Source organism: Netta rufina (genome assembly GCF_964035555.1).
Source record: "Netta rufina genome assembly, chromosome: 15".
In the NCBI taxonomy this organism is placed as follows: domain Eukaryota; kingdom Metazoa; phylum Chordata; class Aves; order Anseriformes; family Anatidae; genus Netta; species Netta rufina.
Window position 1 is genome coordinate 16,287,980 of NC_140138.1, and position 243,000 is coordinate 16,530,979.

Consider the following 243,000-nt stretch of genomic DNA (forward strand, 5'->3'; position numbering starts at 1 on the left):
ACTTTACTTTACTTTACTTTATTTTATTTTATTTTATTTTATTTTATTTTATTTTATTTTATTTTATTTTATTTTATTTTATTTTATTTTATTTTATTTTATTTTATTTTATTTTTATTTTACTCTGTTTTATTGTGCCTCCAGACGTCAGGCAATGCATAGTCAGAGCTGCCAGCATCCAACCTTGCCAATAGGACGAACACAGCAGAGGGAGGAGGCAGCTGCAACTCTTCTCATCTCTGCGAGGTTGGGGAAGCAACATGAGGCCGACCAGATCCACGCACTCAGGCCATGATAGCCACAGCCAGGCTGGGCACACCTTCACCATGCCCGACAGGAGCAACCTGTCTGTGCCCCCTCCCCAAAACCTCCAGGGGAAGAGGATGGGACCTGCCAGGGATCCCATGGGTTGCGATACTGCATGGGAAGGGATGCGTGTGCCAACAAATACACAGGTGCTCACAATGGTGTGGACACAACCACATTTATTAGCAATTTCCTCATCAGAAAAAGGCAGGGATTCTCTACCCGTCTGGTGTCTTGGGGCAGCCAGAGAGGGAAGAAGCAGAGAGCAGTAAAATGCAGCTGGTTAAAAACCAACACCCGTTGCCCACACAGAGGAGAGGCTGCAGACACACACCCAGCGCAGTAAATTAGAAAAGGGCAAAAGAAAGGTCTGGGAGCCACCCTCCCTGGGTGTCCTCCTGCAGGGCAGTGCAGGGGCTCCTGTGGGCTGGGGGCACGAGGGACCCACGCAGAGGGCTGGTAGAACCCAGCACTGCCACAGAAATGCCTTTGGAGATTTTTTTTTTGCCATAAAGTGAATATCCAACTGTAAAAAAACGTGTAACAAAAGTTGATATCACTCCAGGAAAAATTATAACAAGGAGGATGGGAAGGGACTTTTTCTTCTTTCCACCATGTAGAAGGAATGTGGATATGGGCTATAAAATTAATTTCCTCTTTCTTACTAAACAGTGCCTTCTGAGAAGTTCAGATAAATAGCAACATTCATTCTTCTCTGCACCAAAATAAAAAAGAGGAACTTTTATCGCTTGTGTATTCCTGTAATTATCTTGAGAAGCCTTTTTTGTTGACAGCCAGAGGTCAAAAGCCGGTCTTGCTTTCACCTGATCTCATAGACCTCTGCAGAGACATTCCAGATTCACGCCAACACAAGAGCCATCGGAGCCGGGCTGGGGACACACAATGCTGCCATTCACGTCGGGAAGACGCCCGGCTCATGGAAAATCACTTCTCGTTCTGCAGGCTGTATCCACACGCAAAATGGAAGAAAGGAACAATGCACGAAAATGCATTTGGACAAACAGCACTAATTTCGACTCAAAATGCTCTTCTCTGCATATAAACTGTGCCACAGATCGGAGTTTAGGAAAACGAAATGGGAGACTCATACTTTGAGTGTAAATCGAGGCGTGGGGAACGAACTTCTGGTGCCCTTCGAAATTTCCAGCACACTCTGAAGCCCGAGCGACTGGCTTAACTCAAAGCAATGAGTTTTCTCTGCCTACCACCTCCTTGGACATCCATTCGGTCGCTGAATTTTACTCGACGAATTTGCAGTGGGTATCACCCACTCCGCGGGCCGACAGAACAAAGCTGAATGCCACTATTCAGCCCCGGCTGTCCGGGGGGAGCAGCTCGTGGGGGCTCCCGAGGGCTCGCCAAGGCTCACGTTACTGCCCTTACCTGCTGAGCGCTGCGGATCCACAACGTTTTATTTCCGCAGGCGTTACTAGAAGCTAGCTTGACTTTCCAAAGCTCGGAGAGAGTGAGTGAGAACAAAAGGCCAGTAAGCATGGATAAAAGCAACTGGATTTAAAATCTGCATATTTTTGACACGCGTTTCCTCGGCGCTGTCACCAGGCTCAGCTGGGGACCCTGCGGCCACCCAGGGCTCACACAGCACCCGCGCCCAGCAGGAGGGGAGTGCGTCCCGCAGCGCTCGGCCCTGCCAAGGATGTGCTCTCGCTGCTGGGCAGAGCTGTCCCCAGGCGTCCCCCGCTGCGAGGACACCACAGCTGGCACGATGCAATACTGCAGCAAGAGAGGGGACAGCTCGGAAAGGCTTGTGGCTATGTGCAAGTCTGCCTGCAGAGCCCAGCGCTTTGCGGTACCCTCTGGAAGCTGGTCAGGAGGAGCTGATCGTGTCCCCACGATTAATTCCTTCTGCACAGTGAGAGAACGTACCTGCAGGGACAGAGCAGGCTCCCAGGTCACGGACTCAAGCCACAGAAATCCCCCTGCCATGAGCCAGATCCTCAGCTGGAGATGCTTTTGGTGCGACTTTTAATTTCATTAATTTGAGTGTTTTGCAACACCACCCCACACAGATACTTGACTCTGTTTTAAATACTAATCCAGGCATCAGTGAAGTCATTGAAAGCTTTGGCATTAAACATCAAGAAGAAAGTAAAGATAAACACTTATATTCCATCTCACTTTTTTTTTTTCCCCTAAGCATGTCACTTTGGAGAGGAAGTCCTACATCTACATGCACAACAGGCAAAGCCAAAACGCATCAATTTTTCTAGCATGAGCTAGAATAAGTCTTGAAACTTGCATTGTAACTGGAGGGAGGGGAAAGAAGAAAAGAGTCTCCTCTGCAAGTTACTCTGCAGCTTTGGCTTGTAGTGTAATAAAGTCATTTTGCCAGAAGTTTTGTAAATGAGCACAGAGAAAATGGTGTCCAGTTACAGACACTCTGGCAAGATAGGTCTTGGCAGAGGCTGCAAACAGCAGATTTGCTTTGGGACTCTGTTGTTCAGACTTTGTTAATGTTCTTGAGCTTCATTAATTGTCATCACATTTATTTTCTCTGTGTTAAAACATTTTCCACAGGGCTGCACTGCAACCAAGCCCTGAGTGCATTTCTCAGGCAGGGGCGGCTGGATTTCCCTAATCCCAGCCCTTTCCTCCCAATTAGGGCCCAGCCTGAAAAATCTCACACGGGTTTGTCTCAACTGGTGAAACCAAACTGCAGCTTAGTTTATATAACCAAGAAAAAAAAAGTCACGAATGTAACTATTTTAATGACTGTATTTAAAAAAACCACTACATGCAACATATAATTTTGTTGCTATCATAATTAAGAGGTATTTACACGGGCTCACCAACCAGAAAACAGAATCTGTTACTGTAAAATTCCTACGTGCTGTACAGAACAAAATGAACTCAGCTAAAACCATGCAGTCTGACCTTGCAAAGCCTTACTCATGTGAGCAGTCTCACTGAAATCCTATGAAATCCTTGGGATTACTTGCATAGAAATATACTCCTTGAGGAAGTAAAAAAAAATAAATTAAAGTCTCCTAGCAAGGCACCATTTAAATACAAGGAAAGGGAGCAAAGGGAGCAAGAATAAAAAAAATAAGAGAACAGAAATCCTTGGTCAACATATTTTATTCTGAGTAGCCTGTCTCTTTCAAAAGCATTCTCCAAGTCACTTTTCGGCACAGAAATAGGCTGAAGTAGAAAGAAAACGTAACACAGACTTGATAAAAAGCAATTTTTAATTTTATCAAATTGATCTGTACAAAAGTTAGCATTGCTTAGTCAGAAGCTAGTGAAGAGAACAGATAAGTAACAGCCAAAGTCTTTCAAACTTTATACAGAAAAATAGATTGCATAAAAATGAATTTTCTGTATTTTCCCCCGCCCCCACGACCCCAAAAGGAAATATGCAAAAAATATTTTTAGAAAAAGAGTAGGAAATGTAGAAAAGGTAAAAAGATGATAACCTCTGAAATGTGTTTTTAGATTTACAAAGTTTTTAAAGGCACAAGTTACCATAAAATAGATGGTTATTATATGCTCAGCATACAATGGAAGAAGTAGAAATATATCAATGAAATATTAGTCTAAAACTAAGTACCTAAATTTTTTTTTTTAGTGGAGAAGATTTTAGTTTCACAGCTTGATGGATGATATCTGGTCCCTAGAAGCCAAAAATCAAAGCAGAAGTTGATAATTCCTCATTAAATTACATCTTCCTATAAAGTAGTCCTGGTTCTGAAAGTGTACGAAGATCCTGCAATGCCTTAAATCCAATTTGAACGCCTGAAAGCAGGTAGCCAGAAAAATATCTTGCTGTCTGCTCCTTTTGCAATTGTTTTAGCCTCCGAATTTAATTAGTAACTTTTGCAGCAAGCCCTTAGCGTTGCACTTCCCTCCCTCCTTATTTTACATTCCCATTTGAGTTTCCTGTTCATGACCAGGTCTGCGTGAGGCAGATTTGTTCAGTCCCTCTCTCAAGCACGACTGCTGCAGCGGTTCAAAACAAAAAAACCCAAAAACCAAAGAAAATCTAGACTCATAACACCATTTTATTGTATCATCTCCACTATTTTTATGCTCCCTCCCCACCCCATCTTTAAAATCTTTTAAAATTCTACTTTTTGCACAAAATTACTTCATTAATTAAAAAGACAAAATAATACAGAACATAAATACATATTTAACAGATTTAAAAAAAAACACTTTAAGCTTCCAAAAACAAAACAAAATGTTAATTACAGCCAAACCTTGCTTAGAAGAACTCTTGACTAAAAAACAAATACTTCAGACATTTAATTGGTTGGTCCCACCAGACTCGTTTGTTCCCACAAGATTGTTACACGGAATCGCCGGGTTTTCGGTTTTCATATGCGTTGGTCCGAGTGAGTTCTTGCCCTCAAGGTTGGTCCGTTTCTCACATTGCAATAGACCCTTAAAGTCTTGAACGTCTTTCCTTTCCCCCCCGCCCCCCGCTCCATTTTTGCACTTGTCAGCTTCCACGACGAGAAAGTTCAGTTCAGTCCTCACAGAGGAGTCAAATGGTTCTGTCCTTCATTTATTCAAAAGGAATCACCGGTCCTTTACTTTTAATTTTTTTTTCCTTATTTATTTATTTAAAGAAAAATAGAGCTCTGTCCTTTCGGAGAGTTTTGAAGCAAGGGGACATCCAGTCGCAACGAGCAGAGTTCCCAGTGGCTCAGGAGGCACTTCGGAAACTTATCGCGGCACTCCACGTTCTTCGTCTTCATTCCTTCATTAGTGCATACGTTGGGGAAGCCCTCGGGGGCTCCACGCATCCTTTAAGGCCTCGTCAGGGTTGTATAGACCGGCTGGTCCCAGTTAGCAGTGGGGCTGTGGGCCGGCGGGATGGACAAGCCGTTGAGGATGGGCGTCGCGTAGGGGCGCCGCGAGGAGTGGAAATAGGGATACTGGTAGATGCTGGAGGGGTAACCAGGGTAGGGGTTGTAGTAGTTGGAGCTCTGGAGGTCCGTGTAGTCACACTGGGAGCTGGAGAAGGAGGCGGCGGCCGTGGCGGTGGAGGCGGTGGTGGCACAAGCCTGGGCGCTGTAGGAGCCGTAGTCGGAGTGCGCAGGGGAGCCGTGGGACTGGTCGCTGTAGTGGCTGGGGCTCAGCTGCTCCGTTTTGATGTGCGGCCTTTGCTGGCCCGAGTCAGCAGACGACGGCGACGCCGAGGCCGGGCTTTTGTGAGTCCACACCTGGTTGGCCCCGCCGGTGCCCGTGGCCGAGTGGGAGTAGGACGCGCCGTAGGAGCCGGCAGCAGCGTTGGGGCCGTGGTCGGCCGGCATGGCAGCGTGGCCATTGAGCGGCAGGTACTGGTCAAACTCGTGCACGTCGAAGGTCTCCATGTTGTTGATGACCTCGCTGCTCAGCTCCGAGATGTCCACGTTGCTGAAGTCAATGTTCTGGCGGCCGCTCTCCACGAGGCGGCGGCCCTCGTGCTTCAGCTCCTGCTTGCTGCCGTGGTGGAGGTCAGTTTTGGGGGTGGTGGGTGGGGTGGGTGGCCCGTGGGTCTGGCCTGAGGACAAAGGGACAGCAAGGCTTTAAGGAGAGCAGCCACAAAATACCCAGTGCCTCCATAAGGCCAAAAAACACTCATTCTTTCCCCCTCCCAATAGGGAGAGGAAGAAATTTAAATGTATAGCCCCATGTTAGAAGTGGCTGACATCCCCCTGCGACCATACCCTCAGGTGGGATAAACTGCCTGCAAAGCTTGCAGCAGGGAGATTTTGGGGAGCAGCACCCCACGGAGGTCTTGCCCTGAGGCACAACGGGACAGCCCCACTGCACAAACCACCCCTCGCCTGGGAGAGGAACCCTGGGGGACTCAGAGGGACCCCTCGAAGTGGGCAGCCTGAAGGCAGCCCTGCTTTCCTGGAGCAGAGCAGCTGTCCCTGCAGTGCAGGAAGGGGCCAGATCCCCAGCCAGGCTGGGCGAGAGCGCAGACGCGTCTGAAGCTGCAGGACGTTCGCAATCCTCCTGGAATCTGTCAACACGCACCCAGTGCCAATTCACAGTGCTGCTGAGAAGCGGGGAGATTTGGGGGGACGCTGCACCTATGGGGCCCACTCCCCAAGCACCCTTCACATGCTAAATGCGTTATTAACCCTATCACCCTGCAATTGATTTCTGCCCTCCTGGTCCTGCTGCAAAACTGGGGTCCTTTAGCACTTTGGGGTTTTCCTATTGCACAGTGGACTACATGAGCACTTAGTAACTAAAACTGTGGCCACGTTCACAACCTGGTGTAAAACCACAGCTCCCAGGGCTTCAGATGCACCCAGTCCCACCAATATTCCCACATGAGCTTGGGGGCAGATGAGGCTGTGCCTGCTGGCAGGTTCGGGTCTCAAACCAACGTGCCCAGGACCTACAGGATTTTTGCCCACAGCGCCCTTTACCTGCATGATCGCCGTGGTGGTGGGAGTCAGCCATGCCCCCCAGCCCGCTGTCCGCTTTGTAGATCTGTGTGCCCGCGTGGTGGCTGAGCTCAGCTCCGGAGTCGGAGTCGCTCTGCCCAGCTTTTACACTTTTCCTCCTCCGTGGCTGGTATTTATAATCCGGGTGATCCTTTTTGTGCTGGACCCTGAGCCGCTCAGCTTCTTCCACGAACGGACGTTTCTCATTTTCACTTAACAAACTGGTTGGGGGTTGATTTTTTTTTTTTTAAGGTAAGGAAGAGAAAAAAAAAGTCAAAATTAATGTCATCCTTAGAAGTTTTTAAACTATTTTCATACTCATATCCCTGCTTCCCATGCACTGACCAAAAAGTTCATTACAAACCAAATTTGCAGTAGCAAGAAAAAAATCATACTGCAAATGGGTATTAAATTATCAATTATAGAAGTATGAAAAAAGCATCCATTACAGATAGATACTGTTAACCAGGCAAAGCAAAACCCCCCTGCCCATCTTAAATGCTACTTTTTACCCTTAGCCAAATATTATTCCCATGTTTGTCCTACAAATGCTACCCCCTCACCACAACCAGCAGCGCTGCCCATTTCCAGCTTTGTTCAGTCCTTACAAAGAAACCACGAAGGCAACAGCAACAGGATTATTTCTTTTTAAACTCTCCCCCACCCCGATCTCTCTTTGCAAACTCCCGGGGAAGGCTCAGCCCGCAGTGGGAGCATCGCTGGCCCAAGCGGGTGGGAGAGATGCGGGTTTGGTGCAGTCAGAGCCGCTGTAACACGCGGTAAAGCGCAGCTCATCGCGAGCCCTGGAAAGCTGAGCGCCCAGCAAAAAGTTTGCATCAGTGGGTAGCGCTACAGATAACAAGGGAAATGAGAGAGCAGATTAAAATTACCGCTAAAGACGGGCTTGCTTAGTTTTACAGCTTGTTAAGCTGCAAGCAAGTAAAACCAGACAAAAAAAAAATAGGAAAAAACATCGTAAGAGATGCAATAAGAAAAAAATCGGAGTTTCTCAAGGAAAGGGATGCTGGAAGCAAGGGCAGGAGGGGGCCGGGGCTGCACATCCCGGCTGGGGCAGGGGAAGTCCGAGGGTGCCGCAGCAGGGGCAGGACCCGCAGCGGGCTCGGCGCAGCGCCCGGCCCCGCAGCGGGGTTTTTCGGCGGCCGGCAGGCTGCGGGGGGATTCCTGCGCTGCGCTCCGGAACGGCTCGAGAATCCCCCGCGGGCAGGCAGGCAGACAGACGCGAAGGAAAGGAAAAAAAAAATAGAAAAAAAAAAGGAAGAAGGAAAAAAAAATAAAAAAAAAGGAAGAAAAACAAGCAAAAGCGAGGGGAGGTCGGCGGCCGCGCACCCCGCGACGAAGCCCCTGCGGGACCCGCTGAGCGCTGCGGGGCGGCTCGGGACTCACCGCCAGAGCTTGCCCAGGGTCTTGCTGAGCTCGGCGTTGTGCAGATGCGGGTACTGGTCGGCCAGCTTCCTGCGGGCGGCCTGCGCCCACACCATGAAGGCGTTCATGGGCCGCTTGACGTGCGGCTTGGCTTTGAGCGATCCGTTGCCCCGCACGGGCATGGGCACCAGGCTCCAGTCGTAGCCCTTCAGCACCTGCGAGACGGCGTCGCGGATGCAGGCGGGGAAGCGCTCGTCCACCTCGGCCGCGTCCACCTTGGCTCCCAGCGGGGCGGCGCCGGGGGGGCGCTGGGTTGGCTGGGGGGCGCAGCCCAAACCCTCGGAGCCGGCGGGGGACAGCGGCGAGTCCGAGTCCGAGTCCACGTGGGACATGGAGCTGGTGGTGCCCGCGGGGCTGCACGGAGCCTCCAGCGCTTTGTCGTGCTCCTCGGTCATGTTGAGCATTGGTGGCCGCGGGAGGGGCGGGCGGGCCGGCCGGGGATGGGGGGCGAGCAACAGGGTGGGAAAGGGGAGGGGGGCGCGGGGCTGAGCCGCCCCGAGGGCGACCGAGTGCCCGGGCGGAGCGGAGCGGCCGCGCACCCCACCGCGGACTGCCGAAAGTTTTAAAAAAACAATAATAATAAAATGGAAAAAAAAAAAATCGAGAAGTGGAAAAACGCAGGAATAAACGCTGAAAGTCTGGGATTTCGGCAGGAAAAAAAATAAGAATATTGGGAAAAAAAAATAATAAAGGAAATTGGAAGTCTCGCTGCAGTCCCGGCGCCCCGCTCCGCGCCCCGCGCCCGCCGCCGCGCTCCACGTCCAGTGCGAAGCGGGGCCCCTGGCAACAAGTGACTTTAAGGCGAGGGCGAGCGGCTCCTCCCCCGGCGCCGCTTCCCATTGGTGGAGCGGGCGGAGCTCATTTCCATAAGGGGCGGGGCCTTGCAGCCTGCCCGCCCTCCCGCTGCCCGGGCCCGGTGCCGCTGCTGCCCCGGGGCGCTGCGGGGGCTCCGCGCTGCTGGGGGAAGGGGACGGGGACGGGTTGCGAGCCCCCAGAGCCCCCCGACGGTCCCTGGTCGGCCCTGCTGCACCCCCTCCCGAAGCCAGCCCGGCTTTTGCAGGGTTTTTTGGGAGCGTTTGGTTCTCGTTACCCGCCGATCCTGCCTCTGCTCGGAGAGAAGCGGCTCCCAAACCCCGGGTTTAGCTGCTGCTTCCCCGGGAAAAGCAAGATTTCAGCGTGAAGGGCAAGATTTACAGGAAAAAAAAGTGGATTTCGGGCAAATGCTTCGAGCGTTTCAGCGTTTAAAAGTAATGGGAGTGGGGGGAGCATGTTGTTTAATTGCTGGAGTGTATAATCAACATAAAACATGTAAACTTGAAATAAAGTGTGTGCTTTGAGTTTAAATGTAACGCCGGCTGTGTCTGTGTGTGCCAGGACGTGCGTGTCGCTCCTAGGGGAAAATGCGTGTGCTCCGATAAAGCGCAAAGCAGGATTTTGTATTTTTTTTAAATTTCCCATTTCCTTATTAGTAGAATCTTTAAAGATTTCAGCTTTCGGTTTCCATAGCCACAAAGCGAATTACCTTTGGGCAAAGATTTTTTAAAAAAATATAATTTTATAAAGTGTCACTGAAAAACAAAAAGCCTTTAAGCCCCAAGCCGTGCTACATCTGTTGGCCTCGCGAGCGAGGAATAACCGAAGGTCTCTTCCAGGGCCCAGGCCAAAGCTTAATGAGGTTGTGGAAGGGTTTCTGTGTCCCGGGGCTTCAGACCGGCGGTTCAGCAGAGCTGCTGGACGCTTGGCAGAGCTTTTCTCAGTTGACAAATAAATAGCGTGCATTTCTGTAATGCCTGTCACTGCGGGATCTCGTAGCTCATAGCGCTAAGATTACCCCACTGCATTTCTATGAGTCAGGTAAATTGTATTTCATTCATTTCAGGGGTGGCTGAGTCAAAGCAATGATCGCTGCTCTCAGTGCCTCTTCCAAAGGCAGCCTCTCCTCTGAGTGCCTTCCTTGGGAGATTTGAGTCTTGCTGCATGGCTGGGGCTGTGGGACAAGCTGGTGGAGGTGGGGATGAGAAATGGGGCTCAGATCCTCTCCTCCCTGCCTTCAGTGATATGACACGTTCCTGTAGCAGAAGCCCCCAAGGACAGCCGGGACTGGCGATGTTGGTTTTTCCCCCCTTGCGTGCTGCTGCCTTGCACAGCTCCCCGGCTCTGCCCCAGGCAGGGAAGTGCATTTCCCAGCCCACACGCTTGAATTCCACTTTGTCAAAAGCAGGGAGGAGGAAGAGGAGGAGGAGAACTCTCAGGAGCTGCTTCCTCTTACTCTGGAGGTGGGCAGGGGGAAGAGGTAGTGCCTGGAAAACGGGCAGGGCACGTCCCCTGCCTCACGTCTGCTTTGGGGGTCTTGCAGAAACCATCTCATGTCCCAGCAGGAGGAGGGAGCTGCATTGCCCTGCCTCAGGCCCCCCTCCGAGCCACAACGAGTGGGTTCAAGTGGCATCATTTGTCTCACAGGGGCTCAGGCTGAAATTTTGGGCGACAACGGGCCCGTGGAGTTTGCACAGGGATGGGCAAATGATGGAGCTGTGGGACAGGTCCTGTGGTGACACCCGTGATCCAGAGCTGGCCTAATGCTTCTCTGTCTTGCCCCAAAAAGCGGTGGTAGGGCAAAGATGCAGCAGAGCTACCGAATGAAGCAAGGAAACTATCTGCTGGCTGGGGAGGGCACAGACATCAGAAGAGAAAGAAGGGCACAGCAGGGACAGAAGTGACAGGTACAGCCAGGCTGCTGCTTCAGTTCCACAGAAAGTGTGAGCGTATTTTTATCTTAGTGATTTTGTTTGCCGGGCTCCTGCTCTGTCCTGGTTCACGCCCTTTGGTCTTAACCAGAAGGGGTTATTTCCTCACCATCCCATTATACCATGCCTCAGCGGCCAAAGAAGAAACAGACCGCACAGCCTGCTCTGGGGAGCTCGTGCTCCCTGCTCGGGGGAAGTGATAGGATGAGCGGCTTCTCAAATTTCCATATATCTTGTCACTGGCGGTCATGATTTACATCTCGATGCTCTCTGGACAGAGAGTAATGTAAGTGATTCTTCCAACCAGCAGCTTATCAGTCTCGCAGCAGCTGGGAGTGACAGCATTTGGTGCTGGTGTCTCCTGCCCTGTTTTTAAGGTGATTTGGGTTATTTTCTGACTCCCGGCTCAGCTCCAGCACAGCCAGCAGCAGCTCTCGCAGGAGCGATCTCCACAGCTCTGCGGGGATGGCTGTGCTGCAAATCCCACTGTGATTTTCTCTGACGTGCCAGGGAAAAGTTCCCAGCCCCAGAAATGAGAGTTTGGAGACAGAGGGAGCGGTCCCCAGCCCGCTGCAGGGCAGTCCCGACCTCGGGACCTCCAGGACAAGGGTGCAGGTCAGGGAGGGAAGCACCGACATCCACACTGCCCAATGGAGGCTTAAACAGAGCACCTGAACGGGGTAAGCTTAAGGATTTGGGGTGGAACAGGGAGATAAAGAAGCTGCCTGTTCTTGGCAGAGCAGGCACATCAGGCACCTATACATGTAGGCAATGTTGCTTCATTTTTTCTGAAGTCTGACACTGTCTCCAATAAAATTCCTGGCCAGCTTGCACCAGCATTGCTTGGGATCAGGCATTAAATACCACGTCTGTGTGCTTGGCTCCATCACTTTGTCACTTGTCTCCTGGTATCCCTCAGAATCACCATGGGCCAGGAGCACCCTGACCTCCCACCCCGGTTCCTCTCCTCTATACCTACTCTTTCTGCAGGAGCACTCATGTGCCTTGGCTTCAGACAGTCAGTGCCACACTAAAACAAGGGAGAGGACATTTTGTCATCTGTGTAAAGCAAGGAAATTGTTTTCAGAGCGTGTGGGAACTGTTGCACTCGTTGGGAAATGTTCTGCAATGTGCACTCCCTCCCTGGCCAGGGAGGCCCAGCCAAAAGGTGGGCTCTATCGCTCCATCTGACCAAGTGGCAAAGTTATCATTTTTCAAAAATTGGCTACCTTTGAACTGCGAGCAGGTTATACATGGGAATTTCAAAGAGCAAATAGAAAGGGCTTTACAGGGAGAAGAAAAAACAATCCCTAATCAGATAAGAGTAACCTATGCATCGTGTTAAAATAAGACTCTGACATCTGCAGGATTAATGCTCTGCCCAGAGGACACAGCAGTTCCGTGGCAGTTCAGAGATTTCTGTGAAACGAGGTTCAGTCCTTCTCAGGAAAGCTACTGATTTCTAACAGGGAAAAAAAAAAAAAAAAAAAAAAAAAAAGGAAAAAAGAAAAGAAAAAAAAAAAAAGACCTGCACTCTTTTAACTTGAAATTTTAACTTTCAGTTAATTTTAATTAAAATAGCATCTGAAGAGCAGAAAAGCTTTGCTCTGAAGAAGAGCCGTAGCACTGTGTCCAATCTTACACTGTGTGCTTGTGAAGGCTCCAGCACACAACCGGTGCCTGCTTGTACAACTCTAAGCCTGGATTTATACTGCTCAGCTGCTTGCAGATCAGTTTTGTTCCAAAATTTGTCATCCATTCGCATGAGATGAGCCTTGTTGCTCTGGATAATTTGGGAATCTAAGGAGTCAGATCCATTTGGAGGGGTAGAAGGGACAGAACCTTTCTGTAAATTTTAATGAGCGCTGTGGGTATTTGCTCCTCAGCATTTCCATAGCTCCCACCACTGTGCTTAGCTGTGCTCACAAAATTCTTGGTGTCACCTGCACAGCAGGAGTGAAAAATGACCGTGTGCTCCCATCTGAGTTACCGCGTTCCAGTCACTGTGTGCTCCCACCACTGCAAGAACAAGTTTTTATTGTGCAGCCTCATCCAGAGCCCATTATTAGAGACATTTCTGTGGATTGCGAGGAGCTGGGACTCGAGGCTCGCATCCCAGTGACTGGAAGCAAGCTTGCACCCCTTGCACAGCTGCTGCAGTCTGCTGAGAATAGGGTGAAAAGAGAGAGGCTTAAATATTAGTTTAATATTAGTTTTTACTGCGTTAATGGGGTGCTGAGCTCATGTGTCCCTCCTTTTTCTGGACAGGAAAGGTTTGGCAGCTGCAGGACAAAGTTAATGTAGGAACATGTCCCCCAGCAGCTCTTTCCCAACCCGCGAGCGTTTACCTGGCGCTGATACAAGAACCTCTGCACACCTGCACTGGGCAGGACTCCACTGACCTCTCTCCTGCTTAAAAGGCAAGTGGAGAGGAGTGCACGGGATTCCTACGTCCTGTCCTAGGTTTCAGCATGGCAGAGACATTAGTGAAAAAGGAACTTATTGTTAGAAAGCTTTAATTTCAAAGGCAACGAGTGCTTCACGAAAATCTTTACATGTTACGTTTGGCATAGAGGGGAATTTCTGCTAAAATAAAATAGCTCGTACTAACAAATGCTTTTATGATTATTAATTTTTAATATCCCAGGGGGAAACGTTAACGAGTGGCTTGTTCTGAGTTTTCGTCGTGCAGCTCTTGTAGCCTGCTGTTGCACACTGGTGCTGGCAGCCACGGACTCGGCGGTGAACGCAATCACAAACCCGAAAGGGACAGCCGTCTCTTTCGGTCTCCAAAAACTTGTATGTGTAAAGACCAAAACCAGCAGAAAGGAAAAGATATGTCAAGGTGTAATTCCTGTTCAAACATTCTAAGACACCAGTAACATGGCAAAATTTGTTTCTGAGTGATCACCGACACTTTATAATAACAATTACAGTTTAAAAGCCAGGTGATGCACTAGCAAGAGATCTGTTCCTTCTTCTTGCAGACTAGATGTCATTTTTTTTTTCAAAATAATGGAGAACCGCAGTTTTATCAGTTAGGATTACTGTGATTATTAATTGTTTGTCCTAGAGAACCGCTTAGGAATCCCACTTCTGAATCAACACCCCCTTGTTACAGACGCTGTACAAATACAGTAGGAAAAAAGTAATTCTTCCTCCAAAAATTCTTTTCAGTCCTAATCCTGCTAACCCTGGAGTTAAAGATCGGATTTCCACAGGGAAGGATCAGAGATTTTAATGGAAAAAATATTACCGCTGGAAAAATCTTGACTAGTGGAAGGAAGCTCCCAAATTCTTTGTGAGATCCCCATCTCCCATTTAGCAGACACAGCTGAATGCTCAGTGGGATTGTGTGTAAGAGTATTATATGTAAGTGAATGTATGTTTTCTTTAGAGGAGTCCCCAAATGTTAATGCTGCTTTACAAAATAGTTATTTCTGCACACATTCGCTTTCTCTGTTTTATTTAAACCCAATTCCTGGCAGCCAGAGGGGGGAAAGACTAGACCTGAATGAACACAGAGTAATTTAGGGTGCCAGGGACAGCAGGGTTGAGGTGCTGGTGGGGACAGCTGCTGGGTGCTGTGACAGTAAATGCTTGTTTCTCTGTCACTTTTGCAGCTGTTTGGAACACAGCAAAATAGGGTCGGGCGGGGGGACGTGGCGGCTCGCATTTTGTTGAATGAAGATCAGCATCAATGATGCCTCTGCGCCTGCCTGCGGGCCTGACATTTATGAATCGCTTTCCCTTTGAGACGAAGGCTCAGAGCCTCGCTCTTAAATATCTCGTTTGTGTTACTTGCTTGGTTTTTACGTTGTTTTCTTTTATGATACCTTTGTTTGGAAAGAGGGAATGCAAGCAAAAATCACATCGTGAAAATAAAAGCTAGTAAAAAAAGTGAGCAGAAAACCAAACACAGATGACAATCCACACAAAGCTGCGTACCAGCCCGAAGTGCAGAACGGAGAGGAGGTAATTTAATGTTGTAATCCACCATTTTATTGCGCACTTTCCTTTATAGCTTGATCCATCTTCCAGTAGAGCTAAAGGGAAGGCTTCTATTGCCTTTTATGAGAGTTGGATCAGCCCGTTAGAGTAACAACATTTTTATGCAATTTAATATACTTAAACTTTGCAGCTCGTATCGATGCAAGGCGCCGTTGACACACGACGTCCCCCGAGTGCGGGTCGGTTTCGTTTGCTGCTCCTTGCCGCTACTGTCCCAACCTGCGCATCTGGCAGACCTCAGGGCGATCTTTTGCAATGGAAACCAACCGCGTTCAGCATCCCCTTCCCAGCTCCAATTATTCCCTTTTTCCTAAATCTTTAGTCTAAGCCCTCCACTTTTCCTCAGTAATTTCCTCAATTATCCAGTTTGTTTTACAGACATTGCCATTTAATGTGGAATTTGCTGTAAAAGTTTCATAAAGACCTCACAAAGGAAACCATTAGCTTACATCTATTTAAATTTATCTAGCCAAACCTTGTGGCTAATCCAAAGGGAGAGCGAAACTGCAGTGTACCCGCGGCCTTTAACAAATAGCTTATTTTTCTTTGCCTATACAATGCACTATTATGTCGTGTGTGTGGTGTGTGTGTGTGTTTTTTTTTTTTTTGTAATGAGAACAATGCAAGCAGCAGTGATGGGAAACTGGAAAAACAAAAGAGGCATTTATAAGGGACTGGTTTACAGTCTGAAAAGCATTGAATAATGTTACACCTGATAACAGATACTTTCTCAGAGACCATCGCGCAGTTTAGCAGTGCGGTATTTACTCAGGCGGGATGCACCTCTAAAAGCATTGATCACGACTGCCGAGGCCACTTTATTAAAATGTTTTTGGTTAAAGAAAAACACGCATAGCTCAGCACAGAGCCAAGTGCTTGGCGGCTGTAAACTATACAAAGTAGAAATCACGGCAGCATCCGAAACAGCCGAAGCGGCAAAGCGGGAGGGATTTTTGGTGAAATTGTGCACGGGGCCGGGTGCTGGGCACTGTGGGGACAGTGGGTGAGCTGCAAATTGGGGCTGGGGACCCGGGCTGGTGTGTGGCCCCGGTGTGTGACACTGAGCCGGGTGTCACCGGCATGCCTGGCACCGGCCGCTGCCATCCCTACAGATGACAATGGAGAAAGGGGTTTTAGAACCACAGACTCATTAAGGTTGGAAGTGACCCCCAGGATCATCTGCCCCAACCATCACCCTACCACCACCGCCACCCACTAAACCATGCCCCTAAGCACCATGTCCGAGCGAGCCCCTTCCCCTTTGCTCCTTTTCTGAAAAAAACGTGGCCACTTTTACTCCTTTTTCGAGACTTCCTTCCTCATTCCACACGATCAGAACACAAAACCCCATTTTTATCCCCATTTCCTTCTCCTACCACCCCCCACCCCCCCACACCCACCACCCCCGGCGGGGCTGCGGGGCCGTGTGCGCGGGGGCACCTCCACCCCCGAGGACCTCCGGGGGACCCCCGGGGACCCCCGAAGACCCCCGAGGGGACCCCCTTAGGACCCTTTAGTGCCCCCCCGGACCCCTTCATGCCCCCGGGGGCGGGCCGGCCGCACGCATGCTCTCTGCAGGCCGCGACATGGCGGCGCCCAGCGCGGCGCTGAGGCAGCGGCGGGCGGCACCGGGTGGCGGCGGCCCCGAGGCCCCGGGGAGGGGGGCAGCGGCAGCAGCGGGGGCAGCGGGGGCAGCGGGCGGCGGGGCCGTGCCGCCGGTATCGCCGGGCACCTTCTGGCTCACCCGCATCGTGCTGCTGCGTGCCGTCGCCCTGCTGTACCGTGAGTGTCCCGGGGCAGTGCTGCTTTCCGTGGCTCCTTCTCTCCCGGGAGAGAGGAAAAAAAAAAAAAAAGAGGGAGCTGGATCCGAAATGGGGGCTGCTCGCTCGCCGGGGGTGGCACACGGAGCCCTCGGTCCCCGGGGTGTGTGGCTGCAGGTCGCCGTGGTGCAGGGGTCGTCGCCCCGGCTCAGCCTAAAGATGCCTATATTTTGGGGTGGTGGGGTTTGGGGTGCCTGGGGGGGCAGAAAGGGGGTGTGGGGAGAGCCCCCTGCTCTAAAAAGCAGGGACAGAGCTAGGGGGGTGCAAGGAGAGAGCCTGCACCCAGCTTTGGGTCTGAATGTCCTTTATCAAGAGGTGTCGTGAGCTGATGCTGTGAGAGAAACTCATTTTGAGGGATGCTGGAGAGCTAAAGCGAAGGAGCTGCACGCAGGACCAGAGGATGACAGCGTCCTTTGGTGCCATCGCTACCCCGTTTAAGGTGGTGAAGCTGCTTTTCCTCCTCAGCCCTGCGCGTTTGGCTCTCCTTTTGGCAAGCAAGGCGCAGAGCCGTGCTCCGAGCCCGCCGCTGAAAAAATATTCGCAGCGAAACCCAAACTGACATGTAACACGCTACATTACAAATTTTAAACTTGCCCCAGATTTGTCCACAAAATCGTTAGGATTTGTAGGCTGCCAGCCTGCTTGGATTATTTTGCATCAAAACCATGCAGAAGTTGTAGTTTTGTATGGTTTTGACACGTGCTCTGTTTCTAGTTTGGTTTTAGCTCTCGGTGAAATGCGGGGTTACGACTCTTTCAGTCAAAATGAAAGCGATTCTGATATTCCCCCGTGTGTAAATCCAGACTGCTGAGTTTCCCAGAGCTCAGTTTGCAGTTTCCTTATGAACAACTGATCAGCGTCCTCCACTGCGTGTTCTGTGGAGGCTGCTGCTTTCCGATGGTGGATTTGGGGTGTAAATGTATCGTGTCCTGGAACAGATACTGCCCCGTAGGCCGGCGGTGTGTTAGATGGGAAGAGGCAGGAAGGAGGGAGCAGGCTGTGGCTGCAGGGGTGGAAAGTCATTGAGGCAGAGGATGGGAAAGAGCAAGGCTGATGAATGGGACCTTCTGGCGAGTGGGAGACCTCATGTGGGACAACTAGAGTGTTGAGAGGTGAGGAGAAAGCATCACGTTCAGGGTGAGTTATAGCGTGGAGATTTAAAAAAAGGGCACATGAAAGCAAGAGGAGGAAGCTGAGGTGGAAGGCTGCTGACTGAATGCATGGTGACAGCAAACAGAGGGAGAAGAGGTGGATTTGCTCAGAGAGGAGATGAGTGGAAATGCCTGGAAGTGGCAGGAGGGAACCCCAAAATGCTTTTGCAGTCCAGAGTGTGAGAACCCTTTTGAGAGCTGTCCTTGGAGGAAGGATTGCAGGTGCCAGAAGCAGAGGCTGGAAGGAATAGGGTAGGAGGCTGGCTCCATCCTTTATGATGGAAGAGGTATGAGAGGAGAAAAGTTTACCTGCTCGTTACGCAACTTGTGTGTGATTGCAGTCAGGTAACAGCGATTTCTTGTCTTGGCTGAGTAACAGCCAAGTGACCCAAGGCCAGAAACGTGGGCTGGGTTTGAGACAGGTCAGATTGCAGCTCTGGCTGTCACCTCAGTGTTATAGGGACACCAGCGCTGATCTTGAGGTGGGGGAGATGCTGCACAGCCGGGACCTCGGTGGGGTAGAAACTGATGGATGAGTCTGAGGTGGGGAGACCACGATCCGGCAGATTCCTCTGTCAGAGGCTGCAAAACCATGACATGGCTGTCGGGGTGGGATGCTCTCCAGGGAAGGTGCGTTGCCTTTTGATCTCTTCCGTGAGCCTGGGTTTGGAAACAGCAGAAAACAATTTTAAGCCTCTGTGCCAAGCACCTCTTCCACTCTCTTTTCTGAAGATGGAACCATTTACTCTTGACAGATTATTTTTTTTTTTTTCCCAGACGTGGCGATCCTGCACACACCGAGTCTCAGACTTGCTGAGGAAACGGTTGATGGCGTTGTGACAGTTTGACATTCCTCGGCTGTGGGATGTTTTTCCCCTTCTTTCATTTCGCCCTTCTTGGTGTAACCCTTTCATTCCCACCGTGTTAGGAAACAAAACCTCTGGGGGGGCGACCTTGTCAGGGAGAACAGCCTCCCCGATGGCTGCAGCTCCTGCTTACTGTGGAGCTTACTACTGAGTGTAAAAGGTGGGATGGGAGAGCGAAGGACCCCGTGGATTAGTAGAGAGAAACGCCATTTGGGGTGACAGTGACGTGGAGATGACAGGCCTCCAAATCATGCTTGGCAGTTCTGTCCCTCACCTCCTTTCCTGGTGCACAAATCTGCTCCTGAGGTGCTGCTTTGTTGCCTGCTGCAAGCCCAGGAGATGCTTTCCCTTCGGATCCTTCCCTCTGGTAGGAGGACAGGCAGGTGTGAAGTGTCCGTTGTGCCCTCCCTCCTCCCCTGCCCCCTTTGGTTTTTAACAGCTCTCCACCTTTTATTTTTTTTCTTTGAAGGGGGTTTCCAGAAGCATCCAGGGCCTGGGAAGTCCCTGGCAGAGCGGCTGTTGTCTGAGAGGCAGGTTGGAGATGGGAAGGTGGAAGAGGATCTGGTGATTCGCGGAGGCCAGCGACCAAGCCCGCTGCTGCTTGCAGGAAGGGGAAGGAAGGGGAGAACGGGTGTGAGCTGGAGGTGCTCAGCGAGGTTTGCTGCATGAGAGGAGGCCAGGGGGGTTCTCCAAGCTGAGGGCTAACACACATAAAGTGCCTCTGTAAGTCCTGTGCCCAGCTGCCCAGACACCTTTCTGATCTGTGGAGGCATCTTTGTAGGGTGCCGCGTGCCAGTTATGACCTGGCAGACTTCCACAGCTAAGACCCGTCTTCACGGGCTAATTGCAATCTCTAATTCATGGGACAGGGAGCCCTGGAGAAAGGCGGTTTTGACATTTGAAGTCTTCCCATCGTGGTCCTGTGCTGCGTGTTCTTTATGGCAGGGGTTGACATTTTGTACGTACAGAAAGTCTTTGGGGTCTTGGTGGAGGCGCTGTTACAGGTAAATAGCTGGTCCCAAAGCTCTTGACAACAAATGTGTGTTATTTGCTCCCTTCAGCCTCCTTCTAAATCATTTTAAGTGCCCTTTTTTGGATGATTACTATCATCAGATTCCAGATGTAGAAGTTGAAGTAATTAGATACCACCCTTACCAATTTCAGCCATGCTTTGTAGAATGCTTTGAAATAAAAGCTATTATGTAAATACAGTTTATCTTCCTTCTCCTCATGTATTGTTTAATAGTAGTATTTTCTTTCCCCAGAGCTAGGACTACAGGAGGTTCATGCTACTTCTTCCTCGCTCTGAAATCTAAAGCCTCCTCGGGGGAGTTCGACTTCCTGCAGGTTCCTGGCTCTCTCCTGGTGTCCTTCCTCCCCTCTCTGCTGTCTGCCCTGCTTTCCCTTGCTCTTCCCTCAGTTATTTGAAGAGGTTCCCAGTCGCTTTCAGATTGCCTAGCCAGGATGCTGGTATAGCTTCTGACACTTTCTCTGCCCTGGAAGGTTTTATTTCAGCGCAGGGCTTGTAAGCAAGTCCGCACAAAGGCAGGATGTTAGCGCTGATGGCTAGCGAGCTCCCTGCTCCCCTTTTAACTGCACGAGAGGGCCCAGTAAGCGTGGCAGAAGCAGGTTTGGTTCTGATCTAAGCACTTGCACCGTAGGAAGATGAATTAATAGCAAGCAGGGATAGTTCAAGGGAAGCGATAACAAGAACTGAGGAGCGATCCTGTCTCCCAGCGTGCTGCTTGCCTGGAGCTGCTTGGGGGAGAGGAATCCCACAGCATCCTTTGGTTGCAGGCTGGACGGCTGCTGGTGTGCTTCTGAACAGCCTGGGTGCTGTGGGGGAACTTGTGAGCAGCATCAGAGCCCAGCCTGGTGTGTTTGCTTCCTGCTATTTCAAGCAAAGAGACAATGGGGAGGTGTGCTCTTAAAAAGCCCCCAGATACAACCACCCCGGAGTCTTTTGCACCGCTGCTAATGGCAATAAAAGAAGTAAGAACGGACTTTGTGTGCTTACTGGTGGCTGTAGGATTGCAGGATGAAAAAGGGTTGCTTGATTTCATTATTCCTCTTTGCTTAGTACTGCACGTCCTTGCTTTTGCGTCGCAGAACTTTGCTGGGGAATTTATCCATTGAAAACCCTCATAGCAGCTAGGAGACCATGAATATTCTCCCCGTTTTTCTTGTCGGTAGTACAACCAGCATCCAGCATAGGGCTTTTTTTTAAATTTTTTTTGAATGCCTCGCTGGGTCAAAGTTGCACTTGATATATGGCTCCAGGCAGACATTTTTTTGTGTGTAAAACGTAGTTTGGTTTTCATGCAAAGCTCTGTGCTTTTGCTTCATTTCTTCTTGTGGTTTGGGTTTTAAGCAAAAGTTGAGACTTCTTTTAATGGTGGGGAGAGAAAGCCATATGACCGGAAAGTCTTGGATTTCACATCTTTAAATCTTTACAGAGCATGAAGAATGGGATTCTCTCATTCTCCTACCATGACAGCCTGAGCCTGGACCTGGGGAAAGGAACTGAGGTGACAGGGCAATGTGGATAGACCAAATCATTTCAGATGGGTGACTCCTGTGCTGCATGCTCCAGTTGTGTTTATTGGTAGCATGTGGCTTTGAACAAGGAACGCCTTCAGCTGGGGGAGAGAGGAGCCTGGGAGGGGAGAGAGAAGGTGGAGGGGGGGGGGGGAATTAATGGAAAAATACAGTAAAGCACCTTCCGAGGTGAGGATAAGTAGCGAAGGTCTATTAGCAGTTGGTGACAATTTACATGTATTACTTATGTAAAGATCAGCTCGCAGCAGGTAGAGGAGCGTGCTCCCATGTGAGCTGTCAAAGGCTCCGTCTGCCTCCTGAGTGGGAGGGAGCATGGGAGTCGCTGAAGCCGAGTGGTTTTTTTTTTTTCCCCATCTGCAGAGGAGTGAATAGTCTGAAGAAAAGCAAAGTGCTCTGGGGAGAAAGGAGAGATTGGCATGGGTGAAGGCACCCAAATCTGGGCAGCACTGGTAAAAAAGGCCAGGTGGCAAGCAGCCACTGGGTGGTGGGGAAGGTGACAGGGCTTTGTATTGGGTCTGGAGAATGTGAGATGTGCCCAGTTGTGCTGGGGGCCTGCAGGGGACACCCCTGGATTGGGAACACATCCATAGCCTCACATCCTTCCCATCAGTGATACAGGAAGGGATAGCTATGGGAAAACATCAGCTGCTGCATCCTGGCTGGGAAAGTGTTTCCTGAACTCAGGAAAAGCTCCCTACTCAGTTAAACTCCTTCTGTGAGGTAGTACCCAAAGGTGAGAGCCAGTTGGAGGGGCTGGAGGGCTCCGGTGACCGGCCCAGACCCTGTGCCAGCTCACTCCGTGCCATAGTGCTGATGGGGAGCCCACTACAGGCTCCCCAGTGCCGAGCTGGGGTGGTGCTGGTGCTGCCAGCGAGCGAGGGCTGGGGCTGGTGAATGCATTGCCCAAGGGCTGCAGGTGCAGGGATTCAGCTCACTGGGGAGGCAGAAGGTGTCTGAGCAGGGTGCACAGGGCTGCAGCTGTGGTGCTGAGGTGCTGCCGCTTGCCTGGCCACCAGCAGTGCCTGGAGGATGCCGGCTGTGGGTCCAGGCTCCTCTTTTCCTTCCAGCATCCCTTTGGGTAAGACCAGACTTGTTTGGAGAGGCTGCGGGGAAGCAGGGCAGTGCTGGAGTCCCTACAACAGCCCCTGGGGAGAAGCAGGGGGAAATCAGAAGCGGGTAACCTTGCCCCCATGCCCTGGAGGCAGCACAGCAAGCCTGCCAGGCAGTGCCCCAGGTGGAAGCACGCTCGCTGACCATGTTTTATTTACCTGCAGGGAGTGGGAAGATGGGGAGTGGAAAATCCCCAAATAAAAGGCCAAAGGTGAGAGCCTTCAGAGTAGGGGTTAAGGAAGAGGAACAAAAGCACAAGCTTTGGGGGCAAAAGGGACTTTTTCTTCTGACTAAACCAAGATCAAAGTGAAGATCCCTGGAGGGATCCTTCCCTGGAGGAAGCAGTGTCTGTTATAGTCGATTTAAGGGTTCAGCTTCTGGAGAGGTATTCAGGGAGAAGAAGCACTGACAAGCTGATAGAGAACTTTTTTTTTTTCACCCCTGCTGGGTCTGTGCATCTCCTGCATTGCTGAAATCCTTTGCAAAATCCATCTTCCCCTCTTGCATGTTTCTGGACGGGTGACATGGGAACTGCTGCCTACAGGGTGAAACCTCTTTCAGGCTTAGCTGGTGCCATGGCAGGGTGGGTCTGGATGACCTGCTGGTGGGATTTGGGAAGCAAACGGGATGTGTCCTCCAGAGGTGCTCCCGAAGATGCTAGAGGTGAGCAGGAGCATGGCATGAGGCAGCAGCTTGGTCTGGGAAGGTCCAGGAGAAGGAGCTGGGTCAGGGACAGACCCCAAAAACCGTGCGAGCCATGAATGGCGCTCACCATCCTTATACCCCAGTGGTTCGGGGTGATGGATCCAAGTGTAGGTGGGTCTTGGTGAGATCTGTTGCCGATGGGGTTTAGCCCTGAAATCCTTGCATGCAAAATACCAGCACTGCAGCATCTTGAAAGCAATCGGTGTTCAGAGGGAAACCGCTCCGGAGCCCAGGCTGTGCAGCCCCTGGATGTGCAGCTCATGCCAGCCTATAATGCACTCGTTGTTGCTTTCAGACTCAAAAAAGCCGTGCAGTCTTTTGTACATACAATTTCTTCAATTGCTATAGTTTGCTTTTCCTAATTTGCCCTTTCCTTGTTTATCTTGCGTACTGTACAGGGGTCTAATTTAGATTTTTTTTAAGGAAAAAAAATTGCGTAGCAGTTACGGGTTGGGGCAGCAATTTCTGTACCGTTTCGAGGTGAATTTGATTAGCACTTTTGGAAAACTGGGCAGCAGACTGCAGTGCTAATCAGGGGAAGTCAAGCTGTGGAGTTTTAAGGTATAGTTGGTCTTTTTTTTTTAACCCAGAACTGAAGATATTGTCTGAGGCTCAGGAGCATTGTTTCTACTGGTTTTGTGTGTTAGGCTTTCTGATTACTCAGCTGTGCTGATCAAAGTATTGGTAGAAAAATACAAAATACAGAACATTTAAAATACAGAACATTAAAATCTAAGATACAGAACGTTCAATTTGCTGTACAAACCCGATTCCTTAGTGCTGCAGACAGTTTGTTCCTGTCCATAACTGAGTAAAATATTCTGTGAGTCTTTAGCAGTGTGTGAAGTCCTTCGTGGTGTATAAAAGATGGGTAGAAAGAGATGCAAACGCTGAAAGCCTCAACTTTGTGTTGATGCTGGGACTCAGGACCTGCTGACATTGGTGGGAACCCTCGCAGTGACCTCGGGTCTGTGGGATTGTGACTTTGTGGTGACTTCACAGTGAGACTGGAATAAATGCTGTGTGCAGGGAGGTGCAGCAGGTGTTATGGGGATTAGCTGTAGTCCGTGGGAGACTTTCCTGTGTGTCTGGGGGGAAACGGGACATTTGTTTTCATTCCCTGGGGCTGCAGATTGCTGGCCTGACTTGAAGGAAATGTGGGTCCAGGCCTGAACTTGGGGTGCTATTTCACACGGGCTTTCTACCGGGGTTCCCAGTGAGAGACAGCGACCAGCCGAGCACCAGCATGTTTTGATTGCAGAATGACAGCGTTCAGATAAGGAAGAAAACAGAATTGATCATTAACGAAGGAGAGCTGGGGGGAGATAAATTAGCATTTTGTAAGACCTCTGCTACTGCTGCGTGTGACGTGGCTGGTGTTTGGATAATGCCTGCAACGTGGGTAAGTTAGCTGCTGGGAGCAAAACGTGTGGAGCCTAATCAGGAAATGTCGGCCTTCATTTTTTTTCCTGAGAAATGGAGATTACTGCAGTTGCAAACTGCAAATTGGTAACTAGAGGAGATGCCTAAAATATGAGATAATCCCTAGAAGCTGACCAACTTGCTCTGTAGAACATCAAATTCTAGGTCTATAATCTGTAATTAAATTGCTTATGTGCTGTTAAAAAAAGCATCTGGCTCTTCTAAGATTGTCCAGTGCAAGATAGATCCTATACAAGACAGCCATAGCGACATGTAAAAAGTAGCAATTTAGAGAATGGGAAAATATTAAATCTTTGTATTGCCAACCTACCAATATGTGAGAGGATCCAGAAGGTCAACCCGTACCATAAGTACTGGCCTTTGCTATTGCAGTGTTTAACCATTACACTGCCAGGCAAACAAAGGTGTGTTTTGGGCACTGCTGGGATGCTGTGCATGAGCTTAAGCTGTCTCATTAACCACCTCGTGAAATGTTAAGTGTATTTAAAATGAGGACAAATTCCAATTCTTGATAAAGGCACAGGTAATGCTTCCTAAAGATGGAAATAGGCTGTCCCCTGAAGTGAAAGCATAACATTGCGGATAAAATCTATCTGCCATGGGCTGTACGTGTTGGGAACAGTGGATATTATGTCACCACCACCACCGTTTGTGATGGAGGTGTGACACTGCAAAGCATTTGGTGAAACTGAAATACCAGGGGTCAGAAAGTACGGCTGTGGGCACCCTTCTGGCTGCTTAAATTGTGCTCCCCAGTATCTGCGTGTGTGGGTTTCTTGGTGTATCCTCTACAAATACGTTTTATCGGAAGCAAATTCCAGCTGAACGTCTTGGAATTAATGCATTGCTTTCACTCTGCATCTGCAATGCAATTAAGCTGTTTTCCTCATCCGCATTAGGAGATTAACAGCATATGTGAGTAACGCGGGGTCATGCGGAGTCTGACGGAGCAGGGCTGAGCCTCCTGCTTGTGTGCGGGGTCAGGTCGCGTGCTCGCGGGGAGATTTTCCCAGAAGCGTGGTGTTGAGCTTGCCTGAAGCAAGAGGCACGTCCCTTACAGCAGCTGAGGAGAAATTTTATCTCAAAACAGATGCTGTGCCATTTCCTGGTGTGAAGGCAGAGACAGAATTCCTCTGCCTTCAGCGTCGTGGTTAATAGGAGTGACTGTGTTGTAGTGTAGTGGAGATGAGGACATGAACAAATTCCTTCACAACACCCAAATATTCTTCTGTAACTTCAGACTCAAAAGGTACATTTCTGGGTAATTCCTAATACAATTTTTTTCTCTCTGTTCTCCTAGTTGTGGCCTTCCTGGTGGCATACCATCAAAACAAGCAGCTGATAGGAGAAAAGGGGCTGCTCCCATGTAAACTCTACCTGCAGAGCGTCAAAAGGTATTTCAAAGGGAAGATAAACCTGGATGCTCTGAGCTATGCCCCAACAATCATCTGGTTTCTGGACTGGTCAGACATGGACAGCATCTTGGACAACATCTCTCTGGTTGGCCTTGCAACTTCAGTCTTTGTACTGGTGACTGGGTGTGCGAACATGGTCCTCATGGCTGTCCTGTGGGCTCTCTACCTCTCCTTGGTCAACGTTGGACAGATCTGGTAGGTTAACAGTCTCTCTGCCTTGTTTTTAATCTGTAATTTCTCATTGTTCATTGTACACGTTAATTTTCTATTATGCTTTGAGGATGGTAATCTGGCAAGGAGTGATGTGGGCATGTGAGAGAAGGGCAGCATTTGGCAGAAATGACTTGCAGGTGTGCTGCTGCTGTTTTGCCCAGTAAAACAGTCCTGATTTTCATCATCCTCTGTGAGAGGAACAGCAGCTGCATAACACGCCATGCTACACATTGCCCCTTCTGTGCAGCGCCTTCCTTTATGGCCATTGCAAGGGAGTTCCTTTGAGATGGTTTATCAGTTTTCAGTTCTATCCAGAGGAGAGCTGGAGCCCTCCAGATAAATGTACAAAACCTGTGGGAGGGGAAAAGGAAAGGAGAAAAAGTGAGTGTCTGCACATTGCCTTGCTGCAGGGAAGGGCTGTGGTGTAGACTTTGGTTTTAAACAATAATAAAATTTGTCAGTGCCCCAACTGGATGATAGGCTTCAGCTGGTCCTCGTGCTAAGGCCCCAAAGACACACCCTAAAGGAATGGGCCCTTGGGAAACCCAGCTTTGTTAGCTCACCTCATCAGGTACCTGCACCTCTGCCTGCGTGGAGCTGGTGCAGTAAATGGGGAGCTGAAAGGCCACACCATGAAGAGGTGCCCAAGGTGAGGATGTGATACATGTCACCAGCGTGGTCTGGCTTCACAGCATGTGGCAGGGCACCCTCATTATAGATGGGATCAGTGAATTTAATTTTAAGGATTTGCATGTGGTGGAGCAGCCCTGCATCTAGTCCTGTCCCATTCATTCCTCTCCTACTCCAGATGGTATGTAAGTGGGTGAAGGATAACAGCTTGGGTTTTCTGAAAAGCTCTGTTCTCTGAGCTCTTAGCTCAGTATGAACTTAAGACCGTGAAAAGAAGCCACAATTTGAAAAAAAAGTTGCTTTCTGCTGCCCGTTTCCAAGTTACTCCCAAATTGCTTGTCTCTTTTTCTAGATACGTTACTACAGGGCAAGAATTCAAGCATCATCCTGCTCCCCAGCGATACAGGGGTCTCTGCCCTTGTAGCAGCAAAATCTGGAAGTGTTGCTTGACTTCTGTTTAGGGGTGCGATGGGGTAGGAATAATGCTCCCCCCCCTGCTGTCAAAGCACAGCGTGATTCTAGCTGGAGGGTGGGCCTCTGGTGGTGGGAGGCTGAAGGCTTGACCTGGCCCTTCAGGAGCAGGATAGCTAAGAAATTAGCATAACGAGCTTTGTTAACGCTCCTAAGGCAATCCGGAGTGCTTGGCGTACTGGTGTGGCATTAGCAGAGTTGTTAAGATTTCAATTTTAAAAAACAACCAAACAGAAAAACAGACTGGAGTGTGTTCTGTTCCCTGCTGGGCAGGCACGTCCTGCACTGCTCCTCTGCTCCCAGTCGCCTGTCCTGGTAAAGGTGGGCTCAAGGTGGGGGTGTGGACCCTCTGCAGCTGCTGGGGGGTCCTGAGGTTTTCCCGAAAGGGATCTGCTCGTGCCCACGTAGCTCTGAGTGGCTGTTCTGTCTCTCAAGTCTTTGAGGGAGAAGCGAAAGGACAAGGGGATAGAGGGGAGTCCCCTGGTGTGCTGAACCACCACCAATGTCCAGCAGACCGCATCCAAACACCTCCTCCCGAGGGGGTTTTGAAGCTCAGGACCAGGCGCTGGGGCTCTTTGCAGCTCCGCAGGCAATGAGCTGGCCAGCAGGAATGCAAGCAGAGCCCAGAGCTTGCATTCTGTGGATGCTGTGGTTGAAAGGAATTGCCTCTTGATTTTTAAGATAAGGCTTTTTTTTTTTTTTTTTTTTTCTTTTTTTTTTTCCTCCTTTGCTACTTCAGATTCAGAGTTTGAAAGTTCCACTGCCCCAAGCGGGTAGCTCTGGGTATGCAGCAACAACACCGAGGGAACGGGGAAGGGGTGAGAGAAAAGGTGGGTGGGGAGGAAAGGTGGTGCTGCCTCAGCTTCTTCTCAGTTGTGGCATCAAATGCTTTAAACAGGAAATTAGGTTCCTTCTCCTAGGGGTAGGAGAAAGGAATCAAAGCAACCCAGCAGTACAATTCAGTCATCTGTGGTTACGTTTTTCATTAGATCCTCTGAAATGGGTCACTGGGTGGTCAAAAACATATTATTATTGTGCATATACTGTGACATTCAATTCCCTGGAGAAGGGGATGCTGGGTGCAGTGCAAGGAAATGTGGGGAGAGAGAAGGGGGGGGTTGTAAATAATTTCTCATCATCCTTCAGAGATTTGTGGTGGCTTTTGGTACAGGCTGAAAGTACCTGAGATCTGGAGAACTGCTGATCGCAGGTGGCAGCGCTGGCCTTGGAACTGAGGTGGCTTTGAAACTTTCTGCACTGATTTTCAGATGGTGTTAGGTGGTCTCTTAATGTTGGCTCCCAAGTGTGGACAGTTGGAGAGGCTTTGATGGGCTCTGACTCTTCTCCAAAGCATCTGTTGAAGACCTTGGTGACTTCTCATAGGGCAAAAGATAACATCATTAGGCTTTCCTGTTTAGGGTTACAGGATGACTCGATGAAGGTGTCCGAGATAAGAAATTCCCCCTGCGGCCCCGTTATTTGTGGTTGCTGAGCACCTAAAGGTGCTCTGCAGGCGCTGAGTCCTGTGGACCAGCACTGCTGGGCACGGACCCCTGGGCTGATCCAGCAAACGCTCCTCAGCTGCTGAGGGGGAAACCAGTTCAAGGAAGATACGGGAGGATAAGGAAGAACAGAGTTCTCTTTAAGCCCGTGAGGAACAATTTATTCTTTTTATTGCCTTTTTTTTTTTTTTTTTTTTCCCGTTTTAATTTTAAACACTTCTATTTGTTTTGGGCTGGAGTCTCCAGACCCCGAGTGCTGCTGAAGGAGCAAGTCTTTCAACTGCTGTCCAGCTGGCTTGGGCTCAGAGTCAGGGAAGCTTTGGAAGGGCAGACCGTCCCCTGGGAGAGGCAGGACACGTCCCCTGCCCCCCTGCTTCTGCCGGCCACCTCCTCTGAGCCACGGCAGCTGGGGAATGTGCTGCGTGCCCGGGGAGCTGAGCCCACCGTGACAGCACCGCAAGGGAAGAGATGAAGGTCCCTGAGCATCTGGTAACACCTTCGCTTGGTTCTTAGAAGTGCACTCACATAAAAAAAAGTAGGATTTAAAATCTGGAAGGTGCCTGACTGGATGGTGAAGGCAGGTAGCTAATGACTGTGGGAAATGAGGTTGGGGGGCTATGAGGCCGCTTGGGTCACATCCTCGGAGGAATTACAGAATTACAGAATCAGCAGAGAACAGCAGGGCCACGTACTAGAGGATGGAGCTGCCCTTCTGGATGGTCCCTGGTACTCTGAGCACACAGTGGATTGTAAAAACTACTGTGTGTGCAGGGAAGAAAGCTGTGCCTGCAGCGGTTGGTGTGAGGTCTGTGATGGACTTCCCAGGATAAGGATGCTTTGGGAACCTCAGTAGCTGAGAAGTGGGGCCAGGATGCTGTCCTGGCCCTAAACCCTTGACTTTGCTTGTTTGCTGTGTGAATTGTATGAAATAAGGTGTGCTTCGGTTGTGCTCAAAACTAGCCTAGCTTTTAGAGATTAACTTTGGTACCTCTAAAATGTAGGGCCAAGCCCACCTTTGCCAAATTTTAAGCGGGCAGCTTCTGTAATTCTGGGCGTTTTGTTCCCCAAAAAGCTGTGATATTCAGGGTCTGCTCAGGCCAAACGTGGACTTACTGTGTGGGTCACAGGGCATGCACATAACGGTGCTGCTGGTATCATGAACTCAGCAGGTCTGTCTTAAGATGCTGGAGTTTTCTTCCCTCTGCAATTCTGAACTTTTCCTTTTGAAGTAGGAGGAGGCTGTCAGGCATCCAGAGGCACTGCAAGAGCACAAAAGAATACTTAATGTCTGACCCATGGGCTGGGTGAAGTGCTTAATTGCTGTGCTGGTTTTCTTGCCGTTGTTGTAGACTGTTCTTCATTTCAGTAAAGTAACAAGAGTAAAAAGTGGCCCCAGTTTAACTGAAGCTTTTTAATGAAACTAGAGATGCCTAAAAAAAAACGTAATGGGAACCTCATACTTTAGTGTCCATGTTTTTTAGACTGCAAGTCCTGCTTGTCTGGGTCCAGTCACTAGAGGAATGCCCTGTAGGTCCAGGACGAGTGGCTTTGCCTATCTCCCTGCTCTTTCCCTTCTGAGTATTAACGTGAAAGATTGTAATAGATTTGAACAAGAATGGGAAAAGCTGCCCCTTTGTTTAAAAGGAAAAATACTTGTTGCGGGTGACCTCACGAAGCCTCCAGTTGTGGTTTTATTCCCCGTGGGTTGTGCCGGGGCACATGTCTGCAGGGATGGGCCATCAGCAGAACAGGTCCTTTGTCAGGCCGGGCTCTCTGGGAGAGGTGTTCTAGCAGAAGTTAAATCATTTTTTGTACCAGAATAGCTAATGCACTTCCAAAGTGAATTCGTAATTCTGGAATAAAATCACTTTTATCCCACAGTAAGGTGTCTCCAGAGAGCTATTACATTTTCTTATATAAACAAACTCTTAAACTACTCTGCCACTGATCTCCTGTTTCTTCTTCTGTTGTTTCCTCAGAGAACCACCCCCCTGCCACCCAACATTCAAATGTCATCTGAAAACCCTTTCCTTTCCCATGGTTATTGCATTTTTCATTTTACGAAACATCGTCCACTGCTAGAGAAGCATTCAGTGGTACGGTTTGTAAGACACTTGATACAAAAGCTAGAATTGTGGTTTTTAAATCCTATTGCCTTTTTCCCTTTCATGACTAAGATTCTGGTAGAGTTACAAGAGCTCAAGGGAATATGTTAAACAAGCCAATAAATAAAACGTTATAGCATGAGGTGGCTGCAGCGTTCTGTTCACTGTGTTCTTCCCTTGTGGAAAATGTTGGTGGAGCTACTGCTAACAGATATTTAGGATAAAATAAGACTATGCAGGCATGCTTTTCTGCAGGGAAAATGGATCTGAGCAATGCTTCAGCACTGTGCAACCCCAGAGGGTGCTGGCAAGTCCTGTTGGAGCTGTGCTCAGGTGCCCTTTGAAGGCTGCGTGCCAAGGTGGCTTCCAAGAAGTTGCAGATGCTTCAGCACTTTGCTAGAGAGGACATGCGTCTGTCTTTCTGCCCCCAAATGCCTGCTTTTTTATGTTTAGCTGATTGAACATAATATTAATAGCTTTTAACTTCTAATATTAAGAGCTTAATAGAGGGGCAGGTATACTGCAGGTCATGAAAGCATGTCTCTGAGGTGTGTAATTTAATTGCCATTAAATTACCATCCTCAGAAGTTCATTTACAATAGAGAATGAAGAAAGCCTTGTATGTCATGGAGGTTTTGTGTTTTATAGGTCTCATTAAAAACCACTTGACCTATGCAGGACTTTAATCACAGTGTTCTGTCTGCTAGCAGATGAACTAGTGAATGGTTCGTGTTGAACTCCATTAAATGCTAGGGGGCTGATGAGATGCTTCAGGCTGTATTTTTCCCTCTCCAGGAGGGCTTTAGTAGCCATCAGATGTATCTCTTCCCAATTTTCTTTCCTCTTTTATATTTATAGCTTTGGTGTTTTTTATTTTTATGATTTTTTATTTTATTTAAAGCACTTGGGTTTTTGTCTAGTGTCTTCCCATTCAGTAAAAGCTGGGAACAGAGATTTTCTGAGCTTGTAAATCAAGCAACGTGTGAACTGTGGGCTGGATTTGGCAGCTTCATTCCCAAATTTGCTGGTGTGTGACCCTCTTATGATGAGGGCATAGCGCTTACAGGGATGGCCATTTTAAGACGAGAAGAGACCCAGCCTGACGTTCAAAATTCAGATGGAAGAATCACCCGCTGAGCCTCCAGCAAACCAGAGCCACCTCAAGTGTGAACGATGATATCTACACAGGCTTGGTGCATTTGAGCTAATGCACACTTTATTCAGCAGCGTGGGTAGTTTGCTGAGGCTTTCGTGACTGCCCCTGGGCAAGCAAACACTGAAAGATCGCGAGCTGTGCAAGTAGGGAGCAGGAACGTGGATGTACTGGGTTTCACTGGTGTGCTTGGTTCGCTTGGAAAGTTTGCTGAGACTTCTGTATAGGCAGGAGTGGCTGTGCTGAGCTGTGCACAACTGTATTTAACGATGTGATCTTGGCAGGGTCTTTATATTATTTATATTAGTCCATGTCTGGAAGGAATACAAGGGTTGCACTAGAGGACTAGGGTTTAATTAGTGTTAGCTTTTCCGATTTTAAGCTTTGAAACGCAAGCAAAACTTAATATCATGCCTGAATCCAGTGTACAATTTTGAGTATTGTAAAAACTGTCTAGGTTTTTAGGTAAATCACGTTCACGATTACCACCTTGGTGAGTATGCTAAGCTGGAGTCATTTGAACTTTGCAAATAACCCTTGCTGCAACCTGGCTTTATTTTTCTAGCTCTCTCAAGTATCCCAAGGACAACAACAACAAGCAAACTCAGACTATCTCATTCCTTTATCTGGTCTTTGCCTTGGCCATAAACCTCAGGAATGTCTTTGTTACTGTGTGGATCACAGCCTCGCATCCCTTTATTCCAAGCTTCCCTCCCTCCTTCCCCAGAAAGAAAAGATTATCTCTGGAAACGTAAACCAAGAGTTGCAGGATCTCGGGGGGTCATCCTTCCTGTCGAGGAAGCTGCTTTTTGGCACTTCCTCCTCCTGCAGAAGAGAGGCAGCGGATCAGTTTCAAAGAGCGCTGTGAGCAGACGCGAGGGGTTGATATGACACATTAATGAACACGGAGATTAATGCCATGTGACACCGCTGCCTGCACTACAACTGGGAACTAATGAGGCTAACGAGAACCATATTTTTGTTCGAGAGATTAAAATTTAATCACGGCTGATGTCAGAAATGAATCATATCACGTTCTCCCCCCCTGCCCCCAGCGTGTTTAAGGCTTCCCCTCCCGGCCTCGGGCTGGCTTTTTGGCTCGGCAGGCCCTGAGAGGGGCCTGCCCCTCGCTGCCCCCTTGGCATGGAGGCCGGGCCGTGTCTCTGCTCTTCTTCCTCAGTCCCTCAGAGCTGTGAGCACGGGTTTGGAGCATCAGGCTGCTGATTGCTGGCATTTGAAGGCCTCTTAATGGGGAAGCGCAGGGCTGGGTCAGAGCAAGGAGCGCGGTCCGGTGTCCTGGGAGGCCTGAGCACATCCCTGCTGTGCCTTCTCCAGAAACCATGCATTAATCGGAGTGTGGGCTGAGATGACAGGCACAGATCCACCTGGTGAAGCAGCCAGGTCTGGTGGAGATAGGAATTGAAGCTCTGCACAAGCTGCTGGTGGGAGCAGCACTGCCAAATGCCTTGCGGGCTGGCATGGGACTCGTTGGTGACATCTCAGGCCACATCGGTCTGGTTGTTGCCTGCTTCCACAGGCATATTTCTGGAGAAGAACTGACCCATGGCGAGTCCAGCTTGCCATTGAAATGCTCTGAAAAGTGAGAGAAGTGGTTTTGATCCGGTGGTGTGCCAGGGTGTCTTGAGCAACTGCGGCATGGGAGATTGCAGCATCTGCCGGGGATGTTAATTTCTGTAGCAGGTAGCGCCTCTGTGATAGGTTTTATCTAAATAATAGGGATGCCTGTAGGAATTTAAGTATCTCTGAAAAGAGGGAAGTTGAAGAGGAATTAATCTCTTAAATTGGTTGTATCTAGTGTTTTCACTTTCTGTAGTTACTGGCTTTGCTTTGCTCAAAAATAACACCTTTGGAGGATTTTTTTTTTTTTAATTTCTATCTTCTGTAAGATAATCAAAGGCTTATTAAAATCACTAATTGACTATGAGAGAAGGAGCTGGTCTCTGTCCACACCAAAGCATCACACCGAGGGTCCCCTGGGATGTGCACAGGGTGCTGACCAGTGCTGCTGTGCGTGTCCCTTGCATCCCATTGCTCTCTGTGCCCCTCGTGCCACTGCGTGTGCTCTGCGTTCATGGCCTCTGAGGCCGGCTGGTGGCTTTGTAATCTTGTTAGTTAATCCCAGTAATCGCTTCTGTCTAAGCGTCAGGGCTGCTACCTGCGCGCGGTACGAGGATAACACAGAAAAGCAGTGGTGTGTGTCTGCTGCTCCACTTCGTAGGAAGCCTGACAAAATGATTTAACCTCGTAGGGCGCAGTGCTTTGATAGCAGAGCAAATGTTAGCACAAGGCAAGGAAGGATTTTCTTTCTCCTCCTTTCTGCTTCTCTGGCTCTGAACTTGATTTCATGAGAAGAAATGTTAAAACATCAGAAGCAATTAGGACGGGATATGGGGTAAAGCATCTGCACGGGGAGCTGTGTATACTGTACGGACAGCTAATAGCATCCCACTGGTTCCTTTGCATAAACTGTCTCTAGCTTCCAATCACTTCTGCAAATCACAGCCGATGAGAAAATGAGAGCACAGAAATTATCAGAAGATTATGTGGTTAGTGGCATGGCTGCGCGGTGTCTGATGTACCACGGGGCTTTGCCAGAGACTGAGACAAATATTTTTTTAATTGCTTATTATCTGGCACATCCAATTGCCAGCTGTATGCAGTATGGAGACTTGGGTATTGATTCCACAGCTGAAAGATTTAGGAAAAGAATGAATAATGTTTTTTCATGATCTCTTTTAACTGTAACTTGCCAAATAGCTTCATGCACCCAGTCTGGTCCAGCACACGTTCATGTTGCTTAACTCATCTAACTTCTCAAACAGCTGTGGTTGGAAAGAATGTTAATGCAGCCATTGGTGCAGCCGAAAAGCAATCAAGGCTTAGGGAAGGGTCCAAGCCCTGGTGGGATCTCTGTTTACTAACTTCCCTAAGGGTCTTAATCCAGAATGTTATTCCTGAGAGCAGTGCTCGCAACCAGTGGGGCTGGCTCTTTTCTGGGTTGGGGTTATCCCATCACGGCAGTGATCTGGGGGCTGAGCCCTTACTGGAGACGTGTCCCAGATCTGCCTGGGCAAACTGCGGTGCTGTGCTGGGGAACAGGAGGACAGCGGCTGCAGGAACAGAGCTCTCTCCTGGGGGAAGGGTCTGTGGCGGAAAGTAGGTGGAAATTTGCATTAGGATAGCTCGTGTCTTCGTGAACTTAGCGTAGAAGAAGCTGCCGTGCTGTCACCAAATCCTGTAGCCATGCTGCAGACTGCATTTAACAGGGAATTGCGTTCGGTTTCTGAATGGTCGTCAGTGCAGGGCCAACCTTTGGAGAGAAATTAATGCAATTAAATGATTTTTTCTTCAAGAAATGGAATTACTGAAATGCAGTTTTCCTTGGATTTTACCTGTCAGCATGCAGGCAGCTGGCACACAAAACCTTTCTGCTGCAGTGTCTGACCAAGCCGGGCTGCAGCCCTCCTGTGCCTCGTGTTCCAGGGCACGGACATATTCCAGCTGATGTTGAGCTCTTCATCTTCCACCAGGGCCTCTTGTGCTGGCTCTGCACATGCTTTTGTTCACAAAAAGTGGCTGTGCAGGGGAGCACAGGGATTTTAGCAGGTCTGCAGGCAAAGCAGGACTAGGAGGCTGTGGGATGCTTTGCTGTCCCCATGCTGCTTCCCTCTCCCTTTCGCACGTTTCCTGCCTTAAATTCGCAGCCTGCTTTAAGGAGCAGCTCCGAGCGGGCTTCTCGAGGCTGCCATTTCAGCGTCTGGTTTTGGCACTGGAAGGATTTAACCAAAGCAGACTTCACTTGAATTTGGCAAATTCTGCCGTCGTGTATGCCAGGGCTCATAATAACTGCAGCGTCGGAAATGAGCACAGACAGAAAACTTGGCGGGTGCCGGCCCTTAGTTGGGTAGCTCACATTTGGTCTTTAACTAAGCCTCGCTCTGTGCCTTGCAAGGGGAAAATAAAAGGGTGGATGGCCACTTGGAGGGCTCGCCATGGGATGTGTGGGATGGGGAGCGGTTGCGCGAGCACCCGGCGTTGCTGCAGGACGGCCGTGCCCTCCCTCGTCCTCTGCTCAAGCACCTTTCCCAGCACCACGTGCAAACTGAGGCACAAAGCTCCTCTTCCAGCCATTTTTTTAAACGTTATCCCTGTTCCTTCCATTTAAATGTGGATGTTGTAATTACAGAGCGCAGAATCCCAGTTTTTAGAGATCTGCGACCACAATAAAGCGAATCCAGAAACCAGCCGAGTGGTTTCATTTACTACCATTCTAGCTTATTTCCTCCCCCCGCAACCACTGTGCAATGCTAAAGGCTTGGCAGCAACTGAAACCAGCTGTCAGAAATGTTTCTTACCCCCGCACTTTTAAGTTAATGATGTTCTGAAATTAATGGTGCACTAGACTAATTCTGTCATCTCGTTTTGATGGGCTCGCAGCCTCTTGGTCTCTTGCGAGTGGTATTTGCCAACTGGCTCCTTTGTTTGGAGGCAGTGCGCTTAGGAAGTGGATTCCCAAGTGCAAGGTACTGCGTGTGTGTATATAAAGATGCATGTATGTGTATAAAAATAGAGATATTAAAAAGATGGTTTTAGCCCTGAAGTGTTTACGGCTTTAATTTGGTTAGTGTGCTGTGGTTCACCAAACGAGATTTCAGGCACGTAGGCTGGTAGTTTTTAGGGGTGTCACGCACACGACAGCAGCGGGTGAGGGTTCCTCGCCGTGCCTTTGGGAGGTGTCAGCCAGCAGCGTGTCTGCCCGTGGTGCTGTGCAGGAAGAGGCACAGCCCTGGAAGCAGCACAGAAAGCGGGCTGGAGGAGCTGGGCTGGCGAGGGAAGGGAGAGCTGGGAGTGGAGACAAGTCTTTGAGTGCCTGGAAGTAGCAGACAAGATGGAAATCAGGTCAGTTTTCTGTGCTTTTGTAGTTTCGCCCTTTTTTCTCTCCTAATGTGCTGCCTGGATTGACGGCAGGCAGCTCCTCCAGCTTTCCCTCTCACTAAAGCCTCAGAAAGAAGCTTCGAGCTCAGTCCATTGTGTGTGCATTTGGTTTCCAGCTGTGGTCTGAGGTTGCTGGTACCTCCTAGAGAGCAGCCCACTGCCTTCAATCCTCGCTGGGCACGCAGGGGGAGTTGTAACATCTCCATCCCTCCCCAGCAATGAGTACCCCCATCCGTAATTTCTCCTTGGTTTGTAGAAACTCTGCAGAGGTGCTGCTGTGGAAACATCTCTCCAGCAGACACCGGAGCCTGGTGGAGAATGGAAATCACATCTGTACTGCCCAAATCCTTTCCCCCATCCCGAGCTAAGCAGCCCAGAGGATGAGAGGTTCGTAATGGAGATGAAAGTTGACATCTGGGTTCACTTTCCGTAGAGGATGTTCTCCACGGAGAACAGTGAGAAGCTGTTAACACCCGCTGCAGATTGGGGATGCGGCGGTGAGTTATCCTGCCTGGGGAAATCGCTGCAGTTGGAAGAGTCTTGTGGGGTCGGGCACTGCCAGGCTGAGAGGCAGGGAGGACGGGTTTTTCATTGTTAGAAATACAGACACATTTTCCTAGAAAGCACTGGTACGTGCAAAACGAAAAGTTCCTGTCTTTTAATACCATTCATTAGTAGGCTCCATGCAGAATGTTGTCACTATTTACAGTTCCCGTTCCAAGCAACTCTTACATTAACCAATTTGTGCAGCTGTGGGGTAGGTAAGGGGAGAAAGAATGTGAAGTTATCAGGTAAATGTGGCCAGCCTGCTTTTCCTCTGTGAGCAAACAGAAGCAATCATCCTGCGTGCTTTGCATGCTGAGCAAAGGGTGTAGTTACACAGAAAAAGGAGGGACTCCTTCCCCGGCAGGAGCTGTTACGCCCCAAGGAGCAGGGTGATGGCTTTGTTGCACGGCTCAGGTGGTTTTGGTTGAGTTGGGGCTCATACAGAATGGAGCCGTGCCCTCAAGCCAACGGGGTTGGTGCTGGAGGATGCACTGATTGGGACCGAAGTATCTTACTGCAGTCTGGACCGTGCAGTGCTACGAGTTTTTGCTTTCCAGGAATATATTGGACCTGTACTGGTGTTAATCGGCATGAGAATGGGATGGAAAAAACTTAATCCCAATATTTGATGGTGTTTATGATTGCCAGCTGATGCTTGCAGTCTCTCTGAGTGTGACATGAGATTTGCCTCTAATGACAAGTCATTGCTAATTACGATGTTTCTCCAACCGGAGAACAGAAATGACATCACACTTGTATTTGATTTAGAAAATATGAATGGAATGTGCTTTGAATTTGCAAGATTTCTGGGTTTTGACAATATGCAGATCAAAAGTCGCTCTATTGAAGTTTTCCGAGCCTCTCAAAATGAAATCCATGTTCTTTTGTCATCGTCTGTCAGTAATGTTTCAAACTCCAGGCAGGCAGGGAGTGACGAGATAAATATATATTTAATAAACACTTCTGTTTACACTGTATAAGCAAGGAAGAGGACTTAGGAAATGGAAAAACAGCAATTAGGTTCCAAACTACAGTCTGAAGTCCAGGGGAATTAGGTACCTGCCTGCTTGTACCTATAAAAAATATCCCTGCGAGAAGCCCTGCTGCTTTTATGTATTTGGAGTTGGCCATTTTCTTTGGTTTCCTTGGCATTTGTATTGCAAGCTTCTTCAGAGAAATAAATTCACAAGTGTTTGCCTGTCATCACATGACAAGTTATGGAGCCTAGATTGATGTAATCAGCAACAGACACACGTCAGAAAACTATGTGGTTCAGAAGAATACAATATTTTATTAATTCCTCATTTTGTGCGTGTCTCTGTGTGTGTGTTTTAAATGAGCCTCAGGGGGTTCTTTACTTCTGCCAAGAAATAAGAATAATTCGTACAAGTTTGTGTTGAGCTGCGCCACAACTGTGGTGGAGAACAGCGAAGTCAGGTTGCCCTTAATGACAGATATCTTCATGAAGAGCCCCTTTTATTAACAACCTTAGAACTTATTGTGCATCTTGAAGTTATTGCTCTCTACACATCGGTAGCCCTGTTTGAAATGGTTAAATATCAAGTAGAATATTTAAATCGATAGTTTGTGTTGTGTTGTTGGTTTGTTTTTTTTTTTAATAACTATTTGAGGTACCTGTGTATGGTGTAAGATTTGTGAATAGGATACTTTTGGTAAGAGAAAATTTTCTGAAAATAGAAAATATTTAGGGGACTTTTTTTGGTTTGGGTGGATGTTGTTTTTCCTTTTTTTTTTTTTAAATTTATTTTTTTTTTGGGGTGTAGGTCAGATAAAAATTATAAAACCCTGGACTGAAGCCCTAATGGGAAGGAGGAAACCTACTAGGGAACCTGCCCCAGCTTCAGCTAACGGCCCTGCGAGCACAAATCCTGTCCAGCTCCCGGTGCTGCGGGGCTGGCAGCAACATCCACAGCCCCAACATCTCTGCCTGGTGCTCACAGATGGGTGCTGCTGGAGCTGTGGCTTTGCGAGCAAAAGAAAGCAGCGAAATAGGCTTCAGGAGACATCCCGTTTATCAGGATGCTAAGCAGCTAAGGCTGAAGGAAATCTCAATGAGAAAATTAATTTGAATAAAAAAGAATTACATGATGCACCGGGGTGTGTTGATGTGAAGGTGGTGCAGCAGGCACGTGCCGCTTTGAAGCACGGGGGATTGCTAAGCAGAAGTGCACAGCACTCAACTGGCACATGACACGGTGCTAGACTTCTCTGTGCTTTAGAAAAAGGGGAAAAAAAAATTATCAGCAGGAGGCAACTTCTTGCTTTTTTGGGCGAGGAGCTGCTCCTTGTGAAGCCAGCTCAGCCCAGGTATTACCAGCTGGGATTTGGGACCGCGCTGTCTCTTTTGGGAATGCTGCTTGAGCATCTTTACAAAAAGATAGGTGACTGGTTGCTTGGAGTGCTGAATAACAGCTTAATTCTTCCCCAAAAGGGTTTAATTGGCTCTTGCCTTTCCAGTCAGCAGGGCAGTTCGAGAAGCAATTTGCCATTTAGTGCCTCTGGGTTGCACGTTGCGTGGCTCAGACATGTTTTCATACTCCCTGACAGATGTTTTGAAATTCAAAACCTGTGTGAAGTTTGAAATAAAAGTAATAATGAGGCATAAGTCCCCATGTTTGAACAACTGAGTTTAATTTTTTTTTTTGCTTTTTCTCCATTTTGTTTTGCAGGTATTCCTTTGGTAAGTGAATAAAAATGAGAAAAATTCTGCAGTAATAATTTATTGGTGCATTTGTGGGTATGTAGTTTTTACATTACTCTAGCTTTCTTTCTCCCTCTGTCAAATGTTTAAGTTACAATTGTCTTTATTCTCTGCTTTTCATTGTTTTTCTCTGCCTAAATGTCAGAAATGGAAGGAAAGGAAAACTGGAAGTAATTCTGTAAATTGAGACCGAGGGAGGCTTGGTGGAAGGGTTGTGTAGCCACCAGCAGCATCATTCAGAGGGTGATTAAAGATGAATGGTTAAATAAGCCCAAGGCTACCAAACGAAATGAGATCTGAAGGACATCTGCTGGGAGGGAATCTGCATCTCTGCAATTCTAATTCCCTTTCTGCTAATGATTCGTATGAACATCAAGAACCTCATGCTCATTTTATCCTTTTTCCTGCTTGTGCAAGATGTAGCTATTGCTTCCTTGGAGTTCTGGGAGATTGACTTGTGCTTTGCACAGGTTTGATTTTGTTTCAGCATTAAATATTCCAACCTACAGTCAGAGTCTAAATGGTCATTTAGAAATCGAAGTAGAAAAATTGTTCCTCTCTGTGGAAATATTAAGAAAACAGCTAGAGTACTTCCGACTTTATGGGGGAAGGAACAATGCTATGGCATAATGTCCCAAAACAGCATCTTTTGCTATGCCTGCTCATGCTTTCCGCTTGGTGTTCGGTCCCTCAGATAGGTGAGGTGGAAAGGAAACCAATCACAAATAAAAATTTTGGTCTATTATAAGGCACCAGAGTAAAGTCCGTTTGCGTTGCGTGTATTACTGAGGCTTGCAAATCTGATAAGCAGGTATGCCTCCCCTGCAGGGATTTGTATCCATCTCCCTGTGTAGGTTGGTCATTTTAATAAGTGGACTTAACATTTGGGTGTATGTGAGATCAGAAAGATGATGCTTTACCAAGTGGAGAAGCAGAGGAGTACAGAGAATTGTTCTCACTCCCGTGTATTTTAGCTAATCGTGCCAAGCAGAACGAGGAGATTTTAACCAGCTGGATTTCACAATATGAATGTTCACTGTAGTGGAGTTAGTGAGGACACCCATCACAGTTTTAACCCAAATTATTTGTCTTCTGTGTGTTTTCCACTTTCGCCGATAGCTGTAGAAAAACTGCCTTTCCTAAGTGCTATTTTACATTTCTGTCCCTTTGTGTGCCGACTGGAGAGCCACCCTGTGAGGGCTGCTGAAGTCCTTTGTACGCAGTAGGGACTCTCCCTTTTTTTTTGGCTTAAGGACTTTTTCTGAATAAGATGAATGAGATGTAAATCTTGAGCTACTTTTGTTAGAGTACAGGAAAACCACAATATTTTTGTTATAATATAGCTGAAACAACAACACTCGTCCATTGCTGTAGAAGTACATTAAATATTGCTGAGCTCTGGAAGCCTTATTCTTTGGTAGCATCTACTTCAAAGCGGGATTTTTTTTTTAATAATAAAAAAAAAATAATTCCTGGAGAGGTCTTTGTAAATGCTGACTGTTTCCTATTCCCCTCCAGGAAGTGTGCTTTTTTGATACATCTTAGGATGGATTTTGGTAGCCTCTATTAAAACTGCAGGCTGTCCCTATGAATTTTAAAGAACTCCAGAGCCTGGAAATAACAACAAGCTGTTAGGCCAAATGGGATCAACTGGTATTGCCATAGGTTTTGCTCTTTGCTCTCACTGCTGTCAGGTAACAGTTATTAAAAACACTCCTCACTTAGGGAACGAGCTGTGAAACAGCCCTGCTGCGGTGTTCACGGCGTGCAGCACCGGCCGTGTCGGACCACTCGCATTCGACAGGCGAAGAGGTGCCCTGCAATGCTGATCCTGCACAGGCATCAGCTGGGGAGCTGGAGCTGTTCTGAAGTTAGCTGGGCTGTAATAAATTCTTGGCTTTATTTATTGTTGTTCTAAATGTGGCTTTAGATGTAGCACGGCGTGTTTCGGTGAGCACGTGGCGGTTTTGCATCAGGTCCCTCCCCGCGGACAGGCACTGCTCAGGTGGGCCAGGTCCCTGCTGTGCGTGTCCTGATGGCTCCTTCTTGTCCCTATTTTCTGCAACTCAGTGCTCTGGAGGTCGAGCATGGACTGTGCTCCAGTGGGACTGCTTGCTGGCCAGAGCACCCTGAACTGCTTCAGTCCTGCCAAGATGAGCTGAAGCTGACGGGAGTCTCGGGAGGCTGGAGGTGCTGCCTGCCCTCTGCAGAGCACGCCTCGGGGCCATGCTGCTCCTGGGGAGCTGAGCTGGTATGGCAGAGCCATCCTCAGCCTGAATCTCCTCCCTGGGCTCCTCTGTCCCGAGGGCTTTCCTTCCTGGCCCTTTTTGTTTGAGCGCCTTGGCTCATTTTGGCACCTTGAGGCTGGTTCAGCTCCAGAAACAGCAAGTCTCGCTCTGTCTGAAGGTTGCAGCTGTGATGCTGGGGCTAGAAAGAACCAGCAAGGTCAAGTTGTTATCTTTCTTAAAATTAAGGACATCTTTTCTGCTGGCGTAGAATAAGACTAAAGCTACTTCAGCAGATCCGTGGTGTTGACAGCTTTGCTGTTTCTGACCCCCTCTGAGCCAGGGTGTGCTCCTCTAGCACAGTAGTTCCCGATGATGCTTCTGTCTGAGATGCCCCCAGGGACGTTGTTTTTCAGTGTGCGGGACTGGTTTCATGTGGTGATTTATTATCTCTGCTTGAACAGAGGCTTTGAAAAAGATGATGCTCTCTTACAGGCTTTCTTGCCCTCTTCCTTTTGTTCTGCCTTCCTATTGCGTTAAGTAACCCCAGATATTCAGAAGACAGCTTGACAGCACGATGTATGGCCTGAGATGCTACAGCAGTGCTGCTGGACGTGTGAGAGGCAGTGGAGGGCTAAGCAGAGCTGCAGAAAGGCTGCAAAGGTTGTGCAGTTTGTAACGGAGAGCCGAGTCTCTCCGTGGAGCAGAAATCCAGGTGTGCTGTGGGAAAATGATGCAACCGTTCGGGGAGATTCTGACTCTACACTGCTGTCTCCGTGGTCATCGGATACCTCTCAACAGCAATGTGAATTCCTAGCAAAGGAATGTGCAGGAAAGACAGAAATGTGCCTGTTTACCTTCTGGCTATCAATGGGATCGTTAAACAGAAAGGATTGAGAAACAGCTGATCTTATTTGACTCTTGATGCACAAAAGTGTCCTGTTGGGAGCCAAAGCAAATGTTTCCTTGGGGATGGTTCCAGAGAGCCTTGCTTCTACGATCCTTGCAGGCCAACTGTATGGCTAGAATTGGAAGCATATTTTACAAATAAGAGTGTTTTTTTGTCCTCTGACAGTAAAATGTTGGTACTTTTGGTGTGGAGAGAAGGCAATCAGAGGTTCGCTGAACTTCGAATTAAACTCCCAGTTTTACCATCATCTGCAAACAAGGAATAAGCAAATAATTTAGTTCGTACCTCTGCCAGCCCCCCGGTTTTGTTGCATCTGTTATCTCAGAATTTAAGATGAAATGTGTTTTGATTAGGAGTGGAATAAAAAGTTGAGAGCAGAGCGTATGTAATTCTCCATTACTTGCTAAATCCTCACTCTTTACTTCAATGCAAATTGTTCCGAGGAGGATTCTTTTTTAAAAGGTCTTCAGGGATCTTGAATTTTAGATGTGCATTGACATGAAATGAAATGTTAGAGTGCACAGCTGGGGTTCTGGCTTTTGCAGTACAAGATGGAGATGTTTCTCCTTTGTGGGAACGTGTTCCCAAGGAAGGGGTGAAGTTTTCCTGTTAGTTGCACTATGTTAGCGAGCAGCGCAGGGGGTGCAGGATAAAATGAGAGCGAGTTGGAAAGACCAAGGCCAAACTTCAGGTCTGCAGCATGGTTTAAAGGCTTGCTGGGATGGGGACGGGTCTGGGCTGTACTGAGCCTGCAAACAAGCCATTCATTCCTGCAGACCCATCTGCGGTGTCTGTTGGTGGGTTTGAGATCTCAGAGGTGTTGGAGTGAGGGAATTCACCAGGAGAGGCTTTGTTCGCGTGCACTAGCACATGGCAGCACTCCTTGTGGTCAGCACATAGGAGAGGCATGGGCAGGAGGACGTGGAGGGCGCCTTGGTCCCTGTTACTCCTGGAGAACTTTGTTCTCCTCGCAGCACGAGGCTGGTGAGCCCCTGGGGATCTCTGCGGGGCTGGGCACCCACATGGCCCTCGGTGCTATTTATTCGTCCTGCCCCCCGGCTGCGATGGGAGGGACGGGGCTGGCTTAGCGACTGTTCCTGTTCCTGGCTATTATCGTGATCTGCTGTTCCTATTTCTCGTGTAAGAGTGGGAAACTTTTCTCTCTGTCTTATTAAATCTATTTTTCAAGCTGTCACTTAACCAGGTCTAGTGACAGAGTCGGATGTTTATGTGGCCCTGGACACTTGAACTCTGGTGTTTTCAATCACAACAGCACCTTTTGCCAGCCGTTGTGAATTAAATACTCCTCGTGACCTTTTACCCTCGCCGCTCTTAAATTCATGCTTTAAAAACAGCTTAATGAGGGGTTTACTGGCCCAATTGGAAGTTTTTATTAAAACCTATTAGTGTGCTAGAGTAGCCTGCCTGAAGGAAACGATTAGCCCAAAGCAACTAAACTTGGAGCTGGCCCCTAGCCACACCAGGTTTTCACTAAACTGTTTCCAGACCCACGTTAACCCTAACACTGCAGCCTGCATGGTATTCATATCCTCTGCTTTAATTTATAGCTTGTCTGATTCTCTCCCCAGCCTTTCTCCATGTTCGCGAAAGCATTTTGGTTTAATGTAATTAGAGCTGCATTAAAGGGCAGCGTGCCTTCATCCAGGCCCCTCTCGTTTGCGAACCCTAATTAAGCAGAAGTGCCCCCCGCAGCCCTCCGCTGGCCGGGTGAGGTGTGTGCCCCTGCTTGGACGTCGATGTGGTGTTCCTGGGACTCTGGCCCTTGGTCCCTTCGCACGAGGAGCATCTCAGCACCAAGCTGGAGGTGTTGGTGGAGCCCTGGGGTTAAAGCAGAGCTGGGTAAGGGGAGGACACGGCCTCGGGACAGCACTCGGAGCAGGAGGGTGGGAATCCCGGCTGGTTTCTGCCTCCAGCCACCCCTCGGATCACAGCATGTTTGCTCCAAGTCTGCATTCTGTTTTTAAGCCTGTGCCTGTGGTTCCTGCCAAGTTTAAATATACATTTTGCAATGCTGCTGAAGCCCTGTAGCCCTTATCTTAGTGTTCCTGTGCTAATGTGCCCGTGCAGCTGAGAGAAGCAGGTCAGAGCTCCAGCTTCAGCTGAAACAACTCCTTCAGAAGCTGCTCTGGAAGTCCCACGGCCCAAAGTGCTGAGCAGCTGTCACCTTTTTGCTGCTCCTCCAGCATCCCTGCCCCTGCCCTGCTCATCCAGGCTAAAGGCAACATCTCCCTCGAAAGCCACAAGATCTTTGGAGATGGGGCTTCCAGTTCTTTTTTAGACATTTTTCATACCGTATCTTGCCTGTTTGTGGATGTCAGCAGCTACTGAGCTGACAGCATGAAACTCTGCACGATTTGTGATCTGTATTTAAGGTTTTGCTGCTGTGTCTGCTGCACTGGCTGTCCTTGTGTTCCTGGTACAGCCCCAGTGCCCAGGGAGTCACTGCTGTATATACTGAACGAAGCTTGACAAGCTTCCTATTTTTCCATCAGTTATTATTAAGCACAAAACAAAAAGCACGGTCCCTCTCCACACCATGCGCTTCCTGAGTGTCACCTCCTGTCTTTATTTTTACTGGCATATGGATGCACCAACCTTGGGAGGCACCTTTTAAAAAGAATGTTTAAGGAAAAATCTGCCATTAAAGTTATTACAGTAAAGTACTGCCTTTGATTGCGGCAATTATGCAAATGATTTTAAGGGATAAAATACTTCTTAACAAGGACTGATGTAAATGGTGGTGCTGGAACGAGTGCATAACTTCTTCAAACACAATCTTTCTGTGCAAGTAATTTTCTCTCAGCGGTTTGCCATGTTGCCTGGATGTCGACCTGTGTAACCAATGACTGGCCTGCGGATGTGATTTTATTTTCTCTTGATACAGGAATGTAAGTGGGTGGAATGGGAACGCTGGTCTTGCAGAAACTGGGAAGCCCTTTCCCTAAGCAAATTGTTTCTCCACAGCTCTTGTGGCTGACTTTTGTCCTAGCTTTAATAAAAAGGAAACAAACAGAAATGCTTTTTGCAGGCACAGATATTCCTCTGAAAAAATGAGGTTGGATTGGGTGACTAGCAAGAGTGGGGCTCTTGTTGATTAAGGATTCTGCACTAATGCATTGCTGAGGTTAAGTTAAATGAAGCTTTCTCCAGTATTACTTTTAAAGCAGAGAAGTTGGATCCTGGTCTCCATGGTTTGGAAAAACATTGTCCATACTTTAAGATAGTAATCTGCTGCTGGTGTGGCTGAGACTTGCCTCCTACTTCAGTCTGATTGCAAAAAATGTGGATGGGCAGTCCGTGCCTTGGCTTTGGACTGGGCTGGGGATGTGCTCACCATATAATGGATTTGTTGCTGTTAGCCCTCCTGCAGCTGGCATATAACAACATAACCCCCTGAAACCTTTATAAATTCATTGGTGAGCAGCAGTGAACGTGCCAGCAGTGTGGCAGCGTGCCCATGTAGGATGTGGTGGCATCGCTTTGTAAGGTAGCTGAGCTGCCTCATCCCCTTGAAACCCCAGTATTAAAGGTGTGGTGGAAATGCAAAGTGTGTGTGTGTGTGTGTGTGTGTATCTTTGTTAGGGATCTGTTTGGTCTGCTTGAAAATCTGTTGTGGGGTGACAGCTGCAGGAATTAAAGATGTGGCAGCAAAAAGAGGCCTTGGAGGTCCAGTGACACAGATGTCAGGTATGGCTCTTGAGCTGCGGAAAACTGCGGGGCATTTTGTTCAGTCTGGGCTGCAGGAATAGACGCAGTCTGCATGGAGATGCAGCAAGCCTCTGTCCCTGCCAGCAGCAGCGACAGGGACCCCCCTGTTCGGGCAGTGCTGGGCTCACACGTAGCGCTTGGATGCTCTCACGCGGATCCAACACCAGTGCCCAGCTTGGCTGGAGCAGGTGTAGTAATTTGCAATTATAATCCTGGCTTCTGCTTTTGCAAATCTGTGTGCAAATAGCAAGGGTATTGTATGCAAAGCTTTATAACCCCTGCGTTTTCTTCTAAAACACATTCTCCCTTTCAGGGGTGTTGAGGTGGTTCTCCCTTACTACGGGATTTAGTGTACTTACTGCAGTGGTATCAGTGTCTGCTTAGATTTTTGTCCTTCTAACAAGATTGACCAAAGGAAAGGTATAGGAGTGTCTTTATTTTAGATCTGGGCATCAGCAGAAGACAGGTGATGCAGTTTGACTGATTTTAATTGCCATAGGTACAAAAGAATGACTCTCTTCACAGATAGACCTGAACAGCTCAGTACTGGCACTGAGTTCACTTGTGTGTGTTTTAAAGCCAGTAGTAGTTCTCCTTATCTCATAGTAGCATCTCTGTTATCTGTTATCATGAGCTTACGGTGGATTTGTGTTAAGCCTCCCCATTAACCTGTGACTTTGTGCAATGCTCCCAGTTGCTGCTTCCAATGCAAAAACAAGAACGAGACTTGGATTAGTAAGTGTCAGGTCAGCTCCTAAAAAATATAGATGAAAAACATCCTAAAAGTACCGATACACATAGCGAGGTACATCTGAACAAAAGCTAGCTCTGATCATGCTGAAATTTTTGAGGAGGATTTGACTTGCATCCAAACATTCCAGCATGGACTGATTGCTACTTGTTTGTGTAACAAGAAGGCATTTCCTTTGCTAAAGGATCCCGAGCTTGTTCCAAGCTCACTGTAGGCAAGGAAAACGCTGCCCAACACCAAAAGGCTCCCACCACTTGGGGCGAGGTTTCATATGGTCCAAGCATGGGCAGTGCTCAGTGTGACACGGGGTAACCTGAACACAGTGCCACTTGTCTGGGGGCGTTTGGGGAGGTCAAATGTAATTACTCAGTTGGAGTGTGGCCGGGAGAGTATGATTAATTCCCTCGCTCCCTCAGAAAAGCCTGTGGGAACTTCAGTGACCTCAGCGATAAGATCCTCGTCGTTCAGCATCCGTTGGCATGGTTGAGCAGAGCAGACCTCCACCTGCTCAGCCCCGCTGCAGCGAGGGATCTACTCGGATCCGGGACCGACTGAGCAGTGAGGAGGGATGGGGATGTGTGGGGTGGGCACGAGTGCCATCTGCAGAGCTGCCACCCGTGTCCTCTGGCACAGACAGGTTTTTGGAAGGTAACCAGGCAGGTGGGGCTGCTCTGACCTTGCTCAGGCTGTGGGCTAGCGAGAGGTTGCAGCAGTTGTAGGGACTGCCAGGAGCTGCTGCTTCTCCCCCTTTCGGTTGCTCCAATTCAATCGCACAAAATCATGAATTCTCCCTCTGCAAAAGTGGAGCAAAGTATTCTGGCAAGGCTAACCTCGTACAATAGCCACAAAAATTGTTCTTGTAAATACTTCACTATAAGATTATTTTTCCTTTTGCTCTGCTTTTAAGAAACAGAACCGACAACTTTTTGAAATAGGACTTGTTTTCTAAGAGCTTTTGTGATTGCACAGGATGTCGGCTTTATTTTGTCCTTGCCTTACTATGAGTTACCAATGCTTTTTTCTGCTTCTGAGCAGTACCTTCTTGTCTGTAGTGCTTGCCTATGTGTTACTGTGTTTGAAGGATCTTGAGGGTGCTGCTGCAAGCTGATCTGTTCCCTGCTGCCAAGCTGGGATAATGGCAGTCCTGTTTGCCCTGCAATATTTGCCGATTGTCACAAATGTCCATGTCGAGCATTCCCTCTGCTTGGTTTTACCTGTTAGAAAGTAGTCAGGTCTGCTGTGAAGGTGCCACAAGCCAAAAGGGCACCGTGCAGTGTTACACACCTGAAACGTGGGAGGGAGGGAGGTGGTGGTAAAGTTTCCCTGGTTTGTAGTGAGGACACATTGGGGAGAATCCAGCAAAAACAATGGTTTAGCTCAGTGACCCTGTTGGCTTCAGCAGGCTGACGCTTCTCAGCAAGGGGCTATTTAAATTTGTTGCAATATCGCCAGGCTTTTGATGGAAAGAGGACGAGAGATGGGCAGAGTTGTCTTCAAGATCAAAAGTTCAATATTGGCAGGGCAGAACAAGTTTTATTTTTATTTTTCTCCCTTTTTCTGAAGTTAAATAAACCTTGATGTGCAGAATAACCCCTGAATAATAATAATAATAAACTGAAGGACATCCAAGGAACTGCTGGCGTTTTTATTTTTTCATTAATCGCACTGTCATTTCTAACGTGCACCTGATTTATGTGTGTCTGGTTAACCATTCAAATGCCCTTTCTCTGACCTGATATACACCACATGAAAGTTTTATGGCAGTAATTTATAGAGGATGATTACAGCTCTGAATGTAAAGGTTTGGAATAACGTTCTTCTTGGGGCTGGCGGGGCTTGGTCCTGGCTGGGTGTTCCCCAGGTATACGGCAGAATTGCAAATTAAAAGGTTGAGGTTTGGGGACTTTGGGTATCTCAGAGCAGCAGAAGAAAGCTGTGTGTGGACCTGTGAGGAGGGTCAACAAGAGGTGGGCCCTAAACCTCTCCAAGGCAGCCAACTCTGTTGGGTTATTCTTGATCCTTTATTCTGGATTTGATCTGGAGTTTGGAAGCTTGAGTGGAATGCCGTAGATTTTTGGATGTTTTCCATTAGGAATGTTCGAGCAAAAATGCACTGTACTTGGGGTCAGATTAAGTGGCGTAGGTCTTTTGTCTTTTTCAATCGCCTGTAGGCTCTAAAAGGCTCTGTCTGGAGATTCATCAGCAAAGCTGCAACATCCCCTGAATGTCCCTGTGCAAAAGCCCAACTGCACAAACACAGATGTGGAGGGACCATCGTTAACAGCATTGAAATGGAAATGGCATTTCAGAAGGAGGAAGAACGCTTTAATATTCCTGCCCGCTTGTATCTGGTAATAACTTTTTTTTTTTTTTTTTTTTTGGCCAAGCATTAAAACACAGCACTAATCCAGCGACTTGACCAATAAAACAAAGGGCTGGTTTCAGGACACACATCCTAGTGTGCTCTGATCTGCTCCTTTTGTCTCCTTTTTCTTGCTGGGAGGAGGAGTGTGGGTTTTTTCTTTTAAGTCATCTTAAGGGTATTTGTTTGACTGCTCAATGGTACCGAGGGCTAGAGGCTATGCTATGTATTTATGCTGGCAGCGTCCCTTGTCGAAACCTGTGTGTTTCTTCACAAGTCTGTTTTGAAGTTTATTGCATTTTCTGTGTTCCCTCTACTCATAAAGACTGGTGGAAGTACTGGCGTTGGTTAATGGAATGGGAGACAGAGGTCAAGTTTGATCTTCCTCTTAAGTGCTGGACTCCTTCATCTCCCCGTGGCAGGGAACAAACTGTCACTCCTCACTGTCTTTGCAGAAATTGATGCAAAAGTAAGTGACCACATGAAAGGAGCTGTCGAAGGATTTCTTGTTAAAGTTCCTTTGTCCAAGAATGTTGTCTCCTTGAAATGGAAATGATTCACGGGAATGTGCTGGTTCGAACAGATTCCTGGATCAGAAAAATGGAATCAATATTTTTGAAACTGTTGAAACTCTGTGTCTTGTCCTTAAATTAAAAAAAAAAAAAAAAAGAAAAAAAAAAAAAAAAGAAAAATGAGTGACTTAGCATGCTGAATTGTGTTGGGTGGTATCCTAAAGCTACTGCAGCGGGGGCTTGGGCTTCAGAGGTGCAGTTTTTTTACTATCGCCAAAGCATTGTGTTAGACACACTGTCATAAAAATCTGTCATAAAATCACTGCAGCAACTGGTAGTTGAAATATCTTGTGCATTTTCCTCTTATTTGTGGCATCTTTGCACAGAAGGAGAAGCTGAGGCATCTGCTTCCTGCTGATCTGAGCGCATTTCAGCAGCGGGCTGAGAGGGGTGTCCTTGTTTTCTTAAATAGCATCCCAGCACTCAAGTATTCTGCGTTATTAATCGTTCTTTAAGGAGCATGCCACCTAGCCAGATACTTCTGACCACCTCCTCGTTGCATCCGCCATGTTCTCTCAAACTTCTTTTTTTAATTTGATTTATTTATTTTTAGTCTGGTGAAATAATTTTCTCATGGGCTTCTCTTCCGTTTCTAAACTGGGTGAAACCGCAGTGTGAAGCCATCCTCTTCCCAGTCGCATATAGGAAGTGAGCGTGAGCCAAGGTACATATTTTATGTTAGTCGAAAGAGATAAGTGTCAGGATTTCAAAGTTAATTCCACCCGGCAACTTCCAGCGCTGAAATGTCTGCTGTGCCTTGGCTCTTGTGCCTCGCTTCAGAACAGTCGGAGCTGCTATTGCACCTCTTGTATTTTCGTATTCTTTTGTGGATGGGGTGCCTGCGTGCGTGCCGAAACGGGCTGGCAGTGGGGTTGCATTGCCACCCGCTCGGCTGGCTCTACTAACCCCATCTTCCACCTCCTGGTTCCCGTTACATAAAATGGGGATAAGGATTTCCCCAAGGTGCTTCCAGGTCTTTATGTAAAGCTGCTACTGAAGAGCGAGTGATTGCTATTTGGTTAAGGCACGGTGCCTAAAATAACATTTTAGCAGTGGGATTTGGACTTCTATCCTGTGCTTTCAGGCTATTAGGTGATTAAACCACCATTAAAACCGGACTAAACAGCTCCGGGTTTTAGTGGAGCAGGTAGCTGAGGTGTGGAGGTTTGAGGTTACGTCTTGATTTACTATTTATTATGGACGTTTATCAGGGAGGAGATAGGGGGCAATTTTCTGCGCTTGCATGCAGCAGGGACCGGCTCGGGAGTGGGGTGATGGGTGGTGGAAAAGGGGTCCTGCAGTTCCCCAGAAATGTGGTAGGACGGGTGAAAGGAGACAGCAAAAGTATTCCCACAAAAGGGGCGAGAGGGTGAAAAATAAGCAAGCTGTGCAATAAAACAGCAACGAGCCGTCCGGGTGCAGGGTGGGGATGAGATGTCAGGCTGGCTCCTTCGGGAGGGGAAAAAGGAGCAAGGAGAAAGGTGAAGGATGAAGGCTGGAGACCGATGGGGAAACAGTTCCTGTCCTTGTTCCTGCTGGCTGAGGTAATCCTGTTATTTTCGAGCAGCAAGCTGGGGCGCGTGGCCGAGATCAGCTCCCCCGAGCGCTGCCTGTGCTCGGCCTCGCAGCTGCAGGAGGAGCGCGGGCAGCGGCTGGCGGCTGGGGCTCGGCGTTGTCACCGGGGCCAGCACTGCCGGGGCTTTTTGTGAGCTTCGGTAAACACCAGGGCCAAGCTCTGGGTGTAAATCTGGAATGGTTTCAGCGCAGTTGGATCTGCCCAGCTGTGCTGGATGCTGGGGTCACGGGGCTGCAGGAGGGGGCCGCGGGGAGGTGCCCCAGGGGACAGCGCGGAGCTTTCCGTTTTGCTGAGCTTTACATCGCCACTTCTCGTCCTCACTGTTTGACCAGCGAATACATTACATTCTCATTTGTATGGCTCACCTCTTAATATGATTTCTTGTGGCTCGTGCAGCTTATTCATCCCCTAAAGCAGATATGGCTGGTGGCGTGGGGAGGAGGTTTGGAAGTGCCCGGGCACGGAGCAGCTGCGGGGCCCAGGGGAGGCCCTCGCACGGCGCAGCGTTGCTCCACGTTGATTTCCACACTCGTGCATATCTGTGGGCACGTCGCAGAGCTCTTTGTCCTAAAAGGCTCTGGGATGTGCAGCTGTGTCGGTTGTTGGGCCCTCGGGGAGGCAGTTGGAGGGCTGTCAGTGTGAAGCGCTGCCTTGCCTGCATCCTTACTGCGGAGCGGGTGAGGTTCAATCTGGAGTGTCATTTGGGCTCTAAAACGCTCCCCCTGATACGGGAGCGAAGCAAACCTCAGAGCAGAGATAAATCCACGTTCCTGGGAGTTTCTCATAGGCTGCTGGGCTTGTGATCTGTCCTGCAGCTGCCTGTGTGCTGCGGTGTGGCACGGCTCGTATAAATCCTTGCTCACATTTTGCAGTGCTGTCAGCCCTTCAGTGTGGCTCAGAAAGTGATTTTTTTTTATTTTTTTTTTTTTAAGAAAGTAGCTTGATGTGTATATTTCAGTCTACGGGAATATGGAGTCCTCTGAGATCTGTGCAGTGAAAATGGTATATAGATAGTTAAGCAGGGGAATTTGGCCAAGACTTTCTGGCACACAGCTTGGACAGTTATAGTAATTTATTATAATATTTTCCCATCTGTTTGTTATTATTAAATATGAAGTACTGATGTTGCACAATCTTACCTTTTGGATTTATGTCCAGAAGAAATCAGTGTACATTTTTATTGAATACCTTTTAACTTTAACTTATGGCTACGAGCAGCGTTTTGAACTTCTCCTTTGTGAGTTGAAAGTAAAATGAAATTAAAAAACTCCTGACACATGCCACTCTTTAAGGGTCAGCACTTTCTGGTTTGAAAATTAGCCCATACACGGATATCTTTCTTGAGTGTTTTATTTCCCTTCTAAATCCTGGGTTGCCAGCAGCTTCTTTTCCTGTTTGAGCTGTACATGAAAGCGTGGGTTCTGCGCTCTTGTCTTTGGCTGACACACAGACAACCGAAATAGTCGGTGTGCTTCTGGGGCCCCGGGGCAGCACTGGGTATAAAACTGCTGGGAACTTCAAGGCTCGGGTGATGGCTGCATTGGGTGTGCTGCTGGGGGCGTTGGGCATCAGCACGGTTTTGTCATACCCTCCTTTGAGGGCAGCCCCCTGTAGTGGGCAACCCCCTGCACCTCCAGAAACCCCAGATAACAGTGAAAAATTCTCTGTGTCCTGCCAAGTCCATCCTGCAAGGCAGGGAGAAGCAGGGAAGAGGTGGCAGGAGGTGAGATCGCACAGGTTGCTTGTGGTGGGCTGGGTTGTGAAAGTAATTGGGCTGTGTTTCCCCTGACCTGTGCTCTTCTGGTGGATGCGGCTCTGTTGCAGCCCATCTAGCAGACCACGCGCATTTCCAGTAATAACTTGTTACAGGCTGCACCTCTACCCCAAGTGGTTCTTCCTAGCTTATTGAATCGCCTACAGCTGCAACTCGCTCAAGGTCTTTTCAGTGCTCAAGTGCAACAGAAGTAACTTTCAGGGAAAGCCTTAATTTCCTGGGGCGATGGGCTGATATTTTCTTCTCTCAGGGCTGAAACCCTGGTCCCTGCACATGTTTGGGGAGCAAGGCTCACCCTTGGGGAGCCGTCCCCTCTGCTCCTGGCCCCACTCCCCAGGATCACTTGTGCTGGGAAACGCGCGCGAGCCCTCCTGCTTTCAGAAACCTGTGAATTAAAACCCCATCATCTCACAAGCAATATTATTTTTTTTCCACTTTAGAAATAACTCCCTTTATTGTGCTGAATGCAAAATGTTTCACGTTCCATAGGTGTAAATGCATATAAAAGAGCTGCCGTGCTCTTTATTTCCACATTCCTAGATGTTTTTTAAAAAGTTTTATCTTTAATATCTGCACTTATCCTCTCGTATCGTTATTTGGAGCAATGCATTGTGTCACGCTAAAAAGCTATTGATCTCTTTTAAATGGCTTTCTAGACCACTGCGCAATACTGCACTTATTAAAGGAGTAATTTTTTGTATAAAAGTTTTTTGTGTTTTTGTTTAAATGTTACCACATGCAGCACTGGCTATTTCATAGAGTAATTATTTTGACAAATAATACAGATGCTTTAGAACTGATTTTGGTTACCTTACTGTGTTTCAAATGATTTTTAAATAAAACTTTTTTTCCTCCCTTACATCCAGGGACTTTATTGGCATGAGCATACCAAAGCCTCAGGTGTATGATAAATCACCAGAGTAAGCTTTGCTTGTGTTCAGGCTACCTTCACAGATGTTTCCACTTAGCAAGTTTCAGCCCTCAGCTTTACTGACAAGTTTCCCATTAATTATTGGAAGTTCACATCAAAGAGCGGATAATTACTGCTATTAATAAATGGAATGCATTCTCTGAGCATCTATTTCAGGTGTTTGCTCGAAATTTCAGCATTAAAGCGGTTGCAGGATATTTTTCCCTGTTTTGCTGGAGCACTGGAAAGCATCCGACTGGTTGGTCCCCAAGCAATACCTGCTACTTGACGTTTCCAGGTCGGCCTTGCATTACTGAATGCTTACGAAGTACACGATCCCTTGCTGGATAACCCTTAGTTCTGGAGCACACGTATTTTCAGCCTGAATTAATAACGTTGTGGATTGAGGACAGAAAAGGCAGTGATTAATTCATATGTTTCATTTTAGGCACTGAAGTCATTTGGATTTCTTACAGCAGGGAGAGCTGAGCGGGTGTATGAGTCTTGTGGTATTGGGACATATGTGAATAGCTGTTTAATATCAGTTGTCACTATCTTGTGTGATTTTTTTTTAATGTGGTTGATTTCAGTGGTTTATATAAAAATATGAAAAGCTTTTGCTTCAAATTAGAAGCAAAAATTCTAATTATATGCTACAGAATATCCTCACGAGTGAATCTGATGTCACACTCATGGGAAATTCACCACCCAGGCTGCAGACAGCGCAATCACCGCTCATCGCTTCGCCGCGCCCGGGGGTGGCAAGGGGCAAAAGGAAAATCTTGCTGCACGCCGTGTTACGTTATCATTAAACCTCGGACCCCTTCCAACTGGCAGCTTCTCAGCAGAACTTGATGGATGGTAATATTTGTGGGAAAACACGTTTTTCTCCCCTCCTTTCCTTTACCAGGAAGGCTTCATGATGTGTGCAGCTGAGCCAGAGAAGGGCCAGCTCGGTCTCCAGTTGGCTGTGGGTAGATGCTTGCGGGAATGCCCACCACATCTTTCATCAGAAAGCCATGATGCATGATCCACTGCAGGAGCAAGAGTGTTATTTAGCCCGGGTTCCCTGAACCAGGGCTGTGATCAGAAGTTGCATGAGCATCAGGACATCCTTGTCCAAAAACTGGCTGTGCAACCCCTTTGCTGAGCACTGCCGGGTCTTCACGCTGAACGAACGTGTTGGCTAAGCCACAGCTGGCAGTATGGGTGAGCTGCCTTCATGCTGCTACATCTTCAGTCTGTGGTCACAAAGGGAGCAAAATTCCTAGTCTAAACACCTCCAAAAACTTAATTTGCAATAGATTGATTTTGTAGCAGAAGAGATGAGTAGTAAATGATTGTTGAGGGAAGTAGAGAAAGGGCTCCTGATGTGAAAAATGCATTCCTAGGGGAAAAAGCCTTGCCAGCTGAACTGTTGGAAAATTTAAAATGAAAGATTGCATCCTGTGAGCATGGTGGTGGTTGGTTTTGGTTTGGTTTTGTTGTGTTTTTCTACGATCTTCTGGCTAGAGGAGAAGACAGACGGGGTTGGATTTAGGGTTGTCTTTTTGTTGATGGTTTTCATTGCTGACAATGGGATGTTGACGTGAATAAAAATAGAACTGTGAGGCTTAAATTATTAGATATTGCTTCATAACATTATTGTGTCTGGAGTTTCAGGAATCTTCTCTAGCACTCCTGCCCTGCAGATGTAGTGGCAACAGTTGTCCAGACACTGCAGCTGGAGGGGGTGGAATACCCTGGGACAGAAATAATTAGTGTACTTAATTCCCTGCCAAGGGAAATTGGTTTGATGGATGGGACAGAAAACAAGGCATGAAGAGCCCTGCAGTTCTAATCCTGCTGGTGCTGCCACCAGCATTGCTGCTGCCAGTGCCTTGTGAGCAGGTCTGTGTGGCTTTGCTGCTGGTCCCAACCTTGCTTGCACATCCAAATGCTGCAGTAATCCAAACAGCTCACCTGCATGTCTGCAGGTTATTTCACCTCTTGTGTCATGTGGGAAATCAAGGGCAAGGAATGGCAGTTGCTGTGCTCCTGGAAAATAGTTAAGAGTTAGCAGATGATTGCTTTTTTTCCTTTTGAACTCGGATGTGTAGGGTTTCCAGGTGCTCCCCTCTGCCCCTTGGTCATCTGCGTAAGGCTACAGCAGCTTTGTGGGACGATTGCAACCAGCTCCATCTGCAGGGAGACTGTGCCAAGGAGACCTGGGAATCACTGGTGTTAATGGAAACCTGGAAGGGGCAAGGTGAGTGGTATCTGAGGCTAATTTCCTTCTCCAGTCGAGAGAATTATAGTGCAAAGCCACCCGCTGGGGTGATGGGAGAGGTGGTAAACTGGGGCAGTGGCATGGCCCGAAGCTGGTAGCGGAAGACCAGAGGCTTCCTGCAGAGCGTGTGGCACGTGTTTAGTCTTGCACAGTCATTTCTGAAGAGTGCAATTATGTAGTTACTTTGCCTTGGGTAAATATAGATTTCAGCTAGCACGAGTTTGAAGTGGATGTTGTAATTCTGGGAACATATATCTGTTTTAATTTCCTTTCTAAGATTTTCTTGATCGCTCCCTTGATACCTCTCCCATCAAATTATTCTCCTGACAGTTGAGCGTGACAGCTCAGGTCTCAAGTATATTTGCTCCTGTCCCAGATGAATTTGGGCTTGCAAGCTGTTTGGAGGGGACGTGTAAGGGAAGGTTGGCAGAGCGGCCACTGCTCTGTAAGCAAAAGGGCAAAACTGCGTTTGCCCAGGAATGCCTTTAGGCACAGAACCTCTGCCACCCACCCCTTGTAGGTGCTGAGGTGTGTTTGCTGCTGTGAAACTGAGCTGCAGAGCCAAACACGAGTGCTCCTGAGCAGAGGTGTGCGTGTGTGGCATGGGCAGTCCTGTGCTTCGGGAAGCAACTAATGAAGAGCAGTTCTTACACTGCAGACACTGGATTGTGTCTTCAAGCCCTTTGGTTTGGCATTGCTGAGTGTAAAGAAACACTCCTAGCTAGACAGGCAGTTATTATTTTTTAATCTTTGTACTCTGTTCTTCTGTCACTACTTGCAATTTCTTCCTCACCTGAATAATTCCGGTTAGCTGGATTTAACAAAATAGCGTACAAAAAGGGAAACACGAGGGATATGGTGCTGTGTGCAAAGATTCAGGAAGGGTTTAGAAGTAACACTGAATTACGATTTCACCTGCTGTGGTCATACAAATCCATGCGCTGCACATGAGCAAGCAGTCTGTGTTCATGGCCCCACCTGTGCAGAAGCTGTAAATGATTATTTTTTTTAATAGTATAAAAAGAACTGTCCCATCTTCGGGCACTGCTTGAGGGTGAATGTCCACAAGAAAATGATAGAGGAGAAGGTGCCCCCCCTGCTCGCTGGTTTTAGATCACCCAGTGATTCTGTGCAAGCTGCATCCCTCCCATGACTTCCAAAACTGGTCTGCATCAGTGTCACAGCAGCTCATCTTCCTGACAGTGGCAGCTGGAGAAAGTCTTTCTGTTTGTCCAGGCAGAGAAATACTTTTGAGAGCTTCCTTTTGGGAAAATGTCCTTGGAGAAATATTTTTGTGTTTTTAGCATGTAATGAGATTGACTGTTCAGTAGCAGACAATAGCTCAGAAAATAAAGAAGGATATGTATTATTTTTCAAGTGTTAGGAAAATTAGGGAAAGAATTCTGAGCTGGCATTATCAAATGTAAAACTAATGAGTAATATTTTCCAAAAAAATGGGGTGGCTCACGACTTCCAAGGACCTTACTTCTTCATTAGGCAGTATTAACAGGAGTCATTCTCATAGAAGATATGCAGTTACTGTCAGCTAACCTTGGCTGTGAACTTTATCTGTAGTGCTTTATTTAATGAAGTCCTATGGTATCTGCAGAGCTGTCTGCTGATGGAGGTCAGAGCAAAGATGCAGGTCCTCCAAACGACGCAATGTACGTGACAACACATGCAGTGCTCCGTTTTCCTCCAGGTTTGATGTCTTCAGAGTAAAGCGACTGTAAATTTACAAGCTGCCTACATTTTGTCATAAACCCAGCCGCTGTGTAGGTGTGAGCTGCCAGAGGGTACTGGGCTGGTGGCTCCAGTTGTGGTGGGATGGAGGGGCCTTGGCTGGCCAGTGTCGCCTGCAGCTGGTTGTACCCTTTGGAAGCATTTTGCCTCTCCTGTCCTCACGGGGCTGCTCTGTGGTGCTGTGTCCAGCCCTGTCCCTTCTGTAGAGGTGGCTGATGCTGGGCCCCCACAGCCCCCGTCACCCTCCTGGGCCCTCTGCAAGTCCTTCCCACAGCACAACCCGTTTTCAGGCACAGGAAATAAAGGGCCTACAAATGCCGGTTTATCGTGCCCTTTGGGCGAAAGCGAGTTAAATATTTGGAATATATTAATGCTAAATAGCCTGTGTTGCTAGGTCTAATTTCCGCTGAAGGGAAGCACGTTCCTATTTACTTAAAACCGATGAAGCCATCGCCGTGGCTGGGCCTGTGGCACCTGTGTGGCTGTCAGCAGGAGCCCGTTGCCACAGTTACCCAGTGGGACCCCCACCGTGATCAGGACAGGGTTGGGGGCTTGCTGTCACCCTGCCACCCACCCTGGGGGTCACGACATCCCCCCACTCTGTGCCCGGCCCCAGAGCCCCCATTTTGGGGTGTTTGTTGCTGCCTCGCGGCCCGGCCGCGTTTAGCGAGGCTTCGTTATTTTTGCAGAGCAGATTTCGGTGTTTCCTTTAGAACCATCATAAACTGTTAAAACAGCGAAACCGCAGCTGTCAAAATAAATAACTGCGCTTTGTGTTGCTTTATCTTTTTGTTTTCTTACGGCGCTGAAAGTTGCTTATTCCTAAAAATGGAATCCACAGCGATTCTAGCAGCTGCTAGCTCAGATTAATGAGGGTGCCTGTCTCCGGCGCTCTTGCCAGCATCTGAGATTTTCGAGTTTAACAATATCTCCCCGTGTTGCAAGGAAACACAGTGAATGGCATCTTAATAAGAGCAAGCCTTGATGAATGCCACATCTGGCTGTTAATCAACATAAACCTAGACTTAGCTGATAAAAATGGTAAATATAATGTCTAAAACTGTGTTTTAAGTGCATGTTATAATTGGGTATTTACTCCTGTTATTTTGTAGGTAGCGAGCCGAGCTTCTTCATGCTGGTGTTTGACACCCGTGGAAGCGTCTCTGGGTGACTGCTGTTCATCCACACTTCGTAGCAGCAGTAAACTATTAAGGCAGGCTGAGGAAAGAGCTCAGAGAAATGACCTGAGATCTTAAGGCTCCTGCAATTATTTCTTTCCTCGCAGCGTATCCTGGTGAAGACTGATAGGCAATTTGATTGAGGCAGAGAGTTCCTGTGAAAGGCAACATTAGGGCAATGTTTAGGCTGACTTAAGGAGGGAAAAAAAAAAAAAGAAAGATAAAATTGTATGTTTTCTATATGTTACCTAATGATTTTAGCTGTTTCTGGGAGATAGGGTGGAGAGGTCATCATTTGAAATCTTGGCTTCAGGCTTGTAGCATTTTAATTTGCTTTTCTCTGAAGCTGGAAATGGCAGCTTTTGGGTACAGGCTGCTGCGGGTGGTTCTGCAGCCTGCGCCTGCCTTCCCTCGCTCTGAAATCCATTAGCTGAGTGGCTTGAGAGGTGTCCTGAGGACACTTCTGGCTTTTTTCAAAGCAGGAAATGATGAGAAGAACACCAGCGTCTACAGTGGGTGGGTTTTGTTTCTGTGGTGAGCTGTCTTCATATGTGGCAACAGGTTTGCCAGGTCAGTTGTGTTGGAGGTTTCACGTTCCTGCAGACAGACTGATCATCTGAACGGTCCCTTGCGGATCTGGAGTGAAAAATGTTGCTGTTGCTGGAAAGACTTGTTGAAGTATTTCTGATTTCTTCTGTTGTTTGTAATTTTAATGTCCTGTGTGTTAGCTTTGTTGTTCCAGCACTGAATTCATTGATTGCTAATCTAGTTCACCTCTTTCTTTGTATCAACAGTGCTCGAAGACTTGGCGAGTAGTTCAGGTCTCTGAACATCAGCATTTCTGCTTGTTTGTGTATTTGCTCATCTCTTTGTACTGTACAGGGAGAGAACAACTTCCTAATGCAGTTGACTTTTTGGCATTTGTCCTGTAATTGCCAAAAAAACTGCTGCTTCCTCCTACGTATCCATCAGATCTCTTTAAAGTCAGATGGGTTTTGAAAGCAGCTTTTTGATTTCCTGAGGTCCGCGTTTGGTCTTCCTTCCTCCTGCTCCCCCTTTCTTCCTTTGTTCTTCGAGGTTAAAGCTGTGGGTGTTGAGGTCCCGTTAGTCATTTTGGCCACTTCTGAGATCTTCATGTTGAAAAATGCCTGGATTAAACCATTCCTGAATTGCAGCAGGTTTACGTCACTGAGGCTACACTGGTTGAGTTACTTCAGGGTGATGTAGCTGAATGGAGAGCCCTGTTTACTTCTGCTGGGACTGAGGGGATGTCCTAAAGGACACAGCAATATCAGTTTTCTTATCTAATCCTAATCCCCCAATATAGCCTTCACTATGGACAGAGCAAATCCCCTTTTAGAATCAGAAAACTGATCAAAAAAATTAGAGGTACTGTAGTGATTATTGTTGTGCTGTCTTGTATTAGTAGTATCCTCTGTCTTTTTTTATTATTTTTTTTTTTTGCCTCAAGCACAGAAGATGCTGAAGGAATGTAACAAAGCCCCACATGTGGATTAAAGTAGTTTCTGGAATTAATCGCTGCCAGAGGAAATGGACCCTGCTCTCATCCCCTTCCCTGTGGCTGCTGGCTCGAGCACCGCTGCTGTTGCGTTAGATGAGTGTGGTCGGCGGGATCAGGGCCGTGCGAACACCGAGTTTGTCCCGGCTTCAGCCCCATGCCTTCAATCAGGGCTGGAGCTACCTCGGGCACTCGCTGCCCAAAGCATTTGGAGCACGAGCTCTGCAGGTGGTGGGTTTTGTGCAGCTGTGTGGGGATGAGTGGTGGTCGTGCCAAGCGGTGGGACCCTGACCCTGGCCGGCATCCCTAGCCTGTGCACTGGTGAAACCAAGGGGCAGTGCCCACTAACGAGTGTGCAGTGTTCTCCTTGCCTCTGAGTCTCCTTACTACCTGGACCTGGCTTTTCTTTCTTGCACCAGGGTTGCCTTTCATGTTCAGACTAAAAGCTGGCCATTACCTGCCCATGGTCTTCTTCGCTCCTGTGATTCCTCGGCTGGTTGGGGCATTGGATGGGTTACGGTTAGTGGGTTGGGCAGTTTTTTATTTTCCCTACTTGGTATTTTCAAGGGAATATGTTTGAGAGAAATTTAGGGAGGCAGAGAAAACTTTAATCGGGAGGTTTAATTCAAGCTGGCAGGGAAAGCTGCACAAGGGAGTTGCTCCTTGGTGAGTATTTCTCATCTCCTGCAAATGTTGGTGTCAAAGCACGTGCTCGCATGAGGTTAAAATGTGAGCTTTTAAGGGCAATGGGAATCTCACATGATACTGCAGGAAAAGTTTGTCTAATACGCTCTTTATTTCATGACTTGCTTTATAAGTCTGCTAGCAAAAGAGGTTGCCAGGTGCCTTCATGGTATTGGTTTTAATTTGCTCTCGCTTGAAGTGTACAAGTGGGGGAACGATAGGTTTGAAATGGTGAGGAAAGCAGGCTGGTTGAGCTGTTAGGCTCCCATGTTGCCATGCTAACCATGTTAACAGCTGCTAATGGTTTCTTAAGCTGCCAAAGCAGCCTGAAGATAGATTTAACACCCAACAGACACCTGTTTTTAGCAATTTAGCTCCACAGGCACATGGCACAGTACTGCAGGGGTCCTGTCCATAAAGAACAGATAAAATGTGTTCAACAGGTTGCTTGTAAAGGTGGAAATTGCTGGCTTTCTACTTCGTATTACGACTTTCTTGTTGGAGAGTAAGGAGGAAAAGCACGGCAAGAAGGCACGGTCTGGAAGAGATGAGCACTAGAGGGATTTCTTGGTGCTTCATACTCACTTCTGTCTTCCGGAGGCCTTTCTTAGCATCTTTCCATCTGTCTGAGGACCCTCATTTCCCATTCCACCTCAGAGCCCACCTGGAGCCAGGCCAAGCTGCACAATGACCTTCCCAGCAGTGTCAGCCCCCAGGCAGTGTCTGAGCTCCCGCCTGCTGATCCCAGCACTGCCTCAAGCGCCCTGAAGGAAGGTTTGTGCTGGTTGCTGCCGTTCCTGCCTCCTGCACTGCCACCAGACTGCGACTGTCACCACAGGACAGGGGGGCATCCACGTCCTGTGGGGCTGCAGGAGGCAGGCCCAGCTCTGCACAAACCCACTCCAAGCTCAGCAAACAGGAGGCTTTTGAGACACAGATTTTGGGCTTTTCCAGTCACACAGCAGGAATGTGTGTAGTAACTACTGATTCCTGAACAACCCCTGACTGTTCTGGTTTGGTAGGTGAGGGTTCAGCCTTTGCCTTTCTCGTCCTTTGGGTATGTTCTACTTTTGCTTATTTTCTTTCAGGCCCAAACCTCCTGACTCTGTGCACTTGGCTGTGCCATCATGTATTCTTTTCATGTGATCAGCGTGGGTTTACAGAAAAAAAAACACCAGAGAATGGTAACTGGCCTTTAGTTATATCACGGACTTCAAAGCGATCAGCACAGAAAGGATAATTGGAAAGAAAGTCCCTTTCAGGTTATAATTATTTGTCCCAGGAACCAGAGTTCCTTAGCGGTGATGCATATTTTCCCTTTTGTTTTCCCAGTGCCATGGGAACCTGGCAGTAGAAGGTCTCTGCTGGTATGCGCAGCGTATACCTGAACCTCCGCACGGGGAAGTGTAGGAATCACGGTGCTGGATCCCAACCAGTGATCCATCGAGACTTGTTTCCAGCAGCACCAGAGCCAGCTGCTTCAAAGGAAAACAGAGCACTCTGCAGTAGGCAGGTTATCGTTTTCACAGGGAAAGCTTCCCTTGCAAGACTCCTGTCAGCCAGGGATTGTTCTTTGCCTTCGGGCTTTTTTGTTTCAAGCCTTTAAAGCTGCTCGCTTTTCTTCCACTGGAAATCGGTTGAACAAGAACCCTTGCAGAGCACTTTGCTGTGCCCTAGTGCAACAGGTAGCACCACGTTAACTGGCTCGTATCATCTGGTCGTGGTCGTGTCGCTTTGCTCATGGCCTTTCTTTACGTTCTGCTTCTGTTCTTTGGCTCCTTGTTTCACAGTCAGTCCCTTCTGTCACTTCCCATCTCACTTACGAAATTCTCCCATGGTTTGTGGACCATTGCAGGATGCCCAGCTTTTGTTCTCCTTCCATCTTTGTGGTCTGCCCAAATCACACTGATCTTTGTCTAAGTTTACTGATGGCCATCATGGAGCCTGCTTGTAGTAACCCATCGGGGGAAATGGGGTGAGTCCTGCCTGCAGGAGCTGGGTCCAGTGGAGCTGTCAAAGCTGCTGGTGGCGTGTTTTGGGGCCCAGCACCGAGCTCAGCTGTGCCTGCAGGAGCCTGCTGGGGAACCCTGGAAAGCCACTGCCATCTCTTGGCTGTTCACCCGATGCTCCTTCTCAGTTCACCAAGATTTATGGCCCTGGTCTTGCAGCAGTTGGTCGTGTGAAGGTTTTGAGGGGTGTCTTGATGCTGAGAAGTCAAAGAGTAGGCGGCAGCCACTGTGGTTACACCTCTGTGGAGATGAAGAGCATCTCCACTGGCAAGCAGCAACACTTGGATGTTCTCCTCACCTTGGTGGCCATGCCTGAGGGATGCTGGTGCCCGTGGGTTCAGATGAACACAGAGGAAATTATTTTTGTTACTTTAAGATGGAGTAATTAAATACAGTATATATGGATCCCTCAAAAATGACAGCCGCCCACAGAGCTAAAAACAGGAAATCCATTAACTTCATTATTTAAAAAATAAAATAAAAATCTTCCCAACTGATTCCTCTGTCACTTAAAGTTCTGCATGGAAGGAGGGCTAATTTAACGCTGCATTAACTCACTGTTATCACCCTCCTGTTACCTAAGTAGTTTCTAATGACTACCCTGGAGAGCACTTGGAAGCTTTTAAAAGTTTTTATGCTAAATTTTTTTTTTCTATGTGGTTTATACTTTAAGAACAAAAGTTATTGATAACATTTTTCCAAATCTTCCAACAACATGAAAAACTACTCTGTTGCCTGCAGAAACGCGAAGCATCTCTAGTCTATAATCTCTGGCAAACAAGGAATTTGAAATGTTAAGTGGTGAGATGTGCAAAAATGGATGGGGCAGAGTTTGTGGGACGCTGGAGCAGATTTGGGCTTGTGGGTGTTTGCAGTAGCAGCGTGTCCCGGGGGCGGGAGCGGGGCCATGCACCCTTGCCCAGGATGAGATGCCAAAGGGGGCTCTGTCCTTAAGCCCTCTGAGCTTTGGCTTTCAGAGCTCTGAAAGGAGACCCCGTGGGGCAGGCAGCTTAGGAGACCTGCCTCTTTGTTCGGAGGCCTTTAAGTGAAAGGCACCGCCGGATTGAGAAGCAATAAATCATTTTCTTCCCTCATTGTCTTTTCTTCAGAACTGTAGCGGGCTGATCTCTTCCTTTTTTAATCATTTCTCCTCCTTTCTCGGCCCAGGTTAAGATGTGCTTCTGAGGTCAACATCTTTTGCACTTGGGATTGTGTTGGGGAAGGGGAGGAGGGTGACTTCAGAATGAAGCATACTCGTTGCTGCGCGGTATTTTCAAGTCTTAAAGTTATGACTTTCTGCTTAATATCACTTGAAAGGAGATCTTTGCTTTATGTCTCAGGTGTTTGGTCGCTGACAAGTCAGAGGAACCCACTCCGGGCTCTCTCCCACCGTAGCAGAGGAGATGCAGAGCGCAGAAGCTGTGCGGAGCTGGACTTTCACCATTTGGGACACATCCATGGCTCCAGCTGCATGTGGCCGTTCACACAGCCTGTACAAGGGATTTCGGAAAATTTTAAAGAAAAACACAGTGCTTTAGGTTAGCAAAGAGTTGGTCTTTCAGAGCTCTGAGCTGCAAGCTGTGATTTTGGAAAATGCTTGTGAATAAATGTGTACGCAGTGCTGCTGCCCTGGGCTTAGCTTTTGGTGGTTGATCGGAAGACCTAAATTATTTCCAAGTTAAGCCTTGCGTGTCTGCTCTCACCAATAGAAGGTATCCAGAACTGCCCTGTGACATTATTAGTGGGTTTTTCATGTTTATAGAATGACTTTGCAACTGCGGGGAGATCTGGTGTATCTATTAGGAACTGCCAGGAATCTTGTCCATAGGGAGCCCTGGGAAACCTTTTAAACTTGACACAAACTTGAACATTTCTTGCATGTTGCTTTATTGCAACTCAATTTTTCAGTGATATCTGGAAAGCTAGAGAGCGAAGGGGCTGAGTCTCTGCCGCCTGGATAGTTTTGTAGTCCTTCTGGAAAAGGAGAAATGACCGCAGAGAAAGGAAAAAAATAAATAAAAAGGGAAGGACAGCTGCTGGCGCTGCCTCGCAGAGCACACGGTGCTTCTGGGCTGCACAACACGACTGATGGCAATGTGAACTGCTGCACAGCAAAGCGATTTGCCCAATATCGCTGCGTTTCAAGGCTTCCCTTCTGTAGTCTAAGCTGTGTGCATTGAGCTGCTGTGTGCTCTGCCTGACACGGCACCACAGCGAGCAGATCCTGCTCCTGGGGGTTCTTCCCCATCCTTCCCAGTCCCGTGTTGGTCCCGGGGGCTGGCTGGTGAGCCTGCTCTGCTCCTCTTCTCATCGCATTGCAGCAGGTGGTAGCTAAGACATGTGGATCTCTTGCGTGAAAGCCAAACCCAGTTGATACTGGTGATAATTTTGCCATGGATTTTAGTCTGGACATTATTTCATGCTGGAGGTAAAAATGGTGCTTGTAGTTAGCTGACAAGCAGGGCATTTTAACTTAGCAGAGGACATACTGGGAAGGCACTTCAAAACGATGCAGCTCTGTAAAGTTAGGACCTTTGCTTTCCTTAGAGGAAGTTCTTGCTATGAGTGATGAAAGTTGTAATGATTTACAGTTCCTTTTCTTTTCTTTCTTTTTTCCTTACTTAAAAAAAAAAAAAAAAAAAAAAAGGAGAAATGCGTATCTTCCCTGGGTGTGTGGTTTTTTCATTTGTTCGTTTGATTTCTCTTTCACAATTGGAAGAGGGCTGGGTCTGACCTAGCTCCTTTAGGGCACTCATGCTTATTAAAGTATTTGTCAGCCCGGTTCAGTGCATTTCCCAACCTGGGCTGTATTTCTGCCAGCGGGAGATCAGTAGCAGGAGGCAGGAGAAGCTCGGGGAGGAGCAGCCGGGTGCCCAGGGAACGTGCTGGAGCTCAGCATCAGGGTGCTCAGCACCGTGCTCGTGCCTGGCCGTGAGTCTGGCTCCATCAGTGGGACTGCCCGTGCTGGTTGCGACGAGTGCTTGCAGGCTGAAGCCCTTAACCAGAATATCCTAAAGCCATCAACGTATCCGATGCTATTTTCAACAGGTGTTTTAACGCTACAGCTTAAATTCTATCATACCGAATTTCAGGGAGGTAGGGAGGAGAGGCTCAGGAGCGGTTAATCTGATTCCAGTGCGAGTCGGTCCGTATTGGGTATCTTCCCTGTGCTGGCTGCCAGCGAGTGTGACACCCAATATTCATAGGGGGACAGCTGCGCTGTCCGCGCTGCGGCCCCTCTGTGTGCTGGCTGCAAGCTATAAAATGTGTGTACATCGCAGGAGCATTTGTCTGCGCCGTGCAGACGTGCCCTCTATAAATTTTGTGTGTTGATGTGTACAAGGAGAAGCAGTTTGCTGTTATTCTTTGACCCATATTATAGAAAGAAAAAAATAAAATAAATTCTGAGCTATGGATACTACAGCTAGGTATTGTTCTTTGGTTTTGATCAACTGCTTTTTTTTTTTCTTTTTTTTCTCAGAAGAATAGATGAATTGAAAATAAGAACCTTTATTATCTTTGGGCCTTTCGTCTGGCCAGCTCTCTGTCCTCTGGCTCGTGGCTTTCTCCCCTGCTGGACGTGCAAACAGAAACCTGGCCGGGGGCGCGGGAAGCCGAAGGTGCAGCCCTGGGCTGGGTGGGGAGGGCTTCTCGTGGCTTTCCTCGGGAGCCGCGGGCAAGCTGCGATCCCTTGGATGTTTTTTTCATCACGTACTTGACGGTAAATAATAAAGATGAAAATTGGAAACTTAATGATATAATGCTACATAATCTATATTCCGTTAGAAATAATACCCTCTATAGGGAGCCATAATGGTGCTGCTTTGGACTTTTCTGGAGACTGTTCATACCAAATTGACTTTTTTTCTACATGTTAAGTACCAGTAATGTTTTCCACAGCACATCAGATGTTTCTGCCAAGGAGTATGCTCCCTGCTGAAGAACTTGGTGAGGCAGCACGGTGGAGGCTCTCACAGTTCTTCACAGTTCTTCCTTCAAATGGTTTTTGACTCCAGAGATCACTTGATGTTGAGCTAAATTTCCTTGCTGAGAATTTGGATGAATGGTTTTATTTAATTTTGAAGAAAAACATTTGAAAACCCTAAAAAGAAAAACGGGAAAGCTTTTTTTATTATTTTTTATTATTGCTTCCCTATCTTCCCTTCTTGCCTCCTGTTGTGCCCCCCCAGCACCTCTCCACTTCTCCCCGCGCTCCCTCCCCAGTGGAGACCTCAGAAAATGCCAAACTCTGGATTTTGCTGCATCAAGTTAGGAGCATGGAACAAACATTCGCAACGCGTGTGAGGCAAGTGCAGCCACCATTGGCAGTTTATTTTATTTCTTTTTTTTTTTTTTTTTTTTCAAAAAAAAAAAAATTGGCTCCTTCTCCTGCTGCGCGGGAGATAACAATGGCGCATTGTGCCGCGCTGCAGCTGCTGAAATTTGACTAGATCCAACTGAAGAAAACAGGAGCAGGTGGGTCAACAACGTGACCCTTTCGTTCCCAGCAGTATCAGTGTGCGCCAGGGCCGGAGGGATGGGGGGCCGAGGTGAGCCCCGAGTTTCAGCCCAGGCGTGAGGATGAATTGCTTCGAGCTTGGAGGATGCGAGTTGCCTTGCTGAGATGACCTCGATGCCTCTAAGGACCGCGGGGTTTGCTGCCATTTGTAAAAACAGGTTTCACTCCGAAAATGCTAGGGAAGTGTCACTGTAGGTGGTAAATCAGCATCACTGCAGGCGAGAGGTTGCTGCTCCGTTACTGGCACTGGTGCTCAGTTCCCATTTTGTGCTGGTTTCTCTGTGGCTGCCGTACAGGTGCTGTGAAAGCCTCCAGCACCGAGTGTCTGCCCTCAGCTCCCAAAACTGGGGCATTATTTGGGTTACTTGACTTTTTCCCCCTTTAGGTCTTCACAGGTCACGGTAATAATTCCTTCATGGCAGTGCTTTCGCATTGCTAGAGCTGTCCCAAAGATGTCGGGGCTGGGATTTCCCGCAGCTTGGTGTGAGGTTCCCAGTATTTCGGGTTCCCAGTATTTCAGTGGGGATGAAGGATGCGGTTGTGTCGGGCTCCTTTGCCTGGCCCAATGCATCTCAACACTGACCAATTGTCAGAAAAAAGAGGGGGAAAACTCCAGTTGGAAAGGAAACCTACATGATAACTAAGTCACAGCTTTTCCTGCAGTCTTCCCTGCTGAGGTGCAATGACTTGGGTGATTCCTCGGAGGAGCTGCAGCACCTCCAGGCTCTGTGAGCCTCAGAAGTGTCAGTGAAAGGTGGCAAGGTCCAGCCACGTGGTTATGGCCTCAAACCTTCCTAAGACTGCAAGGGGGCTAAGTTTGAAGCTTTAGGGAGCAGACGACAACTATTTTTAAGTCAGCGGTAGAAACTCAGGGTTTCTCCTGGTGGGTCTTGCAGTCTTGCTTTCTGGCATCAGCTTACAACAGGGTGAGGGCGAGATGGGGCAGAGCTCCCCCTGCTTTCTGCTCTGTGCTCTGGCTACGGCTGTGGTGGGTAAGTTGTAGTAGAAAATGGGATGCTCCCAGCATTTTGGATAATCCTATCCACAAGTGCTTGTAGTGCTTGTGGAGTAGCATCAGACAGTACTTTATTTGCACATGATTATAGCTGTGAGAATAACAACCTATAGTCATGGAGGAGTCCCTGCTAAAAACAGTTCACGTTTGTCTGACGTTTTTGTCTGAGCTGAAGGCTTAGCCCAGCCTGTAGTTTTTAAGCTAAAACACAAACAGAAGTAGAAGACTGACTTTAGGGGAGGGAAACAGATCTCGGGGAGATCGGGGCCAGCTTGGTTGTTGTATGAGCAGCTGGATGGATGAGGTGCAAATAAGGGAAGGGAAATTTTAATCTCCAGAGGACATGGTAAAACTGGGGAGGCTGCAAAACCTTCCCCCATTTTCATTTCTGGTGGTGAGGTGAGTCAAATGGGGAAGGGGAGAGTGGTGGCAGTGGGTAGGCGGCCGCTGTGGGCGAGGAGGAGATGGATGGAGGCTGCAGAGGGGCTTCCACGGCCGAGGGCAGGAGTTGTGACTGCGCGGGTGAGGCGTGCTAGCATGGAAAATTGATCTGCATGACCACATTACCAGCTGTGGTTGCTCAGTGCATCAGGAAGAAGGCCGTTAATAAATCAGAGGCTCTCCGTGCATGTCTGCATCTCAGACTTGTTTTTTAGCAGGAACTTGGTGTGATCTGATATGAGGGTCAGCAGCGGAGTGAAGGACAGCAGCACACAGCACCAAAGCCTCATCCGTGCTAGCAAATCTGCCCATCGCCGTGCACGGATGCTGGAGCCGAACGAGATCTAGCTGCAAGCGGAGGAGGTTTAGACAGAGACTTCTGAAACGCTGCCGTGACCGTAGTTTGTCCTTGGCTGCACTTGCAGCAAAACCCTGTTTGGTGCCGGCTCAGCTGCACCCGTTGTCAGCAGCGGGTAATTTAAGAGGCTTCCACCAACAGCTGGGGAGCACTGTGTGCCGCGGTCCTCGCGCCGCGCTGAGCTGTCCCCTGGCTGGCACGTCACATCGTGCTGTTGGACTGGCAGCCGGGTGGTGGTGCCAGGATCCCAACTTGTCGCTTTGGAACGAGGAGCACAGGTGCAGGCTGAACTGATGATCCTCTGAGGCCAGCCGCATACCAGGGAGGCTTCGGCTTCGCTTCTGCCACGCACGTGCACATGCGTGGCTCTCGGCGTGCTGGGGTGACCCGTGCCACGCACAAGAAACGTGGCACAGGACTGCTTGATCCTGCAGTGCTCTTTCAGCAGGCATCTTCCTGGGAGTTTGGATTAAAATTAAAATAGTGAAAATGTCCCCGTGCCCTGCGTGGAGAGGGGCGATGCTGCTCTCCAAAGGGAGGCACGGCTGCAGATCCAGAGGCTGTTTGGGGATGTGGAGGCTCCTGCCTTCCTACTCAGCCATCCAGCGTGCATAGCGTGTGTCTGCGGGGGGACACGGTCATTACCATATGAAAACGCTGATAACAGTGGGATTCTTGTGCAGGCAGAAACGCATGAGATATACTACCATTTCGGTGCCAGTTAGACCCATAACTGCTATTTGTGGCTGGGTTTAGTAACAATTAACCTTTCACATTTTGTATTAGCCATTGCTTTCCTGGTGCAGCTGCTTTTATAACAATATACTTCGCTTCTCCTCCCAGAAGCGCTAATTTTGGCAGTTGGAGTATCTGTTCTAGAAAGCACAGGATGTATGGAGGAAGAATGGAGATTTTTTAATAGCTGTTTTAAGTACAATATTTCTTTAAATGCATTTTGATTTAAGGAACCTTTTGCATTTTTTTTTTTAAAGGAAATTCCATTACAGCTATTTCATATTTTAAAGCGAATTTAGTGTAGTTTTCCTTGTGTGACAAAGTTGCACGTTCAAAAAAACGTTGGCTGTGTGTGCATTTCAGGTATCTCAAACTGGAGCTGAAATGAATTAATGCCTTTGATAAGTCGTCTTTTCCAAGCTGGGGGAGACAGAGTTGTAGCAGACCAAACTGTTTCTTCCACTTTACAACCAGCAGTGTCCTGGGGAGTCTTGGGAAAAGCGTGGTTATGAATGACCCATGGGTGCTGTCTGGTTTATTGTATGCAGTTATGTAGGTAAGAATATCAGTGTCCTAAATGGCTCTCACGAGGTTGTTGCTTTTTCAGGAATTGCTCTCTTTTAGGCATTTAGCATTTTTTAACGTCTTCAGAGTGCAATTGTATTGCACAAAAATATTTGAAAATTCAAGTGTGCGATTTGGAAGTGGGATTAAGATGGTGTAATGAATTTGAATTTGTTTTTGGCATCAGTATATTGTTACTTGATGTAGGGGAGGTTGAATTTCACCTGTCAAAACATAAATGCAATGTTCTGGCTCTTCCAGAGCAATCATTTCAATATTTATACCGTCTGCCGTGCTGGAGAAATAAAATGCAAAATGCAGATTTGCATGACATGGGCTATAGCCTGTCTTCTCCAAAGTGTTGTCACAGGTATCGGGTTATTGTGTTGTTACACGCCTGTGCTTTGATCTCAGACTCACTGGTATTAACTCCAGAGTCCTTTTGCCAAATCCAGTAGTGTGTGAAACTGGCTTGATGGATGATTTGGACTTTTTTCATTATGATTTTTCTTCGTGATTAAAGATCCAAAGCTTCTGGTTGCACATTAATGCTGATGATGAATACGACCTAATGCAACTTTAATCATCCTCTTTTGAAGATGAAGACTGCCCTTTTTGGCTCGTGGCATGAATCCAGGGCAGCCAGCGGGATGGTGCTGCACAGGCCAGCAGAGATGTCATTCATCAGTGTCTGGGGCATAGCAGGTTTGAGGAAAACCTTCCACGTGCATTCATCAAACACTGCCAGTTTTAGACAATGGTGTGTGACACGAGGAGATTTCGGAGCAGGTTTACTGCAAAGGCTTGGGGGCATGCTGGCTGCATTTCCACTGCCTGTATTTTTAGGGTAGAATAATTACAGGCTTCTGGTTGTGCTAGGGGTGGAGGCACTGATGAATAAACGAGGAGCCCATCAGTGAGAGGTGGGCTTCCTTCCCTGCAGCAGCGGTCACAGCCAGGACACCACTGGCTCTGATCACTCATGTTCCTGGGTCACTTTGCCAATTCGCGGGGCACTTAAGCTGCATTTTCTTTTGCTTCGTAATAGGACATGCACTTTCTCTTGGTTCTTGTTGAATGAAATAACCACGTAAACAACACAAGTGTCGGCCCGTGTTCTTGAAGGAAAAACAGCAAAGCCCAAAGTGTAGGTGCACGTCATTGGTGCTGTCAGACTGGAAAAACAAAGATAACGCGTGCTTAGAGAAGCTGTGGATGCCCCATCCCTGGGGGTGTTCAAGGCCAGGCTGGATGGGGCTTTGGGTCCTCTTCCAACCCAAACCATTCTGTGACTCTGTGAGCATACAGACTTGGGTATTAACTATGGAATTGGTGGGAAATGCATTTACCGATGTACAGCGATGTATTTTTCTGGAGTTGATGGTGTTGCTTAAAGCATCTGAATTCATATAGCGAAGGCAGCATGTGATGTGTGAATTAGAACAGAATTGGCAGCCAAGTTCCCTCAAGTCAAATTTCAAAAGCGTTGCAGTTTTTTTTTCCTATTTGTGTATTTTAAAGTTGTTAAAGGATAATGTGATAGAACGCTTACAATAAATATTTTCTTTTTTTTTTTTTTTCCTCACATGCCTGTACCACAGGATGGGAATCGCAGCTCTTAGAGACTGGCTTCCTGGCGATATTCCTCTGCCCGCTCTGGACCCTCTCCCGTCTGCCCCCCTCCACGCCTCCCTCCGGCATCGTCATCTGGGGCTTTCGGTGGCTGATCTTCAGGATCATGCTTGGAGCAGTAAGTCGGCACAACACATCACAGTCCTCTAGTTCAGGATTTATTTTTTTGGTTGTAAGGACAGAACCTGTAGCAGGAAATGCCTCATGCTCTGTTTCACCGAGTCTTTAAACTTCTTATTAGTGTTTACTTTAAGAAAGACAAACATGGGAGTAAGAATACGTGTCGATGTATTGGTGCTGTTCTTGCGATTGGCTCTTTAAAAGGAATTAAAGTGAAGTTTAAGACCTGGGCATTGTGACTTTTTGATAAGTTGCCTGCAAATCCAGTGGGTAATTCCCAGGAACCAGGAGCTTTATGTTGAGTTATTTTTTCTTTGTGTGTGCTTTACTGAAATGTCATTCTCTGCTCCGTGATTTCAAAGAGAACAATTGGTGCATTACTGTCCAAGTGCCAGTGGAAATTCCCAAGTAGGTTGTAAAAGAATCTGTCAGGAACTGACACATCTTTGTTAAAGTAAAGGTGTGGCAGGGGCATTATCCTGTGATCTGCATCTGCGTGTTGGACTCTTCAAAATATCCCAAAATTTTCATCCAAGGATCACTGCTGTAGGATTGCGGGCAGGTGGGACCTTCCTGTGTCTGTTTTCTCTAAAGCCCCTCTCTTATCCCAGCTCTTAAAGTGCTTCAATCTGTGGGCAAGCTCAGTAAGCTCTTAGTTATCCTCTAAATAACGAACAAACTTTGTATGTGTTAACCTCAGTGTCACCTGCTTTTCAGCTTCGTTAGCGGGCAGCGTGCTATTGCAGCAGATATTCTTGGAAAATGCATGCTGCGGGCTTGTTGTGTCAGAGTGGCACCGCCCAGCCTACGACAGTTCAGCAGGATTTTTGTTGTTTTGTTGTTTTTTTTTGTATACGTCACACCACTGGTATTTCACAACTCACTCTTGGTTGCGTTTGCTTCTTTGCCTGTCATGTAGGGTTGCTGATTTTGCTCTGCTCCCTAAAGCTGGAGGGATTGATTGCCACAGTTCTTACTTTATACTTTATATTAAATAAAAAAAATTATACTTAATACTTTTACATTAATTGAATAGATCTGTCCCTGCTGTGGGGCAGTAGAGATGGATTAAATGATTTATTGTAGAATCATACATGTAGAACAGCTAGGATTGGAAGGGACCTTAAAGATCAACTAGTTCCAACTCCCCTGCCATGGGCAGGGATGCCTTCTTAAGGTTAAGTTATATGATCACCAAGTTTGTATCCTGCTTTCCTATTACAATGGGATTCTGACTGCGCTTTGCTCTGCTCCTGTTAATTTTTTATATATGCTCTGAGTTATGGGACAGGTTTGATGTAAAGGAAAATCACGCTCATGAAAGGTCTTTGTTATTGTTATCTCTGTGCTGCCCCTCGGCTTTATCCAGAGAGTAATAAGTCTCCCGTTATTTTGGGAAGAGCCCTCTGCAAAATAGATGCCACCCCTTGAGTCCTTTGTCTGTCTTGGTTGCTGATATGTAAGTAACAGGCATGGGAGAGTAAAACATGGAAAGGTCATTAAATGGGGATCTATGCAAGCAAGTGGAAATCGGTGATTGATGGGATCTTTAATGTTTTGGGGCCCAAACACGTGTACATTTCCTTCTCGGCCAGGGTAATGACGCTTGCAGGCACCGGGACGCAAGTTTAATGCGTGAAAGCGAAATATCCTCCTGCAGCACAGGTGCACCTGCTCTAAGGCAGGCTTTGATTTCTTCACTAATCTGGGCAGGAGCTGAACCATGCGCACAAATGGGGGCCAAAGGAAGGTTTCCCAGGGGAGGGATTGGCAGTGATTGTCTGGCACAGAAAGTTTGACTTTCCTTGCACAGTTCTCCGGGGGCTCTTGAGCTGGCTGGGGTAAGGTTTTCCTTGTAAAATGTCATCCCCCAAGCAGGCGGCGTTCCCTTGAGGCAGCTTTATTTCTCTCGCATGGTGCTGGATGGTGGACGAGCGATGCCATAAACAGTTTTGAAACTCACCTTAAACGGGCCAGTGTGTCTGGTTTTTGCAATGTGATGGCTCCTAGGAAAGACCTCAGGTTCCCGTCCCAAAGCTCCTCTTTTTTCTGAAGTCAGCTTCTGTATCATGAGCAGGACGAGGGTGTGGAGTTCGCTTTTCAGCCCTCCCTTCTTTTTTTCTTTTTTTTGCTCCTCATTGTATCAGATTTGGGAATTCTTTCTGTGCAGAGCTCCAGCAACTGGAGACTGCATTAAAGCACTAGGGGTTTCTGTGGGAATAAATGCTGATGCTCCTATGTCCATTGCAGCCTCTGTGAGGGAACAGACAGATGATCAAGTCCAGTAGCTTCAAGGTACAAAATAAACCTCCCTGTAAGAAGGGAGGTGCATCCAGCTCCATCACAGTGCCAGTCTTGCAGCTTCCTGGCTACCCCTCCCAGCACCCCGGGACACGTGCACTGCTATCCACCTCTAAAATGCCAGACGTGCCATTGTCTGTGTCCCAGAATAGCAACATCTTTGAGGAAAAGAGGAAGTGTTTCCTCACAAATCAAGAGCTGATGGGGTCCGAAATGAGTAACATGAGGTTTCGTGGTCAGAGCATCCCACTGCATGGTGCACGTCCTGCATGGAACAGGAGCAGCCCTGAGCCCCATTCCCAGTGAGGCTATGCAGGTCTCTGGAAGAGTATTTGTGGCCAGATCTTGCTTCATCGTGCACGACTTCCCTGTGAGCAGGCTGGGCTTTGTTAGGAGAGAGGCAGCAAATGAGAAGTAAAATAATCCCTCCTGCGCTCCTGTGCAAGGCAAGGCGTGCATTCCGGCTCTGCTGCTGGGGTTTGATTGGCAGCAAGTGCTGGGCTGATCTCAAATATTGCTGACTTTTTAAAAGGCGTAATTATGTGATTCAATCTATATGTTTGATGTTCCTAATAACCCATTAGTGCAGGATGTAAAGACGGATGCTTCTTAGGAACATGCAGAGGCAAAAGAATAGTGGTCCCTTTGTGTGCGAGCCGTGTGTTCGGAAATAAGTGATGCAAACAGATTTATGCCGCCGATGTGCCGCAGGAGTGCTCTGCGACTTGAAACCTTCATCGCTTTGCTTGTGACTCTGGCACTGATGTCTTCAGGCCTGGGAGATGCAGAACACCAGGAGTGATGAGGTGGGCTGGGTAGGCAGAGGCGCGTGCTCAGCCTGTTAGCTGCTCTCAGCCTAGGGGAGCAGCCTGGGGTGTTGCCTGCTGATAATTCGGTGTTTTGACACCTGCAGCTGCTTGGAGAGATGCTGAAGGCACGATGCTGCTCTCGAAGAGCCTCAGTCCTCTCAAGCACCTTGTGTTTTTCATCAGGCTGAGGGCGTGCTCCCACTGCTCCGTTCCCTGCAGAGCTCGATGTGTCTGGGGATGGCACAGCAGTCTGTGTGCTGCTCTGGCTCCCCAGGCTGCTTGTGGCACCCGGGTCAGGCTCTTCCCCCAGCCCCTCGGGGCTCCAGGGACTCTGGGGTGCTGGCAGGCGTTCAGCCTGACCGCAGGTTTTGAGCCCCAGTAACGGGACCTGTGTGAGGAGCAGCTGAGCTCCCCTGGCTCAGCGTCTCCCCTGCCCTCCCCGGCGTTTCAAAGCCAAGGCACGCTTGTGCTATCTGGGTTTGTGCTTTTGGAGGGAGCTGCTGGTTTACCCAGGCTGTGGTCGTCCACGGCACTAAGTGGGCCCTGGGCTTTGCCTCGAGATGAGTGCGCCTTGATTTGATCCTTGTTTGTTTTCTGGCAGGCAGCAGTACTGCTTGTGAGCTGCCCTTTTACCTGCAGCTGTGATTTGCAGCTAGCGCTCGGTTCAGCAGATGTAATTCCCCTTCTTGTTTTGCAAGAGCTGTGAGAGCAGGTGAGCACTGTCATTTGTACGTTCCGTGCCATCACCTGCAGCCGGCCAGAGCCACGCACCGGGGGAGCACAGATCCTGCACCGCTGAGCGCCGGGAGGCTGGGGAGCAGCCCTGAGACAGTGAATTGCCCACAGCACACCTCTGGAACTTCATAGCAGCTCTTTGGATCCCGAAAGTCATTAGTTGTTACATACGTAAGCCGTAAAACACAGTTTTTCTTCGTTAGTTTGAGTGTCAAAGGGAGGTTGCCGTGCGTACATGCTCAGAAATGTGCGAATTGGGTTTTCGTCAGCACCTGTGTGCGTAGCTATAGTAACGCTGATAAAACCGGGTAACAGAGCACACGTGCAGAGGGGCAGCAGTGCTGGGACTGAGGTGGGGTTCAGGGGAGCCCCAGCCAGCGTTGACCCCACGGGGCCACGGGAGCCCCGGAGCGCTGCGGTGCGAGGCCGCGGCTGGGCTGTGCGGGAGCCGGGCTGCGGCTTGGCTTGCGCCGCGCTGGATCTTGGCTTGTAGAGGCTGACGCTTTTCACTGCAGACATGGCTTTGATGATTTCCTCGCTGATTATTCCCCAGAGCGCTCTGCTTATTACACATCACTCCTCAAGCCTCATACCAGAGGGCTTTTTTTTTTTTTTTTTTTTTTTTTTTTTTTTTGACAAGAGGTAGTTAAGCGAGGGGCTGTTCCCTCCGAGCAGCACATCTCGCTGTCAGCTCAGCCGACAGAAACAAGCTGCGCTCTGCGCCCAGCTCTCACCCCGAGCACAGCATCGCCTCTGCCAGCTGGAGCTGGAGGAGCGTGACGTTAACACGGGGCAGGGCAGAAGCAGTTTTTGGGGCAAAGCAAGCAGCCGGTGCCCCAGGAAAGCTGCTCTGGGCATGGGGTGGGCAGCGCTGGGGCAGTGCCAGGCTGCGTGATGCGGGGGATCGGGCAGGGAAAGGGCCCCCAGCGGGGCCGGGGAGCGGCGTGCCGGGGATGCTGTGCTGGTGCCAGCGAGGCACTGGGGCCCCTTGGTGGTGCTGCCAAAAGCCCCGCAGCTGGTTCAGGCTCAGCCAGCTGTGTGCCAGGCCCTGTCCCTGCACCGTCACCTCTCTGGTGTGACGGGGGGAGCGTTAAACAACCGCCAGCTCTTAGAGCGGAGGGGACGGGGGTGTTTTATATGGGGGTGTTTTATATGGGGCTGTACGTGTGCTGCCTGCTGCGCTGCACATGGTTTGAGGCTGGGAGATGTTGGAAGCACACGGGGAAGCTTTTAAGGGGTGCGGGCTGGGGGCAGCCATGCGAGGCAGCCCCCGGGACCATGAGCTGCCGCTGTCTCACGGCGTCGCCGCCGGGCTGCGGCTGCGCAGCTGGAGCGAGAAGCAGCAGGGTGGAAATGTCATTATCCCTTTACGGCTGGTGCTCATCCTGTAAAATGTGAAGCTCGCAAAGTGCCTCCGGGGCAGGTCGGGCTGGCGGCCGGTGAGGGGCAGCGGCTGAGGCTGAGCTTCCTGGAGGCAGAAGGAGCCCGAGCGTTCACTGCTGGCCGGGGCACACGTCCGCATCGCTGCCGTGTTGGCAGTCCCTCTGGAAGTGCCCAGCGGTGACGCCAGGCTTTGGTTTGGGTGGATTTTCGTCCTTTCCAGCTAGAGCCAACTCCTGTGCCTCTTCCCTCCCAGCCTCCCTCGTTGTGGGACACGAACGTGGAGCCTGCAATTCCCTGTATTACGTACAGCCAAGCTTGTAACCGCTGCGCTCACAGCACGGATCCCATCCAAGTGTGTGCTCTGAGCAAGTGTCAGTGTGAATATCTGTCAGAAACAGCAATCAAGGAGGTTAAACGCCTCGAGGTCCTCCCTCTCTTCTCTTCGCAAGCCTGCTGCGCCTGTCTGCTGGCACGGAGCTGCGCTCCAGGAGCAGCCGTCCCTGCTCACTGTCACCGAAGGGTCACGGCTGGGGCTGGGGTCTGCCTGCTCTGCTCGGGGGCCCTGGCAGCAGGAGCTCTGGGAGCAGAGCCAGGGCTGCTGATGCGGGTTGCTCCCAGGCCTGGCCAGTGAGGGAGGGGGAAGGCATGTCCAGTGCGTCCCTGAAGGGGATGGAGAGCTGACAGGCACCTTCCCATTACTCCCTGGGTTTGGGGTTATCGTGCAGCCCCACAGGTAGGAGATCTGTCGGGGGGGGTCATTAAAATTGGCACAAGCTTTTTTCTTTTGGCTCTGGTGTGAGGGTGAATGAATGCAACACAGGGCTGCTGAGAAAGGCGAGGGGACCACATCTGCCAGGCTGAGGGACAGGCTCCTCAGGGGCCACATTGCCACCTCTCCCTGGGCACGATGCTGGAGCATCAGCTCCCCTCCACACGGGATGACACGGGGCACATCAAACCATCTGCATGCGTGGCACCGGCTTCTGCTGTGCCTCTTCCCCGGGACCTTTCCCCCTGCTGACATCAGGCAGGACGTGGGCGCTCCGTGAGCAGCGAGGCTTTTGGGCACGTGTTGCGTGAGCTCGTGCACGTGCAGCCCAGCCGTGTTGGACTGCTAACGGAGAGCCAGGCCTTTCCCTGAGGTTTCTAAAAAGCGTTTTGTTTTGCATCAGGATCAGTCTGCAGTGCCCTGACGGTGATGAGCACGCAGCACTGCTGAGATGCTTACGTTAGCAGAGTCAAAGGACTAATTAGGTGCCGTTTGCAGAGCGCGGTGATGTGACGTCCTGTACAAATAATTGTCAGCACTGGGGATGTGGTGGGGATTCAAGAGCCAGGGGTGGAACTGCACGTTGGGAAACTGGAAGCAAATAGGGAATTAAGGTGGAGCTGTGTCTTGCGAAGGATCACAGACATATGGAATAAGTTACCAGGGAAGGTGGCTGGAGCAGAGAGTATAAGTGAGTCTGAGACATCTTGATTAGTTTCTGGAGGAAGGGATTGAAGAGTGTAGTGGAAAAGCAGGGAAACAGGATTTAAAGCACATTACCACTTTAATTTAAAAGTGCCCAAAGCAAGGAAATTCAGATTTAAAGCTGCCAATCCATCACTGGTGCGCCAGGTGTTGGAGCTGGGAGGGCGCGGCGGGGTCTGAGTGCAGATGGGTCGGTGCCGCTCAGCCCCCGGCCCTGGGCAGCACACGTGGGCAGCTGAAGGCAAAGCCTCGGGTTTGTGACCTGCCTGCCAAGCCCCGGCTTCTGCTCCCATCCCTTCATCTCCATGGTTTCCATGGCCCATGGCCTTGTCTTAATGCCCTTAAAACCCCTCCAGGATGCTCCCCGCTCACCAACCTCCTGGATGGCCAAAAGCGCCGCTGCGGCATCGCTGGGAGATGGCTGGAGACAGGGTGAGGCAGGGAAGGAAGGGTTTCTTTTCCCCTGCTGGCCTTGTATTTGGGAGCCCTCCATATGGAATTGTTGCCACCATGCCCCATTATACCGGATATGTCGGCGTATAGGAAATTCTTAATTTAGGGAATTAATTCATGCCCCTTCTCTTCTTCGCTGCCGCCCGCTCTCTTTTCACACATCCTTCCCCCAGAGCCGCCCCCTCCAGAGTCTGATCAGCGTGCACCAAAACGGCCCGAAAGGAACCCAAATCTGGGTCCCCAGCCCCACGACTGCTGCAGGACGCGGGTGGTTGTGCAGACCTGGCCCCAAAACCTCAGCCTCTGATGCCACAGCAGCGCTCGCCCTCTTACACCACCCGGGCTGCCTGGATGTAGAAGTCCCTGCCAGGCATAATCCATAGTATTCAAACGCCCGACGTTAATTTTAGGCAAAGGTTTTATTTATTTTATATTATTTTTTCAAATTTTGCTTTCTGACCAAAACTGCAGACTGTCGCCCTGAGTCAGAGCGTTGCCTCCCCGGGCTGCTCAAAGCCTCCCAAGGAGGAGTTGCTGCCACGGGTTGCAGAACAGAGCAGTCCCTGAGAGCTTTTTGGCAGGCAGAGGCTTACAAAATAATTTAAATCCTCTGGTTCTTCAAGTGTACACAAAAGATATGTTTTCCCTTGTGCCTTACAGAGGGGAAGAAAAAGATCATTTAAGGTAGCCGTCTTGAGGGAGAAATAGTGCAAAAAGATTTATAATAATTAGCAATAAATTCTTCCGCTCAATTCTCATCATTGTTTCCTGCTAAATGTTGCCGTCTCTCACACTGAGATGTGTTTTCACAGAGAAGGGATCAATTATTTCCAGATTTTGTGGATATCATTAGGTATTAATTCTTTATTTTTTATTACTTTTTTTTTTTTTGCAATTAGAATAAATGTTTCTTTTAACCCGCTGCAGCGAATTATTTTAGAAACTAAGTGGCTTATGTTGAACTCTTCTTTTTTTTTTTTTTTTTGCTTGGATTCTGCTAAGTGTCATAACGTGGGTGGCATTTTAAAGGTTACTGGAAAGGGTGGGGATGTGATTAGCTAATAAGGGAGATGAACTTTCTGGCAAAAATAATGAAGACTTTGAAGCAAACAGAATCTGGATGCCTGTAGTAAAATTGCATTAGATGTAATGAAATAAAAGTTGGAATTTAGGATATCTTTGTAAATAATAAAAAAGAAAAAAAAAATCAAACGGATGTAGTTGTCATCTCAGTGACAAGCGTGCCCTGATCCTGGGCATTATGGCTCTGAAATTGAGAATAATTATTCTAATTTGTTTTATTACATTAGCGTGGGTAGGAGGGAAGAAAGGGAGCTTTCTTTTATGGCTTTCTCATTATTCATAGGAAGGGCCAGACTCCTGACTCGGGCGCTGGGGCTTCATGGGAATTTTTGGAAAATGATGTCTGCAATGTTCTGACCTTTGCCGTCCCAGCTGCAGCCTCCTCCTCTCTGCAGGGATCCCACACTTGACTCCTTAGCAACCTCCTTTGTGCCTCTGATCTCTCTCCATTTGTCTAGTAATAGCCCTTGGCAGGAAGACTTGTTGTTCCTTCAGTGGCTTTAAAAGGCATGGAGCCGTTAATGCCAAGTACTTTTCAAAATCCCTTTCACCCACTCCTTACAGCTCGTCTTCAAAGTCAATCAAACGCTGATGCAGCCATGGTAGTTTCTCAAAGGGTCTTTCTGGTAGCAGGGGGAAAAAGCAACAACAAATAAGACAAAACAAAAATCAACACCAGTGACTTCTCTTTCAGGAAGGCGCTTTTCGGTCCCCCGAGCCCTGCAGTCGGGATGCTTTGCTCTCGCCTTTCCTGGTGCCTCTGGTTGAGTTTTTGCACCATGTCACCTTGCTCCCAGCACGGCAAACCCACCAGATGAGAGCATCCTTCTCTTTGCCTTGTTGGCTGTTTATTTGGTCATGTTCCCTCCATCCACATCCTGCCGTGATGGTGTGCAGGAATTGAATTGTCACCTGGAGCTGCTGCTCTTCGAGTAGCTCCGAAAGAAGCTGTTCTTACCTGTTCTTACCCCTGCCATCAGATGCTTCCAAAGAGCGTTTATCAATATGGTGATAGATGCTTTATATATATATATAAATATATATATATATAAATCTGTTCCTTTCTGTCAACATGCATGCAGAGGCAAGGCGTTGAGCTGCTCGGTGCCGCCGACCCAGGAGGAAATGTGGAACCCTGCGCTGGTGTTGGGCCAGCACCAAGGAACCAGGCAAGTCCCAGCATCTTAGGCCTGAACCTTGATGGGGCTGGCCGGGGCTCTGAATTGATGTTCAAGTTACAGAACAAAGCTGCTCAAGCAGCAGTGCCACCTGATGAGCGAAAGCCTGTCATTCTTTGGCTAAGGAAGAGGTATTTCTAGCCCGTTATTTCTCTTTGCAAGGAAGAAATTGGAGATTTGAATTACCGGCTGTGAATTTAATGAGAGGTTTGTATAACAAGAGGTAGAAGCTCTTTTTAAAGCCTTCGGTTTGCTGCTGTCAGAGTTGTAGAAAAGTTTCCAAGAAGCCGACTAGTACCTGTCGCATCCTCCCAGCCTGGCACTTCTACAAGAAAAGACTCCAACACCATGCTGCAGCCCGAGCAAAACGGCTCCTCCGTCCTGTGCTGGTGCTGCAGAGCTTGAGGGAGGTTTCATGCTGAGGGCTGGGCGCTTCTGACCCTAATTGCTGCCAGCGTGGCTTGGGGACACTGCACCTGAGGACATGGGCTTGTAAGTTATAGGCATATTTAAAAGTACAGCCTTGAGGTGCAGAAAATGCATTGAATTTAAAAAAAATAAAATAAAAATTACCTGGATCAAGCATGAAACAGAGCCGCCCTAAGAGCAACACCATAGAAAAACCACCGATTGCTTTGGGAACGTGCGCCTTCAGGGCTGCCACCAGGCTTGGGGACAGCACGGCAGGCTGGGGCCTGTGGGTGCAGCCACCCTCGTTCCTCCGTGGGTCTGCCCCTCGTTTGGGTCCCTCCAAGAGGGACTGGCTCCCGTGGGGCTTTCTGGTGCTTTCCCGTCTCTGCGTGAGTTACGAACATGCAGACCTACAGGGGCGTGCAGATCCATGTTAGAAAGCAGCTTTTTTATTGTGTCTGAAAAAAGAATGAGTCTCCTTAACTGTTTTTTTTGTTTTTGTTTTTTTTTTTTTTATCAATGTTAACTTCAGAATGTCACTTCCTTTTGCATGAATCTGGGGTCTAAATTGTGGCTGGTTTGTCTTCAAAATGCATTTGTATTTGTTTGGCTTTCCAAAATGTTGAAATCACAATTACTGTGGGGAGTGTAGGTTGGCAGGGAGCTGTGTGTGAGGTGCAAGGCACAGATTTGGATTTTCTGTGAGTATTTAATATCATGAGAAAAATTAAATCCCAGAATTTAGGGTTGCCCTTCGTTGATTTTTTTTTTCTTTTTCAGCCATCTTTCTTATTGTGAAGATGTAGAAAGAAGGTCTTTAGATTGACTCTAAATTTATAACTCTGGTGCCCTGTACCCCACCCTTCTCTCCAGCGCGGTTATCAATAGAGGATTTGCAGACATAGCTTGAGTCACCAGGCTTTTTCTCGCTTGCCGTGCTATTGGCCTGTCTGTACCATTTTTTTTCAGAATTAATTTTGGGCTGAAAAAGTCTCAAAGAGCGCTTTGTTCCTCCTTGACACTCACTCTGGGGAGGAAAAAAAAAAAAAAAAAAGGAAGAGAAAAAAACCGTGGAAAATCTGACATCTGCATTGTAGAGAAAAATCAATAGATAGGGAGGAATATAATTATCCCCCACTCCTGAAAGAATTTTTAAGATATTTTTTGTAGCAGTGACTCATATCGGCTTAGAGCTTGAATGACATTTTAATTATTTAGGCTTTTTTTTTTTTTTTTTCATTTTGAATCACCAAAGTACAGCAGCCTGAAAGGGGTACGGTTGGGCAGAGCGCACGGCGCGAGATGGGGAGGAAGGAGCTCGTGTGTCGGAGTGCAGCCGCTTCTCTCCCTGTCGCCGGAGTCGGAGCAGGAGCGCGGCGTGATTCAGAGGCGTGCAAAACAAGTTTCCACGCCTGCACGCTCATCGCTTCGCTCCGGAGTGACAGATGATGGATCAGCCTCGGGTCTATGAATCATGTTTTCTGGCACCGAGTAAATAAGGAAACGGTTTATCTTCTTTGGGAGATGTTTTCCTCCTCGTACAAAGGGTGATAACCTGAATGGTTTCCGGCGATGGCGCGCCAGCGGATGCTCTGGTGCTGCCACGTGGTCCTGGGCATCGCACGGCGGGGAGGGGGTCGGGGACAGATGGGTGATGCTGGCTGGGATTGCAGATATCATGGCAGGGCTGGGGAGAGAAGGGGCCACATCCCCATGGGGCTCCTTGCTTGGCTGCGCAGTGTGGAGAGGTCCCTGTGCTGTGTGGGGAGGTCCCTGTGTCACTACTCATTGCTGGTGACCACCTTCAGGGGGCTGTGAGACCCCAGCAGCATCTTAGAAGAGAAAATACTCTACAGCGAGTCCCGATCCTCCTTGTTCTTTCATCCTCTCTACGAGTTCAGAAGGCGGTCACCAGCACATCACCGTGCAAATTCAGCTTTCAGTGCAGTAACACCGAGCACAGGCGTCCTCGGAAAGGTAGTGGTGGTTGCACGGCTCCCAGTCCTCCTCCGTTCTGCGCCACAATCCCGTGTTAAGTTTCGTGTGCCGCTCTGCCGTGTCCGCAGGTTTGGGCACTTTGCCATGATTTAATCAAACTCGAAATGTACAAATCAAAAGCTGTTGGTAAACTTCCTCTCTATGGCTTAATTTCCCCTGGAATCCCTCTCGTTGGATACTCTTTCGGTGATGGGGAAAGAGAAGAGGCATGCGAGGTTACTCAATCAAGCGAGGCTGGAATTGATTCATTGGGAGTGAAGGGTTGATTTGGGTTTCCACCCCCAAAATCCCTTGGCCGCCAGTTGGCAAACTTTGCACATGTATTCAACAAACCTACTGGATTTGAAAGAGAATTTATTAGTCATAACTAGCTAGTTTACAGGAGGCGTGCAAGCTTTTATGAACTGGCCTTGTTAGGTGCCTTGCTGGTTGGCCTGAGTCCTGCAGCAGGCAGGCAAGAGGAAGGATGAATTTTGTCAGTGTGGGTTTTGCTGGGAATTTGCTGGGCAAGCTGTTTTTTTCTCTGGTTCGCTTCTGGATCTGCTCAAGTGACCACGTGGTTGTCTTCCCTTTAAAACTCTAGGTAGCTATTGAATCTATTGGTGGTGCTTGAGCCAAAATAGGGACTTGGCCCACGTAGGCAATATCTTACCTATAGCTGATAAATAAAACAAAAGCACAGGGCCAGGTGTCATCAACTACATCGCAGACATCACCTGCTGTGCCTCCAGGGAGCCTTCAGCTGAAATTGGGAATTGCCATTTTCAAGAGACTGGGATCATGAGTGCAGAGCAGAGCAGGGCTGGTACATGGAGGGTGCGCGGGGACTGAGAGCTGCTCCGGTGATTGAAAACAGGCATTTTATTGAATGCCATTAAAATAAATAATAAAAAAAAAGATCCCTAAATGTAATTTTCCTTCCGCTGTGAGAAATGCTGGTGGATGTAATACCCCTTAATTGCGGGAGGCTGAGCGCCCCGGAGGTTGCCGCCGGGAGGCCGAGGCAGGTGCTGCGTCCCCGGCCGTGCCCTGGAGGGAGCGAGCTTAGCAGGGGAGCAGGTATTGAGCGCGTATTTCATTCGGGATGCTAATTCAATCCAGGGTTACCGTTTTATGGTTCTCATGCGGACAGCAGCGCGAGGAGATTTCTGAGGGTGCAGAATGGCCCGGAGACGCAGCCAGCTGTAAATTAATATGACAAAGATCTCAGCTTTCCCCTTCCCCAGGCCAGGCGTTCCCATTACTCGACAGGGCTGGTGAGCGCTCCGGCTGCCTCCGGCCCAGCTGAAAGGATCAGACCTCGGGTTCTTTGTAGCCCCCATCCGATCAGTATGAATTTAATAATTCTGCTTAGAGCTGGATTCAAAGCAAGGCCACGGAGGTGAAAGGGCTAGTTCACTTAGCCACCTGTTTCCTTCCCTTTAGCTTATATTTAATTTGTATTGCTGAATACCTTTCCCTTCTGATATGCAGGGCTTTGAAAGGCCTCTCAGCCACCCCCAGCGTGCAAATAGAGCCCTCATTTCTGTTGGTGTTTGTTCTTTCCTGGGGTTGTGAGTTACATCTGAGAGAAAGGGAGATTTAGCCAGAGGCCGGTACAGTCAGCCTTATCTGGCGCCGTGATTTTGAGGACAGGCCTGGAGGAGCTGGCGCATTGTCAGGGTTTCTTCTCTTTATTTAAAGAAATGCAGTTAGAGAATACTTTTAAGTTATCAGTCTATATGCAACCAAGGATTCGAGGCTGCTGAACTATCTAAATATCTCCATGTTCTTGAACTTTGAGGGTGTTAGGCAGATCCAACCCTCAAAAAATGCCCCCAGGAGCACTGGAGGTGTTCTTTGTGAAAACATCTATGTCCTGTTATTTCTAATAGTTGGTCTTTGCTTCCAGCACAGCCTTAATGCAGTGATACATCAGGCTTGTTCCTACATCTGTCCACCTAAATCTGGCTGATCCTTGGAGCTCAGTCTCAATCATATGCCTCAAACCAAATGCTTGGCTACATAAGAGCCTGGAGATGGGCCACTTTCTGCCTCTCATTTTCTTTCGCTCAAGTGAAGCTACCAGGAGGTGGCTCGAGGTCTGAGGCCTGCCTGCAATGCGCTGGGAAGTGTTTGGGAATGGGATTTCAGGGCTGCGAGCCCTGCTCTCCCAAGTGCTGCCAAACGATTTCTTTCCGTTCCTTGTTTGCTGTTTAATTTGTCTATATTGCTCGCCTCTCGAACCCTGCTTAATGCTTGCCCCCAGAACACTCCTCACGAGATGTTTTCAGCCTATGTCCAAATGAGATCAGGGTCTTCCAGTTCCGATGCACTCAAATGTGGCTGTCCCATGCATGTGCCCTCAGGCTCCTTTTCCGTCTGGCCCCTCGCACGTTCTCTCCACATCCTAAGAGAGGACAGTTCGGGTACGTCAGAGATGCACGAGCCTCTGCTTGTCTGAGAGCAGGGGATGGGGATTTTTCCCTATGCTTTGATCTGTGTTATGGCAGCATAATCTGCTGCAGCTGTGGAGTCTAGGCCAGTTCAATATACGCGGAGAAATCTTGAAAATGGATTGGGAATTGTTAGCAGACTGAAAGAAATCCAGCGCCTGTGAAACGCCAGCAGATGTGAGGATCCCCATTTCCTCCCCCTTCGTCCTCCGGCTCCAGCGCTCACTTGGACCCCAGGCCTCCTCCTAATCCACTTTTCTCCTGATGCTTCTCTGGATGCCGCTCGTCGAGGTTGGAGAAGTTAATCTGCCTGTTAGTACACAGGGCATAAACACATCTGCGTTCAGGCACTTTCAGCCCTCAGCGTCTGAAATTCATGTGTTCATCTGAAATTCCCTGTAAACAGCTTGCACATAGCCTGCCCCAGCTACAGAAAGCCCAGTGAGGTTTCCCACAGCCCCTGCTCGGAGCGGCCTCCTCCGACAGGGCCGGTGCCGTGCTGAGTGGAGGAAGGCCACAGGTTGGAGGAAGGCCTCAGGGTGGAGGAAGACCGCCGGGGGGAGGAAGGCCGCAGGCTCTGGCAGGCCTCTGACAGGCTCCGTGTGGCAATGACCGTGTGTCAGTGCCACACCAGTTAGCATACTGGGAGAAAAAAAAGAGAAAAAAAAATCAAAATCAACAATCAGCCCCACTCCCTGTAGACATTGCCTCACTTAGTGTTGCATGTTTATATAATCATTTGGCAGTTGCTGCTCGTAAAGGATTACTCAGTTTGTACTCTGAACTCTTCGTGTGATTCGGAAGAGGCTTGGACCAAGGGATGTTTCCACCCGAGGATCGGCCAGTTGGGGCTCTTTGGGTCCTTTTGGTGACCTTGTGCTGTCCACTCCGTAGGCTCAAGCGCTCCCTGCTCCAACATCCCTTCTGCCAAAGAGGATGCAGAGCACGAGCTTCCTACCACCAAGTGTGTCTGTTAACCAGTCCCCTGTATTTTGATTTACGCACTTAATTGATACTTGAATTTCAAGATAAAAAGCATCACGCTCCCTGTTTTAAAAGAGTCATTTCCTTTTTTTTTTTTTTTTGCATGTCACTCCATCTGCCTGTAGGCAGCGAGGGTCTCAGAAGCTGTGCGAAACTCCTGCAGGGGAAGCTGCACGTGTCTCATCTTCGCATGACTTGAAACTAAACCTAAAATTGTTTACGAGGATGCATGATTGCTGGGCTTTCCGCAAGATAGTATTTCTTAGACTAAGTTTGCATCTTCAAGAGAATATGAGCCAACTTCAAAAATGTCAGCAGAAGCCAAGCAATTAGGGGAGGGTGTGTAAAATCAGATTTAATCTGAGCATGAAGGAGGGTATGTCAGAGCTCCTTCTTGTGCATCCATACCAATGGACCCACTTTTGGTCTCCTTTCATGATCCTCAGGAGGGCTGAAGCTGCACCTGGAGTTTTTGCTCTATGTGTTCTAGTTGGTCCAGCTTCCTTTAAAAACAAAACCTTGGGCGCTGGGGTGGTGTGGAAGTGGGACCTTAAAACAGTGGCAGTGGAAAGAAGACTTGAAACAGCCGTTAATTATGGGAGTGGGAGTTTTCTGTGCTGAAAAACAGATTTGATATTCAGAGCTTTAAGTGACTTTCCTGTTTGAAAGATTTATAGTAAACAAAATGTGATTAATTCCCTTCATGACTCACTGCAAGAGAGATTTCGATTTTTATTATAGAGTTTTTCTATCATATACTTGTTTTAATCATCTCTGCTAAATAGTAGGGCTTGGTAACTGCTTGGGCAAGGCAGAAGGGAAGGTCATCAAACAGTTGTCCTTTTTTAATCTTCCAGCATTCTTGCACAGAGCCTTTCTTTGCGTCCTTTCTGCCACTGACAGGGCTGTCGGCTGCGGCACATCCTGTGAGATGCTATCAACGTATCCTGTAATTTTAGAAAAGGTTCCAGGGGCAGAGCGAGCCATGGACAGTTTGGGGGGAGCTGAAGCTGCCTCTGTTGACAGGGAGCACATCTTGTCCTTGCCATCCCAGGCCAGGCTCTGACAGCACCTGCCCAGCATTCCCATCCTGCAGGACTTCTTATACATTACTTTGTAGGCATCGTGCTTTTATCTGCCCCTTTTAGACTGGTTCTGCTTGTTTTTTTTTTTTTGGTGTTGGTGCTGGAGGGGGCTGCCCCTTCCTCTCACTCCTAACTCCATCTCCTTATTCTTTCTCACTGGTTACCTTGCTTTGCTCACACCTGCAGCATTTACCCCCCGAGGCTGTGTTTCTCTTGCTGTGGTGGGTTGATGCTGAGTGCTGCCAGGATGGTGCCCTCTGCCTGGCATTTCTGGGGCCGTGCTGTGCATGAACAGCCCCGGAGGTGGGGCTGCTCCCATCCCACCAGCTGGGACACCCCACGTGCCTCCTGGTCAGAATCAGCAGGATGATGTCCGTTGTCTGGATTCATGGACTTTGACAGTGTTTAATAGCTTCTGCTTACTGTCCTCTGTCGTGAACACAGACATGAGAAATACTTCATTTTCAGAAGTGGGGAAAAATGAAGAAGAAAAAAATAGGACAGCAGATGGTCAAAATCTGCTCAAACTTAGCGACGTGCCTGTAAGGGATGTAATTTAAAGCAGTAAGTGGCCCTACCGAAGGCTCTTGGGGTCACCGCCATTCACAAAGGCATACATGCCTAAACAGCATCTGCTGTAAGGCTCAGCCCAAGAAAGGCGCCAATTTCCTGCTAGTTTGTGTCAAATAAGCTTGGAACCGATTTCGTGGATCTCGTTTGTTTAAGAAGGTCTGTGCTGGGTTTAACTCGAGGTCCGGCTAACGTCCTATATGGTCTCTAAAGCAGCCGTGGTTGGAGGTGTGGGCAGGAAGACGAAGCACAAAGCATCTTCTGGCAGCAGATCCTGCTGACCAAGTGGTGCGGGGACTTCCCAGGGAGGAGATGTTCGGAGGTTACCCCGAGCCTCTCCTCTCTGAGGCTGCTGAAATCCTTCTGAACCCGTCTATACTTTCGTAAATGATTTGAGGTGTGCAAAAGCACATCCTGGTTGCTTCTAAGCCAGCTACTTGACCCTTCCATCAGGTTGTCTCGCTGGACAAGGGTTTTGGGGGCATTTGTGGGTATTTACTTATGAGCTTGGGGCAGTTGTATGGGGTCTTTAGGTCCCTGAAATGCGGGATTTTCTTGAGCCACAGGTCTGACAACCTGTTCGATGCTGCAGGTGAATAGTTTTAAGCAATGTGGATGGATCCAGCTAGGCCAGGCTGGACCATAGTGCCATTGACCTCTTTCTCTGAGCTGTCAGATTGTTAGCACTGAAAGATCGATGGTTTGATCTTGAAAACCTGCCCTTACTGCAATTTAAAACAAAACAAAACAAAAAAAAAAACACCTTCCGGATGCTCCCAGTGTAACAAGCATCGGATCCATACAGAAACTCCACTTTCTGCTAAAGAAGGCAGGAACGCTGTAATTAGGGGCAATGTCAGAGGTAGGCAAATATCCCCTAATTGTATGCAGATGATAGAGCTGGTTCAGCCTTTTGACTAGCGAAGCCTTCCTCAATTTGGGATATTGTGATCCTAATCAGAGACCTTTAGCCATACATCAAAGCCGTCAGGCTGAACCTGCATACCTTCAGGCTGGCACGGCTTGATTGCAAGGCTTCCTGCTAACAGACTCATCTCTGGCCAGGTGTCCTTCCTGCTGTGGACGACTGATTCCTTTTTAGTCTTCATCACTGAGGCAAAGAAATTTAATCCCAATATTGCTGCCAGCCCTGGAATGGGCCCACTGGTTTGGAAATTTCACTCTCTTGTTGCCCTGAAATATCAATGCACACAACCTCTGATACCTGCTTATTTCACTGCCAACCTCTAACCTAAGGTAGAGCAGACCTGTCATTAGTGCATTCATCTGTGTTTAGATCTGTCAGCTTCCTTCCCCTTCTCCTCTTTTGTTTCTCTAATTACTTTGATTGCATCTCTGCATCCAGCTCAGGGCTTCAGCGCTGCTGAGGCTGCGTGCGATCTCGGCCCAGCCTGTGTCAGCCTTGCCTCTACTACAGGGAGCGAGGGAGAGAACAGGGCCTGGACTTTAAAATCGTGAATGCAGCTGTGTTTGGGTTTGCAGGCAACTTCTCCATCTGTTATAGAGAAATGCTCCAGTGCCAGAGTCTGTTTTTCAGACCTTTTTTGGTGGCTTCTTGATGCTCTGTGTCTCCCCACGTCGTACCCAGCAGTGCTGGGAGCCAATGCTGGGAGCAGTGTGTTGTTCATAGCTCCTCTGCAATGGTTCACGTGTGGGTGAGGGCATGGAGCCCTAGCAGAGCTGCCCCTCCTGTGGCCACCATCAGGATTTGGGGCTTGTTTCAGGTCCTGTGGTTCAGTGCTACCCAGCTTTGCTCTTTGTCACTGGCGTTTGCATTGCTTTAATACTTGGAAGCCCTGTGCAACAAGCAAAGAGCTGCAGATGTGGGTGCTGGAGGCTCATCTCTGTCATAAAATTTTCATGACTAAGCTGGCAGGTTACTGGAAATGCTAAAAAACAGGAATATTTGGGATCTTGGTCCTTACTCTCCTGCATGTTCCCCAGGCTTGAGGTCAGCTCTCATGGTTCTCCATCAGCTCTGCTGCTCATCTCACAGCTGTAGAGCCCTTTTCATTAATTAGCCAGGTCCTGAGCCCCTTCTGCTGTCCAAAGGGGTCTGTGCAGGATCAGCTCTTTGGGTTGGGTTCAGATAAGGAAGATTTCTGTGTCCCTGACGAGCTGCGCACCTTCCCTCCTGCTCTGCAGGCATCCCTTATCCCAGCACCTTCCAGCACTCTGTAAGCAACGTGTCATTTTCCACAAGGATTCTGTCACGTTTTCAGTAAGCAGGCAGCAGTCTGTTGCTCAGAACCCTCTCCTGAGCTGTGTTTTGTAAGGGACAACAGCTGGGCCCGGGTACAGATCTGTGATGGATTTCCAGGGCAGTGCTTAGCCCCTGTGCTTCCCTGCTGGTACTGGACAATGCTGTCCCTATAGTTTAACCAGAGATTTTGGCATCTTAAGTTAACACCTGAAATATAGATAAAATAAAACATTTCTGACACTTATTTTTTGTTGTTCTTTTTTTGTTTTTTTCCAGGGGTTGATTAAAATTCGAGGAGATCGCTGCTGGAGAGAGTTAACTTGCATGGATTATCACTACGAGGTGAGCAATCTGCACATTAAAACTATTTTTTCTTGCGTGTTTTACTTTGGTAGAGTTTTTTTCTCTAACCTTTTCTCTTCTACCAGGCAGCTCTCCATGTTGTTCTTTCTTTATCGTTGCCTTCTGTCTTTGGCAACTCTGTCAATGTCCGTGTGCCAGCTCAGTGATGCTGTTTTTCCCAACCACAGTCCTAAAAGCCCAATTTCTCTCCTTCCCTCCCCTCACCGTCATAGTCTGAATCAGGGACAAACGTGAGCTCCACAGAAAACTCTGTAAAAATGGTAAAAGAGAGGAACAAAAAGGGCTTTTCTGTAGCATTGTGCTCTGTGCTTTCTGCTTACTTTTTGTTTTATTCCAAAATGCAGACATATGTAGACAGAAATAGAGCATCTCAGTGCTGTCCAAGATGCTGAGCCCTAATCGTTGGCAATTCAGAATTATACGGTTTTATCTTTTTGACATCTGTTTCAGTGATTACGTTACATTTTGATTATAAACTGTGGTTTGTATTCTGGCTCTGAGCGTTGTCTCATCTTTGATTACAGAGAGAGGGAGCTCAGCTTCCCTCTGCTTTTACCTATATTTTTGCATTTGCATTTTGTGTAAACAGAGTTAAAAAGGAAAAACTGCTGCGTACCGGGGTGCTCTGCTGAGCAAGTAGTCCTGGTTCCCTGTGAAAGAAACGGTACTGCAAGTGATGGTCTTTACTCTGGATTAACACTGGAGCCACAGAAAATGGCACGCCAAGTCACGGTGCCTTGGGTCCATAACCCACACGCATCTGACGAGCAGGGGAGCGTTCGGCATCTGGACTGCCGAGTCTGAGCCCTGCTCTGGTGCTGTGTTTGCCGGGTGTTGCTCAGACCAGCGTAATTCTTTGTTGGGTTTGGCAGGGAGGCCCGAGCTGCCGGTCCCTGGAGATCTACACTCGGGGGGTGCCGTTCTCAGCGGACCTTCATCACGTCTGGAAAGCATTTTCCCCTTCCAGTTAAACCTTACGGATCCTGACTTCTCTGACCTGCAGAACATGTTCCGAGGTGTTGCCTATGAATTACTTCGTGCAGGGTAGGCACGCAGAGCAGCGGACATGGGGAGGCTCACACAGTGTCTCTCTCTTTCCACCATCGTATGGCAAGAACTGCATGTGAGTGGCAGGGACCATGTTACCGATCCTGTTACGGGATTAGGATTCCTCCTCCCAAAATAGGAAAAATCCTATCAGTTTCTATTCCGTTGTAACTAATTGCATGTTTCAAAATGGATTTTTGCAGGTCCAGAAAGGAGTTTCAGGTTTAATGCTCCATTTTTTATTACCATTTACTTTTAATGGGTGTTTGGCCCCTTGAATGCAAGGGTTACCTTTTACGAACGCGGCTGCTTGGTCAGCACTCCTTGAACTATAGGTGTCCTGCCACATCCAGAGTAAAACTTTGCCTGCAAATACCCCTCAGTGCTGTTGTTCTTAATCCTGAACACGAAGGTGGCCGTGCTAAGCTGTCTGTCCTTTTTGCCTAGCAGTGAGAGTGCTGCTCTGCTCCGCATGCTGCTGGGCACCTGGCAGTAGTCAAAGAAAAGCCAGCTCAAGCTGAGCTCCCCACATTCCCTGGGAGGCTCTGCTGGTGACCCCAGCCCACAACAGTCAGCCTGCGTAATCCCAAATATTTCAAATCAAAACCAGAATCAGTTCTGTAACCCAGAAGGCTAATTAAGACCATTCCTGTCCTATCCATAATGCAGGATCCCTAGCCTGTGAAAGTAATTGGGAACAGGGGCAGGGGGCAGATCACATTATCAATATCAATTATTTTAATCCACACAAAAGAAGCTGCAATAAAGGGAAAATGAAAGAGGCCAACATTTTTCTGCTGGTGATAACAGACAAAGGACTGCAATTCACCTGTTGGTTTAGGTTTTTGTACTAGGTAAGGGGTGGAAATGCTCTGGGGGACCCCAGTGCTCACTGAGGAGGAAGCCCCGACAATTTGGTCCTCCTTAAAGTCCTCAAATGCAGAGAATCCGGCTCTGGTTCTCGTTCTGGAGATGCATCGGGGCACAGGTCCCCCAAACCCAACTAGCCAGAGGGAGGAAGAAAAGGGTGAAGCTGAAGGCACCTCGGTGAGGGAGGGAGGGAGCTGGGAATCTGCTCGTAATTAGGATGATAAAACTGGGTATTGGACCAACTCGTAAGTGGACCTGGGCCAAATGGAGTCTGCTGTGATGTATGTTGGCCACCCCAGCTCTCGTATTCCAGCCCTGAGCTGCAGTCCAAAATCTACACGGGCTTCTCTGCCAAGAGAATTAATGAAAACACATGGCCTCCATCTCTTGCATGTTGAGCGCACCCTGGACTATTTATTTGTAGTAGAACCAGCAGCCATGCTCGTGGAAAATAACATTTCCACTTTTGTCAGGAATCATGTATAAAATAGTAAAATGTTGTTATGGCTTGGGTAATTAAACGGAGCATATTTTTCCTCCCTTTTTCCTTTCTAACGTGCAGGGCCTTAATCCCAGCCTTTATGGAGATCTGTTCCTCAACTGAAGACTCTCTGTTTAGAGGGCTTACGATCTGTGACGCTGTGTAATTTGGAGAGGGAAATGGCAGAACGCATGGTTTACATAGGAGAGGTATTTTCCTACCAGCCTAACACTCCTCCGATCCCTGAGGAGTAGATGGGCTCCAGTAAGTGTGGGAGAGAAGAGCAGACACTGATGGAGCTGAGAAGTTCAGGCTTTGCTCCTCCAGCACGCCCAGCCTGGCACGAGGGAAGTGCCTGGAGGCTGGGCTGAGGGCTGGGAGTGGGGACACACAGAGGATTCGTGGCACCTCTGGGTGCCAGCAGCCCCACACTACCCCCAGTTTGCTGAGAAACTGCTAACAGGGAGCTGAATCTCTTTCTGTGTTAGCTTCTTCGTTAGCAGCTCCGAGGCAGGCATGTAAATCCTCACTCTGGCATGTGCACGGTGGCGGCTGTGTGATGGAGATTCGTGCCTGGCAGGTGAGGTCCCAGGTCCTGACATGCCATGGGCCTGGTTCATCGTTCCTTGCCTTTGCAGTCCTTTCACTGCTGGCTGCGGTTGGGTGGCTTTTTGCCCTCTGTGAGAAGTCCCAGCTACAAGGGAGGCTTTCGCTCAGTGGGACCTGCTCCTGATGCAGTTAATGCGGAGGGAAGCTGCTTCTGGGTTTGTCTGTTTGTCATCATTATTATTAAGCATTTATCTGCTGTGTACACAATGGTTTGCAAATATGCGCGCAGCGGTTTGCAGACTGGAGCTGGGTTTCTGCTCCCACTGGAGCTTGTGGCGCGGGTCCCACTGCGTTCGGTGGGGCTGGAGAGCACCAACCTGCTCCCTGGGGCCTCTTACTCCTTCCTCCTTTGCCAAGCTTTATCTGGCCCTCACCTTGCTGATTCTGGGTGTGCTGCTTATCTGGCACGAGCCCAGCGTCTTAACGTGCTCCAAATGGAGAAAACCCTCCGTGCAAGGCCCGGCTTTCAAACCTCCCCACCAAACCTGCAGCTCTCCGAGCCTCGCTCCTGCACTGCCGAGCACCTTGCAGCCATATGTCTTGGCACAGGGCAGCTTGGAGTGGCACAGGCAGGAGATGAGCGTTTCTGACTCGCAGCCAGACCCGGTGGAGCCCGTGTTTTTGGATGCTGGTGGTGGTCCTGGCAGCGAAGTGAAGCAGATAATCTTTGGGGTTTAGAAATGGGAAAGTCCTACATGGTCGCATCTACCGCGTCTCCCCGTATCCAGCGCAGACGTACTCGCTGTGGGATGTCATCCAGTGATGCATTTTGTGATGGCTGCCAAAGTATTGTTGCTTTTTTAATTACAGACAGATATCTTGTAAAATTCAGCCACCAACTGGTAGGAACAGCTGCCGAAGCAGCTGCTCGGGCAGCAGCATGCAGGGAGCAGAGATCCCTGCTGGGCAGCCACCTCCTCCTCCTCCTCCCCCTGCGTGGACTTTGGGTCGCAGCCCCCTCGGGATGTTCCAACACGTCCCTGGGGTCACCCACACCCCAACAGTGTGCCCTCGGCCAGGTCAGGCTGTGCAGAGCTGGGGGGAGCAGCAGCACACGCCAAGCATGGAACCTGTGGCTTTTCCACGTGCAACTGGAGCAACTTGGATTTACTTTTTTTTTTAATTTAAAGATTTTTTTTTAAGTGGTGTTTAAAAGGGAATGCCTTTTATCCAGGCACAAAAGCCATGCGAGGAAAACAAAATTACCACTGGGACAAAGATGAGGTAGAGGGATAAAGAAAAATAATTAAAATATGGAAAAAAAAAAAAAAAAAAAAAAAAAAACAAAGCAAAAAACCACCACCCCTAACCACTAAATCGACAAAGTTTTTGCCAGTACTGGAAGTAGGAGCCAGGATTTCCTTCCCTATCTGCAGGTACTCAGGGAAGGGTGGTTGCCACCACGCAGAGAAGTCTGAAGGACTCTGCTTGATAACTGAGTCCCTTTTTAGTCCTTCTGAATTCGTCCCTGCTGCTGGAGGAAAGCTCTGTTCATTATGTAAGATACTGTGCAGCCACAAAGGTCACCTCTTCTGATTTGTACAAATTATTGCTAATTATTCTGTAACTGTTTTTCTTAAAGGGAGGCTGTCAATCAAGGCTCCAGCTTCTAGCTTACAACAGCTCCCCAGTTCCTCAAGGAGCTCTCTGGAGCACAATGTCTTTTGTACCTAATTACAGGCTTGCTGACTGATAACTGTGCTGATAAGGATGAGAAGGAAGCTTTAACTGCTCTTTAACTGCCTCGTGATTTCTTCTCTCCCTTCTACTCACTGTATTAGACCCTGTTAGACTTTTAACCTAGTTTTTTCCAAGCTATTGTGAAACCAAAAGTAAGTGCATCGACGAATTATCTTTGATAAATCAGAAAGTGATCTGCTTTGGTGATCTGTGGTGTCTCAGGATGGGCTTTTTTCCATCAGTTTGTACTGCTGGGACCATAAATGTTCCTATCAGGGAAGCAGGTGGTCACATCTCTCACTCCAAATGTTTGCTTTAAGATTACAAATTAATGGGGGGAGAAGGTGTTGAATTGGACAGAAATTTTAAAAGAATTTTAAAGAAGTCTTAGCACCACACAAAGCATTTTGGAGATCTTTTTAATAACATCGTGCCAAACCCAGGGCTCTTCGAAGGGCTCCAAAGTCCTCGTAGCTATTTTTGTCTCGTTGGAAAGAAACATGGCAGTTTTCCCAAGGATAGAGAATATTGCCCCAAAAGTCGGAATGATTTGAGGTGATGGCTGATGCGGGGAGCCCGTGTGGTTTGCATTGGCAGGGGGGGAGCGTTGGTGAGGGCTGGTGCTGAGCCCACAGGTGTGGGTGAGAAGGGGCAGCAGTGCTGGGTGAAGGAGCTGCAGCAGCCTCCTGTGCTTGTGGGCTGGAGGAATGCAGCATGGCCCGTCGGTCTGCCCTGTTACTCGGTCCTCTGCGGGGTCGTGCAGCTGCAGGCAGCTGGTGCAGCCCTAAAAATCAGTGCAAAAGGCATTTGTCCTACAGCTGGCTCTTCCCAGGGTACCGGGTACGGCATTGCACAAGCAAGATAAAAGTACTGAGGTGTTGCATCTGTTGCAGAGGACAGTAATGTGTCCACTCAGGAGAAGGAAACAGAATTTCCTTGCTGTCTTCTGTTTTGCTTTCCCATTGTCTCTAAAGAATTATTTTGTAGTTTATTCACCAGAAATATTATGAGGAATACGGATCCAGTAATTTGCCTGATAGTATACATTCACTTCACAGCCAGGATGGTTTGATGTGACTCTGGGTTTTAGACTAGAAGATTTCCATGTGCGAAGTTAAATACAAGCTCTCTGTGCTCGACATTCGGGCAAACACAGGCAAGGAATCCTGGATACGTGTGCAGAAAACAGAGGCTGGGACTGCGAGCAGTTACTGGGGTTTCGCGTGATCACGCCGGCTGCCAGTTATGATTTCTCCATCTTTGATTAATTAGGATTTTGCCTTCTGAAGTACTTTTAACTGACAGCAAAGCACTGAAACACCCAACGATCGCTGCCAGGCAGCCCTGCCTCAGCGTGGGGATGCTGTTGTGCAGTGCTCGTCTTTGGCTTGTGGACCTCTCCCGAAAGCTTCTTAGTGCTTTTTTTTTCCTCCTTTTTTTTTTTTTTTTCCATACAAAATGGACTTTATTGCATAATCTGCGTGCTACCAGACAAAGCTTGCTGCAGAATTGATCCAAACTCGGAGGCTGCAGCCTCAGCCAGGGGTTTTCTGCAGGCGGTGGCAGGGGTCGGGCTTCTCCTGGGGCCGTGGAGCGCGTGGGGCCAGAGGGTTCAGGGGCTGCACACAGCCTGTCATTACACGGAACAGTAAAATTCATGCTCTGGAAGATGTGTTACAGGGAAAATCTGAGTGAAATAGGTTGTGGTCAGTCTCTGTCCCCACCGGGCAACTTGTCCCGTGGAAGCCAAAGCAGCTGCTGAGCCCTCTGTAGGGAGAGTGACGTTGGGGAAGCGAGGTTCTGCCCAGGGCGGATTATAAATGCAGTTTGTTTTCATCTCCTGTTGTGAAAACAAGCTGTTCTTCGCGTTAAGGCGAGCGATACCAAAAGGAAGAGCACGTTTGTGAGCAGCTTTTTTTTTTTTTTTTTTTCCATTTGGTCATAAGTTTTGAAAAATGACCTTTTCTGAGGCATAATTGAAAAACCAGTTGTCTCCGTTCACACGTATCGAAGGGCTGCCTAGTGTGGATTTGAAGCTGAGGATTAGGTGCTTTCTTCTGGGGTTTGGTGATTTGCATGATGTCAGTGGAAGAAGGGCTAATTCTTGACCTTGCCTGTGATCAATTAAGTAACAAGATCCATCATAAGGTAAGTGCATGAAGCAATAATATTGGCAGATGAATGTCAACACGACATCAAAAGCTTATTACGCTGTATCTGGATTTTGTATCAGGCTGCTGCATGAAGGTCTCTATCTGAGGCAGGTTTTCAGATGAATCCCAGGTGCTCTCTGTATAAAGAGATGTTTGAATGTAAATTGCTAGAAATGTTTGTTATTCCCAACGTAGGGCTGGGCCCTGTTGTTCTACTAACAGTTAAATATACAGATTGCTTAAAAAGAGGAGGATTGACGGGTGGATTTTGTGCTCAGCTTGGAAGCATTTGGGCAGATAGGTATTGCTTGGTTTGCACAGGTCAGATTTGCTGGCAGAAGCTTACTGGAGCACAAGCAGAGATTCGGTGACTATAAATTAAAGCTGAGCGCTTCTCGGAAAGAGGCCTGATTTTCCAGGATTTGGGCACTGGCAGCGAGTTCTGCTGCAGATGATCAGCGCTGCTGGAAGTGAGGTCTGAGCTCACTAAAGCTGTGAAGCAGTAAATTTTCAGAAGTGTAGCCTTCCTTTTGCAGTTGCAAATTGAGAAGACATAATGATAAATACTGACATTTATGCCCAGTCATGTTGCTTTCTAAAAAAAAAACAAACAGAAAGGAATACAGGCCTTCTGCAGTCCAAGGGTGTTCTAGAAGAGCTAAAGTAATTAGTAACACTGGCCCTTAAGCAGAACAAAATCAGGTTTCTCCTACCTGCAGGGACATGATAAGTGATGTTTTATTCCAAATAGAGCAGGCAGGAAAGCTGCCTTCCAGAGCTATCCACTCAGCCAACATTTGGTACAGGAGTCTGGCTTGTGTTATCCCCAGCAGCAAACATGAAAGACGAATGGTAAGTGGATTCTCAACCACCTGAAAATCAGCATCAGTTCAGCTATTGTCTTCACAGGGACCAGGATCCCAGCAGTGAGTTTAGGAGAAGTGGAAAAGAGCGTCTGGTCAGTGAACTATCAAAATGAAAGGGAGAGCTGCGAATCAGCATCATCGAGCAGCCCGGCATCTTTGGCCCAGGCTCAGGAAACCACATACTGCTGATGTAAATTGGACTTAAGCAGGTGCTGAGAGAGAAACTTTGAAAATAGCTTTGAGAGGAAACTAATGGCAGGAATTTGAGGGATGGGCTAAGCACACAGAAAATGATCCCTGCCAGATTCCAGCTACCAGGGGCAGCAGAGTGCTTTTACCTTATCTTTTCGGTGCAGTTTAAAAACATCTTTTTTAGTGTGCACGTTTCTTCGCCGAAAGTAGCAGCACTGAAACAATCAAAGATAAAGTCAACAGCTTCCAAGATTTTCCGTTTGGTATAAGCAAAGCAGGTTAGTGGCACCTGTCTCTTGGGTCACCCACCACTCCCCACCGGTTGCCCCAGCTTTCAGGCAATTTCCAGCAATATTAAAACAAAATAGGATAAACTAGCACAAGTTTAGTAGAAATGCCCCCCAGGGAACTTTCTGTTGTGAGCCGTTTGAGGTTTTTGAAGCGTAGGAAGACATTATCCCTCTCCACTGCTGGGATCAGAAGCAGAACTGTCAGTCACACGCTGTAAATGCATTGGGAATATGCCAATACCGTTTTCAGCAGTAATACAATTCCTCTTCCTGGATTCTTTTCTGTTTTTCTTAAGGATTTGTTTTAAGCCTGGTGAAAGCTTCCTGTACAACTATTGGATTTCATCTCTTCGTTACACTCTCCCACTGTTTCAAACTCGTTTACAGACCACCCAGGACCCTCATCACTTGCCTTAAATATTTTCTTCATTTTTTCTTCCTCCCCACCCTCCACCCGTTTGGTCTTTCTCAGACCTAGTCAAATTCATCCATACGACCCCCTTCCCGGCCACTTGACCGGCTCTCCATGCCCTGACCCAAGGTGGGCAGCTTCTCCAGCAGACGAGCTTCTCTCTGCCTTCCAGGTCCATGGGGAACAATGTACTGCTCGTGAAATGTTCAGGGCCCACGAGGTTTGTCAGCTTTGCAGATAACAGAGGCAATGCTCAGATAATTATTTAAATTGTGGGTTTATGAGCTAGTTAATGGCGTGTTTTAAAAAATCTGCAAAGAGAAGAAAGATGACAAATTTCAATGCTACCTGGAAGGCTGAATTCAGCAAGAGGAGAACAGCAGGAGAAAATCTCAGAGCTTTCCAGTCTTTCCCAGTAGTGTGTCCATTATCCTTCCTGACATATTCCTCCTATCCCAACTGAGAATTGCTCAGTTGGCCTCTTCCACGTGGTTCCAGCAACTCCTGCATTTCTATCAGAGCATCTCTGTCCTCTTGGCAGCACACCCCGAACCCCAGGCAGGGCTGGCTGCTTGGCCAGGACCCCCTGCCGTGGTGGGGCAGCTCCAGTGCCCAGCTTGGGAACTGCTCAGGGCATGTCCAGAGCCCTCATACACATGTACCTATCTCTGCAAACTCAGAAAGGTGAAAATTAGTCTCCGTGGTGATAATTATGCTGATTTTTTTGCTATTCTTCATGGCACGCATGGACATTAAATGCTGTTTTTTCTGGTCTCCTACGTAGCAATGTGTCAGCTGCACCTCAGGAGTTGTTCTTCGCATCCATTCCCACCTCCCCCAGCATTTGTGGGGCATTTACCATCTTTCAGTTCCCTTGCTTCAGACACCTTTGGGATGATGCAAACTGTTGGTGTCTGCCAAAATTTAGTGCTCTTCTTTTTCTATAACAGTTGTTTTCTAACATCCAGAAGTCTAAGTGAACTGCAATTTGAACACATGCATTTTCACATAATATCAGCTACAAAATGGAGTGTGCAGTGCTCCAATGTACAATTAAATTACCTAAAAAACAGCCTACATCCTTGCCATCTGCCTTTCCAGGGAAAGCAAAATCAGTACAGGCTTTTAATTGCAGATAGAATTTAAACAAATAGGGTGTTTGTTTACAAGCTGGTGCTTTCTTCTTTGGGGATCAGATTGCATTTTCATCAGATTATGCACACATGCTACTGTTTCATCTTTCTTTGACTACTGAATGTGTTAAATTGTTTAATGAATTTTCACATAATAGAGAAATCTGTCCTAACTTAATAAGTAGGATACTGAATTTGTGTCCTACAAAATAGCAGACATGGAAAAAAGTCATGCCAAAGAAGCTACATTCCTCCCAGTGGATGTGTTTGTGCATGTCTCCTCCTCTGGTCTCCTACTAGGATTTTCTTAACGGAGCAATAATTTTTATTACAGGAATAATCATAAGAAACTATTTCAGTTCTCAGGTTAATACTGTATTAATTATTGCATGCATCCAAAATTTTAAATTCAGTTTGAAGTCTTATTTCCACAGAAACAGCCAGTCCAGGAGTAAGACCAGCTAGCAGCAGAATTTCATAAAATAAACCAGCCATTCCTTTTGCTGGTAAAAGTTCAAATTATTTGCATATTTTCTGTTCCTTTTTAATTTATGCTGTTTCCATGTAATCCTCTGTGTTTTCAATCTTTCCCCATCAAACGTGTGTTTGATTTGAGTTGTAACACACAGGTAACGTCAGTAACGTAGGGGGCTGATTGCTTGATGCAATTCTTAGTCACAATTCCCTCCCTACCATAGATCTGGAAGAATTCCACATATTTGTCCAGTGCAATTTTTTTTCTGTCTTGCAACTATTTCTCTGTTCTCAGCAAACTCCCATAACTCCTGGTGGCTGCAAGGAGCAGGACGCGGAGTTGGGCTGGTGCATGAATGAGTTAATACAACTCTCTGCTGTGGTGTTTTGCTCCAAAGTCGTGTGCGCCAAACTGACCTTTAATCTTGGAATATAAATCACTTTCCAGTCCTATTATTTGTAAAATCCTACAGGCTTGCAAATGCACAAAAGAAGCCTTTGTCTCTTATTAATTTAATTTATAGGTTAAAGTTTCAAATCAGTGGCAAGCAAAAACTGATTTACTATTCACTTCAGGAATTGCTGTTCTGGAAAGCATGGCATTTGCTAGGCTGCCTAAAAATTGTGATATGTAATTAGGAGCTTCTGTAATTATATATAATGGAATATAACTTGCTTATCTTTTTTGGTACAGATTATATGTAAAAGCTGGGAGGGTAACTCAATGTGAATTAGCTCTTTCAACCCTAAAAACTTGATAGATCACTAAAAACACTTTTTTTGTCTCATTCTATTAACATTGTGACAAGATCGATGTTTTCAAGCATTTAAAGTTGCTGCCCTTTTCTTTTACCTATGGAATATTCCCATCTTTTTTGTGCCGTGCCATTTGTGCTGCAGCAAAAAATGGTGAGTTCTGTGATAAAGTATAGATAAAAGCCTAGATCTTTTTCCCACCAGTTTGAAACAAAATGAAACAAGCATTCCTATTTCTTAAATTGGTTTAAGCTATGGAATTCCGCTGTGAAGTCAGATGTGTGACTGCGGTTTCTCTTCCCAGAGGTAGTTCCCATCTGCAGTTCAGACCCATTTCCTCCACTTTGTGGGATTTCTAGTTAAGCAGTTTTGTGACCAGGCTGGAAGGGGGGCAAGTCAGTGAGAGCTTTCTCTTTCCTAGGCTGTCTCAAAATTACTTGAGACAAAGAAATAAACCTTTTTCATAACCGTGCTGTCATACCACATTCCAGTGTAAAAGGTTTGACTGCACAAGGTGCTTAGTAAAAGCTTTTACCTCTTGACCAATTCGTACAGAAGAGTACAGCTTGTGAATTGTTGCTCTCGCAAGCATTGTGGAAATATTTGTATTAAAAATGGCATTTATCTTACTCACATTCATGAATTCACTTATCTCTGTTCTCCAAGGATCATATTCTTCCCTCTCCCTTTCAGCCTGAACGTCTCGATGGCTAAGAGGGGTTTTATGGCTTTAGCATTAATCAAGGCGTTTGACAGAATTGAACTGGATCCTGTCCAATTAGACTGAGACAATATTGAATTTCGGACGGTCACGTTGGATCCATTTTAATGTAACACAGGATTGTTGGCCACTGCAACCAACAACCCTGACTGGAGGTGCGCGTGTGCCCACCTCACCCCCGTGTGCCAGGCACCATACAGCTGCTGTGTGCTTGGCCATCCCTGCTCACACCGAGGAGAGCACAGGGAGATGTTAACCAGCGACTGCTGGCGCTCAGCAAAATCTGTTCTGCAAATAAAACTGTTAAAGAGCGCTTACTGAAATGCAGGATGCGAGCTGGCTTTAATACCCACCGGTCTGACTGCGTCGGTTGCCACAAAGATGATGTAGGTTTGTTGGTAGCTCAAGGGCCTTGCAACAGTCTTCATCTCGTTTGATAAAATTTCCTGTCATCTGTCTAAGGAGAAGAAATAGTATCCCACGCAGGAGGTGGCCCACGCTCTGTATGAAATGAGTTATGGTTGGTAAGTCCTTAAGGCAATCGTTGCAATTAACAGTTTGTGAGCAGCCCGCAATGGAAATCTGTTTGAATGTGTTACCCTTGGCCCCGAGGCAAATAAGTGAAATATTTTAATTCAAGAAGTTAATTGTGATTTTAGCAGCCTTTCAATATCAAATTTGGCAGATGCTGTGGAACCCTGTCCTGCTCTGCTCTAAGCCAAACGACTGGGAACACCAGCGCAGATGTGGAAACCAAACATGAGCAAGAACAGGCTGGAAATGTTTCTTTGCTTGTAAAGTCGTTCATTAACGATTTCTTTTTCAGTATTGCTGCCACACTTTAAGTTGGTGCAAATCACCATAAAGAATAGTTCCAGCAACTACAGAAAGAGCCCCGTGAGCAGACACCACGGTCACATCCTGAGATCTCTAACCACGAGCTGCCAGCTCAGGGTCCCTTTTCCTTTTGTGCTTCTGTTGGTAAACAGAGCTGATGGACGTTTCACAGCCTTCCCCCCTTTTGAACATTGAACCTGAACTATCTGAGTGCACAGGGGATTGACAGGAGAGAGAAGGAGCCAAAGAAAACTGCAATAACCTCTCTTCTCTGCCAAAAGAAGTGAAAGGATAATGTAGCATGTAGTTATCAAAGGGTAGTTTTCTCAAAGCCGGTCAAACCTGACTTTCCTAATTAAACTTTGGTTTTATTATAGAGAGAGCAGCTCGCTTTTGTAACTTGTTGAGATTAAAGTTCATGTGAGGGTGCCTCTCTGAATTCCTGCACCCTTGGCCTCGTGTGCTGACCCCAATTTTGGATGCTGCTTTTGGGAACCTTCTTCCAGCAGTTCTCATCAACACTGGATCCACCAGAGGATGCTTGGGAAGGGCCTGTTGGGGACTGTCCAAGTGACACCAAGGGTGCAGAAGCCTCTGTGCATTGTTTTAAAAGGGTAATCCTTTAATTCCTTAAGTCACTAGTCCAGGTTTTACCATGGTCTGTGAATTTGTCATCACCAAGGGTTTTTTTGTGTAACCGGAAATTTATCTTCACTAAGCAGTTGTTGTGTTGTTTGGTTTGTTTTTTTTTACATTAATGCATTTCATTTCTGCAAAACGTTTGATCATTAGCATTCATCTGTGTATGTTTATGTGCAATTTTCATCAAGTTGCTCCTGCTGTACATTTTCCTAACCGCTACAGGATCTAACAGTGCTTTTTATAACTCCCTTTTGCAGTTATCTGTGCCAACTCTGTAGCAGTAAGCGCACGTGACCCGATTGTGCTACCAGCAGACAATCATTAGCTGATTACCTTGGGGGGATGTAAAGGCCAGCAGCAGTTAACAAACATACCCGTTCAGCTTCTTAAATATTGGAGATTTGTTTTCTATTGTTTTATTGCTTCTGTAAGTCTCAACAGCATGACTAATACCAGAAACATCACTTTCCTCGTTATTGTAATGAGAGTTTATCGAGTTGATAGCCGAGGGTGGAGTTCCCAGAAATGATGGAGTGAGGAGCTGCACGGATGTGAAAGTCATGTGTGTTGCGTTATGCCATCAAATGCACAACTTTCCCAGCTACAAAGGCCGTCGGAGATTTGTAGTTGATACGTTTTCTGGTTTGGGGGACGGATGTAGGTAAAAGAAAAAGCTGCTGTGGGGACTGTAAGAGACAAATGATTTTTTTATTTACTTATGAAGTAAAAGATTTCCTGAAGGTGTAGTTAAGCAGCTTGAGTGCTTCTGAGGATATCATCTGTGGCTTTGTCTTGTTCGCTGTTTTCCTATCTGCAGCCTATATGAATTATTTGGTCTTACTCTTCTTTCCAGCCAGACATGCCATGGGCATCTGCATAGGCAGGCAGGAGGAGACCCGGCACAGCTCGAGGTTAGAGCTGAGGCTCAGGAAGGGTATTTACCTGTGGGTTTTGCTCCCGCAAAATGAGATGAGTCCAGGTTTCGTTTTATGCGATTTGTCTCCAGCAGATCTCAGAGGAATTTGCCAGGTTTGAACCTTTTGGCCTGTCTCTCTCTGCGAGTACTTTCCCTGGGCAATGATACGGGCTTTTAGCAGGGTCCCCTCTTCATCAAGTGCAGTATGGGTTTAATTTGCTAGTTAAGATGTTACTGACTTCTCCTAGATTTCTAATGTTTCCTCTTCTAGGAAATTGTATATGTTACCTATACAGGAGCAGTTTGGGCTGTCTTTTTTTTTTTTTTTTAGGAGAACACTCAGGAATTTCTTACTGTTTCTCTGGCACTTTAGTTCAATTGACACTGCACACTAAAGAAATAGTTCCCTTTAGGTTGGGATAGGTTACACTCTCTCCTCCATGGAAGAACAAAGGACTGTCTGTTACAGCATGCACGTCTGTAAGTTAGGAGGTGATGCTGCAGACAGTGAGGATGCGATACAGGCTTTTGTGGGTGTATTTCATGTTTAGGGAATTGACAGGCAATGAGAACGTTGCAATGAAACAGGACACAACTCCTGAAATACTGGAAATGCTGAAAAAAGTAAGATGATTAAAGTTTGGGGTGTTTGCTGCAGTGTTGGTTTCTGTAGGGACACCATGGCAGCCCTTTGTGGGACCAGAGCCCTCAGTCGTTGCTTGTTGAGAGGTGCTGGGGGCCATACGGGTCGCTGACAGCCCTCGGCTGTGTCAGTGTCCCCAGAACATCTCTGTCCTCCTCCGGAGCCTGAACGGCCTCCTCCACCTCTGGCTCCATGGAGCCTCTTGTTGAGCTTAACTCGCATCTTTGGGCCAAAATGGGGCCTTTTAGTACTGCTGAGGTAGTCACCAAAAGTGGGTGAAGTTGCTTCATTTTATTTTTTTTTTAATATCAATCACTTAAAACCTGTTCTACACAAAGATCTGTTTGTCTTCCCCTCGGTTCTTCTTGGTGGCCCCCAGCACAATGTGCCTTGTGCTGCTTTCTGCTGCATCCTCACCAGTGGGACAACAGAGGCCAGCCTTGTGAGCCTTGTGTTTTGGTGGCAAAGGAGCTCTGCCTTGAGATCTGTATAAATGCACAACATGAAAGCACTATATAAGCCAACGTAATGCTTTTCGTGCAGGTTTGTAGCCTGCCTCCTCTTCAGAGCCCGTTGGAGATGCGCCCCATGGCCATGGGACTCTGGCACATGCAGACCCCTGCACAGTAGCAAGCCCTGACCTCTCTTCCAGGACTTTTCACGCTGGGCAGAATGAACCCCTGTGGACCCTTAATAGGTGTTTTCATGTTTGGTTTAAGGAGGCTCCACAACATGCTGTTTTTATGGCTATTGCATTTGTGCGCACCAGAGCTGGGTTTAGGGTCCCTCAGGGATGAGAGGCCAAGTTACTCCCCCGGTCTTTTCTTGCAGAAGTTGTATTTAGAGGTAAAGCAGCTGTAAAATTGTATAATCTCTCCTCTGCCATCAGAAACTGCTGCTGGAGAATAGGATTGAAAGCCACAAAGAGATAGGCAGCAATCAGCAGCGATTTTCTCCCTGGAACAGGGGCTGATAGGATGAGCTGAAGTGTGTTTCTCCTGCTGTTAACATAACCACTGCCTTTGATCCTAAATATATCTAGGGCATTGCTGAAGGTGTGGAGATTTTAGCACCTGATACCATGCGATGAGAGTTGACTTCTTAGATGTCATCCTCACCCTCTTAGACAATCCCGGGCCCTTACTCTGTGCCTTCTTGTTCCTGGGCAGGCATCATGTGGGCATGGATTTGCAGTGGTTTTCGGGGGGCTCTGCCTGAGTGTGGAGACACAGACCCAGGCAGTCCTCCAGGAAGGTCATCCACATGATGTAGGGAGGTCTGCCACAGGCTTAGGGAGGAGAAAGCACCAACCATGGGCCGTGGGGCTGGCTGTGGCACCAGAAGTTCCCACATGTGTGATGGGTGTCGTGTCGCTACGTGCCAGAAGGGTGACGGCCAGGAGCCATCTGAATGTTTTTAGCCAAAGCACATTCTCTTTTTGTACATAAAAGCGTCTTGTGAGGAATTCCTTGCAGCATGCACGTGTTTGTCTCGGTCCTGACGTGCCAGGCGCCTGCCATCCGGGTGGCCAGCGGGCCTTGGTCGGGTGTAATGGGTAGTAAGGAGCATCGCACGCTGTTAGGGGGTTACAGCTTCTGAGAGAGCCCGACTGTTTTAAGAAGGCTTGCTTCAGGATTCAGTTCTACCTGTTGAAAGAATTTATTATAAAAGATATTGAGAGCTTTGTCTTGTTTCGTTTACAGATTTCACGGGATAAATTGTATCCATGTTACGGGACTGCGAATGTGTGTCTATGACACCAGCTGTTTTCGATAAACTATAAAATGGCCTGTCTCAAGTAAATTAAACACAAATTTTACAAAACAATTATGCATCGGCCTTTTTATTCCCTTCCCTCAGAGTTTGAATTTAATTTTATTGCTTCAGATTTAGCAGAAATTTAATACTTTATCATCTTCTGAAGGGCGAACCATCTCTCCAAGGCCCAGCATTCCTTTGGCTGTACAGCACAGATTTTTTGGTTCCAAGCACAGCGTAGCTTATATTTTGCCAAACTTAAGTTACTTCTGTACCCAAGCTGCCCAAGTTTAGTGGATGCTTAAAACTTTTGAAGTTTGCTCAAGAATGTGCTTTACGTTTAGTTGCATGGCGGGAAAGATTCCCTCTTTTTAATTTTTCATTTAAAGCAGCCTTTGGTCAGAAAGCCAGACTCAACCAACATGTCATGAGGCACTAATCTTTCAAGATGTTGGGTTGGGCCTGCGGAGCTATCTGCTTATTCAACGAGGAGCCAAGCCTTATCTTTATTGAAAGAAAGTAATTCGGAGCCACCGATGCAGCACTTGCTCATGTGGTTATAGATGAGTGTCTAAGCTGCTCTGCCACGGGGCTGCGGGCCTCCAACTTTACTAATGATAGGAATTTCATTAGCGTCTTCTGTGGGGCTCTGGTGTAATAAATACTTCCATGTGCGAGAGTGTTGACGTTTCAAGATAGGAGCTCTATAGACATTCATGCATGAAGGCATCCACCAGCTCGGGATTGTTTAATGTGTGATTGAAACACAATATGGTCGGTGCTGCTGGAGAAGGAGAACCTGGCATGCAGGCAGGAGGGGAGGAGGGTTTAGAGGCAGCGTGGTGCTGAGGCATGGAGCCCTCAGGCGTTGTGGTGTTGGTGGTCGGGGGATGCGGTGGGCCATGGTTGTGGGGTGGCTGCTTCAGCTCTAGGCTGTCCTAGGAGAGCCACCTAGTGCTTCCCCACAGGACTGGGGCATCCCAAACCCTTCCTTTGGGAGAAAGTAAGGACTTTGTTGTGCTAAGCTAAGGGCTTGTGGTGAAGTTAGATATTTTTGTGCAAGGTTTCTTTGGAGACCACGTTTCTTTTCTGCTTGGCGATGATCTGGATCAAGTGCAGGATGTGAGGTGGAAGTCTCAAATAGGTGTACACGGCTATGCAGAAGCGGCCTGTGTTGCTGTCCCCTGTTTGTGAATGCAAGTGTCTTCCTCAGGGCTTTGAGCTGAGTTAGGTGAAGGCAGAGCCCCCTCTCCCCTTGACTTTTGGGTCCCAGCACGGTGCTGGGGACAGCTGATGGGATCGGCTGCCCTGGGCCTTCTCGGACTATCTCCAGAAATGCCAGAGTTAGCCCGGTGACTGGTCTGACAGCCATGCCCATGCACCTTATTAGCAATTATGGCCATTTGTGTTCATAGCGTGCTGCTCCGTGGAGTTACCCCCTCGATATTAATGCTACGGGGTAAAACTGCCGGCTTTAAATGCCGTTTTCCAGTCTGCTCCCTCAAAGAATGTCCTTTGTTCTTGTAAACTCAGATTGTGCAGTTTCTGTGGAAGGACAGTGCCCAGGGCTAGTTCGTAGGAGGGCTGAGGTGGGTGGAAGAATGATCACATTATTCCGTGTAGACATGTGGTTAGCTGCACATGCAGAGGGGCTGCTTTTTACGGGCGCGGGTGTCTGCGAGAATGGCAGGGTTTCGTCTGATTTGCAGGGGGAGGAGTGGGGGGAGCAGTTTGGGTTTGCCCCGAAGGGCTTCACCCCAAAGGTTATCAAGATTTTGCAGCGTTTGCGTTCGGCGAGTTTGGCTCCCGCGTGAAGGTCCCCAACTCCCCATTGACACATTTGCAGGCAACTCTGAATTGCGCTGCTTTTTGTGAGCTCGTGCCAGACCTGTATTATTTTAATGTGGCTGTTAGTGTGTAAATCTGTCCATATTGTGGCATATAAACAACAGCGTTTTCCCTTTGCAGTTTTTAAAAAAACATAGCATTGTTTATTCCTCTGGTTTCTGTCCAGTGACACTGGGCATCTACCGCCTGAATTCGAAGGCTGAAAAAGCAAGTCCTGGTCTAAAAAAAAAAATAGGAGGTTGCCTGTCGCCTGATATTTGAAGTAATTCTGGTTTTTGTGCTTTGTCAGAGGATGATACAGTGAAGATCTGATCAGGGCCAGCGGTTGGTATGGGGAATCTCTGCAGCAGGGATGAGGCTTTCCTAACGGGACCCTCCTTGGCAGGTCCCCGAGGCGCACAGTGCTGGCAGGAAAGGCATTGTAAAGTCATTAAAGGTGTCACGGCTCTTATCTGCTTTTTGTTTATTAAAAAAAAAAAAAAAAAAGCTACAAATAAAGCAGTGTCACAAGATCCTACTTGTAATTGAGGGTCCTAAATTAATTAGCTATGGTGAATGTTCTGCATGGCTTTCTCTCTCCTCAGATGAAGGACTCCTTTGTGCATCCCAGCTGAAGGCAGCTCAGGCAGGATCTGCACATGAAATACCTGAGGGCATCGCAAGGCCTTTTACTCCCTCTCTCATTTTCACACTTCGCTCTCCGTTTCCTTGCCTGTCCTTTCAAATTCTTTGCACGGGAGGATTTCCTAATATCTCTTTTCAGCATCACTTCCTCTTCCTCTCCTTCATGTTTCCCTTAATGTCTCTAAAATCAACTGTAGCTTTGTGTCCTTTGCTTCAGCGATCTCATTTCACTCGCTGCTTGTTAAAAATGAAGGACAGTGGAAAAGGAAAAAATACATAGCAAAAAAGAGGCTCCGGGGCATGGATTTTCAGACCCTTGCTGGCTGGTAGCTGCAGCTCATCCTTGGCCAGGGTGTGAGGCTGCACCTCTCCGACGCTTTGTCTGCTGTCATGTTTTAAGTGATGTGTTCCTGTGTTCCTTTCTCCTTTACTGTGCCACTTAGTTTGGGGCTTACTGGTTTCTCTTTAGACTTGATTTTTGTAGCCAACTCTGTCCTTTTGGGGGGATGATCGACACTGTTTTGCTCTTAGTATTTTGATGGAGATACTGCTTTGAAGAGTTCTGTCAGCAGTAAGTTCTGTAGTCTTGGAGGGTTTTTTTTATTTTTATTATTTTAACCTTTTTCTACTCACAGTCACTTTGGATTTTTCCAGTGGAGGAACTGACTCCAACATAGCAAATTCAAGTCTGCAGATAATGGTTGTTAGCCTTGAAAATATACTTTATATAATTTATAACTTTAAATGATGATTTATATCTATTAATCAGCAATGGACTGAAGGCCCTTCTAGTTCTTATATTTAATTTGTGCTTCCCAGTGGTACAGGGCTTCGTCCTGCCCTCACCGTGCGTGCGGGAGCTTCCACGCCACCACCCGCTTGTGCGTGGTGGCAGGCTTGGGAGCTGGTGGCAGGTGAGGAATGTTCCCACCAGCTCCATGTAACCAGGATGGGAAGCATGTTGGGGACAAACCACTAGCTGTTTCAGCAAGTTGTCACCCATGGCTCAAAGACAAGAGTTAAGTGACTGGTGTCATAGCGGGGCTGTCCTGTCCTGTCCCTGCATCACTCCCCAACGCTGCCTGTAAGTGCTGTCTGTGTTGCTGGGCCAGGGGCACGTCCAGCCACTGGTAGGGGAAATGGAGGTGATCTTACGGAGGGCTAAACCCAGAGAAAACCCATTCTCACTCAGCCAACACAACCAGTGCAAGCTGGGAACCTGGCTGTAATCTGTTCCAGTTGCGAACTTGCAATCAGTCCTCACCCTACTACCCTTTTAATACTTTTGGGGCTGTTTAAGCTAAATCTGCTCAGCATGAGTATAATCTTATTTTACTGTTCAATGCAATGTTGTTCCAAGCGGGCCAGGCTAATTAAACTCCACAGCCGCTTGTGTACTGACACTTTTGATAGAGTAACTGGAGTAATTCATGTTTAAATCCACCAGGCAGCCGAGCCAGGGCTGACATTGGAGACATATTTCATAGAGCAGTAATGAGCCTAAATTTCAGGTATGCGTCCTCTTCCCCAGCCCTCAACAACATGGCTGCAACACACTGTTTACTCAAGGAAATTAAAGCCAGCAATGTGCATGCTGAGTTTTTTTATTTGTTTTTTCTGTTAAAAAAAAAAGAAAAAAAAAGAACTCACAACACCCTCCCTGACTGTTAAAGTTTGTGCATGATTGATTTTAGTGGGTGGATTAAAAGAGCAAATCTTTTCTACCGCATTCCAAATCATACATCAGAAATCATAGGGGAGACATTTCTACCCTGGGAGTTGGGCGTATGTTATCCCTGGTTTAATTGTGAGGCCTGGATGTGTGCAAACTGTTTCTTAACGTAATTGGATGAGGGTCACTGGCTGCCCTGAGATATATGGGCACACTAATCAGAGAATAATTTCGACCGAGGTTGAAGTTGCCAGTAAAAGTTGTAAAAGTTAATTTTATAGGAGTTTGTACAAAATATCAGCGAGCAGTTTTGTACTTATGGTTTATTTGCTTTGTCTAGTGACATTTTTATTATGTTTTATTATTATTATTTGTGCTTTAAATGCAATTTTGGGCAGAAGGAAGGAGAGGAGGGAGCAGTGACCTGGTTAGCAGTCAGAGCAGTGTGTGCAGATGGATTGACCAAAGTGGGGGTGATTCGTAAACTGACACAAGCTGCCCTGGCCAGAACCAGGCCAGGAGAGTCACAATTACATCAAGGTTCAGGGTAATTTATATATTTTTACCTTTATATTCTTCTATTTGCTTTCCAACAAGCAGCAGAACTCAGCCAGAGTGCATTAAATAAGAGGTTTTATATATGCCATCGCCTATTACTCTGCGGGGATCAAACCCTTTCAAAATGCTGTCCTGAGCCGAGCTCTTCAGTCGCTGCATGCAGAGGAGGGGTGACATGGGGCACATGGTGGGAATTCACACATTTTTGGGTGTTTGCAGGACACCAAATCCAGAGAGCAGCCTGTTGGTTTGGAATTTCATCAAACCCATCTTGGAAGATAATTTCTGTGTTACAATTACATTAGTCCTTCCTTGATCTGTACCTAATCATGTCAGCTTTTACAGTTCCCATTAATTAATAGGATTATTAATTAATATTAATAGGTATGGCTGAAACCCAATGTCATCAGGTTCCCATTTATATTCTTATTTCAGGTGGAGTGCTTCATGCTTGGATTTTTGCCACGCGTGCCTTTTTTGTTCTATAAGCTTCAGCGAGGTCTGTTGTTGAGTGGTGCAGAGCCGTGCCTCTGATCTTAAAGAACTTGGTGGGGACCTAGTTGCGTGGGCATGCAAATAGCCCTCAATTAAAATAAAAAAAAATAATAATAAAAAATCAAGGTTTGTCCCATTGTGAAAGTAAGTGGTAGGTGAGCAAACAGTCAAGCAGCGATGGAAGTATGGAAGTTGCCCGTTGTGGAGCTCGCTGGAGGGATGTGCAGAGGGGTGGGCAGACCCAGCTGGAGCCCCCCCGGGCCCTATCTGCAGAGTCTTCCTGCCCGAGGCCAGCAGGCGCCCCGCCAGGAGCAGGCTCTGCTGGGTACCACACCAAAACACACGGTATAAAATGTTATAGCCCTTATAAATGAGTAATTGCTTTGGAAAGAGCCCCGTTAAAAGAGCGAGCGATGTCGGTGCAATGAAGTTACCCATTAAACTGGAGAAAACACCTAGAGAGCTGGGAGAGTCGCTGGCCAACGCTGACAAAGCTCGGCTGGATTACAGTTACGCTCTTGTCTGCGCTCTCTGTTTGAAAGCCTGTGCTCTGGCCTGAAATACGGCTCCCTGCTTTTTCAGCAGCATGACTTCAATGTACTTTCTCAAAATAATTTTCTGTGGTCCTGGAGAATCCCCTGAGCTTTGCAGTTTAAATAAAAGCCAGACCTCAAATGAAAGCTTTGTAACAGTCGAGCAACCCACGTTGACGGTTTCTGCAGCACGGCACGACCCTTTTTCCAAAAGCAAACAAGATGGTCATACTTCTCAATGAAAGATTTGGGGCTACTAAATGGCCTGAACTGCATTCTGATGCCTGTCTGCTTACCTTTCTATTTTCTGCTTCCAAAGTGAGAACTCGAATGTCTGGAGGTCCTGCTGGGGATTTTGGGCTCACGCTTGCTCAGTCCCCAGTAGAGATGTTAATGTTTGGTAATGAGGCGCGGTGTTACTGTCTCGTGAAATTTTCCTTAATGAGTGTTGAGCAAGGGATCAGAATACAGGGTAGGAGAGAATCATTTGCAATGCTCTGCCCTGGCATCAAAGGGGCATCCTCGGTCTGAAATGGTGTTGCAGCTGCCCCGTGTTTGATCCGATGCTTCCAACACACCAGGTTGCTTCACAGCAGCTCCTGAGGTTGGTTCCAGTAACCCGGGGTCCTCCTGTGGCCAGGAGATGGCTTTGGGAGCCCCGATCCCTACGTGCAGGAGGCGAGATTCATGGCACCGGAGGGCAAGGCATGCTACAACAGGAGCTCCAGGTTGGGCTCCTCGAGGGTCCACTCCTCAGAAACGATCCTGTGTGGTTCATTTACTGTCTTTTAAACCTCTTTTAATTGCTCCGGGCTCCTAGCCTGCCTGCAGCCTGGTCAGCAGTTATATTTGTTCTTGGTCACAAGAGTTTTCCGCAGTCGTTTCACATTAGGCGAAAGCAGGACTTTTCGAACAGGGGGTTGTGTAATTGGAATTGTTTTTCAGAGCCTGGTGTGAGCACCGTTCTTATTCACCTTCCTGCTATTCATCTTAGCGTGTAATCTGATCCGCAGAATCTCTATTGTTTTCTGCCGGGCTGAGTCTGGTAGCAGAAAAATGACTTAGGATGGACCTCGGGGGATTTCATCACTAATAATAAACCGCTGGAGGAATCAGCAAGTATTTGGCATTGGCATTTGACATGAAATGGGCACTTTGCCATTTGACTTCAGAGTAGCTGCTTTCCTTTTCTTTTCTGGGGGCTCATCGCGTGTGCACGGAGGTTGCACTGCTCAGCCTGTTCAGCTGCACCTCTTCAGCCATGTGCCAGGTGATTTTTTTTTTATTAACGTAGGACTGATAAAATCAAGCATAAACAGCATTTAAAAAGTGTTTGCCTTGTGAAACACTGCAGTCTTCCTCTATTGGCAGTAGAACGGGAGTTCAAATTTGTGTGTATTACAAGAAGCAAGAGAGGCTGTTCCTGTTGAAATGATGAGCTGTGTGTTTTGGAGGTCTATTCAATATCTGCAGGACAGGTAAAACGTTACAGCCATCTCGCCTGTTGGTTTTAATGTCCCAGGGACAGATGCATTTAATTATTTGTGCAAACTTTAAGTAATTGAACCTCTTTGTGTAAATAAAGGGAGAGTTGTGTTAGTAATTTTGGAAAGCAGGGTGGTCACTCAGCCCTTTCTAATATCTATTAAAATGTTTGGTCACAGGGCTAGTCCCCTTTATAAAGAGAGTCCTAAAAGATATCTTCACGTTTTATGAACTGAAACAAGTAGTTTCCTTTTAGGACAAGTCTGACTACACTGGGAAATACATTCTTTTGCATCCTTGTGTTTATAGACTCATGCACTGTGCTGTTCACAGCTGCCCCCATCAGTGCTACAAAAAAGGGACTGACTTTTGCAGTGACAACTGCTTGCCTTTTCAACCTTTCCCTTGCACCATTGAGAATCTGCTCCCCTCTTTTTCCTGCTGTTTCCTGACAGCTTTCCGTGCCAGAGGAGGGACCCAGGGTCTGTAACCTGCGATGCCCCTTGCGATTCCCATATTGCCAGGGATGAGCACAGGGGGCATTGCCTGGCGTCCCGGTGGCAGATTGTGGCTTTTCTTCCTAAAGCCAGAAGGATGCTTGTGTCTTCTCGTCCCACAGAAAGCATCTTTTGTTCTGATTGTTTTCTCAGTTTGGAATTACGTACTGCTATATCACAGCTCCTGCAGGCAGCTTCTCCGTCCAGGTGTCGGTGGAAGCTCCAAGGGCATTTGGATTCCTGGATACAGCAGGCAGCTGATTTCTGCATCTGTAAGAGCTGCAGCCATGTCTCTGGGACCTGCTGCTTCATTGGGGTGGCTGCCAGGGGCTGGGGTGGACACAGGGACGGGGACATCCTCGGTCAGCATCTCCGCGTGCGGCTGCTCCTGGTCACAAAGACCACAAGCAGCATCAGCGCAGGCAGCTGGGAGATGTGGGAGGCAAAAAAAAAAATAAAAAAGTAAATGCCACTTGACTCTGTTTATGCCTACTGGTGGCATTGTTTAATGTGTGCTTCCTGGTTGGTAGAGTGACCCTCTTTAATTCGCTTCTGTAGGGAAGGATTCATTAACACTGATTAGGGAATTCTTGAACTCTTTCCCAGTGGTTTCCTTCATTACCGCAGACGTTCAAGTCCGAGAGCCAGCCTGCAAACAATATTAGCGCGGGGATGACAGATGGATGCTTTTTGCTGCCTGCTCTGTTCAAGTTTCGATGCTGAAGTTTCATTAACCAGAGCAAAAATGCAGCAGAGGGGACAGACAGGGTCTCCAGGTTGCTCCAGGTTGTTGGAGGCCGTGGGGCGAGCAGAGCCCAGCAGCGATCTCCCCGAGTTCACATCCTGGCCTCGGACCAAACCCGAAGCTCCTAAGAACCTACAGGGCCCGGGCGGGTGGGAAGTGACGTGGGGGCCACAGCAGGCTTTGGGCTGGGCCCCGGTTTCCAGTGACACGCCAGCCCACCATGTGAAGGGCAAAATTAAGAGCTCGAGACCCTGCTTTAATTAAATTCAAAAGCACCCATAAATTCCACTCATTTTTCATTAGCGTGTAGGATCAGGAAATCGTGCTTTTGGCTCTCAGACTTTAATAAGGAGACCAGCGTAGTCTGTCTCCTGTAACTTTTTGATGGCTAGGTCTATTAATGGGTGAGAAATTACTTAATTTGACTCCTCGGTTTTATCTGACATTAAGCAGTTTCACAGCTCCAGTTCCTGGATTCAGGAAAATGTGCTTAATTCTGATCATACATCTGTGTGATTTGTGATCTGTAACTTCCTTCTCTCACTCTAGCAGATAGTATCGCCGTGTGCCTTGTTGGTATTTAAGAGGGTGCCTGTCTCCAGTTCTTATTCATTTATTCTGTTTTTATGTTGTTTCTGTGCAGGTCTATTCTAAAGAGCTCAGTCCTTGCCCTGGGCAGTCCGCACGGAGGAAGCAGTTGGGTTGGGGTACACGGCTTTTATTTTACCTAGGAGGAGCTGGTTTGGGTTCTGACACGTTACGGGTTAAAAAAGCAGATTTCCAGATCTTAATAAACGCAGCTAAGGTGCATAAATTCCATCTTCAGTGCTATGGAAATAGCTCAGGGACACAGGAGGCAACATGGCTCTGTGGTGTGTGGTCTCGCGGTGCCCGGTTTATTTACTCCGCTAGAGTGGGACGCAGAAATACGTCCTCAGCATTGATAGGAGCAGATTCAAGGACAGTTCCACTTGCTATCTAAAACGCCCCAATTGGGGTTGATCTGGCTGTCTGGGGAGAGTGTGAGATATTCAGTGTTTTTAGCATTAGTCTAAAAGTCCGTCTCTGATCTAAAGAAAAAAATAGTTTTAACAGAAGTGCCTCAGTGGAATTAAAATACATAAATAACTTGTCAAGGTGCTGGCCTGGGGTTTGACTGCGGTGTTTATCCAGCCACTGACAGACGGAGATGAGCCTTGAAAAGCCAAACGTGTGCGGGCCCAGGCTGCAGCCCCGCGGCTCTCCCCACCTCGGCTGCTGGGAGCCCCCAAATTGTGCCCAGCTCCACCAGGCAAGAGAAGCGAGCCTGGGCTGAGAGGGAGTCGAGAGCCCTTGGACAAGGCTTTGCAGAACGTCTGACAATGAAAAAAAAAAGTGGTTTTAATTATTATAAGTAGGCAAAATATTTGCATTATTAAAAACATCTGCATCCAGCTGGGATCGCTCTTATCAAGTAGAATGTTAATTGCTTTTGACTGAAGCCGCGGTATGTTTATTCAAACATGCCTTTCATTTTCATGATGCCGCTAATTAAGTCCTTTATTTTATTTAGACAATTATGTCCAAACAATTGCGGAGTTACAGTAGCTCTAATACAGCTATTATTTTCATACATGCCTGGAGATTATACGTGGCTTCAAAGAGAGCGAGGTGGGGCTGGAGTTCTGGACCGGGGCGTCTCAGAGCCCAGAATCCAACACAAATTTGTCAGCTTCCAGTGTCTGTTTCTGTCTGCGATGTTTGCAGGTGGAGGTAAAAGGTTTTGCTTCATCTTGGATTTATTTAGTGGATTCTGCTTCCCAGAGCCACGTATTGATGCTGTGGGAGTTTCTCTCGTGAAGTGGGTACATCTTTTCCTTGCCGAGAAATGCAGAAGCTGAGCCACGGGTAGGTCTGTGGAAGGGACAGGGATATCCGTCGCATTTATTTGTAGGCAAACCATGAGTTACTCTGAGCTCACCCTCATCTCAATTTTCTTTTCTTCCTGTTGCCAATTCCCTCACATCCCTGGACAAAACCCAAGGCTGGGGTCTGTGTGGCTCTGAATCCCCTGTCACAAGCGGGTACCTGACAGCTGGGATCAGGAGTTCACTGGGGAGAAAGAACTTTTTCACCCATCCCTCCGCTTCGAGCACGTGTTTTTGCTAGCATTTTTCCCAGCTGTTTCTCTTGTTACATTAGTGTAAACTAGCAATAACGCTACTAAATTCACCAGAGTTATGTGGGAATGACTTTCTGCAGTCCTTTGCTTGTGGTTTTGTTGCTATTTTTAGGAGTGCTGCTATGAAAACAGGATCCTTTCTCCTCTGGTCACCAGACACCCGCTTCCCCATCTTCTGATGCCGCTGTCTCTGTGCCTGGCACCCGCAGCTCGGCTGCTTTAACTGTTGCACCCTCATCTTGCTGTCTTGGCTTTCTCTGCTGCTGTTTTTCTGGCACTTCTTTACTATATCCCTCTAAAATTACAAAAAAATAAAACTTCCAACTAGTAAAACATGTATTTCCCCATATCCTTTTATTTATAAATCAATACATTTTCAATGTAATTCATGATTTATAGCCCCACACTTAACTTTTTCTCTCCTCTGTTGGCTTTATTTGTAGCAGCTCTGAATTTATAGGTGTGTGTTGTTTCTCTCTTTCTACCCATTTTATTTTTATTTTTCTGCCATCTGCCCAGTTTCCTTGTTAGGGACAAGCCTGCGGTTTTTCCCTGCGCTGCAGCCACCTCCTCACAGCTTCGGTGACATCTCTGGGGCTTTTCCCACAGGGATGGGGAGGAACTGCTGAGATTGTTTGCTGGAGCTGCCCCTTGGTCTGGGACACGTCCCAGGCATGTTACAGTTCCCAGACTATACTCATGCTGCTCTTCTTCCCTGCTTTGACTCGAATAATTGCTGTGAGATGAGAGCACGGAGCACCAGAGAGGCGAGATTTTCAGACTACTGTATCAGTTTAGTAACGGGGATCAGGAGTTGTTTTAACTACATTTCCTAAACATAGCCCAGGTGTGAAATCGCTAACTTTCCTTTCCTCCCTCCTCTTGCTTTCCTTCCTCTCCCCAGGCACCGAGCTGTGGGTTTCTTTCTGGCTGCAGCCAAAAGCCGCACGAAGCCCCCCGGGTACCTTCTCCACGCAGTATCTCCTGGCCCCTCTGCAGCAGCCTGGCGCTCAGCTGGTTGCTTCTCAGATGCAACTTTCAGGCCTGCAGCAGGAGGATGTTATATCTTGAGATTCCTGGTGTGGATAAATGCCTCGGAGCTTTGGTTTGGGTGCAGTTACACAAAGTGCTGTCATATAGGGAACGGGAAGGTTGCGAAGGAAATGATGGGGCAGGTGGATGAGTGGGGACAGATGGACAGGGATGCTCAAGCAATTATTTTCTTGCATGGAAGGGGAAGAAAACGCCTGCTTCATCGGGAGAGAGAGCAGAACTGTTAGAGCTGCTTTAACTGATTTTTCACTGTGGAATAAATTGACATGGCCCAAAAGTCCTGGCGAATTAATCTTTGTTACGGTACCCAACAGCTGCCTGTCGTTGCCCTACCTGGGCATTTCCCTCCCATATCAGCAGAATCCCTGCAGGGTGCCGGGGTTTCTGGCACATCCCTCTTTCAGGCAGGGAGCTTGTTCTCATTTTTCTTTTACGGGATTGCCTTCAGCATGTGCTTGGGGGCAGGATCAGAGACATGTGCACGTCCATGCTGCGGACATCATTCCTACCACTACATTTGTCCCCCCCACGTTGAGCAGGGCTGCTTTTTGCAGGCCAGTCTGCACCTCCCCGATGGAAAGCCTGCTGTTATCAGGCAGGGCGCTGGGCTCGCTGCTTCCCCCGTTCCTCCCACGGGAGCTGCTCCTCCCCTGAGCTCCAGCACACGCACGCAAATAAATATAAATAATATTTTGTCAACAGCACAGGGTGGGGGGGGGGATGTTTGGAGACTTACGAAGTTGTTTGTAAGGAAAAGCAGCTGAAGACCTCCCTTGCCTTTTCCATCTTGTTTATACCTGCGAGACTAGTTATTAAATTAAAAATACACGTGCCCTTTAGGGTTAGGTCTGTTTTAAGCACGGAGCTTTATATTTTAAAATATAAAAATGGAAATATGGGGTGCTCTGGCCAATTCCCTCATTTGCTTCCTGTCTGTGACCCCCAGTGCCTCCTGAGATCACCGAGGGGCTCAGGGTGCCGGCGCTGGGCTCGGAGGACAGCAGGGATCCCACAAGCCACGGGAGCTGAGTACCCCAGGGACCACCACGGTCACCCGAGGTGCAGGTCCCCTGGGGCTGCAGACAGCTGACCCCCTTGTCCTCATCTTCCTGGCCTGCAAACCAAGCAAATAAGGCTATAAGTAGACTTGGGCTAACTAGTAGCATGGGTTAATCCAAATTTAGGTGGCCTCCCGCTGTTTGAACAGGATGCTAATGTTGGTGCCGTTCCTCTCCTGTCTGGGATGGGGCAATGGGATGTGTTTGCGCTGGCAAAGGGTGAGGGGGTGAACAAAATACCTCCTTCTCCTGCTGCCTCTGCCCTGTCTGTGCCATCCTGACCGGGAAGATCTCCGGGGGATTGCAGAGCCCAGAGGATTTGGTTTGCCAGCAGCCCCATCCCGCGTCTCCCCCTGCTTGCTGGGGCGCCGAGGCCCGGGGCGCTCGCAGGTGCCTGTGCGGGTGGGAGAGCTGCCCTGATCAAAGGCTATTTACTGTCCTAGGGACAAGGAAAGGCTGTGTTATGTCAGGTGCGGCCGGAGGCTGACAGAGCAGTTTGTCCTTGCTTCTTGGTTCCCATTCTCCTGACCTGTTTGGAAAGTGTCACGTGCAGGGGAGCTACCGGCGCGGGGCTGGAGCAGGTAGGGGCTCACTTATCTGCTTTCCTCTGAAGTCAGCCAGGGTTGTTATTGCTCTCTCCATACCTCAGCAACAAAGCAGGGTTCCCTTGTTTGTGTTTGCTGGGAATGTCAGGGGGATGATGGATTTGGCTGGAAAGGTAAATAATCTGCCGGGCTGAAGTGTAGACCAAGCAACCCTGAGAATGTGCAGTCACTATCTTGAAGGCCTTTCATCTGTTACATTTGATTTGACAGGTTTGGGTGATTACTCAATATTTTCACTCAGCTTTGGGCCCACACTGTTTATTTCTCTTAGAAGTTACTTAAACATCCCAAATTTGTTCTTAAACAGTTGCTTCAGAGAGGCTCTAAGGCGGTAGGTGCCTCTGACTTTGCAGTGCAAATACATAAATAATCCGTTTCCAGGATTTCCATTTTGTTGCTGTTTATTTTCTTTCAATACACACGCACATATGCACGCACTAAGTAGCTGGACATAGAGAGCATGGTGATGCATTGGGCTAATTCCATCCTCGTTTGTTAAAAAGTGATGTATTGTGATGTCCTGGAGCAGGGAGACTGAATGTGTTCGAGGTACGCTGAGTGCTGCGTAAAACGTGCTAAATTCAATGGCCCTCATACCAGAGGGGAGAGAGGCACTGCTTCTTCTCTGACGAATGGAGAAGCACACACAGCTTTTTGGTTGTAGGGCAGAGAGGTCACCACACCAAGGAGATGTTCCCCCTGGTTTGTCTGATCCTTTCCCTTCTCCCCGTGGTGATGCTCACCGCTCAGGTTCTGCAGCTCGTTCCTCGCCTCTGCCCCTGGGACCTAAGGTGTGAAACAGATGGAGCCAGCTTCCCAGCTCAGTCCCCGGGCAGGGTTTGGATATTCCCTAAGCTGCTTCTCTCTGCAGCCACATCCCTGCAGCCCTGGCATTAACCCTTGCTGTAGAGCAGCAGCAGTGAATACGCAGCGGTGTGTGCGTCGGCACACCCTGTGGACGGGTGAGTACCCCAGACACTGCACGGCGTGGTGACGTGGTTATTCCCAGCACTGAAGCTTCTGCTTTTTGTGCATCTCCTACCTGCCTGGCTTGGTCCCCTACTGCCTACAGCCTGGTCCCTCCTGATACATGTGACTGCTGCGTTCCAGGTATGTCCCTGAGGGAGAAAACAGCGGTCACCAGGGCTGGAGCTGTAGGGACTGCGGCCTTCATGGAGTCTATTTAGAGCATAAACCCTTTGGGGCAGGGCCTGGGCTTTGTTTCAGACCTGCAGGCACTGCAGTAAAACAAATAAGAAAAGTAAAAAACCAGTAGCCATGTAATAGAGCTTTTACTCCAGAAGTAAACCCTATTGTTTAATTGTAGCATTGCCAAGCTGAAAAGGGACGGGGGGAAAAAAGCTCTCTGTTAATGCTTTGAAATGCTTACAGCTGCTATCACATAAAACCCATGAAAGGATTATTTTCGGAAACTTTGTTGGCAGGACTGTAAGGTCACTGTTTATTGTCAGCCCAAGCCATGCTATTTTGGGGCAAAGCGTGCCGAGTCGCTCAGTGTCGGGCGCTTGCTTCCTTCGCCCCGCAAGCAGCAAGGGCAGGCAGGGGGCAGCGGGGGGCATGTGGGATTTGGGTGTCCTGGCCTAGGGTGCAACCCTGCAAGGTAATTTGTCTCATGTTGTGAGCTGGTGGTGCTTTTGGAGTGGGCTTTCCTTCCACCACCTCTAACCAAGGGCTCTTTGGGGTGAGCTGGGCAATGCGAGATGTCTGGTGGCGGACAGGTAACAGGAGGAGTGAAACCACTTTGAACAACGTTCATAAGCAAAGAAAGGCATCAGCACAATTAAACTTCCAGAGCAGTAACAGCTTCTAGTGCCAAAAGCCAATTTTGCCTGGTTTGACCGTGGCACAGCCTTTGGGTGCTGGCAATGGCTGGGTACAGAGCTCCCCGGTTCTTGTTTTATTCCAGCGCTCCCAACAAAACAAGCTAATATCTACCTAGTGCCTGGAGCCATTTGGAATTAGATTAAAAGTTTTCATCGGCTCTTCTTAATAGAGCCAGATAAACCAGGCTAATAGTCATGTGTTGAGTTATTGAAGGGAAGTTCAGGTAATATGCAATCACCTTTAACCTTCAGCTTCCTAAGACCTCCTGCTTAGTGATTGTTTGTCTGTGGTGTAAACCATAGTCCAGTTCATAAATTATTATGTAGTTCCACTAACCTTAATGCAGTACAGGTTTCACGGTGTTTCATTTTGTAGTGTAAGCTAATTCCGGCTGTGCACACAATAAAGCTCGAACGTTGTTAGAATTAACCCTTTCCCTGGCGACTCCTGGTTCACCAGCAAGTGAATTACTGCTACTGTTGCACTGGTCTGTATTTCTTGGGCATCGTCCTTGCTTAGTTGTCGTTCCTAGAGATTCTGAAAAATTTCATAAGAAAAACATAGCAGAAAGCTTTTATCAAAAATAATAGTAATTAAAAATGTCATCTTCAGAATTCAGTGTTAATATCACCGTGATATTGATTTTAACAGTGAATGTTAGGTTGACTTCAGTTTTACCCCAGGAATATGTATTTTGGTAAAAAGTCAAGTACAATAGTGGTCTGATATTTGGTCTGATTTTTTTTAATTGAATATGAGCCAATAGATCAAAATGCCCCATGCATGGTGCAGCATCCTGAGTAGTGACCGTGGCGAGGAAGTAGTGCCAAAAGGCATTCAGATGCTGAGCCTCTCAGCCAGTCTGCCTTGCAGTCTGAAGCGTCAGAAGGTGCAGCTGAGCCCTTCCTGAAACACGAGCATCTGAAGTCTGCCATCCATGCATAGCTGTACACTTCTCTAAGTTCTATAATTCCTCTCTAAATAAATTCTGTGCGTGTGCTTCTACACGATATTGGCAGATGCACTCTAAATCCAAGGGATGCAGCAGCAGACTCAAAGTTATTTCCCAGCATTTTCAGGGGAAAGGAACTTTTTTTTTTTTTTTTTTGGGTTACACTTCCCTGTAGTTTCCTTGATGCAGAGTTGCTGCCAGCCTGTGACAAACCCCCAGCCTCAGGGCCCTGCTGAAGCGCACGGCACCGCGCAGGGCTGCTGCTGCCCTCTGCGGGAGCCCACTCCCGGCTGCCTCCTGCTCCTGCTCCCACCAGCACAACTCCTCACCCCACCAAGCACGCAGGCTCCTGCTGCACCCCATCACCGTGCCGTGGAACAATCCCACAGTTAGCCATGACCCACGTTGTGCATGCACACTGGTGGGAGCGAGGAGTCCAGGTTCTCCCCCATGGAAGGGCATTTTCCCTGATGTGCAAGCCCTGCCTTCCTCCTCCGCCTCGTGGCACTTAGAAATATCGTAAGCTAAAAGATTCATATTGCTTTAATAATCATGGATTAATATAATAATGCATTAATGTAATGTGCTTAGAAATTAGTTATAAGTGGTGATTTTTTTTCTTTGTTCTTCTGAACATCTATGAAAATTTCATTTGTACTCATGCAAATTTTTTCAGAGTTTTTCTGAATTACTTTCAGTAATCCTTCCTGCTATTACTCATTTACCATTCTTCACTTAAGTAGCAGATACACTACCCTGCACTGAGGGTTGCCTGATAAACACCATCAACAGCTAAGAAAATGTTGAAACCCTTCTGGAAGAGCAGGATGATGTTGCTTGTAGGGGTTGCTGAGTGGCTGCAACAGGAGCTGGGAGCACTTTCGGGGGGTTTATGCCCTGACTGCTCAACAGGCTTTCATAATTTTCACTCGGACACTATAATTTTTATTACTGAGAAGCCAGGAGGGATGAAACTCAGATTGTACTGTTGCTTGTAGAACCTGGTGCTGGTAGGACAAAGCAGACCTTGGGCAGGAGCAGCGAGCAGAAGCGCTCGGTGCCCGCGGCCGCTGCTCCTTCCAAGCCATCGCCTTTCGCCTCTGTCTCCGGCAGCCCTGTACACTGGTGTTCTCGACGTTTCTTGTTTTTGGAAAAAGTTATTGCTTCGTTAGCTCTGCAGGACCTGGATTGCAGCCATGAGGTAGGAGATTTGCACCAGAGGAACTGGACGGCCATTGAGGCTCGTGTTGGCTCTGATCTCAGGCCAGCTGGCTCTGGGAAACCCTTTGCTTTTTTGGCCCTTGGTTCCCTTTCCTAGAACTGGATTTGATCCCCCATCCCACTCTACCAGGCCGTCTCACCTGTGAATCCCACCCCAACCTGACCTGGCCCCACACCCGGGACCAGCTCACCTCCTCCGTGGGCTCCCCATGCTCTGCCTCACTCACGGTGCCCCTCCGGCCTTATCCCACCCCACCACGCCATTCAGGCCGTGCTCAGACCAACCCTGAGTCTCTTACAGCCTCTTCACTCTAGCAGGCTGATGAAAACACGGCACTGCTCAGGGGGAGGTGGCCCCCCACCCGCCTGCTGCTCCTGCTGCCCCTCAGCCTGGTTCCCTGCCTCCCCCTCCGCTTCCTCCAGGCTGCTCTCCATCACCCTCCTTGTGCTCGCCCGCTCCAGCCAGAAGGATCCTTGCTCCCTGGAGGTCCTTGGCTGCGGCTCGTGTTTCGGCAGTGTCCTCTGCGAGGGGTTTCTCAGACTGCCAGAGCCGCGGGCGCCCTCCTCCTGGCACCCAGCACTCGCAGCTGGCTGCGGGAGCTGTCCTGATGTCTCCTTCCTCACACGGGCCACCCAAAATGTTGCTGGCAAAACACTCAGGAGGCCCTCGCTGGAAGGTTTGCCTGCACTTCCAGTTGGGTTTCTGTCACCTCATTGCAAACACCGCGTGGTCCAGCACGTCTCTGGGCAGTTTTTCCCCCCTCTTTGAGCGGCGAGCAATAACAAACTTGCTGGTTAAAAGCAGGAATGAGTCTGCACTGGTACATTTGTTCCTGCCATCCACGCGGCTTCGAGGTGGTGAATGCTGTTTCTTCATCCTCTTCTTGGCCAAGAGCTCAGCCCCTGAGGTAGATTGCCATGTACAGTAGCCTGGAGGTTCTGCTGGCTCTCCTGGGAGCTCTGGGGCCCCTCTTTTGTGATGCTGAGTGCCGTGGCGATTGCCATCGTCCACCGACACTTGGCAGTCGGGTAAGAGACTGCTGCGTTGAGTCTCGTCCACAGCAAACCAGAGCTAGAAGTTATTTGTGATAATTCCTGGCAGCCAAGCCCACAGAGAAGGCTTTTTGTTGTTGACTTGTGTGTTTCATTATCTCCCCTCCCAAAATTTTCTTTTCTGCTCTAGACGTGGCACGGTGACAAGCAAGGCAGCAAATAGCCATGGCTCTGCTGAGGCAAATATGAGATTGTTGATTCAGAAAGTGCCAGGAAATACAAGACGTTTCTCAACTCCATCCCACCTTCCTAGCCTTTTCCATTTTGGTAGTGCAAATGGGCCATTTATCAGAGCAGCAAGTTTATTTGGAAAAGCTGAATTTGGGGGAGGAAAGGCTGCTAGCAGCAAGCCGGCTGCAGCACACCCAGGGTCCCTGGTAGTGGCAGGGGTGGGTACCAGCAGGAGATTCCAGGAACGTTAGCATCATAACACCGACAGCACATAAACTCACAGAATATGGTGATGTGCTTGTGTGACACGGCAAAAGTGGTGCTGATGTGGTTGCAGAAGACGGGGCCGTGGTCCGTGTGGGTCCTCACCGCGGGCTGGGTACAAAGCCCCTCCTATCCTCATAGCCACCCCGCACCTCCTGAGAGCCGCCTGGATTTTATTTTTTTTTTTTTTGCAGGAGTCCGTTTTCCTCCCAGGAGCAGCAGCCGATGTTAGTTTTTCCATCTCCACCGGGAACCACACTCGTTAAAGCCGTCGCGGGGCGGGCGGAGCGGAGGGATCCGGTTCCTTACAATAACAGCGCGCGCCGCTCGCAGCGGGCACGGCGTTGGGGCGAGCAGAAAACATTGCCCCATTCAGGGCCGCCTCGGGCTGCGCTAGGCTCCCGGTCTCCTTGCTGCAAGCTGACACCTATTGGCACGCTCTGCACAAAGAGGTCCCTAATAATTCGGAGCTCTCTTTAAATGCAACCAGAATAACAACACCGGCATAATTTTCACATTCTTGCTAGCGTCTTTGTGACCTGCCTGGGGAGCCTGGGGAAGGAGTCCTTCGAGCACTGATTTACCCCTGCTCCTCTCCTTTCCTGGGCTTCTTTGTCTGTATTTATTAATTCGTCCACATCTTAAAATAATTTGGGCTGTTAGGTGCTGTTTGCTTTTCCCCTTAGAGCTTACAAGAGGAGGTCACTGTTTTTTTTATATTTTTTAGTGAGACTCTTGAGTGTCCAGGCACCCAAATTGTCTTGGAAATCAGATTGTGAATAAATTCTTGTTCCTTTACAGCGGGGATGATGCATTTCTAGAAGCCAAGACTGATGGGTCAGTGACTGAGTTAACTGGCAAAGCACCCTGGCTGTGTGTGTGCAGAAGGGGATGTAGCAGTGGACTAAACATGGACCAGCTTGGTACTCTCTTAGCTAAGGAGCAGTTTATGTACATACAACAGCTCTTACTTAGGTAGGGAACCTCAGAAATATATTTCTTGTGTGCCACATATTGAGAACTTCTGCTCTGGGATAAGACTATCGAGTCTTTTTATTATTCATTAACTGGAAAATTCTGTTTTATTTCTTTACTCACGTGGGTTTGCCTTCAAATAATCAACCACGGTACTGTTTATATGGAGAAACCGATTTGGGTAGTTTTGATGCCTACGCTGGCAGCGAGGCGAGGAAGTGGAAAAGAATGGTTGAGCACGGGGGCATCGTCGGAGGGGCAGGGATGGAGAGAGCTTGTCCGCGTTCACGTCCCAGGCACATCTGCTGAAAGACAGCGACAGATTGAAAATCCTTGTCAGTACTAAAGTGGTCCCAGTTCGTCCTTTGTGAGCTTGTACCTGGTCTCTGTGATTAAGAGGTTGCAGTTCCTAACTAATTTTTCCCCCAAATATGGAAGGAAATTGTTGGCTATGAAGAACTAAAACAGCACTGGCCATTAAAATGTACAGAGTTTTACTTCCTAGCTTACTTATTTGTAAATTTTACTTTAATTAGAGCATCGACTTGGAAATGTGTTAATCAATAATACATAGGTCCTTGCAACTCTCTTCTTGTGTTGCTGCATACTTCTAATGCACTGAGCTGCTTGTGTGGGCGAGAAGCTTACTTTTTACATATTTTATGGAAGGCACAAAGTCTCAGAGGTGTTTTATGTGGCAAGCTAAAGATGTAATTTAATAACAACAAATAGTTGAGGGGTTATTCGGGGAAAGTTTGCCTCTGTGCAGAAATGCTGAAGAAAGTAATGGAAAAGCCAAATTACCTTTGTATGGCACACTGATTTCTGGTGCCCCCCAAAACAACAAGGCTGTGGGTTTATTTCATTTGACAGCTCTTCTTATGGTAGAGTCTGATCCTAAAATCTTTGTTTTTCACAGCTGGCTTTCAGCAGCACATGGGGTAACCAGTGTGGGGCATCCCTTGCTGCTCCTGCAGCTCGCGGGAGAGGCTTCCAGGGCAGTGCAGGGCGTTCTGGGTGTGCTGATACTGTACTGCACTTCGATAGATAAGGACTTTTTTCTTTTGCTCTTTACAAAGCCTGTGTGCCAAAAGACTTGCAGAAAAAAAACGGAGAAAAAAAAAAAAAAAAAAAAAAAAAAAAAAAAAGGAGGAAATCTTTGTTTTAAGAGTCCCTACAGAAAAACTGAAAATTGCTTTCTGCTCCCTCCAGCTCACCGTGAGCTTCTTGGCACTGAGCTAGAAAAGAAGGGGCAGGCTGCAGGACCTGGCTCTTCCTCTCCTCTGCTTTTGTGAACCGATTTGGGGCTGCACAGGGAGGTGCCTTGGTTCGGGCTGTGCCTTCGTCTCCCTTTGGGCTGGAGGAGCTGCTAGTTGTGTGGCTCCATCCTGCGCCGCCGTACGGCCTGGCTTGAGATGCAGCTCCTGGTGCTGTCCTGTAACATAGCTGCACTCGCCAGGAGGAGGGATTATCAAGGAAATGTAAAATGATGCATAGCACAAGTGGCATGAAATGTCATTACGGGAGAGGCGGTGGAGAGGGGAGGACCAGGGAGCTCGCAGACCCCTCTCCTGTTCCTCTGATAGTGCTGCTAATACATCCTCTTAGTCACGTCACTTTTTTGTGCTTCGTTCCTCTCTTAGCTTATAAAACATCTGTACCAGGCTTTCTGCTCTGATCCATCGCTTCAGCATTCAGTGCGATCAGGTCCCAGACATGGGCAAACTGCTGCACAAACAAAACCACCGCTTTCCGTGCGCAAACACACATGGCACGACCAAACGGGACAGCTCTGAGCTCACTCTCACCTTCTTGTTTGCTCTTGGCAGTGGTGTTCTCGTGGCCGTGCTGTGGTGTTGGGAATAATCGTAAATTGTAGGCAGGGTTAGTGACAACAAGCGTGGCACGTTGCACGCTTGTGCGCAGTTCTGGGCAGCGGCGAGTGGCTTTGTACAACGGAGCTGCATGGCTTCGCTCTGCATTGCAAATCAGGATTATTTAAATTCTTGGGTAGGCAGAGACGTGTTGTGTGGGGGTGGCCTCATCTCAGCGTTGCTCTTTCGCTCTGGATTTCTTGTGGACAGTTGCGTTAGCTTTATTTTGTCCTTGATTTAAGTACAGCTGGAAAGGCAGCTCAGACTGTATTTAATAACTAGTCCTTCAACACAGAGAGGTGCAGAAAGTAATTTGTCCCCCTGCCAAGCACCAGAAAGAATGGGCATTTTGTTCTTCGCTTCACGGTGATTTTACCTGGGTGTATTATGGAAAGAGAGAGAGACTTGTGCTACTGTTACTCTGCACGCTGTGTTGATTTATTGAAATTGGACCCTGCAAGTGTAAGTCGCGAGGTACGTTATGACATGGAATTTCTAGGAGAAATATACAATTGGTCTGGTTATTATTTTTTCCCTCCGCCGTTCACTTGGGCACGTTTCCAGCTTTTGCACTAAGGAACAAGATTTTAAATTAGTGTTGAATTTTAACACAGTGCAGCTTTGCCATCGTGTTCCCAGCGCTTTATTATAAAGCGTCTGAGCTTGCGTTCCTGTTTCATCTGGGCAGCTTTTCGTTGTGTGCGGCTCAGCAAAGTCTCAGCTCTCTTCTGCAGTGTCTAAAGCAAGCCTTGCTCACCTGCTCCGAGACGGACACTTTCCATCTCATGTTCAGAAGAACAAATTCAAAAGAAGCTGCGAGCATTGACGTTGTCCCACCCTCTGGCATCGTGCTGCTGGGCTGAAAGTGTAACTTCAGCTTCATCCCCCCCCCTTTCTTCGTATGCCTGTGTGAGCCGCAGATGCCTTTGCAGGTGTGTGCACTTTCAGGTAACCTGGCACCCTCACACAGGAGATCTTGTCCCAGAATTTCAGGGGACTTGCCAGTGGCCACCCTGGAACACCTCAAAATCCAGCAAAGCACAAAAAAGCACGTGTTTCAGGACTTTTATTCATACTGAGCTGGGAGGGAGTTTGGCAGTCGCCTGGCCCAGCCCCTGCTCGCACAGGGCGTTAGCAGGCTTGGGAAAAGCTGGAGAGCTTGCTCTTATTTGGGAAATTCTGATATCATTGTTGCAGAAGCTCAGCATGCTGGCATTGCAGAAAATGCTTTTGACCATTTTGCTCACAAGATTAATGGCAAAATGGAATAAATTTGTTGGGATATCACAGCACTTTATCTCAGGTTTAAGTGAAAGCACATGGGGAAGGCAGGAGGAGCTTTGCTGGGTGTTTTGTAGGGCTTTATTTTCATTTCTTTGCTCGTATTTCTATATAATTCTCTATCCACTTCCAGAAGCTGATAGAGGCATTACAAATGCAGTGGTCTGAAAATGTAAGGATTAGCAGTGGCGTGTTCATTACAGAAATGAGGAGGGTGCCAGCCCCGGGTCTGGCCAAGGCAGCAAGGAATTGCCTCGGGCAGGCGTTTGTTCCTGCTCAGCGCAAGGGTGAGCACCCTTCGGTGTGTGGAGCTGCTGGAGGAAGGTCCCACTCGCACACCGTGGCCACGTATGTAATAAAACATGGGAAATTTTCATCTCCACTCGGCGAGTTATGTTCTCACCTCTTTGTCTTTCTATTAAGATCATCGCTTTTAAAATAATAAACGTTCTCGACGGAGGAACGGGCCCGGGGTGGCTGAGCGCTCGCCTACGTGTGGCAGCCAGATGTGCACTGGCACTGGCAGAGCCTGGAGGAGGCGAAGCCCTCTAATATCTCGGCATGGCCTAATAAAGTGTGCAGCGTGTTGGTTATGGAAAAATTGACGCAGATGAGGAAACCACAGGGAAGGAGTTGTTTGAAGACATGGCGCTGTGTTATCCATTTCTGAGATCTGTAAGAAGAGTAAATTCCCTGATAGCAACTCTGGTCAGTTTGTTTCATCTTGATCTGTACTGAAATACACATTTAAAAAAGTTCTTCTCTTAATATTGCTAGCATTCATATGTTTGTTCATATTTAATTATTTTTAGAGCAAGAAATTCAGGTTGAGTATTTTGAACTGGCATATTCGGGCTTATTTTATATCTCTTTATTAGATACATTCTTCTTTTCCAGTTTTAAATTATTGACTGGGTAGGCTTCAGCTCTCCAATCTCACTTACTACTCAGCATACCTGGCGGGGTTACATCGTGAACAAGACTTGAATCTGTTCCATTAACAAATTCTCGACAAATGAACTTGGGATTTGAGCATTGCAGCCCTTAGAAATGTTGTGGATTTCCACTGCGCTTCTCCATTAGCGGGTTTCTGTTAATTATTGTCCTGCACAGTTATTAATGATATCTGTGATCATCAAGCTCAAGCACTTCAACGGGCTGATGTTTCTCCATGGGAAGCATATTTGCCTCTTGACGTGTGCAGTAATCCAGTGAAACTTCAGCACGTGCTTAATTCTGGACCCCCAATGCTCACTTGCCACTGGATGCAGACCTGCGCCGCGGCGTGAGCCCAGCAAAAGGCAGCGTTGAGGTGGTACGAGGCAAATTTAGGGGATGCGCATCAGGCAGAGAGCTGGGGCTGCTGGAGGGAAGAGACCGTGGCCACTGGGCACAGGTCCTCTGCCATCCCCATTTTCCTCTCGTGCAGTTTGATCAACGGGAGAAATCTGTCTTCCCTCGCCAGTGAAAGATCAGCTCCCAAGTAATGATGTCCAGCTGTACTGACAAAATGTGATTGCTCATCAGTTTGGTTGATGACTTAATCTGGGGCTGATTAGCATCTTGGAGACAGTCCAGACGATCAAAAATGATGCATAATTTTGCTGCGGGCCACGGTTTATTTAACATTTGAGCATCCTCCCAGCTTGCGCGTAGGCACGGGCGGAGAAGGGGCTTGCTGCAGGGCATCACTACCAGCAGGTCTGTGCCATGGAGGTAAAGATAAACAATAAAGGTGACAAAAACCCTCTCCTTTCCCCCAGAAAAAAGTGCTGCATCCTTCAGCATCCAGATACATTTTCCATTCCTCCTTGCAGCCTTGGCCTCGTCAGAACTTCTTTGCTGCCAGCTGCCAGCGAGGGTTTTCGGTGCCAGAGGGGGGAACCCAACTTCTGGGGCTGGGCTGGGACAGGGCTGTGGAGGCAGCCGGGCAGAGCCTGGCAAGGGTTAAAGCCCGAGCAGGGCCGCTGGAAGGGTTCAGTTGTTTTACATTAGGACGGGGCGGCCCTGGCTGCCTGACGTGCTCTGGGACCCGGGGGCCGAGTCCCCAGTGTTAAATCTGCGTAACCGATGCCGTACAACTGGCACCAGCCTTGACCACAAGTGGCCGTTAAAATAAACATCCCCGGGCTTAACTGACAGGCAGACTCAAGGAGAAACAGGCCTGCATGACGGGGAATATTAAATACCCCGCGAGAACCTAACTTCATCAGACAAACGCTCCCCCCACCCCGCGGCCTCAATGCGCGCGCTGTTCGGGGCCGGCGCGTGTCGCTCCCGGGGGGCTCGGGGCCAGTGCTGGCGGTGGGGAATAAACGGGAGCCACAGCAGGAGGGGGTGACTGTGCTAAAAGGATGGAGACGGAGGGAGGATGCCCCAAAAAGCAGCCCCTTGGGTAGCCGGGAGCTTGCCCGGGTCCTTGTCCAAGCATGGGGTCGTGGCCTGTCCAAGCGCAGCCCTGTGGCTCCCGTCCTGCCCCTACGTGGGCTCCGGGCTCGTGCTTTGGGACGTCCGTTGTCATTAGGAAAGGAGGTAAAAGGCTTTATTAGAAATGAGGCGTTTGGCTTGGGAGCACATTCTTATTTGTAACGATGACTTGTAAGCCCTCCAATGCAGGACAAGTGTGAGGGCATTATTACGTCCGTGGGGATAGCGGAGTGACACGTTTATTGGGTGGAATTTATTTGTCTACAGAATTTTTTTTTTATTATTTTTTTTTAGAAAAGCCTAGAAACAAGCTGCACTTACAAAACAAGCAAGGCGATTACCCAAGTGCAAAGCTTCACAGGGCTCAAGGCAGAAAGATTTGAGTGCTGAGCCATGCGGGCGGTGCGCTGGGCGCGTTGTGCTCCCCACCAGTGAGCGGCTCCAGCATGGGCTGCTCAAAGGCTGCTCCACTCCTGTGCCAGAAGGTAAACCCCCAGAGCTGTTAACAACGTGCTGTAGAACTTTCCACTCCTAAATTGTGCTTAGAAATACAGGTAATTATTATTTTTACCCAAGGAAGGCCTTGAGCAGGATGAGGACATTTGTAACAAATAGCTTTTATGTGCCTGAAGATGCCCGTTCCCTGCCTTTTGCAGATTTTTAGTTTTCTATCAGTTTCACAATGTGTGTCTATCACTTCCTAGCAAATGGGCATGCCTTTGCAAGAAGTCACTATTTTAACCCTTAAAATAATTAGAATTGTTTCCAGAGAAGAAAATGCGCTGCTTAATGACCACAGAGGTGCGGCTCATTGCCAGGAGAGCAGAGCTGGCGGCAGGATTCACCCAACTCTTTCAGGAGTTCATGCACCAGCTCCTCGTGGCAAAGGGTTTTCCTTGTAAATAGTTTTATTTGTCCTAAACTCTTTCAGTCTACAGCCATTGTTACTAGGGAGAGACCTTAAAACAGAGGTAGATTTGCTGAGCCTTTGGCTGCATCTTCAGACCAGCTTCTTGTTTCTCCTGTCTTGCTAAAGAGTTGCTAATGCAGAAGGTGACGCTTTCTGGTTTCCAGACTTTGGCAGATTTTGTTTTTCTTTTCTTCCCTAGGAAACAAAGGGATTATTTTCATTCCTTGGCCTGTTTGCAGTGTATCCAAGAGCTGTACAACTTCAGCTCTCCAAAAACAGTTAAGTTTTTAAAATACCAATAGACTGGAATGGGCAGAGTTTGCTAGTGTTTATGCTCATGTAATTTCTAGAGGAAAATGGGAATACACTATACCACAAGTTACTTTATCAATTTGGATTGAAATGTCATACTCATTTTGGGTTAAAAAAAAAAAAAAAAAAAAAAACTAAATATTCACTATAAGCATGTCAATAAATTGGAAAGTAATGTGGCAGAGATGTCAGGCATTACTGTTGAAAAATGGGATCGCAGAAGACACAAAACAAGATGAGAATATGTATTAGAAATCTCTGTTTCAATATCTGAAGCAACAGTCCTAAGGAGCAGAGATGCCTTCTGTCTGCAGAGGGATGTACTTGGGTGTACTTTTCAGTACAGAACAGGAGAGTGGCTCCATACCTGGGCTTTCTCAAGTCTCAGGGACTTTTATTTTCAATTTTGCCTTTCGTGCTAAATGCTAAAGAAAAAAGAATTTATTAATCTGGTTTCTTGCTTGCCTTTTGGGTGTTAGCTGCTACAATGATGGGAGCATAGAGAAGCAGACTTTGCTGATGTTACTGCAAGAAATCCCACACCAGGGTTATTCAAAGGCTTTGTGGAACTGCTAGGCAAAACATACGTTTCCTTAATGATAGCCATGCATTTTTGCACTTCTAATGGAGTGAAGGATCAGTTTCTTTTTTAATATTATTATTTGGAAGCACTGTTTTCAGTTACGTTATTTGCATTACAAGAAGACATTGCAGTTCTCTGGACATTGAACTGTAAGGATGGGAGCTGACCATCTTTGCCCTTTCCAGCCTTGCAAAAAGCATCTGAGCAGTGTGATTGCCAGTCACTGCACAAAGGGGTTAGGTCTTCAACCCAGGTCCCTAAGGGGATGTCAAGTGTGCTTTTTATCTGAAATCTCTTGAGAGTATTTTTTGTTTCATTTTAATGTGAAAGTTAAATTTTACATAACTTTCCTCTTTTCTGACATGGCTTTTAGTCTTTTCAGTAATGCCCAGGTGACTCGTAGAGCTAACCAGCACAAGGGCACCTTTTACTCAGCCCCTTTCACTGCTGGGATATTTCATTTATAATAGCGACTGCTCAAACCAGGTGGTTGGTTTAAATGTCCTTACTTGAAGCAGATGATGTTCAGCTCTCTCTCTCTCTCTCTCTCTCTGGTGTAGTTGGAAAGTTAAACTAGACAGCCTGTGACTCTGAGTTTCCCCTCCTTCCCCTTGAGTTTGATTTGGCGTGGAGCGACGTGGTGTTCCAGTTCGGAGAATTCAAATGACCATCCAGGTAGCGAGTTCCTAATGGCACAATTTACCCTTTGTGAACACATTTTATGAAAGATCCCACTGTTTGTCTCTAGTTGTAACTCTCCTGCATGAAGAAAAAAAAAAACAATCCTGTAAACGTCCAGGCCGCCAAACTGCCTAATCTAAACACAGGCACGAGCCGTGGGCTTTGCTGGCATTCACCGCCCTCTGATTTTGCCCATGTGTTCCTTGGCCTGGTGCTGAACGCCATATTTACGAGCATGCACAAAAAATAAAGCCCTCTGAAGGAGATACGATTCTGGTTTTAGCACTGGACTTTTGAAAAGGAAAAAAAAAAAAAAAAGTGAAGTAATGAAGGCCTTCGGGAAGGCAGCTGCAGTGCAGCACTGCACATGGGAGTGGTGAATGGGAGGTTAATTCCAAATCCCTGGGCTCTCAAGAGCAGGCATAGCATTGGAAAGATGGTCTTGCACCCTCTCTAAAGCAGCAGATTTGGCCTCCAGAGCACATCCCCTCCGAGAGAGAACGGACCGCTCTGTACAGAAAGGGTCTCGAGTGTGGATGGAAAATGGGCACTGGCTGGTTTGGCAATGCCTCGCAGTGTGGGGCTGCCGCGCACGGAGAAGCAGATCACTCAGAGCTGAGAGCCCTTGAAAAATGTCCAGGCTGGAGCCTGGACACCCACAGAAACGGCTGCCTTTCCAGAAGGGTTGGACCTGGCATTTCCTCCACAGTCAGCGGCTTTGGAGGGCTCGAGAACCGCCAACCTCCGCGGCGCTGGCGTCCTGCGGATGGAGCCTTTGTGGGGCGACGGCCTCCACCCAGCCCTGCACGCTGAGAAAGCAAGACTGCCCGTCTTGCCTGCCTTCGTGTTCGAGCAGGAGGCTGTCCCCTTTCTTTGGGACCATCCCTTCTCTGCAGCCAGCCAAGAGCCAGGGCTGCTGCTGCTGTGGGGGCAGAGAGGCTCTCCCTGAGCAGTCTGTGAGCACGAGGATGCGACTGCAGCAGCACTGGGGCAGCTGTCTGCAACGAGGTATTTTTCCGTCCTAGCTGACATCTCCCGAAAGCCCTTTGAAAGTGAGCTCTCGGAGGCTGTTGGGCAGCAGGCAGGAGCCCTGTGGTAGCTCTTGGTTTGTGTGTCTTTGTCCCTGTTACCCTGATAGGCACAGGTCAAGCTCTTCCATTTCCCGCAGCAGGCAGCATCCTGGAGCAGTGTCCAAAGCTCACCACTCCTCTGCTGCATCCAGGGGCTACAGCAAACCAGGGAATAATCGGGATTGTAAGCACTGAGCTCAGCAAAGCATCTCTGCTGACAGCAGCGCTGGCTCTGTGCTGTCTTGCTGTGCTGTGCTGACCGAGTAGCCTTTCACTTGCAAAGTGTTTTAAAAACACATTAATTTTGATATCATTCCATGGCTGTGTTATCAGCTAGAGAGTGCCAGGAACTGTTTGCTTAAAGGGTCAGAAAATCCCAGTTCACTGAAAAATCTCGCAGCGCAATGTTTTCGTAAAGCTTTGCTGAGCACATTACTCAAGCCTGGATGGAACTGGATAGAAATGCAGTCTCTAGACACGTTATAGCCCAGGGGTGAAGGCCTAACATGGGATAAGGAGAGCCCATCCCAGCTTGTAGGCCTTCTGGAGTGAATTTGTCCGTATCAGTTGCATCCTTGATGTGCACTGGGCTATTTGGCTATGCTGGTGATGAGGCTCTTCGATTCTGGGGATCTTTGAGGTGCCAAAGATCTCAAGGAAATGGGTTGTGGGGCCTACAAGGTCCTATTTGGTCCCAGCTGGAGTTAGCAGCATGGAAGGTCTCTAGCATGGCCCACACTTCTCAGGATGAAATGTTGGGATCCTTTCCTTCACAACATTTTATTCTCAGGCAGAATAAGGAACTGCATGAGCCTTAGTGCTGGAAATGTTAACCACTGTCTTCTCTCTACTGGATGGTGGAGCCTGGGGTCTCACAGTGATGACAAATGCCTGATTTGGTGTCCCGGCTCCCTGTTTTGTCTTCTTTTGGCTGTTTATCCTTGGGACATAACAGGACACAACCCGTTTGAGAGACCACAGGACAGAATAGGTGCTGTCCCTCACCTGATTTACCAGGGGTACCCGGTGGGAGCTGGCAAATCTACCAGCACGCTCCTGACCAAAGCCATCCTCTGTCCTACAGGAGAAAAGACCAAACGAACCCCAAAGTAATGTACACTAAAAGAAAATGTAAAATGGCAGAGGCCACATGAACTAAGCAGAGGTATTTTCTAGCTGTCTAGTCTAACGTTTGGTATCATTTTTCTCTAGGATTACAGGGGCTTTCACCTCATAAATTTGTGCCTGTTTGAGGTCGTTAATCTTTCTTTACATGTTGCCTTGCAATTTTAGAGCTTTGCCACCATCTGGGATCACATTTTAAATGGAGTTTCCACTCAGTACGTTCCTTTTTGTGAAATTATTTATATATGCAGAAATATATAATAAATATATCAGGCCTGGGTTGTTTTTAAACATTTTCAGTGCTTTCGTAAGGGCTTACCTTGTGTGGAAAAACTTGTCTTCTCTAATAGAGAGCCATAACAGTGACCAATTAAAGGATCACATTTGCAATATGCTCTTAAATGGCAATTTAAAATATAGGTGAGTGACCTGCCTCGTGATCCGTGGGGAACGTGAGCTCTGTCAGAAAGCCTTGGGCCGGGAGCGCACTGCGGGGCCAGGCAGTCCCGGAGCAGGAGATGCATCAGGGAAGCCCCCTCCACAGTGGTTCCCTGGGAAAAACGGGGTTTTGGGGACAGATTGGGACCTGGGGAGGGGCAGCCCCCTGCCTCAGCCCTGTTCCCGTTGGGATGGGAGCTTCTAGATAAGCTTTTATTACCCTCAGCTGCTGTTTCTTGCAGATGTGCCCTCTGGTCTGCTTCCCAAACCTGGCAGACCCAGCTCTGGTGCTGTTCCTAAACTGGATTTTCCCTCAACGGGGACACGGGGGAGGCAGTGATGACTTGCAGTTGGTAGCACCAGCTTCTTCTGGCCCCCACCAGAGCCGAGATGTCTGTTCCAGCCCCGCTAATTATTTTAAAGGGATTTTGAACAAATAAATAGCCTGAGCAGTTCAGCAGTTCCTTGTGTAATTTTAGCTCTGGACCCCTCCAAGAATGTACAGAATAAATAGGTGAATCTGTAATACATCCACAATTAACTCTATATACAGCAAGCAGCTCGGAGGCACGCTATGTCGGAGCAGTGTCAATAAACAGGTATGCTGTGGGCCGTGGAAATGTGGTCTTTATTATTGGAGGAGGATAGCTCTGACCAGGAGGTAGGGTGCAGTCTGGAAAAGCAAACAGTGCTGCTATAGATCCTTCTGCCCCCACCCAGCTTGGTGGAATTCAAAATCTGTCATTTACGTGTACCCCTGGTAAAATACAGCCCTCGGAGCCAGCCTGCTCCTCGCTCGTGCTGCTGTAGATCGGGGCTGACTCATGATGAGCAAAGCTTGGCTTTGTAGCTAAATGTCACAGATGTGGCAGGAAGGTTTCACCTACGCGGTGACTTTGCAAGTGCAACTCTGTGAACACAACAAAATTCCTCGGGATATTTTATAACGCAGAGGCATGAAATTGCACAGCAGAATTTTCTCCAAAGACCCTTTCCCCTCTGGCATCTGTAGCCACATGTGCAGCCATCGTTCCCCAAGAAACCCAACGCCCAGACGTGAATCATTTCTCTGATTTTTCATGCTTTTAACTTTTCATTGCTGAGGCTTCGCTCAGCCGGGAGAAGCAGGGACCTGTTTCAGCTTTGAAAAACCTTAGACAGAGGGAAGGCTGGGGAAAGGAGTTAAAAATGAAACAGCAGATTTATATATATAAAAAGTAAAAATATATGTTCTACATCTGAAGTTTATTTAGGTCCTTTGGGAGAGTGGCGCGGCACTACGTCTCTACTAAATTGCCAACATTTTATGGTCGTGCTGGCACCGAGTCAAACACACATCTCCTTGGCTTGGGTTGCTGTCTTGAAGCAGGCAGATTCCAGTATGTTTTTCTATGAACTGAATATTTCTATTGACTGGACAAGGGAAGCTCTGCCCAGCAAGAACATATAGGTAACTTTTCTTTTTAACAGATCTATCGAGATTTAATTATTTCGATGTTGGGTGACTGAAGAGCCGATCCCTTGCAACCCACCCTGACATCAGATGTCTTTGTTTTAAGAGATCAACTTTTTAATTTTTCTTGTGATTTCATTGTGATTGGAAATATAATAATCAATAATTGGAAGGTTTCAAAGCAACTATTTTTAAATGATTAGCTGTGGTGTATTCAAGGATGGCAGTAGCATGCACATGGAGACCTGTGTGCATGCATGTAAATATAAAATACAGCACAAGTTACAGCTGGGACTTGCACAAGATGCCGAGCAGTTTGCTGCTCAATTTCCTTTCTAAACATGTGTACCTTTGTGCAAAATCGCTGTTGTTCATCAATCAAGTTGGCCGCGCATGCAGCTTGCCCACCACAAAGCCTCGCGGGCTGGGAAGCCGCAGCTCTCCGTGATCTCCCCGTTTCACACCGAGGTGGCTGCTCACCGTGCATCACGAGAGCTGCTCCGGCCTCACTGCAGACACGCGTCTTCCCACACTTAGCAGCAGCTGGGAGGGACCCAGTTTATCTCCCTTCTGCTCGCTGCCTTTTGCTCTTCTGCACGGGCCCATTTCTGCTCGGGTTTTGGAAAGCGGAGCTTTGATCTGCAGATGCGTAAGGAGGAAGGGTCAAGATCTGAAGCAGAATGGACTGGCAGAGAAACAGCCTGTTGGATCATGTTGATCAGATTACACTCCGCAATGGAGAACCCTTTTTCTTTTTTTGGTCCAAAGTACGAGAGAGCTGAGAGCTTCTCTTTGAAGCCGAGAAGATGAGTTCATGCCTCAGTGCTTAGGGAAGCTGGAGAACTGTGCTTTACAGTTCATCTATACCTTCCCCAAACCTTCAGGAAAACGTTTAATAAAACTTCTCAGCCTGGCTTTCCAGGGTACTGCTCTTCTTCACGCCTTTCTCTTTGCGCCAAAGACTTCCTCTCTTTTGATCGTCTGAGCCCCTGGTGCCTGCACACCGTTAGTCAAGTGTCTGCTGCGCCAAGCCAGCCCCGGTTCTCTGGATGGAGCAGTTGCACGTTCTCACCATTTATTCATATTTGCTGTTGTTCAATTTCCTTCTCTTTTTCAAGATTTTTCTGCAGTTACATGCACTCACATTCGAATATTTTGTTTAAGTAGGTGCTTTTCAGTGCAAGCAAATAATAGTCTCTAGAGTATGTAAGATATTTATGGCTGGCTTTGTTTTTCACAGAGCCAGATTTCTGCAATAGGCGCCCAGGGTGATATTTTGAAAGGCTGTCCGCAGTGTTGTTTTAATATTAATGCCAAGTATAATTCGGGTTATCTGAACCAATAGATAATCTGATTTTACTTTATACAAACAGGTAGAATAATGGATGTTTTGTTCACCTTTTTGAAACAGATTCATTCATAACTCGCTACTGGTTCTTGAAAGAGACCTTGTGAGTTTGTTCTGTTAAAGTGCTCAGCCGAGCGAGCAAAGACAACAGAGGCTCAGGAAGACGTGCTGCAGGTCACCGGGCAGTGAAGGAGGGGAAAAATCCATCATTGCAAGGGACAGATCTCATGTGGTATGTCTCTGGCCTCCTCCTTGTTTGCAGTCTTGAGAAAACTGTTTCTCCCCTACCCTCTGACTTTGCAGTTGCAGTTCCTTGCACAGGAGTTCTGCTCGTGGTGAACGTATAAAATACCCAGCCCTGTTTGAGCAGCGGGTTGTTCAAGGACAATGTGGGACTTGTTTTCGTGCACATGTGTAGGAGAGCTTGGAGATTTCCCTCGGCTGGGATGGGGTATCTAACACGGATTAAATGCTCTGTCGGAGTTTATGTAATGCCATACCAGTAAGGAGGCTGAGAGGAGGGACCGTGTGCATTTACAGTCCCCGAGAAGAGCATTTACTCTGGTGTATAATAGCCTTCTGTTGGGTTTTAGTGGCGTATAGTTTAGTAAATTAGGAGTCTTCAGGTACTTAGCACTTTAATGGTTCTCACTAAGAACATAATTAAACCATAGACCCCTTAGGGAGAAAAAACAGTTTATTGTGCATATTTTTAGAATCTGTTACCAGCCCTCATAAAACCTGGTAGATACAAGCCAGAGAACATGCCTTAGCTGGCAACCCAGAATTCATTTATCAACGCAAGCAGCCCCTGCCGAATATCGCCCCGAAGTCACACGTTACAAATCTGCCCTGTGAATTATGGAATTAATTTTCCCCAATCTTATTTCAGAACACATTTGCAGCGCAGTTTTTCTCTGGCTGCTGGAGGTGTGAGGCAGGCAGAAGGTTTATTATGCTGCACCTTGCGTTGACACTTCAAGCCAGTTTTTGCTAATCATTTTTTTATTTAAAAAGGCTTTATGATTCACTGAGGTACCCAGAAACGTGGCTTGTCTGAGACGGCGCTGAGCAGGGTCCCCTCTGCTCCGTTCCCCGTGCACCGTCCTTGGCCTCGTTTATTCAGCTGCATCTGACATGGAGCTGCGTGTTTCTGTCCACATTCACCAAGATTTCACTGTTCTCCATGCAAGGGATCTCCCGGCTGCTTTCTAGGCTGCTTCTCCTCGCAGGGCAGCTGCGAAGCAAAGCACAAAACTCAAAATCCCCGGTGAAGTGAGCCGGGTGAAGAGATGCTGGAATGCATTTCCCTCCTCCCGGGCTGTGACACCACCGCCTCCAACACTGATGTTTGTGCAGGAAACAATTGCCCTGGGAAGGCATTCGGCACGCCTGCGCTCTGCAGGTTTCCCTTCGCTCCCAGCAATGTGCCCACGCATGGGGTGACGCAGGTCCCGTGGTTAGGACAGCGGGTGCCGGGCACCCCTTTGCCCTAAGTGGGGTTTTGCAGCATGGCAGGTGCCTGTGCTGGGGCTGCCGGGGCAGCTGGATTTCACACCATGCTCTGGTGGTTCCTTGTTCCAACCCCAGCACCCCTTCCCGAGTAAACACGGTTTTCTCCCCGGGAAACCTGCGCCGCGCTACGCCCATGCTCGCAGCATCTGGAAGGCATCGGGAGGAACACACACGCGCAGCGCTCGCCTCCCTCGCCCTCCCCCTGCAGCCTTCCCACTCGTTGCTGAGACATGCGAGGCACTCCGCTAGCGCTCTGGTTTTGAGGTTTAGGCTCCAGAGAAGCGGCCGCGGCGGTGGGGAGGAAGGGTTCCTCGCCGATAGCCTCCCCAGAGGCTGCATTGCCAGCGGTGCTCTTATCGAGGGCATTTCTTTCCCTCTGTCAAAACAAATGCCAAGAAACCGTGCATTACTTGCGGTGTGCCTGGCGCTGTTTTAGGCTGTCAGTCGTGGGAGCTGATGCTTGCTGTTTGGCTTATCTTGCCCATCCTGCAGCATTGCCCCTGCTGACACCCTGATAATGTCGGTGCTGGTAATGCAAAGGATGAAAACGCTGTCGTGTCTGGGAGCGAATTATTAACCCACGCCAGATTTCTTCTTTGCTTTGCTTCTCCTTTTCCCTCTTTCTACTTCAGGGCATGAATTAGGCCACAGCTAAAAAGCACAGCTGTGGGAGATAAAACACACTAGATCCATCTTGCCAAGCTGGTCTCTTCCCAAGCAAGCCCATAGGAGAAGCCAAACGAGCCTAAAACACGAACTTTCTGCTGCTTTCTATCCCCACTGCATGGGACTGGAGGTGCAATGCGCCTCGGTGTGATCACGTCGTGAGGTTTAATTGCATCTGCAAGCACGTGCATGCTTGTGTGTGTAACACAGCCCCTTCTCCATGGTTTTGGGTGCAAGTGCAGCTCACGTGGACGAGGGCAGGTCCCGGTGCTGCCCCCAGCCTGCTGCCCACGGGAGATGGGATGGCTGAGCTGCAGGGCTAAACGTCACCACCTGTAGGATTGCCACCTCATCGAGGTCACTTTTGCTTCACGCACTGGGAGAAAAAACTATGTAAAAGAAGCCAAGAAAGCAACCTGCCTTCCTGGAAAGGATGAAAGCATTTCTCAGCAATTCGGGATCGAGGTAAAAAAAAAAAAAAAAAAAAAAAAACAATGAAAAAAAAAAAAAAAACAACCCTCTCGGTGAGCCTCCCCCAGGTTCTGGGAGCGCTCGAGAGCCGTCACGCGGGCAGATTAACTCGAACCAGCTCCCGTGCGGCGGGGAAGGGCCCTGGGTGGCAGCGGGGCCGCGGCCCCCCTGGGGTGGGGGGGCCCTGACCCCCGCCCCCGCGCTGGCCGTGCGCCCGCAGCGCTCCACGACCCCGACACCACTCCATCCGGTGCCGCTGTCCGAGGAAGGAAGGATGCGGTCTCCTGTCCTAAGGGGTTACAGCAGCCTCAAACCCATGGAAAGCAACAAGTTTATTAGTCCCAGCTTTGCTAATAAGGAATTACAATAGTTGTGGGACTTGGCAGTGGAAGCGCGCTCAGTTGCCATGCATAGTACAATATTTTCCCTGTTTTGTTTGTATTTTTGATTTAACTACAAATAATTTAAAGATGTGTTGCGTCTCCTTCAATTAAAACTCGCCTCTTCATCCTCTCCGTTTTTCTGCCACAATTTTAAAACAATACTAATGAATTGGAGCTCGTCAGACATGCTAAGGTGAATTGTTAGCTTCTTTCTTCGCTGTTTAGATTGCAGCATTTCTCAGGGTTGCGGTTATTAACATATCGTGGGTTGTTTTCTTTGTAAAATTTGCAGCTTTATTGTACTGGATGGAAGATCTCCCAGCGTCAAAAAATTTCAGGCAAATAGAAGAATAATATTGTCACAAGGCCAGCATGTAAATACCTTAAACCAATATAGCGTGTTTAGAGGAATTATATTTTCCTCTCCCGAATTATGATTTTGGAAGGCAACCCTACCACCACATTTATTTCAAATTTAAACATTTTGAAAGAATATCTCCTAGGTTTTGAAATCTGGTTTCCATTCCTGTCTCTCTTTGACCTGCTGCGTGACCCCAAGAAAATCTTTTTCTCAGTTTCTGTATCTGCTCAGTTGCTCTCAGGGTCTCCAGCACTTCGGCAGTGATTTAACGTCAGTCAGCATGGCGCTATGTGCAATACTGCAGTATTAAATACAAGGGGGGCAATTGGAGAAGAATGTTTTCTGGTTATGTCAAGAAATTAGATAATTAAAACTCTTGTGTTTTTGTTTTTTTTTTTTAAAAAAAAGATGTATTGCTTTAAGAATTCTTGGGTTTTTCATGGGAAAAAAAGTCTGGATGAAGTAATTTTCTGTAAATGAAATGCTTGGAGGCAGGGGACGGTTCTGCCGTGAGCAAGCGTGGGGAAGGAGGGAAAGGGGCTGCACAGTGCCATGGCTGGCCTCAGTGCTGGGCTGCAGGAGGGGACTGACCTCGTGTGTTCATCTTTCAGACCCAGCCGGTGCCCAACCCCATTGCCTATTTCATGCACCGCTCGCCGTGGTGGTTCCATCAGTTCGAGACGCTCTTCAACCACTTCATCGAGCTGGTGGTGCCCTTCTTCATCTTCCTGGGACGGCGGATGTGCATCGTGCATGGCGTCCTGCAGATCCTTTTCCAGGTGAGGTGCTCCTGGCATTGTTTCCCTCATCCCCATCCCCTCGCAGCGTGTAGCATCCCGCGGGGGCGATGTGCCGGAGCAGGAGCGCTCCGTGCTGCTCTGTGCCTTGCTGCAGCCCATCCTGCCCGAACCGGAGCAGCACCCAGGGGAACTGACTCAAGGAGCAGGTCAAGAGTTCAGGTTCGAGTGAGTCAGGATGATTCAGAGCTGCTCGCTCTTGGCCTTCGGGTAGCTCGCGCTGCCCCTGGCATGTTGCTGGAGATGTGCTGCCCTGGCCTCGGGTTTGGTTTCCGTTCACATGGGTGGCAGAGAAACAACGCAGGACTAGCACAGGGTCTGATTCTGCAGGGGCCAGGAGGCCGTGGATGGTCAAGATCAATACTTGCAATTTCTCCAAAAGCTGGTTTTGATAGACATCTTTCTCTGTCCAAAGAGTTTTTTTGATAATTAATGTGTAAGGGCTGTTCTTTATCTCTGAAAATTTTTGAATAGTTTTTTGTTTTATTTCGTTTTGTTTTTTACAACCACCAGATTTACTGAGCCTAGGTTCATTGTGAAAAGGTTTTCTTCAAAAATTAAGAGCATTCATGTTTCAGTTGTTATTGGTTTTTCACGTAAAATAAATATATCTCTATCTGTGCAAAAGTTAGAGGAAAGAAGTTCCTGACCATATGCTTTCTGAGACCCCCTCTGATTTCTCCTCTCTGTCCCCAGGTAATTGGAAGGCCTCTCTAAAGCCCAGCACCTTCCACAGCGCAGCTTTCAGCTCTTGCTTACTGCAGGCTTTGTTCAATATCATTTCAGCATCATGAAATTCATACGCTGTAGCTGTTACTGCTTCCTGTAAATACGTGTGATGATTAAACTGGAGAACAGCTTATAAACTATATTGTTAAACCACAAAAATGCTGATCAGATTTTAAAGGGCTGACATAAAAGTCACGGGATTTGTGCGCTCGCAGAGGAGCCTGTTCTTTCTCCGGCTTCCCAAACACGTCCTCTTGTGTCTGGGTACCACCGAGCACACAACTCGTAATTGTGATTGCTCGGCACAGCCTTTGGCATCAGGTTTTGATGTGATGGGATCTTAGCGGGTGGCTGGAGGTCCCAGGAGCGGGGCAGAGGGTGGCTGCTGAGTGCCGCAGCCGCGACCTGCAGAGGTGCCAGGGCCCGGCTCCACCGCGTGCTGGTTGTGTTTGTGGCAGGCTTTGCGTGTGGTTTTTGCAGTGGAACTGGGACGATCCCATTCAGCCCAGCCCTAAAAGTGGACAACCTGCGCTTCTGTTTCACTGACGAAGCAGAACATCCCCTGCTGGCTGCTGCTCGAGAAGGGAGCAGGGCGTTGGGACGGAGCTGATGGAAATCGGATTAGCAGATAGGCGAGTAGAAATCCTTCTGCACGTGGAGCAGTGTAGGGAGGGTGGCGATGGCTCCTTCTCAAGGCAAATAGACCCAGAAAGGACCAGAGCACAGCACGGTGAGCGGCCCCTCGGAAAACAAAGCCGTGGTGCCAAATTGCAGGCTTTGGCATGGCTCTGCGGTCTCAGAGCTGCCGTGCTCTGCTCGGCTCCGCGTTGACAGAAAAATAATAGCCTGATAGACTGAGACGATGCTGCTTCGCCTTCACATCTCTGACAGAGGAGACTTTTTATGTTCCTCTCCTCCCTTCCTCGGCTCTAGGCTGCCCAGGGCTTGCCCTGCTCCTGTGCAGGGGCTGGTGCTGAGCAGGGCAGCGCCGCTGCCACCGCTCCTCCGCGGGCCCCTACCCAGCAGCGCCGTCGTTTGTGTGCTGGGGGACTTGAGACAGAGCCACTGGGATCTGAAAGAGCAAACTACATACAATAAAGGGCCATAATGACATATTGTAAATGCATGCATCTAACCACCCTTTAATTGGCGCTTTATTGATAGTTTGCAATTACTGACTTATTTCTATCATGAGGGGAGTCTGCAAAGGAAAAAAGGGACCCAGTGTAAAATGCAGCTCTGGTGCATTTATAGCATTTCAACAAAAACCTGTTTATTTAATATTTACTGCCCTTTTCTTCATTCAGAATGACTTTTATTGACAATACTTCTGCTCTGCAAAGGAAGCAATAAAGTTTAATGTTGATATACCACTTAATTCTGCTTTTCAAGATTTGAATTGACATTACATGCAAGTTTTATTGGACATTTTATAATTGTTATTGGAGTCATGGTGGCTAGGTTGAGTGAGTGTATTTTTCCAGATTCCAACTGGCCTGGAGAATATTGCTTTGTCAGGAGCCCAAAAAAAGTTGTGCTTCTAAAAAAAAAAAAAAAAAAAAAAAGCCACCCCCACGCCCCCAAGTGTGAACTTACTCTTCTTGCCCAGTTCAGGTTTGTAAGGAAAAAGGCTTAGCGAGCAGGCAGCGCGTTCGGAAACAGCCCTGCGGAAGGGCTCGGGCGCCGCCGGCTCGGCTCTGTCCCCAGCTGGATCGCTGGGCGGTCACGGCCACCCCTTGTGCAGGAGATTTGGATGTTAGCGAGTGAATTTCAGCATGTCTCTGCACCATCCCCTTCTTCTGCTCATGCCCTGCGTCCTCGTGCGCCCTGCTGGTCCCAGGATGAGTGCCTGGAGCCCGCGACCTCCCTCCGTTTTGTGGCTTCGCGTGCATTGGTGCTGCTGGCAGCGTGCTCCTACAAGTGGGAGCGTGTTTGGGATCTCATATGAGTCCTCCATAACTTGAACTTGCAGAATTTTCCCCGTTTGGCCACTTTTTGATCTCAAATAAGTTGAAGAGTTTTATTTATTGCACATATCTCAATATAAATAGACTTTGCTTGCAAAGAAAAAAAAATAATCCAGGAGTGAGTTGAATGCTGGCCAGTTCCCATTAGAAAAATCATTCTTCACTGTTGCTAACCACCAGGCTGGGGAGAGCTTTGTGATGTCCAGCTGTGGGTGTAGCTTTTGCAGGACATCTGCAACCGGAGATCTTCTTGATCAAAACGCGGCGCCCGAAGCACATTTGCCAGGATCAAAGGTGAGTTGAGAGAAAATGTCGTCCAAGATTTCACAGCAGCGGGGCCAGGCCCCATCAGCAGCTCGTCCCCGGCCAGGCTGCTCATCTCCTGCATGCCTGGTGTTCATCTTCAGCACCGGTGATTCCTTGCTCCCAAAAGCAGAGACTCCCAACCTCCAGTTTACATGGGTGAACCTCACCCCGTGAGGCTTTTTTCTTGCTCTCGTGTCTCTGGGATCTGACCTCCGTGGCTTTCTGAGACCTAGAGCAGTGCGTTGAGCCACCTCACCCGCAGGGGAGCCTGCTCAAAGGATCTCAGCTGGCATGGAAGTACAAGCAGGTGATGGTGGCAAAGTCTCCCCCGTGGGCTGTATGCGCTCAGAGCATCATTTTGCATGTAGAAAGAAATCGTAGATGAATGGCAGCCAGTTATAGAGGACCTCCAATGTAAATATTCGGTATTGTTTCAAAAAAACATTTTCTAGCATTTACGGTACGTAGAAATCCAAATCTAAAACAGAAATTAAAGTAAATGGACGTTTAACTTTTCAACATCGTTAGGGATTTATTGTAAGCAGGTGCCAGACTCGACGTGCCGAGCAACACTGCTGCAAATTGTCTCTGCCAGGAATAAGGCTGGAGGAGAGACGTACAGCTCGGCCCCTTCCCTGCTCCGTTCTGCACTGCAGCCCTGTAAAAACAGGCTGGTGAGAAAGGTCCAGTCTGAGCCACAGAAACCTCCAAACATGCCTGAGGTGGAGTTTGCCCTCTGCTCGTATATAATCAGGAGTATTCAGAGTTGTCGAGAGTTCGCCAAATACTGAAAGCTTTTTGCTGCCATTTTTTTTGTGGCATTCCTGGAGAGCGTGGGCACGTTTTGCAGCACTGTGAAGAGGCAGGACCGTGTTCACTGAGATGCTCGTGCCCAGAGGTCTAAACTTTTAGCATTAGGGTTGGGGGTTCGGACACCCACCCTAACCCTAACGGATGGACTAGTTTTCACTGAGTGTGTCTGGATGGTGGCTGTTGAGTGTGATGGGCACTTAATGGGCTGGAGATGGAAGAGTTTGGGAAATTCAGTTCATCTCCAGCCACGTGGAAGTCCGTGCTTGTGCATGGTACGAGGTGAGCAGAAACCAGAGCACTGCGTGCCACAGCGTGGTAAAGCCGCACGCTGCAGCCACCGGTGGTTGCAGTGCCACTGGTAAATGTTTCACAAATAACTGATGGCTGATTATTTCATTTGGGGTCTGCTGGTACCGGCTGGCTGGTTTTCTAGCAGTATGGGGGCTGAGCCACAAAATACATGCATAGAACTGAAGCACCCTCGCAGTTCATGAGAAATCAAGGCCACGATGTGGTTGCAGGTATCTAGAGATGGAAGAAGAGGTCTTGGAGTCTCTGGAGACCCCAGGTGAGGTCTGGACCTCGTTGTTCTTGTAGAGGCATCAAGCCAGAGCCTCTCTGTGCCTTAAAGAGCTTCTGGTTTTGAAGGGCAGGAGGATGAAAGTGTGGACGGGGAGAGGGGAAGCAGCATGGAGAATGCAAATCCTTGCTCCTACTCACGATCCAGCAGCGCTCAGGGGTCGGCCCCCTCCCCACCAAACCTGTGAGAGCGCCGTTTTGTCTCTCCCTTCTCCCCGCGCTGCCGTTTCCATCCCCTGTGCTCACGCGCCCAGCATTGCGCGGCCGTAGGTCCGTCCCTGCGCTCACCACCCACGGCCAGAGGCGAGTGCGAGGGTCCGGGAGTGAAACCCGAGAGGGTGAACAAACAGCTCGGCGCTGCTTTGCGGGTGTTTCGCTGCTCTGCGGAGCTGGCTCCTAAAACCCTGAAGCTGCATGTTTTTCACGAAGTCTAACGCGCGGCTTGCACCAGCAAACGTATTTCTTGGCTCCGTCAGCCAGGCTGTAAAATTATACTGCTTGGCAAGCGGGTGGATGAGGGGAAACGAGGGGAAAGCCAAAAAGCGAGGAAAAAGCCACCTTGCCCCCATGAGCTGGCAGGTAGTGCCGGGCTCAACTGTGCGGCAAGGCGGCTTGCAGGGCCCGGGGCTGAGGTTTCCTACAGCCCTGGGGTGGTTTTGGCTGTGCCAGGGGTGGGAAGGAGCTTCAGCATCATAAAAGTAAAATAAATAAATATAATAATTTCATATAACAGTAAATGGAAAGCGTAAAGCTAGAAAGCTAGTACTGTTGGAGAAGGGGGGTCATTGCTTTGCTCCCAGGGTGCTGTTCTAGGTGAAAGCTGTACAGACATGGTTTGGGATTTTCAGGATGCAGGGAGAGTTTTAGGCCCTCAAACCCCTTTTGAATTGTTTTTGAACCCTGGATTTGAATGAGATTTTGGGGCCTGATCCCTTCCATGGCCCCTGAAAACTCCTGGTGCCTCCTGCTGCATGGAGCATCCCCCGTGCAGCCTGAGGACTGGGGATGGTGGTGCTAGGAGGAGATCAGCATAAAACGGGACAGAAATACCCCAAAAGAGCTGGAGCCTCGGGGCTGTCCCTCATCCTCGTCCCATGGAGGCTTGGCAAGGGTTTTAAGTCAGCTTGGTCCGAGGTTGTGTTCAGCAGGAGCCGCATGTAAAAGGGAGAAACAACAACGCCAAGAGCAAAGCTGAATTCCAGGCTTGTGGAAGGGGAAGACAAAACCCTCCGCAGCCAAACCCCAGCCTGATTCAGAGCGCTGACAAACAAAGCTCCTGGGGCAGCTCTCGGGGTCCATCCAAGGAGCTGCACGGGGAAGCGGCAGTTTTACGAGCTGGTGGAGGGCCAGGGGCAGGGGCCCTGCCAGCGAGCCCCCGCTGCAGGAACCTCTGCTCCTTCCCCTCGGACGGGGAGCCCCAAACGCTGCTGCGCCGGCACCGCACCGAGACCCAGCCCTGCGCTCCCGGCATCCCTGCAGAGGGATGCAGCCAGGAGAGAGGGCAGCACAATCATTTTCCTGACTTTTCTCTTTCTTTTTTTTTTTTTTTTCTTTAAAGCAGAAAACAGTTGTTGATTAAATAGATATTTTCTGCCCTCCCTCCCCCCCTCTGTTTTTGGTTTTTTTTTGGCTTGGACAAACCCCAACCTCCTAAAGATTTTGATGGGGACGATCCTTTTCCCCTCTCTTTTCCAAAGCTGTGCATGAGAAGGGAAGCATGGCTCTTTCCCCTCTCTTTGGGGAGGACCAAGCCCCCCGCTTCCAGCGCTGCTGCCACGCCACAAGATGTTAGAGGGATGAACTACCCCTCCAGCCACACACACGCAAATTAAATCAGGCTGTTGCAGTGCCACAGCTGCAACATATTGTGTTGCTAACTTAGGAGGTAGCAGAGGTCACAGCAGCAGCCCAGAGAGAAGGAACAAAAATTAAACAGCTCCCCCCCTTTCCTGCAGAAAGTGTCTGAATCCAGTGTTTGTTTTCACTTGTCAGATACGGGCTCGGTTTTGTTCTTTTTCTTACACTGGTGTAAATCAGATGTGGCTCCAGGAGGATTGCCAGGGTTGCACAGTCCCACAGGTCTCGTGGCAGAAGAATCAAGTCCTTCGTTTCTGCTTTAATTACACACCTATTGAATATTTGCACTGCTCAGGTAGTTTTTTCTTTACTGACACAGCACGGTGTCATGACCATACAAACACAGCACGCATGCAAATAAAACCACTGCCCCCTTTGCCGTATGAGCCAGGGCTGCTGCCTGATGGTAGGCAAGAGGCAGAAAATTTGGGCATCCATCCTGCAGTTCAGCACGTGAGTAAGCTTGAATGAAGACCACAGGCAGTAATTCTCCACGAGATATCCCCAGGCCAGCCCTGATTTCACTTGCAGCGGGCCAGCTCCGTGGCGAGGTCGGGTGCGAGGTCCCCGCGGCGGGCGGTGGGTGTGCGCTCCCCAGGCTGGGGCACAGCGGAGGAAATTCAGTGTTCCCCAAAGCCCAAATTCTGTTGATTTTGTTGTGGTTTAGAAAGAAACAACAAACAGAAAACGTCCCAGGAAAATTAACAACAGAACGTTAGTTTGCTGCTAGGGGAGAAACGGCCCTCTGGAAAATAGTTTTGCAGCTCAGTTGTTTAAAAATCTGGTTTGGACTCAGGTCCGAGATGGAGGCTGCAGGGCGAGCAGTTGAAAAGGTTGTTGGGAACCTGGAAGGGCCAGGCTGGGACTAGGAAATTCGCTCGGTGCTGCTGCAGCCCCAGATCCCTGGGGCTGGCACTGGGCACCCATCCTCGAGCAGCCGGCCCTGGCGCAGCCCCAGCTCTGTTGGTACCACCAGCAAAACAAGAGGAATGGGAAATCAGAGGAGCTGCAGGGCAGACTTCCTGCTGCATTTAAGCCACCTTAAATTAAATAACAAGCTGTTCAAAAAAAAAATAATCTAACTTAAACAGGCAGAGCTCAAACTGTTCAATCACTCCTATATTTGGTTTCACATCCAGCTTGATAATATCTGTTGCGAGGCGAGGCTGCCATACCAGACACAAGAATACCAGCACATACCACCCCGGATCAGTAAATAACGCTGCTCATATAATGGTGTCTGGTATTAGTTAGCAACAAGTTAAGTTCTTGCATTTTGCAGTAGTCAGAGTGACTTCGAAACACTTACTGTTAGCCATGGGAGTGCATTTAATTAGCTTCTGATTCAGGGGGCTGGGGGCTTTTTCTTTTCTTTTCTTTCTTTTTTTTTTTTTTAAATCATTAAATAAAGTGTCACCCCTAGCCAGTGCTGTAAACTCTATTTTGATTGTGGCTGCAATAACCCCTTTGGGCGTCATTCAAATTGTACTAAACAGTTTCTGGAGAGCGCTGGTTTCTCTCAAAATAAACCAAAGTCCGGCTTTGACAAGCTCTAATGAAAAACAAATTGTTATATTACTTAGAAAAATAATTTGAAGGAAGTCTGAATTAGTTGTAAAGGTGGAAAAGGTTCAGCTACTTGAAAATAGAAATTTGGAAGGTATTTATTTTAACCATTAAGCCAGCGGCCTTGAAATACAGCCTTGTTTGTTACAGAATGCGCCTAACGAGAGACATGAATCATGCTGTTAATCAGTATGGGAACTTGATTAATTGGAAAGGGGACCGTCAGTGACTCCAAAAGGCGGAGTCGCCTGGCAGCAGTCTGACACGAAGCCCTGGAGCTGGTGTGATTTACCATCAGTCATTCTGCTGGCACTCGGAGGGAAGCTTTGGAGGGATCCCACAGCCTCGGGTTTGCGGGTTGTTGTTTTTTTAAATTGAGAATAAAATGTGGTTATTTAGGACGCTGTCAGCCTTTGATTTTTGGTGCCTCCGAGTTCGGTTGTCCAACTTACAGCGAGCTCGGGGCCTGGCTCTGCGTGGAGGAGGGCTCCGCTCCTCCGGGCAGCATCTTGTCGGGGTGTCCCAGGCCAGGCGCCCGCTGCTGCACCTTTGCTGCTGGTGGAGGCTTTGCATATCAACCCTGAGAGGCAGCTTGGACACCCAGCTATGAAATCACATTTGCATGAGAGGCCCCAGCGATGGGAAGTGCTGCCATGGCTATAAAATCGCAGCAGGAAGGCTCGTATTAATTTTCGCTGCTGACTGGGGCCAGGAAGAGCTGGAGTGAGTGTGGCCCTCCCAAAGCACTGGTTTTGTTTCAGATCCGGGTGAATTGGCTTCCATGTGGCAGGGTGGGAAGGACCCTGGGGCCGTATTGGGGCTGATCCAGCTCCATCAGGCTCACAGAGCACCCATGGGTGCTGTCTGAACGAGGCCATCTGAACGGCGCTGGCCCTGTTGGTGCTGGCGGTGTCGTGTCCAGAGGTGTATTAAATGCCATGGCTGACATCCACCAAGGGAAGAGCCTGTAGAGTACTTCGGCTCATAGGGCTGTTGGGCAGGGTTGTTATTGGTTTGGATTTTTTTCCTGCTTTAATTTTCCATTTGATTTTCAAGATCTCTCTGAGATTCAGAGACGTCGCGTTCGCAGTGCTCCAGTAGGATTCCAGGTGCTTGGGCTTGAAGAGAAAAATCAATTACGACGATGTTGTCAGTGAAACTATACGAGTTGGCGAGGCTGCAACAGTGTTGAAACATCTGCACTTCCCAGATGTGATTCTCTCCGTACGATGCTGCAGCTTTTGGGCCCGAACGAGGATGGGAGATGAAGTATGTGCTGCACATGTGAGTGCACGTATGTGTGAGTGTACGTATGGAGCATCGCCTAATGGGAGCCAGACTGCCTATAAACCAGGGATGTTACTGAAGTCAGTGACATGAGCTTGAACATGCGCTGCTGCCATATTTCCAGCGATTATTATTTATTTGTGTTTAGGTGGAGCTGCTAAAGCTAGCTAAAGCCGTTACGATCCATCGCGTTGCCCAAGCCAAAGCACTCACCCGCTAACGTGTCAAATATCTGTGTAAGCTGTAGGTTCGTGCAGTTTTAGTGTCGTGGCTTTAAGCGATGGTAAAGTTTGGAGTGAAACCACTTGCTTTGTACCATATTCCTGATTTGAAGTGGTCGCACTGCATCTTCCCAGCCCTTGGCTCTCGCTGACTCTTTGCCAGTGGTTGGCATCGCTTTCCAGCAGTGGTGGCAGTGGTGCTGTTGGGATTTGGGTTTCTGTCTCCCTAACATCCAGATTTCAGGACCTTTAAATAATGTTTTACATTGATATTAAAAAAAAAAAAAAAAAAAAGTAATAATCAGAACAGCCTAACTGGAAACAGATGGCAGATAATGAACTTTTTTTAAAGGAACTTTATAATAGATGTATTCTGGAGAGTCATTTAATGGTGTCAGATATAGACGTGTGAAGACAGAATGTGCCTATTTGAGAAGTGGAAGTGTCTGGGAGTGGGCTGTTGCCTTTGGAGCATTTGCTTGTGTTTGAGGAGAATTTTTCTGCGTAGTTAACAGCTACAGAGAGCTGGCTGCCTGAAATGAGGGGTTCCTACCATTGCTGCTCTTTCCTCTTTCCTCTGGTATCACTGTCTGTTGTAGCAGTTTAGATAATGCTCCTAGCCTTGGGTTTCTGGGTCCAGGTTAGAAAAGCCAGGTAGCCTGGTGGGCCAGAGCTCTTCTGAAAGAGCTGTCCCCAAAGTGCAGATGAAAATCTGACTGTGCTGACCCTGACAGATCTTCCCTGGGTGTAACCAGTGTGACTCCGAGTCCGCTGACACGTACCTGTGTGCCCAGATGCCACCCAGTGTCCTCTCACGTAGTGAACTCTTTTTTTTTTTGTTATTAATTTGAGTATTTCAGTAAGTTATTTTCTGCTAGGTTAATTTAGGGCATCATTCATGCATTTGTTGATATGTGGGGAGTTTGGTTCAAGCACACCTTGTATCAGCTGAGCATACATCTGTAAAAATGCCCCCAGATCAGAGATGCAAGTTCCTCCCTTGCATAAAAAATGAATACCTTCAATTAAACCCATAAAAATGAATCCCGTGCAATTCCAGGGTGAGGACAAAACCCTGAAACTTGGTGTCCAGGCTGCTGAGGGATGGAGATAAAGATGAATTTCGTAGTGTCCTGCTTCAATGAAAATAACTCACTTGCTTGTTCTGGGCCAAGTTGCTGGGTTTAATGTTTCTCTGTAATGATGCTGCCTCCAGAGAGGTTTTATTTTGATTTGGAAGTGTTGGGATGAGGATGCGGCCCTGGGATGCTTTAGCCCACACGCAGTTTACACAGCTGTATTATCTGAGTCCCCAGGCACCACCAAAGACATTATCTCCTTGGTGATGCAACAGCTAGAAATCGCAGGAAACCTGTGTCACTCAGTGCTTTCATCTTCCTATAAAAACGGGGCTTTCTTGGAGCCGGTGACTCAGAGAAGTCGCCGACGGGTGCAAGATACCCCTCGAGCAGCTGTGCTTCGTTTGCCACCCTGGCTGCAGAGGGAGGCAGGCGTGGAGCCGTGCCGGGGTGGGACGGGGACGCTGCACTGGGGCCAGCAGCGATCCCCAGCCGGGGAGCACTCCCTAAACCCAAGTCTCCCCTTTTTTGCACTCTGTATTTTGCAGAAGGATGGTGGGTTTTGTTTGCTGCCATCAGTGGCTGATCTCGGCGGGATCTCAAGCCCCAAAATACCTTGATGCAGCCCGTGTTCGTGTCACGGGGCTGCACCTCTCTTAGTTTTCTCTGAGGGACTCCTGTGGCTTAGCTTAATTTCTCCCAGGAGCACGCAGGTTTGTCCACGGGAGGCGTTCCTGATTAACTGCTTGTTTCACACACGTGCAACCCACTTTGAAGATGGGTTAAGCTAAACAGGAACCACACAGGTTTTTTTCTGGGAGTGGTGTCCACATATGGAGTTATTCAGGAAGAGATATGGCACTTCAGATTTACACCCTACTTTAATTAGAAAAACTTGCAAGCCCGGAGAAACTCTAGACTGGTGCCAGTTTTACAGACTGAGAAAGAAAGTGGCCTGAAACAATGTTCTCTGCTCATCGCATCGGCACTTCTCGTGACTTGTGTTGATGAGAGAAGAGATGAAAGAAAATCCCAGAGGCTGATTCATTCGGCTAATAAAGCTCCAAGGATCTGAACCGTCTGACAACTTGCAAAGCTTGTTCCCTTCCATGAAACGTAGTGTCCCTGAGCTGGTGCTAGTGGTAGCTGGAACACCAGTGCACGCGTAGCACCGAATCGCAGAAACCATTTGTGCAAAGTGGGACCTCGGAGAAGGTCTAGCAAGAATGCTCACAAAATAGCAATAACTCCATAGTTTGGAAACGTTTAGCACAATATTGTGCTTTTGTGTAGCATGGCAGTCAGGTTTGCTGGGTCTTGTGGATTGATTTCTTTCGCTTTGCAAGCAAGGAAGCAGAGAGGAGAGGGTCAGATGTTCTGAGAAACCCTTCTGGCAGGGGCAGGTTGCTGCTTGGCTGCCCCTCTTGCTCCTGGAGTGCCCCTGTATAATCTTAGCTGGTTTCTGTAGTATTTTGTTGTGCTCTGAGCTTGCACCAGCAGCCCAGCCTGTAGCCATTCTGGCCAGCTCAGCACCATCAGCTTGAGGCAGGCTCAAAGGCACATTCAGAGATGTGCTCACATCACTTCACTCTACTAGCTGCACCGGTTGTTTCCTTCTGAGGCTCATCTTTTTCCTGGTGACAAAAGACTGATGAATTTCTTTTCATCCTCACCATAACCAGCTCATCTGCAGGAGCCGTTTTTACCCAGTTTCAATGTTTTTTTGCTAAAACTTGCCTGGCTGCTGGGATCTGTGCTGTTCCCTGCCAGGAGTCCTGCAGGGTTGCTAGCATTTAAGGTGGGAGTTTTCCCCTAAACCTCCTTCAGCTACATCCTCCTTCTTGGAGGAAACGCTGGATCTTGGAAGAGTTAAAATATAACAGCTCAAATCATTCTTCCTGAGCGAAGTAAGTGGTTAGGGAAAGGGGGATTTGCTGAAGTACACATTCCTGTAGCATGAAACAGGTTGGGAGAGAAGGGGAGACAGTCAGTTCTCGCATTGTGGTCCTTGCTTCAGAGCACCTGAGAGCTCCGGCCGCTTGGTGCTGCGGAGAGATGCGGGAATACAGGGGCAGCAGAAAACTCAGAGCACAGTCAACATAAATGTAAAATTTCCTCTGTAAAAACGAATCGTACTGCATTGTTTGTTCAGATCAGGGCTGGGAATTAGTATGGCAGGAGCGGAGAATGGGAACAGGACAGGGATTGCTTTTATTGCATCAGTAATGTCATTTATTCCATAGCCAGCCCTTGCAAACCAGTTCTAATCCCCACTCAAATCCCTCTGTAGCAACAACGGCAAATCTGCCAGTTCTCCTAATCAAAGGCTGATCATTGCTGCGGGCCAGAAACCTCAGAAGGGAGCAAAGCCAAGGTAAAAGGGTCAGGATCTGGGGGAGGGGGCACTGAGAAGCCTCACGCATCCAAATCAACTCCGTTTTGGTGATTCAGTGGGCAGATGGGATGGTGCCAGAGACACTGCTGGGCCAAAGCTTTTCCTCCATCCACACGAAGCGTTCAGGGGCAGGCGGCGGGGTCCTAAAGAAAGGCAGAGATCATTTTCCCGTGGCTGTTGAGAAGAAACACAACTGCAGATAAGAGCTAGAGCTTCAAAATGTTATTGTCGATCCTACGTTTCTTCCCCTTTCCCCTTCCCCACCTCTTCACCCCAAAAAAGAGGTGAGCAGCTGGAGGGTTCCCAGCGGGGCAGTTGCCTCTGCCTGGTCCCGGCTGCCATCAGCGAAAAGGGTCGCTGGTGCCTGCGGTGTCTCTGCTGGAGGGTTTTCCTCTGGCCCCAATTACTGATCGCTGGAGCGCAGGGGAAGGGGAAGGAGATGTTTTCATGGAAATCTGTACCTCAAGCGTCTTGGCAGCCAAACCTAAATGGCTCAAGTCTTTTGCCCCCAACTTCATGTTTATGGTCAATCTGAAACTCCACCTGTGATCACCACATGCATCCTCGGCAAGACTGCAGTAAATTAAAGCACAACAGGGAATTTTAAGAAATACATCCTCTTCCTTCTTGGAGTCAGGTTACATCGACCTCCGAACATCTGGACTCAGTGTCTCAGGGCTCCCAGAGGTTCTGCCGTATTAAAGGTTCATCTGCCTTTGTTAAATTCCCGGCCTTTTCCCTTCCTCGTTGCCTCCTCTTGATTGAGCGTAGCTTTTAGTGTGGCTGGTCCTCTGTGTAACTGGTATTTTATGTTCAGTACGTAAAACGCACCGTGGAATTTTAGTTATCTGTTACCATTGGTAAACACAGATCCGTAGCCCATCGCCACTCACTGTGCTTGTGGGAGAAGTCTAAAATTAAGCATGCTGCTGTTTTTTCAAAAGCCTGAATTCCTTCTAAGCTACTGGTAACCGATATCCTCAAAGACTGAAATACAATGTTAATTAAAAAAATAATAATGGTAAAGTTATGGTATTCCCTGGTATTCCCTAGGACACAGAAATGCATTTGTTTGTGTGATGCCCCTTAGTTTTTAATTCCCTTTGCCAGATCTGTGGGTTGCCGTGATAAAGAGGCAGGCTTTAATCACCCTGTCCTGCTAATTGAACTGAAGAGGTCCGTGCAGTGCGGGCCCTGCTGCTCTGGATTTTTTAAAGTCCAGAGGGAGAGCAAGAAGCAAAAGCCATGGCATGGCTAAAGGTGTTAGCAGAGAAGGGCTGGCATGGAGCTTCTCAATGAGATGTCCTTGCAGCTCCATGGCAGGGCTGGCAGTAGGAAAGGGAGTTGGCTGCAAACATGGTCAGATGCCTCTGACAAAGGTCTGAAGCTTCACGTGGCCCAAAATTCAAGTGTGCATTGAACTGAGAGCTGGGTGCTGCCTGTTCGTTCAAGTCCCTGCATGTGGCACCACTGCCTGTAGAGTCCCCGTCACCATGCTCATCACCAGTCACCGTGCTCCATTCCCTTTTGCTCAGGTCTTCTCTCTTCTACTGGATGTCATGGGATGTCCCACCTCTAACAAGAGCATCATCGTAGCCGTGGTGCCCAAATCCTGGGCTGCGATGCAGTCAGGCCAGTTTCTAGCTTTTACTACCGAAATGCAGCATCTCATGGAAGTCACCCACGGGGAGGGCTCCAGCTCTGCCTTCACCCCCGTGGCACCCCAGCCCTTCAGCTGTTGTGCAGAGATCAACGCCCCGAAGGAAAATGCAACTCCAGCTTTCTGCCTTTCAGGCATAAGCCTCAAGGTTTTAAAGACTTACATATGTGTTTCACTTGATGTGCTCTGAGTATTCCCATTGAAGTTAACTAAGTGGATAAGACTTCACAGGATTAAAGCCAAATGAGTCCTCACCCACCATGCTGGGAAGTCTCGTTGAAGTGGGTCATTGGAGGGAAAGGAGGAGGAGTCTGCCGAACTTGCCCCTTTCATTTTATGCTTCTATTTATTTAAAGGATATTTTTTCTAAGCCAGCTTGGGGGGGGGGGGGGGGGGAGAAAAAAAAAAAGCCCCAGGCTGTGGTGTAACCACCACAGTCAGTTGTTGTCATGACTACTAAACAAGAAACCTAATTTATAAAATGAGGAAAAACATATGAATGTGAAAAAAGAGGAAAAAAAAAGAGAGAGAGAGAGACGATCTCAAAATATTAGGTATGATGTAGAGAAAAATATAAACAGACAGAGTTAGGAAATTCCATAAGGAATATGACTTGTTTAATATTAATCATAAAGGAAAAGATTATGAGAGCTCCAACAAGTGCCAAATGAAATACTCCACACTCATCCAGGACTCTGATAAGAGTCCTCACAGTGCTTTCGCTTGGCTGCTGGGGCAGTCAGAGCTCTGCTGCCCTGCTCGGAGGAGGGCTCGGAGGTGTCCTTGGTGTCCCGCTGCTCTTTTCTTCTCTCCCCAGTGCTTTTCCTCCCTTGCAGGCTGGGTGCAGGGTGTAACTGAGTGGAAACCTCTATCCATTCAGTGACAGACGAAATAATCTGTACCTTTATTTAAAATATTGACAACCGAATTGGGGAAGATAATTCTGCTTAGGGATGCTCTTCTCTCTGTCTTGCCATCTGTCCTTCACACAGTTTGGAAAGCTTGTGGAGATCCTGAAAGGGAAGTGTTGGAGAAGTCCCAGATATTCGTGATTTGCTCATGAATACGCATGAATGTTCACGAGCTCACCAGCTAAGGACAAGACCGTTCCTTCTCCAGGGCAAGGTTAAAACAGGGAGCCCCGTGGGGGTCTTTTGGGACCAGGCTCACCAACAGGACACCTCTGAGCAGGTAGCAAAGGGCTCCTTCAGGGCTCGCCGGGTGCCGTGCCAAATTCTTTTTGTCAAGCTGGGCTGGCACCACTCGGCTCTGTGCTGGTGACAGTGCCCTGATGTGGCCCAGGCACCCCTGACCACCAGCACCACGACAGCAGTGGTGCCACCACAAGACGCCAGAAAGGAGCTGCACCGACCACAATTGCCATGAGCGAGTACTGGGAAATACCTATGTGGTATCTCGGGTGGAAAATCCTCGGGCAGAGCTGTAATTTGCTGCTTCGTTAAACTTCCCTCAGTCTTGTCTGAGCTCCCCGTGCGTATGTCACGGAGAGATTTCAAGGCTAAAATTGTGCGCTGGGAGATTAATGTCTTGTGGCACGTCCTGTGCTCTATCGTGTAATTTTGCAGCGCTGGGGCTGGCTGCTCGCAGGCCACATTGGACCGGTCTCTGTTTGGCACTCGCCTGTAAACATTTTGGTTTACAGAAACCTTCAGGGTTCCTTCTCACTGTCAGACAAAATTAAGCTACGAAGCCCTACTAAAACCACCCAGAACAACATCGGACTGCAGCCCATAGCACCGAGGGCTGGGATGGAGGTGACCCAGCAGGGATGGGGAAACCTCAATGTGCCCACGGCAGCGCTGCAGCCCCCGGGGGGATCCTTTCCCCCGGCCACAGTCCAGCGCCGCCCCGACCTGGCACCGGGCGTTCGCATGCGGCCGCGCTGCCAGAACACTCATCACAACGTCGATGGTGCGGAAAAGCCGGACCAGCAGAGCTCCGTGCATCTTTTCCCAGCTCAGGGCTGGCTCGCGGCAGCCTGGAAGCGTTCAGGTCCCGGTTGCTTCTGATTTACAGCTCCCTTCTGCTCACCGCGATGTCAAACGCGAGCCGCAGCAGCAGCGCCAGGTCCAGGCAAGTTCTGGGCTCTTCCGCTCCGTGTCTTGTTCCCCTTCCTCTGTCTTAATGTCCTGCTAGCTGTCACCCAGCTCAAAAGAGCACATTATTCTACTTTGTTAGATGAGGCCGTATGAATCTCAGGACCAGGCGGTGCTGAATTTTCACTCTGGCTGTCTGTTGACAAATCTAATTTGCTGGTGAATAATGAGTAACCTTTTAAAATCAGCCCCACGGCTGATGTTGATGAACTCGGTTTTTGCTGAATGAGTCACACGCTCGCTTTGGAGCATAGGAACTTACTCATGGACAGGCAGCTGTATTTCATCCTCTGCTAGAGATTAATTTGCGCTGGAAAACCTCAAGCCCAGTGCAGCTTTCTTCCAAGAGTGCATCCTTTCTTGATAACGGTGCAGCTGCCACTAGGCTCTTGTCAGTGCACGGGCTAATCGCAGCCTTAGTCCGCCAGCAGTAAGGCTGTGCTGTGTCGGCTCTTCCTGGAATATTCTAATATATGTATATTTTTCCTCCTCTTCCAGGGCTCATCTCATATGTAAGTGATCAGTGCAGCAGCATGAGCAGGGATCTCCTTGCAGCTGTGACCTTGAAAGTGGGTGGCATTTTCTGCTTCCTCTCCAGCATCCTCCGGGATCCACATTTCATGTGAGCCCATCTGACACCGGCCAAATCTGTGCTGGGAAAAGTAGTACGATACTACCAGGAAATACCCACTGCCCTCGCCTCTTTATGATTGAGATCTTCAAAGCTCCCTGTAGGAGACGGGCTCCTTAGGCAGCTTTTGAAACCCTAATTTGCCATGTGTGCGTGCAGCTACCTATTAGTTAAATTGTACACACTTTATTTGTTCACGTACGTTCCTTCAGACAACCTTATCTTTTCTGTTGTGCTCTACAAAGCTAAACATGGGGTTTCAGCTTCTTTTAAATTTTTTTAATCCTTCCCAGTGCCAAACTGACCCAATCAGTTCCTCTATGTGAGGCTCAGGGCAGTTTTCTAGAGGCAAACAAATACGTGCACACAGATGGATAAATAAAATAACAGCAATGCTGGAGGAGTGCTGAGCATCCTGATCCACCCAGCAGGCTTCCTGGGCTCTGCAGCCCTTCCCCAGCTGCCTCCCACCCGTTGTCCTCAGGCGTAATTCAGTCCCGTGTAGAAGGACCCGCTCTGGGAGGGAAGGGAAGGAGTTGGAGGTTCACCTTTTTGGATCATTTCATAATTTACACCTCACTCCCATTGTAACCTAAATTACAAGCAAGGCGCCCAAACACCGAAAAGAAACTGCTGCAGATGGCAGCAAAAAAAAAAAAAGTGTTACTTAACACATTTTGTGTTTTCTTAAGTGTATCTGGTTTTGCCCAATGTACATTTCATTTGCTATTTACTTAAGTCCCCACCACTGACAGCTTGTGGATGCTAAGCTACCATCTGGGATGTAAGGAAAATGCCTTTTTTCTCCTCCTCCCTCTTTTGGCCCCACGAAATTCAACAAAGGCTTTATATGGACCACTTGGGCACCTCAAATCGTATTTTAAATATGCGGTGCAGCGTGTCAGCGAGTTGCCCATTAGCATCATGTATTTGTCACAATTTTCAGCCCGTTTTGTGCCTTTCTGCTCCCCTTGCCCAAGTTAAAGCAGCAAAACCCACGGGGCTCTGGGTAGAGCAAGGAGCTTATTTCCAAGCTTGAAAGCGTCGTACGTGCAGCTCGCTGAGGTTTGGAGGTCAGGTCTGGCTGGCTCGTGCCCGCTCAGAGTCCTTACACAACGCTGGGAACTGCTACGGGTACTTGCAGCAGGGAGCAGCCGGCGCTGCGCATCGCTGGTACCCGGTGGCTGCAAAGGCTCTTCCGTAGCAACCTTCATCCCCCAGATGGAGATGCTAGGGCACGGCAACAGCTCTGCGCTTTCCTCACGTTCCTTCTCTTTTTCTTTTTTATTAAACATATCATTTCCACCGAAGCTTTTACATTCAATCTTTTATTTTTATCCCTGAGGCTTTTACAGGTTTTCTTTATTAAAATCAAATGGTAACCAGCCCCAAATAAGGCACTGGATTTTTTTTTTTTTTTTTTTGGTGCGTTTTCACACCACAACTGTTTTCTATTTTGCCTAAGCCTGCAGAAGCCCGTGGCCCGGCAGCTCGGAGCGGCGCTGGGACGTGTGTGAGCTCGGAGCGTGCTGCGAGAGGTTGGTTTGGTGGAAAAATCCAGGTCATCCTGCATTTTGAAATACGCCCAGCCTTGGCTTTCAGTGACACCGAGTAGCCAACCCAAGTTAAATATTTTACTGCAGATGTTGCTAAGAGCTTAGAGTTACTGAAATTATGTACTTTAATGAGGCAAAGAAAGTAGCTGCAGAAAGATATAAATCAGAGAAGCCACCAATGTTTTCCACCATAGTGTCAAGCTGATCAGATGTGACATCCCCTTGACTTTTTCCTTATATTTTCAGTATGCCTGCGGATGTGGTCATGTTCTTTACTTTTAGCTTTAAAAGGAAAAGATGAGTTTGAATCGATGTTGGGATTGAAATGCCAGTGAATTTGGGGAGCGGAGTCCCGATCCAGCTTTTGCAGCTGGCTGCTATGTCTCCACAATTGGTCAAACCAAAAGCTTGGATTTGAATTGTTTTGAAAGGGATCCGTAACACGGATCCCATTTCTGTGTGCCAGGACTGTCTGAGATTCGAGGTACTCAGCCCGCCCACCCCCGTTTGCTCCAAAGAACATTGTTTTCCCCATACTCTGTCTTCAATACCAATGTGATCCAAATTTTACCAAGACCTGGACAGATGCTAAGCAGAAGTTCTCTATCGCCATAAATTGTTGTCATGTGTTCTCCTTCTCTAATGGGGCTTGCTCTTATTTTTGCGATTGTTAGATTCATCTGAATATTGTAGAAAAAAAGTGAATTTCAAAGGAGTCTGCAGTGACTGCATGTGGAAGGGGAATTGAAGTATTTTTGCCAGAAGTATTTTAGCATTCCTTCAATCAAGGAATATAAACAGTTCCATGTGACTTCAGGCTGATCCAGGATTTGAGAGAGCAGGGTTTAATTCGGATCATTTCTTGCAAAAGGAATTTTGAAGCCACACGTCTCTGTGAGGAATGTCCTAATTAGCAGAGAAAAAGAGATTCTGGAAAAGGGACTCGCACTTTCTCCTCTTAATGCTGTTCTCCTTTATCACTGATGATTAAATAATCATCTAGCATCTGTTACAGCGGAGCTCTGGACTGCGCCATGTAAGTTGTGAAAAAGTTATGGATCTCTGCCTATTGACAGCCTATCCCAGATTGCTATTAAAACAGGATAGAGCTCAAGTAAGAATTGTTTCTGCTGGAGTGAAAAGTGCTTTTGCTGAATACTCTTTTTTCCTGTATTTTAGAATTAGGTGATAATGTTTGCTTTTAAGCAGGAATGGCAAATGAAGTGATGTCTGTGGTTTGACCAGATCATGAGTTATACCACTGGAACGGGTTTGTCCTTGCAGTATCTGGGCCCTGTTGAAGCTGATAGGAATCCCCCCCGAGGCTGTGCAATGGTCTCCATCCTATGAAACCTGCCATCCCCCAAAACCCCTGTACCTTCTGGGAGACAAGTGTGCTACAGATGCCAAGTCCTGCATTCTTGATCCCTGGCGCAGTGCCAGGCCAAAGGGCCATCATTTTGCCACATCAATCAGTGACCTTCTACTTTGTCCTTGCATGTGATTGAATTCAAAGCATCACCACATGGGATTTACTGCAATACAGACCTATGGTCCCTTGGTTCGAGGGGATGCATAGTCTCCCAACAAACAGGCTGCATTTCCTCTTCTGAGGGCTTCCCACGTTGTGGCACCATCTCAAATCGTTGGTCTGAAATTCCCTCCTGGCTCCCTGTCCTCAGAGACGCGCCGTGCGCCCTGCAGCTCGCTGAAGGCATCATCTGTGCAGCTGGCAGGCTGCAGACAAGGTGCCCAGCAGACTCCCACCAAGCCTTGCACGGCACATAACGGCCACCCCACATCATCCTGCGGTGGGGACATGGCCAGAGGTTTGTCCCGGGAGCAGGGACAGGCTGTGCTGCTGGTGCACCGCCGGTATTTGTCTGCAGCCGTTCCCAGAAGCGCATCCAGCCAGCGGCGCGAGCAGCCCGTGTAACTCCTTAGTTTTTTGACAGTTTTATAACCTTAAATTTGCACCTTATGGAAAACTATGACAGTCAGTGATTAATGGCCGTGTTGGAATTTTTCTTATGATGTCTTAATATCCGAGTATGTAGCAGACCTCAGCAGAGAGGAAAAATAAAAACCTGCAGCAAAGCGCTCCCAGAACAACTTGACTAGGCAAGTATTGCCCAGTCCAGCTAGCGCTATCCAAAAGACATGGTTATATTTAGTATTATTTCTTTTAAAGCTGTCATGCTATTTACTAGGTGTCTAGCTCAAATTTGAAACCAGCTTGAAAGGAAGCTATGAAACGATTTTTCACGGATGCGTTCTTCAATCACATGTTCGTAAGAAAGTGGCTTTTGATATTACAAACCAGATGCTGGCTGTTAACGAAAACAGGCGAGAGCTCTTCATTAAACACTTCTGTTGTTGCGCTCCGAGAATACCTTACTGCAGCGCTAGTGAGAAAAACTATTTCTATCATTTTTTACTGTCAGCTGCTTTCAGCTTATTTGCCTTCCTTGCTTTATCTTGTGTCTGGCTGTCTCCACCTGACTGCCTGCCTGGAGAGCAGCACGGGGTGATGATGTTTTGATCCTCAAGCAGCCAGGATGGGATCAGGGTTCCCAGGGAAGGTGCTCAGAGGTTGGTCCCCCGTCATATTTTGACAAACCCTCAAATTCTGATTGGAAAAAAATCTTTCCAACCCGAGCTCCCGGCGGAGGAGGGCAAAGCCTGCCCGAGGGTCTCGGTCCAGCACGACCCATCTGGAGGTACCACCGAAGCAGAGCACTTCTGCTGGACTTCAGCTCCGCATGTGCAATAAAAGCACTTTTAATGAGCGGGACGGAGCTGGTTAGTGAAACGCTTGGACCATTAATGGATGTAGAACTTTTTTAACGTGCTGTTTGACTTTATTGATGAAATGAGCTAATCGGAACGAGCGCTGCTCTCGCGCTGAGTGAAGAAATCCAGGCATGCTTTGTGGTAACAATGCTCTGGTTTTCCACAGCGCCGTTGTCTTGCGGATGGGTCCTCGAGCATTGTGCAAACACTTTCGAAGCACCAGTGGGCTGCGGTGCTGGCAGGGGGACATCTCAGCTCCTCGGCTGCCTGCCCGCGGTGCCGCCGAGCGCTCCGGCAACCTGCCTCGCAGCCGGGGCTGAGACCTCCTGCGTCCCGTCCCGCCTCGCCCGGCTCCGCAGAAAATTCCACGGTCGCTTTTATGACCATGAGTAATCAGGAACTCGGTTTTACATCCTGTTTCAAAGTCCACACAAGGCCCCATAATTACATGCTAATACGGTTTTCTCGGGGCTGAAGCAGGGCCAGGTTCTGACCTCATGCTGGGACAAACCAACGGGGTCGGTCGCTCCGGTAGCTCTGCCCCTTCCTGCTTCTCCTCCTCCTCCTGCCCGGGACGGTCGTTCTGGTGGTGCCAAGCCTTCTGCTAGCACTTAGGGCTTTGGACCAGTGCCTCGTGGGCATAACCTGCCTGCAGGGCCGGGTTTGGTTGCAGCTCGAGCTGTTCCTGGGTTCCTGCAGAGCTCCATCTCTGACGGTCTCACCCATCCATTTGCCTTCTTTTCATGGAAATGTTCTCCATGGAGGAGCTCTCCGTCCCAGACCTAAAGGACTCAGTCTTAACCTGCTGATAACAGCATCCTAATGGAGGAGTCCTGCCACTCAAGTCAGCTTTCTGGAGCAAATTAGAGAAAAATCAGGAAGAAATTAGCTGAAATCAGTCCTCTGCCTGTAGGATGCTGCTGAAAAGCTCGCCGAGATTTGCTGCTCCGTGGAAATGCTCTTTGGCCTTTAGTAAAATGGGGTCTTGAAAGGTTTTTGCCATTAGATATCTTTGTGACAGCTTCTCCCTTTAGGAAGTAACTTTACCGTCAGGGATGGAAAGATGTTGATAATTCAGAGCAGAGTAGCAAAATTCCTTCCTTCTGTAAAATTATTCTTTCATTTTATATTGTTCCAACACTCTACATAAACACTCCTTCAGCAGTTATTTAGCCTGTAATATATTAATGGGGAACACTGTAGCCTCTAGCAAAAGCGTCATCGGATCAAGCAACACCAAGAGGTACTTTACATAACAAAGCTGCGGAGAAGAGTAAATGTGTCAAAGTCAGTAATTCGGAGACATCTCAGCTCCGAGGGGGCTGGACGGGAGTCAGGTTGTGTTTCAGACCCAAAGCAAGCAACTGATTGAAACCTAAATTCACACACAATTCTTTGGTAATTGAGTTAAATGTATAAGATTTCCTAGATCAGAAATACTTGCTACGAGTTCTTGTGCTACATGATAAATGAAAGAAACTCGGTTTAACCCCTTCGGCTCCGGGTTTCTCTCCCATCGCAGCGTTGTGCTGGGTGTGAGGCTGCTGGAAGGCACAGGGGTGTGCATAAACACGGTCAATCCTCTCATACTCTCTCCCCTCTCTTTGCAATATCTTTAATTGAACATTGGGAAGTTGTGCTTCCCCATAGAAATGCCCCGCGGTCAAATCCCATAATCCGTGGGAACGATGGTAGGTGGTTCGTGTGGCTGCAAATTAAGAGTGAACACGGATTGAAACGTTCATATTGCTTCACATTTAGATCAAGAACAAATGTGGCGTATAGAGCAGGAACGGAAAGGGTTGGGGTCCCCATTGCTGTAGCACAATTCCATTTGTAACTTTATACCAGGCACTTACAGAGTGGGACTGCAAAACCCTTACAGTGCAATTTGTAACGTGTCAAAATCTGACTCGGTTCATGGACCAGTTTTAGGCGGGATTGCTGCCTGATTGCATTTGTGCATCCGTACTTAATTTATTCCTCGATATTTCCATGAAACATTTCAGCAGAGTCTCTAGCTGTTAAATATTTAGAAATATAAATACTGACCTCTGTTTTTTAGGGATAAATATTGGTCTTTTTTAATTTCGTTGTTCAAGTCCCCAGTCATAGCTACTTAGAAAAATAAAAATCTGTATGTAGCATGTGAGTTATAAAACATTTTGAATTCTAGCTAATTCCTCTGGCTCTAAATGAATCATTTGCATAGCTTCAGTTATGGCAGTGACCACTCACTAACCGGAGGTGCTCGGTGTGTGTACGTAGCTGTGCGAGGCACATCGTGGGGTTTATTATTTTCTTATTTCTGTATTAAATGTGGTAATAATATGTGGGTTCTCTCCTATCATCTTGTGGGAAGGAAATACTCAGCCTGTGCCTATGAAGTCATGTTTTGGATACCACATTTGGGATATTTCCTGACTCCACAATATTCCCAGCGAGCTGGGTGAGTTTGGAAAGCCAGGGCTGACACAATTTATGGCCGAGCTCTCCGAGGAGTGCCCGGGTGTCCTGAGATATCAGGTGTGCCCGTAACAGGTACGGGATGGAGAAAGGGAGACAGCTCCGCGTGAAGCCTAGGAAGTGCTCCGAGGCCATTTGAGCCCTGTTCTTGGGGGAGGGAAGAAAAAAAAAAAAATCAACCAAAACATTGACTCATGTTATGTCTTGGCTGTCAGGATTTCTAGGCAGAGAAACGAGACGCGTGTGCTGCGTGCCGCGAGGGCGCAGTGTGCCTGCCGCGGAGCCGCGAGCCGGAGAGGGGCCCGCGCTCAGCCTCCCCTCGCTCGCGCTCCCATTTCCTCCTTGGCTTCTCTCTGCTGGGAAAGCAGAAGCAGGTTGTGTTTAAAGAACAAACAGAAATGCACGTGGGCTGTGTTTCGTAATGTGGATTAGGCTGAGATCACCTAATTCACCGCCCGTCCAAAAGTAAACTGAAGTCGAGCCTTGTTCCTCTTTCTGGTCTGGCTGGCACGACTCGCTTTGCTCCTTTTTCTCCTGGTACTTCCAATAGCTTTCTGAATTTCTGTGGGATTCACAAAGCTATTTTATCTGCTGTATAAAACAGAGCAAGTGGACGGGGTAATTATTTTCCTATATATTTTTTCTCACCAAATAGCTCTGCAAAGCAGAGATTAAATCCTCATGCAAATACTGAGTCAAGAAGTTAACAAGAGATTAAATTAATAATGGGGGAAAATTAAATGTTCTCGCTGTTGTCATTTAATGGGAATTTTTTGCCCGTGCCTACAATAACTTTTGGGAAAAACTACATATATAAGTATTTTTCAAACTGAAACCAGATGGGGGAATGATAGCCTGTTTTTCTTTGTGGGAGGCTGTGTTTTCATGGTACGCAAGTAACTGGAGGCACATTAGAATCAAATTTGGCTTTTGAGGCTTGTCCTTCCTATCTCTTACAGGAAGGACCAGCTTTTGATGTTGTGAATTTCAGCTTGCCGTGTGAGCAGGAGATTCTCTGGCGGTGGGGTTGCAGGTCTCAGAAGAGCAGAGTTAACCGTTTAACCAAACCCAAAGCAACCTACCCCCATTAAGGGAAAGCTGGCGTTTTCTTTTCAAAGATCCGTCCCAGGCACAGATGGCACAGAGGCTGTGGGCGATGAAGTGTTCCCAAGGCACTTGTGCTATCGATTCCAGTGGCACTCCCATGCCACCTTCTGCCATTCACTGAGCCCGGCTACTGTCTGCCCCCAGTGAAACCAGCAGGAGAGCAAGCTGTCGGAGAAGTGAGGAGTGATGCTGGGGGACTGGGCAAATACACGTAGGTGGGTGATGGCAAATCTCCCTTTCTCTTCCCTTCTCCTGCACCAACACTTTGTCCCCCTCTTCTCAGAGCTGTGGCCTCGCCGGGTCATTTCCAAGCTCCTAATTTCTCTAGTTCCCCCAGGGAGCTGAGAAGCTCGAAGTGCCTTTGCTCGGCCATGGGAAGGATACCCAGTGCAGGCACTTCTTGAAGCTGGGGACCTTGCAGGAAGCCCCCTGTAGCTGCTGGGTGTGCAGGATGCGTGCAGGGTGAAGGGGATGGGGACCAGGTGGTCCTGCTGAATGCAGCAGCTCCCTCGTCCCTTCTCGGTGGTGGCATGTCACCTCCTCTCAGCGGCGCCTTCAAAAAGCCACAAAATCCAGCTTTAAAGACTAATTTCCTCTTTCTTCGGTGACGTGCAAAGCCCATTGAGCAGCATTCTTGAGTTTTGGAGGTCCAGCAAGAGGAGGGGGTCTTCGTTTTCCCCATCAGCTGAGCTGCTCCCCACGTGTGCCTCTGGGGACCTGCACTGAGAAGGCACACGGGTACTGCAGTACTGACAGCACCAAGGTGAGCTGCTCTCTTTGGTCTCCTGCTTTTCACCAGCACAGAGTGAGTAAGTGCTTGTTTATTCTGTGTGCAACGAAGGAGGTTTACTTTCTTCTGCATCCCTTTTTTTTTTTTTCAGAGTTGATAAATAGGTTCTGTGTTTTATCTTGAAATGATTAGTGCCTTTTTTATAACAGTCAGCACTAAAAAGTCACCTCTCAGGAGGCTGTTGGTATAATTAAGACCAGTAACAAAGCAGGATGACCTCAGCCACAACCAGGGGAGAGCTAGAGAGTACTTAGCAAAGTTGGATCTTTTCAAATCATCTGAGCCTAAGGAAATCCATGCTAGGGCTGTTAAAGAGCTAGCCGTTGAAATCTTGTCAGCATTAGTGATTATCTCTGAGAATTAGTAGAACATAGGTGAGGTAATGAAAGGATGGAGAAGGGCTAATACAGTACCTGTCCTCTAAAGAGAGAAAAAAGAAGAGCCAGGAGAGAGTGCTGGAAGAGCCAGTGCTGGAAGAAAATGATGAAACAGGCCATTTGTAAATACCTCCAAAAAACAAAGGGATAGCTGCAGCCATCGTGGTTTTGCCAAGAGCAGGCTGTGTAAAAGCAGTCTTCTTCCCTTCACTGACAAAACAGGGCACAAGAATAGAGGATAAACAATATATGCTTTTACTGAGGCTTTTGAAACTGTTTCACATAGAGTCTCATAAACAACCCAAGAAAACAGTGTCTGGGAGACATAGGAAATACTGCCCAGTGGATAAAACTGGGTGGAAACTCTATTCAGCAGCTACCAATGGCTCACTGACAGTGGGAGGGATTTATCAAGGGGACCTCCTTGGGGATCTCTCTGGTGGTATTTAGGGTTTCATTAATGATGTCTAACATTTAGTCAGAACACACTCAGATGGAGGGAACTGGCAGTGTGTTGGAGCACATGGTTAGAATTCAGAGTGATCTTGACAAACTGGAGATGCAGAAGGAGAAGACTGAACACAAAGCAGAAGATACGAGTGCAAAGCACTGGCAATATTATTTTTTTTCCCCGGGTAGTGGGGTTGGGCAGCAATATCTATGTGCCAAATCCACAAATCCTGTGAACGGCAATGTGATTGAGTTGGCAGGGCTGCACCACTGCAGAAAGGGTGATCCTACTGGACTATATAAATTCTTTGGAGGGACATGTCCCAGCTGGAGAAGATCCAGAGAACAATGAGAATAACCAGGGATCCGGAGGGTGGGTTCGCAGGGCAAGGCTGGACCAGCTGAGATCATTCCATCCAAAAGAAAACATTACAGGAAGGAGAAAGAGGCGGTGGACAAGAGGCTACTTTTCACATAAGTGAAGGCTATTGCAGATAGATGAGAACAGAGTGAGTAGAGGATGAGTCATGGGATTACATATTGTCAAGGAAGTCAGCCTAGATATCAGGAATAACTTCCAAATGGTAAAGATGGGGAAGCACTGGAGCAGGTAGCCTGGGGAAGGATGTGGACCCGGATCCATCGCTCAGCAGGGCTTTGAGGAAGAGGTTGGTCAACCCTATCACAGCCTGGGCAGACTCACCCCTGTCCTGGGACAGCAGAAAAGACTTCCTGAAGTCTCTTCCAGCCCTATGATTCTGTATTTTCCTTCTAAAGATATTATACTTCTTCTGGGCACTCCTGTTTTTGCTCTTCTTTGCCAATTGCTTAGCATCAGAGCGCTCCAGTGCCACGTGGTGGCTGTGTCCCAGCGCTCTGATGGAGCCTGCGAGCTCCAGCCCCGACCTGAACAGTTTACAGCCCGTTGTTGTTGTTCCTTCTGGACAAATATACAGTCTGCTACAGAGAATATGAGCTTCTCGTACCTACTGTATGTTTGTAACAATCTGTGATTTCAAAAATAAAAACCAGCCAAACAAAGAAGTCCAACCTGTAAAAAAGTTATGGGTGTAGGTGCCCATTTTCTGACAGAGGGGTTTGGTAACAGTGCAGGGGACAGAAATGTAAGGAATAATTGTTTTTGGGCCTAGAACCAGGAAAACTACTTTTCCAAATTAATCCAGTGAGAGCCATGAATCCACAGTATTTCATATCACACTTCATAAAACTCCAGTCATAATCCATAAAACTGACATTATTAGATTAAAAACCTCAGTTCCTCCTATAAGGAGCTCGCTCATTAGACATGCTGTAGTTTTATAACCTTAAAGTTCCTACCCAATTACCATGATTAATACTGTGCTTTAATAAAAAATTTTTTAAAAATCACCACAGGGGTTGATACCATCTGTTTGTTATAATTGCGCATTTAAACATCGTCCGGCAAGAAAAGGACACTTAGGAAACAGAAATGAGGGCTGAGCTAGGCAGGGCGCAGCCCAGCAGCCGCGGAGAGGTGGGGATGGCCCTGCTGGGTTGTGATCGGGGCACTTTGCACGGTGCAAGGGCTGAAATTGGTGGGAGATGCGTGCAACAACCTCCTGATTGTGTGTGGGTGATGGGGAAGGAGCAGATGCTCCCCGTGCCCCAGCTCCTGGAGGTCTGCGGTGTCCTTGTCCCCAGAGGTGGGTGTGGAGGAGCTCCAGCACCCACACACCCACCCTGCACACGAAAGAAGTAAGAATTTGGGGATTTGGGGGATGAACTCCAGATCAGCACTCGCTGCTGCTAGGCGTGAATGCTCTTCATATACCAGGGCAGGAGCTGAGCGCATTCAATACGAGCTTGAATCACAGAGGATCCACCAGCCCCGGTCACTCAGCTGACAAAGCTTTGGTCTCACCGCCGGATAAACACCAAATATCGCCTGCCTCTTGCAGAAGTGGCTGCGAAACCATCTGCTGGGACAGGCAGCCGTCAGCATGCTCGGAGAACTGTCCGTTTTCCTGTTAATTGACTTTGAAGCGGGAGTTCCTTTGAGGTTTATTTTTGCAAAGCTCGGGGATTCGCGGCGTTCATCCCCCCTCGGGCAGGGGACGATGTTAACCCGTGTGTCAGTTCTCGGGCTGGTGCCTGCTCAGCAGCCGCAGTGGCCGGCGCGAGCATCGAGCCTCGGCTGGAATAACTGAAGTTAAAAATGTGTCAGGTTCGTGATTCCACCCACAGACCAGAAAACGCCAAATTTGTATTATTTTTGAATCCCCTGATTTTAAGGGCTGGTGGAAATAAGATATCTTGCTTCTGACTTCCAGGCAATAAAGAGAGGTGAATCACTACCGAAAAAAAGCCTCTAATGGACCACCCAGTCGCTCCTTACAAAGCTGTAAAACGATCCTCCGCAGAAGTGGCAAAGTGGAGAACTATTTTCTTAATATTACTGCAATTGTGCAAGGCAAATCAAATCAGAAAAGCATCAGGGTTTCCTAACAAAGTGGCTAAGTGAGAAGTGTGTTAATGAATACAGGCTGATTAACATGCATTGAACTGAAAGCTAAACCACAGACGGGTCAAAGGGGGAACGCAAAGCGTATTTACTCCTTTGAGTACAACATGTTATGTTCGAGGACCTAACATGTGTATGTAATTCAGATTTAAATACTTTCGTCCCCCTCGTCATTCTGGATAATTATCCAACTCAGGGTAAATAAGTTAGTTTAGTTTTGTTTTTACTAAATAATAGCAGGACTTTTGTTACTTACTTCAATTGGTCCGATCTCTAATTTTTTTTAGGATTATGTGAATCTGCTACCAGAGAGTCCTACCAGGGTTTTTGAAAATTATAACTTAAAATAACTGTATTAAAAAAATAAATAAATAAATAAAAATAAAAAAAAAACAATCTCGGAGGTAAATGACATGTTTTTAACATTTATTTGTTGTCATTTTTAACAAGAAAATGTGCATCTTTTTAATAGTACACTGTCTCAGACCGAAACTGTGCATGTTATTGATATTTGGGTTGTGGAATAGTATTTTGGGAGACCGTCTTTTATTTTCATGAGTAGGGCCCCAGCGGGACATCAAGCACACAAAAATGAGCCTTTCTGAAGGAAAAAAAGTGCACACTGGCTGAGTGCACACCGGGATAAACCATGGGGAAACTCTGGGGATTGGCCTTTGGGCATGCAGGTATTTCGGGGGGACTTGTAATTAGGAAACTGGATTTGTAATTGGGAGATTTGGGTCCTATCTCTGCTGCAAGAGCCCTTAGGTGATCTTGGGTAAGTTTCTTTAAGGCGATGTCCCCAGAGAGCGTTGTCGAAATAAGAACTAGGTGCCAAAATTCTTCCATTCTCCGCCTGTAACGCAGCTGTATTAAATCCTAATTTTGATCTAACTTTGTCTTGCATGTTTAGATTTAAGTTTCTTCAGAACAAGAACTGTCTCTTACCACTCGATTTAGCAAGTCCAGGCTACGCCGGTCCATATTGCAATAGAGCCTCCTCATGTATGTGAGTATAGCAAAATCCTCATAACTCTGGGTAATGCCTCATAGCCCTTGACAGCTAAATTGTCCTGCTTACGAGGTGAGGTGGAGGTCTCCTGCATGGAGCCCTTGCTCTCCACGAGCCCCGGTACATTGGGGTTCATCTGCCAGAGCTGTCTGAGCTTTCACTGCCTTAACCAGAGGAGCACCTGCAAGGTTTGGTGGGGTTTTCTCTATGCCTGGGATGTAGCTTTTTGGTGTTCATGGAGGGGGGCTGTGTTAGAGAAGGCAGACTCAAGTCTGTACGCAGAAGGATAAAGTTCAGCTGTGTGTATGGAGAAGTGTTCTTTAAATAGAGTAAAAGTAGTACCAACCAAGGTTACAGCTTTCAATCCAGATGGAAGGTGGGGGAAGTTCTCATTTGTTGGTCTGAAGTCTGAAAAGTAACTGACTATTACATCAGAGCATTATTTTTCAACAAGTAATGCATTAAGTCAGCCTTATATCTTCATTTTTTATGGATAAGATGGTGAGACCACTTTCTTTTCTTTCCTATTTTCTTCCTTTTTGTTTTAATACGTCTGAGGAACAGCTAGTTAATTAGCAGAACCAGGGCTAAATCCTAAGTAATGTGACTAATGGGACAAGAATCCAAATCAGTCTCAAAACTAAAATAGTCCTGAGCAGGCATCAGCTGCTTTTCTTTCCTTGTTTTGTCTTTGTGTGCGCGGATTCCCATATAGCGACTGATGCCAGCGTGATGAATCGCTCACAGGATGCCCCTTTCTGAGCACCGCGGTGGCTCGAGGCAGGCAGCCCCAGGACACGCCAGATGTGGCTTCGTAGTGACCTCCTGGGGTGGGCTCAGTGCTGTGGTGCTGGCGTTGAAGCGAGCTCGTGGTGTCCGTTCCGCATCTGGTGCGAGTCGTGGTGTCCGCAGGGCTGAGCTGGCAGCGGTCCCTCATCGTGCAAAACTGTGGAACAGTTGAAGCCGTGGCTGCCCTAGGTTAAAAACCATATGGTTTGTGTTCGCCAGCAAAGCAGTGAGTTTTTGGGTCAGTCAGTTCTCAGCATCCTCACTCCAGGCTGGCCTCAAAGGTCAGCGGAGCAGGCGGGATGGGACGGGGCTGTGCAGCATGCGGGGCGATGCTCCCGGCTTGGGAGCAGAAAATGCTGCATTTCATCTCAGTTTGGGGAAATTGTGTGTGTGTAGGGGGAAATTGTGCACACAGGCTGCTTGCAGGGTGCTGGCAACTACCAACGTGACACCCCGGTGGAGCAGATAAACACGGGGTTAGCACGCAGTGGGAGGAGTAGTTCTGGTTGGGAAAGGGAATGTTAGCACCGCCGTAGGAGTTCCTGGTGAGATTCATCTGATGTCCTCTGTGCAGTTCTTGTCAGCACCCAGAAAGATTGATTGGACCTTGTTCAGGTTCAGGGCATGGTTGCTGGGATAAGCAGACAATGAAGTCCTCTGTGAGCGGAGGCAGGAGCTGGCCGGCTGGCTTGAAAGCGTGAGGGCGGAGAAGGGATGTAGCTGCGGAGATTAAACGGGGGCATCGATGAACTGCAAAAAACAACTTACAAAAAAAAAAAACAGCTATAGGCTGGGCTTGAATAAATTTAGGCTAGAACAAACAGAAAAATGTTCACAGCCCTCTGGAGAATGAGGCTTTGGCAGAGCTGCCCAGGATGGGAGCCAAGCCCCCGGCGGTAGGGGCAGCACCCGAAAACGCTGTGAGAGGAGATGGGTGTTGGGGGGTCCCACCAGCACCACATCCCTCGCTCACACATGGTCAAAAGCCAAATAATGTGTGATACAAACCCTGCTGCACTCGCTCACACTGGTGGGGAAGCTTCCCACGGGAATATCGCTGTCGCCAGCAGGGCTGTGGGAGTGGTGACAGAGGTGCAGGTGCCCTCTGCCTGCTCCGTGCCGCGCTGGCTCCTGTAGTGGATTTTCTTCAGTGCATGCTTGTGCAGCAGCAGAGGCATCCATGCAAGGTTTTGCACCGATTTCATGAATCCATACAGATGCAGACAAGGAGTAGGGTTTGACCGAGAGGCGTTTGTGGCTCCTTTGTGGCTCGGCGTGCAGGAGCGTGGCTGAGCGCGGCTGCTTGCGGCTCCCGAGACGTCGGTTGTCATCAGTGGGTGAAGGGAAGGGCTGTGATGCAGGAGGTCTCACGGTTCCCAGCCCTTCTGTCCTCCTTCCTTTGCCCTGCTGTGCTTCTTCAGGGCTGGCAAGGAGCCTGCAGTGGGGGCAGAAATTGAAAACAATGCTTGCAAGTAGCAGAAATTGTTCTGGGCGTTGGGTTTTATGTGGAGGCGTAGTGGAAGGCTCTGGCAGGGGGTCGGGGTGTACCTCGAGCAGAGGTGCGGCTGCATCTTCGCCGTGGCTGATGTATGGAAATGGCAAGGAAGTTACATCATGGAACCGTGGGGAGAGCTGCAAAACAAAGCCATATGCTGCGAAGATGTGATTCATGGCCGAGGCTAAACGGGCTGTGCCCAAACATGACTGCGTGGTGCTCATTAGGACTCGCTGGAGAACTGGGGTGCCAGAAGGTTCCTTCTGTTTTTCAAGTCATTGTGATAGTAAGAAAAAAAAATACTGTGTGTCTACGAAAAGCCCTTCCTGCTATGTACAAATATTTATGGAGGCTCTTCCAAAGACTCGCAGATTTTTCCACTTTTTCTGCCTTACGCATGCAGAACATTCTCATAAATGGGCAATAAAAGTTAAAATAAAAAATGCCTCTTAAAAAAAAAAATAGCATTCTTCATATTAAAGCTGGTCTTCAATTAGAAGTTCCAATATTTCCTGCTGAAGGGTTTCAGAAGCATTGATTCTTTAGATAGATGGGCATTATCAGGAGGGGAGCACTACAGAGATGCGGTCACACCGCGCTTGGGCTCGTCTTGACCCCTGGGGAGTGTTTTTGGGCCCATAGCCTGGGCAGGGAGGGACAGGGTTTGCCGTCAGTGTTACAGTCATGGAAAATCAGCTGACGGTGTGCTCCGGTTTAAAACACCATCAGCATTTCCTTCGTCACAGCCCTGAGCCCTTGCTGTCGTGTGGGCAGGTTTGAGGCAGGAAGAGGGAGCTCGGCCAGGGCGTTGCATCATGAGACCCCTCTGGATCCCCATGTCCTGAAACCAACTGCCAAGGGACACCTTACATTTTGTTCCTGTTCCATTCACTTACAGGACAGCAGCGTTTGGGTTTCCCTGGCAGAGAAACACCAGCAGGGCCAGGATGGGGAGCAGGCTGCGGCCTGTGGACTGGGGCAGAGCTCACGTGTGCAGCTTCGGATTTTGGGGGCCTGCTGGGCAACACATCGTCCAGGGCAGCTCAAATATGTGTGCAGGGCCAGGGACTGCCCAAGTTTTTTCCTAAGCTGTTTTTAAGCGGGTTTCATTCAGCAAAGCCCACAGAGGTGGGAGCTGTGGGGTCTCCTCCCAGCCTCGGGCAGCTGGCAACTTCAACACCCTCTGCTTCGTTCTTCCCTGTGTAGGTGCTTCTGATAATCAGCGGAAACCTGAGCTTCCTCAACTGGCTGACCATCGTGCCCAGCATCGCTTGCTTTGACGACCTCAGCCTGGGATTCCTCTTCAGCTCCAGGCAAGGAGGGGTGAAAGACCGGGTGGTGCAGATGCAGGCCAGGCAGGCAGCCGGCGAGAAGCCTCCCCTGGGATACGGTGAGTTGTTTCTGGAGGGAGAAAAAGCTACAGAAAGGTGTATTTGGTGTGTTTATCTCAAAAGCTTTCATCTTCTCCTTCTGGAGAAAACATGGATGGGGAGGGAGATAATTTTGCCCCTGCGTGGTCTCCTCTGTGGTTTGAAGGGTGGCTGATTCTTGAGCTGACAACAAATGAGTGCAAAACCAGGAGCTGGTTTATAAAGGTCTGCTGTGACATTGCCACTAGAGGGCACGTCCTCAGTGCAGGTACGGTGCCTTTGGGGGACGTGCAGCAGAAATCCTGACTTCTCTGCTCACAGCAATCAGGGTTCCTTGCCCTCGCCCCAGCGAGCATCAAACTCCAGCCCTAACTAAGCAATGTAGAATTGCACAATTTAGCTTGCGGGTATTTTTTTTTTCTTATTTTTATTTTGACTATTTTAAAGTCGAGGATGAAACACGCGGAGTGGTTTGGGACAAGGGTTTCATGTCAGAAGTTGGATGCAGAAGCAGGTCTCGTGCTTGCTCATTCTCAGCACTCCTCTCCCCCCGCAGCACGGTGACCCTCTGGCCAATTTGCCCTCCTGCCCCTAGAGCCCACGGGCATTAGGGCTCTGCTTAAGGAACTCCACATGAAGCCAGACTTCCAGAAAGAGCAAAATTGGTTATTGATCTGTTGTGGAGCCAATAACTCTTGCTCCAAGGGGAAAAGCGAGCTGGCAGCTGGGGAGGTGGCTGTCCCCACTCAGCATCCTGCTTGGAGGAGCCGACAGGAGCGGCTGCGTGGGCACTGCCACAGGGGGGGAGTTCCCAAAAACAGGGTGGAGGTGAACTCCTGTTCATACCACGAACACAGGGAAGCAAACACAAGGGGGTTTGTAACTACACAAAGGGGATTAATGTGGCTGATGCTCCGCTCGGAAGAGAGTTTTCAAACAGCTTCCAGAAGATTGCCTGCACAGGCAACACTGGGATATTTTTCATGGGGCTGTGTAACAGATGTAGAGTTGTATTTGTAATATTTTTATAAACCACATATAAGCAACAAATTGCCTGTAATATCAACAACAATTGCAGATGCTCATTTTTAAATACACTAAACATCTGTCAGAAGAGTGAAAAATGTCAGCAAGATAGAGCATCTGTCTCTAGTCCTTTCTCATCTACCAAGAAACACGGCTTATTAACCGGAGGGGTTACTTCCAGCAAGGCTAATGCAATTTCATTAAGCTTTCTGTGTGTCCTATCCTATGTATTTTGCTAGAAATCTTAAACACTTTTTCCATTCTGGTAGCTTTGCTGTGGGAGCCAACAGCTTTCCTACCAACTGTATTTTTACATCTAGTTCCAAACAACACTCAAGTTGCACCGTGCTTTTTGGAGGAGAAGCCAAAGGGTGCTTCTCTGCTATGTCACTCCGTGAGTCACTATGAGGGGGGGGGATAGACCTTTTTTTTGAGGAACTTGCTCCTTTTCTGTGATGTTCTCCAGAAAACCATGCTGAGCCAGCGCTGCCCCAAGCAAGGAGAAACATCCATAGCTGCCACTGCTCTGGAGTGTAAATGTGTCCCTGTCCTGGGATTTAAAAAAAAAAAAAAAGAGGGAATCTGTAAGTAAAGGGTAGGATATCTGTAATATTCTGGGTGAGTTTGGATTTCTGCGTATTTTTTCTGCTAGCAAAGCAGAGGCTGTTGAGCTGGCACTGATGCTCTGTGTGGCAAGAGGCTTAGAGGAGCACTCACCCCTGGGTCACAAGAGCAGAAGACAGGAGGGTACTCAGTCATGCCCTGCTCGTGAACTGATTTTATAAGGATCTGGCCAGGCTGAAGGGCTCATCTCGAAGACAAATCGCTGCCCGGCCGCCTCGTCCCGCTCTCGCAGCAGCCCTGCAGCAGCGCAGGGGGCGAGGGGAGGTATCTCGGCGAGCTCCTTTCCAAACCAAACGGTTCTCCAGAAATGTTCTCAGACTAAACAATTATTAATAGCTTCTGAGAGGGGTTCAAATAAACATCCCTCTCCTGCAGAGATAAGGGGAAAGCTACATGCTATTGCTTTGAATCTGATCCTTTGGCTGTTAATGTTAAACAAATTAAAAACGGCCATAAGCATGGGAGCCCTTCAGAGGTCACTTGTGCTTATTTGTCTGATTGCGCTGGGTTTCTCTCCAGACCGAAATGCCACGTGAATCCAGCGCTGTTCCTGCAAGCCGAATACCAGAGCGCTGCTGAAGTAACACATCTCACACAGAAGCGATAAGTCACAGAGATTTGCAGAGGAAGCAGGGAGGTTTGAACGGAGCCACTGAGTGACAGGGAGGAAAATGCAGGAAACGAGGCTGGGTGGCAGGAGCCCGGGGCGGCCACGTGCGGGAGCGAAGCCGGGGCGAGCCGGAGGCAGCCCACGCACGCTGGGGACCAGGAGGGCGACTCTGAGCAAGGTGCGAGTGCCAGCTGGGTTTTTTCCCCCGCGCCGAAGCGATGATTAATCTTGCATTTTAGACATTTTTCCTTTTAGCCCTTTCTCAGACTATTTAGAGAAAGGCAGATCTCTCCAGCGATAGCGCATGGCCCTCGGCAAGCTCTGCTCGATTACGGGGGGCGTTCGCCAGCCCCAGGCGCGGAGCCGAGCAGCTGCGAGCACCCAGCGGGGTCCCGGCCGGCCCGGGGGGGTCCTGCTATGCCCCCAGGGGTGCAGGAGCAGAGCTGGCTGCTGGCAGCAAAATCACATTCCTCTGCTCTGCTTTCGTGTCCCGAACAGGCCGCTGCATCCGCCAAGTGGTGAACATCTCCTTCGGGCTCCTGATCGCTTACCTCAGCGTCCCTGTTGTCCTGAACCTGCTCAGCTCCAGACAAGTCATGAACACCTCCTTCAACCCTCTCAGGATAGTAAACACCTACGGAGCTTTTGGAAGGTACTCGCATTTTAACGGCATGTTGTACTCCTGCTGTCAGCAGTGTGTGGGATGGTCTGATAGCCTTAAAGCTAAACAGAAACCTTTCCAGTAGCCGGTAGACTTGGAATATCTGTTTATGAGGGAGAAGGAGAAAAAGGAGCAGGTTTCTTTCCCATTAAATGACAATTTGTTTTCTTTGAGCTCCTTTCGGTGAGCTCATTATATTGATGGAGCAAATGTAATAGCAGGAAGAAAATATCCGTAAGAGAGTTCATCCAGTGGATGGTCTTCACCATCACCAGCCCACTTTATTTATGGTGCACTTCTCTTCCCGTGCACACATTTGCTCTCCCTCGTGTAAATATTCACATAAGCTATTGGGTAGCAGATTTAAGGCCAACAAAAGGAAGTGCTTTTTCCAACAAGTGACTTGGGGAATTCATCGCTACAGGAAGCTGTGGAGACTAAAGTATAAATGGACTCACAAAAAGAACAAGACAGATGGACAGGACAGGCCCAACAGCGGTCTGGCTGCTGCCAGCAGCTCAGGAAATGCCACGTAGGGCCAAGGGGTGGTCCTCAGGAGGGCTCTGAGGACTCCCCTGGGGTTAGTGGGCTCAGGACAAGGCCCCACAGGAGGATCAGCAGCAGCTGGGGCTTTTGCTGCAGGTTGGCTGCTGGGGCAGGAGGGTCTCGCTGCAGGCACGGGAGGTACAGAGCACACCTGCAGCACATCAAGTTAACATGAGGTTTTCCCCAATTTTTCAAACAGCAGGCATTTCTATAGAAAAAAAAAATGAAAAAAAAATGATAAAAAATATCAACACTAAAAAAGTTGTGAGAAAAAATGAAGTTTCTTCTTTTCTGAGAGAAGAAGTAATAACCCCTGAACCTCTTCGAAGGCTGGAGTGGTGAAGCTACAGGAGATTGTTTTCTTTGGGTTGTTGTTCTTTTTCTTCTTCAGTCCATGGTTTCTGTTTCAACAGTTACCAGAACCTAAAGAGCATGTGATGAAATGCTGCTGTAATATGTTTGTAATTCCAGCCTATGTAAACCAATAAAAAGAGGATTGCAGCTTATAATGAATATACGATTATGTGAAACTTGACATATTTTGAATCACACAGTAGGAACATACTTTTATTAGTAATTTGGTGTCCCTGATTTACAGTGTGTTTCTAACCATTGGGCAGCTGGCCACGGCTCATAACTCAGCCCAGCATATAATATGGAGCTTGGCTGGAGAATCCAGAAATCTATTAAATGTAGGTAACAATTATAAGCTGGGATGTACAGCATTCCTTGCTTGTAAGCATCTGTCACTGGAAGGCATTGAGGAGAAGGTGGAGCCCGAGTGTGTCCAAACTTTCAGTTTCTCGGGCTGAGGGAGGAAGGACCAAAGCAGTAAAAAATTAAAAGGGTGTTGGGAGCGGGACAGGGTGGATAGGCAGAGTGGCCTGAGCATCCCTGACAGGCACTGAAAACCTGAAAAAAATTGTGGTTTCACGTGGGTTGTCCATGGCCTGGAGTTTGCCATCCCCGCTGCTCTGCCACCTGGCTGTGCAGAGAAAGTCAACCAAGCAGCAAAGGGAATATGCTTGACCTGCTGTAAGGCTGGGGGGCTTTTTAACCCACTTTCTAAACATCTACCAGGTACGGGGAGCTTGTTTTTCCTTTTCTACTTTTCTTGGCTTGATTTGCGGTGGCTCACGCAGTACCTCCTGCTCTAGCTGAGTAATCATGAGACCTCCCTTGCAGCCGGGATGGAGGAGATGGGGATGCACTTAGTGACCATCCTTCATCTCCACTTTCCTATATGATGAGGAGTTTGTAGTCAGAGAGCTCATTCATCATGGGAGTCATCAGAGTAACGAGAAAAAGATTTTCTTCACAAACCTGGTACAAAGAGACAGATTGGCCCAGGGTGAAGATGCTTGTCTGGGACGTGGGAAATGCTTGTAGTATTCTCTCTCTTTCTTGAGAAAGACAAGATCAAGAAGGACAGACCGATCAATTTCAGTAGGAATCATCCTTCTGGGCCGCAGTTCGTCCTTGGCCTGGCACAAGTGCAGCGTGAGAGAGGGAAATGAGGGAAAAATGTGAAAGATGGACATTTCCATGTAATTTGCTGCTGGAAAGATAAAAGGCTGCCAGACAGTGGCTGTGCTGACTCTCGTGAACCAGCATTTTACATGACATGAGACAACTAACAGTCTGGTGTGTCCCACAGCATTACCAAGGAGAGAACAGAAGTCATCCTTCAGGGTACGTCCAGCCCGGACCCCAACGACCCCGCTGCTGTCTGGGAGGAGTACGACTTCAAGTGCAAGCCCGGGGACTTGAAGAGGCGCCCATGCTTCATAAGCCCCTACCACTACCGCCTGGACTGGCTGATGTGGTTCGCTGCCTTCCAGGTTCGTGCCTTTGTGTGTCCTGAGACGTGTGTGTCCCCTGAACCAGGAAAAACAATTTACGTGAATTTACAATGTGCTTGGGGTGGGGGGGGATGGATATTTGAAGCCTCGGCTAAGTTAATTATGTTTTTTTTTTTAAAAAAAAAAAATGTATTCCTAAAGGATGTCTGCTGCTAGTGTAATGAAACTCTTGGAAATTTTATGTGAGGCTTTTTAATTGTTTCTCAGCAATAACGGAGCTGAAGGCATTGAGAAGGCGCATGGACTGCACCTGTCGCCAGGCGTGGTGGCACGGTGGGGGTTCACTGCTCTGTATGGGGCAGAATCTGCCCCACAGTGTGCCCATGTCCTGCAGGGTCACTCTGCCAGCTGCTGGGACCCTCAGCCCCCTGGGGACACCCCTGGGGACCCGGCAGATGCTTTTGCTGCTTGCCTGCCTGCCTGCAGATGTAGCATCCTCACGTGGTATCAGCAGGCAGGTGGCAGCTATACATTAAGAAGGAATAGGGGGAGAACTTGTAAATGTTATTCTTTAATGTCTTGTAGCCTTTTCTGTGAAATCGCAGCCGTGTGACCAGCAGAACTTAGGTGGGATTTTACAAATCTGGGGCTTACAGCAGGGGTGTGAGGCAGCTCCATCTCAGGCTGTGGCAGGCTTTTCTCTTTGTTCTCATGTCCTGTCCTGATGCTCTTCCCTCTTTCCTCTCCCCCCTACCCCAAACTTCTCTGTTTTCTTTCTTTGTGGTATTTTCATTTAGGCGCCTTTTAGATTCCTCAGTGATGACATAACCATCGCTCTTTGGCTATGGTTTTATATTTACCCCGCTAGTTTTTGTGCGCTGGAATTTCATTTAATCTGCATTAGGTATGCTTATCCCTCAGCAAGACGATAGCAAAGGTTAAAACTTCAGCCAGCAGCGGTGCACAGCATTCAATGAGGATGCAGACGTTTGAAGGGGAGCTGCTGGTGTAAACCTTACCGCATTTCGGGAGGGCTCCAGCTGCAGAGAAGTCCAGGTCACCCAGCAGAAGGCTGTGCCTGCGGAGAGAAGCATTTCTGAGATGAGAGAAAGGCCGCTCGTTTCCTGGGCAGGAATACCCCCAAGGCCTTACAATACAAAGTGTTCTCGGGTTTAAAAACAAACAGGGGAAGGGCAGAAACGCTCATGCATCGTGGGCAAGTGCTGGCCGTGCTGGTGCTGAGAGACACCGTCACACGCCAGCGCCGTCTGTCAGCGGACACCGGCCGCGTGCTGAGTGACGGTGATGTATGGGAGCAGCCTGGGGAGGAGGAGGAAGAGGAAGTAACACAGGCTCCTTCGCATCTGTTTTCTTTTTTTTTAATTTCGCTGAAGGGTTCCCCAAAGCGCTCCCGTGAGCGGGGGGCTGGTGGAGTGCGTGCGTGCAGAGGCATCTGTCCGCAGCAGCTGATTAGCAGTAATTAGCTCCGTGGGTCTCTTGCGCCGGGCAGTGGAGGTGCTCGTCCCCTCCTTGCCATGAGCCTGAGTGGGATGCTCAGGGCTGGGGCCACAAATCCTTTCCTGAGCAAGACCAGGGCGTTCACACAGCCTCCCAGTGCAAACCGCTCTTCGGGAAGCAGTCCCAGATCCTGCTTAAGAGTGGAATTAAGAAAAAGAGCAGAAAGGAGAAGAAAAACCCTCAGAGATCTGGGGATGACGCATGTTGAAAACAGCAGGAACACAAGTAACATGCACAGCAGCAAACATTTTCAAGCATGGCTGTTTAGGTTTAGGCATGCAAATACATGCGTAAGCGTGGAAGTAAATCTCCTCCGGAGTGGCTGAAGGTTTGTTTGAAAACTGTGAGCTGTGTACTTAGTGTCAGCTGTCATCCTTGGGAAAGCTGGCCGTCCTGCTCGGAGCTGCCAGAGCCTGCAGAAGGATGTTCGCTGCTTGGCTTTGAGTCCCGCAGAGCCGCGGAAAAGACGAGGAACCAGCAGCCGAAACCCCAGAAGAAGTTTGTGGAGTCAGGCAAGTTTTGCAAACCCCATACAGTAGTTTATGGAGTCCATAAAACCAAGTTACTTCAGCCTCCGGATTATGTTTAATTTGTTTTTTAAAAGTTCTGGATTTTTAACACCGCTGTTCACAGCCTGCGCGATCGCTTCCGAGCAGCCGGCCGGAGGGTTGGTTTTGCAGTTCGCTGGAGGCGGTCAGTTAAGGACCTGACATATCCAGCTCTGACAGCCTGCAGAAAAGCCCGGGGAGTTTGGGGGAAGATATTTACCATCCCTTTGTGCTGCTCGTGACAGGTTCCTCTTTGCACCTCATCACCGCTTGACATACGACGCCTTCTTTCGCTGCGGGCTTCCTGTGAAGCTTTCCACCTTGGCTGTAGCTGCAGGATTTGCTTTGAAGAGCCCAAAATTGGGAGAGCCAGGCCCTTGGCCAGGCTGGCACGGGTCAGCTCTGTGAGGAGCCGCCGGCATGGCCCCAGCTCCGAAACAGGAGGAGCCACGGCGCTGCCCCACCTCTGAAGTGCAATTAGCAGTTGGCTGCCTCTTAATTACTGTTTCCAGTAGTGCCTTGATTGTATGCAATGTAACATGGCATTATTTTTCCAGGAAACAATTTTCGTGATGTTAATTTTATTATCTAAATATAATATGCCTTTTCATTTGTTTTCTAAATCCCCTCTTTGTTTCATACGTCTCGCCATCCTGTGGGTGCTCTAGCTCTGAATTAAAGTCCTTCATTTAGCTCTGGCAGGGACGTAACCCATCCAGAACCATGTCTGCGTGGCTTCTTCCTGTCTGCAGAAGGGGAAAATCTCCCACAGATAGCCAGCAGCAACGGCGTGCAGAAATCTCTGCGACCTTTTTCAGTGGCTTCTCAGCAGCTGCCTCGGACCGGACTGCCTTTGGTCCATCGCCCAGCTGATAACGCCGTCACGCAAGTGCAAAGTGAGCTAGGACATTTTTGACAAAAATGGCCTGTCCCTTGGTGAGGAGCTGGTGGTCAGGTGCCTGTTACTGACTCCGCATCCCCTACCTCCATCAGAGCAATTTAAACCCAGGTTTCACCCAGCTCAATGCAATGCACATTTTTAAGAGGAGCTCCAACGACCTGGAAAGAGCAGCGTGATGTGCTCAGTACATTTGCAGGTGCCACCAAGCTGTGTGAGTACAACAGAGGAGGAGATCTAAAAACACAGCCATCCTGCTGGTTTTGGTCCAAGCAGACAGGAGAGGAGTGCAAGGTGATGCTAGCAGGCAGGAGCTGTCACCTGCCCTGGATGGGTCGGATCAGAGAGCCGTTCTCCAGGGCAGCCTCTTGGGCCAAGCGTGCAGCACCAGAAGAGGACCAGCAGTGATGTTTCAGCATTATAAAAAGAAAAACACCGTACAAAGGAGGTGAGCAGGCATTTGACGTGCACGGTGTCACCCTCCCACTAAGCCAAGCATCCTAATTCAGGAAAGACACAGACAACTGGCAAGGCTGCAGCAGAGGGACCTGCAGAAACCTCGTCTCACAGCGACTGCCTGAACAGATCTGCATGGGGTGAGAGCAGGAGGGAAGGCTGGCCATCAAAACAGGTTTGGAATATGTGGAAACCTACCGCAAAGTGGAAAGTAACAATCTGTTTTCTGCGTCCCTGTGGAGAAGGGAGGAAATAATGGACCAAATGGCAGAATATGATTTAATCTCAAGAAAATTCAGGTTAAGCGTTAGGAAAAACTTTCCAACAAGAAGATAGTGTGATGGCAGAATCCGCTCCCAGAGGTGTCGTTCCAATGCAAAGACGTCCTGTTTGTACAGAAGCTGGAGACAAATTTGTTAAAGCTTTTTTCTCTCCTCCAGCTGATGACAATGCTCCTGTAATTATTTGACTTATATGTTTATTGTTTTTAGGTGCCCCACCATCGTATCCTAGAAATGAGCTGTGTGGTGCCACTGGTATGAAAAGTGTTTTGGGCAGATTTTTGGCAGGCTGCAGGTGGATTCAGTGTTGTTAAGAAATAACAACCAGAAAACAAAATAGTGCTCATAGTTTTGGGGCTTTGAGTTGGTCAGTTTTCCTGGTAGTGGGATGTCTTGGACTTTGCAAAAGCCGGTTGTTTGTAGTAAAAGACATTTGTTCTTCACCATTGGGCAGTAGTAGAAAGCCTTCACTGCTCTAAATAAAGAATAATCAAAGAAAAGGCTTTTTCCTCCTTGCTGTGGCATGAAGGTTATTTATTCTGTTTAGGTCGTGTAAGCTCTCCATGTTGGGGTCTGTGTTTGGCCATGCTCTTGGTGCTTACCACATAATAACTAGTCAAAAAAAAAATAACAATCCCACTGTCCTCTTGAGATTGTTTTGTAAAGCTCAGTGTTTTCCTGCATTATACCTTGAAGCAACTCCAAGAGTATCAGAGTGTCAGGACGGCCTGTAGCCCAAGGGACACATCTAAAATTCAGACCACTTATGCTGTGCAGGAGTTGTGTTGCTCCACATTAATGAGGTGAGAGCGGTGGGATCCCGGTGTGCTGCACGGTGACACGCCTGGGATGTTTAAGACTTAAGGAGCATCATACTCGATAGCATGGCAGAACCACAGGCAACATCAATGCTAATATCAGGGGCTGTTCCCCCTCCAAGCATCTCCCTTCCCTGGCATCTGTCTGTCTGTCTGTCTGTCTCAGATGACCATTCTGAGGCTGCACGTTGTGTTTGGGATGTTTTAACTCCAGCAGGGGACTGGCAGCACCACGGTGCCACCAGACACCAGCACAGAAGCTGCTCAGGCTGTGACTGTGTCCTTAAAGCTCTGAAAACTGGCACCAAACCTTCCAAATAACAGCAGCTGTGGTGCACCCAGAAGAACCGTGTGTTTTCCAGGTACGATGTGTAAGTTTATAGAAAAAACTCAGCTGACTCCATAAAAGAAGACAGAAACATGAGCAGCAGGATGGGTGTTCGAGGACCTTTTGCTGGAAGAGCTGAGAAAAAGAAATCCTATATGTAGGGAAGGCAGATGAAACTTCTATAAAATATTTTATTCAAACCTCTCTTACCTGGGTTGTCCAGCCAGGAGGTACTTACAGGAAAAAGCTGCATGGCAGCAGAGCAGAGGAGGAGGTGTGTGTAACGTAGTAAAACCTAAACCTCGTGACCAACGTACTAAGCAGGGCCTTTTACATTTCCTTTCTTTCCCCTTCCAAAAATACAGGCCTCAATTCACTTCCATTTTCCATTGCCGCATGCATACGTTTTGGTCCACGTGCAGAATGTAGGAATTATATTTTCTCCTTTTAACTGCCATCGGTATGAGAAATTTCAAGCCCCCCGAGGGGCATTAGTGCCAGCTGCAGGCCGGGTCGTGCAGCGCTGCAGTGCCCAGGAGCACAGGTAAGGCTGACGGCCTGCCACGTACAGCCACGGGCTGTATGAGCACCGAGCGAGACCTGGGCTCTGCAGGGAGTGAGTGTTGCCCACGGGGGCTGCTGTGGGTCCCTGTCTGCATTCTGTCCTGGAACAAAGCAACGTTTCTTTCCCAGCGCAGAGGTGGTACAGGAGCCGTGCCAGCTGCAACTTTCCCATGTGGGCAAGGTCTGAGGAGTGGTTTCCCTGTCCTGCTCGGCTCTCTCGCAGCCTTTTGTCCCCTTTGGGGCTGCTGCCCTCCCAGCTGTGCACAATTCCTCTGGGGACACAATGCTTTCGCCAGCACCCTGTGCTACAGCAGGCTAAGGGGGTGGCTGAGTGTGCCTTGAGGAACTGCCCCCACAGAATTAACAAACAGCGAGCCAGACCTGCTGTAAAAAGCTTTGCCTCTCTAAGAAACTCCTAGGAAGAGGGGAATGAGGTCACTGGAGATGATGAGGAGTGCTACACGCTGAAGTAGCCTTCAGCCTTCCCTGGTGAAGTCACTCGGGTAGCGGGACGGTAGTGAACTTTGCTGAGATGGAGCATTGCAGGAAAGCAAAGCATCGCATTAGTTATGCTCTCCTTTCTGCACGACGTGGTTCATTTCTCCAGCTGATAGCTCAAGTTCTCCAAACAGCAACAGTTGAAGCCACTCAGCTGCAGAAGGGTAAACGTCAGTGTAAGCAGAAATGTGAATATTGGGTGAAAACATCCCGGATGGTGGAGTTACTGCTTTACATCCCCAAAGCGGGTAGGCTGTGACGCAAAAAAAAAGCCCCTTACGACACAGGGCTGCAATGCAAACCCTCCCCCGGCCATCCGCAGTTGCACACCGAGCCCGATGTGAAAACGTGCAGGGCTCCCAACCATGTGAAATAATAATGCCGGGCTCCCGTGCCAAGTTTCCAGCTGTTTCCACATGTGCATCTCATAGTTACCTCCTCCCGTGCGCCTGTGCCAGGACTGAGATTCAATAAAATGCCACACTAATCCGCAGTCCTTTTTCATTAAATGACCAATTAAAGCTGGAGGAAAAGGGTTCTTATTATTATTATTTCAGTTGGGAACATGTTCCCTGTAGAGCCGTGTGGTTTTTATATATATATTTTTGCGATGATTATATTCTCTCCTACTTTATCTCTGCAGAGTTCCGTTGCTACTGCAGCTGCCTTACCCCCAGCTCCTTGCTGTTGCCTGACTTAGTGGAGATTTGGCTTAAAATTCTGTAAAAGGTATTAAATACGGCTGCCTGCAAGTGACTGTATTCAAGGTGAGAATGCCGTGTTTATACACCGGCAAAGTGTGAAAACGGAGAAGTTGGAGAATATAAACAGCTGCAGAAAAGTCTCTTTGCACAGAAAGGTGGTGGTGGCAGCCTGGGGCTGCGGCGAGGCGAGGCTCCTCACACTGGGCACGCAGAGATGGGGATAAAGAGCAAAGAAAGCCCCGTCCCCAAGCAGTGAGGAGGGCAGGGACACCAGGAGGAGCTGATTTGTGAGCTTTGCATGAGGCTGAAGCTAGTTTGGAAATAAAAGCTCAGGATGCCTTAACCTGTCTTGGTTAATCCACCATGTTATGCCCAACACCCAATCTGGGGAGGTCCCGTGGTGGTGCCAGCTGGAAGAGGAGCTGGAGGTGGTCTTGGTCCCTGCAGAGCTGCGTGTGCTGCATTGCCCAGGGGCTGCAGGAGCTGCCACAGCACGAGGGGAGCTGAGCCCAGCGTTGGATGTGGAGGACAGGAGCCAGATGGGGCCTTACTCCCTGCCCATGGAGCTGCAGGGAGGCCAAGCAGCCTGCTCGCAGCCTGCCCTGCTCAGGCACCTGTGACACGTGCATCTCTCCTGTTTTATTTGATGCACAGGGTGCTTCAGGCTCTGACTCCTCTGTTTTGCATGCTCACAGCTAGCAAAAGTCGAGCTCAACGCCAGATGAGTCTCTCCCGTTCTAAATATCATAAATATATATTGCAGCTCTGCAGACGGTGTCGGGGTCTGGTCCCACCAGATCCGCAGAGAGGAACTGTCACCTTCCTGCCCTGCGCCTCGATGCTTCCCTGGATGGAGCCCAAATCACCTGGGCTCTTTTTTTTTCCCCCTTTGCCACCGTATCGCTTTACAGCCTAACGAGTTAACCAGCGCAGGCGTGAGCGCGGCTCTGCTCCCGCGTGCTCCCAGCATCGGCGGCGTGCGATATCCAAGCCTTTGTGCTGGGGAGAGCGGGGGGAGCTGCGCCGGGTGGAAATTTCTCACCGCAGACTTTGCTGGGGCCAGACATGCTGTAAATTTTACAAGAAAAACACTTTACAAACCAGAAGTCCAACTCTCGTGCGCATGGAGCCGCTAATTAACAGTTTGGAGACCGGGCGAGCCAGGGAGCCGATTCCACCATCACTGAGCCTCTTGGTTCTGCATCAGGCTTTCAGGATTTGGGGTTCTCTGTGAAGTTCCAGCTCCAGGAGGCTGGGGGCTCCTGTTGCTGTTTTTCTCCCACTTCCCCCACCTCATGCACAGGACCCCTCACACCTCAGGCGTCGCGGAGCCGCACGGCTCAGCTGGAAGCCTCAGCTGGAGTCACTGGGGGTTCCTCAACATGCCAGGACTGCAGGCAGGGACACGGCCGGCTTCTGCCCCTCCATGAGAGCCCCCAGCACCTCTGCACCAGGCAGGGAGCCAGGAGGAGAAGGAGAAATGGGAGATGGGGTTCTGCAAGGTGTGGAGGAGGAAGGAGAGCACCTGGAGGTGGCACAGGGTGGTGGCACAGCCGGGACAGACCCAAGGGGAAGCGCCGTGAGGCAGGACAGAAGCAGGCAGATGGGGAGAGGAACCTTTTTTAAAAAGCTGTTGGCTGAAATAACCGTGGTTTTCCTCTAAATTGTGATGAGCATGGGTCAGAAGCCCTCCGAGGCAGGGCTGCTGCTTGATGGGCCTTTCCACCAGAATTTGGTGTTTTCCATCTCTTTTCTCTCCTCTGTTTCCCGTGGCAACGGAAATAACAAACTTTGCCATTAGAAAAGATTTGCAGAGTAACTTTGCATTGATGTTCTGCATTAGTCACAGTCTTGCAGGTACAAATGCCGGGTTTAGCTTTCCCACAGTGTCCCCTACTGCTTGCATTAAAAAATCCATTTAGGTGCACGTTAAAAAACAGGGGAAAAAAAATGTAAGGCACTGAAAGTCACCAGAAAGGGAAATGGTTTTTATGGAGCCTCACCAAGAATCCCTGCAAGTTGTGAGATGCATTCATTCCTGGAGGGGGGTAAATACAGAGCCAAAATTGCTGACTGCAGTGTCCTAGAGCTGATTAATTTGGTTTCAGAGGTATCACGATAAAGGGTTTGGCCTAGACATTGCATGTAAAGAGGACAGACTAGATGAGAGGAAATAAAGAGGATGCAAGAGAAAGGAATCCAGGAATAGAGATTTCACCTTCTTCTGCTTTCTTTCTGTTAGCACAGCAGGGAAAGCAGCATAGGATGGGTGGATTCTCATTTCCAAATGTGCAGTTTTGGCCATCAGGTGCGCTGCGGCCGCTGGCCAGGCTTCAGGGATGCCTGCGGTGGTGGGCCCTGCGTTGCTCTTGGGGCAGCCCAGCAGGGTGCGAGCAACCATCACATCTCAGCTAATGAGAAACTCATTAAATCTGTGTTCCTGGAACGCCCTCAGCTGCATCCATTCCCTTGGGAATGATTTCCAGATGGGGTGAACTCAGGAGCTCTCCGGGCTGCCCTGGGATGCTGGCGTGCCACACCAGGCTCCTGGTGACACCGCAGGTCTTGCTCTGGACCTCGAGTTGTTGGATCCCACAAGATCTGTTCCTGCAACGCCAGGACATTGATTGTTGGCCATCGCATCAGCTGTAATCCCTCCCCAGAGACCATGCAGATATCTTTAATGGTGACTGTGCTGCAGGGCAGTGACTAACATTGGTATTTCTTTCTTTTTCCCCAAGACCTATGAGCAGAATGAATGGATCATCCACCTGGCTGGGAAGCTGCTGGCCCAGGAAGAGGAGACCCTGTCCCTGATGGCAACGAACCCGTTTGAGGGCAGGGCACCCCCACGGTAAGCTTTGGGTTTTGCCAAGGGAGCTGAAAGCTCCTGGGCTTTGTGTTCAGCGTGATCGTTCCTATCCTGGATGTCCAAACACGTTTTCTGAGGCCATTAAATAGGGTGTTTTTTTGATATCAGGGCACCGTGAAGAGCTGGTGCTCTCAGCACCTTGCTGTCTTCTGTTGGAGACCTGGGGACCCTCCGGTTGGGTCTCTTCCCAGTCTCCAGGGGCTCGGTGCTGCTTCTCTTGGACGGGAATCTCGACTGCTGCGGTGGTTTCCTGCCCAGCAGCTTCAGATTTTTTGCCACGATCACTTTGCGAGGTCAGATCAAAAATACCGTTTCTAGCAGCCTATTGAGGTATTTCAAAGATGAAACAGCCCTGCAGAAATACTTGTTTTTGTTGATACTCGTCTCAGAATTGTTTGCATTTTCAATGAAGAGACAAAGCAAACATCAGCAAGGGAAAAGCACAGACGAAAACCCCGAGGTTTCTACAAAAGGAAAATTTTCACAAAAGTGTCTATTTTGTTGATGAAGTTATTTTTAGCTGAAAAAACACTTTAAGGGAATTTTGGATCAACTTAAGTAATATTATGCTCTTGCTAATATTTTCCATTTGAGGCTCTCAAGATGCATAGCAAACAGGGATTAAGGTTCCCAGCACCAAGTGAAATGAACTTCCCTTTGAAACAGAGCTGGTGTTTTTCAGCTCTAACACAGTGTAGCCCTAAAACCTGGAGGAGAGATTCCTTTTCTAGCCTAGACATTAAGAATTTCCACCTTTTACCAAGGTGCTTCCTTTAGGACATGCCATTTGGTGGCTCATACACTGAGGTGAATGTGTGTCTGCGTACATTCTGCAGAAAATCAGCAGGCTGACAGCTTGGGATGTACTGTTGAAGTGACTTTCCCACCACAGCATTTGAGTATTTCCTATAACCACATTTCCGGGGTTCCCCAGGCATCCCAAATTGTCTCCTAGCGCACAGATCCCGTATCAGAGCGCTGGTACAGGCTGATGGTAACGAGTTCCCTTCAAGCATGGGAGCCAAGGCTGCAGGAACAGCAGAAATTTGGGGTTGCACGTCTTCTCCTCTCAGAACCCATTTCCCCTCGGCACAGCCCTCCCGGTGCGTGGAGCAGGAGGCTGCCCCTAGCCCGGAGACTCCCCACCGCGCCGGCGTTCCCGTAAATCGGGGTTTATTGTGCAGCTTGGCTTACGGGGCTGTGCCGCGGCTTGTTGGGTCTGGTACACACAAATAATTACACCTTGGCTCGGGTCCAGGAGGGACCTCGGGAACCTGTATTAATTACTGCTACAAAAGGCGTGCTGGGAGATAGCAGCACGTCCCTTGCCACGGATGGATACGGCTTTAATAGCGTCGATGGAGGGGTTTTAGCTCTGCTTAGCTCTGCTCGCCTTGGTTAGGAGCAGAGCGGAGGTGCTGCACGAGGGGGCTCGTGCCGGGACCTGCAGGGCTGCGTCTTTATGGAGCTTGTCACAGGATCGTGTCGGGCTGTAATTTGTGAGGCTGAGCTGAAATAGCTGCTGGAGACCTGTACGATGCTGGCTCCGCGTCAAATGGGGGGATTTACTGTCCGAGTCTCCCCAGACTTTGCTGATATCCCCGAGGCTCGGGGCTGTAAATTCACTGAGCGGCGTCCTTTGTGGGGAGTTCCCGTGCCTTGCTTTCTTTTAAAAAGCCAGCCCTGAGTGCTGGCTGACCCCGGGGGGTTCAGCAGAACCTGGACCTTTAGACACCGAGTCACCAGTTTGAATTAGGTGTCCCCTGGTGCCAGCAACCAAAAGTCATTACCATTTGGTGGCTGCTGGCTGTAAACGGCTCTCGCGGTTCGCCGAGTGACAGAAGCATTTGATAATCCCAGAGCTGTTTATTACCGCCTGTCCCCCAGTGCCATAAACATCGCTGCTGCTACTCACCACGACTGAAACTGAAAACAAGACATCGCAGCAGATTAAAACTCAAGATGTATATCGCGTCTCACCTTGCGAGGCTTTGCCATGGGTTGCGTCTCTTGTATATTTTCTGGCATCAGTGGTGTTAAAAAAAAAATAAAGTAGATAAATATAGGAACTCATTTAAAATTGAAAATAATGAAGCAGGGGTAACACTACATTGTTCCAGGTGTGAATAGCTTTTTTGTCATATTCTGTAACAGGTAAGGAAATTGAATGTTCAGGAGCTTAAAGCAAAAACAAAAGCAAATCTTTATCTTAGCTTTTATAGGATAACGATTGCCTAGAGGACAGAGGTGTACAAGCATTTCCGATAGCTGTGGAGCAGCATGGATGCTGTGCTGAACACACAGAGCCATATATATTGTTGAACAGGGTCTTGATTCATGCGGTACCTTGCCTTTACCAAAGCACAGACTCTGTTTTCACTCTTTAGCAGCTAGTTTATAGTAGGAAAAGATCAGGATCCAGTGCTGGTTTTATGTGTCAGCTGCCTTTGCTCTGGCATTAGTTGTGCTTTAAAAGTTTTTCATGGGTCTAGTGTATTTTTGGGTGGCTTAAAATAAAAATAACAATTTACAAATGCTCATTTTGGCTCAAACCAAAGTCCAACACACCATTTAACCCTGGATCCCAGTTTGTAGGTCACGTTTCTGGTTTTAGCGAGCCAAACCCAAATACCTGGGACCTTGGCCCTGTCCATATTTTACCCAGGTGCAAAGGGGAGGGCTGCGAGGATGCAGGAGCTGGACCACAGCCGGCAGTGGGGTTGCCACTTAGTCACGAATTCCTGTTGTTATTTACACTTTTTTGGCTGTTGTTTGCTGGTAGCACCTCCCCTGCATAGCCTGCGTATGGAAACTGAAGTGATCGTTTGCCTTTTTTTTTTTTTTCTCCCAGTTTTTATGCCCCATCCCAGTTCTGCTGAGTTGACACTTCTGGCATTTGCGGCTGGCGCGTTCGCAGCAGCTCTGTCAGCTCCTTCGGATCCAGCATTCGTTCTGCTCAGGCGGGCTCGCCTGCCAGGCTAGCTGGGGCTTTTTTCTGTAAATTTCAAAAATTTGCCATTTCTCTGCTGGATTTCAGGCAGTCCTTTGTTGCACTTGGAAGTGGGTTCCCTCCTGTGCCTGCTGAGCCCCAGTTGCCCAGGAGAGCTGTCCACAGCTGGGGACACTTCCCTGGGCCCTTGGGCCTGGGAGGGAACAGAGGCAGCGGTGGGAAATGAGCAGGACACCCCCGCTTGGATTCATCCCCCTGAGCAATATTTAGCTGCACGCTGCATGCGCAGATCCCCAGCGCTGGCATTTGCCTTTTTGGCGTTACAATTTCATTCTGGTTGTAAGCAAAAACCTTAAATTTGGGCCCTAACGGTAGCATCTGGAAAGAAGAGCGAATTCCAGGGGTGTGGAGCTGTGGTGGTGCCCGGAGGCTGCCCATGAGCTGGCTGCTGCGAGCCTCCAGCACGGCGCAGTGCCACCTCCCAGCTCACTCCCGCGCTCCCCTTCAGTAGCTGCCTGGAAAAAGGGCTAATTTTCCTACCAGATCCCCCCCTCCACTCTGAAGGGAATTTTGAGACTTAATTATTTTCATTCCCTGCTAGACTAAATAATTAGGGGAAGGGACTGTTTTCCATAAGAACATTACGCTCCATACTCCACGGAGTTTATTCTGTTAATGGAAACTCTACACCTTAAATAGCCAAGGGACTTTCAAAATGAGTTAATGCCTTCGAAATGAAATTTCTGAGACCAAAGTTTGTAGGTTTCTTTACAACTCTAGAAATTATAGTATTTTTTCAAGTGTGATAAACTTAAAATGAGAAACAGGTGACTGATTAAAAATGAGGGCATTGTTGAGCGCCCAGCCTAGCTGAGTGTGAAGCTTTACTTCAAGCAAAGTGATGTTTGTGGAATGTAGATTTACAAAATATTATTGTGCAGTGGATAGTTCATAAAACACCCGCCATCATAAATCTGAATGGTAGGGCTTTGGCTGAGAAATTAATAAGTGTTTAACACACCGTCATGGAAACAGCCTGCAACAACGAAAGAAAACAAAAATCAGGTTTTGCCTACAGAGGGAGGGAAAAAAAAAATCGATTTTATTTTTGACCTGAAGTGTTCAGTGTGTCTGATATTAAATCATGTTCACTTAAGGACTTTTATTCCAATTATAGTAGCACTCTGTTGAAAAAGCCCCAGCGTGCAGCTGAAGACCTGGATTTGTCGCGGCGGCGTTATTTATGGAGGCAGCGCTTCCAATTTGATGCTACCTGACCAGGAAGGGCCAGGCCTTAAAATATCTGTTTACAGCCCTTAGCGGCTCTAATGACACAGAAGAGAACCAGAAATCCCCACAGAGCAGGGTGCAGGGGTAGCTCCCTTGGGTGCAGGAGCAAAGTCCTCCCTGCGAGTGTGGGTCAGGGCTGGGTGCCTGTGGGGAGAGGATGGCGTGGGAGGAAGAAAGCTCCAGGACTCAGTCCAGTGGGGTGGTTATAGGCACAGTGAGCGTCTGAGGAACTTATTTAGGGTAAAATACCACAAGTTCCTTGAAGTTTGTTTTTTAAATAGAACAAACAAACAGGAGACCAACCCAGCACGGGTGGGCAGTGGTCATTCTGTAACTATTGAGGGCAGTGCTGGAGGAAGGCAGGGCATACAGAATTAGATGTAAATACGGGCTGGAGGGGGAATGATATTCCTAACCCTGTGGGGTCTCCCCAAAAAGAGTCCCTAGAGGCAGTGAGAGTGGTGCTCACGGGCAGGGGATGCTGCGTGGGCACGCAAGGTGTGAGCGGAGCTGTGATGATCCCAGGCGGCCCCTCTCAGCCCAGACATTTCTCTCTCGGGACAAGTCTCCCTCCAAGCTCTGATCCCAAAGCCAAGAGAAGTGTTTGCCTTGCCGATTGTTCAGACAAATGGGCAGGAGCCAACAAAAATTCACTTTGTCCTTCCCCGGGTCCCTGCTGCAGGCGAGGGCCTGGTGCAGGCCGGAGTTGTGCCCATGCCGAGCTGCAGGAGGGCCCGTCCTGCACCTCAGGGTTTATCCTGGTTTCCCAGGATAATCCTTTTGTTCTACATTTATTTGATGAACACTGTGATTTGGCAGAATGTGGCTGTGAGAGATCTCTGGATACCCGTGTGGGTCACACAGCATCGCAGCGTAAGGTGGCTGCGGAAATCAGCAGAGCCCCAGAGCATCTCCCACAAGCATTGGTGTCAACCACACAGAAGTAAAATATTTTGTGTGTTTCCCACTGAAAAGATGTTTCACCAGCAATGAGAACTGGGAGGTGATGGAGTTCTTAGGGGTGAAAAAGGCCAAACACGTTCCTTTGGCAATCTCATTGGGTTTTATTGCAGTTCCTGTACTAAGAGCAGCACCTGTGCTAAGATAACACCTCTGATTTATCTTCAACAATACATGGCCTAATATTATCAGAGTGAAATGATTCTGCTGTCCTGGAGGGAGACTTTAAGACTTTAAAGAGACTTTAAAAAAAAACAACTCCATATTTCAGCACTGTCAAGGGGCAGCAGGGCAGAGCTAATGTCACAGCGCTGGGATCTCGGCAGGGCCATGGCCAGCTCGTGTTTGCTCCATGCCCTGCCACCTGCCACATACCGACCGTTAACCCCTGCTGAAGGTAATGCCTGGCAGTGCTGTAAGCCCTGGGGATATCCACGTTTCTTTCCCACCAGGTTCACTCTGTTGTCGCTGTAGACACAGCCTCTGAGCATCAGTTTTCAACCTGTCAAATGGAGTGAAAAAAATCGTTGCCCGCTCCTGAGAGAGTTTTGAGGATGAGTTGCCCACGAGATGCTCCAGCTCTGCAGGGCCAGACCTCACAAGAGCCTTGGAGAAAAAGAGGTCAGTGACATGGAAAAAAAACAGCCCATAGAACTACCCTCATTCTGCAATGGTTTGTGAGCCAAAGATGAATTTATGGTCGCTGCTGCTAGCAGCGCAGGAATAAGCAAGAAAGGCAATGATGGAGGCTCTGCTAATTTAATGAATTTGTACTTTCCACTGCCACTTGCTCTCTGATTTACAATGGAGTGGGGAACCTCGAGATAAAAAAAAAAAAATCACACATTGAAAAGACGACTCGTGTTTTGGTTTCTTTCTTCCCTCTCCCACCCCGGCTCGCCCTGTCAGGCCATTAATTCTAACAGAAAACACCGGGTCTGGTTTTTTCCCTCGAACCCCTCAGCTGTTGCAGGGAGACAGCTGCACCCTCTGGAACTAATTACAGCTGTCTGGGAGATTTAGCCCTCCATCGCAACAACTCCAATATTGCTGCTAATTTTTAACACGTACAGTTGGAAGATGTCATAATAGGCTGATATATGATCGAATCTTAAAAGTGCTACAGCGCAGCTGCTACCGGGCATCTGGTAGGATGAATATATTGATTTAAAAAATAACGCTGATTATTTTTAGCTTCCCTGCCTGCCCCAAGGCTGCAGCCTTGCCTGATGCATGCGGTGATGGAGGGCGCGTGCATCCCCGGGGGGGCGGTGGCACACGTGTCCCCGTGCCGTGCCACGTGGGGCTGGCAGGCCTGTCTGCATGGCATGTGGACCTGTCCTTCCTCGCCATCTGCACCAAGATCCACAGCTGCCTTGTGGGTCCTCCAGGCACTGCCACCATGGCTGGGAGAAGCTGGCAAAGAGACGTCCATGTCCCTTGTCCGCGTCCCGTCAGAGGCTGTCGTAGCGGAGGTGGTTTTCTGTCTCCTGGAGGAGCAAGCTCTGGCTCACTTTATCTGACCAAATCCTATTTCTTGCTTCTCAAGTAATTGTTTTTCTCTCGTGTGTCTCATAAGGGACCTACCCTGGCCGTTGCTGGTTCAGCTGGATGCTTCCTCCAGGCTGGTCCCCACCTGGCTGTGGCAGTTGTACCCGCTGCATCCCGCTGTGTCAGGGAGAGCTCCTAGCTTTTGTTCACTCAATAAATCCTGGGAAACTGCTTGCAGCAAGGAATGGCTTTCCTGACCTTCCTGACTGTCTCTGAAACATGAGCATTGCTCGTTCTTCCCTTGGTATGAGGGATCACCTGTGGCATTAGTCTCCTTTTAACGTAGATGAAGTCAAGTAGCTTGCTCATGACCTTCCTCAAGATGCTCACATTTCCCTAGCGCAGCAAGCCAGGTTCCCACATGCTGGGAGTTTCCAGCAGCCAGAGGAGCCTCAGGGACCTTTGGATCCCTTCCACCACCCAGAAGGTCTTTGCGTGAGCACCGAGGTAGTGAAAAACACAAGCTCTTTCCGATAAGGCAAGCTGCAGCCTGCAGCAGTCTGTCGGTCTGCAGGCAGCCACGTCTGTGCGGGTCCCTGAGTGATGCTTGGAAACTCTGCGAGCCCTGCCGGGACGGGCTGCAGGGCCTTCTGCTCCGGATGCCTTCATATGGGGTGTGCTTGCTCCCCCATGGGACGAGGAGGGAGTAGGTACAGCCAGCCCACGCTGGGAGAGGTTGCAAACCCTGTAACTTAGGAAACAAGGTACCCAGGTAGATTATAAATGCTGGGATAGCTTGTAAACTCTATGAGCCCTGAAATGAAGGGCTCCAGTGAGTATTAAATTCAGAAACTTACATCAGAGTGGCTCAGAAGGCGAGATTCACAGAGGTCACAAGTTTTCCACATATCCCCTGTAGCCTCCAGCCCTGGGAAGGCACAGAGAGGCCGAGCAGTGGAGGCTCTGCAGTGCCCTCCTTGTGCTTTGGTGCATTTTTGCTGCAGTTGCTCAGCTTTCACACATGGGGTGAGTGATTCAGAGCCTGGCAGAGCTCAGCACCATGAACCCTGCAACCCAGTATGTGCAGGTCCCTCCTGCACCGGGCTCGGACTGCGCATCCCAGCAGCACAGGTGGGATGGGGCTGGGACAGGAGGGTCACTCAGGTTAGAGACTGGGGGCTCGAGGAGACCTCTCAGGTTTACTTCGACTCCAAACACAAGGCCTTGAAGCGTGCTCAGATAGAAAGGCAAACTTTATGCCACAAAAATGCAGCTTCAGTTGCGTGTGGTTGCTTTAAAGCTCACACGGTTCTAGTTTTACATGCCGATCCCTTTGATAGCACACATTTTAATAGACAAAGAACATATGGGAAAAATCATACCAAATCAGATGATAGATAGCGTTTAATCTGGGCAGGGAAGCCCAGTTGAAAGGGACAAGGAGCTTTTCATTTCGTGGGGTTACTGGGCAGTGCTTGGGTAGGGGAAGGCACTTTGGGGGCTGAGCAGAGTCCCGGGGTCTCCAAGTTCTGCTTGGGGCACTCAGAGAAGTCCTCTGCCTTCTGTTCTCCACATCCCCAGCAAGCAAATGGGGACCTTGCCAGTCAGGGCTTGCAGGTAGCTCCTCTGGGCATCCTGCTGGTTTTGTATTGTGGGTGCACGTGGACACTGGAGCACCTGGGCAGTGAAGAAAAGCCCCAAAAGTCCCAGTGAGGCAGCTGGAATGGGAGAGGAACTGGTGTAAAATCAGCCGGTGGCCTGGCCGCATGCGTCCCATTACCAGGCTGCCTTTGGCAGATGGCTCCATGTCCCCTTCCCCATGTGTCCTGTAGGCACAAGGACCTCTATTTTAATGCCATTTCCCAGGTTTTGGGGAGGAGCTGGTTGTGTGGGTTGCTTCCCTGGTTGGTGCTGGGAGCTCCAGATAAGGGCAGCCAAAGCTCTGCTGCTTGCACCTCTCTAGGCAGCCAGAACCATCAGGATGAAGCTTTTGGGGTGGTGGATTTGTTCTGTGAATTCAGGAAAGCAATCAAGCAGCACAGCTTTTAAACCTCCTAACTATCTCGGGCGGGAGCCTGCAGGCTACCCAGACCCGCATAAACCTTGCTGCTCAGTAGTGCTCTAATTATGAACAGGAAATTTTGTGCTCCTGCGAAGTAAACACTGTGGGAGTAACACTTCAGCCCCCGTTTGACTTTTACCAGCCACAGAAAAGCGAGGAGAGGGGGCATAAAACTGGCCCTGGCGGCAGGGAAGCCGGCAGCTGCAGGGCAGGGTTTGCAGCGCTGAGGTGCGGGCGGCCCCGAGCTGTGGGGGGGCTCCCAGGCAGCATCCCCAGGACCCCAAGACCCTGGTGCCTGGATGCTGGATGGGGTTGGGGGGCAGAGGAGCAGCCAGGGCCCTCAGTGTCTGCCCCTTCTGCAGCAGGGAGGTGGCTCCTGCTCTCTGGGCCGCTCTTTGAATCAGATTCCTCGGGCTCCTTTTCCCAGCACCTACCTGAGATCTCCCAGGCTGTCATCAGCACCCCTCTGTTCTTGTTCCAGACACAGTTATGGGATCAGCCCCTTTTTCTGTTTGTCTTTCGTGTATTTGAGGACTGTTACCAGCCCCCGTTCAGCAGGCAGCGAGGTGGGGTGCCAAGGAGTGTACAGCATCGGGCGACGATGTTTAAATGAGAGCTGTCCCAGTGCAGCTCCACGTGTGTCAGTCTGGGCTCCCTTGGCTCACCCCATTCTCCTGAGAGGAGCGTGAAACCCCGAGGTGTTTGCTCTGCTTTCCTTGAAGTCAGGAGACAATCCGGGCATGGATCGCAGTCGGTGGCAGCAAGGCAGCAGCCGCCTTCGTGCCTTTTGTTAAGCAGAATCGTTCCCGTCGTGCTTGTCTGGGTCCCCGTCAAGATTTAAATTGAGATGTCAAGATGTGCTTGCAGCAGACCTTTTAATTGGGCTGCAGTTTTATCAGCCGTCTGCCATCTCTCCTGCTTCCCGTGTGAGTGCGTTACAAAGGTGAGTGCTAATGGCAGCCCTACAGGAGTCGTCCCTAATTATTTTAGCAGTAGGAGCCAACTCAGCGGCGTCCCGAGGCGCAGCCCTGCGAGCGAGCAGCTGCGCGAGCGTGGTGCCCTGCTCAGTAGCAGGGTTTGTATTTTAGTAGTGAAGCAAAGCAGCTTTAAATGAGCATTGACATGACTTTGACATTTTTATATTGTGGGTTAGTTTATGAACTTATCCAGCAAACGCGGCGATGCACTCCGCAAGCAGGGACCCCAACGCTGAAGGACCGGGGTGTTACTCCTGCTCTTGTCAGCATGCCCTACATCAAGCGGGACCAAACCTCCCGAACCGAGCGGCATGTTTAGCCTCCGAACGTGTTTCGCGAGGCTGATGAATGCTTCTTTCTGCACTGTTTTAAAATCTCCTTTTCTGTCAACTCCCAGGGCGGCCAGAAAACAGATGCGCTCGGAGCCCCGCTAATAAGCGGCGGAGCGAAGGGAACAGCCGCCGGCCGGGGCAGCGGGGCACTGGGGGGAGCTGGGGTTGGGCTGTGTACCCACAAGTGTCCTGGGCAGAAATACTCCGTAGTGCTCTCAGGAAAGGAAAAAAAAAAAAAACTTTTGTGCTTTGTTATTCTCCTTTCAGCTAGGTTGTAGAGGGGTGTGCGGCGGTGAGTAGTGCACGGGGTGGTGGTGGTGTGCCATAAAGCTCTCCTGCCTCACGTATTGCTCTTGAATGGCATTTAGAGGAGCCAGGAAGGCTGCAGCAGTGACAGCCAGCACCGCTGCTGGTGGCATAAGGGCTGGGGCTGGATGGGGCAATGGGGAGGGCGAGCCAGGCTGAGCACCCTGCGGCTCAGTGCTCCGCTTCCCGTGCACTACAAATACGGTCTGACTGTCCTGCAGGGCGAGGAGCCCAGCGCCAGCCCCCTCCTGACCACCCTGTGCTTTGTCTCTCCAAAGGTGGATCCGAGGGGAACACTTCAAGTACAAATTCAGCCGACCTGGAGGAACTCACGCCGGCGAGGGGAAGTGGTGGATTCGGAAGAGGATCGGTGCCTACTTCCCCCCCGTCAACCTTCAGGGCCTGAAGAAGTTTTATGAAGACAGGAGCTGGCCATACCCCGTGCGGGACTGATGGAGGGGAAGGAGCCAGGTCAAGAGCGACTGGCTGGGGAGGAGCGAGAGCCGGCAGCTCCCTTATAAAGCACACTTCTTGCCTCTCTGTATTTTTTTACAGATCTTTGTTTACACATATTTTACAGTAGGTTCCCAGCCAACCTGTCCACCTGCTGTTGTGGTCTGGTTTTTCTCATCTCTCTGTTTCTGTCTGTTTGTCTTTCTCTTCATAGCCTTGCCTGATGATTGATTTCTTTTGTCAGGCTGCTCCATTAGAAAATCATCAGCTCTAGAGTCAAGAGAAAGGAGAACAAATACTGACTCAAGTTAATATGTCCAATTTGGCACATTCCAGATTTGTAACAAGTATTTGTGAAGAGGGTTTTTATACCTCTGCTGGTGCTGGAATTTCACGTTATTAGATGAAGTTTTGCAGGTAAAGCTCAAAATGGACCAAAAACTATGAAATGTACTTTTGGGGGAGAGGTTCAGTAAAGGCAAAGCTCCTTTCCCTTTCTCACTGCTGTCCACTTTGCAAACTCTCAGGGCCACATTCAGGTCAGAATTAAATTCAGAAATTAAATTCAGATTTAATTCTGTGCAATTTAAGGCACTAACACAGAGGGGGCTCAGCTGAGTTTTCTCTGTCCAGCTGAAAGGAGGCTCAGAACACCTTGCTGCTTTCCCTATCCTTTGCACCAGAGCCCAGTGCTTCTGCCTGTCCACCTTCTGTCTTGCTGCTGCTGGAATCAGCTTGCGAAATGGGATGCAGAGTTCAGAAATGGCTGGTTGATGTTCTGCATCCTGAGCTGTCTGGATCAGTAAGTCGCTGTGGGGGGCAGAAATCCCTGCCCTGCAGTGCAGCACCACTCGTGCCAGCCCGGCCGACTCGCTGAGCCACCAAAGCTGCTTTATTCCCAATATACCTGCCCTTATGCTACCCTCTCATCACCCTGGGAAGGGCCTGCCCAGAGCCACCTGATTGCAGGGCAGTGACCAGGCTGCACCACATCCAGAGCTGCAGATCCCAGCGGGGAGCTGGCCCCGGGGCTGGGGGACCCCCTGAGTCCCCCCGAGTCCCCCCTTACCCCTCCTTGCTTTGTAGTCAGGGTTCAGCATCACCCCACAAGGTCCCACCACATGGGTGTTGCTTGTTGAGCCCTGATCACAGACACGGGAGGAAAATGATAATATGCAGAGCCTGGATGGCTCCTGGAAACAGCGGGCAGCTGGCCCAGGTTGGTGCTAATAACTGATCGCTTGTTAGCACAATTTACTGCAGACATTTCTTCCTAAAGGGAAAAAAAAAGTTCAAAGCAACCTGCGTAACGCATAAAATCCCCTTGCCTTGGGGTTGCTTGCAGAAAGCCACAGGTCTGCTGAGGGTCCCAAAATAGCTCATGGTGGAGCTGCCGTGTGGGTTCCACGCGTCGCCAGCGCGGCCCCGAGGACAAGCGCAGCCCTGTGCGGCCCTGCAGTGCCCAGCACACAGCACCCACGCGCCCGGCCGCTGCTCGGGGCTCAGCCGGGGACAGGGGCTGCTTTCAGGAGGCGGCTGGAGTCACCGAGTCTGCCGCCGGCCCCACCAAACTCAAACAGGTTTTGTTTTATCGGGCCCTGGCCTGGCCGCGCAGACGCGCTGGGCTGCTTTTTCCTGTTTGCTTAACCTGGGGTTTTATAACTGGCTCTTTCTCTCGGCCCTGAGCCGCGTGTTTGGAGAGCTGGTGGGGTTTGGTGCCGCGGGTGTCTGTGCTCAGGGGGTGTCGAGCATCCTGTGGGGCACAGCCCCGCGCTTGGGGTAGGAGAGGAGCAGCCGCGGGCCAGTCCCACTGGATCCTGGTGGTGCCATTGGCCTCAGCCCCCCAGGGGACAGTAGTGGCTTGAGAGCACACAAAGAGGCTTTCAGCCTTCCAGCTCGGGGTCAGCCCAAGCCACAAGTGAAGGGATGAGCGTTGCTCTGTGCTGAGCCCTGAAACGGGTCGGTGCTCGGGGCAGAGACAGCATCCCTCGGTGCCACCAACTGCATGGGGGCTGATGCCGGCCTTGCCCCCGCCCTGTCCCCAGGGCTCATCTGAGCCTGTCCTCTCGCAGCATGAGATGCTCAGCAGCGTGGCCAGTTGCAGTTTTGAAGGAAAAACCTGAGAAAGCAACCAGCAGATAAACCTGGCCTACACACCGGAGTGGGGGGGTGACCACACTGGAGGGAGGATGCGGGCACAAACGCCATGTCACACGTTCCCCCCCGCCTTCAGGCCGCATGTACCAAACGGGCACCACCAGGAGTGTATTTCTGGAAGGGGATTAAAGAAAGCAGCTCGTCAGTAACCACAGAGAGCCTCCCACATCTTGATTTTTTTCCTAAAAGTGTTAAAAAAGGAAACAACCACCCCGGTGCAGGCAGCCCGCTATGGTGTATGCCCTGACGTGGGTGCTTGCCCGCTGGGGACACCGCAACTCTGGGGACTCGCCACGATGACTCTGTTGAGTCCTGGGTGTTACACCGCTCGTTTCTGTTTGCAGCAGGGCTTGGTGGCATGCCTGAGCATCTGATCCCCATCCCGCTGACCCCAGAGGATGGCAGGGGTGCCTGTGGGACCATGGGTGCTGTGAGGTGTCCACCTTTGCCAGAGGTGCTCCAGGCTCAGCATGGCCGAGCCCCATGAGGGTGCACAGGTGAGCCACCCACACGCTCCCCTCTCCCCATACCACCAAGGCCAGCACCAGCAGGGAGATGAGCTTTGCAGGGGTTTAAAACCTGTCCCAGTGACCGCTTGCAGCTGGCACCAGTGAAAGCTGTGGCCATGGTGGTGCTTAGCCCCTCGCCACAGCCTCAGCACCGCTGCAAAGTGTCGGTGCTCCCAGGCAGCAACCGGGCGAGTCCCGTGTGTGAGCTGCATTTGAACCCCGACTAATAGCTTAACTGCAGGGCTTGGAGCAACCTATAGTGCTCTCTGAACTGTGAATAATGTTTATGGCTCAATTGTGTTTTCCTAAATATTTGCCATAGTTCAAAACCAATATTCTTAATGCGTCTTCCTGCAAACAATGGAACATTTTGTTCCCATTACCGTGCGGAAGGACGGGGGTGAGCGCTGCGATGCCGCTTCTTGCTCCCAGCATCTCCCATCCTAGCATGGCTGGGGGACAGCAGCAGGCTCTGCCTTTGCTGTGCTCGGGGTGATGGAGGCTGCTTTGTGCCCGTCAAGGTCTGCTGTAGTTCAGGCCCCCCCAAAAAGCACCAAGCAGAGGTTAAGGGGCGAAGCTCGGCTGCTGGGGGCTGCCGGCGCAGCTGCTGCCTTGCTCAGCCTTCGGGGGGATTCAGTGCGGAGCCTCCCGTGGAGCATCCCTGTCTGTGTGAGCACAGGAGCTGCCGTCTCTCACCTCACTGCCAGATGTTATTTGAAGCATTTCATGATATTTTTTTTCCCAGTTCTCACACAGCTGAAATTCAGCCCTGGGGCCGGATGCTCTCGCAGGGCCACGGGCAGCCCCGGCTGCTGGGCTCTTGGCAGGGTGCTAGGGTGGGGAGCTGGGGGGAGCCCTATGCAGCTCTGATCTCTCAGGCTTGGCAGGATGATGGAGCCTCCTGTGGATGGGGAACCCAGGGACTTTGCACCTGCAGCCTGTGATGGTTGAGCCTGCCCCATCCCCATCTGTGCCCCGTGAGGGACCAGGCTCCCACTTTGTGCATCCTCCTGAGCTAACTCTCCATTAAAAGCTCCCCCAGCCTCGCCGGCTGCTTCCCATCCGCGTTCATCTCTAATGCAAACAAGCTGTCCCTGACCAGGGCAGGATCCGTGCCAGCCCTGTCCATCCCAGTGAGTGACGGTGCGAGGGCGCAGCGGGGCCGGGGGAGCGCGGCCGCGTGTCCCATGGGGACAGAGCCCCTCTGCACCACGGCCCCTCGCGGGCTGCTCACCGGCAGCTCACGGGGTGCCCCCCCACACACCCCGCTTTAATTAATTTCTTTTGGTTTCCAACCTCTGGGTCAGGGATAATGGAACCCAGACCGTCATTTACATTCCTGTTTGTTGTGCGTTGCGCTGCTTAAGGTTTTTTTCTTCTCCCTTTTTTTTTTTTAAATCTGAAATTCTCGCTCCACTCTGGAGCGCTGGCTGGAAGATAATATACATTCAAAGGCAGCGAGGAAGGTGCACGCAGGGAATTAAATTAGAAACGTTTCCCTGGGACAAAATTTTTAAAAAGAAAAGGAACAATTATTTTGAGGGGGTTAGGAAATCAGAACCACATTGTGTTATCTGTTGACTGGAAGTTTTCTTGGAGAGGTTTTTTTTTTTTTTTCTTCTCTCTGAGCTATGCACTGGACATAAAACTTTGTGGCGTTCCCAAATCAACGCGCCATAAATCCATTTGAAAGATAACTCTGTCTGAGGCCTGCTCCTGCCAAGTCCCTCTCCCTCAGATGCTGCAGAGGATGGGAAGGGGACACCCACCGTGCACCAGCCGGGGGGATTAGGGTCTGGACATAAACCACGGCAGCTCCCCAGTGCAGGGTGCAGGTCTGTCAGTCAGAACAGCCCCTGCCTTCCCCCCCCCGTGACAACTCTGTTGTGTTTGCTGTGCTCTCCCAGCCCATCCCCTGATCCGGAGTCAGACCTAATCACCCTTCTTCCTCTGGTTCCTTCTTGAGGTCCAAAGAGGTCTCAAAGCCACTGGTGACGAGGCCAGGGTGCTGCTGTGTGTCTGCCCCATCCTGGGACTCCCAGGCTCCCACGGCGGTCACATCCATCCCAGCAGACACGGGCGGATCAAATTAAGCACCTTTTCTTTTTCTTTTTGTAGAAAAATGTGTCTGACTCACGGGTTGTTAGGAACACGTCCTCCAAAGAGGCGATCCGGTGTGCGTGCACCCTGCGTGGAGCACTGGGGAGCCGCGCACCTCCTGCCCTCCATGGCCCAGCTGCATCGCTGCACCAGGGCTGTCTGTCTGTCTGTCTGCCTGTCTGTGAGGACAGGTGGCACTCTCAGACCCCGAGAAGATGCGTGAGTGCCATCAGGAGGGCTGGGGCAGGTGAGCCGTGTGTCCAGCTCCCCCTCTGGGGGTGACACGAGGGTGCCTGCTGAAGTGCTGGGTAGGGGGGCATTTTTAGGCGAAGACCAGGTTTATTTTTTTTGTTTGTTTGTTTTCCTTTTTTCCATGATTACAAAGTTTTGAAAGTTTTGGGTTTGAATTTCCACCCATTGGTGGTGTTGGGTCCTGCAGCCTTGTCCAGGCTGCTCACCCCAAAAAAAGGGAACCGGGCTGTTTTCATCCTATACATAAATGCCCGGTCCTGTGTGGCTGCTGGAGAACACAAGTTAATATACACAGGCAGGTGGAATTTAGTTCTCTCTTGTACACAGGGAAAGGCTAAATCAATCTCTGCTTGGGTAATTTGGGAAAAGCCAGCAGTGTGGCTTTCAGAGCAAGCTGAAGGTGTCCACGCCAAGGGGACAGTGGGGTGGGAGGCTGGATCAGGCCATTCAGGGTCCCCAGAGGGGCCGAGCCCTTCAGTTGCATTATTGCTCTCCCTGTCATGTGAGGCTTTGGCTTGGACTTCACTGAATATAAAGTTGCAAGGGCTTTCCAGTTTTTATAGATAGCTCCCTGTCTCCGAGCCCTGCAGGAGAGCTGTCTTCTGGAGGTAAGATGAAAACCTGCGCCGTGTGTTAACACGCAGCATTTAGCCTCCCGCAGGAATTTAAGACAGCTGGAAAATCTTTCATGATGGATTTATATTTTGAAGTTGTTTCCAAACACAGGAAGGGTCGCTGTAAGACAGCTGAGCTTTCTGCGGGGATTAGCGGTAGCAAGGTGATGTGGAGTGGAAATGCTTTGTGCTGCCAATGCCGACAGGGTGGGTTCTGTCGCGGGAGCACGGGGAGGTTCCCGACTCCATCACCATCTCGCTGCTCCGTGGACCCTTGGAGAACTTCTGCCCCCCTTCTAAGCCCCTCAAACCAACACTCTTCCTTTAAAAAAGACCTCTAGGGTTGGTCTAAAAAAAACCTAGGACTGGGGTAAGAAGTTCTTCCTCTTGTTTGATTTTTTGGGATCCACACAGGTTGTACTTTGAGACCTTTCTCTGGATAGCGGCGTGCATTCGAGCAGCACCCAGGGCCGTGGCTCTGCAGCAGGGCCAGCAGCGAGTCCTGCAGGATTCACCAGGCTCATACCTGTCCTAGCAGCACCGTGCACCAGCCGGGGACCTCCTCGTTCCTGCAGCATTCCTAAGCTGTGTTTTTTTGTCGTGAAGCAGCCAAGCTTCAGTCTGTGAGTTCCCGTAGACGTCTCGGTGTGCCTTCCCCACTCGGAGCTGCTTTTAGAAGCTGGCTTCGCTTTAACACATATTAAAGGAAAGAGCTTTTTTCCTTCCCAGTAGATTAAGTTTGGCTAAACAATTCAGTGTGAACTGCTGGGCATGAGGCAGAAACCTGTAGGCTAAATTACCCAGCTGCTATAAGTTTAGACCAGCATGGGATGAATTTCAGGATCGTATATTAGTTTTCATTTAATCTGATTATTCTGGGCTGGAGTTCCTGGAGGGTCTTCAGGTTATTGTCAGTCAAAAGAATCTTTAAAAGCTTCCATTTGCACTAAACTTTTCCCATTAGAAGTCTATTTTCATTATGGATCAATTTTTATTTTAATGAAAAAATTATTCCCCTCTTTTTTTTTTTCTTTTTTTTTTTTTCCAGATGGGTTAAAAATGAAGCAGCGGCGGTTGCTTCCCTGCTTTGTGTCAGATGTGCAGCCGGGGGGGGGACTGGCGAGGTCCAGGCACGGAGGGGTTGGCGGGGTCTTGCCAATCAAAATGCCATTTTCCTCTTCGGGCAAGGATCTGGCGTGGCTGAAAGACCTCGGGCAGGCGAGGCAGAAAACGCAGAGCCCTTTCCCTTGGGATTTTAGCTAAAAAAGCGATGTGGAGGTTTCCAGAAATAAACCCCAAACCCGTGTCCTTTGTTTATGCAGGGTTTTGCACTGAATGTGCCAGCCCAAACCCTGTGTCCCCGCGCTGCTCCAGCTGGCAGTCCCAGCACTGAGCCATTTGGGGCCAGCGCCGTGCGAGGCTCTGTGGGGACCCGCTGCTGTCTCCATGTCCCGGTGCCTCGTCACTGCCAGAACCACTCAGCCAGGGCACGCTTTGCAGGGGGGCGATGGGGAGGAGGGAGCTGAGCCGTGGAGCTGCACATCCCAGCTGAGCACCCTGCGGGTCCCCGCGGGTGTTGGGTTTTGTGGGCAGCCCTGGCTTGCTGGGGACAGCCCCGGGCACACGGTGTTGGTGCTGCCAGAGCTGGACTGTGGTCCAGCCATGCCTCAGTTTCCCTTTATGCAACAGAGGAGGCTTTGTGCTCTCCGCAGAAATAATGCAGATGTTGGTCTGGTTTTGTCTGGGGGGGGATTTCTGGGCTGCTCTCTTACAGCAGAGCCTTCCTCCACCCAACCACCCTCTCCATCCGACAGCCCCCGACTCCCCCATCCTCCACAACCTCCCATTTCTTCCACCCCAGAGCAGGAATTTGGGAGCAGCTCTGCAGCAGCCAGGGGATGCTGCAATGCCCTGCACGTCATTTATTCGGGGGGCTTTCCCCTCTCCCCCCAGCACGGAGGAGCCTGCTTCCTCCGCGGTAGCTGCTCCGGATAGGATTGCACGTCGCTGAGCTTTTCTGTGTGTGTAACTGTTGCTGAGACAATTACGTTAAAATCACACCACCTGCAAGCAGTTAGTTAGAATAATAAATAAGTGATAGATTATCAAATAAAGTGTTCGCTTCAGATGAGGTCATCCTAGCACCGTGTCGCGGGTCTCGGAGGGTTTGCAGGCTGCTTTCCTGCTGCTGATCAGCTAAATAGCTCTTGTATCAGTCAATAAAAAACTTGTAGAGATTAAAGAATCAATTAGGCATTAGCCGAAGGGGCAAAAGCATAACCCAAACATGCTGATAAAATCCAGTAGGTGATTATGGGAACGGTTCCTATTTCATTTTACTTTAGGAAGGAATAATTGCTCGTTACAGAGCATGGAGCGGCCTGGCCTGGAGACTTTTCCAGCTTTATAGGGAAGCAGGAGGAAATCCTGGTGCTGGGCTGACAAACGCGGAGGCACGCTGTGTGTTAGGGCTGAATGTGTGGGTTTTGGTGCGTGCTTTGAGGAATGGCATTTTAGCTTCAAAAAGGGAGATAGGGGAGCCTGAGCTGTTGTTTGCCACAGCCTCACCTGGGGAGATTTCTGCCCCAACCAGAAAATTGCCTGCTGAAGACAAAAAGCCATGGCCACATGTTTGCAAACACATTTCTGGACCCAAGCAGCGCTGATGCCCATCAATGGGCTGCACCCTGCGAGGCATGGGGGCATTTATGTTCACATGCATTGCGCCTGGCAGATGTCTGCTGTTGGTACACGCACAAATTTTGGCTAACCAACCAAAATCTGATCAGCTGAAAAAGCATTTGGGGATGTGTATATTCCAGCCCTTTCCAATATTTCCCACATGGCCTCCCATTTTCCATGAAAACGCATCCACAGCGCCAGCTCCGGTCTGGGCGGCTCGTGGGGGGAACCGGGCTGTGCCATGTCACATTTTGCTAATTCATGCTAACATTTATTAAGTGTTAGTCTAGTGCAAAGCCTTACCTCATTCTAAGGCTCTGCATACCGGCCAAAGATAGGGAGCAAAGGCGTGGGGATGCAAAGGCGATGGGCTGCTCCCATCAAGGGCATCCCTCCGTTTGAAGCGGGGCAGCTTCACGGGCAGGGGCTGCTCTGCCCTCCCCTGCTTTTCCAGGATCTTCTTCTGCATGGCTCCGGGTTTCACACCGCAGGAATCCCCGAGGAACCCAGCTGGCTGCCTGCCCAACCACCCAGCACAGGTGAGCATGGGGACAGCCGGTGAGGCTGTCACATTTCGTCTCTCCGCATACCTGTCTGGCAGGTGAGACGGGGAATTTGTTTTTCCCTTTGTTTGTTTTTTTTTTCTTTTTTCCTTTTTTACAGTTCATATACCGGCAGGCCGTGCTGTGGCTGCAGGCAGATTGCTTCAGGGTCACTTTGTTTTAGGAACGTGGGGGAGTTTATCCCCACTTTGTTGATGAGGTTTGGGCAGAGCTGTGCCATGGGGCACGTGCACGAGGCTAGGGCGTTGCCTGGCCTGCATTTTTCCACATTCACCAAAATAAATAAATAAAGCCCAAAGCTGCAGGGCTGGCTCCCCGGCCGGTGCAATGCCGTGCAGCTCATGCTGGAGCTCGTCTTGCCCAGCTGCAAGGCGGCCGCTGCCGCCCGGGGTTGGGTTTCCAGTGCAGGGGAAAAAAGAGCCCGATCCTCGCTCGGGGGCTGCGCGGCTAATCCCCTGTTTATTCTCCGTCTAGCCCAGACGCCCACGCTGTCCTGAGCTTTTGTGTTCCTTAACAAGGTCCAGAGTAAAAAGATACCTCTGCGGCAGCTGCCTGCCGCTCCTGGGGCCGGCACTGCTCCGCCTGGCCGCAACGCTGAGCTTTTATTTCACCTACGGTGCTGCACGGACAGCGAATGTAGTGCAGGAAGGCTCTGTGGCTGCTGACCGTACCTATAGTGCGTGAGCAATCCCATGTGCTGCCCCTGAGCTGGTGCATTTCAGTGGTAAAATAATCTTTGTCTCCTGGGGCAATTTACAGGGCCAACTGCTGTTCTGGAGGTGGGGAAAGTGGGGTAGAAGTGGGAAAGTGGGATCTCCACACTGCAGCTTATACATCCCGTTACACTGCTAATGAAGTGTCGAAAGATGCAGAAGTAAATAATAGTAATAGTAATAGTAATAATAGTAAAATAGTAGTGCTGAAATCCTAAGGGAGATAAATATACTTTGGAAATGAAATCAATAAGCATTCTCATCTCCTGGAGTAAAGTAACTGTTTAAAAGGCCGAGATGGTTCTGAAACCTTTAAATAAATTCAGAGGTGACTGAATGAATTTAAATGACTTCAGTCTCTGAGATGGTTTTGCAAAACCCCAGATGCTGTGTGAGGGCCCCGGGTGCTGTGTCCCACAGGTACCCCCCTGCCTCCAATGCAAAATGTGCCTGTAGCTTGCATGGCAGAGCCACCCAACGCCACCCAGGCAGGGCAGCAGGAGGACTTTTCAAATAGGTGTTTTTCCAATTAATAATTTGCTGGAAGTGTGTTTTCTGCAGCTTTGCTGGGCACCGCACTGGCCTTACAGCACCCTCCTGACACAGCCCTGCTCACGGGGCAGCGCATCGGCCACCGGGGTTTGCTTCTTGAGCTGGAACCAGGGGCCAAGAGCAGACGCTGGAAAAGCCAGAAAGGAAATCAGAAGGATTCCCATCCTTGACAAAGCGGCTGCTTTTCATAAGCAGCTTCTCCCCGTCTCCAGGAAGGCCTTTGGGAACGACCACATGCCGTGCGAGCCCTCCGCAAACCGTCCCGTTTGTGGGGCCGCAGGTGCCCACCGCAAGGCCAGCGCGGACAGCTGGGTCGGCTCCTTGGGAGACCCCGGCACCCCTTCCCGCTCGCTCCCCTCCTCTCATTAATTGCGTTTTCTGTCCCTTTGTGGCACGGGCGCGACGGCTCGAGCGTGCAGCTGTGCGCCCGGCGCGGAGCAGCCATCTGCAGCGCCCGCGCCCGCCCTGGAAGAAAGCCTCGCAGCTGCGCTCGCCTGGTACCGGCGGTACCCGGACGAGGTCATTCATCACCAGGAGCCCGGGCAAGGAAGCTTGGCAGGGAAGAGGAGGACGGCAACCACAGGAGGCAAATTTTAAAGATACCGTGCGGGTGGCAGTTGTTGTATCCGCAGCCTGAGCTCGTTTCCTCTCGCTGCTTGAGATGAGCAGCAATGGTCCCTGCCGGGGCTGGGAGCGCCCTTTGTGTCCTGCCTGGGATGGAGCAGCCCCAGCACAGCTCCATCAAGGAGCAATGACCCAGGGCTGGGGCCAGCTCTGCCCCGAGAGGTGGCAGTGGGTGGTGGGATGGGTGTCCCCTCTCTGTGCAGCGTGAGGAGCGTGGAAATGGGGAATGAACAGCTCGGTCCCAAGGGCGGCACGTTGGGTTATGCTGGGAGGGTGCCTTCCCTGGTGCCCTCACTGAGATCCTTCCTTGCTGCCTTCCCCCGGTCTCTAGACCCACATACAATAACAGGAGAGCAAAACGTGTGAGCTGAGCCCCGTAGGTGCTGAGGTGCACCAACCCCACTGGCTCTGGCTGTGTGAAATGCTGTGGAAGGCTCCGAGCCCTACAGCTCTCCTGCAGCAGCTGCAGGTCCCGTCCCCCCCCCCAGCACCCGTTAGCAGCACGGCTGGCTGGGAGAGCAGCCACGGTGATGAGCCAAGGTCTTGGGCTGGGGAGCTCACAGTCACCCCCTGGGCCTCCTCCCTGGCTACTGCTTGGCCTAGCAGGGGAGCCAGCAGACACCCAACAGTGACGTCCACTGCAGCTCTGATGTTGCTTCTGGTCTTCTTGGCCCCCAGGGCACTGGAGAGGAGGGTGGGTGTCAGGAGCTGCGTGCGAGCCATGAGCTGACCACCCCAAAACAGCATCTGCAGGACCCTGATGTGCTGCAATGGACACAGGGTGCCACTGCTGGACCCTTCGGTGGCAACAGCTTCACTTGGATAAGACAGGACACGGTCACCTTCCCGGCAGAGAGAGGTGAGACTGGGGAGCACGGTGCTTGTCCCCAAAAGGGACCAGGGGATAGGGTGCGCGAGGGCACCTGCAGAGCAGAGAGTAGCAAGACCTTGTCCAGCAATGCTCATCACTACTGGTCGTCCCTCCGTGGGATGCCCCGTCTTTCCTGTTTACTTGTTATTTTGGAAATGGAACAATAAATAATTTATCGCTGATCGGTTGGCACGCGTCCGACTTGTCAGTTAAGTCGATTTTAACTGGCCAAGTGTCAGGGCAAAAGGCCAGGAACGCTGTGTTAGGGAACAGTCAACAGCACAATTATAAGATTAACACCTTGTTTAGTGGTCAGATACTGTCGAGTGGTAAAAGATTGCCCCGGTTTGTCTCTATAGAGCATCGCTCACAAATTACCTTATTAAGCAGGATCTCACTCGCGGTCGGCTCCCTGCACCTGTGTCCTCAGATATTTCCATTCATGCTGGAGAGGAGGCCAGCACTGCCGGGGCTGCTGGGGGCTGCGCAGCTGCGGCAGCATTATTCGCTCTTAGCATATTTGCATATCAATGAGACTCTGATTAATATTTAAAGAGCCAGCTGTCCGAGCCACCTATGAAAGAAAAAAAGCTCTGTTAGTGTTTTATCTATTTTATTATTTTTTTTTTTAAGGGATAACACTTACTGCCCTTTATCAAGGACGCTTCATTTTTAACCCCCCCTATTCTTTTTATTAAAAAAAAAAAAAATGCCGGGGGAAAAAAAAAATATATGAAACGCCATTAAGGAGTTATCAGTGAATTAGTTGTGCTGCTCTCAATGCGTCTCAGTGCCTTTGTGCCGCGGTTGCAGCTGCATGGCGCAGGTTTGCAGGGGCCACGGGGCCGGCAGGCGCCCATGGGAACTGCGGCTGGGGGCAGCTCCGGGAGAGCGCTGGGGGCTCGGCAGCGGGTGGCAGGGCAGGGGCTGCCTTGCTGGGTGCCTTTTCTCACCCCGGGTTCCCCTCGCTGCCATGGCAGAGCCATCAGTGGTGTCGCTGCGCCCCGGTTCTCCTTGCCTGTGGGCACCCGAAATGTTCCCGCCACTGGGGGCTCATTGGGGTGGGCTAGGGGCTTGTTGGGGTGGGCTAGGGGCTCACTGGGGTGGGTTGGGGACACAAAGCCACTCTGTCCATGCCATGTGCGCCGTGTGGTCACTGTGGCCATGTGGCCAGTGGCAGCCGGTGCGGACACGGCGAGCGCGGTGACGGGCGCTGGTTTGCGCCCCACCAAAAGTCGGCTACAGGAAAGGAGCAGGACACAAAGGAATGGCTCGAGCAGGCTAATCAGCTGAAATGCCAGCAAAAAACCGAGGCTTGGTATTTTCCGTGCCTTCTCAGCGCTGTTAATCGTCAGGCCTTTTTGTTTCCCTGCTTAAAAAGCTGTCATTTTAATAGGCTATTCTCTTGCCGTTTTTTTCCTTGCGCATTTGTCAATAATCCTCAAACAGCGGAAGCTTTGTTATCCCAACTAATTGGAGTCAAGTAGGGCTCTGATAAAAGATTTTTCGCGACCAAGCCCTGGGAAAAATGCAAAAGGATTTTAATTTTCAATAAAATATGCAGATAAGTAGAAATTAGCAGTGGGGAAGGGGGTCTGGAGGCTGCGTGAATAATGGTGCTGCTCAGACGGCCGCGGCTCGAGGGACTTAATGAGGACTTCAGTGGGTTGTTTGCGTTGCTGCCGGCTCTGTGGGACAGGCAGGGACCAGGGGGTCAGCACATGGACCTTGCTGGGATGGCAGCATCCCCCCCGCACCTGCCCGGCTGCCACCACCCTCCAGCCTGCGCTTTCCAAGGGAAAAGGATCACTCGGGTACTTTTTTTTTATTGTAATCAGTACTTTCTGCAGAGGTGGGGCTTATCTGGCAGGTCGCATCCAACTGCAGCTGCTGCAGAAATATTTCAGGTCGTGCTTTGTTATTTTTGCACAGGAATGGGGGAAACTGGGGCCTCTGTTAGGACAGCATCGCTGCGGGACATGTGCAGCTCCCAGTACAGGCACGCGTTTGGCCGTGGCCAGGTTTGGTTGGGACGCACGGGGGCTCGCTGCTCGCTGCCTCCCCCCTGCAAGCACCATGCAGGAGCTCCATCCGCCTTTCCCAACAGCTCAGAACACTTCTTAGGATGATTTGGCACAACTAATGCCTCCCAGCAGATGCGCCCCATCCCGCTGGGATGTGCTCAGGCCGGGGCAGGAGGCAGCCGCACGCAGCCGCCGGGGAGAGCAGGAAGGAGCCGGTGGCCCCGTGGCCAGCTGAGGACGCGGGGAGCAGCCCCCCTGCTGCCTACAGCCCGCACGGGGGGCTCGCAGAGGGCCCTGGGGGGAGCACAGCTGAGCCGTCACCTGTTGGAGCTCAGACGGCCGCAGCTGCGCCCGGCAGCTTTGAACCCGCTGGATTAGGCAGACAAGAGTCCCCCGCACGCACTTGTGCTCCGCATGCCAATGCCTTCCTCCTCCTCCTCCTCCTCCTCCTCCCAGCACCAGCACGCTGCTGGAGCTGGCGCACGCCCGCAGCCTCCCCGACCCAAAGTCTCAGCCGTGTTGGAGCAGCAGAGGTGTGTGGAATTCGGATGATTTCACAAAACGCACCGTGCCTGGGGAGCACATCATGCAGACATCGCGTCCAGGGTCCGCATCGAGCCTCTCTTTTGTTTTTGGCCCCAAAGTGAGCAAAACGTGGTGTTTCCAGGAAAAGCTGATGGCTCAGCTGGCCGGGAGCCCACCGCCACTGTCTGCGTGGGTAAAATCATGGGAAATCTGGGAGAAAAAAAAAAAAATTATATATTTTAACTTCGGGAGAGCCAGCATGTAGTCACAGCCCAGTGCTCAACTGCAGTTTTTCAGCCCTTTCCCATCACCTTCCCACCCCTGTTGTGGTGGGACTCACAAATCATCTGCACCCTCCTTCCCCTGTTTTGTCTCGCCCTCCTCCACCAGGCATCCAAAACCCCGGAGGTGGTCCAATTCTGCCCTCAGGCAGCAGCAGCCCAAGTGCCCCTGAGCCCTGGCGGAGCTCAGCACAGCTTTTTGGAGACACAAAGGCTGCAGGCACAGCTTTGGTGCCCCGATCATGCCCTGCTGCTCCCCATGGGCTGCCTGCCCTCGGCAGGGGGCTGGGAGCTGCCCCCACTTCTCATTCCCTGGTTGAACGTTGCGGTGCTGCTTGAGCTTCAAACACACCCAAAGCCCATGAGGTTGGTGGAAGCAGGTCTGTGGATGGCCTCAGTCCCCAGGTGTGTTGCTCAGGATTTGCCCTCTGCCAGTAAAAGCAGAGAGGGATCGGTTTGGGTCTGGGTTGCTGGGTTTTTGTGTTTTTCAAGCTTTCTTCCCCGCGCTGTACTTTTAAAATTGACGAGTTTTGCTATCTGTTCCCCACGCTCATGCTTTTGGTCTATTTAAGAGCAAGACTGTAACATTAAGGTGATTTATAGCAAGCTCTGGAGTGGAAGGGCAGAGAGCTGGGTATTTTTTTCCTTTTCCTCAGGTGAAAGAAAACCTCGAATGTTAACTCATGAGACATTACAACGACTGCTCCTTCAATCCTTGATTTACGAGCTCAAATTTATGAGTTAAAAATTATTATTCCACTCGCATATATTTTTTCCCCTGGTCGTTTTAGTGCTTGTGAAAGGTGAGGGTTTTGACAGCTCCTGGAAACAAAAGCCTTTAATATCTCCCCGAGCGAGGCTCTCCCAGGCAAGAGGAGAGCTGCCAGGAGGACTTTCCCTCGCCGCTGCAGATATTGGTCACTCCAGCCCCAGCTTATCCAAACAGAGCAGAAAGTTGGCGTGAGATAAGGCAGGGCTAATGAGCGAAGTCTGGTTTTTGTGCCTCTGGGATCATCCTCCGCACCCGGGGAAGATGGGCTGGGGAGCACGGCTGGCACAAGGATGCCCATCGCAGCCCTGCTCCTGGCCACCTCCAGGCTTTTTGGCAGGGGATGCGCTGGGCACTCTGCTTTGAAAACTCTTTATGTAGTGCAAATCTTACAAAGCACTGTGAGATCATAGAAAGATTCAGTGTGTTACCCATGATGCGGGATGTCTGCAGCCCTCAGCCCGGGTTTAAGGGGATAACCCGGCCCTACAGCATCACCGGGAGGTTTAAGGGCACGTTGCTGGCAGGCTGGGGGAGCCCTGCTTGTGTCGCTCACATCAAGCAGGGAAAAACAGGTGCAGAACTGAGTTTTCAGTAAAAAAGCTGTTTGTTTCCAGAGCACCTTTCCCATCACATCACAGCAGCCAGGCTGTGCCGGCTCACCCTCCTCCCCCCAGGTGGCTGCTGGATTTTTCTGATCACTTTGGTGAAGAACCTACCCCAGCCCCGACTGACACCAGCGTCTTGGGCTAACCTAAGCTGGCAGCAGCCTCTAAAACGTAACATCTGTGAAATACCAGTGAGCAAAAAATATCCTCTTTAAAGCATATGTCGCGCAGTGGCTTAGAGAGCCTGGGGATTAAAACCTTCGTGGCACTCGGGAAATAGTGCCAGAGCCCCTGCTGCACTTCATTAAAGTACATTTTTGATGCAGCTTGCCTTATTCAATAACAATTTAGTTGACCAAAAACCAAATCAAAAGGGACAGACAACTAACTGCACAACGTTTTGTTGCATTTTCAGCATTTTTTTGTGTCAGTTTGCCATCCGCTGCCAAAGCACCAGAGATACAGGTCTGCTATCCGAAATGTAGTTCTGCTATCCAAAATGCAGCCAAACCACCCCCAGCTTGGGGCAGCAGTGCTCGTCCCCTCCAAGGTGGTTGCCTGTCCCAAGGTCACCACGCCGCAGAAAACACTTCTGGTTTTACTGGCCACGAAAATGAAAAGTTGGGGTTTGGGCGGTTTGAGTGTCAGAGCAGAAAGGAAAAGTTGTGCTGACCTTGGCTGCTTCCTGTGGACATTTCCATTTTGAGGGAAAAGGCATTTTTCTGTTCAAAAACACACTCTTGGAGGGAAGGAGAAGCGTGGCTCGCAGGACCGACACGAATGTCTGCAGATGTTCCTGGTGCAGATCTGTCCCTGAGGACATGTCAGGGCCCAGATGGGACAAACATCCCACATCCTGGTGGCTTTATGGACACCTGGGAATCTGGAAGCCCTGAACATCTCTTCCACCTTACAGAAAGTCATTGCAAGAAGTGAGCCAGTTTCAGGGTATGAAATGGCAGCTTGTATGGCATCGAGTTGTTTTCATCTCCTTCACCAACCTGCTCCTACAGGCAGATTTTCTTACCTAGAAATTTGATCAAAAAGAAAAAAAAATCCCAGGTTGAGAATTTGTATTTCAGGTATATGGGGTGGGTTGGTTGTTTTCTTCATGCAGCCAGGGCAGCTGAGGCTTTGCTGGGCATTGGCTGTGCCATGTTTTGAGCCACTTGATTTGGGGAGTGGAATATTTGGGAATATTTGGAGGTTTAACATTTGGGAGAGGACATTGCACAAGCTGAGACTGCAGGCACTTCTCCATGTGAGTCTGTACAGGGCTGATCTGCCTAGTGTATGTTTTTTGGGGGTGCAAAGCCCCTTTTCTGCCCTTGTTACCTTCTCATGGGCAGAGTAGGTGCTGCAGTCATTGCAAGCTACCTCCTGCAGGGCGGGCACAAGGAGTTCGAGGTGGAACAAGCACCGAGGGCTATTAAGGGACATTTTCCAGCTTCAGGCATTTCTGACCGTGCCTGTTCCCTCCTGGTGCACCAAAGACCAGACTGAGGGATCCCTGGGATCCAGCAAAGCCCTCATGTTCTCCATCCATGCACCACAATGTTCGCACAACTTTATCACCACGGGCTCCCTTGTGTTGGGTGAGCCGGGGAGCAGGTCAGGGCTGTGGATGACGTGAATCCGTGAGCGATGCTCCTGAGGTCAAGTGCGGGCAGAAGGGGTCCCAGGGGAGCCGGGCAGCCAGGTCCAAGCGTGGCCCCACCACGTGCATCTTCTCCAGGAGCAGCCAGCCAATGTTCCCACAGCGTGTGTCACGGTTCCCTGAATAACCAAGGCGTTCATACAAACAAAACAAAGAAACCCTCCGTCTCTCCGGAGACAAGTCACAAACAGAAAGCCAGGCCAAGCTCATTGATAGAGCTGTGCGCGGTGAATCACTCAACCAGCTGTAGTTGAAGCAATTTGGGTCAAATATGCACCCTGGCACAACTCCACTGGCTTATCTTGCCTTTCACTTGTACCTCAGCTGAGAGCTTGCTGTGCGGGGCTGTCCGCTAACTGGCGAGTCCTTGGTGCTGAGGGTGGGTACCTGCATGTGCAAATTTACCTGAGGAATATGCTCTGATGTTTTTCTGCCTATCTATGGTGATGGCACTTTTTATTCCTGGCTCGTTTTTCCTACAGCCACACACAGAGGACAGCAAGAGCTGCATGAGCAAGGAGTTGCACTGAGCTACTCACGTCCCCATGGGTGCAGGGTGCACTCAGAGCCTCACAGGTGTATGAACAGGTCTGTAACATGCCCCGTGGTGCAGCACCGGGTCTCCGGGCAATGACCCACCTCTGTGAGCCAGCACAGGGCTGCAGCGAGGTCTCGGCGCAGCTCCCGATCAGCGAGCGTGGGCCCAGGGGACCTTTCTCCAAGATTACATCAGTAGCATGAGGATGCTGAGTGTACTGTCTGGGAATCTAGAAGACGAGGGTTTTTTTTCCTTCAAGATTATGTATATGATAAAATATGTTCTTCTGACTCTCTCTTTTGGGCCGCCTGCAAGCAGGGATGTGCTGCAAATAGCGGCGCTGCCTGCTTGCCCCGCACCTGGGGCAGTTTTGTTTGCTGAGACGGGGCAGGACGGGGCTCGGGGCTCAGTTTCCCTTCTCCAAGCTCGTGCCCAGTTTGGTACTGGTGGCACAGTGGCTGGAAATGGTGTGGCTGGGCAGGAGGGGTGTGCACAGCACTGGGTTCTCAGCAGGGGCTGGGCGCAATGGAGATGTTTGGCAGCTCTGGGTTTGGGTACCACCATCAGGGTGCTCCAAGCAGGGAGCAGCTCATGAGGGCAGCTTTATTGGTGCTGTCCTTGGAGCTGCTAGCTGTCTGGGTGAGGATTTCAGTAGATGAAGGGGGCAGCGTTGTGTGGCAATAGAACCTGGTGTTTCCAGCCTCCTAGTAGGGGATTTTACCCCAAAAGAGGGGGCGAGGTGGGAGAAGGATCCGAGGAGGTGCAGCTGGGAGCCTGCCTGAGATATGGTGCACACAGAGCTCAGCGTAGCTCTACACGGGGTCCTGGTGCAATGTGGGACCAGAATTGGGGGGACGAGGGCAGCCCGGGGGCTCTCTGTGTGGGGACAAGCTGCTCTGCACAAGTGTTTGCCGGCAGCGGGGGGGGAGGCAACGAGGATCCAGTTCCTCGAATTGAGGCTAGCTGGAAAATGAAGGTCTGCCCCCGGGCAGCTGGGGATTAGCTGGGGGGAACTGCAGAAGGGGGCAAAACGCGGGGCTTCCTTCGGCCAGGATCACAGGAGCATAGTTGAGCAGCGGCCAAGGCCTCTCGCAGCCCCGCGCCCCGCAGACAGACTCCACCTCCCGCAATAAGCGCCTCGCGCCGGCTTGGCAGCGCCGCTGCTTCTGGCAGCCCCCTCCCGAACAGCCTCAAAATGTGTCTGACAGATCCAGGGTGAGCTCTGGTCCCAGAAGGGGATGAGAGGAGGGGGCCGGCAGGACCCACATCAGCTCTGCTGCCCGCGTTGTGCCCTTCCCGTGGGTGCAGCTTGGCCAGGAACAGGTGGGAGAAGGGGATGGGGCTGAGCATCGCCCTCAGTGCTGTGTTAGAGACACAGGTTGTGCACTTCAAGCCCTTCTGGATGGAGGAGGGAGGTCAGGGCATGTCCTTGTCCCCTCTGGTAGCCCAGCGGGTTGCCCTGGTGCCCACTGAGCCTGCCCAGGGCTCCTGGCTGGCAGGAGGGATGCTCGGAGGGACAGCGCTGGCTTGCCAAGCCCTGGTGTGCTGGGGAGCGAAGCATCTTTAAAAAATCAAAATAAATTGCTCCCTTTCAACATTTCAGCAGGGAACCAAAATTTTAGCGCTGGGGAAAAAATGGAAGAAAAAATGTCAGTGGGGATGTCGGTGAGTCGCTCGGCTCCTCTGTCCTCCCCCCAGCACAGAGCAAGAGGGGATTGCTTCACAACTGCAGTTTTCACCCAAAGAAATTAAAACAAACAAACAAACAAAAAGGGAAAAGAAAGAAAGAACACTTGGCCGTGTTTTTCATGGTTCCCTTCCCCCTCCTTTTTTGATCGTCTCTGTCTTGTCCAAGCCTGGTAGAGGCCGACAAGTGAGGATCTCACCCATCCTTTCAAAGTAGCGGGGAGGAAGAAAGCAGCCTTTGTGAAGGGGTTTCTGAACTTCTCTGTTCTGGGAAGGTTGGAAATAGCACAAAAACATCCTTTCTCACTATATTGTGTCGCTTCCAGCTCTAAGCTCCACCATGACCCAGATGTTTAGATGCTGATGCTGAAAAGGAAAAATAAGAGCTACGAGAGAAAGCCAAGAGAGGGGGACGCTGTGTGAAACTCGCTTCTAGAAACCTGCTCTGGGTTGGGTAGGATGCTTTCTTTTACGATCAGGGAAAAGAATTAGTGAAGGAGATTGAGACGTTGTGAATCAGTCTTAACTCGGTGGGTACTGCGGTGACTGTTAGGCCAACTGCACACCTCCTTCCATGCAGCTGTGTAGGTTGCTGTAGGACACTGCACAGTCAGCCTTGAGCGTGTTCAGGATTTGTTTCTATCAGGAATTTTTGCTGCCTTTTGATCCGATTCTCCTCTTTTCACACCTCTGTTTTGAAGTACCGTTTTCCTGACCTTGGTGCGAGTGCATCATTTTGTTTTTAAAGTTATCTTTATTCAGAAGGAGGGAGCTGTTTAGGTGGACGTAGGGAATAGCTGTTACTGCATACTTGGTTGGACAAGGAAAGTTAAGTGTGAAATTCTTCTGTATTGTCTCTTTCCTCTCTCTAGGGCAGCAAACCCTGTGTTGGGGTGGCAGTAGGAGCAGGAGATGGGCACCGTGCTCACCCGCAGGCCAGGCATGTGCCAGGTGGGTGTCCCTGTGTCCCCCACAGGAGCCATCCCTGGGTCTGTCCCCAGGGTGCGAGTGATGCTTGTTGCTTTGGGGTGATGCCTTGTGGCTCTGTGACTGCTGGGAAAATCCCACACTTTGCTCCTGTGCAGGCTGCTGGGGGCAAGGAGGTGGATGCAGCAGGGAGGGCGACGTGGTCAGCACCCAACGTGGGCTGTGTGGGGACAGGGAGGATCCACGGACATGAAGGTGACCCCAATTTTCTCCAGTGATGTGCCCTGCCTTATGCTGCGCTTCTGCCCATCCCTAAGCTTGCATGGGTGTGAGCTTGTGCTCCTGCTCACGGCAGGTCCCTGCTGTCACAGTGTCCCCACGCACCCCCCTCACCATTCCCCAACCCTTGCTGGACAGAAGAGCGGTCAGAGACCCGGCTCCCGCCCTCCCTTTCCCCCAGTCGTGCTTAATTCAATTTGCTGCTCCCCAAACGGCTTCCCATAGTTTGACCATTAACAAATGGACTTGGCCAGAGGCCCCGGGGACCATTTGCATGATAAACCTTCTGCCGTGGCGCGCGCGCCAGCCCCGGGCACCAGCGAGCTGCTCGGGCCCTGCCAGCAGCCCCGCGGTCGGCACGCCGCGGAGAGGTGCCAAATCTCAGCCAGCCCGTGCCAATTCGGAGAGAAAGGGGCGAGGGAGCTGCACACAAAGAGCGGTTTATAGCCCGGCCGGGCACCTGACACTGGGAGGAGGGAGGGCTGGGACGTGCTTAGCCCTGATAATCCCCGGGGTTGAGTTTAATATATATATATATACTTTTTTTTTTTTTTTTTTTTTTTTTAATCAAAAGCACAGCAACAGCTGGGGCTGAGGCTTTCCAGGAGATGAACTCATGAACAACTGTTCAAAATAACTTTATTCGTACTGCTATTAGATCAGTCCACTGGGGAGCAACCAATTATTTTTGATTACTCGAGGCAGATAAGGCTGGGGTAGAGCCGAGAACCACACGCTGCAAGGGAGAGGGGCTGGAGGGAGGCACCTCCTGGCTCGCGCACGCTGGCTGTGATCTCCCTGGCAGGGTGAGGGCACCCAGCCCCTGTGGGAGCCCCCAGCACCTGTGAGAGCCCCCAGCACATTGGGTTTGAGGGTTTTGCACAAGGCTTTGCAGGTGTGCATGGTGTGGGCATGAAGGAGGCACAGGTGTGCTGCAGGCAGGCAGGTGGGGATGTTTGCAGGCAGGTGTGTGTTGTTTCCACCTACAAACCAATTAACAGTGATGCTGCTGAGCTCATTAGCCTACCTGTGGCTGGCCCATCCACCTTGTTTGCTAGCCCCCAGCATGGAGTCAGCCCAGTGGAGCACAGGGGCTGAGCAGGGCAGGTCCTGTCCCAGCAGCTGAAACAAGCTGTGCCTGGCCTTGGTGCAGCAGTGCCAGCAGGAGTCAGCATGGGCAAGGAAATGAGAAGCTTCTAAATAATTTACCACCCTCTGCTTGCACAAAATCCATTTGCACGGTGGGTGAGGAACAGAAAAGGGGGCTGGGGTCCCTTTGTGCTGCTCCGAGGCACAGAGCTGGGCTGCTCGGGGTGCAGGACCTGTGCAAGCTCCGCACTGCCCCAGGGTTGGATTGGGCTGGATGTTTCCATCTCTTCCCTTACTGGGCTGGGCTCCTCCACAAGGCTGCAGCGTTGCCCATCACCCAGTGGGCACCAGTGTGGGGTGGCTGGGCCGGTGGCATCTCGCTGTCCCTGCCCCAAGCCTTTGACTTTCGAGATTTTGCTGTGCTTGGTCGCTCGCCCTGCCTTCATCCATTGGGTGCTCGGGGTTAAAGTGCGTTCAGTCAGCTGAGGCCAGCGCCGGCCATTTCTGCTTTGCAGCATGACATCAAGCAAACCTGAGTGTGCGAGCTGCTAGCCAGCAGAATGGTCTCCCAGGGGAAGGAAAGGTGGAAGCTGAAACGCTGAAAACTGGGCTGCAGGGAACAGCCTGCACTGGCCAGGAGACAGACTGCATGATCTAATAGGTCTTTTCCATTTCTCGCTCCTGTGATTCAAGAAGTCCTGTCACTGGGGATTTTTTTAAAAATAGACTGGATGAAACACAAGACGGTGGATGGACAGATCGGTCCTGCCTTGGCCGGGGGACAGGTTGGTCTAACAGGACTTTTCCATCGCTCTGTTCCATGATTAGTCAAGACAAGAGGAGAAAAAGGAAACTGATAAACTCTGGATGGAATTACTGTTGTGTTTGCCTTAGTCAGGTTATTATAATCCTGACATCATGTCTTGAAAAGAAGACTGGAAATAAATCTCTAGCAGATAGGATGTGCTTTCAGGGGATGAGGGGTGTGTGGGGCTGCAGGGAGGCAGGAATCAACCACCGCTGGGTCCCCCTGCCCAAAAAGCCTCCTCTGGGCTCCCAGCCCTGCAGAGGGAGCAGGTGGCTTCCAGGAGAGACCTCGCTCCTTCTTCTGCCTGTGCTTTCCTGCCAGAAGCACTCCGACTTGCAGGAAACAACAACAACAAAAAAAGCATTTTCTGAAAGGTGTTTCAAGGTGGTGTCTTTCCTGCCAGGTCTTGCTGGTTCCTGGAAGACCTGGCTGCTCTGTGGGGGTGGCACAGGTGCCTTCAGGGTGTAAATCAGGGTTTTTGGTCCCTCTGCTGCTATGGGTGGGTTCGAGCCCCAGGGTGAGGCTGCCCCTAGCTGTGTCAGAGCCCACAGAGCCCTGGTCCTTACTGACCACAAAGGTCCTGGTGGAAATCACTGTTTCAGGGAGACAAATGAAATATTCTCCCTTTTTTTTTCCCTAGCAGGTCTCCACGAATGGAAGGTCTCAGTCTGGAACTGATTTGACTCCAGTCACCAGAGCCGCTGCTACCAGGGATTTTGTAAGAGTCTGCAAGGCCTTTAATCTCTTCCCCTACAAATAGGTATGATGTAAAACCCAAATCCTGACCACCTCGTGGTTACAAGTCCTGCGGCACTTCCTGCAAGAGCCAGGAGCGTGAGCCCCAGGGTCCTGGCCAAATTCCAGCGTGGGATTTCGCCTCTGCCCCTGGGTTCCTGCAGCATCAGCCTCACACTGCTCGCTGCCAGGGCCAGGCTGCATCCTCACAGCAGCCCCTGTGCTGTGGTGCTATGCCCCGAGAAAAATGCATTTATTTTTTTTTTTTGCATTTGTTTTGTTTTTCTCATTTAGTTTGTTTAGCAAGTTAGTTTTGTTTGGTCTGTGGAAACATGCTCCACTGCTCTCCTGCCTTCAGCCCTTCGTGGAGCTGCCTCCCTGTGCTCCTAGGGCTGCTTCTCATCGTTCTGATGCCAAATCCCCAGCCAACTCACACCTGCAAAGGAGAAATCCAGAGCAGGACAGGCAGCCCTGCTGCACCCTGCCGAGGTCTGGCCACCTCCAGCCCAGAAATTGTCCTGGCTAATTCCGACCTGGCACAGGGCCGAGTGTTTACGGGTTGAAACATGAAAAAAGGTAGATTTTTTTTATTTATTATTTTATTTTTTAATTAATTTTTTAATTTAGTTCTGCCTGTTGCTTGAGGTGGAGCACTGCGGCCTGCACCCAGCACCATGGGAAGCTGAAGAGTGTGCAGGGAGATCCTCACTCCGCCGCCAGCTTTGGGCTCCTGGCAGGCAGCAGTGCCCTCTAGTGCGGCTGCACCTGCTTGGCTTTGGGCTTTTTTCTTGGATTTTGGAGTTCTGTTGTTGCTGTGGTAGTGGTGGTTTTTTTTTTTTCTTTTAATAAGGGTCATCATCTGATTTTAATTTTTTTCCCCCTGACCCACTGAAGCTCTGCAAACGCCTCTCCTGGCACCGTGCCCCAGGGAGCTGTGAGCATCCCTGCACCACGCAACGACCTCAGGAGCACCCAGCTGCACCCCCCGGGAGGGTCACCTGCCTTGTGTCCCTTCTCTAGCTCAGAACTGTGCCTGGGGATGACAGGGATGTGGCAAGCAATGGATTCATGGTCCCTGTGCTCTCCTGCCCGGGGTGACAGGGAGGTCTCCACGAGGAATTTCGGTGCAGATGTTTAATAACAGCGGGACACGTGAAGTCTTGTTCGCCTTCACGGCTATCGGTGCTGCTCAGCCACGCACACGGTTGTTTTCCTTGGCTCTGACAGAGAAATGCGCTCCTCGAGGACTTTTCATTAAGCAAAAATTTATGAGAGAGGATGAAAATTATGTTTTACTGTCTGAGGGCTCAGTCAGTGCTGTTTCTTCAGACGTTTTAGTAATTCGTCTTGGCAAGGACCTAGAAAATGTCTCCAGTGGAACAGAAATTTCCCTTGGACGCTTGGAGTCGCTCGCATCGGCCGGTCCCGTCCCCAGCGTGGACCGCTGCCCGGATTAACGACCTGCCCCCCCGGGAGCCGAAACAAAAGCGAAACACCTCGCAATTTATGTCCAGTGAAAAATAACGTGCACGTGATGTAAAGCGTTATTGGGATTTGATGCTAATTTTAGTGGTCACCTTGGCTGCATTTGAGGAAGTTGCCGGCACTGCCAAGAGCAAATTTACCTGATGATGAATGAGGAATCAGAGCATAAAATAAATAAATATCAGCAACACCTTTTTTTTTCCCTGCTTTTTTGGCAGGTTGGTGTCATCCAAGGTCACACATTTGTGCATTAGGAGAACTACTGCCAGAGCTTAGCGCTTTAAAGTCATTTCTGAGTGAAGAGCAGCATCTTTAAGGGCTGAGTCTTAAAAAAAGAGTCCAAAACATTCTCCCAAAAATTCTTGCCATTGGCTAGGTTTGCACATAAGGTGTTAATCTTCTTCCCTCCTTGTGTTCCTTCTTAGGCTTGGAAGCAGCTTGCTAGGAATTTCTGCAAAAATTCCTTGTTTTCCTCCTTGAATCCAGGGCTGAAAGCACCCACAGCAGCCCTGACCTGGAGAGGGGCAGGGCAGGGTGTCCTGTAGGGGAGGAGGTCAGGCCACGGGGTGCCCCTTGTTCTCCTCTCCATGGGAAGACCTCTCTAAACTTTGGTTTTCTGTGCTCTAAATGGAGAAAAGGAGGATTTTCTGTTTGTTTTTCAACAAATCGCAACAAGCAGGAAAATCTTTTGTTTCCATCAGCGCTTTTCTCAGACAGAGCCCGTGTCCCAGCCAGCTCCTGGCACGAACTCAGGGCTGGAACCAGGCTCTGCTGAAGCGAGCAGCACATCCCAGGGCTGCATGAAGTACCCCGAGGTATTTCAGCTCCCCGCTGAGGTGCCTTGCCACTGTCGGAGGACAGACCCAGGACCTGGGGGAGATACAGCCATCCCGGCGTTTTTGTGATTTCTTTTATTACTTTGTCCTCCCACAGCAAACCAGGAGGGAGGTCAGGAAGAACAAGCGTTTTCAGGCTCCCGGCACTGCGACGACAGAAAGCAGACCTCTGAACGCTTGCTCCTCTGCGAGCTTCCAAAAACCAGTGCAAGCCCTGGGCAAGTCACAGCTACAGAAGGGCCTGCAAGCAAAACCAACACAAGCCTTCCTGAATGACCCCTGCTACTGGGGTTCAGAGGGCAGCAAGTGTCACTGCCCTGGCTCCCAAGCTGTTGCTAATTACTGAAAGCATCTCTAATAAACCAGGAAGCTCCCCGTTAGAAACCACGAGCCTTATTTGTGTGTAGTACCAAGCATTCTGTGGTTTCGGAGATGGCCTTTCAAGATTTGCTTTTTTTAAATTTTGTTTTGTTTGTTTTTATTATTTTATTTGTTATTTTTTTCTTCCCAAAGAGGATGCAGGAAGGGGATGTGTAAGGCTGCCGAAATAACGCAGCCTATGCAGGGAGGCGGAGGGGACGTTTGCGTTGTGTTAAGCAGGTTCCTCGGTGGAGACGAGGCACGGCTGAATTTATAGCAACCCTCAGAAGAGAATGATAAATGGAAGCTGTAATTTTTATTGGGGAGGGGGACAGATCATGGGTGAGGGAACAAAATAATAAAAAAAGCATAAATTAGAAGCGCGGCTTGACGGCTGGGAGTCGAAAGTGTTTGGCTCGTATATAATGTGCGTTTCTTGTGGAACATGATCCAGCCCAGCGCATGGAAATTACCTGCAAAAAGACTTTCTATTAAGTCATATTACTGTGAACTCTCTCTACAAGGGCTCCGAGGACGGGTGCCCTGAGAGGCGCTGCTGCTCCTTGCTTCCTGCTGCTCCTGACCCACATCCTACAACAACCGCCCGCCCTCAGCTGGCCTGCGCGGCGCTGCTCCGTTTTGGCACGTCCATATATTTAATATAGACAGGATGAAAGTCAGAGTGCAGGGCCAGCACACCTTTTAAGCCCAATACAAGCCCAGCGGGACACCCTGTAGTTCTCCTTTCTCTCCTTAGGAGAGGTTTGGATGGTCTGGGGGCAGCTGCTTGTTCTTGCACCCATCCAGCATAGACGGGTGCTGGTCCCCATCCTATTCCAAGCGCCCTGGGCTATGGGGCAATGCTCTGCCTCTTGGAGCCACTGTTTTTTAACCAGGAAAAAATGCAATGTGCCACGAAGCAGCACTGCAGATGGCTCCAGGACCCTTCATCACCAGAAGAGTGCAGGAACATCACTGCCAGGACATGGGAGTGTCACTACTGGGACACAGGAACGTCACTGCCAGGATGAGCTGCTCAGAGGACATGGTGTGTGCCCCTGCCCATCCCAATGCCAGCAGTTTGGCTGCTCACAGACCCCTCAGATCTGGGTGCCGCTGGGATGTGCACGACCTGCAGCAAAGTGATCTGCAAAGCCTTGCCTCGGAGAGAAGTGTTAAACCAGGACAGCTCCTCCATGCAGGGAGGGTGATGGGGCAGCCTGGAGGAAGGCAGGAACCAGAGGCTTTGGTGGACCCACAGGAGAAACAGCAGTGCCACAGAAAGAGACTGCGCATGGGTGTTTGGTGGGTCTCTCCCCATCCACACGGGGCAGCCGTTCTCCTAGGCACTAATTTCCAGATCCCCGCAGACGCATCGCCACCAAATGCGTTACAGAGCCCTGATGGCTTGCACAGGATCCCCCCTCTTTCCTCTCAAAAGGACAAGCATCCCCAGAGGATTTCACCACATGCTGTATGAACGGAGTGACTCTGGGTCTGCCTGATCAAATAACCGGAGTGGGAAGGGGCCGAGCATCTTTCCATGACACATTTCCACCCTCCACACGTTCTCGAGGAGTGGCAGCCTCACAGCGCCCCAGACTTCCCAAGTCTCATCCTGACAGCCAAGTTTGTCTCTAAACCTGACCGGTTTCTTTGGGTTTGAGTCCATCTACCGATCCCTTTTTGATGCCAGAAGTGCTTCCCTGAGCCAAATTTCCCTGGTAATTGTCCTTTGGATTAGTTTGGAAAATTGCATAAGCCCTGGGTTAGAGCTGGCTGCGTCTCTCATCCGAGTGCCTAAGGCTTCATGGGGCAAAGACTAAAGAGCTGTGAAATGCAGAGATATAACAGATGTTGACATGTAGTGAAAATACTAGACGCAGGAGCCTAAGATAATAAATCTGAAAAATTAACACGTAGGAGAACGAAAAAAGGAGCAATATGTTTTGGTAATCATTCTGAACTGCTGAACCCTTCTCCTGCAGTTCAAAAATCTCTGGTATTAAGCAGATGTCATTCAACCAATGATTAACACATTACCGAATTTCTCCAGTCGTTTAATAAAAGTTTTACATAACATGCAGGTAATTGCTTCCAAATGTCAAGGTAACAATGTGGGCTTCTATGGATGGCATTGTTTCCAGCGTCAGGTGAAAACCCCTCTCGGTGCCGTGCTATCAGGCGAGGTCCCGCTGCGAAGACCCCGCGCCTGGCCAGCTGCTTTTCCCGTCACTCCTCCTACAGCAGAAACAAAGAGACAGTCGGGGAAGATCAAAAGCCTTCGATCTGGTAATGTTTTCTTCCCTTTGAATGTCTGCGCAGGCAGCAAACAGGCCTCGTGCTCCAAAAAGGGGGCACAGGCATCAGGCTCGCAGCCACCCAGCCCATTTCTGCAGCTCTGTCCCCATCCCTGAGGCCACCCTGAGCTCAAAACCCGAATTTACCCACCGTGGGAGCAGGGAAATGTTCATCCCAACCAGGTTATTTGCCTGAGAGCTGTCCCCGTGTACAGCTGGGGGTCTCAGCACCACTGCAGGGTCTCGCTTGTTATTTCAGCATCACTCCCAGCGAGGTGTGAGAGTGATGGATGCCCGGGGATGGGGGAGCCTGACAGGCTGCAAACTGTGTGCAGGCTCTGCGAATTGCTGGCCGGTGGCTTTCCAGGCTGCAAATTAGCTTCCTAAATTATAGCTGGGGAACAGGATACTGCTAAAACCACCGATCTGTCACGAGATGCATCCTGTGTTTGTCAGAGGCCGGTGTAGTTCTGTTGAAAACAGCGAGGGGTGGCTGTCCAAGGTGCATGTAGATGCCACAGCTTTGACATGACGCTGGCTTTTAGGAAACCTTTAAGTGGTTTGTCCTGCCACGGCAGGTGGCACACACTCCTGCTAACCAGCATCTGCATTGGATCTCGCTGCTGCTGAGATGGGCAGGGCTGAGAGAGCAGAATTGTCCCCAGTCTTGTGAGCAGAGGAGTCCTGTCCCAGGTGCAGATGCTGTCAATGCAGTGCTCTGTGCCAGACCCGCAGGGATACAGCCAGGTATCTCCATCTCTGCCTACTTCAGCTGCCCAGCTGCTCCTGCAGGTGTCCTGCAGCCCCCTGAGCACCTCACAAGGCACCAGATACCCCTGTGCAGGGGTCCGAACCCCACTCTGGCTTCCCTGAGGGTGGGTTTCACCCTGTGGTGACCATTGCCTTGGGTCTCTGAAAAAATATCTACGTATATTTGCAGATAGGAATGTTTCATCATTGAAGTCATCTGGCTTTTTTTTTTGCTTTTTTTTTTTTTATCATTTCCACATCAACTTTTATTGTGAGTGAAAAGCCAGCTCTTTTGGGCACTTTTTCAGTGTTTTTATGAAGGCGTAACGACCACCCCTTGCCCACCCCACCCCATGGCCTTCAGCTGATCTAACTCATCCCATCCCACAGCCCCGACCTCCGGGGAGCGAGGATGGGCCAGGTGGTCCCAGTGATGGGAGCAGGATGGGGAGAAGGGGACGAAGGCAGGGTAGAGCTGTTGGAAAGGGCTGGTTTGCTGCCCTGACCCTCCGGGGGTGCTGGTATTGCTGACACAGGCACAGGATGGGCACTGTGCAGCTCCTACCTGGCTGCAGAGTGGCCCTGGCCCTTCTGCCAGCCATCAGGGAGCAGGGTGGGAAGGCCTGGCAGGAGGTCTTTACATTGCTCTGTACTGCAAAGCAATACCTGCTGAGATTAAACCGCTTGGCCTCCTTCCCCCGGTCTCCAAGGCAAACAGAGACGGTTCTATTCATACCCACAAGAAATACATATTTCAGCATTTTGTTCTTTTTTTGTGTGTGCGCGCTTTGTTTTATCTAGCGCCACGGAGCTTGGATGTCTCTTTCAACTCATATTGTGCTTTGGATGCGGCCTCTCCTATTCAGCCCTCTTGCTGCCTTCATAAAGAATAACAGCAGCAGTTGTTTTTCCCCTGGAGCACGGGCTGCTGTAAACCGACAGGAACCTTCTTGCTGAAAGGGGACAGAGCGGCCAGGATGCTGCCATGGCCATTTCCACAGCTGCCCTGTAGCCTGGGCAGATTGGCTTTCCCAAATCTGCACGGAAAGCAACAAATTGTCCTGTAAAGATTATTTTCTTGATTTCTATTTTTCTAAGGAGACAGGCCCAGCTTGTAAACTTGGGACTGACATTTCCTCCTCCTCAAATGGGCAGCCGAGTCCACGATAGAAGCCATAGCACTGACATCTCACAGGGGTCTTCAGATTCTGCCCCTCTCCCTCCCTAAATACACGCTTGAAGCCTCCTTTCCTGGCTGTGGGAAGTCCATCCAGGGGACTTACATAAGCCCCCATCTTGTGCAACCCCTCAGCAGCTGTCAGAAAGCAGAAAACCATGCAAGGACATTTCTACTGATCGTCCAACTGAGAATGGACAAGAGCTGTGGGCCCAAGTGCCAGCACTGAGTCCTTCCCCCATCGTCCTGCTGCTGTGGTGGTTTCCAGTGACCATGAGTGATGCTGGGAGCAAGAACACCTTGTGGCAATGTGTTGCCCTTGAACTTTGGACTGGGAATTGTGGATTTTAAGGCATTTGAAATCTGTGTCTGAAATCTGTGACTCCTCTCATGCCCTAACCTTAGAGAAGGGACATTTTGGGGTGGGGTGGCCAAATGAGTGAACAAGAGCAGCTGTGTGGGACCTGCACCACTGCCTGGAGACAGCACCTAGGGTCCGTGCCCGAAAACACCCATCCTGGCTCCAGCTCCCACCAGCTGTCAGTGGGGTCAGTTGATGCCGATACACCCATCGTCTGAGACAGCTGAAGGTCTGGTTCTTCATGCCCAGGTGAGCACCCAAACCTCTTCTTTTTTAAAATACACCCACTTCTATTTGTCTGGGGCTGCATGTCACATGAAAGTACGCCCAAGGCTGCTCCGATTCTTGCCGCCTGCTTGCAAAGGGGCAGCTGAGGGATGGCCAGCACCATCCCCAATAACGGGCTGCCAGTCCTGCCCTCCAGGCAGCCAGGGAGGAGGCAGATGAGGCTCCAGCCCCACATGTCTCAGCTGTGCAGAGCACCGAAGACAAATGAACTGCAGGAAGCATTTCCTCTGCCGAAGGCTCGCGCTCGGGAGGTTTCTGTTCACAGCGTAGGTCAAGAGTTGAAAACCGAAGAAGAAAGGAAAACAGATAGGAAGATCCATCTTCCCCTGTAAAATCCCCAGAGTGGGGGGCACTGGGAAGTAATTTTTCACTGAGCTGAGAGCTGTTTCTGGCCCTTCAGCAGACGTTATTCTCTGCTCAGACCTCATGTTTTGGGACATCCTCATGGGTGTGGGAAGAGCTGGCTCGGGGGTGAACACGATGCCGGGAGCAGCCCAGGTCAGGCAAGGCAGGTCAGGTCCAGCCCCAAAACGGGCCTTATAAAACGTTCCTTGTAGGGCCTTGGGATGAGGGAGGAATTTTCCCTGCAGGAGGATTGTCCTGGGCTTGCCGGGTGAAATACACTTTGCACCTTCCTCTTTGCACTACGCTGCTTTGGGATTTGGGGCAATGGGGCCACAGCTCCACACGCGCTGGCAGCTCAGTTCCTCAGCATGCAAACATTTTACAACAGCTAGGGCTGAGAGGCAAGGAGAAATGAGGGGCTTGGATTTGCCAGCATTAATGCACAGGTTAAGAGGGACAGCTTTTAACGGGGAACAACCTCTGCAACAAGAGGAAGGAGAATTTCAGTACAGTTGAAGCAAATCTAAATAAAATTCCTTTCTGGAAGGAATTCAAGAAAATTATTTTCCTTCTGTGTTTCTGTCTCTCTTCTTCTGGCTTATAAAAACACCTTGGCTTGGATATTACATCAACTCTGCCTTTTATTAAAAACCCCTGCTCCAGTTGTGCAGATATCATGCTGTTACATGAAAGTAAAATTTTATGACCAGAAGCTGAAATTAGGAAGGAAACTTTTGTTGCTGTTGTCGTGGGCTGGATGCTGTGGGTAGTCACGGGGGCCTGTTTATTTTTGTTGTTCCTGAAAGGCAGCCAGCCCTGGGGCTCGGCACTCGGGGCTTTTTGGGGTGTTTGCTCCAAGCAGGTGCTGGCAGGGGGCAGCTGCGCCCTGGGCTGTGCAAGGAGCTGGGTGCTGGCCTCCATCACGGCTTTTGTCACCTTCAAGTGAGCAGGGTTTTGTGTTTTTTTGCCATTTTTCACCTTAAAGGTGGTACTTCGGGTCGTCCATGAATTCCTCCCACCCCCTGATAAAAAAATAATATGTATGTAAGGGCCAAAATAATGTTTTGAAGGTGAGGCCACTCCACCAGCCTGGTGGTGGCTCAGAGCTGGGGACCTTTGCGGCACAGCTTCATCTGCAGCACCCCGGGGATGAGAGGACACCTCGGGGGACTTCAGGCCTCGAGGACAATCCCTGCATGTGGCCAGCTGGGAATGGGGCTGGGCTGTCCGGAGACACCGTGGCGGGGATGGGGGCTGCAGGTCAGGCCCAGCGGCCCCTCCGTTTCCTTCCAGCCCCAACGTCTGCGCAGCCGACTGCTGCCCTGGGAAGATTTACGGAGCAGCAGTAAGTATTTCACCAGCTCTTTATTAATAACGCGGCAATAAAAAAGGTGCAGCCTTTCTTCCCAAGGACTCGCAGAGCCCCTAATAATCCAAGGAGGGATTTGGCTCCCCCCGGTAGATGGCTCACCGGTGGGCATGCTTTACGGCCCCTTTGTTGGAGAGGGGCTGTCCCCCAGCATCAAAGTGCGAACTGAGGCTCGGTGATGGGCTACCCCATAAATCTCTCCTCCCTAATCCTTTCCTTTCTACCATTTGCAAACTGGGGGAGGTGGGGGTGGACTGGACGAGGCAGGCCGGTTTTAACCCTTTGTGCTTTTGGGGAATCTTCTCCTCCCAAGCAGAAGAACCGGGTGTGTGAGAGGGAGACTGGTGTGTAGCCACCTTGTAGCAGCAGGTAGTTGTGTTCTGCAATTAAACCCCAAATGACAGCTTAAAGAGCTCCTTTGGAAGTTTAATAAGCCCACCACTGTATATAAGAAATAAATCTGGCTGCATTACAATCATTTCCAACTACTTAAGCAATAAATGCAGAGCTCTGCTCCTATTCACCCATTATGTGGGTAGAGTTGCTTCACTCCTTGCTTGGTTTCCAGGTTTGGGATGCCACAGGAGGACCCAGCCCCAAATTCGGAGACAAATCAATGCTGCAGAGACTACAGGCCTGTGGTAGGGAGGTGGGGCGATCCAGGGCTTTGGTTTGGGGCCACCTTGGATCTGGGGCCAAAACTAAACCCTTGTAGGCTCTGTGGAGGCGAGGAAACTGTCCGAGTCAAATCCCGAAATCTCCTTTTGCTTTGTGGCTGGTGATGTGTGGGGCTCTGGAAAGATGTGTGGCATCCTGGCTACTCGGCGCTGACCCTAGAGGCAGAGGATCTGGGTGAAGAGCAAGAGGAAGGATGGTGATTTTGGTCTGCGGGTGTTTGTGCAAATGGTGCCTTCAAGGGCAGGTTTTACAGGCGGGACTGTCACTGTCATGTTGTGACACCAAACCACTTCTTGGTGGCTTTCTGACCTCCCCGTGCCCACTGGAGGTGGGATCAGGTATGAGGGCCATCGTTGGTCACCCGAGCCTCACGCAAAGTCTGCCGGCAGATCTTGTGCAGCCTTCAAGCTGCCACACGGAGCTTCCCAACCTCTCCTGGCCCTGTTACCCGAAATCTGCCGAGCGAGGGGCACCTCCGTGCCCAAGAGAAGTGGGAACCATCCCAGAGCAGGATGGAGCCACAAAGGGCTGCTGCAAGCACCTCATCACCTGCTCCCTGCAGCTGCCGATGTCTCCATCCTCCAGGCGCTGCGACGGTTGAAAAATGAACTCTGTGTCCGCTTTATCATAAAAGATCCCGGGCTTTTTAAGCCCAGCTTTATAAACAGTGATGAAAGGTCCTGCAACGGGCAGAGGTCTGCTTTTGAAATTGAACAAATTGTCGTTTTATGGTTCCCGTGTGGTGGGGGGGCTGTAAATCTCCCAGCATTTAACGCATCTGTTCTTTTCCAACCACGCTACCAGCATCTCGAGGAGGAGAGGGAGAAATATCTGACATTTCCTGACATCGGCTGCTCTCACGGCCCCCGGGAGCTCCTCGGGAAAGTTTTTAAAGTAATATTTATGGATGATCATGGTGAATCAGGGCCTGAAAGGTACAGAGACAGGACTGGTGTTCATTAACATTTGGAAACTGTGCACTGAGGATTTCCCTGCGGAGGGGCAAAAGGAATGGAGTGAAAGTGAAATAGCTTTCGAGGTAATCCAGGTCTTTCTGAAAATTATTGTCGTTGGTAAAAATCAGAACCGTATTTTGGATGAAGGAAAAAAAATACATTTTGGGGATGGTTTCCCTTAAAATGCTTTTCTTTCTAAAAGTCCATAATGAGTTCCTTAGCAAAGACATTTGTTCTTACTGATATATGGATATACAGTTGGTCTTGGTCTTTGTTCATACTCATCTCCATATTAAAACAATAGTATATCTGCTCCAGCTAATTACCTAGGAATAGCTTCCATTTGATATTTTTTGATATCCCTCGTTGCCACAAACCATTTAGATCTCACTTGATAAAAACGTCCTTAAAGCGTTGCTCTCACGCTGGCTTTCACGTGATGTTCTCCGAGGTGAACTTCCACGCCTCAGTAAATAACAGATCTTTGACGGAGACTTGTAAAATCCCTCGGCGGTTACTCAGCATTAATTACTCGGGTTTTATGAACAGGAAAACTATGCACCGGAGGACGGCCGGTTTGGTAGAGCGCGAGTAGAATCAGGTCCGGGGGTTTCGGCTTTCAGTGCGTTTTCCTAAGGGCAACAGCGGTGCCCTTGTAAGTCAGTTAAAAGCCTCCCCACAGCCCTGACTGATAACACGGAGTCCCTAGAGGTGAGCCAACGTTTGTCCTTAATGTATTTATGTAAAGTATCTTTGGAAGGATTTATTCAAATGAATGCAGGGAGGAGATAAGGCCACACGTGTCCTTTGAGCTAGCTGTTTCTTTCAGCACAATGCCTTGGGGCTTATCTGAGTGTACCTAAGATCAGAATTAGCCAGAGAGGGACAAAATTAGGGGATATTGGCAAAACAACATACAGATTGCTCCATAATCCCCAGGGTTTGAATTTCTTGGGACTCCTGCTGTGTCCCTGCACATCCTGCTCCCAGCAAGGACCACATCCCACCTCTGCAGCACACCGAGTGGTGGCATCTCTGGTGGTCCTGTGTGGGGCCATCGGCAGCCCTGCAAGCACAATCCTCCAGCTACGAACTGTTCCTGGCTCTCTGCTCAGCTCCGTGAGCTTGGCACAAGGTGAGGAGCTCAGCCTGGGCAGCCCACACCTCTCTCTGGGGACACTGGAGCCCCGGGGAGGTGACGGGGAAGCAGAGGAGGGATGCTGTGCCTGCTGCATGGAGCTGCAGCTGCTCTGCCCCATCCCCAGGGAGCAGGGTGGGTTTGGGGCATGAAGCCACGATGAGTTCAGCAGCAGCACGACGGCTCCCAGCACCCAGCTGACCCTTGCAAAACGCCACCGAGCCGCCACTCATAGCCCAGTGCTGGATTGTTACCGCAGGCAGCAAAAAACGGTGGTGTTTTTTTGTTGTTTTTTTTTTGCTTTTCAGTGACTTCATGAATCCAAGACACTGCCAATTCTCTATCATCCGCAGCATTTAAAATGTCAACACCTCCCTCCCAAATGGAAATGGAGTTAAAGGTCCTGTGCTAGCCTGTGCCCCTTGCTCTGCTCCTCCTGAAGGACTTCATAGCAAGCAGCCAAATCCTGCCCCTCTCTGTCTCTGCTGAGCTGAATTGTGCTTGCACAGTGCTGGGACCTTGCTAAATTACAAC

At 49.2% G+C, this 243,000-nt stretch overlaps 2 protein-coding genes across 2 annotated transcripts; one reads left to right on the forward strand and one right to left on the reverse strand.

The window, feature by feature from the left end:
• Positions 1–4,791: 4,791 nt before the first annotated feature.
• Positions 4,792–8,581, reverse strand: SOX8 (SRY-box transcription factor 8; the record flags this gene model as incomplete). The annotated part of the gene is made up of 3 exons (XM_084296234.1): positions 4,792–5,833; positions 6,717–6,955; positions 8,139–8,581. The coding sequence occupies 3 exons, from the start codon at positions 8,579–8,581 to the stop codon at positions 5,097–5,099; spliced, it is 1,419 nt and encodes a 472-aa protein (XP_084152360.1). The 3' UTR covers positions 4,792–5,096.
• Positions 8,582–16,497: 7,916 nt separating this feature from the next.
• On the forward strand, positions 16,498–207,008 carry LMF1 (lipase maturation factor 1; the record flags this gene model as incomplete). The annotated part of the gene is made up of 11 exons (XM_084295815.1): positions 16,498–16,714; positions 25,887–26,196; positions 40,268–40,278; positions 73,744–73,892; positions 93,294–93,359; positions 147,185–147,352; positions 181,122–181,305; positions 184,044–184,197; positions 186,410–186,593; positions 195,909–196,021; positions 206,686–207,008. 11 exons carry the CDS (start codon positions 16,498–16,500, stop codon positions 206,858–206,860), a joined length of 1,731 nt encoding a protein of 576 aa, XP_084151941.1. The 3' UTR covers positions 206,861–207,008.
• Positions 207,009–243,000: the final 35,992 nt, after the last annotated feature.